At 49.5% G+C, this 259,145-nt stretch overlaps 85 protein-coding genes across 85 annotated transcripts; 45 read left to right on the forward strand and 40 right to left on the reverse strand.

Moving 5' to 3' along the window:
* Positions 1 to 2,043: 2,043 nt before the first annotated feature.
* Positions 2,044 to 3,569, reverse strand: CLUP02_13874 (PX domain-containing protein; the record flags this gene model as incomplete). The annotated part of the gene is made up of 2 exons (XM_049292810.1): positions 2,044 to 3,225; positions 3,309 to 3,569. The coding sequence occupies 2 exons, from the start codon at positions 3,567 to 3,569 to the stop codon at positions 2,044 to 2,046; spliced, it is 1,443 nt and encodes a 480-aa protein (XP_049149956.1).
* An 839-nt stretch (positions 3,570 to 4,408) lies between these two features.
* CLUP02_13875 (uncharacterized protein) lies at positions 4,409 to 6,151 on the reverse strand (the record flags this gene model as incomplete). The annotated part of the gene is made up of 2 exons (XM_049292811.1): positions 4,409 to 5,982; positions 6,091 to 6,151. 2 exons carry the CDS (start codon positions 6,149 to 6,151, stop codon positions 4,409 to 4,411), a joined length of 1,635 nt encoding a protein of 544 aa, XP_049149957.1.
* A 1,171-nt stretch (positions 6,152 to 7,322) lies between these two features.
* Positions 7,323 to 7,959, forward strand: CLUP02_13876 (uncharacterized protein; the record flags this gene model as incomplete). Its single annotated transcript, XM_049292812.1, has 3 exons — positions 7,323 to 7,369; positions 7,528 to 7,554; positions 7,662 to 7,959. 3 exons carry the CDS (start codon positions 7,323 to 7,325, stop codon positions 7,957 to 7,959), a joined length of 372 nt encoding a protein of 123 aa, XP_049149958.1.
* A 508-nt stretch (positions 7,960 to 8,467) lies between these two features.
* On the forward strand, positions 8,468 to 9,357 carry CLUP02_13877 (adenylate kinase; the record flags this gene model as incomplete). Its single annotated transcript, XM_049292813.1, has 2 exons — positions 8,468 to 8,624; positions 8,705 to 9,357. 2 exons carry the CDS (start codon positions 8,468 to 8,470, stop codon positions 9,355 to 9,357), a joined length of 810 nt encoding a protein of 269 aa, XP_049149959.1.
* Positions 9,358 to 10,676: 1,319 nt separating this feature from the next.
* On the forward strand, positions 10,677 to 11,759 carry CLUP02_13878 (short chain dehydrogenase; the record flags this gene model as incomplete). The annotated part of the gene is made up of 1 exon (XM_049292814.1): positions 10,677 to 11,759. The coding sequence occupies one exon, from the start codon at positions 10,677 to 10,679 to the stop codon at positions 11,757 to 11,759; it is 1,083 nt and encodes a 360-aa protein (XP_049149960.1).
* Positions 11,760 to 15,346: 3,587 nt separating this feature from the next.
* CLUP02_13879 (uncharacterized protein) lies at positions 15,347 to 16,632 on the forward strand (the record flags this gene model as incomplete). Its single annotated transcript, XM_049292815.1, has 2 exons — positions 15,347 to 15,900; positions 16,011 to 16,632. 2 exons carry the CDS (start codon positions 15,347 to 15,349, stop codon positions 16,630 to 16,632), a joined length of 1,176 nt encoding a protein of 391 aa, XP_049149961.1.
* Positions 16,633 to 17,516: 884 nt separating this feature from the next.
* CLUP02_13880 (ER lumen protein retaining receptor) lies at positions 17,517 to 19,998 on the reverse strand (the record flags this gene model as incomplete). The annotated part of the gene is made up of 6 exons (XM_049292816.1): positions 17,517 to 18,185; positions 18,254 to 18,522; positions 18,578 to 18,662; positions 18,724 to 18,812; positions 18,909 to 19,230; positions 19,474 to 19,998. The coding sequence occupies 6 exons, from the start codon at positions 19,996 to 19,998 to the stop codon at positions 17,517 to 17,519; spliced, it is 1,959 nt and encodes a 652-aa protein (XP_049149962.1).
* Positions 19,999 to 21,495: 1,497 nt separating this feature from the next.
* On the forward strand, positions 21,496 to 23,567 carry CLUP02_13881 (uncharacterized protein; the record flags this gene model as incomplete). Its single annotated transcript, XM_049292817.1, has 4 exons — positions 21,496 to 21,502; positions 22,338 to 22,641; positions 22,854 to 23,462; positions 23,516 to 23,567. 4 exons carry the CDS (start codon positions 21,496 to 21,498, stop codon positions 23,565 to 23,567), a joined length of 972 nt encoding a protein of 323 aa, XP_049149963.1.
* Positions 23,568 to 23,799: 232 nt separating this feature from the next.
* On the reverse strand, positions 23,800 to 27,030 carry CLUP02_13882 (uncharacterized protein; the record flags this gene model as incomplete). The annotated part of the gene is made up of 8 exons (XM_049292818.1): positions 23,800 to 23,924; positions 24,002 to 24,352; positions 24,485 to 24,704; positions 24,774 to 25,257; positions 25,445 to 25,581; positions 25,650 to 25,833; positions 25,887 to 26,415; positions 26,469 to 27,030. 8 exons carry the CDS (start codon positions 27,028 to 27,030, stop codon positions 23,800 to 23,802), a joined length of 2,592 nt encoding a protein of 863 aa, XP_049149964.1.
* Positions 27,031 to 28,332: 1,302 nt separating this feature from the next.
* CLUP02_13883 (AT hook domain-containing protein) lies at positions 28,333 to 30,531 on the forward strand (the record flags this gene model as incomplete). Its single annotated transcript, XM_049292819.1, has 5 exons — positions 28,333 to 28,339; positions 28,390 to 28,429; positions 28,482 to 29,952; positions 30,020 to 30,190; positions 30,292 to 30,531. 5 exons carry the CDS (start codon positions 28,333 to 28,335, stop codon positions 30,529 to 30,531), a joined length of 1,929 nt encoding a protein of 642 aa, XP_049149965.1.
* Positions 30,532 to 32,416: 1,885 nt separating this feature from the next.
* Positions 32,417 to 32,654, forward strand: CLUP02_13884 (uncharacterized protein; the record flags this gene model as incomplete). Its single annotated transcript, XM_049292820.1, has 2 exons — positions 32,417 to 32,494; positions 32,556 to 32,654. The coding sequence occupies 2 exons, from the start codon at positions 32,417 to 32,419 to the stop codon at positions 32,652 to 32,654; spliced, it is 177 nt and encodes a 58-aa protein (XP_049149966.1).
* A 248-nt stretch (positions 32,655 to 32,902) lies between these two features.
* Positions 32,903 to 33,498, forward strand: CLUP02_13885 (uncharacterized protein; the record flags this gene model as incomplete). The annotated part of the gene is made up of 3 exons (XM_049292821.1): positions 32,903 to 32,979; positions 33,100 to 33,246; positions 33,333 to 33,498. The coding sequence occupies 3 exons, from the start codon at positions 32,903 to 32,905 to the stop codon at positions 33,496 to 33,498; spliced, it is 390 nt and encodes a 129-aa protein (XP_049149967.1).
* Positions 33,499 to 34,210: 712 nt separating this feature from the next.
* CLUP02_13886 (uncharacterized protein) lies at positions 34,211 to 35,274 on the reverse strand (the record flags this gene model as incomplete). The annotated part of the gene is made up of 2 exons (XM_049292822.1): positions 34,211 to 34,648; positions 34,735 to 35,274. 2 exons carry the CDS (start codon positions 35,272 to 35,274, stop codon positions 34,211 to 34,213), a joined length of 978 nt encoding a protein of 325 aa, XP_049149968.1.
* Positions 35,275 to 36,099: 825 nt separating this feature from the next.
* Positions 36,100 to 37,244, reverse strand: CLUP02_13887 (ribosomal protein S17; the record flags this gene model as incomplete). Its single annotated transcript, XM_049292823.1, has 4 exons — positions 36,100 to 36,168; positions 36,260 to 36,498; positions 36,748 to 36,964; positions 37,203 to 37,244. The coding sequence occupies 4 exons, from the start codon at positions 37,242 to 37,244 to the stop codon at positions 36,100 to 36,102; spliced, it is 567 nt and encodes a 188-aa protein (XP_049149969.1).
* A 282-nt stretch (positions 37,245 to 37,526) lies between these two features.
* Positions 37,527 to 42,139, forward strand: CLUP02_13888 (Spc7 kinetochore protein; the record flags this gene model as incomplete). The annotated part of the gene is made up of 2 exons (XM_049292824.1): positions 37,527 to 37,739; positions 37,796 to 42,139. The coding sequence occupies 2 exons, from the start codon at positions 37,527 to 37,529 to the stop codon at positions 42,137 to 42,139; spliced, it is 4,557 nt and encodes a 1,518-aa protein (XP_049149970.1).
* Positions 42,140 to 43,159: 1,020 nt separating this feature from the next.
* On the forward strand, positions 43,160 to 47,478 carry CLUP02_13889 (uncharacterized protein; the record flags this gene model as incomplete). Its single annotated transcript, XM_049292825.1, has 2 exons — positions 43,160 to 43,608; positions 43,716 to 47,478. 2 exons carry the CDS (start codon positions 43,160 to 43,162, stop codon positions 47,476 to 47,478), a joined length of 4,212 nt encoding a protein of 1,403 aa, XP_049149971.1.
* Positions 47,479 to 47,850: 372 nt separating this feature from the next.
* CLUP02_13890 (uncharacterized protein) lies at positions 47,851 to 49,701 on the reverse strand (the record flags this gene model as incomplete). Its single annotated transcript, XM_049292826.1, has 3 exons — positions 47,851 to 48,668; positions 48,721 to 49,533; positions 49,620 to 49,701. The coding sequence occupies 3 exons, from the start codon at positions 49,699 to 49,701 to the stop codon at positions 47,851 to 47,853; spliced, it is 1,713 nt and encodes a 570-aa protein (XP_049149972.1).
* A 353-nt stretch (positions 49,702 to 50,054) lies between these two features.
* CLUP02_13891 (uncharacterized protein) lies at positions 50,055 to 51,560 on the forward strand (the record flags this gene model as incomplete). The annotated part of the gene is made up of 6 exons (XM_049292827.1): positions 50,055 to 50,294; positions 50,352 to 50,475; positions 50,537 to 50,544; positions 50,615 to 50,695; positions 50,761 to 51,051; positions 51,102 to 51,560. 6 exons carry the CDS (start codon positions 50,055 to 50,057, stop codon positions 51,558 to 51,560), a joined length of 1,203 nt encoding a protein of 400 aa, XP_049149973.1.
* Positions 51,561 to 53,245: 1,685 nt separating this feature from the next.
* Positions 53,246 to 54,717, forward strand: CLUP02_13892 (casein kinase II subunit alpha; the record flags this gene model as incomplete). The annotated part of the gene is made up of 6 exons (XM_049292828.1): positions 53,246 to 53,318; positions 53,461 to 53,502; positions 53,629 to 53,807; positions 53,872 to 54,066; positions 54,122 to 54,541; positions 54,601 to 54,717. The coding sequence occupies 6 exons, from the start codon at positions 53,246 to 53,248 to the stop codon at positions 54,715 to 54,717; spliced, it is 1,026 nt and encodes a 341-aa protein (XP_049149974.1).
* Positions 54,718 to 54,910: 193 nt separating this feature from the next.
* Positions 54,911 to 55,320, forward strand: CLUP02_13893 (uncharacterized protein; the record flags this gene model as incomplete). Its single annotated transcript, XM_049292829.1, has 2 exons — positions 54,911 to 55,038; positions 55,092 to 55,320. 2 exons carry the CDS (start codon positions 54,911 to 54,913, stop codon positions 55,318 to 55,320), a joined length of 357 nt encoding a protein of 118 aa, XP_049149975.1.
* A 120-nt stretch (positions 55,321 to 55,440) lies between these two features.
* Positions 55,441 to 59,540, reverse strand: CLUP02_13894 (uncharacterized protein; the record flags this gene model as incomplete). The annotated part of the gene is made up of 3 exons (XM_049292830.1): positions 55,441 to 59,124; positions 59,296 to 59,440; positions 59,518 to 59,540. The coding sequence occupies 3 exons, from the start codon at positions 59,538 to 59,540 to the stop codon at positions 55,441 to 55,443; spliced, it is 3,852 nt and encodes a 1,283-aa protein (XP_049149976.1).
* Positions 59,541 to 59,608: 68 nt separating this feature from the next.
* Positions 59,609 to 64,585, forward strand: CLUP02_13895 (ATPase; the record flags this gene model as incomplete). Its single annotated transcript, XM_049292831.1, has 6 exons — positions 59,609 to 59,734; positions 59,811 to 61,051; positions 61,999 to 62,029; positions 62,092 to 62,260; positions 62,315 to 63,273; positions 63,329 to 64,585. The coding sequence occupies 6 exons, from the start codon at positions 59,609 to 59,611 to the stop codon at positions 64,583 to 64,585; spliced, it is 3,783 nt and encodes a 1,260-aa protein (XP_049149977.1).
* Positions 64,586 to 64,882: 297 nt separating this feature from the next.
* On the reverse strand, positions 64,883 to 66,439 carry CLUP02_13896 (uncharacterized protein; the record flags this gene model as incomplete). The annotated part of the gene is made up of 1 exon (XM_049292832.1): positions 64,883 to 66,439. One exon carries the CDS (start codon positions 66,437 to 66,439, stop codon positions 64,883 to 64,885), a length of 1,557 nt encoding a protein of 518 aa, XP_049149978.1.
* Positions 66,440 to 66,586: 147 nt separating this feature from the next.
* On the forward strand, positions 66,587 to 66,816 carry CLUP02_13897 (uncharacterized protein; the record flags this gene model as incomplete). The annotated part of the gene is made up of 2 exons (XM_049292833.1): positions 66,587 to 66,728; positions 66,776 to 66,816. 2 exons carry the CDS (start codon positions 66,587 to 66,589, stop codon positions 66,814 to 66,816), a joined length of 183 nt encoding a protein of 60 aa, XP_049149979.1.
* Positions 66,817 to 67,063: 247 nt separating this feature from the next.
* On the reverse strand, positions 67,064 to 69,574 carry CLUP02_13898 (WD repeat domain-containing protein; the record flags this gene model as incomplete). Its single annotated transcript, XM_049292834.1, has 5 exons — positions 67,064 to 67,676; positions 67,734 to 68,820; positions 68,875 to 69,108; positions 69,172 to 69,274; positions 69,356 to 69,574. Coding segments are annotated over 5 exons (2,256 nt in total), but the record flags the coding sequence as incomplete, so codon positions are not given.
* A 5,350-nt stretch (positions 69,575 to 74,924) lies between these two features.
* On the reverse strand, positions 74,925 to 75,179 carry CLUP02_13899 (uncharacterized protein; the record flags this gene model as incomplete). Its single annotated transcript, XM_049292835.1, has 1 exon — positions 74,925 to 75,179. The coding sequence occupies one exon, from the start codon at positions 75,177 to 75,179 to the stop codon at positions 74,925 to 74,927; it is 255 nt and encodes an 84-aa protein (XP_049149981.1).
* Positions 75,180 to 75,436: 257 nt separating this feature from the next.
* Positions 75,437 to 76,563, forward strand: CLUP02_13900 (uncharacterized protein; the record flags this gene model as incomplete). Its single annotated transcript, XM_049292836.1, has 6 exons — positions 75,437 to 75,509; positions 75,791 to 75,979; positions 76,011 to 76,083; positions 76,184 to 76,258; positions 76,329 to 76,432; positions 76,466 to 76,563. 6 exons carry the CDS (start codon positions 75,437 to 75,439, stop codon positions 76,561 to 76,563), a joined length of 612 nt encoding a protein of 203 aa, XP_049149982.1.
* A 36-nt stretch (positions 76,564 to 76,599) lies between these two features.
* On the forward strand, positions 76,600 to 81,391 carry CLUP02_13901 (ABC transporter; the record flags this gene model as incomplete). The annotated part of the gene is made up of 3 exons (XM_049292837.1): positions 76,600 to 76,923; positions 76,980 to 79,533; positions 79,587 to 81,391. 3 exons carry the CDS (start codon positions 76,600 to 76,602, stop codon positions 81,389 to 81,391), a joined length of 4,683 nt encoding a protein of 1,560 aa, XP_049149983.1.
* Positions 81,392 to 81,691: 300 nt separating this feature from the next.
* On the reverse strand, positions 81,692 to 83,897 carry CLUP02_13902 (uncharacterized protein; the record flags this gene model as incomplete). Its single annotated transcript, XM_049292838.1, has 10 exons — positions 81,692 to 81,754; positions 81,837 to 82,014; positions 82,120 to 82,191; positions 82,305 to 82,381; positions 82,446 to 82,586; positions 82,731 to 82,919; positions 82,952 to 83,050; positions 83,164 to 83,270; positions 83,559 to 83,657; positions 83,717 to 83,897. 10 exons carry the CDS (start codon positions 83,895 to 83,897, stop codon positions 81,692 to 81,694), a joined length of 1,206 nt encoding a protein of 401 aa, XP_049149984.1.
* Positions 83,898 to 84,049: 152 nt separating this feature from the next.
* CLUP02_13903 (fungal specific transcription factor domain-containing protein) lies at positions 84,050 to 86,261 on the reverse strand (the record flags this gene model as incomplete). The annotated part of the gene is made up of 4 exons (XM_049292839.1): positions 84,050 to 84,868; positions 84,936 to 85,082; positions 85,155 to 85,589; positions 85,728 to 86,261. 4 exons carry the CDS (start codon positions 86,259 to 86,261, stop codon positions 84,050 to 84,052), a joined length of 1,935 nt encoding a protein of 644 aa, XP_049149985.1.
* Positions 86,262 to 86,611: 350 nt separating this feature from the next.
* Positions 86,612 to 89,811, forward strand: CLUP02_13904 (DnaJ domain-containing protein; the record flags this gene model as incomplete). Its single annotated transcript, XM_049292840.1, has 3 exons — positions 86,612 to 86,723; positions 87,092 to 87,153; positions 87,259 to 89,811. 3 exons carry the CDS (start codon positions 86,612 to 86,614, stop codon positions 89,809 to 89,811), a joined length of 2,727 nt encoding a protein of 908 aa, XP_049149986.1.
* Positions 89,812 to 91,337: 1,526 nt separating this feature from the next.
* Positions 91,338 to 91,900, forward strand: CLUP02_13905 (uncharacterized protein; the record flags this gene model as incomplete). The annotated part of the gene is made up of 3 exons (XM_049292841.1): positions 91,338 to 91,526; positions 91,593 to 91,670; positions 91,733 to 91,900. 3 exons carry the CDS (start codon positions 91,338 to 91,340, stop codon positions 91,898 to 91,900), a joined length of 435 nt encoding a protein of 144 aa, XP_049149987.1.
* Positions 91,901 to 92,391: 491 nt separating this feature from the next.
* CLUP02_13906 (uncharacterized protein) lies at positions 92,392 to 92,862 on the reverse strand (the record flags this gene model as incomplete). Its single annotated transcript, XM_049292842.1, has 1 exon — positions 92,392 to 92,862. A coding segment is annotated over one exon (471 nt), but the record flags the coding sequence as incomplete, so codon positions are not given.
* A 10,295-nt stretch (positions 92,863 to 103,157) lies between these two features.
* CLUP02_13907 (uncharacterized protein) lies at positions 103,158 to 104,066 on the reverse strand (the record flags this gene model as incomplete). The annotated part of the gene is made up of 2 exons (XM_049292843.1): positions 103,158 to 103,485; positions 103,753 to 104,066. The coding sequence occupies 2 exons, from the start codon at positions 104,064 to 104,066 to the stop codon at positions 103,158 to 103,160; spliced, it is 642 nt and encodes a 213-aa protein (XP_049149989.1).
* Positions 104,067 to 104,678: 612 nt separating this feature from the next.
* CLUP02_13908 (fungal specific transcription factor) lies at positions 104,679 to 114,828 on the reverse strand (the record flags this gene model as incomplete). Its single annotated transcript, XM_049292844.1, has 8 exons — positions 104,679 to 106,862; positions 107,010 to 107,196; positions 107,264 to 107,362; positions 107,451 to 107,523; positions 107,563 to 107,715; positions 108,028 to 114,065; positions 114,160 to 114,535; positions 114,669 to 114,828. The coding sequence occupies 8 exons, from the start codon at positions 114,826 to 114,828 to the stop codon at positions 104,679 to 104,681; spliced, it is 9,270 nt and encodes a 3,089-aa protein (XP_049149990.1).
* A 914-nt stretch (positions 114,829 to 115,742) lies between these two features.
* Positions 115,743 to 116,970, forward strand: CLUP02_13909 (WSC domain-containing protein; the record flags this gene model as incomplete). The annotated part of the gene is made up of 4 exons (XM_049292845.1): positions 115,743 to 115,786; positions 115,924 to 116,020; positions 116,082 to 116,133; positions 116,204 to 116,970. The coding sequence occupies 4 exons, from the start codon at positions 115,743 to 115,745 to the stop codon at positions 116,968 to 116,970; spliced, it is 960 nt and encodes a 319-aa protein (XP_049149991.1).
* A 1,893-nt stretch (positions 116,971 to 118,863) lies between these two features.
* Positions 118,864 to 120,263, forward strand: CLUP02_13911 (uncharacterized protein; the record flags this gene model as incomplete). Its single annotated transcript, XM_049292846.1, has 2 exons — positions 118,864 to 119,134; positions 119,257 to 120,263. The coding sequence occupies 2 exons, from the start codon at positions 118,864 to 118,866 to the stop codon at positions 120,261 to 120,263; spliced, it is 1,278 nt and encodes a 425-aa protein (XP_049149992.1).
* Positions 120,264 to 121,092: 829 nt separating this feature from the next.
* On the reverse strand, positions 121,093 to 121,704 carry CLUP02_13912 (uncharacterized protein; the record flags this gene model as incomplete). The annotated part of the gene is made up of 1 exon (XM_049292847.1): positions 121,093 to 121,704. The coding sequence occupies one exon, from the start codon at positions 121,702 to 121,704 to the stop codon at positions 121,093 to 121,095; it is 612 nt and encodes a 203-aa protein (XP_049149993.1).
* Positions 121,705 to 122,272: 568 nt separating this feature from the next.
* On the reverse strand, positions 122,273 to 122,773 carry CLUP02_13913 (uncharacterized protein; the record flags this gene model as incomplete). The annotated part of the gene is made up of 1 exon (XM_049292848.1): positions 122,273 to 122,773. One exon carries the CDS (start codon positions 122,771 to 122,773, stop codon positions 122,273 to 122,275), a length of 501 nt encoding a protein of 166 aa, XP_049149994.1.
* Positions 122,774 to 124,383: 1,610 nt separating this feature from the next.
* On the reverse strand, positions 124,384 to 124,986 carry CLUP02_13914 (uncharacterized protein; the record flags this gene model as incomplete). Its single annotated transcript, XM_049292849.1, has 1 exon — positions 124,384 to 124,986. The coding sequence occupies one exon, from the start codon at positions 124,984 to 124,986 to the stop codon at positions 124,384 to 124,386; it is 603 nt and encodes a 200-aa protein (XP_049149995.1).
* Positions 124,987 to 144,320: 19,334 nt separating this feature from the next.
* On the forward strand, positions 144,321 to 146,299 carry CLUP02_13915 (zinc knuckle; the record flags this gene model as incomplete). The annotated part of the gene is made up of 2 exons (XM_049292850.1): positions 144,321 to 144,336; positions 144,657 to 146,299. The coding sequence occupies 2 exons, from the start codon at positions 144,321 to 144,323 to the stop codon at positions 146,297 to 146,299; spliced, it is 1,659 nt and encodes a 552-aa protein (XP_049149996.1).
* A 3,155-nt stretch (positions 146,300 to 149,454) lies between these two features.
* CLUP02_13916 (uncharacterized protein) lies at positions 149,455 to 149,694 on the reverse strand (the record flags this gene model as incomplete). The annotated part of the gene is made up of 1 exon (XM_049292851.1): positions 149,455 to 149,694. A coding segment is annotated over one exon (240 nt), but the record flags the coding sequence as incomplete, so codon positions are not given.
* A 3,002-nt stretch (positions 149,695 to 152,696) lies between these two features.
* Positions 152,697 to 159,476, forward strand: CLUP02_13917 (uncharacterized protein; the record flags this gene model as incomplete). Its single annotated transcript, XM_049292852.1, has 10 exons — positions 152,697 to 153,704; positions 153,782 to 154,267; positions 154,321 to 154,608; positions 154,714 to 154,907; positions 155,648 to 155,665; positions 155,874 to 155,965; positions 156,010 to 156,156; positions 156,653 to 156,720; positions 156,931 to 157,031; positions 157,763 to 159,476. Coding segments are annotated over 10 exons (4,116 nt in total), but the record flags the coding sequence as incomplete, so codon positions are not given.
* Positions 159,477 to 160,174: 698 nt separating this feature from the next.
* CLUP02_13918 (RNA polymerase II mediator complex component Med8) lies at positions 160,175 to 161,156 on the reverse strand (the record flags this gene model as incomplete). Its single annotated transcript, XM_049292853.1, has 2 exons — positions 160,175 to 160,895; positions 161,017 to 161,156. 2 exons carry the CDS (start codon positions 161,154 to 161,156, stop codon positions 160,175 to 160,177), a joined length of 861 nt encoding a protein of 286 aa, XP_049149999.1.
* A 934-nt stretch (positions 161,157 to 162,090) lies between these two features.
* CLUP02_13919 (choline-sulfatase) lies at positions 162,091 to 164,029 on the reverse strand (the record flags this gene model as incomplete). Its single annotated transcript, XM_049292854.1, has 3 exons — positions 162,091 to 162,158; positions 162,312 to 162,409; positions 162,465 to 164,029. 3 exons carry the CDS (start codon positions 164,027 to 164,029, stop codon positions 162,091 to 162,093), a joined length of 1,731 nt encoding a protein of 576 aa, XP_049150000.1.
* A 1,213-nt stretch (positions 164,030 to 165,242) lies between these two features.
* Positions 165,243 to 165,902, forward strand: CLUP02_13920 (uncharacterized protein; the record flags this gene model as incomplete). Its single annotated transcript, XM_049292855.1, has 3 exons — positions 165,243 to 165,325; positions 165,384 to 165,547; positions 165,583 to 165,902. The coding sequence occupies 3 exons, from the start codon at positions 165,243 to 165,245 to the stop codon at positions 165,900 to 165,902; spliced, it is 567 nt and encodes a 188-aa protein (XP_049150001.1).
* A 181-nt stretch (positions 165,903 to 166,083) lies between these two features.
* CLUP02_13921 (uncharacterized protein) lies at positions 166,084 to 173,586 on the forward strand (the record flags this gene model as incomplete). Its single annotated transcript, XM_049292856.1, has 12 exons — positions 166,084 to 166,130; positions 166,210 to 166,376; positions 166,418 to 166,590; positions 166,659 to 166,732; positions 166,912 to 167,116; positions 172,177 to 172,557; positions 172,616 to 172,680; positions 172,721 to 172,817; positions 172,857 to 173,104; positions 173,169 to 173,235; positions 173,308 to 173,435; positions 173,502 to 173,586. The coding sequence occupies 12 exons, from the start codon at positions 166,084 to 166,086 to the stop codon at positions 173,584 to 173,586; spliced, it is 1,737 nt and encodes a 578-aa protein (XP_049150002.1).
* Positions 173,587 to 173,668: 82 nt separating this feature from the next.
* Positions 173,669 to 179,315, reverse strand: CLUP02_13922 (GTPase-activator protein for Ras-like GTPase; the record flags this gene model as incomplete). Its single annotated transcript, XM_049292857.1, has 4 exons — positions 173,669 to 173,716; positions 173,782 to 173,885; positions 173,944 to 174,317; positions 174,505 to 179,315. 4 exons carry the CDS (start codon positions 179,313 to 179,315, stop codon positions 173,669 to 173,671), a joined length of 5,337 nt encoding a protein of 1,778 aa, XP_049150003.1.
* Positions 179,316 to 179,422: 107 nt separating this feature from the next.
* Positions 179,423 to 180,926, reverse strand: CLUP02_13923 (uncharacterized protein; the record flags this gene model as incomplete). Its single annotated transcript, XM_049292858.1, has 7 exons — positions 179,423 to 179,881; positions 179,956 to 180,085; positions 180,153 to 180,290; positions 180,347 to 180,426; positions 180,503 to 180,562; positions 180,660 to 180,703; positions 180,890 to 180,926. The coding sequence occupies 7 exons, from the start codon at positions 180,924 to 180,926 to the stop codon at positions 179,423 to 179,425; spliced, it is 948 nt and encodes a 315-aa protein (XP_049150004.1).
* Positions 180,927 to 182,176: 1,250 nt separating this feature from the next.
* On the forward strand, positions 182,177 to 184,221 carry CLUP02_13924 (inosine-5'-monophosphate dehydrogenase IMD4; the record flags this gene model as incomplete). The annotated part of the gene is made up of 2 exons (XM_049292859.1): positions 182,177 to 182,657; positions 183,083 to 184,221. The coding sequence occupies 2 exons, from the start codon at positions 182,177 to 182,179 to the stop codon at positions 184,219 to 184,221; spliced, it is 1,620 nt and encodes a 539-aa protein (XP_049150005.1).
* A 1,024-nt stretch (positions 184,222 to 185,245) lies between these two features.
* On the reverse strand, positions 185,246 to 187,528 carry CLUP02_13925 (major facilitator superfamily transporter; the record flags this gene model as incomplete). The annotated part of the gene is made up of 4 exons (XM_049292860.1): positions 185,246 to 185,787; positions 185,843 to 186,616; positions 186,670 to 186,978; positions 187,477 to 187,528. 4 exons carry the CDS (start codon positions 187,526 to 187,528, stop codon positions 185,246 to 185,248), a joined length of 1,677 nt encoding a protein of 558 aa, XP_049150006.1.
* A 58-nt stretch (positions 187,529 to 187,586) lies between these two features.
* On the reverse strand, positions 187,587 to 189,482 carry CLUP02_13926 (uncharacterized protein; the record flags this gene model as incomplete). Its single annotated transcript, XM_049292861.1, has 7 exons — positions 187,587 to 187,647; positions 187,772 to 187,935; positions 187,999 to 188,323; positions 188,388 to 188,545; positions 188,580 to 188,972; positions 189,102 to 189,309; positions 189,373 to 189,482. 7 exons carry the CDS (start codon positions 189,480 to 189,482, stop codon positions 187,587 to 187,589), a joined length of 1,419 nt encoding a protein of 472 aa, XP_049150007.1.
* A 667-nt stretch (positions 189,483 to 190,149) lies between these two features.
* Positions 190,150 to 192,980, forward strand: CLUP02_13927 (PA domain-containing protein; the record flags this gene model as incomplete). The annotated part of the gene is made up of 4 exons (XM_049292862.1): positions 190,150 to 190,160; positions 190,429 to 190,789; positions 190,843 to 192,781; positions 192,871 to 192,980. 4 exons carry the CDS (start codon positions 190,150 to 190,152, stop codon positions 192,978 to 192,980), a joined length of 2,421 nt encoding a protein of 806 aa, XP_049150008.1.
* An 803-nt stretch (positions 192,981 to 193,783) lies between these two features.
* Positions 193,784 to 195,101, reverse strand: CLUP02_13928 (oxidoreductase NAD-binding domain-containing protein; the record flags this gene model as incomplete). The annotated part of the gene is made up of 3 exons (XM_049292863.1): positions 193,784 to 194,352; positions 194,430 to 194,820; positions 195,057 to 195,101. 3 exons carry the CDS (start codon positions 195,099 to 195,101, stop codon positions 193,784 to 193,786), a joined length of 1,005 nt encoding a protein of 334 aa, XP_049150009.1.
* Positions 195,102 to 195,301: 200 nt separating this feature from the next.
* On the reverse strand, positions 195,302 to 195,610 carry CLUP02_13929 (uncharacterized protein; the record flags this gene model as incomplete). The annotated part of the gene is made up of 1 exon (XM_049292864.1): positions 195,302 to 195,610. One exon carries the CDS (start codon positions 195,608 to 195,610, stop codon positions 195,302 to 195,304), a length of 309 nt encoding a protein of 102 aa, XP_049150010.1.
* A 444-nt stretch (positions 195,611 to 196,054) lies between these two features.
* CLUP02_13930 (SH3 domain-containing protein) lies at positions 196,055 to 197,656 on the reverse strand (the record flags this gene model as incomplete). The annotated part of the gene is made up of 1 exon (XM_049292865.1): positions 196,055 to 197,656. One exon carries the CDS (start codon positions 197,654 to 197,656, stop codon positions 196,055 to 196,057), a length of 1,602 nt encoding a protein of 533 aa, XP_049150011.1.
* Positions 197,657 to 198,515: 859 nt separating this feature from the next.
* Positions 198,516 to 199,217, forward strand: CLUP02_13931 (uncharacterized protein; the record flags this gene model as incomplete). Its single annotated transcript, XM_049292866.1, has 1 exon — positions 198,516 to 199,217. A coding segment is annotated over one exon (702 nt), but the record flags the coding sequence as incomplete, so codon positions are not given.
* Positions 199,218 to 199,958: 741 nt separating this feature from the next.
* Positions 199,959 to 200,713, forward strand: CLUP02_13932 (uncharacterized protein; the record flags this gene model as incomplete). Its single annotated transcript, XM_049292867.1, has 2 exons — positions 199,959 to 200,251; positions 200,305 to 200,713. The coding sequence occupies 2 exons, from the start codon at positions 199,959 to 199,961 to the stop codon at positions 200,711 to 200,713; spliced, it is 702 nt and encodes a 233-aa protein (XP_049150013.1).
* Positions 200,714 to 203,829: 3,116 nt separating this feature from the next.
* Positions 203,830 to 205,482, forward strand: CLUP02_13933 (RNA polymerase II subunit A domain phosphatase SSU72; the record flags this gene model as incomplete). The annotated part of the gene is made up of 4 exons (XM_049292868.1): positions 203,830 to 203,990; positions 204,146 to 204,779; positions 204,864 to 204,985; positions 205,329 to 205,482. The coding sequence occupies 4 exons, from the start codon at positions 203,830 to 203,832 to the stop codon at positions 205,480 to 205,482; spliced, it is 1,071 nt and encodes a 356-aa protein (XP_049150014.1).
* Positions 205,483 to 207,217: 1,735 nt separating this feature from the next.
* CLUP02_13934 (uncharacterized protein) lies at positions 207,218 to 207,391 on the reverse strand (the record flags this gene model as incomplete). The annotated part of the gene is made up of 1 exon (XM_049292869.1): positions 207,218 to 207,391. The coding sequence occupies one exon, from the start codon at positions 207,389 to 207,391 to the stop codon at positions 207,218 to 207,220; it is 174 nt and encodes a 57-aa protein (XP_049150015.1).
* Positions 207,392 to 209,407: 2,016 nt separating this feature from the next.
* On the forward strand, positions 209,408 to 213,999 carry CLUP02_13935 (uncharacterized protein; the record flags this gene model as incomplete). Its single annotated transcript, XM_049292870.1, has 8 exons — positions 209,408 to 209,492; positions 209,544 to 209,670; positions 209,802 to 209,919; positions 210,015 to 210,327; positions 210,462 to 210,889; positions 210,949 to 210,971; positions 211,036 to 212,164; positions 212,221 to 213,999. The coding sequence occupies 8 exons, from the start codon at positions 209,408 to 209,410 to the stop codon at positions 213,997 to 213,999; spliced, it is 4,002 nt and encodes a 1,333-aa protein (XP_049150016.1).
* Positions 214,000 to 214,430: 431 nt separating this feature from the next.
* CLUP02_13936 (uncharacterized protein) lies at positions 214,431 to 215,132 on the reverse strand (the record flags this gene model as incomplete). Its single annotated transcript, XM_049292871.1, has 3 exons — positions 214,431 to 214,538; positions 214,812 to 214,945; positions 215,006 to 215,132. 3 exons carry the CDS (start codon positions 215,130 to 215,132, stop codon positions 214,431 to 214,433), a joined length of 369 nt encoding a protein of 122 aa, XP_049150017.1.
* A 502-nt stretch (positions 215,133 to 215,634) lies between these two features.
* CLUP02_13937 (uncharacterized protein) lies at positions 215,635 to 217,018 on the forward strand (the record flags this gene model as incomplete). Its single annotated transcript, XM_049292872.1, has 2 exons — positions 215,635 to 215,750; positions 215,917 to 217,018. 2 exons carry the CDS (start codon positions 215,635 to 215,637, stop codon positions 217,016 to 217,018), a joined length of 1,218 nt encoding a protein of 405 aa, XP_049150018.1.
* Positions 217,019 to 217,414: 396 nt separating this feature from the next.
* CLUP02_13938 (uncharacterized protein) lies at positions 217,415 to 217,762 on the forward strand (the record flags this gene model as incomplete). Its single annotated transcript, XM_049292873.1, has 1 exon — positions 217,415 to 217,762. A coding segment is annotated over one exon (348 nt), but the record flags the coding sequence as incomplete, so codon positions are not given.
* A 164-nt stretch (positions 217,763 to 217,926) lies between these two features.
* On the forward strand, positions 217,927 to 218,424 carry CLUP02_13939 (uncharacterized protein; the record flags this gene model as incomplete). The annotated part of the gene is made up of 1 exon (XM_049292874.1): positions 217,927 to 218,424. One exon carries the CDS (start codon positions 217,927 to 217,929, stop codon positions 218,422 to 218,424), a length of 498 nt encoding a protein of 165 aa, XP_049150020.1.
* An 874-nt stretch (positions 218,425 to 219,298) lies between these two features.
* On the reverse strand, positions 219,299 to 219,762 carry CLUP02_13940 (uncharacterized protein; the record flags this gene model as incomplete). The annotated part of the gene is made up of 2 exons (XM_049292875.1): positions 219,299 to 219,379; positions 219,478 to 219,762. 2 exons carry the CDS (start codon positions 219,760 to 219,762, stop codon positions 219,299 to 219,301), a joined length of 366 nt encoding a protein of 121 aa, XP_049150021.1.
* Positions 219,763 to 220,380: 618 nt separating this feature from the next.
* On the forward strand, positions 220,381 to 221,033 carry CLUP02_13941 (glutathione-dependent formaldehyde-activating enzyme; the record flags this gene model as incomplete). Its single annotated transcript, XM_049292876.1, has 4 exons — positions 220,381 to 220,394; positions 220,551 to 220,583; positions 220,644 to 220,689; positions 220,761 to 221,033. The coding sequence occupies 4 exons, from the start codon at positions 220,381 to 220,383 to the stop codon at positions 221,031 to 221,033; spliced, it is 366 nt and encodes a 121-aa protein (XP_049150022.1).
* A 267-nt stretch (positions 221,034 to 221,300) lies between these two features.
* CLUP02_13942 (uncharacterized protein) lies at positions 221,301 to 222,586 on the reverse strand (the record flags this gene model as incomplete). The annotated part of the gene is made up of 3 exons (XM_049292877.1): positions 221,301 to 221,740; positions 221,883 to 222,368; positions 222,469 to 222,586. 3 exons carry the CDS (start codon positions 222,584 to 222,586, stop codon positions 221,301 to 221,303), a joined length of 1,044 nt encoding a protein of 347 aa, XP_049150023.1.
* Positions 222,587 to 224,487: 1,901 nt separating this feature from the next.
* Positions 224,488 to 225,618, forward strand: CLUP02_13943 (uncharacterized protein; the record flags this gene model as incomplete). Its single annotated transcript, XM_049292878.1, has 1 exon — positions 224,488 to 225,618. The coding sequence occupies one exon, from the start codon at positions 224,488 to 224,490 to the stop codon at positions 225,616 to 225,618; it is 1,131 nt and encodes a 376-aa protein (XP_049150024.1).
* A 75-nt stretch (positions 225,619 to 225,693) lies between these two features.
* CLUP02_13944 (uncharacterized protein) lies at positions 225,694 to 226,152 on the forward strand (the record flags this gene model as incomplete). Its single annotated transcript, XM_049292879.1, has 1 exon — positions 225,694 to 226,152. One exon carries the CDS (start codon positions 225,694 to 225,696, stop codon positions 226,150 to 226,152), a length of 459 nt encoding a protein of 152 aa, XP_049150025.1.
* A 69-nt stretch (positions 226,153 to 226,221) lies between these two features.
* CLUP02_13945 (uncharacterized protein) lies at positions 226,222 to 227,393 on the forward strand (the record flags this gene model as incomplete). Its single annotated transcript, XM_049292880.1, has 3 exons — positions 226,222 to 226,691; positions 226,768 to 227,045; positions 227,113 to 227,393. The coding sequence occupies 3 exons, from the start codon at positions 226,222 to 226,224 to the stop codon at positions 227,391 to 227,393; spliced, it is 1,029 nt and encodes a 342-aa protein (XP_049150026.1).
* Positions 227,394 to 227,447: 54 nt separating this feature from the next.
* On the reverse strand, positions 227,448 to 227,873 carry CLUP02_13946 (uncharacterized protein; the record flags this gene model as incomplete). The annotated part of the gene is made up of 2 exons (XM_049292881.1): positions 227,448 to 227,538; positions 227,755 to 227,873. The coding sequence occupies 2 exons, from the start codon at positions 227,871 to 227,873 to the stop codon at positions 227,448 to 227,450; spliced, it is 210 nt and encodes a 69-aa protein (XP_049150027.1).
* A 387-nt stretch (positions 227,874 to 228,260) lies between these two features.
* Positions 228,261 to 229,331, reverse strand: CLUP02_13947 (RNase P subunit p30; the record flags this gene model as incomplete). The annotated part of the gene is made up of 1 exon (XM_049292882.1): positions 228,261 to 229,331. The coding sequence occupies one exon, from the start codon at positions 229,329 to 229,331 to the stop codon at positions 228,261 to 228,263; it is 1,071 nt and encodes a 356-aa protein (XP_049150028.1).
* Positions 229,332 to 230,374: 1,043 nt separating this feature from the next.
* On the forward strand, positions 230,375 to 231,197 carry CLUP02_13948 (uncharacterized protein; the record flags this gene model as incomplete). Its single annotated transcript, XM_049292883.1, has 3 exons — positions 230,375 to 230,571; positions 230,631 to 230,777; positions 230,855 to 231,197. The coding sequence occupies 3 exons, from the start codon at positions 230,375 to 230,377 to the stop codon at positions 231,195 to 231,197; spliced, it is 687 nt and encodes a 228-aa protein (XP_049150029.1).
* Positions 231,198 to 231,225: 28 nt separating this feature from the next.
* Positions 231,226 to 234,587, forward strand: CLUP02_13949 (uncharacterized protein; the record flags this gene model as incomplete). Its single annotated transcript, XM_049292884.1, has 11 exons — positions 231,226 to 231,369; positions 231,530 to 231,702; positions 231,763 to 231,955; positions 232,028 to 232,055; positions 232,146 to 232,613; positions 232,687 to 232,774; positions 232,830 to 232,846; positions 232,941 to 233,353; positions 233,448 to 233,689; positions 233,748 to 233,810; positions 234,446 to 234,587. 11 exons carry the CDS (start codon positions 231,226 to 231,228, stop codon positions 234,585 to 234,587), a joined length of 1,971 nt encoding a protein of 656 aa, XP_049150030.1.
* A 108-nt stretch (positions 234,588 to 234,695) lies between these two features.
* On the forward strand, positions 234,696 to 236,791 carry CLUP02_13950 (uncharacterized protein; the record flags this gene model as incomplete). Its single annotated transcript, XM_049292885.1, has 3 exons — positions 234,696 to 234,728; positions 234,792 to 236,178; positions 236,286 to 236,791. The coding sequence occupies 3 exons, from the start codon at positions 234,696 to 234,698 to the stop codon at positions 236,789 to 236,791; spliced, it is 1,926 nt and encodes a 641-aa protein (XP_049150031.1).
* A 532-nt stretch (positions 236,792 to 237,323) lies between these two features.
* CLUP02_13951 (heavy metal translocating P-type ATPase) lies at positions 237,324 to 240,883 on the reverse strand (the record flags this gene model as incomplete). Its single annotated transcript, XM_049292886.1, has 2 exons — positions 237,324 to 240,708; positions 240,768 to 240,883. 2 exons carry the CDS (start codon positions 240,881 to 240,883, stop codon positions 237,324 to 237,326), a joined length of 3,501 nt encoding a protein of 1,166 aa, XP_049150032.1.
* A 113-nt stretch (positions 240,884 to 240,996) lies between these two features.
* CLUP02_13952 (uncharacterized protein) lies at positions 240,997 to 242,006 on the reverse strand (the record flags this gene model as incomplete). The annotated part of the gene is made up of 5 exons (XM_049292887.1): positions 240,997 to 241,216; positions 241,424 to 241,615; positions 241,716 to 241,784; positions 241,850 to 241,900; positions 241,969 to 242,006. 5 exons carry the CDS (start codon positions 242,004 to 242,006, stop codon positions 240,997 to 240,999), a joined length of 570 nt encoding a protein of 189 aa, XP_049150033.1.
* A 127-nt stretch (positions 242,007 to 242,133) lies between these two features.
* CLUP02_13953 (uncharacterized protein) lies at positions 242,134 to 242,802 on the forward strand (the record flags this gene model as incomplete). The annotated part of the gene is made up of 2 exons (XM_049292888.1): positions 242,134 to 242,398; positions 242,630 to 242,802. The coding sequence occupies 2 exons, from the start codon at positions 242,134 to 242,136 to the stop codon at positions 242,800 to 242,802; spliced, it is 438 nt and encodes a 145-aa protein (XP_049150034.1).
* Positions 242,803 to 244,710: 1,908 nt separating this feature from the next.
* Positions 244,711 to 245,698, forward strand: CLUP02_13954 (PCI domain-containing protein; the record flags this gene model as incomplete). The annotated part of the gene is made up of 2 exons (XM_049292889.1): positions 244,711 to 244,743; positions 244,817 to 245,698. The coding sequence occupies 2 exons, from the start codon at positions 244,711 to 244,713 to the stop codon at positions 245,696 to 245,698; spliced, it is 915 nt and encodes a 304-aa protein (XP_049150035.1).
* A 409-nt stretch (positions 245,699 to 246,107) lies between these two features.
* On the reverse strand, positions 246,108 to 248,293 carry CLUP02_13955 (uncharacterized protein; the record flags this gene model as incomplete). The annotated part of the gene is made up of 9 exons (XM_049292890.1): positions 246,108 to 246,174; positions 246,264 to 246,337; positions 246,400 to 246,456; positions 246,511 to 246,726; positions 246,781 to 247,465; positions 247,489 to 247,919; positions 247,995 to 248,114; positions 248,168 to 248,186; positions 248,265 to 248,293. 9 exons carry the CDS (start codon positions 248,291 to 248,293, stop codon positions 246,108 to 246,110), a joined length of 1,698 nt encoding a protein of 565 aa, XP_049150036.1.
* A 231-nt stretch (positions 248,294 to 248,524) lies between these two features.
* Positions 248,525 to 249,151, forward strand: CLUP02_13956 (50S ribosomal protein L31e; the record flags this gene model as incomplete). Its single annotated transcript, XM_049292891.1, has 3 exons — positions 248,525 to 248,617; positions 248,736 to 248,810; positions 248,948 to 249,151. 3 exons carry the CDS (start codon positions 248,525 to 248,527, stop codon positions 249,149 to 249,151), a joined length of 372 nt encoding a protein of 123 aa, XP_049150037.1.
* A 512-nt stretch (positions 249,152 to 249,663) lies between these two features.
* On the reverse strand, positions 249,664 to 250,328 carry CLUP02_13957 (ubiquitin-conjugating enzyme; the record flags this gene model as incomplete). The annotated part of the gene is made up of 3 exons (XM_049292892.1): positions 249,664 to 249,766; positions 249,820 to 250,152; positions 250,222 to 250,328. 3 exons carry the CDS (start codon positions 250,326 to 250,328, stop codon positions 249,664 to 249,666), a joined length of 543 nt encoding a protein of 180 aa, XP_049150038.1.
* A 1,393-nt stretch (positions 250,329 to 251,721) lies between these two features.
* Positions 251,722 to 255,014, forward strand: CLUP02_13958 (uncharacterized protein; the record flags this gene model as incomplete). Its single annotated transcript, XM_049292893.1, has 9 exons — positions 251,722 to 251,948; positions 252,010 to 252,378; positions 252,498 to 252,610; positions 252,722 to 252,803; positions 252,919 to 252,956; positions 253,014 to 253,093; positions 253,153 to 253,208; positions 253,275 to 253,415; positions 253,478 to 255,014. 9 exons carry the CDS (start codon positions 251,722 to 251,724, stop codon positions 255,012 to 255,014), a joined length of 2,643 nt encoding a protein of 880 aa, XP_049150039.1.
* A 448-nt stretch (positions 255,015 to 255,462) lies between these two features.
* On the reverse strand, positions 255,463 to 255,840 carry CLUP02_13959 (uncharacterized protein; the record flags this gene model as incomplete). Its single annotated transcript, XM_049292894.1, has 1 exon — positions 255,463 to 255,840. The coding sequence occupies one exon, from the start codon at positions 255,838 to 255,840 to the stop codon at positions 255,463 to 255,465; it is 378 nt and encodes a 125-aa protein (XP_049150040.1).
* Positions 255,841 to 259,145: the final 3,305 nt, after the last annotated feature.

Consider the following 259,145-nt stretch of genomic DNA (forward strand, 5'->3'; position numbering starts at 1 on the left):
ACTCAAGACTCAGAAGCAAATGGGAAGGAAAGGGAAAATGCTGACGGAAGCAGTGAGGGTGACCTGGAACACAAGGCAGACGTATCCGTACTCTCTTGCCAGATGCACTCAATGCTCCCTCTCACTGCTGTTTCGTGGCCTCCTCGAAAACGGCAGGAACATAAGGATGCGGACAGGGCGTCCAATGCTACCTGCTACAGTCAGACAAACGCCCCCGAAAGACCCCTTCCCTCCAGCCACGGCCGCATTAGATCCTCGTGCTCTCCAGCAGGTTGCAGCCCCAGGTACACGTAAACCTGGGGACGCTAGTCAAATGTAGCCGTACCCGTAGACTTAGGGGTCCTGCGGCCTGCGCGTGTCTGGTGATAACGACCCGATACCTACCTAGGTACTTGCACAGGTACTCAAGGTAGTTAAGTTTGCAGTACGGTACCTTATACCGAAAGGGAAGGCGGCGATTCAGGTGGGCTGGCAGCGGGCAGTCACTTCCATTGTCTCCAGTTAGGCCCCCAATAAGATGCTGTGGCTCACTGCCGCACCACCGCCCACTCTGCCGTTTCAACACTGGCGCAGCCCGTCACGGCCCCACCTCATTGGCCCGTTGTTGCGACGAGATCCCGTGTGATGTCTTCGTCAAGGTGTCCAGACCCTCTCCATTTTTGCCTCTCACCTTTCACTTCTTACGTGGTGCTGCTGCAGCTGGTTGCGCCTCCCGTCGCTGAAGACTCGTGCTTGGGAAAGTACGTACTCGGGTTCGTAAACATGCAAAATTGCGAGTGCCAGCCAATCTCCAATGTTGAACAGTCAGCAATCCCCCATTCGAGAGATAAGGTAAGGAGCACAGAAAGTCCAGTTCCTCCCATTTCCCGTCCCACTGTGACACCGGTCCCACGACCGCTTCGGATCTTTCCACCTGAATTTAATCTATCGAAACTTTGGCAACGGTGTTCTCCCGCAAAATACGACACAACAGAAATTCTGCTTCTCGCGGTCTCGAGGCAAGGGGCGGACACTGGACTCTGGAGAGTCAGGTCTGACTGTACCAGTGTACCTGTGGTATTGCACCCTGCAACTTGCACGTTTTCATAAAAGGGCCCAAACGTCGAATCAGAGACCACGCCTCACAGAGCCTTGGCTCGCGGCCGAGCTTCAGCATTCTCATAGTTTGCCTTGGCGCTTGACACAACCAACCGTTTCGGAATCTGGTCCCGTTCGTTCTTTTCTCTCGTGCGCCTGTGGCACCATCCTACGATGTCACGAAAGAGATAGACTCATGTATTATACCCTCCCCTTCGTCACAGCGTACAATACTATAATGAATGAATGTGATGTATGATAAGTGGCATTGACTTCACTAGCGTTTGCGTGTCTAGTCATGCTCCATGTGAAAAGAGACGTGCCTGCAATCCACATCCGCAACAATGTTTCTCCTCTAAGGTAGTCTTATGTCCAAGTCGCTGGGTTTTGCGGCCTGATCCCAAGGCAAGCCACAACTCTGACAGATACCTCCCGAGACTCATGTCCTGCATACTAGTATAGCAAGAGGCGCCTTGATGGCAATTTCGTCTTGAGCCACTTCAGACAACCCTGTTCCTGCATGAATGGACGGCATTCTCGAAAACGGTCACGAATCGGCTAGAGAACAATAATCCAGAGTATACTTCTGATACATCGGAACGACAAATAATCTTCCTACGTAGAGTCGGCCATGTTGGTTTCGTAACTGCCAGCACCCATTTATCAGACTTCACAATCGTGAGAAGAAGAAAATGTATTGATTCATTAATCACAATCCACACGCCCCCATCTTCATGATTATCTCCAGTTCTACCTGACTGGTATGTCCGATACTCCGATGGCATGACCCACTCTCCCGTCTGCTGAATCTGTCCGACGTAATGCTCCGGGGCCATTGGAAGCTAATCCTATACCAACATATAAACCCAATTAGGCGGGTTCAGCCCAATCTTCATCCGGTCCTCGAATCTTTTTACGCATGATGGCTCTCAACTCGCTGCCCACGTTCTCCCGGTCCTTCCAGCACTACTCCGCCAACCGGCGACCAGGAGGCTCAACACCGGTGCTGCGGGTGCCCGAAACGCCTTGCTCCTCCATCGCTTTGACGTAGCTCTCCCAGATTTCCGTAACTTCGTCGTAGAATTCAATGTGGGAGTCGGCTAGGCCTCCGAGCTGCTTCTTGAACTCGACTCGCTTGATTCGCTCAAAGTCGGCGACCTCCTTGACCACCTCGTCGTCGAACATTTCGCTCGTCTTCTTGGCCCGCTCCGCCTCGGTAGTAAGCTTGTCAATGTTCATCTCCAGCTTCCTTTGGCGATCGCGACGGGCTTGCTCGTGATCGACTCCACGCACGTCTTCGAGCTTGCGCATCAGTCGGCCGCTGGCACCGGACAGGCCTCCGGAGCCATGGCCGGACTGGAGCTGGTCCCTGTCGACAGTGTTCTTGTTAAGATACTCCGTGAGCTGCTCGTAGTCCACCTGCTTCTGCTCTCGCGCCTTCAACAGGCTCTTCAGTGCCGTGCTGTACGCTTGCATGTCCCGGAGACTGCCAAGGTAGTCTCCATCAGTGACATCCTTCAACTTTCGCAGGCCCATAGCAGTGTCCTCGATCGAGTTGGCGAAGTGTCGGACTTCGCTCTCAACACCAGGCTCCAGAGTGATGAGCTTCTGGAATTGCTCTGCCAGATCCTTGAAGTCCAGTTCGAGATCGTTCTCCCGGCGCGCCACGCGCGCTACAACCTTCTCGATGTGGGCCAAATCCTCGTCAAGTTTGTCGCTTCTTTCCCGGACCTCCAAGAACCGCTTGTCGTGCTTGTGAGCCTTGGAAAAGGCATTGAGGAAGCTATCGGTAAGGTTGTCAAACACGCCGCTACTTCCGGCATCGCTGCTCTGAGATCCTCTGAGGCTGCGACTGCGCATTGTGGCGTTCCAGTCCGGACTCTCGAGGAAAATGTGAAGGATATCAGCTCGACGGAGGACGGGGTGGAGGGAGAGGCGGTTCAAGAAGCGTTGCAGCGAATGCGCTCGGCGGTTGGTGAAGTCCGGCCCGAAGCGGTTGCCACTAACATATTCCATACGCTGTTTATCGGGGAGAGGAGGAACCGCGGCGGTAGGGTAGTCTCTGCTCAGTGCCTTATACAAGAAGACAAAGTCTGTAAACCGTCGCCGGGCTGTGGTATGCGATCTCTGGAAGGAGGGGAATGTGGTCTGTAGAATCCGTGTTAGCGCGCGAAGAAGCCATAATCGCAGCTTTGTAGCCAAACTCTACAAAGCAGCTTGAGTCTTCTTACGTTGGTGGTGATGAGGTAGGAAACAAAGGTATCTTTGGAGCCTTCATTTTCCTTGAGCGGCTCAGAAACTGTGCAGTCCAGAACTTCCCGGTCGTCGTCATTGCCAGGTGCATCGCTTTCGTAGGCATGGTGTCCGTTTCTATCGGCATCCTCATCGTACTCAGTGGCCGTCACTGAACTCGAGCTTTCGGCAGCAGTGTGCTCGTCCGTATTCCAGGAGACATTAGAAAAATCATCTTGGTGTTGATCCATGACCGCCATGGCGTCCTGCTAGGCGGACGTGGGGTTATGTGGTTGCTGTCGGGATCCGGAGTAGTCGCTTTTAGTATTGGAGAAGCTAGGAATGAGGATCGTGGGGTGAGCCAGAGGACGCAGCGACAGGAATTGGAATCGCGAAGTTTGTAAACAATCAGATCTAGGAGGCTTGATCTTGGATCGTCACAACGGATGGAGTTGGCGGAAAGAACGTCTCGTTTGCCGGACAATGGGCTGGAAGTGTCGGCGGCAGTGGTGGGGAATGGGCAAGAGCTGCCTGTCGCTGAACCATGAGAGGTGACGCTGCGAGCTTAGTGTAGCTGACCTGATGCGGTTGGGCAGCGCGATAGCGGGGAGATGGCAGGTACCCACACATGTCCCTGAAAGCGGTGGGCGATGAGGTAGCTCGCTAGCAGCCGTGCAACACTATCAGACCTCCAGTTCCGGAGGGCTATGACGACGCCAGCCAAAGCAGACGCAACCTAGAAACAGACGACAGAAGAAGACCAGGGGGTTGCCTCGGATCGTCGAGCGTAACACTAGAAGCTCAGGCCAGCTGCACTCTTCCTTCAGATGAGCGAAACGAACCACAGAGCTAAATGGCTTTTGAACAGATTTGTCTGAGAATTTTAGTCGTTATGGGGGAAAGCTTGCTAGCAACGCATACAACGGCCACCATTATACAGTAGTGAAATCTATTTGCTTCCTGAGATGGATCTTTCTAGTGCCCTGTGATGTTCCCTGGGGGTGTTGTGAACCCTCTTCTTTTAGTACACGCTACCCAGCCTTATGCCATACACGTCTAACAAAGAAAAAGATAATGCTTGTCTACAGCTGCGAGCGCTTTATTTGTCGCTCTTCTCCGCCTTCTCAACCTGCGCCTTTCCATCTCTGGCAATCAACATCTCCTGCTCGGCCTCCTTGGCTTCCTTGGCCTGGGTAGACGTAGCAGCTTGAGCATCCGCTGACTGGCTTTCTTCCTTCTCGTCGATGTTGTCAATATCGCGAGGGGTGGCAAAACCAGAGCTCGCGTTCTCCTCGTTCTGGCTGTTCTCCTCATCGATGAGCTCTTGCTGCTCCTTGAGAACCTCCAGGCGCTGCTTGTTGGTAGCGGCGCCCTCAGCGCTTGACACCTCGAGGGAGATCTCGTGGAACAGCTCGTCGGGGATAGACGAGAGAACACCGACGAGGGCCTCGATCTGGCTGTGTGCAGCCACCTGGCCGTACATGTAGGCGTTGCTCAGAACCAACAGAGTGGAGGGGACGCCGTCCTTCAGTCTGAGGTCAAGCCACTGCTGAAGGTACTCGCGCATTCTCGCGGGAGAGACGCTCGCTGTACGGATACCGCGGCTGGCGCAAGCCATCTGCAGTTCACCGACGCTGAGACTGTCAACACCCTCGTAGCTAATCTGTCTGTCGTCACGCTTGATCTGGCGCATGCGGTGACGGACCTGGTACCGCAACATGTTGTCGGTACCGAAGGTGTTGAGGTTCATGTATCTGCACATGGAAACCAACTGGGGTCTGGAGAGGTTGTCCAGGGTCAAGTCATCCTTGAAGATCTTGCAGACCTTGATGATGTCCTCGCGGGTGGGCGACTCGCCGGAGGACCTAAGTTTCCGGAAGAATGTGGTAAATGCCTCACTCTGGGTTGTTGCCGGAGTCAACGGCAGACCAGTCTCTTTAAGACTGGACCGCAAGAACTGGCTGACTTCTTTGCGCGTCGTTCTGAGGATCGTCGCCTTGGCGTCTTTTGACTTTTGTCCCTCATACGTGCTTGGCAGCATGTTAGGGAACAGGCGGAGAGCCACTGGAAGCAGAAGCTCGGCGAAAGGGACAATGACGAAGACAGAGAAGGGTACAAGACGTCCAAGATCCTGAACAGTACGTTGCAACTGGCGGTTCTCTCTCCGACTGAGTTCGTAGCCAGCGGCCATCTTCAAGGCAAGCCGAGTGCTGATCTTGACTTCTGTGGCGAGCAACTTCGTTCCGTCCCAGTAATGGTGAGCCTCCTTCTTGACCTTTTGCCAAACTGTCAATTTCTCCTTGGCGGTCTTTTCGGCATCTGCAGAGGTTCCCTTCGCGGCCGCTAGTTCCGACAATGATGCGTCGGTCTCAGCCTTGTCTGCTGCCGCGGCATCCTTGGATGACTTGCTCTCACTCGCAGCCGCATCTTTGGATTCGGCGGCAGCCTTTGAGTCGGTCTTCGCCGCCGGGGTGCTTTCCTTGGGCAGGGGCTTCTTAGCCGCTTCGACATTGAAGCCCGGCGGCGGGCCGGAGGACTGGCCGTGGTTGTGGTGGTCGGTACCCAGATGACGGACAGGTACAAGGAGGGCGAGGGCGTTTACTCGTCGAGGAAGATGTCTTGCGTTCCGGCCGAGCACAGCTGACGAAACACCGAGGCTAGAGAGCGCACGCGCTGGAAGATGTTAGAGACGAATTGCAGGCGTGTCCAGTCCGGTACAAAAAAAGACAGTCCATGGAGATGGGTGAGCGGGCAGGAAGCATACGCAGGGGATGGACTTACCGTTGCCCAGGAGAGGGTTGGCAATCGCCGCCCGACGAGCGACACTGGCGGAGGCGCTCATTCTGCAGCGGTTGACTGGCAATCAAGAGAGTTTGATGGAGTTGTTGTGGATAAAGAGCGGACTACCGAAGAGCAGCGATCATGGGCGACTATCTGGAGGTGGGCAGTATACTACAACTAAAGACAATGATGGAGAAGTGGAAGATGTACAATGATGCGAAACGAACTCAAGAATTCTGGAATGGAGGGCAACCGATCGCATCAAATGGAATGCTACCACGACTTGTCCCTGGCTTCCGAAACCACCCATGGCCGGGGGGGCCCAGAGACTACCAGAAACAGCACGTGCGAGATCACGGGGTTTTGCCTCCTTCGCTTCTCTCGGGGTTCGCTTGCAGACAATGAAAGGCGGGCTGGCCGCTGGCACTGCGGGAGGATGGAGATGCTGAGCAAGCACCACAGCACTGTAAGTATGTACCTTTGAACCTTAGAAAGACCTGTAGGGACCACCTCAGATCCCGGTTCACTTTGTCTGAAGATACGTACCTGGGCGTGCTGGGCCGAGCCCGTGCCACTTGTCAGTTCTGGGCTGGCACAGCTGGTTTGTGTGCTGCTGCTTTGGCTTCGACCACTGTTTGTACGGTTTTCCACCCGCTCATTCGTTCGTCTGGCACCATCGCCACAAGGATATTAAGCCAAAGACGACGGCCGTCTCCTGTAGATCGGTGGGTCATCCTGGCCTTAGCTACCAGAAGCTTGACTTTATGGGCTTTCGGGCTGTGCAAATCGCTCCCTTAACCCGTGTCGGTGTTAGTAGACAGCAACCGGCAACTAGTTACCGGGCAGTGCGTTGTCGAGGAACTCTGTGGGCTGAACCTGGCCATTCGCCTTTTGTTGGAACTTGAACTTCTTACAAGTTACGTGGGCTTCTCAGATGATGCCGTTTGGCAATGTGGAGGAGACAGATCGGCGGTATCGGACAGTGCCGTCCGCAGTGGTCAATTTGCAGCAGCCTGGCACAGTTCCTGGGCTGTTGTTACTTGTGTAGCTGACAATTTGAACTGCTAGAATAGGAGTCAAGAAGCCATTGCAGTAGACATAGAAAACTTGGGGATATTGTCCCGTTATATCGCCAACGTCAAGCCTCCTCCATCGCTGTGCAACTGGTAGCTTTCTCTGACCAGGAGAGTTTGTGGCGCGAAACACTGAGCAAACAATTGGGCAAATCACTGATGACTGACGGGCAATCCAAGTGCGGCATCGGAATGTTGCCTACTGCGTATGTACTGGCTGTGGCAGTAGTGTTGCTAATAGCAAACTGTAAAGCGCCCTCAACAATATCCGTAAGACTCCCTGAATTTTCTCCCGACTCCGCTCGACATTTTTTTGGTGGGAAATCACAAGCTCGTCATTCGACTGCTGACTTTCCCTTGCCAGCTGGCACCAGATTGCGACCTTCTCGAGGTACGTAGATGCTATCTTATCTCAACATCGTCACCAGCACCAGCACCAGCACCAGCACCTGCGGAAGAGTGACGAGACTCGGAGACACTGTGCCCTGGCTGCCTTAGCGTACCCCGGACTTTAGAGCTTGAGACCGGCCGACCAGACGAGTCGAGGCAAACTTGGAAGCAACCAGCCCAAGGCTCAGGGTCCAGCACCAACTGCCAACTTGACGGGGGTGAAGTTGCGAATCCCGACCCACCCCGAGAAGCCAGCAATTCAGTCGAGCCAGTGACGGCGCACCGGTGGAGGAAGATTGACACCAGCAAGCACGCTGCCACGCTGCCAATCTCTACGGATAGAACCAGCGGAGGGTCTTTGGAGGAGAGAGAGAGAGACAGCGAGATCCGGCCGTCGGCCACATAGCCAGAGTCGACACACGTTCCTCGGGTCCCCTCAACACCCATCCGTCAAATCGACCGATTTCCAAGCATCCCCGTCCGAGGTGCGCACCAGCACCCCCGTCGCTGCACTCGCCTGCATCCCACCACCGCGGTTCTACGTCCGCTCGCTGTTCTCCACCCTCCTTTTCGGCATTCCTTCACAACCACCTCAACCTTTGCGCTTCCTCTCTCTTTTCTTCCTCCTTCTTCTTCCTCCCCTCCCTAGATTGTCGCTATATACCAACGTCCGTCGTCCTGTAAAGATCATGGCTTTCTCCTGAATACCCTCCGAACACGATCCCGTCTGGGTCTCGCGATTCCGACTCGTTCCTTTTCCCCCGCACAATTTGGGGCCAGCGCCATCTCATTCCCGCCAATTTCGAAGCTACCGATACGTAGTACCTGCGGATATACCTCGAACCAACCCCTCCTCCGTCACTCCCAATTCAACCACATTACCTGCGCCAAACGTTCATTGATTCGTGTATACTATGAGACTCCGCAAAGCTGCCCGCGTTATTCTCGTCGGAGCCCCCGGTGTTGGAAAAGGAACGCAGTCCGAACGACTCCTTCAACGGTTTCCCCAGATTCAGTCTATTAGCACCGGAGACCTGCTTCGCAACAATGTCAAGCTCCGGACCCCCCTCGGTAAGTGTCACATGCTATTACTGCCAGCCAGCGCTTGCTCTACACATCCTCCTACCCATGCTGACCTCTCCTTCTTGCAGGTATCAAGGTTGAGAACACCATGAAGTCCGGTGGACTCGTGGCTGATGATCTGATCATGCGCCTCATCTCCAACGAGATGTACAAAAACGGCTGGCTTCTCAACAGCCGCAGAAGGCCTCAGGTTATGACCTTGTCATCTTCCGCCGCCACAGTCGACTCGTTCTACGAAGAGCAGCTAGATGACTTTGTCACGGCTACCGGAGCTCTCGACAGCCATGGGCCCCCCGAGGCATCCGAAGACCCCGACGCCTCTTTCATCCTGGATGGTTTCCCACGGACTGCCACCCAGGCGGCGGTTTGCGACAAGTTGATTCCGATCAACCTGGTGGTGTCGCTCAAGACCCCGTTCAACGTCATCATGGAGCGCATCTCCGGCCGCTGGGTCCACGAGCCCTCGGGACGCGTGTACAACACATCCTTCAACGCCCCCATGATTCCCGGCAAAGACGATGTCACGGGAGAGCCCCTCACACAGCGCCCGGATGACACTGAAGCGGTGTACAAGGAGCGCTTCCGCAAGTTCCAGGAGACCAGCGAGCCTCTTCTGGAACACTACGATAAGAAGGGCGTTCTCTGGGAGGTCGAGGGCATGAGCAGCGACGAAATCAGTCCCCTGCTCTTCGACGAATTCGAGAAGCGCTTCGTTCATTGATTTGAATTCATCTTTTGTCATATCTACAGGAGTTATACGTGGTCAAGATACCTCGGGCTGGCCAGAAAGACCCATGGCTAAAAACGGGCAGGTCGGACGGACGGGAATAATCCCCCAGGGCGGATGCAGCGCAAACAATCTGCGGCTTGAAATGTCGATAGTTATCATGAGTATTTTTTAACAATGTACAAATATTTCATCTCTTACACGCATCTCCTGGCTGTGCTCTGCACGGTCACTAGCCTCCTGCGTACACACGATTGGATAAGGTGAATAGGCGCGTAATGCTAACCCGCCAAACCTTTGTACGTAAGGTAAGTCTAAACGAGTTTGTTTGAGACTCCCCTCAAGTTCAAGCAACTAAAACAGCTTAGTCTTGCAACCATCTGAAAGTCGGATTTCCGAGTAAGGTCGACTTCGAAAGTGGTACCTCTTTGCACGAATGATGGGCAGAACTAGACCTCGGGTAGTATTCTAGTAGATGCTGTAACGTGTGCCGCGGGGTAAGATAGCCATCGGGCGGCAAGGGTGCCTTGCTGTCATCCAAACAAGCACTCTCTCTCTCTCTCTCTCTCTCTCTCTGCCCGGGCCACTGCGACACCGCGGTCAACGTGGTAGGTCGGCTCTTGGGTTACGCGGTTCACCCTTTGGTCCGAGACCCCTCTCATCTCTCTGGTTCGACGGACTACACACGTATACGCATCTACGGGACATTGTAAGGTACTGTGAGGCTGTTGAGACACCTCCGGATACCTCCCCGGCGCCATCCGGCGCCGAGTGATTCCATATTCTTCGGCGGGGAGAAGGGGGTAGACTTGAGCTTGCCGTCCCGTGACTCCCGTGACGTACCGTGGCAGCCAAAGGTCCGGCCCGGATTTAATGCAGGGTCCACAGTCTCGGAGGAAAGCTGCGGGTTTCCGGGGCACACCGACCACCTTGCATGGTCAAGCCCTTTGTTCTGTCATACGACGAGTCTGGTAGGCTTGCTAGTGGTGCCAAGGCGGCCTCGAAGTCTTGTAGGTTATTGAATGGGTTGACTGCTGCTGCTTACTGGATGGCCGGACTTAAGGCGGAAGTTCTCACGGTCTGCGGCTTGCGGCAACCTCCCTGAAAGTGTCGTCTGGCGTGGAAGAGATTGATAGATGAGTATATATGTATATATGTACGAAGATGGCTTGATGATGATTCCTGGGCTGATGAACTCTGTCTCAACGCGAGCTCGGTCTTCTGGTGTATTAATCTCTCATAGAAAACGACGCGATTCTATCTACACTTACACGCCTAAATTCCATTCCAATACATAGCCTTCAACATTAATCATGTCTCAAATCCCTCCTCCTCCTCCTCCTCCGCCTAGTCGGTACACGGAGCTGCATAAATACGAAAACCTCGCCGGACCAGGCGACGCCCGCCCAACGGCCCTCCAAATCGTACAAGACCAAGACCTCGTCGGTAAACTCCCGCACAAAGTCGCCCTCGTCACCGGCGTCTCCTCGGGTCTGGGCATCGAGACGCTCAAAGCTCTCGCGGCGACCGGCGCGACCATCTACGGCACGGCACGAGACCTCTCCAAGGCGCGGGCCGCTCTAGACGAGAACGGAGACGACGAGTCTCTCGCCTCGGCGCCAAATGTACAGCTCCTCGAGATGGACCTCGCCAGCCTTGATAGCGTACGGGCCGCGGCGGCGGAGTTCAAGAGGCGCAGTGACCGGTTGGACATCTTGATTAACAATGCCGGGGTGATGTACACACCCGAAGGGAGCCGAACAAAGGACGGCTTCGAGATGCAGTTTGGGGTGAACCACCTCGCGCACTTTCTCCTCTTCACGGAGCTACGAGACCTCATGGCCTCGTCATCGACGCCCGGGTCCGCGGCGCGGGTTGTGAATGTCACGTCCTCGGGCCACAGGCTGCAGGGGATGAACTGGTCCGACGTTAATTTTGTCAGTCCCGGCGCGTACGAGGGGTACAGAGCCTACGGGCAGTCCAAGACGGCCAACATACTCATGGCTAACGGCGTGGACCGGCGGTATGGGGTCAGAGTAGGAGGCGGGGGGATTCACGGGTATAGCGTTCACCCGGGCACGGCGATGACGGGGTTACAGGTTGGGGTGAAAGAACAAATGGAGGCGTTAAGGGGGAACGAGGCGGCGTGGAGGACGGTTAAGAGTCCTGCGCAAGGGGCTGCTACGGCGGTGCTGGCTGCGTTGGGGAAGGAGTTTGAAGGGACAGGACCGTTTTATCTGGAGGACTGTGAGGTCAAGGGAGAGACAGGGGAGAATCTGGGATGGGCGGGCGAGGGGTATGCTTCGTGGGCTTGGGATAGGGGGGAAGAGGAGAGATTGTGGGCTTTGAGCTTGGAGATGGTTGGGTTGCCAGAGGAAGCAGGCGGCGACTGGTAAGAATATTGTCTTCGTATATGGTGATAGTTTTTGAGTGAGACGTTTGGAAATCACATTGACCAGTCTGTATGAGTGGTCTCTTGTTGAATAAGGGACGCAAAGTCCTTTTGTTCTTGGGACGATGCGGACGTCTCATGGCTCTTCTCAAATGTAAACCTTCCTACTCCTCATCATATTTTGGAAAGAATCTGAACTCGCCGCGGTGCTTAGGGACATGTTCTCGGCCTTCTTGTGGTGAAGAAAACGAGTTGTAGTACCCCTGCCTGGCTCACAAGTAATGTCAGCGTTGGAGAAAGGAAAAGACACAGGAACGGCTTGGCCAATGGGTTTCGGTTACCAAAAGGCATTTTAATCCTCACCTCTTTTTGAATTGGTCTCTATAATCACACCTGGGAGCACCTGGCCATGTGTTGTTGATCGAGATTAGTTAGCTTGGTGCTTTGGAAAGTGACGTTCCTTCAAGTCTCCCAGTGGGTGACGAAATGAACTGCCGCCAACAAGTTCTCTCTCGCCTACATTTCTAGCCGTATTACTTTTGATACCATAACTTTAATCACCTGTGTAATGTAGTTCACTTCTCACATCACACACCTCGAGAGGCATAGGAGGAAAGAAAACTTAAGCAATGAGCGGCACGCTAAATTGTCATACACTTGCGTCCTCAGCAGAAGCCTCCGAGTTTTGAAGGCTGAATGAAGCGTTCAATCGAAACCAGATACCGCAGAGAGCACGCCTCCTGTAACACGAATACTACGATAGAAGTTGAACAAGGTCCGAACATATCACAAACATGAACTGAACATCAAGTGTAGTACTCTCTTATTCCTAAGTATGACTGCGGTGTCCCCCTGGTCCCGCACAGCAAATCCACCTGCGAAAAGCGTTTGTTAGTCTATTCACCAATATCAAATAACACGGCGAATTTAATAAAGGCAGAAATGACTACAAATGTCGTCGACTTAACCTCATGCAAGCTCAATCCAGTTTCCGCTGGATGGTCGTGGACGCACCGTCCCATCTTGGCAGCTTTCCGCCCGCACGTGACCGTCATATCTTCGGAAATCATTTCGCGAGAAAATGGCGAGAGTTACGGGTACTAACCAAAATCATACCAGAATCCACAACAGCATCTTTCCCCCCCGCGAGTCGCAACCGGGGCAAGGGGGAAACTAGACAAAAAGAAAAGCTCTCGCGACCTCGTGGCGGGACAATCCGCTTTCTCCTCCTCCGCCCCGTCTGCCCCGTGGAGAAAAAAAAAACAGGTCGACCGTCGGCAGGTCGGTCGACTCGGCCCTACCCACGACGTTAAGGACCAAGTCCACAATGACCCCGAGATGACAGACCACTTTCCAGTTTGCATCCCGAGGGGTCGGCTGCTCCGGGCTTTGGCCGACGTTAAGTCCTGTTGACAATTTTTGGCGTTTTTTTCCTCTTTTCCCTACCTCTTTTGTTTTTCAACAATTTTTCGCCGGGCCCTTCTTGGCGCTTTGTGTTTGGGCATTTACTATGGGCGCCCTTTACTATTCGTCTTTGGCTTTCCTGACGAACAAGCTGTCTGTCTGTCTCATTTCGCATCTCATGCCCTAATGGAATCGATCAGCGTCTGCCGGATACCACGTCGTCAGCCCTAGATAGCAATCATAGCATGAAGACGAAGGGGGGTCTTTGCGGGCGCAGAAAAGCAGAAGTTCTCTCTCGACCATTGAGACGGAGACTTGACTGGTGATCGGTTGGTCGTTCCCTTCAGCTTTCATTTGATTCATGTTCAACAGCCCAAACCAAACAAAACTCAGAGAAGCAAGTGCAAACCCCCCACCCCTCAACAAGCGTCTTGCGTCGATGCGAAAGCGTATGAGCGTCAGCGGACCGAAAAGAGGTGCGTGGAGACTTTTTGGAGACAGGTCCTCCACATTTCCCCCGAGTGGGAGCCCGGACGAACTCCCCTTTTCACGCAAGGCGGGAGGATGATCGATTTCACCCAACGGGGGTCATCGCTATCGCAACCCCCTGCAGGACGAGAGAGACTCGTAGGCTCGCAGCGAAGCAGACTCGTGGCAGCGTATGTAATCGTCGTTCCATCGGTTCCAAATGCCGAAAGAAGGATTCCCAAGGAAGGGCTCGAAGGAGGGCTGGGCGTCAGCCTTTGGCTCTCTGCCAAGCAATGGTCTCCAAGTCTAGGCATCATTGTTGTCGTTGCTGCTGCTGCTGCTCTTTCTTCTTCCACTTCTCGCTCTCTCTCTGTATCTCTCGCACGCTTTGCATATCGCTGTGTCGACTGTCTTTCCAAATGGTCCGAGGAGCAGCCGTGAAGCAGCGAAGCTTGTTGCGGGAATACGACGTAGGTCGAGTTTTCCCCAAGGGTTAAATTTGGATCTTTTTGCCGTCATGGCCCATGGGAAGCTTTTCAGTCCGACCTTTTCCCCGTTCCATGGTCACCCATGTCGTTGGGTCCACTACTGTATCGGCTACAGCCACATCTTAAAATCAGCTTTTTGCTGCAGGACTGCGGGAACACGCTGTCTGTCAATCAGTGTCATAGTGTGTTGGGCTCCGATCCCCCCCAGGCTCGGCTTGAGTGTAGCATTCTGGATGTATGCTATGTAGTAGCGTGCTCCATACACTAAGAAGTCTGAGTATCTGAGAAAGTGGGAGAGTTGCACTCCGTAGAAAGAGGCGTGAGAGTCGAGGACAAGCGCCCGCTGCCCACCCGCCCCTGTCCGGGGAACGCCCGAGGCCTTCATCCCGGCTTTTTAACCAACTCCTTCCATATTATCCCCTCCACGTCCCCATCGCAGGAGCTGAGCTGCGCAGTGCCCGCTCTTTGGGACTTTCCTCAGTCGAAAGAAAGCACAGTCAAAAAAGCAGGAAGGAACCTTCATTGGCGCGTTTATATCCAAGAGCAAGCTTTGGGAACTTGGCAAGGACGACCTTTCTTCAAGACTCAACAACCCTGGCAAGAGAGACTGGACGAAGACGACCAACAACAGCACACCATCTCCAGACTCCACGTTACATCCCCTTTTTCTTACGGATTCATTGCTTCCAGGGAACCCGGCTGCCACTCTAACGCCTTCGAAGACGACCAGTCCTCCATTCCTTGGCCCCCCCCACGTATCTTTGCTTGACGGACGGTTTTCCACTTCTGGGTTCTCCCATTTTCCCGCCGCCTCATCTGCCTTAATCCAGGCTTATCCTTTTTCAATTTCGTTTCTGCCTACCGACGGATACAGGCGACGGATACACCAAAGTGAGGGACCGCCGATCGAGAAACGACTGTCTATCTGCCCTACCGTAGCTCCCATACCCTACCTTTTTATCCCCTTCCCCAACGTCGCCTGGGAAGACGAAAGAAGGGCCTCAGGACCTGCAGAGACGGGACGTACCTCGAATCCTACGCGCGGGCCCCTGCATGCGCCAGCAGCTGTGAGGTGCTTCTTTTGGTCGGCCGGGAAGAATCACCACGAACATACGAACTACATCTAGAAGAAGCCAGGAACGTGCGGTACTGAGGGACGACTTTTGCGTTATTTTCCCAATCTTTCAAACAAATCCCGCCGCCCGCCGCGCGGCGGGCCTGCAATGTCAAGATGGAGGAGGAGAAGCACAAGTTCATCATCCCGATCCACGAACGGCGTCAACCCGGGACCGTGACCATCGACCCGAATTCCGTACCGTCACAACCGCAACTCCAACCAACAACACCACTACCAAACAATGAGGCTCAATCGCCCATAGATTCCTCCCCCAGGATACAGCAAATCGAGTCCTTCACTTCCTACCCGCCGGGCGCCCACCTCCGAGGGGACGACATACCCGACGCCTCGCCGCCCTACCCAGAGTCGAGAATCAGCTCCGAGGCGCCCGTTGTAACACCGGCGCCAGTGTCCGCACGAGGACAAAGCCACCACCACCGCGTCTCGGCGCCGGCTCTGGCGCCTGCCGACCCCGAACGGCAACAGGGCGGCACCTTGGCGGCATGGAGGCAGAGGTTTGATGGTATCGGCGGGAGGGGGCCACAGCAGCACCCGAGGAAGACAATCTTGGGTCTGACCGTGCTACGCTTCTGGGCCGCAGTCGCACTGGGAGTCATCATCGTCGGCGTCGCCATCGCCGTGGGTCTGGCGTTGGGTTTGGCTAACCGGTACGTCTGACGAACGAGCTTACTATTTACCTACCTTACCTTTCCACCCATTCCTCCTGTCAACTCTTTGTCTCTCCTCCTCCCCCGTCTTCGTCATGACAGCCTCGAAGGCTGACGGAAAGCGTCCTCCTTTTTGCGAAATTCAGCCCCTCCGACGAAAACGAACCAAAAGCCGTAATCCAACAGCTCGGCGTCCCTTCGCCCGCCCCGATCAACCCGTACTGCCCGCTAGCTACTGCGGGCGTGAACACGACGGTAACACCCTACGACGCCTCTGGTTCCCCCATCCGCTTCAACAACGACGAGGTCATGTCTTTCGACATCCTCTGCAACACGTACTACCCGATGCGCCAGGGGATCAACCCGTACCTCCGCGACATCCTCGTCATGACCGTCCCGGATATGCTCACCTGCATGACGCTCTGCGCTCAGTACAACCAGGGCTACAGCGACGCCGTCGGCGACGACGTGTTCCTTGACGGCGGCGGCATCTGCGTCGGCGTCGCGCTCGTCAAGGGCACGGCGCAGTTCTGTCACTTACAGAACGCCACGGGGATCAACCAGACCACCGCGTCTGGCGGGTTCGATGTCGATAGCGCCGTGCTTTCGGGCCAGTGGGCCAGCCTGACGAGCGTGGAGCAGATTCGAACCTTTGGCGGGAATATTGACGATGTCATTGGCGCCAACGCGACTACGACTACGACTGCGGCCGCAACGGCCACGACCGGTTGACCCAACGACGAACCGACGTCCCTGTAGATTGTTGGAGCGATTTTCATGTCAATAATTCATTCCCGTGTAATGAAACGAGGGATTCTGTGTTTTTGGTTGAAACGATTTGGAGTATTTTATCGACCCTCCTCAACACCTGGAACCGTTCATCAAGAGTCAACGCTGTTCACTCTTGGTCTGACCTTTGGTCCTGGTGCGAATTCACTCTTTGGGGAAGGAACATTTGTGATAATATACAGCGATGACATTGGCGAAGCGTTGTGTTGGATGTATTCGAGCGAATTTGGAGCGAGTTTGGAGGCGCTTATGACGAGGGAGCTCCCAAGTTTGCGATGTTTTGATCTACGAGATGGGAGGCGCCCGGAAGGCACGGCGAGCCCCTGACTCGAGACTAGTGACAGCTTGCGAAGAAGGCGTGCCTGTCCACGAACGAGACATGGTTGTATAAGCTCATTAGTAGTGTCCAGCATTTTGGACGAATGTGTCTGGAATGCCGCAAATATACGAAGAGGCACCAGGCGCAGACTATAGATGACGCTGCCAACACAAGGAACATGAATGGAAACTGCATACATCATGGAAAGTCAACTGTGTATTGATTCTCTCGTAAAACGTACAACAATTTTATACCCTCAAAAGAGAACCATGTCCAAAAACTCCGCTTTGAAGACCGTCTCTTTGTGGCCCTCGTACGCTGTTCACTACAAATACTTCTGCTAGCACGACGCTTCCCGCTTCAGTGGCTTCGTGTCCACTTAGCGCTAGACAGCCTTCTCCGAGGCGTCAGTGTGTGGAGCCGAGCCCTTACGGGACGCGGTGAGTCGAGGGATGTAGATATTCAGGCCACCAGGTTCGAGCAACGGGACAGGTATGTGGCCCGAGGGCTAGTTGCGCCACTCAGAACCGTTGTCGATCCCGGCGGGTGTGCCATTGCTTCCGGACGCCTTGTTCGTATCGTCGTCATCATCATCGTCCAGCACACGGGCGAGCTCGTCGGGATCCTGCATCTTGGCATCGGGGTCAATGACACCCTCCTCGAGCTCTTCATCCCGGCGCTGGTTGTCCCGGTCGGTATCCAGAACACCCTCATCTGCGCTGACTGAGATGCCACGGGCACCCCACTTGGGCCGTCCACCACCGCGGCGGCCCTGGCCATCTTCGTCGCCGAGAGCAGGGGCGCTCTCCTCGTCGTCGGAGTGGGCATCAATGCGCTTTCCAAAGATTCTGTTGAGCAGCCAGCCTCTACGCAGGTCGTCGGCATCAACAATGCCACCGTTGCGGAGCTTGACGCGTTGGCGAGTGTAGTATACCCAGGCGAAGTCGACATACAGCGCCGTCTGGATAATGCCGAAGATGACGGAGACCGTGTTTGGCGCCTTGTCGTTGATGTCGAGCTCACGCGTGATCCATCCGATCAGGTATAATCCACGGTACGAGCCAAGAGTGACGAGGTAGAAGGAGTCGATGACGGTCGGAACGGTGGTCTGGCGAAGCAGGAGCAGCTGGGGCAGGACGCAGATGGATTCGAGGATCTGGCTGAAGTCCCAAAGCCACTGTTGGCATGACGTTAGCAGCTGTATGGCCAGCAATGACTAGCATTTCGTGCGAGGTCTTTACTTACGACGCGGAAGCTCCACCAGCTCTCAAAGATGAGCATGGCAAAGGGAGACAAGACGAGCGAGAGGCCGAAGACGCCGGCGCCGACCTTCCACGAGAGCTCACGTTCTCTGGTGCGGGGGAAGATCCACTGCATGGCCCCGATGATGTAGAAGGATGATGAAATGTAGAATATCTTGAAGATGAAGTTCCATGCTGATTGTTCGGAGAAGATGTCGAGGTAGCGCGTGCAGAAGACCAAGGCGTACAGACCCTGGGTGATGAGGGAGACACCTGCGCAGACACCATCAGTCAACAGGCATTCGTGGTATAAAATCGGGCAGCGTACCTTCAGCACTCCTGTTGCGATGTATCGCAATCATCAGGATGCATTTGGAGAGGAGATGGGAGATGTCTCCCATGAAACGAAATACCTGGCCAGCTAGTTAGCGGACTGCCTCGGGAATCACGTATCTAGGTCGACGCAGCACGTACGTTCCACGCAGTCATGGTGCCGGATGGGAAGTCGAGCTTCCAGCGTATTCTGATGTGTAGAGAAGTTGTGATGTGGTTGGTGTGAGGGACTCGGGGAATGCGATTGCGACACGCAAACAAGAACGGACGGGAAAAGGGAACGGCAGCTCCGTTTCACATCACACGAAGGCCGGCGAGCCGCCCACGGTGGAAGGGGGAGAATAGAATCGGATGAAGCTCCGATGGAGAGGCCGGATCCGTTTGAAACGAAGCTCGGCGATGGGAAGGGGTGAGATGGGTATAAGCAAGCCGAGGAATGAAGCTATTTCCAAGTTGAAAGTGCGGGAAGGTTACGAAGCTCGAGGTGCCCTCCTGCCAGTTTCCAGATTCAGCTCTTACGCCGCGCGGGCAGTCACGCAGTTGCGCCCCCCAGCTGCACCTGCACCAGCTGGCCTTATCAGCTCGAGCCTGCGCCTTATCCGTGCTGGGGGAAGGTGACGACAGCCCCAGGCCCCCAGCCACGTTGTCCTACCAGGAAGAGTTTCTATTGGCTCGTATTTGGCAGGGTCGCTTATGTAACCCCCACCTTGAGGGATAGCGCCAGTGAAGAAAGGGTGGATATTGCCCTGACATTACCTGCGCTGCTGCGCGTATTGCAAAGGCCATGCCCAATTAAGAAATGCATCTTCAGGCGGGGGGCATGAGCAAGGTAGAAGAAGCTGCTTATTGACCGAACTTGGCTGCCTATGACACAAGGGTTGTTTGTTTGACGATTTGGATGGCCTTCCTCAGAACGTTTCGGTCGTCCTCAAAGGTCAGTCTCTGTACAGCTTCATCAAGACCAAAGAAGCTCGCACTAAACTGAGCCTCCCCACCGACCGCCTCTTCCGCAGTTCCCTTCTCAAGAGTCGCGACATACCACCAGATGAGTTTCACCCCAGATCCCCCATCAACGTCTCGCATCGTCAGCATAAACGGCTCCGTGAGTCCTCGACGCGCGGCTGCTTGATCTGGGACATTCGCATCGTCATCCGGTCCCGTCGCCCGCGTGGCCATATCAACAGGCAGAAGTCGGCAGCGGAAGCCCGTCTCCTCAAGCACCTCTCGTAAGGCTGCCTCATGCCTCGACTCGCCGCAATTGCGTCTGCCCTTGGCCAGGAGCCATTCGTCTGTGGATAGGTAATGAATCAGGCAGACCCTTGCCGGGTCTTGGGACAAGTCGAAGGGGATTGCGCCACAGCTCTCTACAAAAGCTTCAGAGGCGTACTGCCTGGTGACATAGTTGGAGGCTGCCATTTTGGGCCTGCCTTACCCGCTGGCTTGGGTCGGTCTATATTGGTAGCGCGAGCGGAGTCCTCTTCCCAAGTTCCCGCAGAGTCGATCTCATGGCCATCTAGCAGGATGGTGTTGTATTGCAGAGTCGTCAGTGCACAGGCTCGGCGCTGTTGTTTTTGGCGGGGACCCTTGTCTCGCTTGCTTCCGCGCCGGTCTACGGATATTCGTACAAAAGCTGGCCGGCCGTGCTTTCTTAGGCCGACCGGGTTGCGCAGCTGTTCATGGCGCTAGTCGTCGACGAAGGCCAAGATTTCCAACGAATTTGTCCAATTGTCAAATCAGAAGCTACTGTGCGATAATGAAGCTGGGTAAAGTGCTAAGAGACGAGAAGTCGACGATCGCATTCGCTCCACACTATGTGCCATGTACTCAGTGTGTCAGTATCGCAAATTCGGTAGGGCCCGAGGTGACTCTGAGCATGAACTTCGATATTACCATCTTTTGGACTCGGTGCAACCGATGGCCTTTTTTCTGATGTCGTCCCAGGCTATAACGTATCTCGGGGACTAGTGTGCCAGCTACCTCTGCTGACAAGCTTAATTCTCGGGATTTGTCTTTTCTACCATCAACTCTACCCACGAGGATAGCTGCACTTGTATCTTCACTTCACGGACAAGTCAGGATGTTGAGCACAGACAGAGGATAATGCTCTAGAATAGCAGGATCTCATTCTCGAGCCTTGACCGAAATTCATGAGTCGGATCGCCCATGGCACTACCGAGATCCCACATGTCACTTATCATGATGGAATGAAATGCAATGACCGATAACCAGGCCACGCATCTCACCGCGTTGAATGACACTCTGTAATCGCAATCAAGCCAAACGGCTTCCGGCGACGATGAGACAACAAACGCGGCCACCCGAGCGCAAAAACACAAAGCTCCATCCCGTCCCATGTGCAATTTCCAGCGGTCCCCCAAATGAGCCAAATGGGGATAAAGATCGAAGCCAAAAAAGCAATCGGAGCAGCATCCCCCTTGGGCCCGCTTGAGCCTCATTAAAATTCCACAGCATTGCGCCGCGCGCAGCAAAGGACAATTAAGAAAGACGTCGTAAGCACATTGTTAACGCTGCGTGGAGTCGCCCCCCCCCCCCTCGGGATGTGGGCGACAGTCAGGTAGGCATCGCCCATAGCACCATAGCACCATAGGATATTCCCATTCCAAAAAAGCAACCCAACGTATGCAAGGGCCACCCAATGCTGGTCCGCCCGCGATATCTTTAGTGCGGGAAGAGGTGCGGGACACACGGCAGCGCCAAACGGCACCGTGGGAGAAATGGGGGGCACAATATGACGCGGCCCAGCCGAAAAAAAAAAAAAGCACCAACAGGGACACTGCTACGGACCTACACCGTCACGTCAAAGGAAACCCAACATCCCACACCCCATGCCGGGGCCCTGGGTGAGCATTTTCGGCTCTCTCTAACGCGGTGCAAGCTCACCCTGGGCCATCAATGGCGGGTAAGTCGGCCCACCAAACGCCCATCGATGATGCTCCCATCTACTCTGCTCTGTTGTTGCCCGTAGGACACAGCCAGGGCTTGCTGTGTTGGTCCGGCCGTTTGTGCGGTTGTCGCAGTGCCGGCGCGTACGTAGGTACATGTGGGGGCGAGCTGGGATTAGAAGGGAACATGGGTTTTCGACAGAGTCTCTGCCGCAATACCGCCCGCGCGCCGTTTGGGGGCTTGCAACTTGCGTTCGAATTCGGAGGAGGCTAAGCTTGTTGATCACATCAGGTTTTTGGGGGGTCTTACGCATGCTTTTCCTCTTGCTAACCTGTTGCTTCGGCCCTTGGAACTGAACACACACCCCGGTCTGGCGCCTTCGCCGCCCCTCTCTCTCTCACCCCGTCCCGTCGATGGATGGGTAACCGGGAGCACGCATCGGGTTCTTCGGCGGATTGGGTCGTACGTACACCACGCAGCACATACACTACGGGATGATGGGGGGAGGATGGAAGGAATGCATATGCGTATGTCTATTGGGAATAGTTAGAGGTAGATAAAACCAGTGCGGCCCCCTCCTCTCCCGTCTCCTCTTGATGAACTGTTCCTCTGGTGGAAAAAGTGATTGGTGTACCTATCGAGCTTTGCTTTATCAAAGTCTTTCTTGGCTTGCACCTGGTCGGGCGTCCCTCGACTTTCGACAACCTCGCCGCAAAATCGGAATCTCTCATACTGCAGGGACTTGGGGGAAAGAAGGAACCAAGCGCTCTTGCTCCCTGTTCAAGCTTGCCTGCTTATCGCCGCACCGCACCGCACCTCTCGATGACGTTTTGCCCACCTCAGACGAACAGGAACTGAGAAGGAATCAAACGACCGCAACTTCCGGAGCTCTCCAATACTCATATTTCTCAAAAAATACCATACAAGCCAAAGTCGCACAAAGTTTGGAGCTTTCAAAAAAGTCGATATCAGCCAAAGTAAAACGGCGGAAAATCAAGCCAAAATGCAAATCGGACGCCTCCTTTCGACGATCGTCGTTGGTCTCACCATCGCGCAAGCCACACCGATCCAAGACAAAACTTCAGCCTCAACCCCTAGTGTGGAAGAGCGGAAGGAATCACGGGGCAAAGCACCCAAGTACTTTCAGGAATCAGAGTAAGTCATCAAATGCTTCTCACGCCAATTTTTGTGCCTCTTTCGATATCTTTGGGACGATGAGATTTTGGGGGGGGGGGGGATGAGATGAAAGAAGCGACCCAGCGTCTTCCCGAAACTCTAATAAACCATCCCATGAAGATCACCAACACCAACACCTTCCTCACGACCTAGTACCTTATTCTCGACGGTATAACTAACACCCACACCAGCTTCTCAATCCACTACGACGCCCGCTTCGCCACGAAACCCCTCAACGCAACGGCCCAGCGCGAAGCAGTACAGGTCCTGATCCAGACCTACCTCGCCACCCTCCGCGACCTCGGCGTCCAGACCTGGCTCATGCACGGCTCCCTCCTCGGCTGGTGGTGGAACAAGCAGACACTCCCCTGGGACTCGGACGCCGACGTCCAAGTCGCCGAGAACGGCATCAACTTCCTCGCCGCCTACTACAACATGACCACCTGGTACTACAAGTATCCGACCATCCCGCAGGGCCGCTATTTCCAGCTCGAGGTGAACCCCAACTACGTTCACCGGGGGCAGGACAGCTTTGACGAGGACAACGTCATTGACGCCCGATGGATCGACATGGACAATGGGCTGTTCATCGATATCACTGCCGTTCGCTATGTTGAGGATCACCCCGAGGGCGAGGGTGTGCTGGCGACCAAGAATGGCCACGAGTTCCGCGATACGTTCCTGTATCCCTTGCTCGATACCACTTTTGAGGGTGTCAAGGCCAAGATCCCCTACAAGTACAAGGAGATGCTCATCTCCGAGTATGGAGAGAAGGCTTTGACAAATCAGGAATTCATGAAGTAAGTCTTCATAACCTCCAATGCACCCACTGGTTGCTAATGATATTCTCTAGCCATAAGTTCGTCGACAGCAAGATGCAATGGATTCCTACTGATGAACTCTGAATCAAGAGGCATAGGCGGCTGTACGACTTTCACGGATAGATGTATGGGCTTAGGCGTTTGTGTCAAACTCTCGGACAAGGTGTCCGCTTTTAAAACTGATCAGTCTTCATTTGTGGCGTTAGGGAATACCCAAAGCTCTGATTTCAATAAGAAAAATGCCAATCTTCGCTTCAACCCAAACCTGTTGCTGCATGCTCGCTGTCCATATCAAACTGCTCCTCATGTCTCAGACCTAGTCCTTGTCATTATCCTCGACCACCGCCTCCGCGATAGCACCGCCACCTTCCACCATGCTGGTTTTCCTGATTTCGGTCATGGTCACATTGTCGTGCTCCCCAGGTTTACCGAAGTGTTGCTCTGAGTACAATCATCCATGGTCCGCTTCAAATGACCTTGTAGAGCGCTGATGTGGACAATTAGGGGGCATTTGGAACCGCCGCTACATGTATGCGGGATGCGGCTTGCCAAATTGTTGACGCGCTGAGAAATTGTCGAGAGAGTGGCATCGTCCGAGGTCCAAATAGTGGTGGGCCACAATGTCTGGAGCGCGAGGATCCTGAAGTACTCGCCGACTCGAGAATTTTTCGTACAGACATCATCGTACAGTGTTGCATTGAGACAAAGGTGGCATAATTTGGCGTTGGACGGGTGTCGCCGCCCATAGCTGAGACAGAGCCGTCTGGCGGTGATGTATCCTTCGCTCTGGGTGTCCAGGAGGCCCTCGAAAGACCAAATACGCGAGCAAGCTCGTACCAGTCGTTCGTTGACATCAAACTGGAGTCCATCTAGAGTTGAACCGTGTTAGCTTCATGCATTTGACACATACTAGCTTCTATCCAGTTGCCATGGCGCAGAAAATCGCGGAAACAGGGGAGAGATAACAGGGACCAGCGAAAGTGTAACTCCGTCACTCTTACCGAGAGATTTGCAATTTGCTAGAGTCAAGAGCGGCGGGATTCTTGCCCAGATTTCTCGGAAATGCATCGGAAGATTGTGCATAGCAAACTGCCTCAGCTTGACGAGTTCGTCTTTGGCCTCAAAGTTATCCGCTGACTTCAAAAGCATTCCAAGCTCTACAACAGATGGCTGTTCGCCATCGATAATGCTCTGGAGGGCTTTTGGGTACCAGATGCCGATCTACGGCGCGAGCGCGTCGTTACACTTCAAGAAAAGGCTCATTTCCGAGACTCGAAAAAGCTCTCCAACGTCGAGTTTCATGTGCTCATCTTTTTTGGTGTGGTGCAAGACCGAGAGTATGCAGCGGAGGGCTTGCCCGTCGAGTCTCCATGATCCAGGTACAGGTAAGAGACGGACGAAGATGAACTTGCAGCCATCCTTTTCGCTCAACTGTGTATCGATCAACTTTGCAAATAGTCCCGAAGCCCGGCAGATCTGGGAAAATACGCGGAAGCCGGCGAGCATTGTGTTCCGAGAGTCGAGGAGAACTACGTGTAAGTCTCCATTGGGGAAAATGGTTTCGGACTGCCCGGTGAAGTGCTGCACTTGGACGTCCGAGAACTGACGAACGCCCCCCAAAGGCTTTTCCCCGTGGAGCTGCTGATGCTGCCCGGAGTTTGTCTGGGTTACCATCCCGGTTGATTGTGCGCTGTTGACCATCTTCTCAGATGGGTGATTTTCGCCGTCCATAGGGATACGTGTAAGCAATAACGCGGCAGAAAAGGCCGTGGTGCTGGATTAATAAAGTAGCGCGGTTCCGTAGATGGGTATGGCATTGGCGAGATGAGGCAGAGAGGATAGAGAGATTCAAGAAGGAAGTGAAGATGAAAAGCTTGGATGTTATCTGCGAAGCTTCTAGAGCAGTAGGTGCTCTGTCTCGTGCTTTCCGTTGAGATGTCTATCCTGAAGGCAACTGCAACCACCATAGTATTTGAGCGGGGGTCAGACCCGCCTTGGCCAAGGAGCCACCACCTGAGTCCTGAATGAGATTGGGTAAGGTAGTATAGGTAGTTCGTTGAAACGCAAAATCATTTGACAACCCGAATATGGCAGGAAGCTTCAAGAGCGTCCGTTGATTATTCTTATGCTAGTTTGCCTGCTTGTTCCAGCGCAAAAATGTCAAACGGTTCCATATACAATTCGAGCAGCATAGAAGGTCAGTGGAATAATATCGATACCAAAGGACTTGCTGAGTGAAATTCTATGACCGGTACTCCTTAAACTGATCTGGAAAAATGATCTGAAATCAAAATGCTCTTGTTGCCCAATTACCGCCGTGTCCTGAAAGCCAAAATCACCAACTAACCCACTTGCCTTTTGAAATTCGCCAAAACCACCTGACCGCTCTACTTTGATTCGCACGTCAACGACTTGCTGGGCTCGTCCACGCCGTCAGACTTGACAGCATCATCATCAGTGGTAGAAAGCTTCAGCTTCCAGCCCCGGATGCCATCAATCACCTCGACCACAGCGTCGTCTAGCTCGCCCAACCGCTTCTTCAGGGGGCACCTCTGGTCAAGGTCACACCGGTGGGTGTTCATTCCCCTGATCTTATTGAAACGGCGAGCGATGTCGGCAATGGTACTCTCACGCCATGCCTTTTCGTTCGGGTACAGCTGTTGCTTTAAGAACATGAGCGTGCACTCAGCTACTCTTGTCTCGGGAGAACAGACGACCGGAAAGTCACAGACTTCAGACTGTTGACCACTGGCAGGCGGGCAGTTGGGGCAACGGGTGTTCTGGGTTCTCTTGTAGGTGCGGAGACACTTGCTGCAGCGGGAAGTGTCCATCAGGCCTATCTCCGATTGATTCCGTCCAAGATCGATGATGGTTCCCTGCAAGAGAGCGTACAGACGTTGCTTGACTGACTTCGTCTTGCGAACGATGTTGCCTAAGAACTATTAGTCAAAGTGCCTCTCAACCTACTCATCTTAGCAAACTCACGAATGACGTTGTCCGGCAAGGCAGACACCATATCGTCTTCATACCAAGCATTGAAGTCAAAGTTCATTGGGAGATACAAGATAGCAGATCTTGTCATCTTTTGAAACTTTGCCGACTCGCCGAGGTACGCAGTCGCTGCCAAGAGGTAACCAACGTCCCCATGCTCCACCTGTCCAAAGTTAACGAGCCAGTGATTCACCCACAGTCTCAGGGACGCAGAACAGTCGTACTTGTCCAAGTGTATGGCCATGACTGCAATCATCTTGGCACTGAGGTTGTACCACTCGTCTTGGTGCTTGTAGTGTAGAATGGAAAGGATTATCTCCATGGCGTCGGGGTTGTCATGGTGCAAGGTGATGTCAGGCTTCGAACCGGAATGGGTCTTGGCATGTTCCTCGAACTTGGAAGCAAGTAGGGAGTTGAAGGACTTGGATGCGACTCTCAGAATGTGAGAGGAGACGAGGAATTTCTTCTGGGTGTTGTTATGAGCCACGATAAGAGCAACATCCCACGAGGGGTGTAGCTCGACGATGGACTCATCTGCCATCTCAACGTCAGCCATTCTGGGAGAGTCTCGTTGAGAGATGGTGTTTCTCAAAGATTTAAATCGTGTAGATATGATTTAGACGATGATGAAATGGAAATGACACCCCGCTTGATATTTTCGTAGTCTAGGTTGGAGATGTAATGTCGAAACTGACTGATTTTGTGTCTTGAAAATGATAGAGAAGATTGGTGAATGAAGTCATGGAAAGATCGAGGAAGAGTGAATCAGATGTATGGGAAGGTAGGCTCCCCCTCTCCCAGAGGGCAACGACCAACCGAAGGAAACTGAGAAATGAAGTTACTGTTGCCTGAGTCTGAATGGTGAAGGCTGGTATTGTATTGATAGGTTGAAAGTTAAGTTGAAAAGGTAGGAGTTGGAAGCTGTAGAAAGGATGCAAATATCATGTTTTCTCATTAAATACTTTGAGTTTCCTGCGGCTGGATACGACAATCGAGAATGAGCTGTTTGGCGGAATTTTGGTATCCAGGGCAGGTACGATGGTATCTGCAAGAAGGCAAGACTGACAACTCAGGACTTGGAAGACTGACTTGAAACGGAGGGAAGACAATTGCAAGTAAGGAAAGAATTCAAGAAAGCCTGCCGACTTGTGTCATGATCGAACCCTACGGAGATGGCGTCGAGGTTTTTGAGTCAAGAGCTTTTACTTGGCCTGGCTGGCAAGAGCTACGGGAAAAGCAGAAATCGGGTTTGAGTGTCCTGACGCCAAGTAACAAAGCTGCTTTTAGTTATCATCTGATATATACCCCGAACCTTTGAGTTCAAAGAAGGGAGAATATGGGAGCACGCAGTTGACAATGCGAGTGAGGGGCAAGTGTGATGCATTCATCATCCCTCAATTTACTGGCCAAACAAGACATGAACCTCTGCTTCTTGCTCGATTTGAGGTACATTCTAGTCAAGTTAGAAGTGCCACTCGATGAATGTCTTCTTGAATGCCTTTGAGGGCTAGTATTCCTTTTCAACCTCAAGCAGTTACAAAGCAATGGTTCATGGAGAGGCATACCTTGGTGTGTGGAGTTCCGAGTCTGGATGTTGCTTGTGCACGGGCCACAAAACGGCCTGCAGGGGGGTCTTGTGTAAAGGGTCGTCGCGACACGCCTGGCCAGTACTTTAGTTGACGCGCCGCCCCTCAGTCTGCTGTGTACTTGTAGAGATCGGCCTGAGCTCGTTCAAGTATGCGCTCCAAACCACAATAGTCACAGATTGATGTCTCGTTCTTCCTCAATGATATATCCCTTGCACACGAATAATCCGGGGGTTTCATTTGCACTTGCGAACTCGTCCTAGTCCGCAGTCATGACCAGTGAGTCCAGTCGCAGAGCCCCACCAACGAGAGATGCTGACCTTCAACAGCACGAGGGGAGCGCATGCAACAGCGCATGCGAGGAGCTGGGTAAGCTATTCCGGCCCCTTTAATGCTTTCTGCCTAACCGCAATATGTGAAGACATGGCCAGATTGACGATGTTTCGTTTCAATTGGACTTTGGCGACGACCTCACAACCGAAATCGAAGCGCAAACTAGCCCCGAGAGGCCGCCGCCCCGACCGACACCGACCCCGAATACATCTGCCAAGCGACGCAGACTAGACAGCGAAACAGCGCGACCTGGTATCACCGAGGCGGACAATGTTAGCCAGACGCAGAAATCGCCAGGAAAGCCAGATGTCTACGAACTCCAAGAAGAAACCTCTACCGAATCCGCACAAGCCACAGTCACGCAGCCCGCAGCGAGGCCCGATGCCGTTGTCGAAGCCGGCGACCCCGACTCGGTCGAGTCTCTGCCGCCACCGCGGCCCGCCCCGTCAGCTTCATTTGTTTCACCAGTATCGAGGCGGATGACAGCAGATAACACCGAGGTGGAGGAGAGTCCTGCGGATGCGCCGGGCAGTGGGAGACGGCGGAGGATCACAACAAGCAGTGCTGTCGCGTCGAGCGCGAGGTTACAAGAAGCCCTATCCCCGGGAGAAAACGCGACAGAGACTGTTCCAATATCGTCTCCTTTGGAGCGCAAAGTGCGGCGGAACACGACTAGCACTCGCAGGTCCACACTCAGCTCTCGTGGGAGTCGTAATTCGGCCGCATCTGCCAACGAGGACCTGGACGAGCTCTCTCCGGATCGAACAGCAAACTCTGTCTCTAGGACAAGGTCTCCCGAGCTTTCATATCGTGGTGAAGCAGAGCCAGAGGAAGAGGAACAAGAAGCATCAGAAGTACCTGCCGACGTATCAGAACGAGCAAGAGCAAATAATTCCCAAACCGAATCGATACTGGGACCGGAGCTGGACGCTATCGTTGACGAAGTGCTACAGCAGGAACAGGATCACAATGAAAGCTTGGCCGAGGAAGTGGGCGCGAAGGAAGCAGCTCAGCAACTGGGCCGGAAGCGACCGCGCACGAGTCCCCGGAAGTCATCCCCGGAACCAGATTCTACGATAGCTGAAGAGGAGCAACAAGAAGAGCCCGTGACAAAGAGGCGACGGAAACAAGCTCAAAATAGCCCAGCGAAGCAGAAGCAAGGCAGACCGAAGGCGGCATCCAAAGGCAAGGCGGCTTCTACAGCGAAGGACGCCTCACCCAAAGCTGCACCGAAGCGCAGGAAGAAGTCCGGATCAGATGGGGTCGATGAGGCTGTATCCATTCCCGTGCAGCGCTTCACAAAACGTGTGCAAGTGGCTGAAGGCGGCGACGACGAAGCAGACGTGCTCGCTATGGATATCCCTTTCGCCGGGCGCGGCGGTGTGAACACGGTCGACGTGTTGACCCATACGTGCGACGAGATTATCGAGACTAGCATAGAGACCCTGAAGGAGGGAGTGCGTAATGCTCAAGATGCATCCACCAAGAGGGAGCATCGCGTGCAGCAACGGGCCCTGGAGGCGTATCAGGACGAACTGAGGACGCGGCTCCTCCAACATGTGGGTAGATCCGCACCCCGAGGCTGGTGGTGGTTGCCACCGTACCGTGCTGACTCAAGAATTTCAGACCATTCTCCTCGACACGCTCCACAGCTTGCGCAAGCGAGTACGCAGTGTCCAGAAAGAGAGGATCACTCTTCGGGACGAAATCATGCGCATCCGAGCCGAGCGAGACCAGGTGGCGCTCCGGAAAGATGCCGTCAGGATTAAGCACGAGAGGGTGACGGAAGAAGCACTGGTAATGTCACACCCTCACCCTGCCCAAAAGGCGACACCACACACCTTAACTCAGCCTTATGAGCTCTTTCTAACCGGCCGTTGTGTTGTGTGTGCCCACAGAACCAATTGAGCTTATCTTCGCAGATGCATGACATTGACATGGCCGTGGAGCGCGGTCGCGCGGCCCCCGAGCTGAGCCCGGCCGAGAAGAAGACGGCAGAGTTGGCGAACCTCGAGATTTTGATATCCAGAATTACGGACCAGGCCTGTACGCGCAGTGACACGGGGGGCACGCTGAAGCAGGTGAAGGATTTCAACGCGTTCCTCGAACGAGCCGCGGTAGCTCTCGAGGGTCGATAGACAATAGACGAGACGCAACAGAGAGACCGGAAGAGAGGCAACAAATGGCCAGGGCGATGGTGATGTGGTGTATTTGCCCACGTCATATCTGATCTTCACGACGAGTTTGGCGTTCATGTGCGATGCTTGGGGCAAGCAAAGCTTGGGCTCTGGGGGGAAGAGGCAAGGAAGGGAGGGGTTCGACGGGTGGCCTTTGCCGGGGATACCCAGGAGATTCGGCTTTCGGCTCCCCCCCCTCTCCCCAATTGATGACTATGATAATTCAGGCCAAGAAAGCCAAAAGAAGGAAAGCAGCTGCTTCAGCTTCCAGCCCTTCACGGGGGGGTTTACCAATAGGCGGGCGTTTACTACCACGCCGTTCTGGTGCAAACTCTATTCCCCAATAACACGACAGCCCAAAGGGGGGAAAAGCTGTCTTACTTAGGGAGCTGTGTAGAGCGCCATTTACTTTTGAATTGAAGACGAAACTAGGCGCCAAAGCAAATCCAAACCTGGCCCAAAGGGAATCGAAGAGAGTCTGGACCGTTTGCCTGTCCTCTTTTCCAAATCCAAATCCAAATCCAAGAAGAACTTTTTTTGTTCTCTTTGGAAGTGACACTATTTTTGGTCTTGTTGGTATCCGTTCCCCATTTTGACGTCACTAAGCCTTATTCGAGTATGACTATGCGCCCTCCCCCATCCACGTCCCAAACCTAACTATCAGATCTCTCTTTGCGTATACTACTCTTGTAAATTACCCTGCAATGCAAGAGCCAGTTGGGCCCAAGCCATCATTGACATCCGTCATTCTACCCCATATAGTACCGTCGAATACCACCGTGACTGGTTGGGGATCCCTGGGAATCGGGGTGGCCGTGTTGTCACTTTTTGGTAGGCGTCCCGGGTCCGTGTGTCTTTTTTTCTTTTTTTTTTCCTTTTTGTGTTGTTCCCACTCTCCGCAATGTGGCGGTCGGCCACCCGGTAACTTCCACCCTGCTAAGAACTGAACCGTGAGGTAAACTGCGCAAGTGTGGTGGTAAGGTTGAGCTTCCCCGTGCTGCCCAGTGTGCCCGTGTCATGACATCCCATCACGGAAGTACGGCACTTTTCTTCCCTGTAATAGTGCCTGTCCCCAATTCGTTTCCTGCAAAGTTCCTACAATCTAATTCCCGGCCTGCCCTACGTGCATCACACGCCCCCCCCTCCCCTCTCTTCCACTTCTCTCCCCTTCGCTGTTACTCTGCCACTTCTGCCCCCCCCCCCCCTCCAAGCCCCTGGACCCTGTGCTTCGCCCGACGACGAAGCCACAGAAGAGAGACGAAAAAACTGGGCTTCGGCTACGGCGAGTGGGTGAATGATTGGATGTTTTGATCATGGTTTGCCGCTTTTGCATCCGATGAGAGAGAGAGAGAGAAAGCTGCGCTTATTCGGGGGGCCCAGTGGAGGGAGTGCGAAAACCGGGAAAGGCCACCACAGGAGGGGGAGGGGTGTATGTGTGTGACACTGAGCCGAGCGAGTTGGTCTAGTTTGGACAGGATAGGATCCCTAGGATAGGATAGGTCAGGATAGGTCACCCCGACGAGGTTTAGGGATCCTCGGCCACCGACCGCTTCAGCTGGGCTCATTGGGGGGGGAGCGAGGGGGGAGGAGGGCGCCCAGTCTCCTGGTTGCTGAGGTGTGTGCTGCTTTTACCACTGCGTAGCTACGTAAGTAAGGTGAGGGAGGTATGTTGGTGAGCGAGTACATAAGGCGGGAGGGGGAAGCTCTCCTTCTCCTCACTTCCTCTCGACCCAGTTGTTAATTCAAACCACCATCACCATCATCTTCACATAGACGTCTGTATAGACCCGTACATACAACCCGCCACCTCTCTCTTCCCACCACCAAAACAAACCAAACCGTCAACATGCCCGCTCCCGAGGCTCCCCAGCAGCAGGCCCCCATGGAGGTCCCCGTTGAGAACGGCATCGTCACTCAGCAGCCCGTAAGCTCAACTTCCTCTTTCCTACATCACGAGTCCAACGGTGCTGACAATGAGATGATAGTCCGCCGAGCCCCAGCCCGAGATGGGTCTCCGTGGTGGTGAGGAGGCTGGCTGCGAGCTCTGCTGCGGCCTCTGCGGCTGCGAGGAGTCTTGCTGCTAAGCAGTTCCTTTCCACGATTGACGGGAAGATGATAGTGGAGGAAATGAAACTTTTGGGAGGAACTTGAGGGTCACCCTTTTTCGGCGTTTAGGGGCGATTTACTACCATTACCTACCGATTCTAGGAGGAGACGGAAACGACTTGGAGATTTTTTGGATGCTATTATATATATATCACCGATAAACAATCGAATATATTTCACTTTGACATCAAATTCTATTGCAACCTTCAGATGTCTGAGCCAAGCAATGTCGTTGAAGAGCAGAGGCTCAAAAAAGTCTTGGGGTGATGCGAGGCGGCGGTCCCTGGGCTGCCAAGCTTTCAAGTGCGCGGGTAGATCTCTTGGGGAGTCTTGGCACGCCTTAGCGAGGTGCTTGGAAGGGCTGAGTGGCAGCAGTGTGTGCGAAAGGGGTGTGTTCGGGTACGTCAGACCTCGCTGCAGAAGCCGCCCGCAAGCCGAGACCTTCTTTTTTTTGCCAGCTGTTGCAGCTTTTGCTGGTTACTGCGCCATGCTGTCAACAACTTCACTTCATCCCTCCCCCGCCATTGGATTGTCCTGCATCACCGCCTTTTCTGGGCTCATTGGATCTCCGTGGAAGAATCGTCCGAGGCAGGTAGAAGTCATCGCACTCTTTCAGGGCCTCCCAGCGTCGTCATTCGTGCCCGATGACCGTGCAGCGAGGGCACGTACTCGGGAGAAATGACGATGGACCTCCCGAGTCCCGTCTTCTTCCCGTCGGTTCCGCGAAGGATCACCACCCCCTTCCCCAGTGGTCGATGCACCCTTGACGTGTTCACGAGCCCATTCCTGTCATGGTTTCAGACTTTGCAGGTTGCTGAGTGATTTTGTGCGATTTTGAATATCACTCACCTTACTCTTTCCCGCCATTTGCCAGTCTGACTTCAGGTGAAACGCGAACTCTACCTTATTCCTCCGTCCCCTATCCCCTGCCAACTTGACCTCCCTCCCCCAACTGCCGCGGACTGCGGACCGGAAGCTGGAACCCCTGGCCCTTTATCCTCCGTTCTTTGAACACGAGATGGGATGAGAGTTTCGTGGCTGACGCTAACCCTTGTTGAGGGAATTTACTGAGGGAGGAGGCCTCGGTAGGTTGCAAGTTATTTGTCGTTGCTGAGGAAGTGCCGTGTCGTTTTTGGCGTCGGTGTGAGGTTGGCCAAGTCACGTCACAATCTGAGCTCTCACTCTGACATCTCTTGATCAGGCTCTGTAGATCTTCCACTTCGAGCTTCAAAGTATCTCAAGAGATGATCTGAAGCAAGTTCAATGAGCGAAAGTATTGAAGAGAGAATTGAGCCAGTGCCAGGCGCTTTTTTCTTTACATTCGGGAATGCATGCGTAGAAGTACAGGGTAGTCTACAGTCGTTTTTACAGAGGCCGATATCGTGACATACAAGACCCACGGCAACCCCAACCACGAGGCTTCAACGATCCAATGCTCCAACTTCCATCACCTCATGTGGCTTCTCTCACAGGTTACTCTTGTCATGTAGACCCTGAGGTAGCCGTCCCTCCAAGTTCAGACCAGAGGCCTTTTTTACTTCCCACCGCCAAACGTCCCCGAGATACGATCCACAATCGTAGCCTTGCCCTCCGCCTTGCGCCTCTCCTTCTCCTTCTCCTGCTCGTCCCACAGCTTCTGCACGTTCTTGGCCACCTCGACGTTGGCCTGGAAGTCCGCCCGCAGCGCCGCCTCCTCGGCCGCCCTCTCCGACTCGGGCAGCTGCTCCAGTTTCTCCTTCCACGAGGTCTCCAGGTCCGGCCTCGGCGTGTGCGCCGCGGCCGCGGCCGGTGCGGCGACGGGTATCGCGAAATCGAACTTGGGCACTGGGAGGCCTTCCTTCTTGGCGGCCTCCACGGCCTCTTCCTGCTCAATCATGCGCCCGTAGAGCTGGTCTGCGTGCATCTGGATGTCTTCTTCCACTTGGGCCGAGCGGCCGTTGATGGATTGGTAGCCGAGGGCCTTGAGGAATCTCTGTTTGGAGGGAGTGTCAGTATTATGTTCTCGAGACCTCCCCAGCTGGGGTGGATTGAAGATGGGGTCAAGGGGGGTATCCGCACCGTCTGCATGGTATAACACCTCTCAAACTTTTGCACTTGACGCCTGCACATCTGCATCCTGTCCTCCCAGTCGCCGCTCTTCATGCAGTTCACCCACTCCTCCTGCTGGATGGCGCAGTTCTCGAGCGCCGCCCGGCCAATGTTGTGCTTCCTCTGCTTGAACCCGTCCAGCACGTCCATGAGCTTCTCGTGGTCCGTCTTCGTCTCGGCTTCTACCTCGGCGTAGGGCCGGTACGTCTTCCACAGGTGCGCGTACCGGCCGTCTTGGAAGAGGCTCTCTTTCGGCACGATTGGCCGTTCCGCGGCGGCATCTTGTGACTGTGATTGCGACTGGGCCCGTGCTTGTGCGGATGCTTCTGCCGCCAGCGCTGCTTGCGCGGCGATTCGTATGGCCTTTTTCTCGGCTTCTTGGACCTGCTGCTGCTGCTGGATCTTGACGGGGGATTCGCGCTCGAGGTATTCGCGGAGCTTGGGGTCGAGGGACTTGAGAGGGTCGTCGGACGAGGCGCTGGGGCCGAACCAGCCGTCGAACCAACCCATTGCGACGGAGAGGCTCGAGGATGAACGGGGAAGGCCTTTGGAAGAAACAAGAGCTTTCACCTGGACGAGTTTGGAAAGGATTGAGAAGCTTGGGGACTTTTCGGCTCGTCGCAAACTGGAAGCTCTGGGAGAATTTCGAGGTGGGTGGCCTTGGACCAATCAGATGGCTGAGAAGACAAGGAACAGCTGTGCATACTTGAAGCTACGCACTGTATTTGGCACTGTTACATCAGGTCACTCTAATTATGCTGCTCTCGAATACGTTTGATGACCTTCAAGTCCGTAAGTGCGTCTCCCTAGCTACGTACTTGGCATTACTCCGTAAATCAAATGTGCTGGTGCTAGTTTGGATGTGGACTTGTTTTGCTATCATTCTCGAGCTGAGGCTTCCATTTGCATCGCTACAGTATCTTGCCATCAAGGCAACTATTTGCCATGACAGCTCTCCACGTCTTGGTCCGAAAGACCGTCGTTATGCGGGATGTTGTGACAGAGTCGGATGGGGCGCAGGAACAGCATGTCACTGGATCACCGAGGAGTCTACAGTGGCACAGTCAACCCATCCTAATCATTCTTTTCGTTCATTTGACCCGAGGCGTATCGCAGTTTTCCGTTCCCGCAAAAATCACAAGCCCATCGTGTGCCCAAGACAGCCAGAGAAGAATCTCTAGATCACAACCACGTGGCTTGGCTGATCGAATTCATTTTGGTCTCTGATTCTGCATCTATAACACTCATGTGGATGCAGTTTCCCTGATGACCTCCCATCCGGTATGTAATGAAGAACCCACACCGCAGTCACGCCGTAAATGCCAATGAGCCGATTTAGAACTTGCTGAAGGACTTGACAGCCTTGCCGGTGCGGGGAAGGACGCGCAGGACGTTGAAGCGGACCTGGAGCCGGTTGTGTTAGCAAAACAGATTCTTGATGGAGAACGAGCCTCGGGATCAGGCGTCGATCGTGAATGTCGCGTCGCGAACGTACAGTCTTGCTGAGGGGTCTGCACTGGCCAACGGTGACCTGGTCACCCTCCTCGACACGGAAAGCGGGGGAAACGTGGGCGGCGAGGTTCTTGTGGCGCTTCTCGTAACGGGCGTACTTGGGGATGAAGTGAAGGTATTCTCTGCGGATGATGAGGGTGCGGTGCATCTTGGTGGAAACGACGGTGCCGGTAAGGATACGACCGCGGATAGAGACCTGGCCGGTGAAGGGGCACTTCTTGTCTGGAGGGGGTCCAACGTTAGCATGTCAGTCCCTTGAATTGGTTTGTGCTGTTTCCCAGCGCGCGTTGCAACAGTCCTCCGTCGTGTGTCGTATGTTTCCTCCTCTTGTTCTCCAAAGTTCCAATCCTCTTCCGCCGTCGTTTACAGTCCTCCATTCGTGTCGCGAAGTTTCGTCGGAATAAAAATGTCGTGTCCGTCGCGCGCGCATGGGATTTCCAACACTTCAATCGATCTCGCTCGCCAACGTACCGATGTAGGAGCCCTCAATGGCAGTGGCGGGGGTACGGAAACCCAGACCAACGTCCTTGTACCATCTGCGGCCGCTCTTGCCGGGGCGAGCAGACTTCGCCTTGGTCTTCTGGTTAAGGAAGATACCCTTCTGCTTCTGGAAAGCCCTCTCGGACTGGACGGTCAACTCGGTAGCCATCTTGACGTCGTGGTGCGGTCGACTGGGCGGGGGTGGGTGCTGTTGAGGGTTAGGAAGTCGTTGATGCTGAGCCGCAACTTTTCACCAGAGTCTGCAAAATCGGGGGTGAGAGAACGTGAGGGTCGGGCCTGCCCTGAAATTGCCATTAGGGCTGTGGACATGAAAAAATTAGCGAGACGCCAGCCCCACCAGTATTCAGCCACATTCAACACTGCAGCCACAGCTTGGACTCTCAGCCACTTTTGGATCATTCCAGCCACAGCTGACAAAGACTCACAGATTCTGCACCCTGGCACGCCTGGTCGCAAACGTGGTCCATGCGGTGACAGCGGTTTTCGACGCTACCACAGCAACAAAATCGCGTCTATTGACATCACTCTCTACAAGCCAATCAGAACCCTGGTAGGCAGTAAACAAGACCCATGACAGCCCACCACCCTGCTTTCGAGGGAACATACCTAGATCCTTTGGGCACATTCACGCCACTACCGATTCCAGTCGCGTAGCTCTCCCCAACTTTAAGAGGTGACATGTGCACGCTTCTTTCTTTGACCTGAAGCTTGATAGCAGCACATCGCCACCACCAGCACTGACTCTCAATATGGCTTCATTCGGCGATGCGACACTCCCCTCTACGCGCCGTACACGCAAGTCCATCGGCGCGACCACATCGTCGAGAAAGAATGGCGACAAGGAGAATGCGACCATCGACGTCGGAAGTACCCTTGCGGAGAGCAGGAAGAAGTCGCGTAGCAAGAGTATTGGCCCTGGAGGTCTGGACGCCCTGAAAAGTGCAAATGGGAACCGCAGAGCTGTAAGCAGTGTCGTCTTGATCATCGTCGTCTCACGCGACTAACATGCGTTCCTTAGTCTTTAGCTGTGCCTTCACGGCCTCCGCCACGTTCTATCTTGAAGCCCACAATGCCCTTACTACCCGAGATTCCACCACATCGAAAGCGCGCATCTGACCTTATCGATCTTGGTCCGCCGCGGTCAAGCACCCCAACGACTACAGGCAGTACCGACCCTACAGGCTCAGGCTCCAAGATTGCCTTGCGCACCGAGGAAGAGCAGCAACAAGCAGCTAAGGAGCGCGAGCGCAGAGACGCAAGACGTAAATCTCTCGCAAATCGCAGAGTATCTTTTGCCGCGGAGGCAACCCTTCACACTTTCCATGAAATCGATTTCATGCAAGACCCGAATACATCAACAAACAAGTCGCGCCGCAGATCCTCTACCTCAGCCCCGCAGAATGAAGAGCCGACGGAGCGGCCATCAACCCCGCCTGAGCAGGATGACGATATCGTACCGCAGTCACCCGACAACCAGAGAGAACTACATCAGAAGAAGCGCAGGAGGAGCTCCACCGCGCCGCTCATGGAATTTTCCGATGAGGAGCAAGATACCATGGCCACAGGTTTCAGCTCCGACTCTGAGCCAGCGGATGCCGTCGAGGAAGTTGCAGATGACGATGAGGAGGAAGCGTCTGATTCGAATAGCGACTCCGACGATGATGATGGCACGATGATGACCGTCGACGACCACGAAGTTACCAGCGCCTCAGTCATGTCCAGCCGGACAACAGCATCGGATGACGATAATGACAGTTTGGATGAGGCACTCCGCACAGCTGCTCGGCAGGCTGGCACACAAAGGCTCGGTTTCGATGATAGTGATGACGAAGAAGTCATTCCCTCTTTTGGTTGGATCAAGAAGAGCAAGCCTGAAGATGATGCATCGCAAGGTCAAGAGAACACTGCCCCTCCCCCGCCCGTCCATAATAGCCCGCCCCAGAATGAGGATGGAGATGATCTGGACATGGACATGGAAATGGATATGACTGCTGCCGTCGGAGGCATCCTCGGTAAACCAGCCGGCGACATCGAACCAGACGAAGAGATGTCCATGGATGTTACCAGAGTACTTGGCGGCATTCTCTCTCGAAATACCAAAACACCCGCTGAGAATGACGTGGAGGACCAGACCATGGAGTTCACCACAGCCGTCGGTGCCATTCGCGATTCCAACGCCGATGACGATCTTTTCGACGACACTGGGGTGGAAAACGAGGATATGTCTATGGAATTCACGAGTGCCATTGGTGGTCTTCTACCATCACATCCCAAGAACGATGCCACCCAGAAGCGCCGTAGGACAATGACATCCCGCGAGAACCCAGAGGAGGCAACGATGGACATGGATATGACTGTCGGTGTTGGTCGCATACTGCCATTGGCGGATGCGACTATCCACGGAGGAGACGCGACGATGGGCATGGACATGACTATCCCGGTCGGCCGTATCCTGTCTTCACAGGACGACACATTGAACGAACTGACGACGCCAATGGACATGACGCTCCCTGTTGGCCGGATTCTGCCCTCTTCCCAAGTGTCTGACCAAGATGAAGCAACTATGGGCATGGACATGACCATGGCAATCGGAGGCATCATTCAGCCATCACAACCTCCAGAGTCTCGCCTCGCCGCCAAGAAACTCATGGAAGCGGAAGTGGATAAGCCAGACACCCCTACCAAGTCCATGTCCGCAAAGCCTGCGTCACCTGCCAAGAAGCTAGCTGCCTCGGCCAAGAGACACTCAGTTGCAGGGTCAGAAAATGCAAGCAGTCCTGGGTTTAACCCTTTCCACGGCAGAGGCCTTCGTCAGAGCATGCCGGGTACAGGCTCAATGTCAGAATCACCGGCTAGAACCAGAGCTAGTACCAGAACACCAAGCCCGCCAAAGTCTGTCGCTCCTTCACACGCCGCTGCTGGAACACCGCTCGACAGTTCTCCAGTCAAGACGCCCCAATCGGTAAAGAAGCCTGCTCGCTCGAAGTCAAAATCTCCAACTAGAAAGCCTGCAACTCCTTCTCCTGAGAAGACCGCTACTCGGTTGAATATCTTCCAGCAAGATCCAGCTACCGGCGCGAGGACGCCAACCTTTGTTTTGACACCGCAAACCCGAAGGCACTCCGGCATCGGCGCGGACAAGCCGGGCCTCGGGTCACCCCGTGTTGCTGCGCTCCTTGACCGAAGGGGATCTCTCGGTGAGACAGTCCAGGAGTTCGTTCCCGGTAAGGTCCGTGGTGTAGCCTTTGCTAAACCACAGATCATTGAGGATGAAATCGATAGAGCCCGCCAAGAAGAGGAAGACAAAGAAAACGGCAGAAAAATTCTTGAGCGTGAAGCGGATGGTGGCGAAAACGAAAAGGACGCGACCTTGAACTTGAGGGAGATGATTGAAAGCTTGAGCCCTCAGAAGAAGCGCCTGCAAAGCCGAAAAAGTCTTCACGTCGGAAGTGCACGGGGACTACTTGGCAAGCGGCCTGCCGAGCTCGATGACGAGGAGGATAGTGAAGACCGCGACGGTATCAAGAGACTCAAAGGCCATCAAGGCAGCCCGGTGAAGAATGTCAAGCTGCAGCAGCCTCCCAGTAAGGCAGAGACTACCGGTCGCAGATTGACACGATCTGCCAGGAAAAGCATGGAGGAAAATGCTGCAGGGGAAGCGACGCCCACTCATTCTGAGTCGCCTCAGAAGTCTGCAAGCTCGGCAAAGTCACCAAAGGGGCACGCTCGATTCAGGGATGTCGAGGAAGACACTGTCCCGCACCCAATGAACCTTGAGGGCTCTCCTACTCGAGACGAATCTGAAATCATTGACGACGATGCTGAGGAGCGGATTCACCTGCAGGACTTCCTCAACATGACCTCAATTCGCTTCATGGAGCTCACAACCACCAAACGACGTCACACGCAAGCTCCTGATATGTTCAAGGACTTTGGTGGCAAGGAGGATTTATCACTGGAGAACTGCGTCGTCGCCGGTGCATGCACAGTACCTATGCTTGAGCTCTACCAGCATTCGTGCCGCGAACTCAAGAAGTACATCTCTGAGGGCCGTCGAATCGTTCGCGAGATTGAGTCCGAGACATTTGAGGAGAATCCGCCCTTGTTCCGAGAATACATGTCAGCATCGCCTGATTTCAAGAACATCCTGGACAATCAGTTCAAGAACGGAAAAACTCATGCTCGTCTCGAGAGCAAGGCGATGTGGTACGAGTGGCGAATGAAGCTCCAGGAGGGCCTGAGGGAGGGTCTTGTCAGGATCGCTGAGGGCATAGCCGTCGACGACAAGGTACTCCAGCAACAGCAAAAATTGCTCTCTTCCGTCTTGCCTGCAATTGTGTCGCGTTTCGAGGTCCTTGAACAAGAGCACAAGAACCTGCGGGCTGTTGCAGAGGAGCTTGCCGATTGCGATCCGGAAGAGCTGGAGACCGCCAGATCCGACTTGGCCGCGCTTGACAACGATGTCCAAGAAAAGACTCGGCGGGTTGAGGAGCTCCGAAAGCAGCTGCAAGAGGCGGAACAAGACGTCGAGCAACTTGCGCAAGAGAAGCAACAATGCCACGAGGACATCAAGGAGGCTGAAAAGATCCGTGAGGAATGCCGAGGTTGGTCGATCAGCGAGATCAGTGCGCTCAAGGGTAAGTTCTTTTTGTCGTACACGAAGAAGTTTGACCCCACCAAGACTGACATGTCTGCAGCTCGAGTGGATTCTCTTGAAAAGCAGCACGGTTGGGCTGTGACTGGGGTTTCCGGAAGCACCGTCTCAATGACTTATCGCCGCGAGATTGAGCTGGTGTTCGACATGGCGTCCTTCCAGCGCGGCCAGAAGAACTCGCGCATTGACCTGTGGTACATTGCCGCAAACCGCGAGAATAACCCCCTGCCCTCAACGCCGGAAAAGGAATTTTTCCTACAATGCATCCGGGACCACATCCGTGGCTTGCCGCAGAGCCGCACTAAAATTGCGGACCTCCTCCACATGGTTCATGTCGCGTGGGACAAGTCTAATTCCACTTCCAACCAAATTCGCCGGCTTAACGTCACCTTCCCCACGGTTGTCTCCCGGACTTCGGATTCATCCATCGCAGTCAGGTCTTCGCTTCTTCTGCCGCCGATTGAGACCAAGGTAGTGATTGCCCTGGAGATTCACGGAGTGAGCAAGCCTGACGGGATCGACTTCACTCTGAAGCCCGAAGCAAATGTTGTTTATGGAGAGCACTTCAACACTGGCAAGATGGCTGAGTTCTTGAACACCCACTTGGGCGAAGGGGCATTATCGCAAGAGGAGAGCGTGCCCTCGTGGATTGATGTTGTTGTTGACCTGCATGAGAGGCTCTTGGCGAGAGGGAGGAAGCAAGGTTGAGGAGCATTGGTGACCGTATCTTGTTATGATTGACGATGGTGGAACATTGTTTTTTGGGAGGCAGTATTTCCGGTTTCGTGGCGCGTATGGCGGATACCCAGAGCTTGATGCAAAGCATTGCTTTTGCTTCCGTAATTATCTGCATAATTCAAACGCAATTGAGTTTCCAACTTAAACCTCGCGTTCCATACCCTATGCAATTTGTTCTACGTGATTTCCTCTGGCCGTCACAGTCGGACGAAGTATCGGTTACGGGATGAGAATGACCGCTCCTCCAGATGGAAGAAGATGCGCAAATTCTAGAGCAGAGGTTCTGAATTTGAGCAGTTGGTGAGTATGTATGATCTCTGTCAGCATGAGATAAGTACGGAGCGAAACATGAGACACACATAAGGTAACGATCAACACCCAGGGCAAATAATCCCTACAACTGAAGCTTAACGGGATGAGGGTTGGGTCTCGGTGAACGACTGCTCACCGAGGTGCATCACAAAAGAGCAATATCAACACCACATCTACATAGCCGAATCGTCCAACTGATGGGCGAATATTTGTTTACAACATGACAAGTGATGTCTCAAGAACGCTATCCCGACCAAACCACTACCCCTTCCACCCAGACCGGGCCACTATTATCCTGTCTAGACCCACCTTGATCCTGAATACGCATCCCCTTCTGGCATATTCACCTTACATTATCATGAACTTCACCTTAGCAGACAAGACGAAGGTGAATTATCCGAAAGCCCTACCTCTCTTCACATCACGTGCCGAACGAACCAACCGCCCACCGCTGACCGCCAGCCGGCCCACCACCCACCCGTTGCCCATATCACTTTTTCTCGCGGCGAAGTTTTGAAAAAACTTCCTCCTCCTTTCCCTCTTTGTCGCGCTTCGATTACGAAATTCATCACCCATTATTTCTTCCCGGCTGCTGATGCTTGCACGCGCCGCGGATTTGTTTTCTCAATTGACTCACGACTCCCTCACTTACTCCCTGCTACTCGACAAGACCTCACGATGGATGTCGCGTGGTTGACTGAGGCTGGAGAAGTTTCCGCTTCCATCTGGAGGTGGATCTTCTCCATCCTAATCACCACGTACAGCCTCATGTACGACTTCGTCGAACCCTTCACGGAATCCGCGTGGATGGGCGAGATCGTAGGAGCTTCCGGTTCCTTTTGGGACTGGATCTCCTATCTCCTCACCACCGGTGACCAAGCTTTCCGCGCCTTCTTCAACATGGAGTTGGCACCGTTTACCCCGCTCAATTGCGCACTCGTTCTTGCTGTTCGTCTACTCTGTATCGCCGCGACTAAACGCCTTGAGGTGTATAGTCTGAGATGGAAGGACGACGGCAAAGATGATCCCTTGTTTCTCCGCGTCGACGTGGATGATGTCTCGGGCGTCTACAAGATCGAGCGAAAGCCCAGGATTCCTGGTACCTGGCCAGAGGTGTCCTCTCCGACGTCGACCAAATAGTATTGGTCGCGCGAGAGTGATCCCTCTGTTATGTGAGCGATATTCTTCTTTTCTTCATTGAAATTATTTCACGATATGCTGACAAAAGGAACAGACCCCCCTCGCCACCGAATCAGGCGGTGAGCGACCCCAAACCTGCTCCTCAGACCGAGGTGGAAGCTCTAAACGCCAAGCAAGAAGAAGAGAAATGCGAGATGTGGGCGATTTACATTGCGGCAATCGAGCAGAGAAAGGCAGAGAACTCTCGCCTGAAGGCACGTCTCGCCAAAGAGCGTCCCCGTCCCACATTCGTCATCGACAAGACCAAGAACCTGCCCGAAGTGATCCAGAAGAGACTTGGTGGCGTTGAAGGATTCGTCCACCACCCCCAGCCGGTCAGCAAGCAAAACTTTAGCCTCCGTGAGTCTATCGACGTTCGCCGCGAGATTGTTTCTAGCAACCAAGCGTTGGCAGCCAGCAACCACGCTTTGGCAGCCAGCAACGAGTCTCTCGCCTCAAGCAACCAGGAGTTGGCTTCGAAGATTGAAGCGTACGGAAAGGTTCAGCAGGACGTCGTCTCACAGCAGTTCATGGCAAACTTCAACCTGATCCAGACTTACCGCGGAATGAGCACGATGCGACCAGTTCCTGAGTTTTTCGATGTCGACAAGAGCACCAGCCAAGCAAGCGTCCCAAGCCAGACGTCGAACGCCCATGTTCATGTTGCAGATGTCGCCCAGACGCCGAGCAAGATGATTCAAGTCACAAAGTCAACACAGACTTCGGATCGCACCCGTCTCTCGTTCTCGCCAATTACCGTCTCGCCTATGTCGATGGCTCCGGTCATGCCCTCGCCGGCTAACTTCAAGACGGTCCAATTCACTGAGCCAACGCAGAACTTGAGTCCTGAGCCTTTGTCTTTAGCATCGCTAGTCACCTCCTCGTCAACCCCACCGGTACCGACCTTGCGAGTCGAGCCGAAGAAGACCGACAGCGCCAAGGCCGAGCTTGACTTGACTGCTACGAAGGTGAATGCTCCGCCTGCAAGCCCAATGCAATCGCCAAGTACTCTTGCTGCCTTGGAGAAGATTATTAGCCTTCCCGACTCTCCGGTATTCTCGCACAGTACCCTTGACGAGAAGGACTCCTCAGTTCATGCCTCCCCGAATCTGAGCTTGCCATCCAAGACGACTGAGAAGATGCCCTCACTTGGCACATCTACCACAGAACTCAGTGCAGCTGCTGTCATCGCTATTCAGCCCCAGCCTAAGATCGCTGAAAAGTTGCCCTCGCTCATTGGAGAGCTCTCTTCAGACAACATGTTCGTGGTTCAGGCCAAGCGACTCAAGAATGGAGATAAGACATCCTCGCTTGGTACCTCTCCTAGAGTTGGCAATATATTCGAGGCCCATATGAAGACCGCCATCGTCAAGCCCACGGTCGTTCTGCCGCTTTCAGAAGTTCCTGTTCTACCGGCGCCGATCCCCGATGAAGAACCTGCGCCGAGCACCCTGACTCCTCTGATTTCCCAGTCACCTCTTGCCGCTGTCTCTGTCAATGCCTCAGCCAAGACCAACGAAGTTCCCAAGACCGAGAAACTCCATGAGCCAGTTCCTGGAGCACAGTCAATCCTGGTGACTTCTCAAGCCCCGAAGGCAGCTGCCGTGGCCGTGATTGCAACTCCTGTCGTTACACCTGGTCTGCCCGATAGCGACATGGACTGGGAGATAGACGCTCAGCAGAAGTCCCAAATCGCCGAATCAGAGTCTGACGAGGAGAACGAAAAAATGGACGAGGATTCTCCTCTGAAGCTTTTCTCGCAATCCGACTTTGAAGATGGCTCTGTTTCGGGCTCTGACTCTGCACCTCCTACGCCCTCACCTGCTCCTCGTCCGAATGGGCCTCAGCCGCAGCAGGTACTGGACGAACCTATGTTCGATGCACCCCAGATCCGCCCTAACCGCGAGCTTGAGATGGACGAAGCCACCGTGCCTTCGGTAGACCGTCCCAACGCCCAGTTTCGACCTGCTCCTGAGGCTGAAATGATAGACGTCCCCGTCCCCGCAAGCTCTGAGTCCCAGTTAAGAGAAGTCCCAGAGAACAAGGAAAGGGAGTGGTCCTCGCCCCCGGTGTCCCCTCCTGTAACCCGGCTTGGTCCTCCTCCCGACTTCGTTGAGGTCGAAAAGGTCCCCGTCCCCGTCAGCCCTGAGCCGGGTTTGGAAAAGTCGCGGGAGAACGTCGAGGAAGAGAGATCTTCCTCTTCGGTATCTCTTCCAGCCCAGGCCACTTCTACTCCAGAGGTTGTGGAGGTCGACAAGGTCACCGTTGCCGCAGCTCCTGAGCCGCAGGTGCCAAAGAAGCCCATCAGAATTAAGTTCGTTAAGAAGGCCGCGAATCCGCTGATGACCCCGGTTCGGCCGAAGAAAAAGACGGCAGCGATAGGGCCTGATGCTTCTCCCAGACCCGATGCAGACAGTCCTGACGTCTTGATTGTCCAGGCCCCTGACAACTGGAAGTCTACCGCAAAGGCGGACACTGGGTCGAAGCTCGTACTGCTACCAGTGAGCTCGCTCAAGTCAGTCTCCCAGCCAAGAACGGACCTTCCGCTGGATATTGCCGGATCTCGCAAGCCGAGCCCGCTGTCAAAGACAATCATCGAGCCTGAGCCAGACGTTAGCGAAAAGCCTGAGGGTAGATCGCCGTCTCCCATCGTCACTCGTGCGCCTGAGCCCCCTGCGCAATCTCAAAAGGAGACAACGACACCGACGACAACCACCGAGCCAGAATCTAAAGTACCCGGAGAGCCCAAGGACAGTTCGCCCTCTCCCACAATCCCTCAGATGCCTGAACCGCCTGTGCCTGGAACTGGCCTCCTCGCAACGCCTTCGACGATTCCTGGTCTCTCATGGCCAGCGCCGCCCCCGCCAATGCCCTCGGCGACGCCACAGACCCTCGTCCTTCGAGACCTGCCTCCAGAGCCCGAGAAGGTGGAACCCGAGTCCGACGACGACTCAGACAGCGAGGTAGAGTTCCTAGGAATTGACGAGTACATCCCGCCGCGCAAGGTCATGCCACTGCGTCGCCGTCGTTTGGCATTGGCTCTGGGGCCGGCTCCTACTCCCGAGGCCTCAACCTCCGAGGCTCCTCCCTCCCGATCGTCAACGCCAGAGTCCGAGGCCTTATCGGAGCTCCCTTCGGACTCGGACGACGACCAGGCAATGTCTGAGGACGAAGAACCTGCCCCTCGGAAAATCGCCCCGTTGCGTCGGCGTAGATTGGGAGACGAGGAAACGCAACGCGCTCAGGCACAAGAGCACGAGTTCCACAAGAAGAAGCTCCAGGAGGAACAAAAAGAGTTGGACGAGAAGGAAGCGAAGTCCCGGCTTCTGCCGCCACTTCCCATGGTGCCAGCCCCTTTCGTCGTTCGAACTACGCCTTTGAAGTTCAATCCCTTGCCTGCGCGCAATTCTTCGTCCGAGCCTAGTCCTGCGTCGAAGCTCAGTCCTGCGTTGCTTGCCGTCGCTCCTTCGCTTGCTGGACTCGTGGTAGTGATTGGATCCCCAGAGGTGGAGGACGAGCTGAAGAAATCTCTCGAACCGTTATGGGACCTCATCGATTCTGACCAGTTGAAGATGTACGGACCCAAAAGCCTCACGCAGCTGGCTATCAGAAGATGGGGCGAGCTCATGGAACACAAGCGGTACAACAGGGGACAGAGCATCTTCCGTAGTATGTTCGATGATCTCATTGACAAATGGGCCGAGTTGGTTGTGACGGAAACTTTCGTCGCTCACCTCATTGTACCTAATGATGACGAATCACAGGCTGAGATTATGGACCCATGGCTTCAGAAGATCAGAGAAGCCCGGAAGAAATGAACAATCTTGAGACGATATCAAGAAGTCAGCGAGATGTCGAGGACCGCAAGATTGAAGAAAAGGAACGAAAAGACCAAAAAAAAAAGTCCGAAAATCACAAAACCCGAAAAAACAAACCACCCATACGCACGCGTACGACCTTACTTACGAAGTTTTTTGAGACGAGATCAAGAGAGCAGATAATGGAAGAGGAAGTTGATGAGAGAGAAAAAGAAAACACCAAAAAAAAGTCTCGAAATCACAAAACCCGAAAAAAAAACCACCCATCTACCTGTACCACGACCACATAGCACCAGAGAGACTGGAAGACGGAGAGCGACTGACGCGGTGTTTGATTACCGACGTACGAAGAGTTTGCTATGTTTGTTCGGATTACCTGTTTTTCACCTTTGTCCAGCCATTTGTACCACCACCACCGACAGCGCGATTCGCCTGACCTTCGCCTTCGTCGATAGCCCAAGCATCGTCCTCGAGAACCTCCCACTCCGGAACGGCAACCTCACTGATAAGCTTCTTCTTGAGCCTATCAGCAAGCTTCAGGGGGGTGGGAAGCTTGAAACCGCGAATGAATTCGGATCCCTCTGCGCTGCCAAGGAAAGCGTGAGCTGTGCCATGGGAATATCGTCCCATCCACGAGGGAGCTTTGCCGAGCTCTTCTTGATCAAGCGCATCGTGCTTCGCCCCGGGAGATGAAGTTGCAGGTGGATAGAGGCGACCAGTCTGGGTGCTGTGAAGTTGTTGGCCAATGAGCAAGTTGTACAAGTTGCGGCCCATATGACACACATCCTCGAACGAGTTACGATCTCCTACAAAGACGCCCTGAGTACTGCAGGCCCAAGCAATATCGTACGCCAGCAATGTCACGCCCTCCAGGACCAAGGAATGAGCAGCAGGGTCTTCCTTGGCCAGTATGGGTAAAGTCTTATCGACGAAGAGTGGCCGCGGGCGAGGCATATACTGCGGCTGGCTCTCGCGCTCTTCTGCAGAGAAGCTGGTAACGGGCGAGGTTCCAGGAAACGGCACTTCCCCATGCTGATACGACGAGGAAAGATTGAAGATGGTCGGGCGCGGATAGTCTCGATGCGGCAGTGTTATCTCTGCAGGGAGCCTAACCGAGAGGTAATGACTTGTCAAAGCCAGAATATGGGCGATGTTGGCGAGAGAGGTGGACAAGAGTTCTGGCGAAATAACTGTCAAGGTCAGTTTAAGTGTCACTCGCCAAGTTTGGAGTGCGATACTAACCATTCATAGATGAGAGATCGACGATGTCGACACCCCCGATCTTGTACTCGTACCGAGCAGATGATCCCTTCTTGATGCGACGAAGTCCATACAGCTTGGCGGCCTCCATGCACAAGAAAGATCGAGTCGACGACATCTGGTCCGCACTTCGGGTCCATTTATACTTGGCAACCGAGATGGAGCGTTCAGTCTCTTCCAGCTGTCTAGTTCTCCGAGCAGCTATGCCACTCGATGCAGATGCAAGGTCGGATTTGCGGCGAATGAGGGCGGCTTTGCGATCAGCAATCTCTTTTCTGGCAGCGGCAATTTCACCCTTGAGTTTCTCAGCTTGGGCGATGATCTGTTCGGTGCGATCTTCGGCCGATCTTTGAGAGGCACTCAGCGACTCGAGAACAACACTTCGACCAGGGCCATCATCTGCCTTGTCCTGAGCAAGCAGGTCGTTGATCTCCTTCTGAAGAGTCTCATTCTCCATCAGCGCCTGCAGATTCTTGATGCGACCCTCATAGCAGTGGTTGCGAGCATCGACGGCACAGAGAAAGGGAAGACGCTGAGCATTGTGAGGCCTACAGCATATGTCGCAATTCATTTTGGCGATTTTCTGGTCGACTCCAGGCAGGCGGCGACTCGAGATGTGATACGATGAGGCGCATGCACAGAGCGTTGTTCCCTCGGAATGACGTTTGGTATTTGAGTTTCCGGTAAGTGGATCTTGGAGAGAGAAACCCCCCAAGGCCCTGGAAGGAATCACCGACTTGATATATACGCCGACTCTCGGAAAGCAAGGTGCGTCGATCGGGGCGTTCAGACGACCTGTGAGTGGGAGGTCGCTTGGGTCGTCGGTCGAGTCACGGGAACGAGGTCGGGTGAGAGACAATGAATGGGCCAGAATGGGAAACACTCGACTGCCGTTGGTGTTGGCGCAAGCGGACTCCGACAGGCAGCAGGGGTGACCCCATGGGCCATGGCACCCTCCCCCATGTCCCTTTCCTGCGCCACACTTTCTTCCCTTGGCGCTTGCTTCCTTCTTAGCGCCACACTTTGAACTTTTGGCAGTCAGATTGCTAACGTCCCTTTGGCAGGCAGGAAACACCAACGGTACCGCTACAGGCGCCATTTGTCGTATTACCTCCCTGGAAGCGGTAGTAACACCCTGAGTTCCTGCCTCTCTCTACACCCGAAAATCAACAGCACTTTCAAGGCGCACCAAAAAAAAAAGACTCCCATACACAACCAAAACCAAAAAAGAACAACAACCTTCACCATCGAATTTCTCAGCTTATCTTCTTCGTCCCTCAACTTCCTTGCACAACTTTTCAGGCCCATCAGCAAACATGGCCGACGCGGGAAACAACCAGCAAAAGGCTAAGTCCCTCCAGACTACGAAGACACCTGAGCCTCGTTTGGACCAGCAACTCGCCAACGGTCAGGACAACGGCAACAACACCCCCAGCACTCCGGGTGTCTTTCCGGCTTTTGACTGGGACGATTTCGAAGCCAGGTACGAGAAGGCTCTCGCCGATGCAGACGAGAAGGAGCGCGAGCTCTTGCTCGAATTCGACGGTCTTGTCAAGGTATGTACGATGCCCGCTTTTTTCCAACTTACAGTCATGGTGACCATCATGCTACAGTACTTCAACGTCTGGGCATCCACTTCCAGCGCCCATGACAATGAGCGCGCAGTCAAGCGCCTTCATACCAGACAGAGATTTGTCAATCTGGAGGAACAGAATATGGCTCAGAAGCAGGAACACAGTAAGTTCTCCTTCATCATTGTCTCGCTACCAAGTGCATCCGACTAACAGCTCATTTACAGTGACTGAGGTTCTCCGGGCCTTCCAAAGCGCCCTCGCCCTCTTAAGCAAGTCTTAAGTGCCTTCAAGGCTGGAGACAGGAGGAGCAATCACAATGTTTGATTATCTGTGCAAAATACTGCACAAAACACATGTTCGACTTCCCAAGCAGGAGCGCGCTGGTTCGCGTCCCCTTCCCACTTTCCCTGAGTGATGGTGGTGAAGCGGGCCCCACACGTGATCCAAGCTCCGGGCGCCCAACGCGCTGATCCTGCGGTCCTCCCATCCAAATATTCAACTTACCTACTTCCTTCTTACAATAATTTCCTTCTCTCAAATCTTCCTCCACCCAACTTCCTTCCTTCAACACCCATCTCCATCATATCTTCCCTCATTCAACCGCTTTCCCTACAAAACACCCACACCAAAAAAAAAAAAACCAGTCAAGAAGCACCACATCAACCCACCAACCTCAAGCTTCCACCCAGGCTGGCTGGCCCAAATGATGCCATCGTTTGCTGCACCAAGCGTCAGCAATGTGAGTCCCTCATCGATACCTTCCAATTTTCATACTGACTCCCATCACAGAACGACTTGGTAGCATTCTTCGAGGCTCATTTCTCTGGTGCGGCAGTCCGCAATTTCCAAGCTGATTTTTTGAATCCAAATCATCAGCCGGACGCTGCAACCACCAATGCCTCAGTCGAAGAAGATGGCGACGTCTTCGAGGAAGAATACGATCTCGGCTACTATTACGATGGCGTCAAACGAACACTCACTGACGACCAAATCGCCATGTTTCGCCATTCTGAGCTCGAAACCATCAAGCGAGAGCAAGAGCGACGTTCAACGGCAGTACGCCAGGCAGGTGAGACTGGCGAGGATGGCACCCTTCGGGCTGCCGAGCCATCTCGCCCGCCGGGCAAAACTGCTAAGAACAAGAAGAAGAAACGGGGGAAGGGCAAGGGCCAAGAGCCCAAGCCCGACCTCCGCAAACGCACATGGGATGTCGTCGAGTCGGGGCTTGACACCCTCGACTACGATTGACATTCCACCGCCATCAACGCCCGGGCTGGCTGCCTCTGGTCGGGGATCTGTATGCCATTGGTGTTCACTCCTAGACCTTCTGGTGCCGGAAAGAACCATGCGGTCATTGACCCATGGACCTTCTGGTACCAGAAAGAACTGGGGGTGTGCCACTTCTAGACCTTCTGGCGGCTGGAAAGAACCATTGGGTCAGTGACCCGTGGACCTTCCGGTCGTCGGAAAGAACTAGAGGTCGCCACTTTTTGTATACAGACACGATCATGCACTCCCAGCTTTTGCCACCACGCTGGGGATTTTCCCTACGCTCGCGCAACGTGCTGCAGTGCCTTGTGCACTCAGCACCGTTCTAACTGTCGCAGAAATTGGGGGCCTCACACACGCTCTCATATCTGCTTGACGACCTGAACGCTGACGTCGAGGCAAATGCCTCCGTCGGTTCGCGGGGCTTGATGTGCGGGAATCCACCAAAATCCACTGTCATTGAAGGTATGTTCATTTCTCTTTTCTCTTTACCCCAATACCCTGTATGCTATGATGAAAACCTTGTATCGTCATCCTTAGTCGGATCCATTGCCAGAGCTGACTACTGCCGGCCAATTCCGGCGCCTGAGTCGCACTGAGCTTGGACATGACGAGCAATAATCTTCTCTCTGACAGCATTCTCTCGCACTTCTTGGTCTTTGCAATTACTCAAGTCGAGGGACATCTGCTAACATTGGTTCCCAGGTCAATTGAATCAGGCATGTATTGCCTCGTGGCGGTATGGAAGAGGTGTTGGATGCCGGATGGCGACATAGGAAGAGGCATAAGATGCCATACAGGAAGATGAGAAGAGGCATAAAATGCCCACATTGGGATGGCAGAAGTGGCCTTTTGAGTCGTGTGGGAACAGGAAGTTGCACATGAAGGACGTGAGGATGAGACGATGTCTCAATGGAACAGAAAGGAATGGACGTCTTGGTCTTGCGGAGGAATGATTGATATGATACCCTTGTTTGCTACTGTCGGTCTGAAACGTTTGATGATTACCTTTGGTCATGGGAAAAGGAAATACAGAATGTCTGGAATTGCCAAACACGTTTGTCTTTCGAACAGTACTGTTGCCCTGAATTTGCTAAATTGACAACGATCCAATGATATATGCAACCAACCGTCTGTTTGATGTTCGAGTGAGATGTTCCTGAACCATCTACGAGCCCCAGTGAAGGAGAAGGTGATCTACTCCAAAGCACTGCCTTCCTTCATGAACAGCGACTGTCTGGAACCTTACTATGCGACCTCCCGTTGAGCGCATGACTGACTTCTTACAATCACTGTAGCCATCGCGCCGAAGGGACTCTAGTCAAGGTTCGTGACACAGGTCGAGACAGTTGGACGGCAGGGGCGTGCACGGATCACTTGGTCTTATCGGGCGGCCAGGACGATAAGCGGGAAGGCGCCTTTTCGGTCGACGACCAATCACGGCTCCAGACCGCTAAGCCTGATTTTAGACATCCCACCTTGATTTACTCCCTGCCCCGTTCTCCCACCACCACCACCCGCTCCACGTCCAGCCAGGCTACCTCAGCCACGCCGAGACCCCTCCTCCTCGTCCTGCCTCCGCCGCAAAATCCAACCTCACGCAACATCACCACACCGTCCCTGTCCAAACCTGCGTACGATCGTAGGCAAAAAAGTCGCCCAACATGGCGCGGGTCTACGCAGATGTCAACCAGAACATGCCCCGCAGCTACTGGGACTACGATTCAGTCAACATTAGTAGGTTTCCAAACTCGCGCTTCCTACCCTGTCTCTCTCGCCCAGAGATCGACTAGGTGTTTGCGACCTGCATTCGCCATACCTACTTACCATGTGTTGCCCAACTTTGCGGATTCACAGTTACTAACCTTTCAATCAACAGGCTGGGGGGTTCTCGAGAACTACGAGGTCGTTAGGAAAATTGGTACGTTTTGTGCTTCCGCCGAGGGTGGCCCCCGCGCCGCGCGCATGCGCCATACCGCCGCATACTCTGCGCGCACGAGTCGAACCGAAGAAAGCATATTTGGCTGATACAGGTCTTCAACAACAGGTCGCGGAAAATACTCCGAGGTCTTTGAGGGCATCAATGTCGTTAACTACCAGAAGTGCGTCATCAAGGTCTTGAAGCCTGTTAAGAAGAAGAAGATCAAGCGTGAGATCAAGATCTTGCAAAACTTGGCGGGAGGACCCAATGTCGTGGCTCTTCTGGACGTGGTCAGGGACTCACAAGTAAGCGAATTCTGCCGTAAGATCATTCGCCAAGTCAGTGGGCTAATGATACATTTTCGAGTAGAGCAAGACGCCATCCCTCATCTTCGAGCATGTCAATAACACCGACTTCCGAAGCCTCTACCCCAAATTCAACGATCTTGATGTTCGCTACTACATCAATGAGCTACTGAAGGCTCTTGACTTCTGTCACAGCAAGGGCATCATGCACCGCGACGTCAAACCTCACAACGTTATGATCGATCATGAGAACAGAAAGGTACGTATCGCGCTTGGTGGAATACATCATGGTCTTGAAACTAATACTATGCCAGTTGCGACTCATTGACTGGGGTTTGGCCGAGTTTTACCACCAGGGAACTGAGTACAACGTGCGCGTGGCTTCCAGATACTTCAAGGGTCCCGAGTTGTTGGTCGATTTCCAGGAGTACGACTACAGCTTGGACATGTGGAGTCTGGGTGCCATGTTTGCCTCCATGATCTTCCGCAAGGAGCCGTTCTTCCATGGCAACTCTAACTCAGACCAACTTGTCAAGATTGCGAAGGTGCTCGGTACGGACGACCTCTTCGACTACCTCGACAAGTACGAGATCGAGCTCGATGCGCAGTATGACGACATCCTCGGCCGTTTCCAGAAGAAGCCCTGGCACTCTTTCGTCACCGCGGAAAACCAGCGCTTCGTCAGCAATGAAGCGATTGATTTCCTGGACAAGCTTCTTCGATACGACCATCAAGTATGTTGACATCATGCGAGGCGAGACTAGGCGAGAATGATGTACTGACATGCAAGCAGGAACGTCTTACTGCCAAGGAGGCCCAGGCACACCCTTACTTCAACCCTGTTCGGGACCCCGAGGTTTTCAAGCAGCACTTGGCCAACCAGACCGCCTCAGGTGTGAGCAGCAACTGAGTCTAAGTCGTCGGCCAGCTTGGTTTCGCAACTACTCACACCCCACGCGACAATTTGGATCTTCCCTCTGCACATAGACTGTACGCAAGAGGCATAACACTGCAGGCGGCGCAGGCGGTCACTCCGGGACTAGACCCTGCAACCGCAAGCCGGCCCGGGTTCTAGACTAAAGTCCCTTCTTCCAGGAGTGAACATGGCTCGGATCAACGGGACAAAGAAGCATGAAGCGGACCTTCCACCTCCCTCAGTCTCAATACATGGAATGATTATTCGAAATGACTTTTCAAGATGGGTACCTGTTCACGGGCGACGACACGAAAGGTGGTCTACACACATATTTTAGGCGTACAAACGTCGACCAAAGCAAGGAGCAGCGAGGACGAATGGAGAAATGTGGTGGAAGACAGGAAATTTGGCTTGCGTAAGGATCTGGGTTTCACCACACCGGGGATAAGGCGTTTGCGAGGTCCATGCCCCTTCCGTTCCAACTGCCCCTCGACATCCATGACTTTGCATAACGTGGTTTTCATGATTTTCTTTACAGAAGCTCTCTGGTATTCATCTGATGTAGCGACTAATGAGGAAGCTACTTGGCTTCCATGACCTCACCTTAAGGCCACAAGTGCCCCGCTATCTGCTGTTTCTATCTGCGCGTCCGAGAGAGGTTCCTCTGTGCTCCCATGACAAGACCTCGCTCTCCAAGTATGCTTTGATTCCTTGACCCTACAGGCAAGTGAAGCAGAAGTCTCTGTCGCATCGAAATCCATCCTCGCCACAGCGCCTCATATTCCCGCCGGGCGTTTGAACGAGTGAGCCTGACGGGCTGCCAAAGTGAACTCGCGTGGGCGTGGCAAACGCCCACGCCGCCTTACGCTTCTTGCCCCTAGCAGTCTCTGTGCCTGTGGTGGTCGCGCCTGCTGCACCCGTGTTCCCGCTCCCGGGAACGAGCGGGCTTCTCTGCTTCATGGGCGTCGTGATCTTGGTGTGCGGTCCGGCGAGGAGGTCCGAGGTGTAGGATGTGCGTCTACGTTCGGCCGATGAGCCGCCGCCCGAGGCCGCTGTGTGGGTTTTGAAGAGGTCTAGGGTGAGTTCGTCTTCGTCGTCGGAAAGGAGGGAGATGAAGGATTTTCTGGAGGTCGAGTCGCGTGTGGTTCGGGGTTGGTGGTATCTCAATGATGAGGATGGTGTGCTGGGGACGACCTTTTGGTTCTGTGTGGAATTTGGCGAGGGGTCAGAGAAGGGTGGGGGTGTAAGGGATTCCGACTTTGCGAGTGTTGATAATGCAGACTTGTGGCTTCTCGGCTTTGTCCGACGCTCTGAGCTGGCGGACGCGCGGGGCCTGGCGGCTTTTCTAGTCTTGGCTGGCGATTTGCTAACGGAGTACTTCTTTAGAGGACTGCTGGATTGGAGACGCATGTGTTTGAAAGGCGATATAGCTGTTTTGTCGACGGCTCCAGAAGACTTTGTCAGTGATGATTGACGACCTCTTCGAAGAGGCGGCCCGAGGAGACTTCCTCTTGATTGTGGTGGGAGAATGGGAAGCTCAATCTCCATTGCTTCGGATTCGGGTTCGGCTTCGGGCGCGCTTGTTTCGTCGATGTCGTCGAGGCCGAGGGGGATTGTGAAGGGCTCGATGACTTCCTCGTCATCGTCTTGCTGTGTTTCTCCCATTTGTTGGAGTTTCTCGGGCTCACTTTGAGTGCCTTGCCGAGTCCCATCCTGAGCTTCCTCTTGGGCCTGCTCCTGGACCTGTTCTTGGACTTGCTCATCGGTACCCTCCTGGATCTCCTCGTTGATGTTTTCCTGAATCTCTTTCTGGATCTCCTCCTGGATATCCTCCTGGATCTCTTCATCCAATTCTTTCTGGAAATCGTCATGAATCTGCTCCTGTATCTCCTGAGCCTCCTCCAAGATCATCGTTCCAAGCACATTTTGGTTGGCGGGTGTATGGAGATTCTGCTTTAAGCTCTCCTGAATCTTAGGCTCCTGCGCCGCCAAGACCTCATTTTGCGACGGAGCCTCTGCACCAGCCGGATTCGTTGGTTCTGTGGAGGAATGTCCCTCTATCGGGCTGATCTCGGGGAGAACTTCCACTGGTAAGATCGTGAAGTTCATGTTAGACCCAATGGGCCTCTCGCTAACTTCTTCGATTTGAAGACTTCCCTGTTCCTCGCTAACTTCTGCGAGCGCATCGACCTGCTGCTCAGAGATTCCGATGTCGATGTCACTAGGCTCTATCGAAGCCATCTTGCTGGCCGTGAACGGTCCGTCATTTGACTCCACATGAGATGGCCGGTGGTCGTCGAATGTCGATAACTTCTCCAAAGGCCCGGACGTGGCCTCTATTGCATGGTCTGCCACTTCAACCGCACCCGAAATAGTATCCATCTCCTTTCCGCTGCGAAACTTTCTAATGCGAGTCGTGGGAATACCTTCCTCGTCATCAGAGAAGTCGTATGAGGAGTCGATTCTATGCCTGACGAATGTTTCCTTCGGCGGCTCAGCGGGGTTCGCAGTTGGTGTTTTGACAGGCACAGCCGTCTCGATTGAGCCAGCCGCAGGGTCGCCCACTGTCACAAGAGCTGTCAAAGTGGTTTCGGAGACGGTCAGGTTAGCAAGCTGGGGCGCCAGGGCCTCATGTTGGTGATCCGACTCAAAGATATCCGTATCCTCGGGATCTTCGACTAATGTGATCTCCTCTGGGGAGGGAATCTTGGAGAACAACTCGATCACGAATCGCTGCTTTGGCCTGTCCTGCGACTCCTTTTCGGTCACAAAACTAGTCGAGTTCTGGTCACCCTCAACCTCAACTCCGGCTTCAGCTCCAGCTTCAACTCCAACTTCAGTTGGTAATCCTAACGATTGGTCTTGAGCTTCTTTTTCGGTTGGTTGACTCGGCTTGGTAGCTTCTGCCTCTTGAGAAACTCCTCCTGGTTTGATAACTTTGGCTGGGATGAGTTGTCTTCTCGGTCTTGGGCCTTCTTTCACAGAAGTTTTATTCTGATTGAGCCAGCCAATCTCTCTCGAGAGGGTTTTTGATATGGCGGGTTTCGAACTTGATGGTTTGGCTTCGGTAGGTGGTTCAAGCTCTCGTGCATCGTTTTTGACAGTGGTGCCTACTGCCTCCTCCAAGGTGGTATCCGTATTATCCGATGTCTTTTTCGCAGCCCTAAGCCCCTTATCTACAACGGCAACTCCAAGAAGATCGTCCTCGTTATCGTCGTCTTGGTCGGCGAATGCCTGTAATAACTTTGTTGACATTGGCCTCGCCATCCTAGGGACTTCGTTCCTCGAACGGATGAGCTGCTTCATGTCGATCTGAGCAGGCTCAGGTAATGCTTTCTCCTCATCGGTATCGCGCCGCGAAGACCACACAGACTTGAATCCTCTACTGGTGGGGAAGCGGTACCTGGCACCATAAAGTTTTGTCATCAAGTCGTCGCCAAGTTTGGGCTTGCTGATCTCGGGGACCCTCCAAGTTGGATCGACAGGTTCTGGTTCATGTCCCCAAACATCTGAGGACGGATTCAAGGTGCTGGGTCCTGGCTGGCGCGGTTGAGCAAAGCTGGACAGTCGTTGATCGGATCCTGGTATTGATACGCCTGGCGAGACATTCGGCCGGGTTGGGTGCTGCCGTAGTTCGCCCTTTTGCTTGCTTATGAGGGCCCCTGGGTGAGATGCTTCATTCTTCTTGCCGTGTAAGATTCGTTCTTCATCGTCTTCGTTGTCTGACGCATCTGGGCTCCCATCCTCCTCATCGTCGTCAGATGCAAATGCTTCCTCCAATAGTACACCCTCGTCCTCGTCTTCATCATCGTCATCCTCTGGGATTCCGGTGTCTCTCTCATATCTCATGCCGGCCAAGTGACCATTATCTGTAATGATCTTGCCGGTCCTGAGGTCGATTTCATCACCGATGCCTGTGAAGTCCTTTTCATACTTTTGAAAGATGTGCTCAAAGGTCGATTTCAGTTTGAAGGCGGCAAATGCACGGGATTGTTCGAAGCGAAAGCCGGGATCCCGCATCTGAGACACTTCCTCGGGCTCATAGTTGAGTTCGTCATCTTCGTCTTCTTTTGGCTTTTGATCGAGCCTTGGCCTCTTTGTGGGCGGTTCCATGTTGCCGGTCAGAAGCCTTAGAACCCCGAACTCATGCCGCTTGGAGAAGGCGGTGGCTTGGACATCAATGATTATGGAGAACGAAACGGCGATGATGAGATCCGAATAAGCGTCACTTGATGAACTCGGCATGGAAAGACGCGCTTCGACGCGGTGCACGGATGCATCGAATTCTCGCGTAAAGTGAAAAGCACGGGCCACGTGGGGTGCTGCCGTTGCCAGAGGCACCCGACGACTGCGCTGAGTGTGCGACGAATGATCCGTTCTACCACGAGGCAATTTACCCAGCTATCCGGCTTGAGCAGGTCGCAGGAAACTTTGACCTCATTCTTATTATAGCTTTTGGAGTATGGGCTCATGAATCAATGCTCTTTGTCTTCGTTGACCAATGTGATTTGGGCGCAAAACAATCAAGTTGAGGTTCACGGATGCCCAAGCGGACTACCTAATCTGTGCCACAGCTGCCTCAGTTGTTCTTTCAGTGGACCAGAATATCATCGACTCATCACAATACATGATCGAAACAAGTAGAAACATAATGGAAAGCTCAGGTTGAATCGTTTTCAAGCTGAAAGTGAGCGCAAACTGGGAACGGAAGGGAAATCTCATCGAGTTGTCAGCAAGAGTGGTGGCACCCTAGGGGGTGAACTTAGCGTCTGCAGGACATCCGCAGGTACCTACCTCCACTGCCCTTTAGGTGACATCACAAGACCTCCCTCTTCTACCTTCAACTCTTTAATTTCAGTGCTTGCAACATGCGCGACACAGCAAAATGATTTGCCAAAAGTGTCGCACGCCGCTCAGACTAGACAGCTCCCTCGAGGAATTGAATCCTGCGGCGTACGATCTTCTCGTCGGTCAGCACAAGCTTTCCCTCATCCGAAACGGCGCGCGCAAGGTAGCTAACCGAAACAGCTTCTTCCTCACAACAGTCACCCAAGAAGACGCCTTCATCACGGCCATACCATCCACAGGATGGCCAAAGAAAGGTGCTCTATGACAAGGTCTCGCAAAATGCGGCCTCTGCGACGTTCAAGCGCCATGGCAGTGGGCCATCGAGTTCGGCGCAACGAGATTCGACCATGTCCTTCATCTACCTTACCGAGTCACAAGTCGCTCAGCCAGTGCTTTCCCGGCCCGATCCGCTGCCATCGAATACGAAATCAAACAGGGGGAACAAGGGCGGACAGAAGTCTCTTGAAGAAGAGCGCGGCGGTAGCAAGGCGCACGAGATAGAACGCATCAACAAGTTGTTCGAAATCCTCTCCGCGCGATCCGACATCGACCATCCCATCTGCGTCGAGTGTACCGATATGCTCGTAGAAGGTCTTCAGAAAAAACTTGAGGCTGCAGCGAGGGAGCGCGATGCCTACGTCGGCTTCTTGAAACAAGTGCAGAGCGATCAGCCGAACGAGGAGGATGTCAAAGCCCAAGAGGAAGCTCTGAAGAAGGCAAGGCAGGCCGAGACAGACGCCATGGCTGATTTGCTTCGCTTGGAGCAGGAAAAGGCATCTGTAGACGCGGAGATTATTGCTTTAGAGGAGGAGTCACAACAGCTTGACCACGAAGAAGAGCAGTTCTGGCGCGAGCGTAACGCCTTTGCTACCAAACTTGCCGACTTTCAAAACGAGCGCGACAGCACGAATTCCAGGTTCGATAACGATGCTCAGCTGTTGGAGAAGCTGCAACGCTCAAACGTATACAACGACACGTTCTGCATCAGCCACGACGGCACGTTTGCTACTATCAACGGGCTCCGTCTTGGCCGACTGTCGAACAAACCGGTTGATTGGCCTGAGATCAATGCAGCATGGGGCCACGCCCTTCTTCTGCTAGTCACAGTTGCTGACAAGCTAGGCTACAAATTTGACGGGTTCGAGCCGCAGCCCATGGGAAGCACTTCAAAAATCATTCGGTTTGAACTCCCGTCGCCAACGGCCAGCCGTTTAGGATCGCATCGGAACGCGCCACCGCCAGCTCCGAAGAAGCATGTTCTGGAGCTTTTCTCTAACGGAGATTTACCTCTGGGACTGACATTCATGCACCGCAAGTTCGACAATGCGATGGTAGCATTTCTTGAACTCGTGCGACAGCTTGGCGCTTTCGTGCATCGACAGACGGCGGCCGACGGCCATCCACTTAGCCTTCCCTATAAGATTGAGGGCGACAAGATCATGGATGTTAGCATCAAGCTCGGCATTGCTCAAGATGATGGGTGGACGAAGGCGTGTAAGCTCACGCTAACGTGCTGCAAATTTCTGCTTGCGCACGCTAGTAACGTGAATACGAGCGCGAGGGCTGCGAATAATCAATAATGACTGCACAAATTCGACGCATATCAAACAGGACTCGGATCATGGAGTTGAGGAGCTTTCTTGGCAGGTATAGATCAAGCGTATCATTTGGAGTTCACGGTGTATTACTATGAACAGGTCACAAGAAGCAGTGCATTCATTCTCTTGTTATTGCTTCCTACTGGAAAATCGCTTGCAGATCCTTGGAGAGGATCTCGTTATTTGTGCAAGGAGACCCTTTCGCCGTAGCTGACATCTCCCAAGCGTAGACTCGAGTTGGGACCAACCTAGCATGTAACACTGGCAACTCATAAACTGCCTTGCAATCATCTCGCGATGAGACTTGACATGCAGCTTTCGGACGATGATTTCAAGCACGTGACGTAATTGCGAATACTCCCACGTCGCAATCTGACTGCATGCAGCTGGCCAAGTCAGCCTTGGTTGACGCCTGTTGGTGACAGTCTGCGGCCATTCAGGCAGCAAGGCGCTCTCACGAAACATAAGCCGCTCGGCTGCCTCAATTGTCTTACACCACGGAACACACCCATGCAAGCCTAATGCACTGTTCTTTCCAAGAAAACCAATCAGTCATTTCGCGACCATGTTACTTGCCTAGATGCGGGGTGATAGCTCGCCTTATCTGCTGCACCATGACCTGGCATAGAAGACAGTGTTCTATTGGCTGCTCAGCCTGCCTGCTGCCGCCTACCGATGAACCCGAGAGCCGCAAAGAGCCATGAGCGTTAAAAAGGATTGATTCATCCCATCAACTTCACGCCTATTGTCTCCGGCGTCATCCAGCCTGTCATTCTTTTCTCTTATCCTACTTCTTGCCGTGTAACACCAGGACTCTTACCTGACGTAGATTGCCTGTCATGGGTGGCCAAGCAGACAACGTAAGATTGCTGATGGACCTCACATTCTGGGGTTTTTGTGCAGACTAGCTAACAGACTTTAGACCATTGACGATGATGCCGGCTCGACAGTCAGCTTCGAGGAAGTTGACTACCGGCGCACCACCAAGCAAAGCCAGGCTCTCGTAGCCAGGGGAAGCCTGGAAAGAGAGACACCGTCAGACATTCTATACGTTCTGCAATACTTGGGCATCGGTGGCAAAGTCATCGACAGTGAGTCAATAACACTGATCGCCCCTTTCCGCAACGCTCTGTTAACATGACCAGGTCGTGAGAGCAGCAATCCATTCAAGGAGATCCCCGACTATGGGAAGAAGGACGGCGAGACCACTCAGCGGACTGTCAATTCTGTGCTCGAGATCGTGACAAAGGTCAACACCAGTGCCAAGATCAGACGTGTGCGTCGTCGTCGGTCTCCGCATATCAGTTATCCCGACGATGATTACACGTCGGCGTCTTCGGACAGCGAGAATGATGAGCGCGCGAAGGCCGGGAAGATTGAACGCACGCAGATGATTATTCACTCGCCGCATCTCATCAACGCATTGAGGGCGGTTGTAGCATACTACCCCAATGTCAATCTTCTAGGAGACACGGTGACCATCGATGCTCCTTACCGAGTTATCGTGCACCACCTCGACGCCCTCAAACAGTACAGATTCCACCAGCCTGCCAGCCACTCCACCGAGTACGCTCGTCTGACGGCGAACCACATTGATGTTCTTTTGAGTTTCATCGATCAGGCTGTCGGGGAGTCTATCCGGACTGAACAAGAACGACATCGTCGCAATGTCCCAGTTGCAACGTTCCAGAACTATTGGATGGCTCTGAAGCCAGGTGAGGTCATCTATGTCAATCATGATGACCTCTGGGAGCCCCACGTCATTAGCAGTACATACCAGGATGTCACTTTGAGTGGACGCAACCGCCACCTGCAGGTGGTTGCCTGGGTCCTTGAGATGGGACACAACCGGATGAACCGAAAGATGTCTCAGTTCACTATCCCTTCGTGGACCGGCGAGCAGATCATCCCTTCTCTGAAGATCATTCCAGATCGCTTCTTCCAGGATGACCCGCAAGCAATGCTGCAGAAGCAGCTGAGGCTCGGGAAGCTGTACTGGGAGCTTCTCCAACGCCCAACCTATATGGAGTATGACGGAATGCTTGTGCAGGCTCAACCTGGATCTCACTCGGGCCCGATCTTCAGCCGTGGTCCATCAGGCTATGTGAGTCTTCCTACCTGGTCCCTTTGATTAATGACAGCAACTAAACTTCCAACAGATGACTGGTCGAGTGATTTGCGATGCCGAAGGCTTCGGTCGTTTCAACTTCCGTGCACCAGAGAACCGGAACGGCCCTCCGGGCCCGCCACGTCAAGTAGTGCCCCCAGGCATGATGCCTGGACAGCATCATGGACCGCCGCCTGCTCAAGACCATCTCCCACATTTCCTTCCACGTTGCGGCTGCAAGGAATGTACCAAGGAGACCGATCGCACCGACTTATCACCGTTCGCGGGCTTTGACGACGTTAATCCCCTGACATCGCCAGCGCCTACTTCCGATATCTTCTACATTGCCTGCACCAACATCATTCCGGCCTTCCTTCTCGGCGATCGCCGTTGGGGTCACTTGAACCTCGACCATGTGAAGCCCGTCATCACAGACCGTGAAGCATTCAAGTATCTCGTCCTAGACGACGAGATCAAGATGACAGTCAAGGCCCTCATCGGCAAGTTCGCGGCAGCAGAGTCCGGAAAAGTCTCACCATGGGCCAACGACTTTATCAAGAACAAGGGCGAAGGCCGCATCTTCCTTCTCCACGGCGCCCCGGGCGTCGGCAAGACCTGCACCGCCGAGTGTGTCGCAGAGCTGACCAACCGACCCCTCATCTCCCTCACCTCGGGCGACCTCAGCGTCAACTCGCACAGCGTGGAGCACAACCTCTCCTACTTCCTCGAGCTGGGCCAGCGCTTCGGCGCCCTTGTCCTCCTCGACGAGGCGGACGTCTACCTCGAGCGCCGCCGCGCAAAAGACATTGCCCGCAACGGCCTCGTCTCGGTGTTCCTACGCGCGCTCGAGTACTATCGCGGCGTGCTCTTCTTGACGACGAACCGCGTCCAGGCGTTCGATGCGGCTTTTACCTCGCGCATCCACGTCGCGCTGCACTACAAGAATCTAACGGATGTCGACCGCGAACGCATCTGGGCCAACAACTTCGAGCGTCTCGACAGGGACTCGCACGGCCGCGTGCGTGTTGCGATCGCTACGCGCGAGTACGCCTACGACTCGCGCGATGTACGCGCTCTGCGGTGGAACGGCCGCGAGATCCGCAACGCGCTGCAGACTGCGCTTGCGCTTGCCGAGAGCGATGCTGCGGAGGAGGGCACCGACCGTATTTGCGTTACGGACAAGCACCTGCGGGCTGTGGTCAAGATGAGCCGCGGGTTCAGGGACTACCTCCGTAGTGGCAGTGTCTATGACGGGGAGAGCGAGGTCGGTGAGAGTGAGGGAGAGGAAGGAGATATTTATTCTGACTAAGCTTCCGTGTTTGGGCGTTTCTTGATGAGACTGGGCAGAATTTAATTGTTCAATTCGGGTGGCCTTTTGCTTTGTAGGCTGGTTGTTCACGAAGACTATGATAAGATTGACATAATGAGCATTGAATGTTGGATAGTTAGAACAACTTGATGAGTTAACCAAGAAATTGACAAGTACCTCCTAGTGGTTCAGCTGTAAACCAACTTATCCCTTTTCACTCACCTTCCGAATCAACACCTGCCAACGCTCATCTTCTTACACAGGCCTCAGCCCATGAACTAGATGTACTGGAACATCTCAATTCAACACGGGCCTCCACCCCTTCCTCCTCACGAACCCCTCAACACCCTCGTCCCTCAAAACCTCATCCCCCCTTCGTCCCGTCACAACGCTCCTCTCAACGTCAGGACCTCGAACGTAGAACGGAAACCTCAGCCTCCCGCTCTCATCGACCTGGTCTCTCTTTCTGCTGCCACCTTGTTCGTTCTCTTGACCATTAACATCACCACCACCATCACGGTCCCTCAGAACCCAAACCCTCTTCCCCCAAATACTCCTCCTCTCAAACCCGCACGCCTCCCGATCAAGCGAAAGGTACCATCGCCGCTGGTACACGCTCCCGACGCTATTCTCCGCGCCCCGATACGCGTTCGTCCTCCTCACGAGCTCGTCCTCCACCTCCCGAATCTCCCTCTCCACAGCTGACAACTTGTTTTCCTCCCCCTCGCCACCATAACCACCACCACCGTGACGGTCACCGCCATCAAGCGGATCGGGAACGACATCCTCATCCCTGTCTTCACCCGACTCACCGTCAGAACCAGTCTCGACAACTTCATTCTTCTTCTTCTTCATCTGCTTCCCACCACCACCCCGCCTCCTCTTCCTCACAGGCCTCCCCATCGCCCTCGCACTCTTCCTCCTCCCCTCCGCGTCCTCCCCCTTGGTCAGCCTCAGATTCAACACATACCCCTCAGGAAGCCGACTCCCATGCAACCTCACCCGAATCTTCCTCTCCGCAAACGCCCTCGCCAACTTGTCCTGCCCCGTCATCCCCCCATCCCCATCATCATCATCCTCCTCATCTTCACCATCATCACCCCCAGAATCAGGATCAACCTCCGGCCCTCCCTTCCCCTTCCTTCTCCCACCCCTCCCCAAAACCTCGTACCACCCACAGTCCCAAATCACCAAACTCCCCGTGCCCCGACTCCCAACCTCAACGGCATGATTCCAAAGACAATGCACCCTCGTCTCCGTCGCATTCCGGTTCAACCTCGTGGAGTTCGCGTCCCCGGGTAACCCGTACATCACCGCCCAGCTGACGCTGCTTGTGGCATTCACCTGCAGCCGGAGGTCGTAGTGCACGCCCGCGATCGGGTGGTCGTGCTGGTGCACCACAAAGTGCGCGCCCCGCCCCGACCCCACGTGCGCGAGGAAGAGGGAGCGCAAGTCGCCGTCGGCGGAGAGGTGCGGCGTGTTGGCAGGGTAAGGGGAGAGGGTATGTCGTGCTAGGTGGGCGAAGAAGTGCGCTGCCGGGTCGGGTTGCGTTGCGACGCCTGATTCTAACGCCGCCGAGAGGTTTGCAGTAGTCTCGCGCTTGATCCTGGACTCGGTTTCGGGATGATGCTCGGGCTCGCGGGATGGTGGGTCCAGTATCACGACCACATCTCGACCCGGCCGGTCGTCAGCTGCAGCATCCCGCACCTCCAACCCATCATCTGGTTTACTCTCCTCTCCCTCTCCGCCATCCTCAGTCTTTGGCCCCGGCACATCAAGCGACCATTCTAAATTTTGCTTCTTGATAAATGGGTTCCCAATGAAACTCGCACTCGGCAGTCGTTTCGATGCCATAGTCCCCTGCCTGCCTGATTCAAAATGACAAGCTATTGAATAGGTCGGTATTCGCCACCGCCGGAAAAGAACGAAATCACAATCTTGTCAAGTGAATGAATGGGGGGTCAAAGACCATCAAATCCATTTGCCCAATATTGATGATCAATGACTTTGAAGGGCTTGTTAGATGGCTTACATGATGCTGCCAAAAGCGACAACTACAACCAAAAGTTGGCATGTCGTTGCACGGACCCCACTTGCTTCCGTCAGCACCCCGGTATGCCGATCATGACGGGCCCGGCCCCCGGTCTGCTATCGCCATCTGATGATTCAAACACTCACAAAACCTGCCAGACGAATACCAAGCACATGAATGGGGCACTTCATTCAAATGACTATAGAGATATCGCTACATAGCCCTTGTTATACCCTTACAACGCCTTGCCATGCAAACAAATTCGTTCGCGAGTGCGACCTTCGCGCGAGTTCTCGTTACCTCTAGCCCGACCTTTCAAGGCTGACACCGCCCATCAGAGCTCGCGCTATTCGCTTCATTCCCATGTGTTCCAACTAAGCAACGCTTTTCCCCATGTTTCATTGTACAAGACAAGATTCGAACACTCATACATAAGCCGATATCCTCTACGGCTTCTGTTCCACCAGGGTAGGCGCAATTCGTCTCTTCTTGGGCTCGCTGCCCTCTTCCTTCTCTCCCTCACTTGCCTCACGTTTGGTTCCGCTTGCTGCTGTACCGGCAGTCGATGCAGCCGGGGTCGGGTTTGTGGCAGCGTTGGTCCTCGGCGTCTCTGGCGGCGTGGTGATGGGGACGCCTGTGACCTTGGTGGAGTTGGCGACAGCAATGCCAGGCACGCTGCCCACAATCAATGATGGGTTCGTCACCACATTCGATGACTGAGTCGCCACGGATGAAGTAGAGTTCGATCGAGCGGGCGACTGAGGTCGCTGGCTGACAAACCCAGCGGGTGGCGGCGACGGAGCGGTAAAAGAGCTCGCCGAGTTTCGGTGATGGTGACCCGAGCCATTTGGAAATGGAGACGGAGGGGCGAATGCTGAGCTTGGAGCAGGGACCGGAGTCGTTTGATTCGACGATGTCGCTCCTGTACTTCCAGCAGTTGGATTCTTGGCAGTAGGCAGGTCTCCTTGATAGATCTGGCCCAGCTCACCAGGTGAGAAAGACAAGGTCGAACAGAATCCGTCAGAGGATGAAACCAAAAGAGTGAGACCATCGCTTGACCTTTTGCGTATCGTTAGCCTTGTTGTGTCAACTTAGGGTGCAGCAAAGAATACTTACCAAGCTAGATCAGTGAATGTCGCACAGTGAAGATTGCTGACTATGCAGATAGGTGTCTGCTGCTGAGAATCATAAAGAAGGACGGCGTCTTGAGTCGCCACAGCGTATATCATTCTGTAAGGCAGGGCAAAGGCCGCCTTGGGGCCAGGCGTAGAAGCGCTAGGTTCGGCCTTGCTCGGTGTAGAACCGGACTCTGGGACCGAGGTTGGCGGTGGAGGCGGGTCCATGACCGAAGTAGAAGTCACCGGCTTCGAGACCGGTTCAGGCAGTGCCGGGATGGGATCTTCAGAGGATGACGTATCGATGGTGATATGCTTGGTGACAGGAGGCGATGTTCGCAACGAGTAAAAGATGGGTGAGCACTTGACCACAACAGAAGGCTTCTTGTGACCAGGCAAGTGCGCAATTGGCGCCTTATTGATGCCACCTCTCGTGTAAATGTAGACGGTATTGGTGACCTCAAATGTGGGCTTCGCATTTCCTTCTGAGCTGTGTTGAGTTTGGTACTGGCCAGCTGGAGTAAGCAGAAGACTGCCATCTGGAGTGAAGGTCAAGCGTCGGAAAAAGGACGAGAGCGTCTCGTTAGCATAGAGTGTCGAGTTCTTCATACCAAGGCCACCGGATGGGTGAGGCTTTGGCGATGGCTCCATGGACATTACAGCCGGGAGCGGCATTGACGGAGCCGGAGAAGGCGATCGTCTAGACGAAAATGACGATCTCCTGCTATGGCTAATCACACTGGGCGGGTTCATCGGTAATGCGATTGAGGTGGGAGTTCCGGGGGCGGAGGGCACCGGGGATCCAATGGCCTGTTCGACAGTAAGGTGGGTCCTCATGCCAAAGTCAGGAGGCGCAGGGCTGCTGGAGGATATGCGGCGTGGCGGCAAGTCACTCTTGTTATGGCTCGCAATCTTAGAGGGCTTGTCGTCGTGGTTGCCGCTCAGTGTATGCTGTCCATCCTTTGTTTTCAAGGAATAGATGTGGACGGATCGATCGGAGGACTGGGTTGCGATGTACTCGTTCAAAGGATCCCATGCGACACCTTGAACATAATGGCTATGCTCAGCAATCTGGCGCACAAGGGTACCTGTCCTTGTTAGATATGAGTGTGGAATACGCCATCGTCAGCGGGGAAACGTACCAGAGCTAGCATTGTAGATTCGAGCGATATTGTCCATGCTTCCAATGATGAAGTAGGAGCTATCAGGAGACCAGGCAAGGTCGTAAATCTCGGATCCGCTAGATCGACACATGTGCTTGGTTCTCCACGTCTCCTTATCCTCGAGGCCCTCGTTGCCAAAGGCAGGGCCGCTGTGTTCGGACATGACCCATATGATGACATTGCCGTCGTCGCCGGCGGAAGCGAGTATCTCACCTGCGCAAGGAGGAAGAAAAATCAGCGAAATGCAGGATACAGCGTCCGGAGTTGGCTTCTTACCTTTGGGTGCCCATCGAACGACATTGACTGCCTGTGTATGCTTGCTCAAGGTTGACAAGTAGTCGACCTTTCGATCTTCTCCATCGCTGTCTACCTTCCAGAGCTGGTGTCTGTGTTAGCATCGCAGCGCAGGGTCACGCGTGGGACCAGATGGCATGCTCGCCAGTTCAGGCTTCTGACGTACTCTCACGTTATTATCTCCTCCAGCCGTAGCTAGTCGACCCTTGCCGTGAGGCTCGAAATGGGCCGAGTAGACTGGGGCATTCTGGTCATGCCAATTGATGATAAGCGGCGTGCTCTTCATCGTGACTGAGTGTGTATACGGCCGTCTCGAGACATGTGCGGGATCGTGGGAGGTCGTGGACGGGTTGAGTTTGGTGGTGATGGCGCTCGTACGATGGGGAATTTGGCGGATGGATTACGGGCCGTGCTGAATGTTGTCGAGGAGAGCTTATCGGGGGAGTAAAAATCCGATGGTCGACTCGAGTCGGGAAGCTTCGTGCAGCGTTCGCGGTGGGATGAGGTTGGATGAGGGGCGGGTAGGCTGAGGAGGTCGAGCTTCTCCTTAGCTCGGCAACAACAGCTCGGGAGATTGGTCGATGGGCAACAGCTCCTTTGCAGCAGCGTCGATTCGCAGCTGCTTAGCGGCAAACCTCAATAGGCGGGTTGGATTTGGGGGTGGGAGGGGTTGGGTTGACAGGAGCTTTAGTACCGCGTGGAACGACACATACGAGGTCCCGTGTTTGAAGCGGTATGGATAAAGAGGGAGGATAAAGAAGAAAATAGCGAAAATGGAAAATCAATTAAACTTGGCAGGGAATTGTCACGAGGGCGCAAGAATGGATGAAATGTCGTTCCCGAGCAGGGCAGGGTGGAGTTTGGTGTGGTTTGGTTCGGCGTGCAGGAGCTCAGACGGCTCCAACGCACGCGCTGTTGCAGGGACAAGAAGGAGCTGGGCTTCCCAGGGCACCCATTGATTGTTACCGTACCTTAGGTTCCATGGTGCCAGTCGCGGGCTTGTCCGCCTGTACGGATACCAGGCTGGTGTTTTCCACCGCAAAACCTCCCCAAAGTTTGACGGTACCTTGGGTGGTGTGGCAGGTTCTCCAGCCGCTACAGCAACCAGACACACAGAGCCTGTCGCAACTGCAGCGCCCAGCATCGGCATCATTTTAGCTTACCCATCCAAGGCGGGCTCTGCACTTCGAGAAAATCGGGGAGAGCAGCCGTGAGCAGGGAAACGGCAGGGAAGCTGCTCGCCATAAGGCGCCCAGGCCGTGTGTCTAGCCAATCAGACAGCTCCGTCAGAGAAAGCCTTTGAGGGAGCAATCCACTGTCTGGCTCATCCAGCCTCGTCTGATTGGCTACAGCCGTTTCCCAAGATGCTTTCGACTGGGTCCTGTCCTTGGAGTCTGAACTGAACTTGAATCCTTTCTTCTTCTGCTTTCCATTTCTGCTTGGTATTTCAGCGCAAAGGATTGCGTTCCGAGCAAACAGTAGTCGCAAATTGGGCACAATTAACTCAGGCTGCCACCTCAGCCTTTCAACTTTCAGTACCACCGTGAACTAGCCGTATCTCATCACCAGACCCGTCACTCAGGGCGCAACCTCAGCTTATCGCATGCGTTTCTGCTCGTTCTGATTGGCTGGAGTCGTATGCACTGCAAGGTGTTGGGATGGGAGGATCGACGCACTCGTGGGCGGGTTTGAGGCAGTCGGCGCAACACCTCGAAACGAAGGGACTTTTCGCCCAGATTCCAAAGGGGATTCTCTGATTCAAGTTTATTTGGGGGCTCGTTGCCACTTTCCCCTGGTGATTGTGCCAGTTCCCTCGGGTTTCAACTTTGTTGCTGCCACCACTCACTCTCACTCTTTCAACTGCCTAACCATCTAATCTCTGAATGAGTTCTGGGTGGAGCAAGTACCCATTGCTCGACAATTGACAATTTTTTTTTTTCAGATGAGAGAGTGAATCTCATCGTACAATGGAAATGCATTACAGTCCCGATCTTGCCCCTAGGTACCTTGTCATCCTCCATAGCTCCCTACTTGAATATCGGTCTCCCAACATGCCGAGTGAGATATCTGCGCACCATTACTCCCTCCGTACACATAGGGCTGAAGTGCCTCCGCCAATGAATGCACGGCTAATGCCAATTGCTCATTGGGAATTTCCACTTTGTCTCCATCTTTGAACCCATGGAACTCTTGAGCACATCGCTTGGGCCCTGTTCCAAAAGACCTCCCTTCTAGAAGCACGCGTTATATCAGTCTTAATCACAACTATTGGTACGCTGAGAGGCTGCACTCGGCATCGCTTTTTTCCAGGGACGCATTTGCTCGATGCCTCCAACTCATCGTGAACTCCTTCCTCTCTTTACCCCCAAATTCAAGAAAGACTACTGGTACTCTGTAGTCTGCATGGTGCAGCCCCGACGACCCGGTCCACAACATAGGCTACCTACCATACCCGATTTTCAGCCCTGTTTCGTTGGCGTCGGTTGCAACGGTAAGGAAAACCATCATAGTGAGTGTCGCAGCCAGAAGAGAAGTTTGTCAGATTAGCAATGGCTTGCAAATTTCGGTCGGTTTCAACTATTGAGCATGAGAAGGGGAACATCCAATGCCCAGTCATCCATCTGAGCACAATCTCAGCACAGTCATACCTAACCGTCGGGAGAGCGTTCGTCCGTTTGAGTCAACCCATGACGGAACAACTCGTTTTCTCTCTGCCTCACAATGTAATCACTACAGTGCTACTACCTTAGTCCGTACACCACCATCAAACGCAGGCAGCTACCATTAACTAACAGAAAGAGCCAACAAAATTTGCATCATTAACAACCCGCCGCCGCCTGACATCGCCAAGAAAATCTGCAACGGCGTCGGCGGTGAGCAGTAGGTGATGCAAGCACCGCAGGCTTCAAAGTCGCCGGGCGACATCCAATCGCAGACTTTTAATTAATGAACAGGATGGGAGCGTCCATATCGAAGCGCGGCTGTTACACTGCGCCGGCATTCGCTCGCATGTAAGGTATGCAGTGGATGTTGGATAGTTTTCTTTGGGATAAGCCACACGTTGCCTTGTTTTCTCTGGCCGACAGGACTCACTCGCCCGACGATGTGTGAGGCGTGACACACACCGCAAAGAAATTGGCCCGGTCTGATGTCACACTAAAAGAACATTTCCGTTTCGAAACGTGGAATCGACCCGGTGTCTGATGTTACGCATCTCACGTCTGTCTCGCAGTTTTACGGCCTGTTCCCACCTAGCCCACATGCCGAACGGTGTCGCAGGCGCAACACCATGAGTCGGATCAGATTGACACCCAGTATTCATATTTGAGGAATAACAGATGAAATGACAATAAGAAGAACTACTTTGGCGACGGCGACGGGCGACGTGTCGTCGGCTGCCAGATCCAACACAGGCAAAAGCCCCGGTGCGGGGAGGGGATGGCATGGCAGCCTTGGCAAGGCAGCAAAGTCCCCGAGTAGCCGCGTCTTCTTCCAACGTCACTCCATCATCTTGGGCAAAGGTAGAGTGAGGTACCGAACAGCCAGAAGCCCGGGATTGGAATTAATCGAGATGGGAAGGTCCTGATTGATACTTGCTGATAAAGAAGAGCCCACGGGATCGAAAAAAGATGAGAGATTGGCACGTGGCGTCGTATTCTGCGGCACAGTACTTTGTTTCTCATCTCTTTTTCAGCGACCCTTGATGCAGTCAGCACCTTGCGGTGTCGTATGGAAATCTTGCGGCGAGAGAATAAGGACAAGAAAGAAATGTGATAAGAATGAGGTGCATATGTGAGGTAGATAGCAGGGCGGTAACGGAAGCCGAAGCGCAGGTAAGCGAGATGGTGTGTCAGCGGCTGCCTGGACTTTGAGACCTCCTTCTCCTTGACTTCTAAGGCAGGTTCGAGGGTTAGGTGAGTACGTTCGTCGATAGAATGAGGAAGAACGAAACCCCGAACAACAACCCATGCTTTTCAATTATGCGTCATTGTTTCTGCGTTCGCAATATACACAGACAAAGGAGGTGGTCTCATATCTCTATCCGCCCAAAGACTCACGGGGAAACTTCCTGCAGCCGCCATGGACCAGACCAATCTCAGGACTCGGAAGTGACGACAAATCTCTAAACGTCGAGTTGCAAGTCGCAAACACGCTAGCTGGACGAGTGACAGAAGCAGAAGCAGAGGACAGGAGCAGTCAGCATTTAGCGGACGGCAGGAATGGAAGCGGGAAGCGGGAAAAACGGTTCCCATCACACGACTGCCCCGATGATGGGACTCGAGACTATGAGGTGGAGAATCCCAATTGGCAATTGGCAACTGGCAAAAACCATTTGGGGCCCGGCGTGGCTGGCTGGCGGCGGGGACCCACATCCCATGATTTGCTAGTCTGACCGCCCTTCCCAAAAATCCCCATCATCCATGACCGAAATCCTGCGGCGCAGTCCCGCCCATGCAAATTAGAGCCTCCCAGACTCCCACCACCTGGCACCCGCGCGCCCCCCTCTCTCCAAACTCTCCTTCCTAATTCAGCATTATGACTAGACTTTGTGAGTTTTTGAGATTACGGATACCAAGTCTCGGATTCAGCTTTGAGTCTCGACGAGAGGAACCGGCTGGCCGGCAGGCAAGGTAGCAGGCGGGGATGCAGGCGCAGCTTCTTTGTGATTTGAGAATCGAGATCAATGATGGATGACGAATCAGACGAGTTTGGCATCGTTCCCGACCGGCTGGGACAAGGCACAAAACGTCGTACGAATAGGTGCGGTATGCGCCATCCATCCTACGTACTCTGCGCCCAGGCAATTGGAAGAGAAAAGCAGACAATGGTCAACGAATTCGACCCTCTCTCTTTCTCGATTGACGGCAGAATACGGGGTTCGTGCCAGGATAGCAACCCAGCGAGGCGGAAGCGTATGGGGGTCTTCTAGGCACGCAAAAGGTTGGCTCGCCGTTCGCCGAGGAAGAGAGCAGCTGCAACTTTTTGCGCAGGCATGCGCATCAGGCCATGTTAGTGCAGGATGACTGCATTGGGGCTAATGCACTAACAAGGAACGTCAACCGCGAGGCTCACCCTCTTCTGTTTAGATTGGTACGAGTATCCGCCTCTTCTTCCCTTCTGTTTCTCTACCTGTATTGTTGCGCCTTTCGTGCGTGAAATAGGTACTTTGGTCAATCAGTCAGTCTCTCATTCACCTGCCAGCCCCCGGCAAGGAAGAGCAAGCACAAATTCATGATGTGCTACACTAGGCCACCCACCCCAGGCCGCCGTATCAGCACCCAGGGTCCACGAGAGGAACTTCTGCCAAGTTGAAACTCCACACCTGAGCCGCCCGCCACCCCTCCCTCTGGCATCGCTTGGATTTTTTTTTTCTCAATTGAATTGATCTGCCAGACTACCACTGTACCACATTGGCACCATCTGCCTTGTCCCTTGTCTCCCTCCTTCCCGCCGATGAGTCAAACGGCGAAACGGCGTCGTCGGCCAACCACCGCGCCCGTAGCCGGCAGGGTGGGGGGGAAAGGCCCTCGACTCTTGACAAGGTGACATGGTTCATGGATTCAAGAGCAGTTACGGTGGCAGGCCGCGGGTGCCATACATCAATTTTCGTATACTCAAAAGGGCGGGTTTGACATTTGAGAGAGGAGCTAAAGTGTTCCGTCGGCTACGTCTGCCAGCGAACAATAACTTAGTTGTCGCTCTCTCTGATGCTTTGAGATATGTCATCGTTGCCATCATCGTCGTCGACGTTGGCTGCCTAGGGCCCGGCTAGGCGACAGCGCCATGCCCGCGTCTGACGCATGTCGGATAATCTGCAAAGACGCGGCAGAGTGATGCAGGTCGAGGTACTGCGCAGTAGGGTTGAGGCAGGTCAGGGATGGGGACGTCACGATGCGGATGGCGAGATCAGAGTTGGGTTCCCGAGTGCATCGCAAAGTGGGGGGTTCGAGAAGGGGTGTTGTCGAACTGTCAAGACCGCGAAGCACCATTTGTGTGGTGAATTGGGGATGTGAAGATGGGGTGTTGGCAAGATCCGTTGGAATCCCAGTGCACGGCGCACCAACCAGCTTGATCCCAGCCAGCCAAAAAGGCGGCATTGCAGGGGGGATGGGGGATGCGCGCGCACGCCGCACGCCGTCGCCGCCAACTCCCCGGGGTGTGTCATGGTGTGCGGTGTGTCCACCTGAACTGAGTCTTGTCTTTCCGGATCCCTAGATCGAAAAAAATGCAAACTGCGAATTGCAAAATGCGGCACGCTATCTTGGTTCAGTGGCCAATGGCATCAGCCGCTTGCAACCGGGCAGGCAGCATCGGGGGGCGTGCGAGGTTGTCTGGGGGTGAAGCCGTAAGCTTCATGAGAAAATGCCTACCAGGTAATTATCCGTCAGGTTAGGTGAGAGGTACGGTAAGGTAGGTAGAATGAATTGGATGGGTAAGCAAGACGCGGAACCAGAAGCGGCTCCTCTTTCCTCTCCTCGACCTTGCCAATTGATCGAACAATACCTTGCCTACCAGGGCAGTGGTTATTACATGCCTTATTACTCAACAATTGTAGACTTCTCTCCCCCCCTTTCATCATTTTTTCTTCTTAAATCCTGAGGCTTCCGCTTTTCTGGCGTCCGTTCAATCTTGGCTTCCCCCGTTCCGCCGTTCTTCCCCCTTCCCTTTGGCCCCCCATTTTCCCCCGCCGTTCTCCGTCCCCCGCGTGTCTCCAATTCCCAAGCTGCCGTACCGCACCGCACCGAAAACCCGTGCATGGTCGAAGAGGCGCGCAGAGACCAGCGACACCGTCAGCGACGTCAGCGAAACGAAGCTTTGAGACCGCATCACCCCCACCGGCTCCGTATCGGCGCCCACTAAGCCGAACCACGCAATCTTCTTCGTTTCCTCAGTGTTTCCTTTGCGCAATCGCAATCCATTCTTCCGACGAAGGAAAAGCCCATCCTTCCCCCGGCTTTTCCCACCCAGACAAGTCGCTGAAACCTGTGACTAGCGCAAACAACCTGCGTTTCTTCGAGCCCCGGCCCGCCATCCGAATTGGAGAAGCCGAAAGCAGAATTGCCCCGACGTCAGCACTTTTTTTTTTGTTTTAGCGGTGTCGAGTACCTTACTCGAGGTACCCGATTTGGACTTCAAAGGAACTGGAGAGTCCTTGCCGACTTTGAACTGCAGTCTCCAGAAGGCAGCAGCTTACCAACCAACTTGGGCCTCATTGTGGATCTCCCGACCGGCTCTTCGCGCCGTTTTTTTTCTTAAAGCCGCCACACCAACGAAGGTGCATCGCATCGTAAGCTCCCGCTTGCAACCCGGTTCATTTTCCCAAACGTCAACTGCGGTCAATTTTCAACCTCGGAATTCGACCAGCGAAGATAAGTCATTCAGACTTTTCGCCCATCCTTTGGTGCCATCATGCAAGATGAATCACTCTTGTTCATAGAGGTCGGAGCTGCTTTGGGCGTAATCGCTCTTACTTCGGTTCCGGCCCTCACAGGACTCGTCCAACAACTTCGATCCCGCAAACCCAAGGACCACTTCTACGAAGACAAGGACGGAAAAGCCACGGCCGAGTCATCTGCCGCCTTTTCCAACCGCTGGCCCAAGACCTTCATCTTCTTATTCGCCTTCCTGGGTCTGGCCGTCTCCTTGGCAAACTCCATTTTGGCGACGCTCTCACTTCACACCGGTAACTATGACAATTTATTCATTGCAGAATGGCTTTCAACTGGTATTTCGGTAGGCAAACTCTCTCCTCGCGAAACCTCCTTTGGTTGAATGCTGACATGGATCAGATTCTTTTAGCCTTCCAAGCCGTGGCCATCGCTGCTTCAAATGACTCCGTCCAGGCCTACAGCCTCGGCTTGTGGCTCTGGCTTTCCGGTTTGATCTTTGCTGGCATCCAGATCTTGCAGGACACCAAGGTGTTTGATGAGCTTCTGTCCAACAACCCCGTTTCCTTCGGCCTCAAACTTGCGAACCTGGTCCTCACTCTGGGTCTCATTGTGACGAGCGTCACTCTGCCCAGGAGACCGGATGTCTACTTCGAGAACAGAATTGTCGACCGCCTTAGGACGGTCCCTGCCTACAGCCGCTTCACCTGGGGCTGGTGCAGCGGAATCATCGACCTGGCTACCAAGAAGAAGGATCTTGATGCGTCTGACCTGCCTAAGCCGGACCACTGGACCCGTTCTGAAGACTCGGCTGCGTCGTGGAAGTCGTACAACTTCAAGCCCGATTCCAGCCTGTGGTGGTCCATCATTTGGGCCTACCGCGTGCCTCTATTCGTCCAATGGTCCATTGCTATTTCCAAGGCCTTCTTGAGTCTTGCCCCGTCATGGATCACGCTACAAATCCTTGAGACCCTTCAACGTAGAAAGCCTGGCGAAGACCTCCCTGCCGATATCTGGATCTTGGTCTTTTGGCTTGGTCTGGTTATTCTGGCTGATGCCTGGGTTGAGGCGACCATGTTCTGGCTGTCTTGGGCCGAGCTCTGCATTCCCCTCAGAGGCGCTCTCTCTGCCCTCATCTTTGAGAAGTCGATGCGCAGGAAGAACGTCAAGGCGGCCTCCAAGCAGGAAGCCGAAGAGAAGGAGGACGATGCTAAGCCAAAGGATGACAAGAAAAAGAAAGCTGATGAAGAAGAGGCCGAAGACGACAACGTGCTCAAGTCGAAGCAAGCCATCATCAATTTGATTGGCGTCGACGCCAAACGCATTTCCGATTTCGCCGCCTTCCAATTCCTCTTCCCATCCAGCGCTGCCAAGCTCCTCGTCGCCATCTGGTTCCTCGTTTACTTGCTTGGCTGGGGACCCCTCGGTGCCGGGTTGCTCGCGTGGGCCATCCTTCTTCCCATCAACTTCTCGTACGCCAAGGTGTACTCCAAGGCTCAGGATAAGCTCATGAAGATTCGTGATCAAAAGCTGGCCGTCGTCAACGAGGCCCTCGTAGGCATGCGCCAAATCAAGTTTTCCGCGCTCGAGCCTCAGTGGGAGAAGCGCATCCTGGCCATGCGAGAGAAGGAACTCGGTGCCCTGTGGCAGGTTTTCAAGGGTGACACCGTCCTCTTTGGCATGTGGATCACCAGCCCCATTGCCCTGGCCGCCGTTTCCCTAGCTGTGTATGCATGGCTCAACGGTACCTTGATCCCATCTGTTGCCTTTGTCAGTATCGGTGTTTTCAAGAACCTCGAGGTTACTCTCGCCGTCCTTCCCGAGCTCATTACCGATGTCATCGATGCCAATATCTCTGTCAAGAGAATGCAGGACTACCTGAACGGGCCTGAGAAGACCAAGACTGTGACCGAGGGATCTGATGTTGCCTTTGAGAACGCCACTATCGCGTGGCCTGTCGACGACGAGACTAAAGACGAGGACAGGTTCATCCTTCGCAACGTCGATGTCACTTTCCCCGCTGGCGAGCTGTCCGTCATCTCTGGCAAGACCGGTACCGGTAAGAGTCTGATGCTGGCTGCCGTCCTTGGCGAGTCAGATCTCTTATCCGGCACAATCTACGCGCCGAAGCCACCCTCGATCAAAGAGAGAAACGACGACAAGGCCAACCGTGGCAACTGGATTATCCCGAGCAGCATTTCATTCGTCGGCCAGATTCCGTGGATCGAGAATGCCACACTCAAGAGCAATATTCTTTTCGGACTCCCCTTCGACGAGGAGAGGTACAACCAAACGATCGAGGCATGCGCCCTGAAGAAGGATTTGGAAATGCTTGCAGACGGTGACAGAACCGAGTTGGGAGCCAACGGTATCAACCTGAGTGGCGGTCAGAAGTGGCGCCTCACCCTCGCCAGAGCCATCTACTCTCGTGCCGGCATTCTTGTCCTCGACGACATTTTCTCCGCTGTTGATGCTCATGTCGGCCGTCACATCTACGAAAAGTGTCTCACTGGCGATCTCTGCCAGGGCCGAACCCGAATCCTCGTTACTCACCACGTCGCTCTCTGCGAGCCCCGGACCAAATTCATCGTTGAGCTAGGTGACGGCACTGTCCAGCACTCCGGCTTCCTGTCCGAGCTGACTGAGGATGGAACGCTCCAGATGATCAAGAGCCACGAGCAGACTTCCCAGGAGATTGCGGATGAGGAGGCCACTGCCGTCAATTCCGAAGAGGCCTCTGATGTTGAGATCCCCGAGGTTGCTGAGCTCAATGGAGATGGCGGTATCTTGAAGAAGGTGCCCTCAAAGGCTGCACGTGCGTTTGTCGAGGACGAGGCTCGCGAAAAGGGCTCCATCAAGAAGCATGTCTACGCTGCGTACTTGAGCCAGAGTGGTGGCTTGCCCTGGTGGGGCTTCGGCTTCCTTCTTTTTGTCATCTATCAATTCGTCGTCATTGGTGAGTCCCCTTTGCGTTGATTCTTTACATACATGTTGCTAATAACTGGACAGGACGGTCATGGTGGCTTCGAATCTGGACTGGAACATCGGAGCAATCCATCAAGACCTTCAGCCAGCAACCGCAACACCAATACGCCTACGCCTTCACCCTTCAGCACAGCGAGCTCCACGTGCCATCCAACGAAACCGTCAGCATCAACATGGACAAGGACACCATGTTCTACCTGGGTATTTATGTCGGTATCTCTGCCTTCTCCGCTATTCTCGGTACAGGCCGTTTCTTCTACTTCTTCGTGATGAGCTACAAGGCCAGTCGCCGCATGTTTGAGGGTATCACCAGAACCGTGCTCCGCACCCCGCTCCGATGGCTCGACACCGTTCCCACCGGCCGCGTGCTCAACCGTTTCACCGCCGATTTCAACGTCATTGACAACAGGCTCGGCATGGATCTCTCTGGCGTCTTTGGCGCCTTCCTCAGCGTCATTGGAATTTGCGTCACCGCCTTCTACGTCTCGCCGCTCATCATCCCCCTGGCCTTTGTCCTGCTTCTCATTGCCGTCTGGATCGCCATGCGCTACCTCGCGGGCGCCAGACCGGCCAAGAGACTGGAGAGCACGACAAAGTCTCCCATCTTTGACCTCTTTGGTTCCACCCTCGTCGGCATGATGACCATTCGCGGTTCCGACAAGGCCCAAACGTACATCGATTCCATGTACTCCCGCCTCGATGACTACGGCATGGCCTCCTGGCACCTGTGGCTCTTCAACCGCTGGATGGGCTGGCGCATGTCGCTCATCGGGGCCATGTTCTCCACCGCCGTCGGCTTCGTCGTCCTTGGCAGCCCCTCGATGGGCGCCGCCCTCGCCGGTTTCACGCTCTCCTTTGCGCTCGAGTTTTCTCAGGCCATCGTCTGGTCTATCCGCCACTACGCCAACATTGAGCTCGACATGAACGCCGCGGAGCGCGTCGTCGAGTACTCGGACCTCAAGACCGAGGACCAGGGCGGCATCGAACCCCCCGCGACATGGCCTACCGAGGGCAAGCTCGAGGTCAAGGACCTCGTTGTGAGCTACGCTGAGGACCTCTCCCCCGTCCTCAAGGGCCTCACCTTCAGCGTCAAGAAGAACGAGCGCATCGGTGTCGTCGGTCGCACCGGAGCCGGCAAGTCCTCCCTCACCCTCGCCCTCTTCCGCTTCCTCGAAGCCCGCTCCGGCAGCATCTTCGTCGACGGCGTCGACATTTCCAAGATCAAGCTCCACGAGCTCCGCTCCCGCCTCGCCATCATCCCCCAAGATCCCGTCCTCTTCTCCGGCTCCGTCCGCTCCAACCTCGACCCCTTTGACAACCAGACCGACGCCGACCTCAAGGACTCGCTCCAGCGCGTGCACCTGGTCGACTCGAACCCTTCTACGCCCGGCGAGCCTTCCTCCAGCGCGGCGCCCTCTGTGAACGACCAGCAAAAGAACGTCAACGTCTTCCGCAACCTAAATTCCCCCATCTCCGAGGGCGGCGGCAACTTGTCGCAGGGCCAGCGCCAGCTCCTCTGCCTCGCGCGCGCCATCGTCTCGCGCCCCAAGGTCATGGTCCTCGACGAGGCGACCTCGGCCGTCGACATGACGACCGACGCGCTGATCCAGCGGTCCATTCGCGAGGAGTTCAACGACTCGACGCTGATTGTCATTGCCCACCGCCTCAGCACGATTGCCGATTTCGACCGCATCTTGGTCCTGAGCGACGGCGCCGTCGCCGAGTACGGGAGCCCGCAGGAGCTGTGGGGTAAGGAGGGCGGTGTGTTTAGGGGTATGTGCGAGGAGAGTGGTGAGAAGGAGAAGTTGAAGAACATCATCTTTTCTTAGATTGCGTGACGCGCGTCTGTTGCGAGGCAGGACTGGAGGGTTGGAAACGCTCTACAGATACTCCAGAATGAGTTGTAGAGATTCAGATGCTTGGTTTTCTTCGTTTTCGGTTTTGAGTTGTACTACTTGTTTGGCGTCTATAGTTGAGATTTGTGTTTTTCCTTTGGTAAGGTTTCATATTACCTCACCTATCCGATGAGTGAAACAAGGAGAGAAAGGGGGGGGGGGGGGGGGGGGCAAAGAAAAAGGGAAGAAAAAGAATGTCTGAAAAAGACGGTATAAAAAGCAACGGGACTGGATCTAGAAACAAGTTTCCCCCCCAATATGAATGAAATACAAACCCGGATGAGAACATTTCTTCTTCTGTTTGAATTGCAGTGTGAAGGTATTTATCGAAGATGAAAAATCAAAGAAAACAAATGAAAAATGACAACGATATGGGGACAAAAAAGTGTGTTTGGCTGTTGGCTTGGGTCTGGGGAGGAGACGATGGTATCGGAATCTGGGCGCCGGGTCCGCGACCGTGCAGACGGGACGGAAAGAATGCAGAGTGGAGACGGATGAGCTTATTCCAACTTCTTCGCAGCCCGTTCTGGCAACTCTGGTGGGCTTTGTACACGGTACTTGACCCGGTGTTTCTGCTTCGTACCCGTAAGTACCGCGCTAAGAGACGGAAAGTACCTGGGTACATGCGTCTGTGCGGGCGCGGTGCTTTACCTAAGCCTCACAGACTCCCTTGGAACAACGGGAATGTTGATTCGATCTTGGATGGAGGAAATGAGCTCTTGGTTTTGCTAGGACTTTTTTTCTTTTGCAGATGTGAGGGTTTTTTTTTTTTGCGGTTAATGTATGACTCGTATGTTTGATGGCGTAATGTCCTGAGAAATAAAATGACAAACCTCTTTGCGTGTACCTGGCCGTCGAACGTTGAAATTCTCTCACGGGGGGCGCGATCGAGTTTTGCCGTCTGCTTTTTTTGGCCTCTGCAATCTTGCATTTACAAGACAGCAATAATTTCGAGAAGCATACAGATGTCGGAAGAAGAGAAGCAAACGTCTCGAAAAGACTCAAGTGAGGTGGAGAGAAGGCGGTGGGCTGTCGAGCAGGAATGATTATTTAACACGGAGGGGTTGGGAGATTGGAAGGAGGACGGGACAATGACGACAGAGGTCATACTGGGACGCACATTGGAAAGCTTCAAGGTTCAGTAGGAATTCTCAATCTGAGAAAATTTCTCCTCTCGTGGCTGTTCCACAGACGAAGCTTGGGTTCGGATTGAGTTCTTTCCTTCTCTTTCTCGATTTTTCACTAGCAAAATACGTTTTCTTTTTCAGATTACTGGGTATATCAGGTGGTGAGATTCCGTCATTGTTGGATCTCTGAGCATTCGGTAGTGATGATGGATCTCGGAGGGACGGCATGCGTTGTACAAAATGACCCTTCCACCTCTATACCGCGTCTGGAGGAAATCGTGGGCTTTACCCAATTCCTCCCTCTCCTCCTCCTCCTCCTCCTCCTCCTCCCATCTCTATACGCACCAATAACACAATCAATCTTGACCTCCCTCCCAATCATAATGTCGCCCTCATGACGTGCTTTACCAATAGTAACAGAGCGTGGGCCAATAGTCTTCTCAATATGTGTATAAATCCATGGGATCTGGCCCATCAGGAAAGATCCCCGCCTTCTCTCCCTCGTTATACAGAATACTGAACCACACAGATACTAGTCTTCTTCCTCTTCATCACCACAGTAGCCTAGACGAGCCACACCCACCAGAGCCTGTGCATTCCCAAAAGCTTCAGTTTTATTTTGTCAAAAACTTGTTGTGGGTCATCGTCGATCTCTTTCCAGTCGCGATCTTCTTTGTTTTCATAGACTTGGGAAATCAGGTGCAATTTGCTCACGATACCTTGTGAACCCCTCCGGGACATGAAGACTCTCTAGTAGAAAGCTTTGAGGAGGACAAGCCCGGCACCCCTCATGGTTTTGATCCGGCAAGATTGTGGAGGGCATCCCAGTAGAAGCCACTTGTCCCAACCTAAAACTACATATTTTACACAGAAATGGCACCTGCATACAGACTCCCTTAACACGCAATTTGAGAGTGCTTGTTTGGCTTTACATGACCCAGGGCCCCATGAAGGGAGGCATAAGGCGAACTGACAGCCTTCCATGTTGGCGAATGCAACGGCAAACGGTGCGTAAAGAGCGAAGGAGTTAAGATGGAGAATATCGACATGGGGTTTTGAGATTTCGGACGGAACTATTCAGAGATTGACAACAGGAAGCCGGTTCAGATGGGTTACATATCATTATAGCCACCTGATGCCTGGAAAGCATAGCAGCTGAATTGGGCCATGTATGTAGGGCGATTGTAATATTCTGGATATGATACTCGAGATTGTGGACTTGGGACGCGAGTCTCTTGAATGTTGGAATGACAACGCGTCTTGAGGCAGGAAGCAAAGGTGGTATTCGTGATGGAGTCATCTGAAGTGGACATCGATATTCAGGATCATCTGCGCCCCTTTCCCCTCTTCTCACTAATAATCTACAAAACTCAACAAGATGAGATTACTCCTCTGAAAATCTAAAAATCCTTGCTCGGGAGCTGACTGTCTCATCAACCCCGTTATTATCCACTGTAAACCAGTATCATATGATTCTCAGTGTCGAGTGCCCCTTCTCCTGCATCATCATCGCGAAATCCTGCTGCTCCAGCATCCGCCCATACTCCCCCGCCAACCTCCACCGTGAGCCCAATCGCTCGAGACACCGCTTGATGACATTCATCTCTTCCTCACACTCGAGCGTCCCTTCCTCTCTGAGCAGCCAGGCGAGGGTATTCGCGGCGCCGTAGAGCGCGTCCAGAATCAGCGGGCTCACGCCGCCAATGTCGCTGCCGCCACCGCTTTGTCCGTCATTGCGATTGTGGCCATGACTGTTCATGCCCATGTCATCATCAACGTCACCGACCCTTTCCGTCCGCGAGACGAGAAGCAGTAGCTCTTCCGACAACACAGCAACGTCTTTGCTAATCTTCAACAAGACGTCAACGGAACGCGCCTGCTGCGCCGTCTCCTCGGGGCTCTTGAGGCGGCCGTCCGGACAGGCGGGACAGCAGTAGAAGTCGTGGAGGAGGACGCCTGCCGAGAGCAAGACGCACCGTGACGGCAGGAGGGGTAGGGATAGCGGCTTGAGCCTCTGCGCTGCCGTAGCTCCTGTCGTGGGGGGCTGCTGTTGCAAGTACTCCAGGGTCGAGAACAGCGTCTCCGACAAGGCGTTCGCTTCGGCGATGGCGTCGGCGGGCGAGGCGTGCGGGTTCTGTTTGCGGTCCGAGGTGACTTTACGGACGTGGGTTATGATTTTGCCGGCGATGAGGGCGGAGCGGCAGAGGGAGGAGAAGGGGGAGGGTGGAGAAGGGGGCGGGGAGGTGATGTTGTGATGGGCCACGCGGCCGACGCGGCCTTCGTCCTGGATGGGGCACTGTATTAGTCTACTGCGGTTTCTCGTCAAGGAAAAAGGAAAAGAGGGTTCATACCCATGCTGAGTCGTCTACGGGATATGTCTCGTTATCTTGCGGTTCAGGGGAGAGGTAGCGTTTCTTGTTGCCGAGGCAGATGATGCGGTCGAGGCTGATGATGGCCCACCACGTCCGCGATCGCTCCTCCAACTCTGTCCACGTTGTCTGCTCTCAAAGTTAACAAAGCTGTGCCGGCGCTTCCAAAAAGAGAAAGCTTTGCAGAAACCTGATACGTACAGGCGAAGCCAGGATAATAGTCCCCTCGTGAGACCCAGGCAGACCAAGGAAATCAGCATACCGCACGCAGGCAGCGACGGTGATCCACGCGGCCGGGTAGAGGGCGTGGGCGTACTCAAAGTAGGCGATGAGCGTCATGGACTGCAGTACCATGAGCGACGTGGCGCCGCTGTGCTCCAGCAGGGACATGAATCGCTTGGCGGCGCGGTAAATTGCCATGTGCTGGGAACCACCCGCGAGGATGTCCGTCGGGCTGGTGGCCGCGAGCTTCATGGCGAGGAAGAGCATGGCCAGGTCCGGACCGCCTTGGCTGAGGGCGGCGCCCATGTTCATGCGCTTCTTGGAGACTATGGGGAGCCAGGTGTGGATTGTGGTGAAGTAGGCGTTTACGGCGTGTTGGATTGCGTGGCCGTCGCCTAGATGTTGGAGGACTTCCTGTAGATATGAGTTAGGCTCAGGAGGCATTGGATGAGTAAAGCCAATAGCTTGTAATGAAGATAATTTTCATCAAAAAGCTTCAACGAATGCGATGTAGGGCAATGAGATCAATGCATTATTTAGCTTGACACGTACATTTGGAATGTCGATGACGGGTCTCGGGAGAGATTGGTTCAACCATTCCGTGGAAGAAAGATCGAGAAAGGCATCTGGCGGGTACTGAGCCGAGGCTTGCTGTTCCCAGAGAGGTTCAAGTGGCGTGAAGACTGATGCAGCAGACGGTGTTTCCTCCATGCCTCCCCCAGCAGCGGACCCTGACGCAGAATTTGAGTTGGATGCGGGACCAGGACCAGGGCCGGGTGTACGTCCGCTACCACCGCCCCCGCTTGTGCCTCCGGAAGATGAGGACGCAGGCGTGCCGCCGCTCCCGGCGGTGTTTAGACGGCCCTCGAGCTCAATGAGCTTCAGCTGCAGGGCTGCAAAGTCGTCGGCAGTCGGGGCGGCCGGAGCGGGCTCACCGTAGTCGCACCGGCGTTCCATGCGGGTGCACAACCCGCACGCCGGGCGTGCCTTGTCGCATTTGCGCTTTTGTCGCTTGCAGCTGCCGCAGGCCAGCGGTGCCTTTGCATCTGTTGCGTAGCGGTCTCTGGGCGTGAGGAAGAGCGACATGTTGCTGTCATGAGAAGGCTTTCATGGCGATTTGACAGTTACTTGGAGTTGTGAGGATAGCGGGGGCGGGTTCGGGGAGGGTTCAGTGGGCTTTAGCGATTGAGGTGCCCTGAAGCTAATTTTGTTCAGGGGGCGGTTTGCTGACAGACACCACTAAATTGGGTCATGCAATCGGGGGTTTTCTGGGAATAATCAATTGCGAAAAGCTGCTCTCTTTCTCAAAAGTAAATGGTCTTGTATTTTTTTCGTGCTGCGATGGTTCGTGAAGCCGTCATTCAATCTTGAAAATCACCGAATTCCGGAACGCATGTAGTTGTTTTGAGCACCGGGAGTTCGGAACCTCAGGGCCGATGGACGTTGGTTTGGCCGGGCTTGACGTTGGATTAGCCGAGATTACGGGGCCGATTTCCCCCGTCGCCTCACCGCCAGACCCCACCCGCCGTCACCGTGGCAGCCAGCAATGTAAATAGTTCTATGAGGGGAAAATGCATTTGAACACGACGTTTCCGATGTAGTGGAGACAAAATCCATGATCACAAGCGGGGCTGATCACCATTGACGATGCCTACTAGGACCACGCAAGTTCAGCTGTCAGATAGCGCAACTCAGGAATTGCCTGAGCCCATCCCACATTAGGTAATCCGACTTGAAGCAAACAGCCGTGAGTCCGTGACAGCATGGATCATGTCGAACGATGGTGGGGTTGGAGATTCCCTGTCCCTGTCAATGGGAATCTCAAACCGACACCCGCTCGCCGCATCAGCCCCAGGAAACGCAGGTCCAACCGTCCAGGATGGACCCCTGTGCTAAGCCCCAATGCCCCCCTTTAGCTGAGCTGGACAACGAGGCGGGCAAGCGGGCCATCACCACGGCGCAAGTAAACATGGCCCCAGTGAGTCAATTAAGGTAAACCTCTGGGAACTTTGCTGTCCCATCTCTTCTTTCGCCTTTTCAAATCTCCTTTATCCCAGCTCCCGTCGTCGCTTGTCTGTCGCAGTCGCAGTCGCAATCACAATCGCTGTGTCTCTCGTTCTTCCGCCTCCCCCGCACCTCTCCCCCGCGAAACATGGCCGATTCCCCGAGCCGCTCCGGCAGCCTCCGAGTCCGCCGAACCCGCGGCGGACCCTCGCGAAACTCCTCCGCTCGCTCCTCGGCCGCATGGGAGGACTACTCCTACCTTCACCCCTCAGGCAGCTACCAGCAGCAGCTGCCGCAGCATGCGCAACAACAACTCCCCCACGCCCTGCGATCGGCGTCGTCGCGATTCTCCCTCAACGAACAATTCGCTGCCACGCGACAAGAATACGAGTTCGGCGACGACGACGCCTCCTCCATCCTCGAGCGTATGACGCTCGCCTCCGACGTCGGCGACGAGAGCACAATTGCCGTGAGCACGGGCGGCGGCGATGCGACGCAAGACATCGATGGCGCCGAGGGCGACTACTACGACTTGCTGTGCCTGGCCAAGGACCCGACGCTGACGCCGGATCAAATACGGCGGGCGTACCACCGGCTGCTGCTGTACCTGCACAGGGATGGCTTGCCCGAGAACCTGCACGGCGTCGCGCAGCCGTACTTCAACCAGGTGCAGAGAGGGTTCGAGACGCTGATTGACCCGTACCGACGGGCGCTGTACGACGCGAGCCGGTTGCGGGACGTGACGAGTGCGCTCGACGTGCCTCTTGACGAGGACTACCGATATGCGTACGATATGTCGCTCAAGGAGCAGCTGCGGCAGCGCGCGGCCGACGTGATGCAGACGTCGTCGGATCTGGGCATCCGGTTCGATGCGACCAAGGCGCTCCGGCGGGGGTCTGCCGTGACACCTCTCGACTTTACACTGAGTCACTCTGTGACCGTTGGCCTGCCGGTGCTGGGGCGGTGGATTGAGAGAACGGCGGCACCGAAGGCGCAGCGCGTCTCGTCTACGTCGAAGCGGGTGCCTTCGATTGCGCTCAACGAGAGCGACGAAGCTGGTGTTGACCAGCCCCGGGAGTCTATGATCTATCTCCCGCCTCCGCAGGTGACGTTGACCGGATCTGTGTACGGCATCGTAGAGGAGATCTACCGGGTCCCTTTGCCACTTTTAGCCGATCGATACCAACCATTACTACCTCTGACTATTCCCCGGAAACGAATCATCCAGCTGGCAGAGCAGCGCCCGTGTCCCCTCATCAGCCTCAAATTCCGACAGGATATCATCCACAGGACAGCTGAAGACCGCATCGCAAAGACATCGATTGAAGTAGAAACAGAGGCTCTCCCAGAGGCATCTCTAACAGCTAAAATCTCACACCCAATTCACCTACCAAACGCCCCCTATCCGATAGTACTCGAGGGAAGCATAAAATCAAGCCGACCATGGACGCAATCCGCCCCCCGCATCGGCCTGGGGATCCACCGCTGGACGGGCGCCGGCACCGCGTACGCAATCGCAGACAGCGGCGACTGGAGCGTCTGGCCCGGTGAGACCATCAAGCTCTTCACCGACTTCTCGCAAGTGAGCAAGAACCAACTCCTCGCCGAGTTCCCCATGAAGACATCCGCGAGCTTCGAAGTGGGGTACACCACCTCGCCCGAGCGCGTCCCGTCCACAGCCCACGAGGATTCCCCGCGCGGGGAGTGCGGTATCCGAGGGCTAGACCACGAATCGGCAATCGCCAACGACGGCTCGTGGACCGTATCCGCCTCTTTGACGGCAGATACCATCGGAGGCTACCTCCGCTTCGGCAAAGACCTGCCTGCACTCCTCTCGGCATCTAGCTCGAACCCCACCGCCCCGACCAGACTCGAACTCGAACTCTGCACAAACACCCTCCTCGACCGCCACCTCGCCCTTCGCAACCTCTGGCCTGTAGGCCGCTTCTCCAAACTCGGCCTCGAGCTCGGCGTCAGTCTGCACAGCCTGCACCTCTCCCTCTACTGGTCCCGCCTCAGCCAGCGCCTCAGCATCCCGCTGCTCCTATCTCCGCGCGCCGAGTACACGCCCACCGTCTTCTTCTACGCGGCTGCCGTGCCTTTACTTGCGTTCGCCGCGCGGCACTTTTACTCGTCGTACTCTGCTTCATCGGGGCGGGCAAAGCGCACTCGCGGGGGCCACCTTGGCGAGGCGGATCTGCAAGCCTACATCGCCCGCAAGCGGGCTGCGGCGGATGACATCGCCGTCGTGCTTTCGGGCGCCGTGGAGGCACGGCAGCGCGTGGAGCGGCAGCGGGGAGGACTCGTGATTCTCAGCGCGAAATTCGGCGTCAGGGGTGAGGGTCAGGTTGGCGACGGGGAGGGCGAGGGCGATGGCGATGGCGACTCAGACTGCTGGGCCGCAGAAGAAGTCGCAGACGTCACCATCGCAGTAGCAGCGCTGGTGGAGGACGGGAGGCTGCGGATCCCGGCCGGGGTGAGAAAGGCCTCGCTGCTGGGATTCTGGGATCCGGCTCCCTTGCGGCGGAAAGCGCTCCACGTGAGGTACCTGTGGCGCGGGAGGGAGAGCACCATTGAAGTCGCGGGGCGGGACGAGCTGGTTCTCCCGCCTGTGAAGAGGGATTTATCGTGATGTTTCTGGCATTTTGTAACTTTTCATGAATGTGATGTATGATGGCATGTGGGAGATGATCGATGCGGCATTAGTGGAGTCGGGGAAAATGGGGGAAACCTCAATGGGTGGGGTTTTTGCATGGGGATGGTGTTTTTTTTTTTTTTAAGATTTGTAGCAAAACTTTGACTACTTTCCACCCGGAAATGAACATTTAGTATCTTAATGTCGTTGAGGGCGCTGAAAGATGCTTTCAGCTCCTTTGTAATATAAGGTAGCTTCTAGGGTGAACAAAACTGCCATACGCCGTAAGCGGGAGTAAACCACTGCCTCAGGTCTAGTCAGTAGCATAAAAAGCTTCCTCGAATGAGGGGAAGAAATCTCATTCCTTCAAGCTTTCGATCAATTGAGCAAACGAGGCGGTCACAGCCGTTCTGCCACATTCTCCACAAAAGACGGAATGCCTTACGGGTTGCGGACATTTAAGCATCCGTTCGCGAAAGTGAATTGCTCCGTGTAGTGGTCATGAAGCTCATTTGGAGAACCCCACACTGAGCAGCCTCACACACTTTCGGACGAACGTCTCGGAATACGACCAAGCTCCGGTCCATGCGGAAGCTCCGTCATAGCCTTTACACCTAGGGCGCACGCGCATTGCACCAGGGAGGATTGCAACATTAAAGTGTGCGTCGCTCGTAGCAGGAAGCAGAATCACCCCCACCGCTAGGCTATTATTTGAAGTGGGACCCAGGGGACAGAGTTGTCAACTGAGTCGAGTTGCCAATCAACCTAAGTGCCCGCGTGTCACCATTCATCGGTCGCGCCGCCAATTAAGGTTTCTCTAGCTCTTCATCAGGTCACCGGCCCGGTGGTAGGTGGCGCCAAATATAGTCCTATGCTGTCTCGTCTATAGCAACACCAGGAAGCTTGCAATTCCAACAAAGTGGGAATATATTTCGCACTCCAAAGTCTAAATTTCCTATCCAAGTTTTCGTTTAGCGTCGCATCTGACTGACGGCTTTAGAACCGTCTTTTGGCCTGGGTAATGTGCTCGATTGCTGCTAGACTAGATACTCAGCAATTGACACTTCGTATTGATTACTAATTGACTCCACGTGTGCTTTGTCTCAAATTTGGCTCTCATTGTCTCATGTTGTCGCCTTTAACTGCCATCGGCAACCAGGTTTGGCGCTCTTGAGATGATGAATTCCGCAGTCAGCGGCTCAAACAACGTCCCACCAAAGTCCGCACTGACTCGCTCTCGACATTGAGGATAATCACTTAATTTGCAACACTTTCAGAAGCGCACGACTAATCAACCCCGAATCTACTGGGTAAATTGTAATGAGCCTTGCAAGTGAATGCAGCAACGATCCCCACAACACTATAGTATTGATTCTCAATCGTATATATACCACCATATTTGACAACTCATCCCACCGGCTCATCACCACACTCTTTACCCCATCTTTCTCTTTTACCAACACGACGTACTAACTACTGCATCCACTCATTTGATCCACTCTTTTGCAACCTAAAAATTCACAATGCTCCAATCATCATTCGCCGTCGCCTTCCTGGCCCTCGCCGCCATCCCCGGCACCCTCGCCGGCTGGAACGGCCACGCCACCACCCCGGCCACAAAGTGCTACAGGAACGAGATCTCGGGCTGCGCATCCGGACGCTGCCTCAACGGGTATGAAATGTCAAGCCTCCAAGCCATAGCTCACGCTCAGGTCAACATAGCTGTCGCTCAGTCCCGCTAACCTGATCTTACGTCTCAACAGTAACTGCGTCCGAAGCTGCGCCGCCGGCGAAGAGCAGGGCTGCCCTACGCTCTGCAAGAAGCTCACCATGCCGGAGGGCTGGTGTGCGGCAAAGTAAGTTTGCTACAGAGTCTACAAAGTGACGTGCGGGCTTCGTCTGCGCTCTGCTTGTGTAGAAATCGAAAGAAGAGTTCAAAGTGGCTAATCATGAGTTTTTTTTCTTGTTCTTCAGCAACTCTGGTGCTTGCTGGTGCACCCGCGACGACACCAAGAGCTTCATCGACGCCGATCGCCCCGTTGATAAGAGAGATGAGATCAAGACCTACCGCGAGACCAAGGCTTGAGGTGCAATAGTGGATTCGTGGCGACAGGGGTGGGACGTTCTCATCAATGATGGAGGGCGTCGAAATGCGCGCCTTTGGCTAGGGTTTGGGTTTGGGTTCTGAGATTTGGGGTTAAGCGTCCGGGCTCGCCATTGAGAGACTCAACATGAAAAAACCGAGACATGAAGAGCGACGGCGGCTAGTGGAGACTAGTATGCCACGTCTTCCAATCACAGACCTAACTCAGATTAGTAATACATTATTCAGCTCGGGACATCCAAGACATGGCACTTTGTCAAGATTTCAGGTGACTGAAACTGAAATGCTACCAACGTACTGTATAGCTACCTTGCTGTAGGTCTAACGGTCGCGCGAATCTGATTGGCTCACTACGTCTCGGTGTTTTATACTACTGTGTAAAGCACACTACAAAAAGATGGTTCAAGTTCGAAAATACCGAACAGAATGAATCGTACACAAAATCAATGCAGACGCCCAACGAACACGCACAATCAAACCTCCTGCAACGTAGTTGCTCCAATAGGCGCACCACTCTTGGGAATCAAAAAACTACTCCCCACAACTTTCCCACCCGCGCCCCGAGGCCCCTTCAAAACCGACGCATCAACGCTCACAAAAGACGCATTCGTCCACGTCGTCCCATCATTCCACGAATTCCCCGTCGCCGTGACAGTACTCACCAAACTCACCTGCGCACTCCACGAAGCCCCATTCACAGCCGCGACATTCCCCCGCATAGCCGAAGACGAACTCCGCATCAGGAACCCCGTATCCCCATTATTCCACGCCGAGTTCCTCTCAAACGTCAAACTACCCGGGTTCCCGTTATCAATAAACCCCTTCTTCCAATTCCCAAACGCGATACAATTCCGCACTACGTGATCCGCCACGGGGTTCCCCGTAATCCCCAATTTGAATCCGTTTCCATCCCCTTCGAACGGGCTGAACCCCCACCGGTTATAAGTCAAAGCACCCACTTATGGGCCCCCCCCCCCCCTTTTGGGCCCCCCCCAAAATCCCGCCTAGCCCCCCGATTAAAACCCTACCCTTAATATATAAACTACTATAATAATTACAAAAATCGTCTAAATGCATTTGTTTTTAGTATAATTATTAATTAATATTTAATAGTCTTATATACCGAAAATAAGCTCTAACGGGCTTTTAATATTATTAAAAACGGTCTCTTTATTAAGAGGGCCTCGGTTAAGTTTAGAATTCCTAAAGTAATATTTTAGAATTATAAAAAAGGCTATTAAACGAGGGTAAGGGTATTAATAAACCTTTAGAGGCTTCTTTTATAATAAAAAAACTAACTAGTTTAGTAAGTTCGAATTTAGTATACCCTAAGTATTATATTAACTTATTAATAAATTAGAAAATTCGCTAAGTAAGTTTTAATATTTTAAGGGGATACTAAACTATTTAAAAAGAGATAAATTAACGTTTTTATTAAAAAGAATTTTTAATAAAAGTTTAGAGAAGTTATTTAATAAATTCGTACCGTATTAATAAAGCTATAACTAATATAATTAAATTATAGTTTAGATTACTTAATATATCAGAGATTAGTAGTATTAAATAAGTTAATAAGTATAATATAAATAAGACTAGTATAATAAAGGGTAAGGGAGCTAATAGGCTAGTCTTAGGTATAATAAAGGCTATAATAATATAAAAAAAAGAGCTTAGTTCGTATATTTAAATAACGATTATTAAGTATATTTTTATTAATAATAAGTTTATTAAACTACTAATTATTTATAAAAAAGAGTTAGTATAATAGTAGTAGTTTTTATTTTAACTTAACCCTTACGATAATTAAAAGTTTATAATAATAAATAATAGCTAAATAACCGACGAGACTACTTTTTATTAATTAAAAAAAGTATTTTTATTATAAACTAAGACCCCCCTTATTAAGGAGCTTAATAAGCTAAACTAGCCTCGATTATTAATACTAAATAGGCATAGGAGTTATATAATAATAAAATTTATATAAGAGTACTATAAAAATAATATCTACTTATTATTTTTATTATTATACGCCTCTTATATCCTCTAGCCGTTAAATATAGTTATTTTTAATTTTGTTAAGTTTTATTATAAAAAGGAGCTTAGTAAGGAGGATATAATAAATAATTTTATTATTATTAAAAAGCGGTACTTTTTAAGCTACTACTAATTTATTTATTTAGCTAGTTTAATATTATTAAATATACGAAGTAAATAAAAAGTAACTAGACTATAGCTACTTAATATAGCTAAGCTATTTCTTAACTTAATAATCCTATTTATATAAGTTATACTATTTAAAAGGGGTATAAAAGCTAAGTAAATAATTAATAATATTAATAAACTATTTAACTAAGTATTAGTAACCTCTATTATTAACTAGTTAATTTTTAAAAAAGCTAGCGAGCTTAGTAACTATTTAAAACTATTTATAAAGCTTAGTTTAGATAATAATACTTAATAATTACTATTTAAAAAAATAAAAAAGGTATTTAGTAAATAAGCCTACTACTTAGTTATATCTTAGTATCGGATTAGAAGTCTAATTCGACTACGGTATATAGCTAACTACACAGGGGCTAATTAGGGGCCCTATTTATAATTATCGTAGCTAGCCTAACCTATAGTTAGAACCTCTTTTTTATACTTATTATATAAATATTTATATAGTTTAATTAATCTCTTTATTAACTACGGTTCGAACTAACTACTTTACAATAGGAATACTAATACTAATTAATAATTAAATTTTACTATTATAAATTAATAAAGTATCTTATTATATAAAAGAGACGACTTTTTAATACTATATAGGATAAGAGATTCGTATTAATTAACTTTATAAAAATAAATAAAAAAAGAGGTAATTCTTAAATACCGCACAGAATTAAGTAATTATAGCCCTTTATTACTTACGAGAGGTTAACGTTTACTATATTAAACTACGTTAATTAACGAAATTATTTAAATAATTAGCCTTTTACCGTCGCCCCAAATAGCTTTTTTATTAAATAACTTTTCTATAACTAGCTTATAATTAGAAATCAACTAGTTAAATTAATAAAAAGAAATACTTATATAATAACTACTTACCTAATTAATTAGCATAACGAACGAGCTTAATAATATAATATAAAAAAGTATTACGTAATTAAAAAAGGGGATCTTTAAATATAAATATTTTTATTTAGTAATAAAAATAATTTTATAAGAGTTATTAAGCTAAGAGATTTATAATATATAAAAAAGTTTATTGTTATAAAAATCTTATAAATACGACCTTAAGCCCGTAATTTAAATAACCTCTTTATAGTTCTTTTAACTACTCCCTAAGTATTATTTAAGAATATAATATAAAAAACGGTTTAATAAAAGAGGAGGGGATTTAGAGGTTTTAATAATATTAAGTTAAGAATATTATAGATCTTAGAAATTAATTTAAAAAAAAGTAACTACTTTAAAGTAGTCCTACGACCTCTTACTAAAGTTATTATTAACTTAAAAAAAGGCTAAAAAGATGAAGATTTAAAAAAAAAAAAAGAATTTTTTAAAAAGCTATTAAAGGGCTTTTTTTTATACTAATTCCTAGCGCGAGATTACTAATTTTAAAAAAATTAACTAAGTAATAAAAGGGATCGTTAATAAGTAATAATTACTTGACTATAATTAAGTTACGAAAAAGACTACTTAAAAAATATAAAATAGAGTATTAAGAAGCCGTAAAAAACAAGATTTTTAAAATATTTAACCCTACTATATATAAGTAATAAATAAGTATTTTTAATAAGTTTTTAAAATTTACGATTTTATAAAAAAAAGGGCTTGACTTCGTTAACTATACTTAACGACTTATATAGTTCTTAATAGCCTATATAGCTCTTTTATAAACTATTTAGCGTCTATTTTTAACTATTCTTACGGAATATTACTCTAAAAAAAGTAAGTTAAAAAAAGAAGCTATTTAGAAATTATAAAAAGTACGAGGCTTAAGAGGCTAGAAGTATATAGGATAGTAAAAATCGGTAATTAGTAAAGATCCTAAGACTAATTATTATATTTTTTTATAATAATATAAACGTCTACCGCTATTATTATAAAAAAGAACTATTAAAACTTACCCTTTTATATTGAATAAAAAGAGGATCTTAATAAGTATAATGGCTAGTAATTTAAAAAAGTAGTAGTAATTACTAAAAATAATAAAAACGAGAGTAATAGTAAGATAATAAAAAGAAGTAAGAATTTTTTAAACTTTAATAAATTCGTTAAGTAATAAAAGTACGGATTTATTATAATTAGTGCGCAAATTAAATATATTTTTATTAAAATTAAATACGCTAATAACTATTAATATAAATATAAGCTAGAGTACGACCCTTAATAAGTTAAAATAAAAAAGAAAAGGACGAAACCCGATCTTAAATAAAATCCTAATCCCTTATAAATAAGTAAATATTAACCCGGATTATTAAGGGACGTAAATATATAGAATTATAAATTAGCTTAATAATAAGTAAATTAATATAATATTAATCTATTTAACTAAGGTTTATAAAAAAAAAAGGGGCTATAGGGGTAACCCCTATTTTATAAAATCGTAAAGGATTTTAGTTATTAATTAAATAAATAGTTTACGAGCGTAAGCTTAGGAATTATAAAAGTAGTTAATAAATTCTTTTATAAGCGAGGGGTATTATTAGCGTAATTATAATTATAAGAGCTATACGAAATATTAATAATAATAATTATAAAAAAGGAATTCGTATTATAAAACTAAGTATAGGTTAATAAAGTATATAATTACTTTAATAAATTTAAAAAAAGGGTAAATAACCTCGATTTCCTTTTTATAATTACTAATAAAAATTTATTATGATAAAAGGATAAACCGGGGTAAAATATAGTACTAAAAATACGATGATTAATAATTCTACCTATTTTAATTTATAACTCGTTACTATTATTAATATAAAATTTAGTACCGATTAGCTAATAAAAAAGGAAGTAGACGACTTAAAGTTATTAATAATACGTAGCGACGTAAGGATCGTATATAAATACTAGAAATCTAGTAGTAAATACGAGGTAATTTATAAACTTTAAAAAGATCTTTTTAAAACAGAAATTATACTCTAAGAGGAAGTATAAGGTCTTATAAAAAACCTTAACGATATTTTATAATTATTATAAAAAAGTCGGAATTAGGGAATATTAATACTATTCGGTAATTAATATCGTACTCGTAAGCAAAGCCTTTAATTATTATTACGAAGTAGTACGTAATTTTAATTAAAACGACTTTTTTAGTATAATTAACGCAATCCAAAACCGCTTTAAAACCTACGATAAGAACTTAAAGCTCCTATTTAAGCTATAAATAATTTTTGTTGTATTTATAGCTAAGATAATAAAGGGTAAATTACGAGTAAAGATTTTTAAAAAACTTATTAATCGAATTAATAAGTTAGTAAAAACCTAGCTAAATAAGGGAATAAATAAGTAGAAAGTCGGATATCTCTATACTATAGTTTAGCGTATATTAAAAATAAAAATAACTTTATACTAAGTACTTAAAAACTACGAAACGCTCTACTCGAGGTTAAGATCTAGCTTTAATATTAAAATTAAAATACTATACTAAACTTATTTTTAAATATACGACGGCCTTTATGAATAATATTAAGTTAATTAAACGTATAATAAAAAAAGAAAAGAGGCTAGATACGGTAATCGTTAGTAAGGAGGCTTAGATTTATTAAATAAGTAGAGATTTAATTTACGGGTAAGGTAACGAAAGAGGTAATATTATATTTATAAAAAGAATAGATATTAGTTAAGTAACTACTTTAAAAAAGAGCGTACTAAATTATATAAATAGTATAAAAAGTCGAGGGTAGTAAACAGTAAAACTAGCCCTTATTAGTTTAACTAATCCCTTATTATATATAAAAGTAAATTTAGGGGTACGGAACTTAGTAATAGTAGCTAAAGTAGTAGCCTAAAGTATATACCCCCTATAAAAAATTTAAAAAATAAAAAAGATCTTACCCCCTATATTAACAAATTAGATTATAACGAAATTAATAATATTAATTACTCTTTTTTTACCCCGTTAGCCTTTAGAGGATATATAAAACTAAATAAATAAAAAGTAATAAAAACTCTTAATAAATAGGCTTTTATTTATGGATAATAAAAAAAGGTCTTTTAAATAATAAATACGGAGGTAGCTAAAAAGGCGAATTTAATAGGGCCGAAGCCTATTCTCTTAACGATTAAAGAGAAGACGCTATCTTTTTTAATATTTAAAAAAAAAGAATATAATACTAAGTAAATCTAGGGGTAATTAGAGGGGTCCTTTTTATATTACTTAGATTTTTTGAATATTAAGCTTGTATAAGTATTTTATATAAGTAAAAAGTACGGCCTAGATAATTTTTATAGGATTATCCTAAATACTAAGGTATTATAATAATTAACTAAAAAAAAAGGGTAATTCTAAGCGCTATAAAAGATCGTACTAATAATACTTAATACGTTAATAATAAGTATTATAAAAATTAGTTTTAGCTTAAGTGTTACGAAGGTAACTTTGTTTACCTTATTATTCGCCTTATTATCAATATTACGTAAGTAAACTATATACTATATTAATCTACGATTTCTGTAGATTATTATAGGTATTGATTATGTAAGCAATACTGCTTATATAAGCTTACGTAAGCAATGGAAAGTACTGGAAGGTAACTGAATAATCTGGAATTTACTCGAGGCGGAATTACGTACTACGATTACGCATTCACTTACGTATACGCTTATTAATTATATCATAATTAATAAGCAATGGAATATTCTAGTAGGAGGTTTTTATGCCTATATATAAGCGTGTATTTGCCTACCTAGACCTTTCGTTAAGCAAGCAACTTCTCATATAGTAATTCAACTATATTACTCTCTTTATTATAAAAACCTCTTTTATATACGCTTATATCCCCTACATTCATATATTCTTGCTTTTATATGAATATTCACTTTTTATATTCTTTATAAGAATATCCCGCATTACCTCGTTAAAGCTATACGTGCTAGATTAAGTAAAGAAATCGTCGCCCTAAGTATAGTAGAAATAAAAACGCACTTCGGAACAATAACTTTTTATATTTTACTTATTAATACCCTATTTCTTTTATATTTAAAAAATATAGATCGATTAGGTATTATATTTAATAATACGAGGAATAGAATCTTTAGTAATAAATATTTAAAATAGTCGAACGATAATAGGGATATACGTTTATAAAGCTTACTAACGACACGAAGTTAATTAATTATTTAATAAAAAATAAGCTTAAAAGATTATATTAGAGATTCGGGTACTTATTAGTTACGAGACTATATAACTTCTTAAAGTAATTAAATAGTGATAATATTAAAATAGGAGTACTAGAGTAGTTAATAAAAGTATATTACTAATACTAAATAAATACGTAGAGCCTATGCAAATTTAAGTTTAAATTACGTAATAAGCTTAACTTTAACTAAGAAATCGTTATTAATATTTTCTATTCAAATAGTTAGTTAATATTATATATAATCGACATAGTTATATCCTTCTAAGTAGGGTAATTCTTTTAGGATTTATAAATAAAAATAGTATAAGTAGCCCTATAAAAAAGCTAGATCGATATATACTAAGGACCGCTAGATAGTATTAGAACTAACGCTAATATTAGCTTTAAGTTAGTAGAATTTAAGGATAATATAATAGCCTACGGTATATAACTAAAAGTCGTACCTATTAAAACGTACTATAATATTAAAAAAATAAAAAGGGTATATTAGTAATTAAAAAGGGCGTTTAGAATTATTAGAAAGGAAAATCCGGATTTTATTAATAATAAATGCTTTTAGATAGTACTTAAATACTATAATAATATTATAGGGCCTAACGGACTTATACTAACGCTATTAGTATTTAGAGTATATTTAAAAACAACCTTAGCCTTATTACCGTTACTAAGTATAAACTAACGAGCCCGAGTAATTAAAAAAATAATACGAGTACTATATAAAATAAGTATAAAAAGGTAAGTTAACGAAGTAATTACTATATATAATAAGCTTAATATAAGAAATAATTTAGATATATTACTAAATTCGGATATACGAATATAGCGCGAAATTATTTAATAATAAGCTAGGCTATATAAGTTAATTTTTATTAACGAGCGCTCTTATATAGTTATAAAAGATCGTAATTAGCTATTTAAAATATTAATTACGGTATTTAAACCGTATTATATAGATCTTAATAAAATAATTTCTAATTTATAAAAAAAGAAGAGCTAGGGGAAACTATATAACCTGCGGTAGAAGTATAAGAAATTATCCTTAATAAAATCGTTATAATAGTACTAATAAATAACGAGGAAAAGGAAATTATTAAAAGGGTACTAATATTACTAACGAGACGTTATAAAAGACTATAATAGTAAGCCCTAACGCGGCAATTTATTATTAATAACGAGATAATTAACCCTTTTTATATAGTAAAAAAAAAAGCCGATTTCGGGCTAGTAGTTAAACTATATAAAAAAGGTATAATTATAACTATTAAAAAGCTATATAAGGGATTAGATCTTATTAAAATAAACACTCTTTGTAATTAAAAAGTTTATTAATTTATCTTATATAACCTAAAAAAATATATAAACCTTTCTATATTTAAATTATAAATAGTTCGTAAAATTAAAAAGAAAGGAACACCCTAGCCGTACGAGAAGTTTAAATACGTAATTAAGGGGTACGGTAACGTTAAAAAAGTAACGCTACTTATATAATTACTTATTATAAAGCGCTATAACTAACGATTAATAATAATATTAATAATGTTGCTATAAAAAAAGGATACGAGATTTAAAGCCGTAATATTACTTAGGCTTATACCTAATCGGCTATAGGGCTTATAAGGAAAATCCTAGCCTATTTACTAAAAAAAATAGCTAGTAAGTACTTAAAAAGCACGATTATTAAAATACTTAAGCTACTATATAAGCTCATAAAATCGGGTACCTATTAGTAAGCTATATACTACGATTTTTATATTAAGTAATTATTAATAATTATCTCTATATATAACCCGTACTTATTAATTATAAAATATAAAAGTAACTAATTTAGGATTATTAAAATATAAACCGATAATATATTAAGCCTATTTAATATTAACTTTATAAAAAAAGAGGATAAGGAGCTCTAAAAAGCGGGCTTTATAATAAAGCTAAAAGAGGTCTTTATAGTAAATACCCCCTTAGTATTTAATAATAGGATTTTTATAATTAAAAAAGAAACCGTTGTTTTTTAATAAAAGGGGTAGGGTAAGAAGATTAACCTCGTCGATTTAAATATAACTAATATTAAAAAGTAATATAAGGCTAAGCTTGCGTAAGGGGTATATATTATATATATTTATTAACTTAAAACGACTTTTAATTATATTAAAGTAGCGTAGGTTATAAATCTAACTAAACGAGATATTAAGGTATTTAATAAGCGGCTTAAGTAGTAATAAACGAATCTCGATCGAGGTTTTATTGATTACCTAATCGACTTTATAATTAATAAGCTTTACGTTTTTATTAATAAGTTATTTATAAATAATAACGACCTTATTTTATAATTAGGGTATATTATTATCCTAGTTAATAAGAGTATAAGTAAGAGCGAATTTACTATATATAATAATATAATTTATTACTCGTTAATTAAAAATAAGCGAGTAATAAGAAGTATACTAGTATTAAAGGTCTATAATATAATTAACGGCGTTAACCTCTCTTATATAATTTTAATAACGCTAAAAAAGATTACTAATTAAATTAGCCTTCTATTTATTTTAATAGTTATTTATACTAATTCTTATTTACTATATAAATACTTTATTAAATTAGGAACGATAAAGGGAAAGAGGCTTATAATTAATATTATAGCCCTTAAGTAATTATATAAAAGGCGCAAAATACTTAAAATCCGTTAGATTAATAATAAAAATAACCTCGCAAACGCTTTTATAAAAATAGTATTAAATAAGGGATTAAAGTAATTCGTAAGTAGTAGAAAAGTTATTATATAAATAAAAAAATAGGTTATATAAAAAGAGTAGAAAAAAGGGGGAAAAGGAGACGACTTAGTAAACGGGCCTAAGGTCGAATTATACCTCTAACTATAGTAATTAAATTAATAAAAAAAAGAGAAAGTTAATATCGGATTAAAAGTTTAATTTAATTATAATATATAGCCGATTGCGTAGGGGCTAATTAGGGGCCCTATTTATAATTATTATAGCTAGCTTAACTTATAGTTAGAACTTCTTTTTTATACTTATTACGTAGATATTTATATAGTTTAATTAATCTCTTCGTTAATTACGGTTCGAACTAACTACCCTATAATAGGGATACTAATACGTATAAAAAGCGCGAAATACTTAAGATCCGTTAGATTAATAATAAAAATAACCTCGCAAACGCTTTTATAAAAGTAATACTAAATAAGGGATTAGAGTAATTCGTAAGTAGCGGAAAAGTTATTATATAAATAAAGGGATAGGTTATATAAAAAGAGTAAAAAAAAGGGGGAAAAAGAGACGACTTAATAAACGGGCCTAAGGTCGAATTATACCTCTAACTATAGCGGTTAAATTAATAAAAAAAAGAGAAAGTTAGTATCGGATTAAAAGTCTAATTTAATTACGATATATAGCTAACTATATAGGGGCTAATTAGGGGCCTTATTTACGATTATCGTAGCTAGCCTAACTTACGGTTAGAACCTCCTTTTTATACTTACTACGTAAATATTTATATAGTTTAATTAATCTTTTCGTTAACTACGGTTCGAACTAACTACCTTATAATAGGGATACTAATACTTAGTATTAAATTCGACTTTTAAAAATAAGAGTTAAGTACATAAGGCCTAGGAAAAAAAAGGGTATATTAATAAACTTAAATACTAAGTTTATAAGTATTTAGGATATATAAAAAGCTTAAGAGGACTTTAGTAACTATTTAGTTAGTCCTAATTAACTTACAGGGGTCGAATTACTTAAGGATAATAATAACTATATTATTATAGTAGTAGAAAATAGTTAATTAATTAATTATAGTTAGTGGCGATGTTTTGATACCATGTTTGTTAGGGGGCCTAAAAGGGGGGGGGGCCCATAAGTGGGTGCTTTGACTTACCCGTTGCCCCAAGCATACACCTCCTCCAGCACCACAGCGGACCCGAACATGAAGAGGTCGAGCCCGTCGTCGACGTTATCCCACAGCCTCGCATTGCGCAGGACGTTGCCCTCGCCGGACCCGGACTTGCACGCGAAGCCGTCTGCGCTCTCGCCGTTCTTGCGCGGGTCGCGGTTGCGGTAGGAGTCGAGGTTCGCGACGGTGTTGTTGGACGAGGCGCCCTCGAGCTGGAAGCCCGTTTCGTAGTTGTCGTGGGTGGAGATGTTTGCGTAGGTGTTGTGGGAGGCGTCGCGGGCGTAGATCCCGTAGGGCCCGTTGGTGAGTCTTGGTTCAGGTCAGTTGTGTTGATTGGTGATTGGGAGAGAGATGTGACGTGAAGGGGTTTTGACTTACTCCAAATCGTAGAATGCCCAGTAATTCGCGTTTTGGATGTGAAAGATGCCGCGCTCAGAATTGGGCAAGGCCTCATCCAACGCCTTTGGAGTTCTGGTGAAAGTCGGAATACCCCCTGTCAGCCCACATTCTCTGCCCCACAAGCACAGTCTCACTACTGCTGCATATTACACAAGCAGCTGGAGACGAAAGACTTACCCAGGCATATTCTCCCCATCGACGATAACCTTCTCCCCCGGATACGCCCTCGCAGTAATCGGCTGCGTCCGCGTCCCGCTCTTTGCAATCTGAATATTCGCCGTCGGCGCATACGTGCCCCCGCGGAGAAAAATCGTGTCGCCCGCGACGGCGGCGCCGACGGCCGATTGGATGGAGCCGTACGGCGCATCGAGGGTTCCCGTGCCTGTGCCTGCGGGGGAGACGAAAATGTCGCGGGCGGTCGTGTGGTACGCGCCACTTAGGAGGAGCGCGAGTAGCGCCAGCGGCGGCGGGCTGGATTTGGAGGGGATCATGACTTTGCCAGCTGGAGGAGGTCCGATGACACGACCTTTTGGAGAGGAAAGCAAGCAAGTGAACCCTTTTTTTTTTGTCTTTTTCAACATTGGGTGAGAGTTTCCCGTGCATCCAATACCTTTTTATGAACTTGTGTTCTGCCAAGAAAAGAAGACATAGATGACAATACAGCTTGCCCATGAAAAGCCGATTCGCCCATATCTCTGAGTGACAATTTCTTTCATAAAGTTGCGTGACGTGCAGGTACCAATATCCGTACTTCGTCTCCAAAATGTAACCATGTCGTTCCAAGAAATCCAACAAGAAAGACAGAAATTCCCCCCAATCACGGGCCCCTGTCTCCACCGAATCGGGAAAGAAGTACCATTTCTCCCGTGTCCGTACCCCCCACCTGGACCACCTCCCCGGAAGAAAACGATCCCGCAAATAAAACAAAGTCGACGGCATCTCATCTGTCGTTTATGTTTCGAATCAGAGTCTTTTCGATTTCGATTGGCTGTGTACATCAATGGGCACGGAATTATTTGCACCCGTTCGTCCTTGAACAGGGCAGTCCTGAGATTTCAACTCTCACCCCCACACCTCTTCTCTTATTAACAACAGCAAGACCTTCAGGTAGAAGCCCACGTATCCCAATTCTCCGCGCTAAAATCAGGCCAATACAACGCCTGCAAGTCATCATAGAACGACGCCTCCAAAAACTGCAGATCCAACACCGGTTGCGCAAGGAGCTCCTCCAACGACGGCTCCGTCAGCGCCATTCCCGCCGTCGTGGGCCCCGTCCCCGGCCGCACTGGAAGTCCACTTGCACCACTGGGACCGAATTGCGACGACATTAGCGGGCCGGATTCAGGTTCAGGTCCGGGTCCGTGCGACGGCGGCAGTACCTCGCCATAGGAAGATGTAGAAGAAACCTGCGTCTGCGTCTGCTGCTGCTCAGCGTCCACCCTCCCCATACGCTTCGCATAAAACCTATCAAGCTCAGCCCTCATCACGTCGACGTGGTGACAGTACTCCATTGCAGCGAAATTCCCCGCGTCGCGCAGCTGCGAGAGGAACCTGACCGATTCCTCAAAGGCCTCCTTGTCGTCATTGGGCGTTGTCCCCGCCCCTGACGTGCTGTCCTGGAGAAGACTCGACGCGGCGAGGATCGTCAGCGCAGAGAAAAGGTACTGCGTGTAAAAATAGTCAAACGTCGCAAAAGACCCGTCGATCCACGATTCAGTCAGCAAGCGAATCGAGTGGCGCGCGCAGCGGATACAGGCTTCCGATAGCGTGATTGCGCTCGCGGGGACTTGCTGAGTCTCTGTGGTCGTGGTTGCGGATGGCCATGAGGCGACTTTGGTTCGTAGGATGTGGAGGAGAATTGGGCGTGTTGCTAGGATTGCGCACTTGAAGGAGCATGCGTTAGTAAAGGATTGTCTCTTCAGGTGAGCGTCTGTGCGAGATTCTAATACCTGGTTAAAAGACAAGTGCAGCGAAATAGGCTTCGGCCCAGTTCCCGCATTATCGAGCTGCAAATGGGCAGGCAAATCCTCCACCCAGGCCCGCAGATCCTTGAGCGCCTGCTGGACCCTCGTCGACAGTGTCGTCGCCTCGCCCTGGCTGCGCTGGCCGTAGATGGAGCGGACCGTCTTGGTGATGAGGGCCGCCAGCCGCAGGCTCGCCACGTGGTATGCGGTATCCTCAAAGTCGGTCGCGTGAGTCCGCACCACTGCCACCCCATCATTCTCCGCCTCAGAGGGCAGATCGACGCCGACGTCGCTGTCTTGGATGGCGGTCGGGTGGCCGAGCTTAGAGGCCCAGATGCGGTCAAAGATGTACGTCGTCCAAAAGAGGCGCTTGCGGTGCTCGCGTAGATCAGGGTCGCGTAGCTGGGACTCGGGGATGTTGAGGTGAAGGCCCATAACGATGGCCATGCGCATCGCGGTGCCGGACATGACGAAGGCGCTGTAGCGGCGGTTGAGGGCCAACGAGTAGAAGGAAAGAAGCAGCATGATCTCGATCGAATCCGTGCCCGGCCGCTCGTCGAGCACACCCAGTACGCGCGAGGCCTTGGCAAAGTAGGGCATCCCGGGGAAGTCCTTTTCCGAGGGGATGGACCTTGTGGAGTAGAGCTCGCCGATGGCGAAGAGAGCCCACAGCTTGGAGCGGAGCATGAGGTCGCCCCAGGAGGGGTTGTGAATGCTCTGCTCGAGGTCGCGCATGACGGCGCTGCGGCGGACGACGTGGTACCGCCGGGCGACGTACTTGAGGGCGACCTCGACGAGGAAGCGGGAGCGCGAGGGCGTGGGCCAGGCGACGTCGGAGGACTTGACGAGAGCCATGAGCTCGGCGTCGGGAGCGTAGTTCACGCGCAGCATGTGGCGAGGTTGCGGCGCGTAGGGGTCCGAGATGACCTGGCGGAAGCGGGTGGAGAAGGCGGCGTCAGCGACCTCGCCGATGAGGATCGGGGTGCGGAAGACGTTGGCGTTGATGAACCACGGTCGAACTTCGAGGGTTGCCGTTGTTGGAGCTGCGGTTCCGGCTGCCGCTACTGCATCTTCCGCCGCCGCTGCCACTGTCGAGAGATCTTCATTGTCGCCTAGGTTTGCAGACGTTGGCGTTGACAAGACCTCCCTGTGGCCAGTGTAACTGGTGTTTTGAGATGGTGTTGCTGTCGACGTCGTCGTTGATATCACGTCATCTAGCGGCGCACATGTGGAGGTCGAAGCGCTCTGAGAGGCAACCTGGCTCTTGAGACGGCGAATCTCATCCAGAAGACCGTCAATGTAGCTGTAATTGTACAACAAATTCTTGGCATGAGCTCATCATTATCCCGTAGTTCATAGTAGAGAAGAAGAAGAAGAAGAAAGGAAAGAAAAGGAAAGCAAGAAACCGTGTGTTGTGTGTAGTTGCATGGCTCTCGTTCAGAAGTCAAATGTAAAGTACCTTTGTCTGACCTTGACCTGTCTATTGCGGCGCGGATAAGTGCACTCGGCACCCTTCCCGGCATGCCGACAATTCTGACAGGGCTGGTCGCCGGAGCACTTTACTTTTCGCGAATGGCATCGGCGGCACGCGGTTGATTTGATGGGCGGGAGAGGCCCGTCATCAAAGGGGCTTCTGCGAGCCTCCATCGTGCTGCTGCTGGATGGGTGGCTGTTGCGAGCCGCCATGGTGGGAATGGCATGTCTCGAGGTGCGGGTTTGAGTACCTGACAGTGGGTAGAAGAGGTGATGAAACAAGAGTAAAGTAAAGGTTGAAGACAAAGAAAGACAAGAAAGAAAGTGACGAGGTCAAGTCCGATGCATCCCTTCGAAAGCGTTGTCCATGGTCAATTTCCCACCAACATACGAATTACGCGTGCCTACCTACTTACCTTCCCTTACTGTCAGGGACACTGCGAGTATGTGTCAGAGGGCTCTCTCGTCACACCGATGACGGCGAAATGTCGGGATGCCGAGGTGACCCAGGCTTGCCAGCTTTGTTGCTTTGTCAGATTTCACAACGCACCGGCAGCTGGCAGCGGCCCGAGCTTTCGTCTCTCTCCGGTCTCGTCGGCAAAGCGACATTTTGCCGACAGATGAGTCATCCTGTAAATTAGGTAATCACCAACAACTTTTTGTTCGTCTTGTTGCTTCTTCAAGGATGAAGGAGGGACTTTATCTTTTGGGGTGTTTGGATGATTGTAGTATGATATTATGAATAAGAAGTTTGACGGGAGTTACTTAAAATAAGTAGCCTACCACTCGGATAGTAAATCTCTAACATAAGTGTAATTCGAGAGCAATGACAAATTGTGTTGCTTGAGGCTAGCTTGAGCCTAGTAAAGGAGAGTATGAAGTGTTACAGTGTCTATCAGCGTTCCAAGAGTACCAGAATGACAAAAGAAAAAAGAAAGCAAGAGGTGAAACCGAAATGACCACAATGCATTCGGAGCCCGTTTGGATAACTAGGCAAAGGATACGACAACTCTACCGGGGGCAGTTGAAGCGGCGAGGCCTTGGAACGAGTCCGAAACCGAGGCGTCCACGAAGCTGGAACCACCGCCACCGCCGGCCGGCATACGCTGGACTGTTGAGCCCACCGAATAGTAGCCAGTGGCTCCGCTACCTCCACCGCGGTAACCACCGCCGCCGCCGCCAGAGCCATCGTTGAAGCTGCCGCCCGCGCCGGCAATACCGTTTCCGCCAACGGATCCGCTTCCCGGATTTCCGTTTGCCGACGTTCCCAAGCCTGTCCACCTACCACCGGCTCCGGCGAGAATCTGAGTGCCCGGAGCTCCTCCATTGGATGTGGACGTGACGGTACCGCTCGGCAGCGTGATATTGTAGGAAGAACCCTTGTCACCGGCGTTACTTGTTCCGCCAATGTAGTTGTAGTTTAGTTCAAAAGCTCCTTGGCCGTTGTTGGATACCACGATGGACCCGCCGCCGCCTCCGCCAGCGACCGCAAGAAGGTTCTGGCCGAGGTAGAGAGCGGAAGCGCCGCCACCTCCACCGCCATTGTTGGAGGCAGATCCACCGTTACCGTACTGACTCTGGCCAGCAGCACCAACGGCATTGACTCTCGTACCAGCGCCGCCAGCGAGCAGCAAAACAGTTTCGCCTGGGGTAACAGCGATGGAGCCGTTGATCGATGCACCAGCACCACCGCCGCCACCGCCGCCACCGAGGACGGTGAATCGCATGACAGTGGCGCAGGCAGGAACAACTACTTGGGCTGTGGCACCCGCCGGGGCGGCGGCCGAGGCCGTGCTCGTCAAGGAGACCACGCAAGAAGTCGAGGACGAAGTCGTCGAGCTGGACGTGGTGGAGGTGTCAGTTGTAGTCGGGGCAGCAGTGGTGGGGGTGGCTGAAGTGGAACTGCTCGTCGATGACGAGGTCGTGCTGGTCATGGTAGAACTTGTGGAAGTGGTGAGAATGGATGGATCTGCTGTATATACGCAGCGAGCTCCATCGTTGACTCCCGAAACAGGACCATCGGAGACCAAGGTTGGCTGACCAGAGTTGACGTTGAAATTATAAATATTTCCGCTGTTGTTTTCGGAGCCGTAGAACGTGTTGCCGCTCGAGGCATAAAGCGCTCCAAACACTTCGTTGCCATTGATCCTCGTGTATGTCCGTACAATTGACCAGTCATGAGTAGTCCGACTCCATCTCGCCAATGAGAATCGACCGTTGGCGTCGACTCCCGTGATACTGTAGAGGTAATCGCCACCTCCGGGTACATAAACCCAGTCGGATACGCCATTGGCGATAGTACTAGTACCAGTGGCGATGATCTGCGTGAAGGTCGCCGAGTTGGGGTTCATATCGATTTGTGCCCAGGCTCCACCGCTAACGCTGATGTAGTATCGTCCGAGTGTGTCGATCTCTCCAACGTTGTAGTATCCAGTTGGAAGATCTGGGCCAATGAGAACCGCTTGGCCGTTGCTCGCGATGCGGATTATACGGTTCACATTGTTCACAGTAGTAATACCATAAATGTAGTTATCCAAGGGGTTATAGCCAATCGCGTTGATCTGACCACCAGGTCCAACATTGGTAGAAACCGTGGTCTGAACCCCAGTAGTGAGGTTTAGTCGGTAGAGTGTGGTGCTCTGAATCAAGTAGCCACCAGCGTCGCAGCTGTAGGTCGGACCAGGGGCAATTGTGGTTGAGGTCGAGCTGCTGCTAGTGCTGCTAGGGGTCACAAAAGTAATGACGCTTGTTGTGCCAGCAGGATCCGTGGGGATAATGGTAGTGAGGCCAGTCTGTGTACCTGTAGATACAACCGTCGTAAGTCCTCCAGTGATCGGAGGGACGAAGGTGATGACACTAGTGGTTCCGGCGGGATCCGTGGGGATAATAGTAGTTACACCCGTCTGGGTGCCGGTCGACGTAAGAGTTGTCAAGCCACCCGTGATAGGGGGAACAAAAGTGATAATACTGGTAGTTCCGGCGGGATCCGTGGGGATGATTGTAGTTACACCCGTTTGAGTGCCTGTCGATGTGAGAGTGGTCAAACCACCCGTGATGGGGGGAACGAAAGTGATAACACTGGTAGTTCCAGCAGGGTCCGTTGGAATGATTGTAGTTGCACCCGTCTGGGTGCCGGTTGACGTGAGAGTTGTCAAGCCACCTGTGATCGGAGGAACGAAGGTAATAACACTGGTGGTTCCAGCAGGATCTGTTGGAATTATAGTAGTGACTCCTGTTTGAGTGCCGGTCGATGTGAGAGTGGTCAAACCACCGGTGATAGGAACGAAGGTGATGACGCTGGTGGTTCCAGCAGGATCCGTTGGAACGATTGTAGTTACTCCTGTTCGGGTACCAGTCGACGTAAGAGTTATCAAGCCGCCCGTGATCGGAGGAACGAAAGTGATGACACTGGTAGTTCCGGCGGGATCCGATGGAATGATGGTGGTAGCTCCCGTCTGTGTGCCTGTGGAAGTGATGGTTGTGAGCCCGCCCGTGATCGGGACGAAGGTGATGACGCTGGTGGTGCCAGCGGGATCGGATGGAATGATGGTGGTCGCTCCAGTGCGTGTAGCCGAGGACGTTACTGTTGTGATGAAGCCTGTAGGAGGCTGAACGAAAGTGATGACACTAGTGGTACCGGCAGGGTCTGTAGGAATCACAGTTGTTACTCCAGTCTGGGTGGCTGTCGAAGTGAGCGTGGTGATGAAGCCTAGACGCTGGACAAAGGTGATGACTGTTGTAGGGCCGCCGCTGGGACCCGGTGGGACAGTGGTCAAACCGGTCGTAGAACCGGTCGAAATGATAGTCACCGGCGGGATCGGAGCCGTGGTTGTGACAAAAGTCACGACAGTCGGAGGGCCGCCACTGGGGCCGGGAGTCAGGGTAGTCAGGCCAGTAATGCTTCCAGTCGAAGTAACTGTGACTGGTACGGGCGTAGTGACGAAGGTTACAACCGTAGGAGGACCACCGCTGGGGCCGGGCGTAAGGGTAGTCAGGCCAGTGACGCTTCCAGTCGAAGTGACTGTAACTGGTACGGGCGTAGTAACGAAAGTGACTACCGTGGGAGGGCCGCCACTAGGTCCCGGAGTAAGGGTTGTCAGGCCAGTAGTGCTTCCAGTCGAAGTGACTGTGACTGGCACAGGTGTAGTAACGAAAGTGACAACCGTGGGAGGGCCGCCGCTAGGGCCGGGTGTGAGAGTCGTTAGGCCAGTGACGCTTCCAGTCGAAGTGACTGTGACTGGAACTGGTGTAGTAACGAAAGTGACAACCGTGGGAGGGCCGCCACTGGGCCCCGGAGTAAGGGTTGTCAGACCAGTAATACTTCCAGTCGAAGTGACTGTGACCGGTGACGAGGGAGTAACAAATGTCACTACTGTGTAAACCGAGTCACCGCCGTAGGGAAGAGTCGTCAAGCCGGTCGTGCTAGCTGTTGAAATGATCGTAGTCACACGTGGTGTCGGCACAAAAGTAATCACAGTTGGTGGTCCTCCAGGTCCTCCAGGAATCGTAGTCAATCCGGTGGTGCTGCCTGTGGATGTCACGGTAACGGGCGGCGGGCCAGTCGCAATGGTGACAATTGTAGTCGGGTCTCCGGGTCTGCCAGGAGCCTGAGTGAATAGGCCAGTTGAGGATCCCGTCGATGTGACGGTCACATATGGAGGGCCAGTCACAAGGGTGATGACTGTAGTCGGGTCTCCCACTCTTCCGGGGGTCAAGGTTGTAAGACCGGTAGTTGACCCCGTTTGAGTGAGAGTAACCCGAGGAATGGGGGTTGGGACGAAAGTGATGACAGTAGTGGGATCCCCAGGTCTACCCGGAGTCTGGGTGGTGACGCCAGTGACTGAACCACTGGTAGACGTAAGTGTAAGAATGCCTCCCGTGGGGCTCGGGATAATAGTCACGATGGTGGTTGGGTCACCAGGTCGGCCGGGAGTCTGAGTGACGACACCCGTACCCGTTCCGGTAGAGGTTATGGTGACGAAACCTCCAGTGGGAGACGGAACAATAGTAATGACAGTGGTAGGATCTCCGGGGCGGCCAGGGGTTTGAGTGATCAAGCCAGTTCCTGTTCCCGTGGAGGTAATTGTAGTGAAGCCCCCAGTTGGGGAGGGCACAATAGTAATGACTGTAGTCGGGTCGCCAGGTCGTCCAGGAGTCTGAGTGATCAACCCAGTTCCTGTTCCGGTTGAGGTGATGGTCGTCACCCCGCCAGAAGGACTTGGCACCAGAGTGATGACTGTAGTTGGATCTCCAGGCCTACCGGGAGTCTGAGTAATCAGGCCAGTGCTACTTCCAGTAGATGTGATGGTGACGAAGCCACCTGTAGGACTTGGGACAATGGTGATGACGGTAGTTGGGTCGCCTGGGCGGCTAGGAGTCTGGGTGATGAGGCCAATTCCTGTTCCGGTTGAGGTGATTGTGACGAAGCCACCTGTGGGAGATGGAACGAACGTAACCACAGTCGTTGGATCTCCTGAGCGGCCGGGCGTGAGAGTTGTGACGCCAGTCCGAGTGCCTGTTGAGGTGACAGTTGTCAACCCTCCCGGAGGGGGCACAATGGTGACCACGGTAGTCGGATCGCCGGGTCGGCCTGGTGTCAGGGTCAACAAACCGGTTTGACCGGGCTGAGTGCCAGTGGAAGTAGTAGTGACGAAGCCACCAGGAGGAGGCACAATCGTGACAACTGTGGTAGGATCGCCGGGTCGACCTGGTGTCAGGGTCAATAAGCCGGTTTGACCGGGCCGAGTACCAGTCGATGTAGAAGTGACTATACCTCCGGTGGGTGGTGGGACGATGGTAACAACTGTGGTAGGATCGCCAGGCTTTCCAGGAGTAAGGGTGAGGAGGCCCGTTTGGCCTGGCTGAGTGCCAGTCGACGTAGAAGTAACAAAGCCACCGGGAGGAGGTACGATAGTAACGACTGTAGTAGGATCACCAGGCTTTCCAGGGGTGAGGGTGAGTAGGCCAGTCTGACCGGGCTGAGTACCAGTCGATGTAGAAGTGACTATACCTCCGGTGGGTGGTGGGACGATGGTGACGACTGTGGTAGGATCGCCAGGTTTTCCAGGCGGCAGTGTCAACAGACCAGTCTGACCGGGCCGGGTGCCGGTTGAAGTGGAAGTGACCACTCCCCCAGTGGGAGGAGGCGGCACAATAGTAACAACGGTAGTAGGATCTCCAGGCTTTCCGGGAGGCAATGTCAGGAGGCCAGTCTGGCCAGGCTGCGTGCCGGTGGACGTTGACGTGACAACCCCGCCGGTCGGAGGGGGGACGATGGTAACAACCGTAGTTGGGTCCCCGGGCTTGCCGGGCGGCAGAGTCAGTAGACCTGTCTGACCAGGGCTGGTACCAGTCGAAGTGGAAGTGACCACGCCTCCTGTTGGGGGAGGGACAATCGTGACCACAGTGGTAGGGTCGCCAGGCTTTCCAGGAGGCAGAGTAATCAGCCCCGTCTGACCCGGGGTTGTACCGGTCGAGGTGGATGTCACGACGCCACCGCTAGCAGGAGGAACAACCGTGACAATCGTCGTCGGGTCTCCGGGCTTGCCAGGGGGTATGGTGATGAGTCCTGTCTGACCAGGCCGAGAGCCGGTCGACGTGGCAGTCACCAGCCCCCCCGTCTGCGGTGGGACGTAGACGATTTGGGTACCAGTGCCATCGGTCCCGGAGGGAGGTAACGTCAAAGTAGTCAACACCGTACCGGGAGCTGTGATGGTCGTGTAGGGTCCATTGAAAGAAGGACTTCCCGCATTCGGCGTAGGCGCAGGGGTCAGCACGAGGACAGTTCCGGTAGGGTCGCCGCCGCTGGGGGGGATGGTCAAGGTCGTCAAGGTTGAGCCCGGATAGGGGGCCGTGGCTGTTGTGAAGCTTCCACCGTTGGGAGAGTTTGAACCTGGCAACCAGGGCTTGTTGGACTCGAGAGGAGAGCAGATGTACTTCGTGCCAGTGGCTTGGCCGCTTTGAGGAGGGATGACAATGGTGGTCGGCTGGGATCCTGCAGGAACATTTGCGGTAACCGTGACACAAGGGCCATTGTAGGGAGAGTTTGTGACCCTGGAGAAGAAAGAAAGTTAGCACCATTTAGAAGAAGATTCAAAATGCTGCGCTGAAAGAGTCATTGATGGTGGGCTATTATTAGAAAGCTTACACAGCAGAGCTGTACGTCATAGTCATCGTGGTCAGGAAGTCGGTATTAACCACAGTTGGAGCATTGGTGACCTTGACGGTCGTGCCAGCTATAGTGAAAACGGTATTGGAAGAGAGAGAAGTGCTGAGATGAAGCGGGATGCAATGAACGATTTCGAAAGGCTGGACAGCGGTTGGAACAGCTGCTGGCCCAGTGGTGGGACAGTCCTCTCTTGCTAAGCCAGGCCATGGTAGGATGGCCGCAGAGCTCATCAACGAGGTGAGAAGCGAAGTGCGCCTCATCTTGGCGATGATGCTTTCAAGTAAAGACTTTGGATGCTTGATCGATTGTGGACATGGAGATGTCAGAGGCAACTTGGTAATGGAAAGCTGGCGAGCTGGTGTTGTGTGTTGTCGTGAGATGAGTCTTTGGGAATTTGGACGACGGCTTATATTTCAAAAGTTTGGAGCTGTCAGTTTCTTGACGTTACACGCTTGGGTATGATCAGGATGATCCAAGTCAAAGGCCACTCTTCGACTCTGTACGTGGCGCGTTCTGGAGTCGGTTGGCTCCCGTCACATCACTAACTTGATTTCCACCGCCAATCCTGAACCAGCGTGTTTCTCCAACGCGCAATGCGAAAATTTCAAAGTCTCCGCAAATACGCCGCGACAAAAACTGGTCTGACATTCACGGATTCTCTTTTGGTCTGCTTACTACCGTTGCCTCGCCTCCCGCCAAGAACTTTTCGTATCGTTTTCATCTAGAGCTTACGACACATGATTATTTACCGTCAATGAAACCGGTGGGACTTATTCTCTTGCGTTCTTGAGAGGTTCATCTCAGCGGTATGCGACCAGATCACGGCAAGTCAATGCCGAGCTGGTTGAAGGTGAAGGACGATGGCCGAAAAGGACAAGTTGTGAGGCGTCTGCCAGATGCAGTTCACTTAGCGGGCAGGCATCAACAACGTAGTATAGTCGAGGAACCTGTGTATATTTCTCCTCAAATTGTAGAGCTTTCTGCGAGCTAAGCACGGAGCAAGTACATCCCTATCCTGCTCTCTATACTTGAATGTCGTGAAGCATCACTAATGCAAGACTTCTGTTTGCGTGCCTGTCCAGCTGGCATTGAGGTTGTCGCCATTACCAACCTCCAGAAGCAGTAAAACTAAACTGACTTGGCAGCTGCTTGAGGCCACCCGGTATGCACGTTCTATCAATAGTCTGGTCCCAAGGCAGTAAGCCAACATGAGTTTTCCTCTTGGGGCTATAACCCGTTTTCCCAGCCAATAAGAGGGCTTTATACGCCTGCTTCGGCTAGGTACTCTCCCACAGACGCGGGCGGGCCGCGCTGTTTCTAGAACTAGCTCCGAGTAATTACCTACATACGGTCGTGATTACCTAAGGTCGCAATTGCCCAAGGTCGTAATTATAACTTACGTACGGTCTTAATTGCCTAGTTATTGTGATTCCGGAATACATACTTAATTACGATCATAAGTAATTGCGACCGTAGTGTACGTAAGTAGCTATGTATGGCAGGTGCAGCGCGGTCGCTAGATTTCAAGTTTCACTGGAAGGCTCTTCTCATTGGCTGGAAAAATGGGTTACTGCCCCAATAGCAGAACTCGCCAACAATATCTCAGGTAACGACACATCCGATTGCTCCGCCGCAGAGTGTTCTGCAAACGTCGTTGCTCTCTCAATATAGCTATTCTGTTTAAGTCCTCAAAAGACCGAAACTTTAACGGAGGGGGGCGGGCAGGGCTGCTGCTTCCCGAAGACAGGGCTATCGATTCCCAAAGGCAGCGAGCACACTAGTACGGAAGCCGAAGACCTTCCTAAACGGACCCGTTTCTTCATCTGCACGCTACCTGCATGTGGGTTAGCATGACGCTAGTAAGATCTGGGACAGCGTAAGCTGCGCCGATCAGGAACTAGGGGCCGTTCTCTTCTGATTTCATTCCAAACTTGATATTGGCGGGTTGCCTCTGTAAGATTGTTGATGAATTTAAGATGGTGATGGTTGATGAGACTGGAAGTTGTTGCATTTGGTCTTTAAGACTTCCGTTCCCTTGAGCAACATTCGGCATTGAAATCCTCTCCTACCATTCTTTTGGCACTTACTCGTTGCACCTCCAACTTTACCTCCCCCACAATGAGGTCCTTCCATTTTTTGCCGCTTCTTCCTTTTGCACTTGCTGCGCCCCCTCTCGTCGATCCATATCTTGAGATGTGCGGCATATCCATCACATACTCCGCCATAACGAGCACTCTTCTACTACCACCGCAAACAATCTCTCTCTGCGAGAATTCGAGCAATTGCGCCATCCCTACCATTGGTGCTGGAGGAGGCTCCCCCGCAGCTCCGCAGGCCACCGCCACCCAAGCCCCTGGGGGCAGTCCTCCTGCCGGGCAGCCTGGTTCTAGTCAAGCTCCCGGAGGCAATCCCCCTGCCGGGCAGCCTGGTGCTAGCCAAGCTCCCGGCGGTAACCCTCCCGCCGGACAGCCTGCTGCCAGTCAAGCACCCGGAGGCAGTCCACCCGCCGGACAACCCGCTGCCAGTCAAGCTCCCGGCGGTAACCCTCCCGCTGGGCAGCCCGCTGCCAGTCAAGCACCCGGGGGTAATCCCCCTGCCGGACAACCAGCTGCCTCTGGTGGTTCGAATGGCAATTCGCCAGGCGCAACAGTCTCTTCCCCGGCGGGCTCTGGTAAACCCTCCTCGGTATCGGCATCTTCCGCATCTCGGTCATTTGGTTTCAAATGGAATGAGCTTTGTGTCATGGGATTCGCCGGCGCAGTCACTCTTTTTCTGAGCCTGGTAGTCTAATGTCTGCCCAATCTTGGGCCGAGAAGTGGTCAACTTTGCAGAAGTAGGCTGTGGCGGCGGAGTACTTCATTAAATTGGAACATTGTCGGGTATCCTTTTGTCACTCGGAAGAGCTCGTTAAAATTTACTCCGCCGGCTTCCTTGTCTTTCTTTTCCTTTTCTTGATTAATTTTACGCATAATTCTTCGGCGGTTGTCCATGGACGAGCCGCCTAGCTCCGCCTATTTGTCCTGAGTTTGGAACAGCTATCATAAGTGGGTGGGAGGGTACTCTAGACGGAAATGGGTTCCTTTTTTTTTTTCTCTCTTTCTCAAGTAACAATCAATCACGTAGGTTGCAATTATCAACCGTCCGTTGCGTTCCACAATTGTTCTTCCGGGTGATTTTTCGTGATGCGATGTCAATCCTCGGGCTCAATTGGTCATATGGCGACCTGGAGTTGAGACTCTGTCAACGAAGGAGAATCCCCCTGGATTGACCCCTGTCCGGAAGAAGGAATGGCGCACCTGCGTATCTTTCCGACCCCTGCGCTGATCGTCCGGGTCTAAGCACCGTGGATGGCCACAACGACGACGACGGGCCGCGGCATTCAGCCCACGCTGCCGGGGCTTGGAATCTGCAGCAATTTCCAGGCGCAAAGATGGGTGTGGGGGTAAGAAGAAGATCATGGATGCGTTGAAGAAGCGTTCAGATCTCGCAGTGCAGCGCCGTCCATCTTGGAGGCGCTCGAGCTTGCAAGATTTGCAGCCAAAACAAGGCCACTTGCAGTGACGATTACCATTGCGATTTCATCAAAAGACGAGACAGTCAGGAAGCAAACGGCAATTCAATTCACCAGACCAAAATCCAAAAATAATGGACTGAGTTATCTTCTCCCGAGTCAGTAGTGCATACCTGAGGGCGTGCAAGCCCAGATCGATGTCTCGTGTAGTTGCGCTAAGTAGAAGTCGCTGAATTAATGATGCTGTAGAAAATGGAATCAATCTCGAGGTGAGCTCTCCAAAGGGTGTTTCTCTGCCCTAGTTATTAAGTGCGGGATGCTGCTCGTCAAAGCCAGTGCTGGCCGACTGTAGCCAACATAGCAAGCCAGGCCGAGTTTTTTCAACTTGAACCACATCGATTAATTATCGAAGTATATTATAGAACATAGTTCTTTATTTAAAATGAAACGAGATGTAGAGCTCGCTTTGAAACTAAAACTAAAAGCGAGGACAGATCTCGATGATGATATAATCAAGGTTATATAACGTGTGGTGAGGTCACGTATAGTTGAAGCTATCAAGCCAATATCATTATAGACTCTTCACCTCAGCAGGCAGTTAAAAGTGTGAGTAGTTACTGCTTTTTGTAACACAAAGCAATGTACGTTTTTGTATTACGGAACGAGGAGGATGGGCATCAACTCCTCAGTCTGAGGGGAAATCAAGCCATGATGCTACCTCTCGTCATATTACCAGGATACCAGTCAACCACCGGGCAACATACGTCTTTCAGTTTTCTTGCTAGAGACATTCCTGAACCCCTTCAAATTGACTGGATTTCTTACTTCACCGCACTCTGTAACCCTAAAATCATGTCGGAGCGTCAGGGTTTGTTTTACCAATCACCCTCGGGATTTGGATTCCGTGTAGACCTCCTTCGCTCGTCGCCTTAGTCAGCCCATGCACCACACACAGCTTCATCACCACGAGCAACATCAATCCCCAAGCACGAGGACTTGGTGGGGGGAAACAGAAAAATCTATATAACAGGTGCTTTTTCTCACTTTCGGCTGGCATCACGAAAACCCCAAAAAGAACAAAAGTCCCAAGATCAAACACGAAAAGACAAGAAAAAGAAGAAAGAAAAAAAGAAAGAAAAAGAACCTCCCCTTCCCCCCGCCCAACAGAGAAAATGGCACACGCACTCATCCTCGGCGCCTTGGGCATCTCAGGCTGGTCCCTCCTCAACCAAGCTCGAATCTACCCCACGCCCACGACCTTTGCCCGCATCACCGGCACCGCAAACCGGCCCCTGACCCTCGAGCAGGCGCGGCTGCCTGCGGACGACCACCGTCTGGCCCTCGTGTCCGGGATCGACTTCACAAAGAGCGTGGACGAGGTAGCGGCGGCGCTGAGGGACAAGGTTCCCGAAGTGGAGACTGTTTCTCACGTCTTTTACACGGGTACGTACTCAAGCAGAGAAAGTTGCATGCCATGCATGCGTTCAAGAAAGGGGTGTGTGTGTGTGTGTGTGTGTGTTTGGGAAATGTGGATTTTGCTAACAACGTCGGGGAGGTCAATGTAGCCTACATCGACGTAGACGTCTCCAAGGGACAAGCGGCGGCGGCAGCAGCCAACACGAAATTACTCGCCGTGGCGGTCAAGGCAGTCGAAAAGGTGTCGCCGCGCCTCGCCTTCGTCGTCCTGCAGACGGGCGGAAAGGGGTACGGCCTCATGCACCCGGACAAGGTGACGCTACGCACCCCGCTCCGCGAAGACGCGCCGCGGATCCCGCGGCCGTGGGCCGACGAGGTGTTTTACTACACGCAGCACGACCTGCTGCGCGACCTGTCGCGGGGGAAAAACTGGACGTTTTCCGAGATCCGGCCGGACGTGATTGTGGGGTTTGCGCCGACGTCGAACGCGATGAATATGGCGAGGGGCATTGGGATCTATCTGTCTGTTTGGCGGCGGGTTTTTGGTACTACTACTACGGGAGCCGGGGGCCTCGGGTCCGGAAACCGAGTGGAGGTGGAGGTGCCGTTCCCGGGGTCGCTGCGGAGTTACCGCGCCACGCATACGGATACCAACCAGGACGTGCTTTCCAAGATGGAAATTTTCGCGGCGGTGGTGAATCCGGAAGGGTGCGGCGGGGGAAGAGCCTTCAACGTCGCGGACGGCGGGGCGGTGATTTCGTGGTCGGTGGTGTGGCCTCGGTTGTGCGAGCGCTTTGGTCTCATCGGGGTGGCGCCGCCGCCGCCGCCTCCGTCCTCCGAAGCGGCGATCGACGCCGAGGCAGGGACGGGCACCGCGTCCGGATCTACTGCCCCGCCGCCGTCGATGAAGGACTTTATCGCGGAACACGACGACGCGTGGGTCGCGCTGGCGCGGGAGCACGGGCTGGATGAGGGCGCTGCTAGAGAGTACAATTGGGATTTCCTGCATGTGATGCTGGTGGAGTGCGACTTTGACCGCGAGTACGATCTCACGCGGGTGCGCGAGGTCGGGTTCGAGGAGGGGGTCGATACGGTGGAGGGGTATTTTGTTGCCTGGGAGCGGATGAGGAGTGCGAAGCAGTTGCCGACAGTCTAAAGAGTAGGTAGGTATGCTGCATGAAGAGGTGGACGTGGAGTGCGTGGTCGTGTTGAGTCGACGGGCTGCTTGGAGGGAGACAGGGGGGGTTTGATGGGAGATACCGGATTACAAGCGGCACCACCAAGTATCTTGAATAGGTACATTGGTAGAAAATAGTTGAAACTTGTCATGTTCTTATATACGAGAATATGCAAAAGAAAACGAACTTCAGCACAAGAAGATAGTAATCCAATGGCGCGACGTGTCATTCTACGCATTGTGTTTGTGGCCTCTTTGGTGCGGTGCGGTGGTGATAGCGAACCCGACGCACAATGACCTGACCGGACTCGGCTTCTCCAAGGTACTACGCCGGACCCTAGGGGAGGCTCAGTGCAGCGACCGACGGCCGTCCGACTTTATTTCAACGTTCTTGAAGGTCACCCAGACAACCTGAACAGAGAGCCATCTGTAGCGTTCAAGCATTGTATGAACAGGACGCTACAGGACGAGAACAAGACATTGTGTATGTTGAGATCCAGTATTGAGCTAGATAACCTACCGAGTAAGGTCCCTTAGATGCTGTAATACTTGTTGATATGACTCAAAAGAAGGACACTCTCTATGACCCGAGAAGAAAAGCTCTCACATCCGGGATAAGACAGACTCAAACTCAGACCCAAATACTGCCAGCTCTCTCAACATTGAAAATTCAATACGTAAGGAAAAGATGATATCAATCAATTACTTCAGGAGTCTGTGGAAGTTTCTTGTCCTAGTAGAGTGCATTCCTTTCCACCTCTTTGCCATAAGACTGACGCGTGCAATCTGGATCTTTGTAGCAAACTAGCTAATGCCTAAAGGCTGTGCCTCTACCCCTTCCACGAGGTCTGCCTCGTTTCGCCGGTATCGCGCTGCCGACACCCCCCCTCGGACCGAGCGGTGGGCCTCGGGCCGTTGACGGCATGAGACTGGCCCAGGCGGCAGCCATGGCGGTTCGCTGCGAGGATCCTTCACCAGAGGCCGCCGAAGAGGCCGACGACTGGACTTGGATGGGCGTTGTTACGTCTTCCGTTGAGTCCATACTAAGCGCCGGGGTGGCTTGTGACTCTTCGATCTGGATGGGAGTAGTAGGGCCTCCCATTTTGTTCATATCAAGCATCGTAGCCGAACCCACACTCGAATTGGGGACAAATTCAGGCGGCCATCTCTTCTTTAGACGAAGCTGAGTCTGATCAGAAGTCTTGCCCGCATGTCCTTCCTCACGATATGCCCTTTTAGGCGGCTGCTTCGGCTGACTGGGGGACCCCGTGGAACAATCGCTATCGGAAGTGTCGATATCATCGAGATCAAGTGGTGGCAACCGAGTGGATTTACCAGGTTTCCAAATCTCATTGACAAACGTGCCTTTGCCCCAGTTTGGCTTCCTCTTGTACTCTTCACGCGCCGCCATCATTGCCATTGTTTCGGGATTTTTGCACTGCGAACCCCAGGGACAATGGTCAATGTTGAGAGTTGGGTCTTGTGAATTTCCTCGGCGTTTCATGCAATTTGGGCACTTGTAACCCAAGCCCGTGGCAGTGCATTCCAGCCACGGGTGGCTTCCCAAACAAATGCAGCAAATCGCGGGATTCGGGCACTGGCTCGCGAAGTGGCCGGGTTCGCAGCAGTTGTGACAGATGTCCAGCAGGCTCCGAGGATCGACAGGTCTATTGACGGATCAGCTTTTAGTCCCAGTGAATTGGTGAATTGAACAATAGTGTTCTCGCTTACTTATTATAGGTTTCAAAACCCCAATCTCCAATGGTCATCGGGAACGCCCAATCACAAAGATGTCTTGCATCCGAAAGCCTGTCCACAACGACGTAGAGGTCCAAAAGGCTGTGAAAGACTTTGGAAATCACCACGTCGGTTAAAAGGCTCCATTCGTAAGCAAGGTCGTCGTTGTTTCTTATCCATTCCTTAGTCCAATTGACATCTCCCACATGAATGTAGTACAGTTTGGGGACCATACTGATAGGAACACCTTCTCACCGGAGCAGTCTTGGCAAAGTAGAAAACTCGTCTTCCGCTCGCTTCAAGGAGGCCTCATTCCGGAAAAATAATTCCATGATATTGCCTCTGAAGGTCACGTCCCTGACCTCGCTGAATGGCCATTTGCCGCTGCTCCCCAACCGATTGCGGGCTCCGAAGTCGGTTAATCTGCGTAGCTTCTGAAAGCCGAGTTGGCCTGGAACCTTGACGGTCATTGTGAAGTTCACTACGGCGGGTTTCTTCGACGCGGACTTCTTTGATGAGGGCATCAACGAAGTCGAAGTCCCGGACGAGGGGGATTGGCGAGAGGGGCCATTGTCCTCAGGGGGCTGGAGTGACTCTGTTTGGCGCGATGGCTCCGAGTGAAGAGGCGGTTCAGTGCCCTGAACTCTGGCAAGGACTGCGTTCAAGATTGCAGGCATGCTATCTGAAATAGCCTCTCTCACAAGGCGGCATATCTCCTCGGAGTTGACATGATACGTGGGGCTACCGGACATGATGTTGGTCAACCTTGTGTAAGGGAAAGAGATATGTAAGTGCTGGAAAACGAATTAGATATGTGTTCTGAAGAATCTTGAACGACGAGAGAGGTATGGATATATATATATATATATAGAGAAAGAGCCCTTCGGGGTCCAGCCCGCCTCATTGGGGGCCATCTTCGCCTTCACGGGCAAGCTGGTCTACCAGGGTCAATATCGAGTTTCTATTGCGTACTTTAATAAGACTTTATAACTAACTATAGCCGGCTATAGCCGTTCCTAACTATCTAACTAAACTTAAGATGCTAATAACCCCGCTATAATATATTAATCGCCCTCCGAATAGCTAAAAACTACCCCTTACTTTTTACCTTTTTTAATAGCTTTAGATTTTTCTTTTTAAGTTTTCTAAATTTCTTGTTTTATTAAAATGATATTAGAATATTAATAATATTTTTAAATTCATTAAGTATATCGAGGCTTTATTATATAAATTCGGTATTAATAATAATAATACTTATAAAAGTATATACGTCTTTTTAAATTTTTAGATAAATAATAATTAACTATTGTTTTGAATAATCTTATGATAAATTAGGATTATTAAGTATAATATCAATAAAATCGAACTACTAGTTCTTAAAATATCCCTATTAATTAGCGAGTTAGCGTCTTAGTATTTTAAATATTCTTAAGATAAATAGTTTAATAATAATAATAATAATAAAAGTAATAATAATAATATAATAATAGGAAATAGTAAGGGAAGCGGGTTTTAATTTTAATAAAAAAACGAGGTAATATATATTTATATATATATAAGTAAAGTTAAAAATATAATAAATATTATATTTATGGAGGTTAGTATTATTTCTAATAATAATAACGAGGGTATTTTAATATTATAATATTATAAGCTATTATTACTTAAAAAAATAACGAACTTAGCTAAATACGTAGGCTTATAAAATAATAACGTTAGGCGCTTAATATTATTATTAATAATCCGTAATTATAAACTTTATAAGAGTGAAAGTTAAAAAAGTAAAAAATCTAAAAAATAATCTGTTAAAATAGTACGAGTATTTACTAATACTATGTATTAATACTATATAATCGATATTGAGAACTGCCCGAGTAGCTAGCAAAGGCAGAACATAAAAACAAATAGAGAGAAAGAGGGATAAAACAGACCCGCAATTGCTTTGCAATGATTCCATGGGTTTGCAACTTGCAAGTCTTCAACACAAAGTAGCGGGGAGGGGGGGGCGATCCAATGGTTGAGCTAGTGAAGACTGTGGATTTCTTCGGGTGTCACTGACCTTCAACAATCACCTGGAATGGGGATAGGGACTGTGGAAACTGAACGAGGTTCGGAGGACAAGACCCAGCGGGTCAGAAACTGCCTTCCCAGGTCCAGATGACACCGTATCACGATCCCGGTCCCCTTGCCATTGGATGAATGCCGAAATTACAAGTACGAAATCATACGTTGAATCCAAACATACTAAATTGTGTAGTGTCCACTATCATCCACTCAGAATGAGGTACAGGAAGAAGGATACAATTGACAAATGAAAACCCAAAGACGAAGAGAGTGAGAGAGAAGAGCGGCAAGTACTTTCTCAGTCGCTTGGCGGAAACTTGTCCTCTACCGACGCAAACCTTGCCGGCAACCCCGCAGGGAAAGTCAGACCAAATATCTGCGGCTGCTTCCCGGGCGCATCTCCGGAATCGGTCAGACACGACTGCGGCTTCTTCACAGGCTCTAACTGCATCGGTTCTGGCTGCCGCAGAGACACTGGAACGTTTCGAGCGCTTTTAGTTGCACCGCCCATGGCGTCGAAGACGGCGGTAGGCTTAGGCGCGGAGTTTTTGACCCCTGATGGCCTACCACGACCTCTCTTCACCGGCTCGTCCATCTCGTGTCCCGCTCTGCTCACACTTGCCTGCACTAACTGCTTAGATGAAGTTGCAACGCCACTAAAACTAGACTTCATTCTTTCGAAGGCATTGGGAACTTTAATCTCAGGTCCCAGAGGGGAACGGCCTGAGGAGGCTCTAGGCGTCTGCATGGCTTCGTTGCCCCTCGCCTCAACTTCGGTCCTATCCTTAACCACCGGCACATCTATGACTTGCTGACCATCGCCACGATTCAAACCGCCGACAGACGACAGCGCTGATGATGCCCCAGTCGGATGAGGCTCGCCTTGACTGCTCGACTCCATGTTATCGTCATCAACGCATTGCGTCGAAACTTTCTCCCCAGCAGCCCTTCTTGACTGAATTTTCCTATTCCTTCGTGTTTTCGGGGGAGCTGTGGTCTGGCAGGTCTCACACGTAGTCTGACGTTGAGCCGAGGGTGAGGCCCAAGGAACTTTAACACTTGCGAGTTACTTACAATTGTCAAACATTCGCTACGTTACGACAGATTAGCACTCCGGGGACCAGGCAGCATAGCCTTGATCCTTAAGATCCCTGACGCCCTCATTCTTGCAGTTAGGACACCTTTACTTAATAGTTTTGCACGAGAATGTGCTATGTTCTTCAGCACATTTTCCGCATCGCTAAGAATTAGTGCACTGATCTTTAAAGTAACCAGGTTCGTAACAATATACGCAGAAAAGTAGCACCGAGCGGATATCGACAGCTCTAGATAGAACGAGCAGTTAGTAGTATATCTCTCCCTCACGAAACCCAGCCAACATCTTAGAGATAACTTACTCAGCCATAACCTTTGATCCGCTCAAATAAACCCACTCATTGCACAGACAGAGAGCACCCTTCTCATCAGTCAGAGTCAACACAGTCCTTCCAAAAGTCCTCGCGCTATGGACAATCTTAACCGAGTTTTCTTTCCCCCAAGCTTCATTCCGATTATAATTTTGCTCAAATTCGGCTCTCGACAGTCTTAGTCCGTGAACTTCGACATAGTAGTTTTCAGGGACTTATTCGAGTTCGCCAAGTTTAAGTTCTTAGCAGACAATGTTTAAACGGCTATAAATATCCTACACAGCTTTGTCGTCCTTACAGAAGATTTTGAGCACGTTTCGATCGATACGAGCACCCAAAACTGCATCCCAGCACGACTATTCATAACCATGGACCCCGTCATCCGGAGCGTTATTAATAGTCCCTCTGATCTATTACTATGCGCTCCCTTTCGACTTGCGTTCGCGTATTTATATTCTAGACACAATCTCCATAATTTGGCTTGGCTGCAGGGCGGTTACTACCTCGAGGTACTCCGTATATCCCTTCATCTTGAGCCTGACCGTAGGCAGCTCGCGCATAGCACGCGTTTCGATAGGCTTCAACTCTTTTCAAATAGTCTTCAGGATCTCTTCCATCCCCTGGGGGCCATGTTAGGAAGGTCCTTGGAGCTAGAGGAGTTCTCTAAGAAGTGGTATCGATAAGAGTTAGCTCTAGTAGAGATCCACCAGACTCTGCACGACGCTTATCGTAACTTGCTCCGTCTCAAGCAACGTTTATAGCTCTTTTATTATATAATTAAAGATTCTCGGTCCGGGGTAGCTTCGTGAGCAGAGGGGTCTAGCATCGATACGAGGGCGCGAGGGCAGGTTATCAATAAGTATATAACACAGGGAAGAAGCTCACAGAAGCTAACTACTATTAAGGTCTAAAAAATAAATTACTAAAATCTACCCTTCCCTCGAGGTATATTACTAGCGCTCTATATATACCTAAGCTATTCTTTTATTACTTAGTCCCCCTCTTTATACCCCCTAAGCTATTTTTTAATTAACGAGGCCTAATTAGCGAGGCCTAATAAGACTATAAAGAGGTATATAATATAAAAAAAAAGCTTATAGAGGCTAACTATTATTAGGGTTTAAAGAATAAATTATTAAAATCTACCCTTCCCTTAAGATATACTATTAGCGCTTTATATATACCTAAGCTACTTTTTTATTACTTAGTCCCCTTTTTTATACTCCCTAAGCTATTTTTTAATTAATAAAGCCTAATTAGTAAGGCTTAATAAAGTACTCCCTCCCCTAGGCTTCGTTTTAAAACTTATTTACGGTTTATATATACTATATTAATCCCTTATTTAAGAAGTTTTTAAATATATGATATAAGGGCGGGTATAAATAGTACTTATTAACCTAAGTATAAGCCCCTTATTTTAAATAATAAATTTAGTTAGCCCTATAATTCTATCCCTAGGTCGCTTTTACTTATAAGCTATTTTTATAATTATTAATATTTAGGTAATCGTCGCCCTACTTTTATTTATTAATATTAACCCCTTTTTAAATTATTATAATTCTAAATTCTTTTTTTCTTTTTTATTTATAATTATTCTTTTTATATATAATCTCTTATTTTTATTAATATTTATATTATTCCCTCGTTACGTAAATATTATAACTAACGAATATTTTTTAAATTCTTATTTTTATATACTTCCCGTACCTAAGTAAGTCTTTTATAAAGTTATTCTATTTTTATTATTAATATCGGATTAGAAGTCTAATTCGACCGCGGTATATAGCCGACTGCGCAGGGGCTAATTAGGGGCCTTATTTACGAATTATTATAACTAGCCTAACCTATAATTAGAACCTCCTTTTTATACTTACTACGTAAATATTATATAATTTAATTAATCTCTTCGTTAACTATAGTTCGAACTAACTACTTTATAATAAGGATATTAATACTAATTAGTAATTAAATTTTATTATTATAAATTAGTAAAGTATTTCGCTACGTAAAAGAGACGACTTTTTAATATTATATAGGATAAGAAATTTATACTAATTAACTTTATAAAAGTAAATAAAAAAGGAGGCAATTCTCGAATATTATATAAAATTAAATAATTATAGCCTTTTACTATTTATAAAAGGTCGACGTTTATTATATTAAACTACGTTAATTAATAAAACTACTTAAGTAACTAGCCTTTTATTATCGCCCTAAGTAGCTTTTTTACTAAACGACTTTTTTATAGCCGGCCCGTAATTAGAAATTAACTAGTTAAATTAATAAAAAAAAATACTTACGTAACGACTACTTATTTAATTAATTAGCGTAACAAACGAGCTTAATAATATAATATAAAAGAGTACTATATAATTAAAAAAGGGGATTTTTAAATATAAATATTCTTATTTAATAATAAAAATAACCCTATAAGAGTTATTAAGCTAAGAGATTTATAGTATATAAAAAAGTTTATTATTATAAGGATTTTATAAATATAACTTTAAGCCCGTAATTTAAATAACTTTTTTATAGCTCCCTTAACTACCCCCTAAATATTACTTAAAAATATAATATAAGGGACGGTTTAATAAAAAAAGAAGGGATTTAGAGGTTTTAATAATATCGAATTAAAAATATTACGGATCTTAGAAATTAATTTAAAAAAAAAGCGGCTACCCTAAAGTAGTCCTATAACCTCTTACTAAAGTTATTATTAGCTTAAAAAAAGGCTAAAAAAATAAAGATTTAAAAAAAAAAAAAGAAATCCTCTAGAGGGCCGCTAAAGGGCTTTTTTTTATATTAACTCCCGGTACGAGATTACTAATGTTAAAAAATTAACTAAATAATAAAAAGGATCGCTAATAAGTAATAATTATTTAATTATAATTAAGCTATAAAACAAACTACTTAAAAAATATAAAATAGGGTACTAAGAGGCTATAAAAAATAAGATTTTTAAAGTATTTAACCTTATTATATATAAGTAATAAGTAAGCATTTTTAATAAGTTTTTAAAATTTACGATTTTATAAAAAAAAAAGCTTAATTTCGTTAATTATACTTAATAACTTATATAGTTCTTAATAACTTATATAGCTCTTTTACGAGCCGCCCGGCGTTTATTTTTAATTATTTTTATAAAATACTATTTTAAAAGAGGTAAGTTAAAAAAAAAAGCTATTTAGAAATTATAAAGAGTACGAGGCTTAAAAAGCTAGAAATATATAAAATAGTAGAAATTAGTAATTAATAAAAATCCTAAGATTAATTATTATATTTTCTTATAATAATATAAACGTTTACTATTACTATTATAAAAAAGAACTATTAAAACCTACTTTTTTATATTAAATAAAAAAAAAGATCTTAGTAAGTATAATAGCTAGCGATTTAAAAAAGTAGTAATAATTATTAAAAATAATAAAAACGAGAGTAGTAATAAGATAATAAAAAGAAGTAGGAATCTCTTAAACTTTAATAAATTCGTTAGGTAGCGAAAGTACGGATTTATTATAACTAGTGCGCGGATTAAATATATCCTTATTAAAATTAAATATATTAATAATTATTAATATAAGTATAAGCTAGAGTACGACTCTTAGTAAGTTAAAAAAAAAAAAAAAAGGACAAAACCCGATCCTAAATAGAATCCTAATCCCTTATAAATAAGTAAATATTAATCCGGATTATTAAGGGACGTAAATATATAAAATCGTAAATTAGCTTAATAATAAGTAAATTAACGTAGTATTAATCTATTTAACTAAGGTTTATAAAAAAAAGGGGCTATAAAAGTAACCCCTATTTTATAAAATCGTAAACGACCTTAGTTATTAACTAAATAAATAGTTTATAAGCGTAAGCTTAAGAATTATAAAAATAGTTAATAAATTCCTCTATAAGCGAGGGGTATTATTAATATAATTATAATTATAAGAGCTATATAAAATACTAATAATAATAATTATAAAAAAGGAATTCGTATTATAAAACTAAATATAGGTCGATAGAGCGTATAATTGTTTTAATAAATTTAAAAAAAGGGTAAACGACCTAAATTTCCTCCCTATAATTACTAACGGAAATCTATTATTATAAAAGAATATACCGGGGTAAAATATAGTACTAAAAATATAATAATTAATAATTCTGCTTATTTTAATTTATAACTCGTTATTATTATTAATACGAAATTCGGTACTAATTAGCTAATAAAAAAGGAGATAAACGACCTAAAGTTATTAATAATACGTAGTAATATAAGGATCGTATATAAATACCGAAAATTTAGTAATAAATACAAAATAATTTATAAACCTCAAAAAGATCTTTTTAAAAGAGAAATTATACTCTAAGGGGAAGTATAAGGTCTTATAAGAAACCCTAATAATATTTTATAATTATTATAAAAAAGTCGAAATTAGGGAATATTAATACTATTTAGTAATTAATATCGTACTCGTAAGCAAAGCCTCTAATTACTATTATAAAATAATATATAATCTCGATTAAAACGACTTTTTTAGTATAATTAACGTAATCCAAAGCCGTTTTAAGACTTATAATAAGAACCTAGAGCTCCTATCTAAACTATAAGTAATTCTTTTTATATTTATAACTAAGATAATAAAAAGTAAATTGCGAATAGAGATCTTTAAAAAGCTTATTAATCGAATTAATAAGTTAATAAAAACCTAGCTAAATAAGGGGATAAATAAGCGAAAAGTTGGATATTTTTATACTATAGTCTAGCGTATATTAGAAGTAAAAATAACCCTATATTAAGTACTTAAAAATTACAAAACGCTTTACTCGAGGCTAAGATCTAGCTTTAATATTAAAATAGAAATACTATACTAAACCTATTTCTAAATATATAACGGCCCTTATTAATAATATTAAGTCGATCGAACGTATAATAAAAAATAAAAAAAGGCTAAATACGGTAATTATTAGTAAAGAGGCCTAGATTCGTTAAATAAGTAGAGATTTAACTTATAAATAGGGTAATAAAAGAGGTAATATTATATTTATAAAAAGAATAGATATTAATTAAGTAACTACTCTAAAAAAAAGCGTACTAAATTATATAAATAATATAAAAAGTTAAGGGTAATAAATAATAAAACTAGCCCTCGTTAATTTAATTAATTCCTTATTATATATAAAAGTAAATCCGGGGGTATAAAACTTAGTAACGGTAATTAAAATAGCGGCCTAAAGTATATACTCCCTATAAGAAATTTAAAAAATAAAAAAGATCTTATTCCCTATACTAACGAATTAGATTATAATAAAATCGACGATATTAACTACTCTTTTTTTACCCCGTTAGCTTTTAAAAGATATACGAGGCTAAATAAATAGAGAGTAATAAAAGCTCTTAATAAGTAGGCTTTTATTTATAAATAATAAAAGAAGGTTTTTTAAATAATAAATATAAAGGCGGCTAAAAGGGTAAATTTAATAAAGCTAAAGCCTATTCTCTTAACGATTAAAAAGAAGACGCTATCTTTTTTAATATTTAAAAAAAAAGAATATAGTACTAAGTAAATTTAAGGGTAGCTAAAGGGGTCCTTTTTATATTACCTAGATCCCTTAAATACTAAGCTTATATAAATATTTTATATAAGTAAAAAGTATAGCTTAGATAATTTTTATAAGATTATCTTAAATATTAGGGTATTATAATAATTAACTAAAAGAAAAGGGTAACTTTAGGTATTATAAAAGATCGTATTAATAACGCTTAATACGTTAATAATAAGTATTACGAAGATTAGTTTCGGCCTAGGTAAAGAAATCGTCGCCCTAGGTATAATAAAAATAGAAACGTATTTCGGAACGATAACTTTTTATATTTTACTTATTAATACCCTATTTTTCCTATATTTAAAAAATACAAATTAACTAAGTATTATATTTAATAATACGAGGAATAAAATCTTTAATAATAAGTATTTTAAAATAATTAAATAATAATAGGGGTATACGTTTATAAAGCTTATTAGTAATACAAAGTTAATTAATTACCTAACGGAAAATAAGCTTAAAAAACTATATTAGAGATTCGGGTACTTATTAGTTACGAGGCTATATAACTTCTTAAAGTAATTAAGTAATAATAATATTAAAATAGGGGCGCTAGAGTAGTTAACGAAAGTATATTATTAATACTAAATAAATACGCAGAGCCTACGTAAATTTAAATTTAAATTACGTAATAAGCTTAACTTTAACTAAGAAATTGTTATTAATATTTTCTATTTAAATAGTTAGCTAGTATTATATATAATTAACGTAGCTATATCTTTTTAAATAGGGCAATTCCTTTAGGATTTAGGGGTAAAAATAATATAGGTAGCCCTATAAAAAAGCTAGATTAATATATACTAAGGACCGCTAGATAGTATTAAAACTAACGCTAATACTAGCTTTAAATTAGTAAAATTTAAAAATAATATAATAGCTTATAGTATATAGCTAAAGATCGTACCCGTTAAAGCGTACTATAATATTAAAAAAATAAAAAGGGTATACTAATAATTAAAAAGGGCGTTTAGAATTATTAAAAATAAAAATCCGGATTCTATTAACGATAAATATTTCTAAATAGTACTTAAATATTATAACGATACTATGGGGCCTAACGGACTTATATTAATATTATTAATATTTAGAATATATTTAAGAACGACCTTAGCCTCGCTATTATTCTTAAATATAAGCTAACGAGCCTAAGTAATTAAAAAAGTAATATAGGTATTGCGCGAGGTAAGTATAAAAAGGTAAGTTAATAAAGTAATTACTATATATAATAAGCTTAATATAAGGGGTAATCTAAATATATTACTAAATTTAAATATATAAGTATAGCGCGAAATTACTTAATAATAGGCTAGGCTATATAAGTTAATTTTTATTAAGAAGCGCTTTTATATAATTACGAAAGATCGTAACTAGCTATTTAAAATATTAATTACGGTAGTTAAACCGTACTATATAAATCCTAATAAAGTAATTTCTAACTTATAAAAAGAAAAAGAGCTAGGGGAAACTATATAACCTATAATAGAAGTATAAGAAATTATCCTTGATAAAAATGTTATAATAGTACTAGTAAACGACGAAAAAGAAGAAATTACTAAAAGGGTACTAATATTACTAGCGAGACGTTATAAAAGACTATAATAGTAAGCCCTAACGTAGTAATTTATTATTAATAACGAGGTAATTAATACTTTTTATATAGTAAAAGAGAAAGCCGATTTCGAGCTAATAATTAAACTACATAAAGAAGGTATAATTATAATTATTAAAAAGCCGTATAAGAGATTAGATCTTATTAAAATAAATACTCTTTATAATCGAGGGGTCTATTAATTTATCCTATATAACTTAGAAAAATATATAAACCTCTATATATTTAAATTATAAATAGTTTATAAAATTAAAGGGAAAGGAATACCTTAGTTATATAAGAAGTTTAGATACGTAATTTAGGGGTATAGTGATATTGAAAAAGTAACGCTACTTATATAATCGCTTATTATATAGTACTATAACTAACGATTAATAATAGTATTAATAGTATTATTATAAAAAAAGGGATATAAGATTTAGAGCCGTAATATTACCTAGGCCTATACCTAATCGGCTATAGGGCTTATAAAGAAAATCCTAGCCTATTTACTAAAAAAAAATAGCTAATAAGTACTTAGAAAGTACGATTATTAAAGTACTTAAGCTACTATATAAGCTCGTAAAATTAGGTATTTATTAATAAGCTATATATTACGATTTTTATATTAATTAATTATTAATAGTTATTTTTATATACGACCCGTACTTATTAGTTACGGAATATAAAAGTAATTAATTTAGGATTATTAAAATATAAACTAATAATATATTAGGCCTATTTAATATTAACTTTATAAAAAAAGAGGATAAGGAGCTTTAAAAAGCGGGCTTCGTAGCGAAGCTAAAAGAGGTTTTTATAATAAATACCCCCTTAGTATTTAATAATAGGATTCTTATAATTAAAAGGGAAACCGTTATTTTTTAATAAAAGGGGTAAAATAAGAAGATTAACTTTATTAATTTAAATATAATTAATATTAAAAAATAATATAAGGCTAAGCTTGTGCGAGGGGTATATATTATAAATATTTATGAACCCGAAGTAATTTTTAATTATATTAAAATAGCGTAAGTTATAGATCTAACTAAACGAAACGTCGAGGTACTTAATAAGCGGCTTAAGTAATAATAAATAAATCTTAATTAAGGTCTCGTTTATTACCTAATTAACTTTATAATTAATAAGCTCTACGTCTTCGTTAATAAATTATTTACGAATAATAACGACCTTATTTCGTAATTAAGGTATATTATTATTTTAGTTAACGAGAGTATAAGCGAGAGCGAATTTATTATATATAGTAATATAATTTATTATTTATTAACTAAAAGTAAGTAGGTAATAAGAAGTATATTAATATTAGAGGCTTATAATATAATTAACGGTATTAACCTCTTTTACGTAATTTTAACGACGCTAAGGAAGATTACTAATCGAATTAGTTTTTTATTTATTCTAACGGTTATTTATACCGATTCTTACTCGCTATACGAATATTTTATTAAATTAAAAATAATAAAAGAAAAGAGGCTTATAATCGATATTATAGCCCTTAGGTAATCGTACGAAAGGTGCGAGATACTCGAGATCCGTTAGATTAATAATAAAAATAACCTTATAAATACTTTTATAAAAATAGTACTAAATAAGGGATTAAAGTAATTCGTAAGTAATAAAAAAGTTATTATATAAATAAAGGGATAAGTTATATAAAAAGAGTAAAGAAAAGGAGGAAAAGGAGATAACTTAGTAAACGGGCCCGAGGTCGAATTATATTTCTAACCGTAATAGTTAAATTAATAAAAAAAAGAGAAAGTTAGTATTAAATTAAAAATTTAATTCGATTACGGTATATAGCTAATTATACAGGGGCTAATTAGGGGCCCTATTTACGAATTATTATAGCTAGCCTAACTTATAGTTAGAACCTCTTTTTTATACTTATTACGTAGATATTTATATAGTTTAATTAATCTCTTCGTTAACTACGGTTCGAACTAACTACCCTATAATAGGGATATTAATAATTAACTCGTTTTAATATAAATATAGCTCTTAATTATAATAGTATTATTATTATTAATAATAAAACGGTTATTAGTACTATAAGTACGCTTAGTAATAATAGTAGTAGCGGTTTATTTAAAAAGCTTAATATCCCCTTTACTTACCTTAACCTCGTACGTATATTACTCCTTATATATTACTTATTTTAATTATTATAAACTCTTATTAAAAAAAAAAAAGCGAACGTTAAAAAGATTAGGGTTAGCTAAGTACGCCCGCTCCCCTACTCTATTTATATTATATATAAAGCGTTTAATTTAAAAACTAAGTATTATAATTAGCTAAGTTAGTAATTTATAGCCCCTAGTTCGCTCTTTTATTTAATACTTTTTTAGGATTTAGTATACGTTATATTAAGTATATTACGTAGAACTATTTTTATAAAAATACGGTAAGTACTTAGTATTATTATTACTTTATTACTTTTCTTAAGTATTATATTAATAATATTTTAAGTCCCTAAGTCCGTAAAATCTATAGTACGAACTTTTTAAAGTACTTTACTTATTTTAAATAATAATATTTACGATTTAAAGGTTTATTATTTTATTATTACTTTATTATTATTATTATTTAGGTTATTAATATTACTCTATAGCTCTAATAAACGTATAGAATTATTATTAATAATACGTAAAGGGTATTTCAGTACGTTAATAAAGAAGCTTACTGAACCCCCGTTATTAATAACGATAATAATAAAGTAATTATAAGCTCTTCTCGCGCTACGTTTTCGTTTTATAATAATATTATAATTATATTACTTTATACTATTTATAATAAAGTGCGCTGTTTAAATAATATTTTAATTAGTATATAGTCGCCCCGCTTACGCTCCGTATTTATAACTAATTATTTATAAATTTATTAATAATAAAAAGATTATTCTTTTTATAATAACCCCGATGATAATAATTAAAGTAGCCCTTTTATATATAAAGGCGGTCTTTTTATAAATAAAAACGGTCCTCTTATATATTATAAAAATTAAAAAAAACGGTTCGTAATTAGTACGTTTATATTATTTAGTTATAATTATATAGCCCCCTTTTTTGTTTTATTAATAACTAGTTTATTATATTATTAAGCTTATTAAGAACTAAAGTACGCTACTTAATTAAAACTCGTTTTTTATATATATTAATTAATACTACGTTTTTAATATACTTAGCTAGCTCTTATATATTTTTATTATTATTATATCCCTTTTATCCGATTAAGTATTATTACCTCCTTTTTAGCCCTCTATATTATATAATATTTTTTATTTTATAAAATAGCTCTTTATTTATATCCTTAATAAATAAGGGCTTTTAAGGGGCTTTTTTATAATATTAATATAGCTTAAGTAAGGATATATAAAATATATTATATATTCTATGTTACGTTAATATATTTAGTTAATAAGTAACCCCCGCTATTTTAATTATTAATTTAATTTTAAATAGGCCTAGATATTTATTAACTAACTTCTAACTAGGACGCTATTTCTTAATATTCTTTTTTAATAATAGTACTTAGTTATTTATTTTATATAATATATTTATCTTAGCTTTATTAGCTTATTATTTATATATTTTATATACTTTTTATATAAGGGGTTATAAAGCTTTTTAATTAGCTTATAATCGGGCTATACGCTCTTTAATTAAAATATTTTATATATTATTTTAAGTCCTCGTTAAGATTAATATAAAGTACGTAAATAAAAACTTAAGTAAGGCCTTAATAAGCGCTTTATAAATTACTAAATACTAAGTATTATTATATATAAACTTAGCTAAGTAAAAACGCTATACTTAATTTAATTAGTCCTAAATATAAAAATAATAAAAGTACTAATTTAAGTATTAGTTTTATTATTTTATTTAACTATCCGTTTATAAATAAAACGCAGTATTAAAATACCTTTTTATTACTAAAACATAATAAAAATAAGTTTAAAATTTATTTATAAATAATAACCCCCTATTGAAAACGATTTTTCTAAGTATTTTAAACTTAGTAAAAATCTTTATAAATAAGAGGTTTATAAATCCCTAGGTTATAAAGGTTATTTTCGTAATAATATAGACGCTATATTTTATAAATCGGTTTATTATAATAAGTATTATATTATAAAAGCGCCTCTTAATTAGCGTAGTTAATATAAATAAGCCCGTAATAAAATCTAGCGATATTTCTTATTATAGCTTAATTAGGGTAAGTAAGGGGCGTAATAAGCTATATAGCTTATAATAACGAGGCTTTATTTACTAATATACTATATAAATATTAATATAGCTTTTTATATTTTTACTTATTTTATTTTAGTAATAATAGCGTTTTAATAGTACTATTATTTACTTTATATTATAATATCTTATTATAAACGTATTATAATATATTTTAATAACCTCCCTCCTTAGCCCCTTATATAGCGGTATATAAATATAACTATTATAATATAATAACCTTTTTAAATTATATACTTAGCTTTATTATTATTCTTTCTTAGCTAAATAAGGCTATTAGTTCTTTTTAATTTACTACTTATTTTTTATAAAAGCGTCCTCTTATTAAGTAGCCTATAATTAATTTATTATTAATAACCCTTCTTTACTAAATACTATTTTAAATATTCTTATTACGTTAAAGTTTTATAAAACGAGTAGCTTATAATTTATAGTTTTAATAATAAGCTTAAGTAGTCTTTTAAATATTATATCATAACTTTAATATTTTAAGCTTATAACTTTATTATACTTTTTAAAATACTTTTTAAAATTCCCTCGAGCTAGAGCTCTTAACCTCTTTTACTTATTTCTTTATATTATTATTAGTTCCGCTTTTAAAATACTTATTATTCTTTTTATTTAAAAACTACTTTTATAGCTCGTTTTTAAATATTTTATTACTATAACTCTCAGTAACTTTTATAAGTTTTTAGTATTATAAAAGTCTTTTCTTATTTTTAATAATAGCTCTTTTACTTTATTATTATTATTATTTTTACTATAATTAGGTCTTTATAATAATTTATTTACTAAGTTCTTTATACTTAATTTAAACCTAATTTTAATATTAAACGCTACGAGTTTATTTAATTAGTATAGCTATTTCCTATTTAGCCTCTTTTTTATATTTAAAAACTATAAGTTAAAATAATTTATAAATACTACGACCTAATTTTAGCTATAAGCGAAGTAGTATTATTAGTTTTTTAATACGTTTATAATAATTAATAGCTCCGTATTTCTTATACTATAATAGCTCTTTATATTTATTAATTTCCTTAACTTATAAATAATTAGATATTAATTACCCTTAAATAATTACGTAATTACTACGCTAATAGCTCGAGCTAAAGCGTTTATTTATAACTATATAAATAGGGTAAGGTCGAAATATTATACTATTAGCGCGTTAATAAACGTTATTAATAGCCTCTTAAATAACTTTATAATAAGTATTAATAGCTCTAACTATCTTAGTTTTACTTTCCTTAATAAGTTTATTAAAAGTACTATTATTTTAGCGTAGTTATTAATAAATTTATAATAAAACCCCGTAAATTTAAAGAACGTTTATATATCCTTAATACTTTTTAAAAGTAATTAATTTATTATAATTTTAATACGTACGGGTTCTATTTTTATATTTTTATTAAATATAATATATTTTAAAAATCCTATATATAATATATAGAACTCGTATTTATTACTATTTAAATATAAGTTTTATTACTATAGTTTTTATAATATACTATATACGTATTTTTTATATATTACGTAGTTATTATTATATATTAAAATATTATCTAAATATATAATATAAATAGTATTAACTAGGCTACTTAAAATATTATTAATATATACTTAAAAAGTCGCGGGCGCGTTAATTAGCTTAAAAAATATAACTAAGTACTCGAACTACTTATATTTAATATAAAAAGCTGTTTTTTGTTTATTATCTTTAGCTATATATATATAATAATACGCGTTCTTAAGGTTTAGTTTTATAAAAATAGAAGTAATAAATAGTCTATTTAGTATCTTTTTAATTAATAATAGCGGCATTCTATCTTTTTATATAATTTTATTAATTACTCTATAATTAATATAAAATCGTAGCTCTCCTCTTTTTTTAAATATAAAAAGGATAAGTACTCTTACTAAGCTTATAAAGGGGTATATTTAGCCCCTAGCCTCTATTTTTATTAAATAGTTATATAAAACCTCGAGCTTATAGTTTAATAAAAAATAAATAAGTCCTTAGGGGATAAGTACTACGTTATTTAGTTTAATATAATAGTCGTATAGTACTCTATTTAGTAACGAAATAGCCTTTTTTTTTAAAAAATAAGTTATTAAAATCTTAGTAATATAGTTTTTAATCCTTAACTATACTTATTAATATTACGTTACTATTTATAACTAAGTTAATTATAATATATATAAGTATTATTAAAACTAAGTTATTTAATAACCCCTTTTTTAAAACGTTTAAATAGATATATTATTTATAAATTAAATACTATTACTTTTTTTATTTTTAATTAATTAATAAGTCGATATTCTCTAGCTAGAGAAAACTAAGGATAAGTATAAGTATTATAATATTAGTTATTATAAAGTAATATAGCTATATCTCCGTTATATAGTTACTATTAATAATTTAAAGCTATAAATAATAGCTTCTTAGCGTTTTTATTTATTTATTCTTAATATTTATTAACTATAATAATAAGTAAATTCGTAAATTAATATTAAAGCTATTAAGTAGCTTAATATTAACTATATTCCTTTTTATTTTTAAATTAATAAGGGCGCTTAGCTTTTTTTATATATAGTTTAGGTATATATAAGTCGGGATATTTAAGTACTACCCTTATTAATTACTAACTACTTTTTTATTAAAATAGTATTTAAGCTCGTTACTAGTCCGTATTACTTAATTAGAGCGAGGTCTAATTAATAATTAGTAACTTTATACCCTTTTTAATTATATTTATAATATATAACGCTCGGGTAGTTATTAACGAGGTACTTAGTTTTATTATAATTATAATATTACTAATACTACTCTTATAGTTATAAGTAATCCTTTATAATATAACTAGTTTTTTTATAATTATAATACGTAATATCCTTACTAAGTAAGTTACGGCGTATTCTTTACGTATTTATTTTAGTATTCTACCTTTACTAGCTACTCGGGCGGTTCTTAATATTAATTATACGGTATTAATATACGGTATTAATAGATACTTATACTATCTTAATAGACTATTTTCTTTTGGATTTTCTACTTTTTTAACTTTCCCTCTTATAAAGTTCATAACTACGGATTATTAATAAACGGTAATATTAGGCGCCCGACGCTACTATTTTATAAGCCCGCGCACCTAGCTAAGTTAGCTACCCTTCTAAGTATAGTAGCTTATAATAGTAATATTAAAAATGCCCTCGTTACCGTCGTTAAATAATACCGACCTTACGATATTTATTATATATATATATAAATATATTCGTTACCTCGTTTCCTTTATTAAAGTCAAAAACGCTACTTCCCTTATTATTTATTATTATTACGCTATTACTATTACTATTTAACTATTTACTTTAAGTATATTTTATTAAAATACTGAGACGTTATTAATAACTTATTAACCCTTAGGGCTTCTTTAATAATTAGAAGTTATTCGATCCTATAAGTATTATACTAAACGACCCCGAGCTATAGAGAGACTACTTTAATAAATATTATATTAGTAATATTAACTTATAAAAGACGGATAAATATATTATAATAAGTATCGCCCTTATTAATACTTTTTTAATATAATAAAGTAATATAAATAAACTTAGATTTAATAATATAATTAGGAGCTTAAAAAGAGTATAGGCGAGCGTATTAAATAAGAATATTAATAAGGAGAGGTTATTATTAAATAAGATAAAAAGAGAAAATAAGGGGTAATATTTGGCTATTAAAAAGGTAATTAATATATTACGGTAGCGGGGTTATTAGTATTTTAAGTTTAGTTAATATTAATAGTTAGTAACGGCTATAGCCGGCTATAGTTAGTTATAAAGTTTTATTAAAATACGTAATAAAGATACTTAATATTGACCCTAATAGACCAGCTTGCCCGTGAAGGCGAAGATGGCCCTTAATAAGGCGGACCGGACCCTAAAGGGATTCTTTACGTATTTAACTTATTAATACTCCGGTATTTTCTTATTAACTTATTCGAATTTAAGTTAAAATATTATTTAAAGGACGTTTATAAACTCCCTATTAATAATAAGGATTATTTAATACGTTTTATTAGTAATATTAATTATAAATAAGTCTATAGAAGTTCTATTTATAATACTATTATAAGGCGTAATTCGGGCCGTAGTTTACTTATTAATATAAAGATCCTCTACTTCTTTATTAAAATATATTTTAGTTCTATCTCGAGCTTATTAACTTTTTTTTTCTAGCTTTATAAAGTATTATTTAGTTATATACTTATTACTATTCCTTAGTTAATAAAATTAAATAAGTTATTTTATAAAAAGGTCTCTAGTTCTTCTTATATAACTTAGTTTATTATAAACCCGGGGGTTTTTTAATAATTAAAAATATAATATATTTAAAAAGTCTTTATATTATTACTTAAGTAGTTAATTATATACGCTACTTTATTATACTTTATTCTTATTTATTAAGCTTATAAGTTAAAATAATAATAATAATTAAAAAAGAAGCTCTATAAATCCTATACTAATTTATTAGTATATAATAAGTTAAGGAGGGATAGTAGTCTAAATATAAACGTTTTATTTATAATACTTATTTAAATTAAAAGGGAGTTAATAAATAGGGGCTTAAGTAGTACGAACTTATTACTTTATTATTTTTTAAATAGCGCTTTAAATATAGCTTCGTTTATTAAATTATCCTTAGTCTAGGGGTTTATATTTTTATTTATATTAAAATTAATATTTAAAGCTATTATAACTAAACCTATAGCCCTTAGTACGGGGGCCGGGCTATTTAAAAAGCTCCGTAAGCGTTTTAAATCTATTCGTTTTTTATATAAGTACTCTTTATACGTTATAATAAGGATTTCTTTTTTTAATTATCGTTTTTATTTTTATAGTTTTACTAGCCTACTACTTATTATTTAGTTTAAGTATTAACAAATAAGGATAAAAGGTTTACTATTTTATTTAAAATTCGTTAATATTTTTAATAATACGGTTTTTTTACGTTATTATTACGTTATTCGTTTTATTACGCTTCGTTTTTATATTATTTATTAAAAAGGAAGTAATTCTAAGGGGTTTAATAAAAAAAAGTCGTTTTTTTTATTATTATAATACTAATTATACTCTTTTATTACGTCTTATTCTTATTAATATTTTAAGTTTTTAACCTAGTCCTTTTTATAAATAAAAATTTTAAATTATTAATAAGTATATAATATAAAGAAGAAGCTTATAGAAGCTAATTATTATTAAAGTTTAAAAAATAAATTATTAAAATTTACCCTTCCCTTAAGGTATACTATTAGCGCTTTATATATACCTAAGCTACTTTTTTATTACTTAGTCCCCCTCTTTATACCCCCTAAGCTATCCCTTAACTAACGAGGCCTAATTAGTAAGGCTTAATACGGGTTATAGTAGTTAAAAAGAAGTGGTTAAAGCTATCGAGATTAAAAAACAAAGAGGTCAGTCCCGTGCGAAAAAGAAGAAGAAAAAAAAGAAGAAGATAAAAAAACCGTATAAACGTTAGCACGGCATTCTATCACTTGCTAAAGATCAAAGAACTCACCTACCGGGGAAGGGGTATATAGTCGCTATTTCTAAGAAAGGGGCTAGCCACGATCCGAGGCGGAGTCCGGCCTTGAACGCTTATTTCTGCCCTCGAAAAGCTTTTGAACTAATCCGGCCATCTTCTATAGTTTAGTATCTCCCGCCAGAGATGTGTATAGAATATCTCTGACAAATGCTCTTTTCAACGATTAAAGTGACGCAAAAGTTTTGAACGAAGTGGAAGAGGGGAAGGGGGAAAGTGGACGAAGCCCAGAAATCCTCCAAAGGGGGTATGTAAGTAAAAGTCCATTCCTACCGACTACTCAGACTCCAACAGCGTAGTATGTTAACCATAGAGGGCCGAAAAGACGATAGTAATATTTTCCCTATCACCTTACCTCTCTGCCAACCAATGGCAATATCGTAATAATAACAGATTGTACGAGAATTTGCCAGTTATATCTGATACGGTAAAGCTTAACTAGGCAATCTCAGCCCCCATCCTTACAATTTGCAAGAGGAGAGAAAAGTAGCAAGAAGGTCCGCACCGAAGACGGAGGAGGCGTTCGGTTTTCCGGAAAGTCTAACCTTGCGAAGATTAATTATGGTATCGTTGCTACATACTTCGGAAATAAGAGATAGAGAGAGAGAGAGAGAGAGAGAGAGAGAGAGTCACGGGTACTCTGGGAGAAAATACCACAAGTACATACAATATCTGTAGAGGTTTAGAAAGAAAGAGGGGTAATAAGCCAGAACCCGTAACTAAAAGAGGTAGCTTTTCTTACATAATGTAACTGTACAATATCAGCCGTCCCCGAGGATCGTCGTCGTTATCGGGGTCACGGCGAATAAGTAAAAACTTTTCCTCTCTTTGAAATAAGGTGCGTACTCCTATGGTATTCCGTATGTAGCTCAGCAATTACGGCTAGCAGCGGGCGAGCTGAAAGTTTAAGGGGACTCTGGCTCCACGGCTCGGGCAACCTAGCCCTCTTGTGGGCACTGATAAGGAATCCATAGAGTTTGGAATTATGGTCTAGACCCGAGGACCAAAAAGACCTAGTGAAACTACGATACTGTAACTAGGGAGACTTATCACCTGACGACCTACCTCTACAAGTCTCCATACATTCAACGGCCTGTCCCTATACGGATAAAGGTAAAGATCCCGGACGCAGAGGGTGCGGAGTATGGTCTACCTAAGGTATACATAAGAGGGATCCAGGGGAGGCTATCTAAACTCAAACACCTCGGTTACTAGACTGTTAGTATGCCAATTGTGTAGTACTCGAGCAGATTAGGGAAGGCTCCATTATAAGTAGATCAACTACGGTATCAGAATTTTCATCTATTATCAGACCCTTCACCGGCATCATTTCCCAAGCCCAGAGGCTAGAACTGGGCTAAGGTACTAGTTCTCTAGATCGTGGCCTGTATCGCAGTCCGTGGACCATGCATATCCGCAGGTAGTATTCGTACACTATGTAGCATTCAAAAATATAATCATATCAGAAAGAATCAGGGAGTAGGGAGCGCACGACGGACGCGCCACGCGTAACGCCGGACTAAACTCTCCTCCTCCAGAATCAAAAGTATCATTAGCTTTACGAGAAACTCCCCATCCGCACCTTACAGTCGCACCATACAACATCAGCTAATCTATCGAAACCTTGTGTTGCTTATAATAGGACCCGGACGACGACGACGATTCGAGAGTATCAATTAGACTCTATCTCGGTATATCATCTACGACCTGCGTGGTAGGAAAAGAAAAGGACAGGATCCAACTCCGAACCTTCTATCTACCGAGCTGCCCCGTTCCAAGATGAGCGGTAGCCTAGGTACCTACCTACCTAGGTAAGGTACTCCGTAGACGCCGGTCTCTACCTCAAGGTATATCACACACGCACACTCGTCGTCAATTCCGTCTTCCAATCTTCCATTATTTTCTACATATCTCCCATCTTTATCGCTTCCAACTCCATTAATTCATTCCATCATCATCTTTTCAACATACACCTTAGCCGAACATCGAAGAACCGTTTAGCATCTTGTCTTTTTTCTTCTCTCTTTTTCTCCTAGCGAGCCATTCTCTTCTCGCCCGTGGCTTCATACTTCAAAGACGCCAACCATTGCGTTAGTACTGAAGTGTAGGCCATAGGTGCCAGCTCGAGTTGCTTGAACGGCGAGATTGAAGGGGCCCTCGTCATTTGGCAGATCAACCTGAAAGCTAGCAGAATCCGTGCGAAATATCTTGTCAACCTTACCAAAAACAAGTACCCGAATAGACCACCTCATGTCATTGCCATTCAAGATCCTCCAAAGGAACTTCCATGGATTTCCACCGGGAACTACAAACCGGTGTACCGAACAGCTCGAACGCTACGCGAGGAAGACCATCCATACATACCGTGTAAGCCAACCAAGAAGGCCAAATACGAGCAACGACAGCTTGTGGATCTTGATCCAGTGGCCTTCTTGGTGTTGGACACGATTCCTGTCGGACATTGGTATCCAACTTTTCACGAGGACCTAGACGCCGACCCCCGGGACTTTCAGGACCGCCTCGACCGCCTCGACCCCCCGATGCCGCGACACGAAGACGCTTTCGCTGTGACCTTGGCCCTTTCAACCTTGGCTGGTCCCATAAACATTCACAACGTTTACAATCGCCAGACGAAAATCAATATCGACAGGCTTTTGGCCACGTGCACCTTGGGCCAGGACAACCTCCTCCTCGGCGATTTCAACCTACATCACCCCCGCTGGTCCCGCATACCCTTTGTCGGACCTATAACCTCTGACGCTCGGAGTCTCTTTCACGGGACTGAACAGGCCGGCATGGAATGCATCACTGAGCCTGGCGCCATGACGTACAGCCGAGGTAGCGACAAGGAAAAACACACCTCTACCATCGACCTGGCATTTCTCAGCCAAAGGTTACTGCATCGTTTTACAGATTGGAGCATCTTGGAAGGGGGTAACTTCGATTCAGATCATCGAATCATTCAGACCACTCTACTCATGGAGCCCGATCGAACGTCCAGCGATCGCTACCTCTGGGGCAAGGCTGACGTTGCCGGGTTTCGTGCTCATGTAGAGCGTGAGCTGGCCAACTCGGGCTTGCTGGACACGGCACTTATGAGCAAACCCGACATCAATGCTTATTTCTCCAAGTTCAACGACATCATTCGACTCGCCATCCCTTTGCATGTTCCCCTCGCCAAGCATCCCGTCATCCGCCGCTCAGCCAAGCCGCCACCTTTGAGGGACAGGCAACATCCAAATTTTGAGCAACAGGCTTCGACTCGGCTGGGCACCGATCTAGATGCGGAGCACGACTTTGACTCTTTTTGCCGGCGCCTCGAACAGCAAACCAGGACGGAAAAGACGAAAAAGTGGCGGACCATGCTTTCTGGCGAAGGCGACGACTCCCCAACTATCCACAAGCGTGCCAAGATAGGCGCCTTCTTGAGCAAACCTCGCGTCTCCGGTCAGATACCCTTCCTCGTCGGCTCAGACAAGACCAAGTGCACAAGCCTCGAGGAGAATGCCCAGTGCCTCCGGAAATCAGTGTGGCCTAATACCAGCCAAGGGCCCACAGCACCCCCTCTTCAACTTCCCGACCTCGACCCTCTACAACCCCAGCTCTTTGCCGACCAAGTTGTCTCTGATGACGATGTCAAAGCTGTCTTGTCAGGCCTCACCCGCGGTAAGGCTGCCGGGCCAGATGGAGTTTCGCCAGACGCCCTGAAGATGCTCTACTACCCTTTTGACGATGTTAGTATCCCTATTATAGGGTAGTTGGTTCGAACCGTAGTTAACGAAGAGATTAATTGAACTATATAAATATTTGCGTAGGTATAAAAAGGAGGTTCTAACCGTAAGTTAGGCTAGCTATAATAATTATAAATAGGGCCCTTAATTAGCCCCTACGTAGTTAGCTATATACCGCGGTCGAATTAGACTTCTAATTTAATACTAACTTTCTCTTTTTTTTATTAATTTAACCGCTACGGTTAGAGGTATAATTCGACCTCGGGCCCGTTTACTAAGTTATCTCCTTTTCCCCCTTTTTTTTTCTCTTTTTATATAACCTATCCCTCTATTCGTACGGTAACTTTTCTACTACTTATAAATTACTCTAATCCCTTATTTAATATTACTTTTATAAAAGCGTTTGTAAGGTTATTTTTATTATTAATTTAACGGATCTCGAGTATCTCGTGCCTTTTGTATAATTACCTAAGGGCTATAATATTAATTATAAGCCTCTTTTCCTTCGTCGTTCCTAATTTAACGAGGCATTCGTATAGCGAGTAGGAATTAGTATAAATAACCGTTAGAATAAGTAAAAAGCTAATTCGATCGGTAATCTTCCTTAGCGTTATTAAAATTATATAGGAGAGGTTAACGCCGTTAACTATACTATATACCTCTAACGTTAGTATACTTCTTATTACCTACTTACTTTTAATTAACGAGTAGTAGATTATATTACTATATATAGTAAATTCGCTCTTACTTATACTCTCGTTAGCTAGGATAATAATATACCCTAATTACGAAGTAAGGTCGTTATTATTCGTAAATAACCTATTAACGAAGACGTAGAGCTTACTAGTCGTAAGGTCGATCGGGTAGTAAACGAGACCTCGATCGAGATTCGTTTATTATTACTTAAGCTACTTATTAAGTACCTCGACGTCTTATTTAGTTAGATTTATAACTTATACTACCCTAGCGTAGTTAAAAGTCGCCTTAGGTTAATAAATACTTATAATATATACCCCTTGCGCAAGCTTAGCTTTATATTATTTCTTAACGTTAGTTATATTTAGATCGATAAGGTTAATCTTCTCGCCCTACCCCTTTTATTAAAAAACGACGGTTTCCCCTTCGATTATAAAAATCCCGCTATTAAATACTAAGGGGGTATTTATTATAAGGACCTCTTTTAGCTTCGCTACGAAGCCCGCTTTTTAAAGCTCCTTATCTTCCTTTTTTATAAAGTTAATATCGGATAGGCCTAATATATTATTAATTTATATTCTAACGATCCTAAATTAGTCGCCTTCGTACTCCGTAATTAGTAAGCACGGGTTATACGTAGAGGTAACTATTAATAGTTAATTAATATAAAAATCGTAGTAAGTAGCTTATTAATAAGTGCCCGATTCTACGAGCCTATATAGTAGCTTAAGTACTTTAATAATCGTGCTTTTTAAGTACTTACTAGCCATTTCCTTTAGTAAATAGGCTAGGATTTTTCTTATAAGCCCTGTGGCTAATTAGGTATAGGCCTAGGTAATATTACGGCTCTAAATCTCGTATCCCTTTTTCTATAATAATACTATTAGTACTATTATTAATCGTTAGCTATAGCGCTATATAGTAAGTAATTATATAAGTAGCGTCGCCTTTTTAACGTCGCTATACCCCTAAATTACGTATCTAGACTTCTCGTACGGCTAGGGTGTTCCTTTCTTTTTAATCTTATAAACTATTTATAATTTAAATATATAGAGGTTTATATATTTTTCGGGGTTATATAAGATAAATTAATAAACCCCTTAATTACGAAAAGTATCTACTTCGTTAAGATCTAATCCTTTATACGGCTTTTTAGTAGTTATAATTACGCCTTTTTTATATAGTTTAACCACTAGCTCGAAATCGGCTTTTTTTTTTATTATATAAAAGGTATTAATTACCTCGTTGCTAGTAATAAATTGCTGCGTTAGGGCTTGCTATCGTGGTCTTTTATAACGTCTCGCTAGTAATATTAGTACCCTTTTAGTAATTTCTTTTTTTATATCGTCTATTAGTATTACTACGACGATTTTGTTAAGGATAATTTCTTATACCTCTACTGCGGGTTATATAGTTTCCCCTAGCTCTTCTTTTTTTTATAAGTTAGAAATTACCTCGTTAAGATCTATATAATACGGTCTAACTACTATAATTAACATTTTGAGTAGCTAGTCGCGATCTCTCGTAACTATATAAGAGCGCTCGTTAACGGAAATTAATTTATATAGCCTAGCCTATTATTAAGTAATTTCGCGCCATACTCGTATATCTAAATTTAGTACTATATCTAGATTATCCCCTATATTAGGCCTATTATGCATAGTAATTACCTCGTTAACTTACTTTTTTATATTTACCTCGCGCAGTGCCCGTATTATTTTTTTAATTACTTAGGCTCGTTAGTTTACGCTTAGTAATAGTAGCGAGGCTAAGGTCGTTCTTAAATATACTCTAAATACTAATAGCGTTAGTATAAGTCCGTTAGGCCTTATAATATCGTTATAGTATTTGAGTATTATTTAAATATATTCGTCGTTAGTAGAATCCGGATTTTCCTCTTTAATAATTCTAAACGCCCTTTTTAACTATTAGTATACCCTCTTTACTTTTTTAATACTATAGTGCGCTTTAATAAGTACGACTTTTAGCTATATACCGTAGGCCGTCGTATTATCCCTAAATTCTACTAATTTAAAGCTAGTACTAGCGTCGGTTCTAATACCGTTTAGCGGTCCTTAGTATATATCGATCTAGCTTTTTCGCAGGGCTGCCTATACTATTTTTACTTATAAATCCTAGAGGAATTGCCTTACTTAGAAAGATATAGCTACGTCGATTATATATAGTACTAGCCGACTATTTAAGTAGAAGATATCGACGACGATTTCCTAATTAAAGTTAAGCTTATTACGTAATTTAAACTTAAATTTACGTAGGCTCTACGTATTTATTTAGTATTAGTAATATACTTTCGTTAACTACTCTAGTGCCCCTATTTTAATATTATTATTACTTAATTGCTTTAAGAGGTTATATAGCCTCGTAACTAACGGGTACCCGAATTTTTAGTATAGTCTTCTAAGCTTACTTTCCGTTAAGTAATTAATCGACTTCGTATTATTAGTAAGCTTTATAAACGTATACCCCTATCGTCGTTTAACTATCTCGAAGTACTTACCGCTAGAGATTCTATTCTTTATATTATCGAATATAATACCTAGTCGATCTATATCTTTTAGATATAAGAGAAATAGGGTATTAATAGGTAAAATATAAAAAGCTATCGTTCCGAAGTACGTTTTTATTTTTATTATACCTAGGGTAACGATTTCCTTACTTAGGCCAAAACTAATTTTTATAATACTCGCTATTAACGTATTAAGCGTTACTAACGCGATCTTTTATAGCGCTTAGAATTACCCTTTTTTTTTAGTTAATTATTATAATACTTTAGTATTTAGGATAATTTTATAAAAATTATCTAGGCCGTACCTTTCGCTCGCGTAGAATGCTTATACGAGCTTAGTATTCGAGGGATCTAAGTAGTATAAAAAGGACCCCTCTAGCTACCCCTAAATATACTTAGTACTATATTCCTTTTTTTTAAATATTAATAAAGAGAGCGTCTTCTCCTTAATCGTTAAGAAAATAGGCTTCGGCCTTATTAAATTCGCCCTTTCGGCTACTTCTATATCCGTTATCTAAGGGACCTTCTTTTATTATTTATAAATAAAAGCCTACTTATTAAGAGCTTTTATTACCCCCTATTCGTTTAGCCTCGTATATCTTCTAGAGGCTAACGGGGTAAAAAAAAAGTAGTTAATATCGTTAATTTCGTTATAATCTAATTCGTTAGTATAGGGGGTAAGATCTTCCTTATTTTCTAAATCTCTTATAGGGGGTATATATTTTAGGCCGCTACTTTAACTACTATTACTAAGTTCCGTGCCCCTAGATCTACCTTTATATATAACGAGGAATTAGTTAAACTAACGAGGGTTAGTTTTACCGTTTACTACCCTCGACTTTTTATACTATTCGTACGATTTAGTACGCTCTTTTTTAGAGTAGTTACTTAACTAATATCTATCCTTTTTATAAATATAGTATTACTTTTTTTATTACCCTACTCGTAAGTTAAATCTCTACTTATTTAACGAATCTGGGCCTCCTTATTAGCGATTGCCGTATCTAGCCTCTTTTCCTTTCTTATTATACGTTCGATCGACCTAATATTACTAATAAGGGCCGTCGTATACTTAGAAATAGGTTTAGTACGGCATTCTTATCTTAATATTAAAGCTAGATCTTAGCCTCGAGTAGAGCGTCTCGTAGTTTTCGGGTACCTAGTATAGGGTTATTTTTATCTTTAATATACGCTAGATTACGGTATAGAAATATTTAACTTTCCGCTCGTTTATCCCCTTATTTAGCTAGGTTTTCGCTAGCTTATCGATTCGATTAATAAGCTTTTTAAGGATTTCTATTTGCGATTTGCCCTCTATTATCCTAGCTATAAATACGAAAGAAATCGCTCGTAACTTAAATAGGAGCTCTAAGTTCTTATTATAGGTCTCGAAGCGGCTTCGGATTACGTTAATTATACTAAGAAAGTCGTTTCGATTAAGATTACGTACCGCTTCGTAGTAATAATTAAAGGCTTTGCTTACGAGTACGATATTAATTACTAAATAGTATTAGTATTCCTTAATTCCGACTTTTTCGTAATAATCGTAAAACATCGTTAGGGTTTTTTATAAGACTTTATACTTCCCCCTAGAGTATAATTTCTCTTTTAGGAAGATCTTTTTAAAGTTTATAAATTACCTTATATTTACTATTAGATTTTCGGTATTTATATGCGATCCCTGCGTCGCTACGTATTATTAATAACTTTAGGTTATTTACTTCCTTTCTTATTAACTAATCGGTACCGAATTTCGTATTAATAGCGGTAACGAGTTATAGATCGAAATAAGTAGAATTATTAATTATTATACTTCTAATACTATATTTTACCCCGGTATATCCTTTTGTAACAATAGATTTTTATTAGTAATTATAGGGAGGAAATCTGGGTCGTTTACCCTTTTTCTAAATTCGTTAAAGTAATTATATGCTCTGTTGACCTATGCCTAGTTCTATAGTACGAATTCCTCCTCTATAATTATTACTACTAGTATTTTATATAGCTCTTATAATTATAATTGCGCTAGTAATACCCCTCGCTTATAGAAGAATTTATTAACTACTTTCGTAATTCTTAGGCTTGCGCTCGTAAACTATTCGTTTAGCTAATAACTAAGGTTATTTATAATCTCGTAAAATAGGGGTTATTCTTATTCCCCCTTTTTCTTATAAACCTTAGTTAAATAGATTAATACTACGTTAATTTACTTACCGTTAGGCTAATTTGCGATTCTATATATCTACGTTCCTTAATAGTCCGGGTTAATATTTACTTATTTATAAGGGATTAGGATTCTATTTAGGATCGGGTTTCGTCCTCTTTTTTTTTACCCTAACTCGCTAAGGGTCGTGCTCTAGCTTATACCCGTATTAATAGTTATTAGCGTATTTAATTTTAATAAGGATATATCTAATCCGCGCGCTAGTCATAGTAAATTTATACTTTCGCTACCTAACGAATTTATTAAGGTCTAAGAGATTCCCGCTTTCTCTCGCTATCTCGTTATTACTCTCGTTTTTATTATTTTTAATAATTACTACTACCCTTTTAGATCGCTAACTATCGTACTTACTAAGATCCTCCTCTTTATTTAATATAAAAGGATAGGTTTTAATAGTTCTTTTTAATAATAGTAATAATAGACGTTTATATTACCGTAAGAAGATATAGTAATTAGTCTCGGGATTTTTACTAGTTAATTTTTAATCGTAAGCCGGCCGCGGAAAAGTCGTTTAGTAAAAAAGCTATTTAAGGTAATAGTAAAAGGCTAGTTACTTAAGCGGTTCTATTAATTAACGTAGTTTAATATAATAAACGTCGACCTCTCGTAAGTAATAAAGGGCTACGATTACTCGATTCTATATAGTATTTAAGAATCGCCTCTTTTTTCGTTTACTTCTATAAGGTTAATTAGTACGAATCTCCTATCCCGTGCGGTATTAAAAAGTCGTCTTTTTTACGTAGCGAGATACCTTACTAATCTATAATAATAAAATTTAATTACTAATTAGTATTAGTATCCTTATTATAGGGTAGTTAGTTCGAACCGTAATTAACGAAGAGATTAATTAAACTATATAAATATCTACGTAGGTATAAAAAGGAGGTTCTAACCGTAGGTTGGGCTAGCTACGATAATCGTAAATAGGGCCCCTAATTGGCCCCTGCGTAGTCGGCTGTATGCCGCGGTCGAATTAGACTTCCAATCCGACAGACGAGCTTCCCGACGAGGCTGTCTACGGCGGAGGCTATGAAGCTCTCCGAGACAGCGTGAACAGCATCATCCATCCTTACATCAAACGTGGAGCGCAGGCCTGTCTGTTACACTCGTACCACCCGGACGCTTTCAAACCCTCGATTACGGTCATCTTGCCCAAACTCAACAAAGACGACTATACAAGCCCGAAAGCCTACCGCCCAGTGGCTCTGCTGTCCGTCGTCGGCAAGCTGATTGAGAGGATTGTTGCAAACCGTCTCAAGAAACTGGCCTTAGAGCACAGCGACTTGATACCCTCGACGCAGTTCGGTCTACCCGGCAAGTCCACGACCAAGGCACTGGAGCACCTCGTCAATTTGGTGCAGCAGTGTTGGTCCCCTATCGGCCGTGCCAAGTTGAAGGCCACGTTGATGACGATCGACATTACGGGCGCGTACGATCACGTCAGACGATTCGAACTGCTAAAGATCCTTCGCCAGAAGGGCGTTCCCGATTGGATTGTGCGGTTTGTCTGGTCGTTCCTCAGTGACCGCAAGACCGTCCTCAAACTCCCCGGACACACCTCTGAAGAGTTTTGGGTCGATATTGGCATTCCCCAGGGTAGCCCTCTGTCCCCCATCCTCTTTCTCTTCTTTTCCAGCCCCATTCTAGAGGCTCTTCAGGTCTCTTGTCCGTTCGCAAGTTTTGCGCTGGCCATGTCTTACGTTGACGACACCAACATTCTCGTCACGTCTCCTTCGGAAGCTCGAAACTGTGAAGCATTGAAGTTCCTCTACGACAACTTGGTGCGCTGGGCGTCGCCCAACGACATCTTCTTCGGGCCTCACAAGACATTCGTCATGCATTTCAGGAAATCCGGTAGTCATGGGCCGCCAAGCACCGAGCTTCCCGATATTCCCGGCCTCTCCAAGAACTGTCTGCAGACAGAGCTTCTTTTGCTCGGGGTTGTTGTGGATTCGAAACTCACATGGGCAGCACACATTGAACAAGTAAGTCACGCCTTTCAATTTTCATTTGCCTTCGTTTTCTTTTTTTGCTCCCTCGTGGCTGACCGTTTTGTCGACAGGTCATTACCAAAGTCAGGAGGAGGATGATCCATCTTCGCAGAATATCTGGATCGACTTGGGGGCCATCATTGCACGAGATGAAGAAGCTTTACGTCAGCTCGGTTCTTCCCATCTTCTCATACGCTTGCCCCGTTTGGTTCGTCGACGGTCGAGGCCAGAAGATCCGAGGCCAGTTGACAAAGACGTTGGTCCAATCTCTCGACGCGGAACAGGCGCGGTTTCTGCGATTCATTGCAGGTGGATTCGAGGCCTCTGCCTCGGAAGTTGTCCACAAGGAGCTGCACATGATTCAGCTTTCGGTCTATCTTGAACAACTTGCTCTCAGGCACCGGATCAACAACCTCTATTCACCAGAGTATCGGGACCTCGAGGCAATGTGGGACAATGTCTTTACAGACATTGCAACGGTGCAGGAGTTGGGCGCTCATCCCTACAAAGCCCTCTACGGCCAGGCGGAATCCTTGTGGCTCGAGATGCGCGAGAGGGTTCTGGATAAGCAGCTTTGCCGAGCGACTGGAACCCCGAGCAAGCCGTGCAGTCAGAAGCCGAGGGCTGGGCCGATCCCAAGCGCCGCAAGGCCATCATCAAGGCCTACCTGAAGGACATCTCTATGGAGAGGAGCAGTCTAGCGTGGGATCGATACAGAAACGACCGAAGCGGCAAGGTCCGCAACATTAACCGCAACACTCCGGCTCTCAAGGAAAACTGGGGCCCAGAGAGTCTCAAGTACTATCAAGGGCTCACGCGTGCTCAGAGTAGCATGTTGTTCCAATGCCGCAGTGGGGTGATAGGGTTGAACGGCTATCTCTTTTCGCTTAAGGCGAACGTGAGTCATTTTTTTCTTCTTCCTCTTCCTCTGCATCTTTCTCTGCCTCTTCACCGGGCCCATCTTCTTTTACGCTATGAGTCTAACTTCTCGTCTTTACTGCAGTTGGTTGAGACACACCGATGTCGCTGTGGTCATCCGATGCAGACGGCCGAACATCTCTTTGCCCATTGCAAACAGCTCACCTTCGAACGCAGTCGCTTGCGTAAGCATGTCGGCGTAATCAACTTCGATTTGCTGGTCACAACCGAGGCCAACGTAGCCACGGCGTGGGCGATTCGCCATTTCGACATCGCTCAGTTCAGGTGGACGGGCAAACACATGCCGCTTCCCTGCTGATTACGGCCCGCAGCTTCCCACCAACCGCACCCACCATTTTTCGGAGGCCACTTTCCTTTTTGTCTTCCCTTCTCTCGTCTTGTTGTGCCCTCCATTCTTTCCAGACGTCGACCACACGTCTATGCATCTCATTGCGCCGTACCTTCTTTGGTCTCGGATCTAGTGTACCCGAGACTGCTACTAATGCCTCGTCGCATCATTGTTTCCCCCGTCCTCGCCCTGGACTCTTCGCCCTGGTTTTCCCCTTTGTCTTCTGTTCCGGGTCGGTGCCACGGCATTCCTGTCCGACCTGCCAGCCTACCTCGCCTTTGTACAGTAGCACACCTTAGCCCAGACTTTCAATTCAACCCCCTTTTGCCCTTACCCCCCGACGGAGCAATCCGCCGGGGCCGTACCGTGTATTACGTATTGGGGTGAGATCTTCGGTGACCTTGCAGTCCTTGCATTCCATGATCGCCTCACTGACCTGTTATGAATCTAGGAAAACTGGGTATATTGCGCTCCATACCTAACTACTAATCAAAAGTAAGTGGACCTCCCCAGCGTTGCTTTGTGCTTTCATGACGCGAGCCGTTTGACTGACTGGCGGACCGAGCCGCAGCAGCAGTCAACCGACTCGACCGTTGTCTTCCTTTCATCAAGTACGCGGCCTGCTCGTTCCTTGCGTTGCTCTACTATGCTAACAGTCGTATTGAAGCAGCTCCCAACCTTCCGCCGCGTGAGTATGCCCGCCCTGTCCTTTCTCTTCCATACGAGGCATCAGTAACAGGTCTGACAGAGTCCTCCCAAGTTCCAGCCGCCTACAGGGCGAGCTTCACCCACTCTAACGCGCACAGGACCTCCTGGTGCCAGCCCGCGTGGGCAGCTAGGTCCAGCATAATCTGTTCTTTTATATGGGTATTATCGTTACCCGGGGGGTCCCGTAGGAGCCGTCTGAGGCGCCGGCTTATCGCCCTGACCCTGTACACCTCCGGCCCGTCCATCGTGGCCATTATGGCCAGGCCGGCGTCGATGTGCCGTAAGTTGCTCGATACTCGACTAAACTACAGAAACTAATAGTAGTCCCCAGGGATCCTGGCATCCGTACCGGCCCGGCTGTCCACGGCGCCTGTGATGTCGCCCAGCCGAATTCCGCACCGCCGGAAGGTACTTCGCCACTTCTTGGGCGTGCCCACGTTGGCCACGATGGCCACAGCGTCGAGCTGGCCGGTAAGTTCTTTCTGAAGACTTTTTGTTCCTTGGTCGGGAAGAACCCCTCTGCAAATGAACCCTGCTGACCAGACTGTGTTAGAAGAGGGCGCCCAGCCCGAGAGGGGCAGACTTGTCGACGGGCATCTTTGGGTGAGGCATGCCGCTTTCTTGTCCCCCGTACTCATAAATGCCACTGACACTCTTCCGAGAGAGTTCTAGCCCACTGATTGCTGACTGTATGCTGGGAGGTATTGCTCTCTTTCATTCTATTTTTGGATGAGCAAAGCTAACCATGATTTAGTAGAGTAGGTTCTCGTCGAGGTGGTATTTTGACTGGCCAACCTCTTGACTGGTTGTCTGACTAGCTGTCCAGGTGGTGGTTTGTGTATTGATGGGTTTGTTTGGTGGATTTGTTTGGTGGATTTGTTTGGTGGATTTGTTTGGTTTGAATGGAGGTTGGTTATAAGTGCTTCTACTCTATCCCTGTGGTAGACGCTAACTACCCTTAGAGCAGCTTTGGGCGATGTTGGAAGCGATGAGGATGGAAAGAATCTTTGCGAGCTCTGGTACGGCAAGTACGATGTAAGTTTCGTGATGCACTAAACAACGACTGACATGAGAGGAAGAAGAGCAGTAGATATTGGCCCATTTGGCCCTTTCTCCGGAAACCTCTACGTCGCCATTAAAGTTTAGAACCTCTGCGGTTGAGGGTGAGTAAATTCCCTACTACGGATGTATTACACAATGATAGCTATTTTTGAGATGAACTTTTGCTAATACCCATCGTGCTAGAAGGCCGCCTCTGACCATTGCGGCCGACCATGGCGGCCGACCATTGCGGCTAACCATTACGGCCGACCTCTGCCGTCGACCTTTCCGGCCGGCGCCGCCGCGTGAGTATGTCGCTCAGCCTGTCGTTAGCAAGCAGCGTACCCCTCCCTCATTTTCTAGAGAATAGAGACATGGAGCTAACACGAGATTGAGCGAAGAGGGCAGCTTGCCCATCCCGAATTGAATGGCGGTTTTCGTATCGAAATCACTATATTGCGTTGAGCGCGTGCTTGGGATACATTGCGCGTATTGTATAGTTAAAAAGTGTACTGTATCGTGTGATTTCCCTTGAAAGCGTGATCCCGTTAAGGTCGATCTTTTGTGCCTGTAAAGCCGGAAAAAAAACCACCACATAAAATACAATTGTCCCTTAATTTTGGTTCCCCTTGTTGCCGTGATCTATTGTTCGCCATCTCAATTGCTATGCTGGGTGTCTTTCAAGCTGTGGGCTGCTCAGCGTTAGGCGCCCGAGCGTGTGGGAAGATTTCTCGGCTGCGTTTACCTTAGGTACTTTAATGAGGATCCTTCCAGGTAGCGTGGTTGCCTAAAGTACCTTAAGGTACCTAAAGTGAGTTGGAAAAAGTACCGTGGTACTTCAGCCTCACTGTGGCTCCTCTAAATCCTAGGGCCACACCCGGCGAACCTTCCATCTTTCCAATGGAAGCCACATACCTACCTTAGGTACCTTGGCGGATGCACGTGAGGTAAGGAACCTCAAGGTACCACCTACCTTAGTTACCAGCCTTTCTCCGTTGTGTTAGACACCTGAGAACCTTAATCACCTCACCCCAAGGCTAGCACGCTTAAATACCTCCCACGTCTCTCCATTGTGCCTGTGGTTGTCCAACACCACATTCAATAACCGCTGCATCTCATCATCACCCAAACCCCACGACTCAAAATCATTCGCCCGGCATCTTCGATCGTCACATACACACGACTTCTACGTAACTGAAAGAAAGTACCACGCCATGGCTACATTTTTTCACCTTCCTCGCGAGCTACGGGACATGATTTACCGGCTCTACGTCGTGTCCGACGGAGGCTATGTCCTAAACCCCGAATCGAACAGACTCAGAAATGCCATGGGCAGACCAATCGACCTGGCCCTTACGTACACGTGCAAACGCATTGCCGAAGAAATGAGGGGCATTGCACTGGAAGCGAACACCATCACCGTTTCAACCTTTTACTCGCCATACGAACGCCACAGAGCTAGAGACTTTGATGTCGTCATGACGATGCTGCACGATTCTCTACAAAGGGACCTCAATCACGCAGAGCTTTTTCTCTGGGACGACATCTGCGCTGAGATCTCGGGAACATTCCCACAGTTCACACCTGTACTCGACATGATCAAGCACGATACATGGCACAGTACACAGGGCCGGTCGTCCAAGCAAGGCCCATGGGGTGAACCTCCCTCGGTCCACCGCGATTTTGTGCGCTTTGCGCTGCAGACGATCTCAAATTTAGATTACCGGCATCGATTTAATGACGAGTTCGCAAAAGCCTTTTGCAAAAGAGATGGCACCCGACCTCTTGTCGACTTGGATCCGGCCCCTTGGATGATTCCAACTCAATATGATCTCCGACAAATGGTGGACGCGCTCGGCGGGAAGTCCTCGTTCAGATCGTTTGGCTTCTTAGGCGGCTGGATGGGCTCTGAATCCGCTACACGACGTGCCATGTATCGTTATTCTGCAGCAGCTGTTGCCATCCGGTTTCTGGAGTCCAATTCGCTAGAGACCCGAGCGCACCTGAGAGATATCGTGCTGATCGAAGACCGGGAGTCTGTCTCGAACCCCGCGTGTCACGCCATGGGGTTAATCCCCTTTTGTCAAGAGAATCCCGCCATGCGGATAGAGCGACGCGTCAGCTTGTGGCACAATGCCTTCTTCTACCATTCAAGTATATCAGAAGCAATTGGTTGGCGGACGAAAGAATATCGACAACTGGAGGCCAACGAGATATCTTTCGCCGTCGCGCGCTGGGTCATTGAGACCCTGCCACTTATCCCCGCCGGCATGCCCGCCAAGTCGTTCACATTAGTCTTGGACGGAGAGGGCGATCCGCAGTGTACAGAGATCTTCCAGACTGTGGTTCTGCGCGACGCTGCTTGGCAGCAGGCGATGGACGAATGTTTCCAAAACGGCGATCTTCCTCCAGAACCGTATGGGATGAGGAGAAACAGCCAGAGAAATGACGTGGCCGCCATCTGGTCCGCCTTCAACGAGTCTTATTTATTTGACAAGTTTCCGCAGGCAATGCGAGAAATCGTCGAAGGGACGTCCATGGTTCGTTGCACTTTTGATCCCGGCGAGATTATGGATGTGCAGCGGCTCAAGTCAGTCGCGAAGCGGGAGTCATGGAGTCTGGATCACTGGAGAGTCAAGTGGTATGATCGCGAGAAGAAGACCTACAAACCTACTCCCCCATTGCCTTCCTGGACCGCAATTAAAGCTGGTTATCTATCTAATCGTCATGTTAGGCCCTTCCGCCGCTAAGGGCCTGCGTTGGTAGCAATGTAGAGACTGATATCATGCAGAGCAGCCAGAGGATAGTGACGATGCAGCACTAGATAGCACCAGCATAGGCCGTCTTGAGTTGATAATGAAAGAGAATAACAGAGGTGGGCAGTCTACCTAGCATTCGAGGAGGACTCGTACCTGCGTCTACGGTACCTAATCAGTAATCATTTCCAGCTCCCAATCTAGCTGGCTGAGCCGTTTCCTTTTTCTTTTTTTTTGGTCTTTTTCCCCAGAAAGTTCCCAGAGCCCATTGAGAGACGCGGGGAGCGCATTCCTCAAGGACTCCAAGCCTCGGGAAGTGCAGGCAAAGCGTCGCTGGCGATGGTAGCGAACAACAACAACAACTGGAGGACGCGAACGGGGGGGGGGGGGGGGGGCGGCGAATGACTGATTCTCGCAGAGCGGAGTTATGAATTTACCTGTTGATCACTGCTGCCCCAAGTCTTTTTTTCTTTTTCCTCTTCGTAGGTAGTAAATGAACTTTCCATCGCAAAGTGAGACTATGAAAGCTCCCCCCTACCTTCTATGTAGAGAGGTTGGCAACAACTTTTTAAGAAAAAGGACTCCAAAGAAGGCCGTCGTCGCGGCCGGGTATCATCAGTCCCCCCTCTTCGCCGAGAACTCTCTCCGTCTCTCGCTTTCTCTCCAAACTCTCTCTCGCCGCCTGCCCAACTTTACCGCCCGCGCTTCATACCAGCCTGACTCAGCAAGTCCACGTTCCGCGGCAAGTCGAAATCGCCCCTCGCCTCGAACCAGAAGAGCATCTCCGGCTCCGGGCCCGTTGGCTTTGTCGGTTTCTTCGTCTTCTGCGACTGCCCAGACATGATCACGTCCCCATCACCACCACCGCCGCCCTCCTCATCGCTCTCCTCGTCCTCATCATCGTCATCCTCGTCATCCTCCTCGAGCCCCCTCCTCAGCCCAGTCCTCACATTCTCCACCCCCATCCGCCGCTCGTCCTCGGTATACACGTCCCCCGCCTCCTCGAGGACGTACTTTTGCACCCGCTCGACGGTCCACGCGCGCACGTCGCGCCACACCGCCTCGAGCTGGGCCTCGCCGCCGCCGTTGCCAGCACCGACAGGTCCGCCAGCAATGCCGGGCCCGCCGCCAATGCCAACACTGCTGCCGTCCGACAAGGAAGGAGGAGGAGCGGCGTTCGCGCCGCCGCGCAGCTCCCGCGTCGTCTCCCGCCCGCGCTCGACCCACTCCTCGACGCCCGGCTCGAGCTTCTTGCGGAGCAGCTGCAGCAGGATGTTCTCGTGCACGCGGCCCGGGTAGGCGACGTCCGGGAAGACGTGGAGGTGCTGGAAGACGTGGGTGTTTTCTGTCAGGGTCTCGAGGAGGGATTGGAGGTTGCGGAGGAGGATTTGGGATTGTGCTTGGAGGGACGCTCTGTTTTTGTCGTGGCGCAAAATGTTAGCACGTCTAGAAATCTTTTTCTTCCTTCTTTCTTGAATCGTGTGTCTTGATGGATGTGGAGCTACGAGGAAGGAGGGGGGGGGGGGAAGCTTACGGGGGAGGAAGCGGGTTGCTCTTCAAGACGTCCATCCGCAGACCCTGGATGCTGTTGGAGAGTTGGAACAGACGCTGGCGCGTCTGCTCAATTGCCTTGAATTCATCGGCCGTGATGCCGAGCGCGTTCGGCTTGTCCATTGCCCGTGGTCTTTTTTTTTTTCCCCGTGCGTTGTTTCGTCTTCGTGCGGCTCGTCGCAGATCGGAGAAAAGTAGAGGTTCTTTGGGGATCGTAGCGGGTGATGGAAGTCGCACGGCTCACGCGACTCGACGCGCCGGGGAATGTTGAGTGTTTAGCGAGTCGCAGAAGGGGAAAAGGTGTTGGATGAGTTGTGTCGTGAGGTGATGCGACTACGCAATGGAATCTTCGACGTCGTCGGGAGTAGAGAGCGTGGGGGTGGTTTTGTTGAGAGTTTACCGGAAATTGAGCTCCCTCTATCCAGGTTGAGGAGGGGAGAAAAGGTACGAGTGACGTTCCAATCCACTCGGCCCGGGGGTAATTTAAATGGGTCCAGGAGCTCCGCGTCGAACGGGGGTGTGGGCAGCGATCGCGGCGTCAGCACGTACCTCGCGTACCCCGCTGGCCCGGCGCAAACCCCAGCTGGAAAAGCGATGCAGGGCCGGGAGCAGGGGCCACGCGGGATGGAATTCCTCTCGGTTTTCCCAAGTTAGCAAGGTGGAAGGGAGGTATGTAAGCATACAAGGGAGACCAGGCGACCATTCACCCTCAGACTCGTTCGAGGCTCTTCCCGGTCACGGGGAAACGACCACACTCAATTGGCTTCGGGTTTGCATGCTTGACATAAGATATTCAAATACAGCTAGCAACGTGGCAAAGCACTCACCTTGTTAGAAAAGCCAAGGCGGTCCCATTAAATGAGCACGGCGTAATGGGAGTAGCACGTCAAGTGAGGCAGTCAGGATTTCGTGACAACGAGCGAGCTGCTTAAAAAGGTCTCTGAGTAATCCTCAAGAGGTTGAGTGTCACGTTCCAATGAGACAGGACCTTCAATGCAACTGGTAACTTGCTTATGTGCTAATTCTTGGGCATTCATGTCTTAAGCCCCATTGAAAGCTAAAATACAAAGGGCGTCTGGTCTGTCCTGAAGATCATGACCATGCGCCTGATCGCCTTGCGGATATCTGCGAGAAAGAAGAGAAAAGATATCGCGTGCTGTAAATCAAATGATATGCCCCAACGCCCCTGTGACATGAATTTTGGTGTCGTTATCATCATAAATATGCAAAAGATTTACTGGCCGTGAGATCCAGCTTGGTCGTGAAGAACCCTGTGACCAGTTGTGGCGCGGTCAACCTCCCGACCGTACTTGTCCACGGGCGGGTATCGAGCGCGACGCTCGAGGTCGTCCAGAGGAATCTGCGAGCGGATGTACCTGAGAGATGTTAGTATTGAGTCTGGAGGTTCATTATGCCGGGATCACAACTTACTTCATTCTACCGTCATCGACGGGGTCGTAGTCCCAGCTAGTGAACTGGCCCTGGGTAAGAGCGCCCCACACAAGGCGACGCTTGCGCTGAGACTGCAAGACCTGCTCGGTGATGGCATCAAAGTCCCACTTGGCCTTTGTCTCGGCGTTGTACTCGTCAAGCTTTGCCTTGGCTTCCTCGTCCAGCAGCTTGCCGGTAATGGCCTTGGATGACGCCAGGTTGACCAGCTCGAGCGGATCGTGTTTGAGGTTGAACAACTGGGTGCCGTCTGCAGGGCAGTGGATGTATTTCCAAGGGCCCTCTCGGATCATCATGAGCGGACTGACAGTGCCCTCGCCGGTGTACTCGGCGTAGACCTTGTCGTGGCCAGTCTTGCCCTGAAGATGGGGCAGCAATGAAACACCATCCATGGGTAGACCAGGAGCAGGCTTCGTGCCGACCAAATCGCACAGCGTCGGGAGAATGTCGAGGGTAGAAACGTTTTTGTCCACACGATGGGGCTCAAAGTCCTTGGGGTGGCGGACAAACAGCGGCACTCTGACGGAAGACTCAAAGTAGCTCATCTTGTACCACAGTCCACGCTCGCCGAGCATGTCGCCATGGTCGCCGCTGAAGACGATGATGGTATTGTCATCCAGACCGCACTTCTTGAGAACGGACAAGAGTCTTCCGACACAGTCATCAACGTAGCTGACAGCGCCGTAGTATGCGCGGCGAGCCCGCTTAATCTGGTCGTCGGTGAAATCATAGTCCCAAAGATCGCAGACCTTCATGAGACGCTTGCTGTGGGGATCCTGTTCTTCTTTGGGAATGCGAACCTTGGGAAGAGCAATATCGACGTCCTCATAGAGATCCCAGTACTTGTCCTCAATCGTGTAGGGGTCATGAGGGTGAGTCAAAGACACGGTGAGAGCGAAAGGGCGCTTCTCGGGACCCTCACGGACGTGGTCGTAGAGGAACTGAGTGGAGCGGAACATGACCTCCTCGTCGTAATCCAGCTGGTTGCTCCGCACGCAAGTGCCGGCTTGGAGGATGGAGCTGGAGTTGTGGTACCACTCAAGACGGGTGTCTGGCTCGTCCCAGTTGACGACCCAGCCAAAGTCACCGGGGTAAATGTCGCTAGTCAAGCGAGTCTCATAGCCGTGAAGCTGATCCCCGATGAAATGCATTTTGCCTGCCAGCGCAGTCTGGTAGCCCTTCAGACGCAGGTAGTGTGCGTAGGTGGGAATCTCACTGGAGATCTGGCTGGCGTTGTCGTAAGCACCAATCTTCATGGGCAAAAGACCGGTGATCAAACTCATGCGCGATGGTGCGCACAACGGGGAGGGGCAGTAGGCAGAGTCGAACTGAACAGACTCAGCGGCAAGAGCATCCAGGTTTGGTGTCTTGATCTGTGACTCGGGGTTGTACATCTTGAGCTGGGGTGCGGCCAATTGATCGGCCATGATGAAGAGGATATTGGGTTGCTTCGCGCTCGGTGCGCCATTGCCGTTGCCGTTGGCAGACTTGCCATTGGCGGGTTGCGCCAGAGGCGAAGAGGGAAGTGAGTTGAGATCGGGAGCCATTGTGCTTGTAGCCAATGGTCTCGAGTATGATTTGTTTATTGAAACTTGAGCAAGTTCGATGGAGATGGTGGTTGTGGTGTTATCCTTGGTTGCGTGGGAGGAAAATGTTTGTGGCTTATGAGAGGACTGATAAAGAGCCGATGTGAATATGTGTGCTCGTGTGTCAAGTGCGATGGTGAGCAGTGATTGGAAAGTTTATAAGTGACCAAGGACAAGGGATGGTCAGTGATTAGGAGGAAAGCGCAATGGATTGAGTCTTCGTCTTCCGGATGATCTAGAAAAGAGAGAAGAAAGTTAATCACAATTCATGTGGGAGGAAGCGTCCTTTAAGAAAGTGAGCCAAGAGAAGAGAGCGAGAGCAGTCCCGTCCGCCTCGACAGTCGACCTGCCTTACCTAGGACCAGCCATGGGCCATGGCCCTAGGAGCCCGATAGGAAGGGACGACGGGACGTGGAGAAGACGGGCGTGGATGGATGGACAGGAGGGCGAGGCAAGGAGAAGCAGCGCCAGACGCCAAACGCCAAACGGGGGCCACGCCAATGCACAGACACTGCATATGCACCAAACGAGGGATCTGCGGAGTACTTGAGATAAGGATACCCCAGACCCCGTCGCATTGCCTGAAGGTGCCCGAGTGGCTCGTGTAGTACGGTGGGGCTTTCCCCGACTCATGCAATGTCACGGGGCTCCAGCTGCTTCTTTCCTCCCACCCATCCTTGGCGACTTGGAATACTTAGTATCCGTAGCTAAGGTAAGGTAGCAAGGCCACATGTGCCAGGAGCAATACGGTGAGGTGGCCGATGAGCGGGAAGGAACGGGGTGAAGGGACAATGACAGATGTGGGTGGCAGAGGACAGCAGGATCGCCCGGACCCCGTTCCCGTCATTTTCAACAAATTCACTCTCCGGTCATCGATCCAATGATGAAGGAAGGAAGGGAGGTAGGTACCTTATTACTGTACACTTCGTGTAGGTCATCAGCCAAAAAAACTGTCAGACAGCAACAGCAGCCATCCAATTCCAACCCACCTTACTAAACTTGTTTAGTCACCGCCTTAACTCTGCTTCCTCCACCTTCTTCTCCTTTCGCCATTCAATGATACGGATAACTCATTATAATTTCTAAACCACACTACCTTAAGCTCGTCGCTACGCTTACACCTGGCACGCCTGCGTAGTCTGTGACTCTACCCAAGGAAGACAGGTCGACCGCAATGCGTCAGAAATATGGCGTTTTCCGATCAGCCGATTGCGAAATAGCCCATGCAAAAGCACCGACCAGCCACTCAAACACTTTGTCAGCATGGCGGCAACATCAACTCGTCGTTACAGTCTGTCTCTTGTCAATGAATGAGCTCTGCATGCCGGTGTGATCCGTATCCGCATCACAAGAAGCAATTTCCTCTCCATCCGGCTCCATTCTGCATCACCCTTCAACGCTCCTCCGCGATAAGGCTAGTCGCTTTTTCTCTCACCGTGGGACCCGAGCCACTCCATGCGACAATCGATGGCTGGCGGTGTGAATAACACGTCCCACGACAAATGAAAACACAGCGCCGGAAACCCAAACGGCCGGCTACACCTTCTCGAACACTGAGCATGGGCATGGGTCGGCTAGTCTTACTCTTGTGCTATCTCGGCCTCTCGTGATGACTGGTAGGGGCACCCTAGACTCCTCGAGCACTAACAAGCTTCGTTATGCTTCAAGCGGGAATAACAAATTCTTTCCCATTCGCTGGTCCCCTGCTATTTGGACCCCTGGATCTCGTCGACTATACCCCAATCGCCCTCTTGCAGCTGGGCACTTACCCAAAGACCTGCTCGCAACCTGCATAAGCGTCGCTCAACCCAAGGACAGGCCTTCTTCCGATTAGCTAGACGATTGGACGGTCCTGGTGTGCCCAAGGGAACATTCTTTCGATAACGGTCGCTTCAATGGGGGCATGCCATTCCTGCACGCACGCGACAAATTTACGGAGGACTCCGTTCCCCCTTCAACGACCTCCACTGATAAAGGCACCGAACCGAAGCGGGAGAAATAAACATTGAGACGAGATGGGTCCGACGCAAGTTATCACGCACATTCATACAAGACCCAGAGTGTGCGTGCAGCCGGAAGGCAACATCTACAAACACACAGGTGATGTGTAATACACCCAATTATTCTGGCCCAGACCCCAGTGTACGAATGCAGGGCACAAACACCAGCACCGTGGTTGCGAACCGAAGCGAACGGGGCACTTCTCCAGTCTCCAGATTCCAGATGGGGAATTTTGGACAGGCACGGGGAGGGACTGTCGGAACCACCAACCGACGACTCGCCTGGCTCTTGAATCCACCTCTCGGCTGTCCTTTTCATCTGGGCCTGGCATCTGCACCCCATGCCAAGGCGGCGCCATCTTGACAGCACTCTTAAGGGGCCACGTATCCGTTTTCTCCTGGCAGATCAACCAGATTACAATTCCACTATCGACGAGCTCAGAAGATGTCGTGATGGCGTCCACCTCCGACCTCCCGCCGGCTCCCACCCCGCATTTGCGGGGTTACCCTCATGGCTGGCCGGTCACGCCATCGGAATAAGGTCTCCTACTCCGGGCGTGGCTCATCTTCTTGCCTGGCACCGCTTCTAGAGTCTAGACGTCTCCGTCCCGGAACGATGTGTCTTTCGCATCTACTGGTCACCGGTGCACGTACCAACGCACCAGTGAGTAACTGTAATACTCGATAAATGCTTACCGCCGGTGGTGTGGCCCCGGCTCCCGGTCAAGCCATACCGCAATCACATCATTGCGCTCCAGTATTGCTTCATCAACTAGGCTGCGGATTCCGACTCAATTTATCGTTTCACCCATAACAATCAACATCGGCAACGCAGCATTTCAGCATCAGCATCAGACATGAGGGCCTTTCTTCCGGTTTCCCAGCAAGGGCGAGGACTAAACCCTCCGACGATCCGTTCCTTTCCTCCCATGCGCTTCCGTCTTGCCTTGCATCCCCGCCCACCATGCGTTTGTTCAGGTTGGTCAGCCTCCACGTTGCACCAGGCGAACCAGCTCGTTTTCGGCTGAGTCGTGCGCTTCGCTCACTGGTGATCATCTGATGAGCCAGCCCATCACACACATTTCTTCTCCGCACCCGTTAATTGCATGACTGGCGCATATCGTCGATTCCCTCCCTCCGGCTCATTGCGTCCAAGGTTGGCATCTCAATGGATAGCGTATTACCCCTCCATACGGCAGACTGCAAGAGGCACTCCGCCAAAACACTTTTTTCATATGTCAAAGCAGAAATCGTATTTTACAGTTACCCCACTACCTAGGATAGGGTCTAGACTAGTATAGTAACTTATAAATAGGGGTTATAGAGATTTACGGTTTAAAAAATATTTTAATTTTATAATATATTAAACCGTATAGTAGTATATAAAATCGCGCAATATTATACCCTAATATAAAAGTTTTTTTTCTTTTTATAACTTTATTATAGAAATAACTATTATTTTTTACCCTCTTATAAATAAAAATTACTTTTTATTTAAGTTATTAAACTAATAGCTCGCTTATAAATATTATAATATAGATTTATAATAACTTCTAGTCTCTATATAAGACGTTACTAAACTAATCGACTTTATAATACCTCCTCGTAAAGCTATTTTAAAACGACCGATCGATAATAATACTTATATAAGCTCTGCCCTTTTCGTATAATAAGAACGTATAAACGTATAAGCCTCGATATTAATAAAATCTCTTTTTACGAGCTTAAAAAAGCGGGAACGAAGTATTTAATAAATAAAAAAAGAGCTAAAGTAATTATTAATAATTAATATCTCTATTATATTATATAACGCATCCTTTTTTAAAAACGAACTTAATAGTTTCTAAGTAACGACTTATATTAATATCTAAGTTATTAAGAAGTTTATTAAAAAAGTTTAGTTTAATTACTTCTCAACGTTTATTTTATATTAAAATATAATACGATTTATTATTTTATATTTTATAATAAACTAGTAAATTCTTTTAATAGAGTAGATAGTATTTCTAATTAATATAAAAAATCCTTACGATATTTTAAAGTACCGTAAAGTAACGTACGAAGCTATAAATTTAAAAAGATTCCTTTTTAAAACTACGATCTTATATAAAAAAAAAAATTACTAACTTTTTATTATTTTTTAAATTAGAATTAAGTTATTAGTTATTAAACCTTAGTTAGTAAAGAAGGGAAAAGGTCGTATAAAGCTAATTATAACTAAAACTTTAGGTAAAACGACGTATAAAAATATTCTGAAAATATAGCTTTTAATAAGTATTAGTATTAAACTAACGATAAAGATTAAGGAGGAATTGTTAGTTAAGTAAAAAAAGAAGATCGTTAAGAAAGAGGTAAAGGCTAAGAAAAAGGTTAAAAAGGATAAAAACGATAAAAAAGACGAGATTATAATAGTTTAATAAGAAGATAAAGTTTACGATAGTAAATAACTTAGTATATTATAAGAATAGAAACGAGCATTCTCGTTAGTAAATAGTTGAAAATAAACTATAATTATATTTATAATTCCTCTTCGTCCTTAGTATTGCTCATAATTACGAAGCTATTTAATACTCTAAGATTAATTCTAAAGTTTTTTAATCTTTACTTAACCTATATAATACTACCCTATAGTTTACTAAATAAAGTAACTTTTAATTAGAGCTTATTGCGTATATATTACTTTAGATAAATACGAAGATATTAATATACTTTAAAATAAGGATAATTAGCCTCGCTAAACTTCGTACTTTTAGTTAATATAGTTAGGGAGCCCTTAATAATTAAAGTATAAATCTATAAAGTAGCTTAAAGAAGATATGTATCTAAATTATTACTATTTTAAATAGCGTTTAATAATTATTAAACTTAGTCTTAGTTAATTAGCTATATAAAGTTTTATACGGTTCGTAACGTAAGTTAATAATATAGTTATTATAACTAATTAAAAATAACGTGAGGGCGACCTTTTTAATAACGAATTCGATAAGAGTTCTAAATTTGTACGAAGTTAATAAAATTAGAACGAATTAGTAGTATATACGTAAATAGAAATGCAATTTAGTTAGAGAGTATATTTATATAGAATAGCCCTTAGAACTTAAGTAATTAAAAGTATTCTTATAAACGTAAGTATACTTATATATACTAAAATATATATTACTTACCTATTAATATGCTAATTTACTTTAATAAAGACGATTTTACTAACTCTTAATCTTAACGTTATAAATACTTTTACTAAAGATCTAATAATTACGGAATATAATTAGACTTTTTATTATTAAACGGTATTATAAAAAGTAGTAATAAATACTAAATATAAGAACGGTTTCTTTCCCTTAATCTAAACGAACTCGTAATAATATAAATCCCCGTTATTAAATAATAGTAAGATATTATATAAGTATATTCCGGGATATATAGGTAAAAACCCTTATATAGAACTATATAATAAACCGCGAATAAGTATTAATACTAGCATAGATCTTAAATTTAAATAATAGAAGCTTATTATACGTATTTAAAAATTAAATATAATTTAGTCTAAGAGTCGTAAACCCTTTATGACGGTACCTTATTTTACTTAACCGATCTTAAACTTATTATAAAAAGGTTTTATAATATATAAAGTATAGTTTATCTCGGCTAATAATATAAGCTTATTAGCGAACCTATATATAAAAATACTTTTTATTATACCCTTTAGTATAGTAAGTAACCTCTAGTATATTAAAAAAGAACTCTTTTAATTATTATTATATAATTACGAGCTATTTTAGTATTTATTGTTACTAAATCTAATTTTATTAACGAAGTATTAATAATCCTATAGCCGTAATTATAAATCCTTTAGACTAAAGTTAAAAAAGAATATTTTTATTATTTAAGCATTATTAAAAGAATAATTCTTAGATATAAATTAATAGATCCTTAGAAAAGACCGTACGCTCTTCTCGTTATAAGTCCTATTTCGCAAATTAACGTTCGAAAGTTCGCTTTATAATTCTAGTACTAAAAACTATAAAGATATATATAATAATTATATTATAGGTCTAATTACTCTCTAACTTTATAATAATTATCGTTCGATATAGTAAAAAATTAATACGTAGTCGTACTATTCTAAGAAAGTAGTAATATATAAAATAAAAAACTAAAAAAGAAATTTTAAATAAGGGGTAAATGTTTATATATAATTATAGTAATATATAGGGGTATCCTTTTATTTATAAAGTCTTATAAGTATATATATAAAAATATAGACGCTTATGGGGATCTATAACGCTAAAAAGGATAAAAAGGTATATAACGATAATATATAATAAATAAAAGTTCTATAATTTTATTAAAAACGTTAAACTTTAGGGGGAGCCTTTATATAGTTAGTTACGGCCTTTTATAGGCTAAACTAAATATATATACTCTAGCTTATAGTTAGTAAGTACCCTATAACTCCGTAGGGGCCTTATTACCTAGGTATTAAGCCTAACCGTACTATATCCTAATATATACTTATATAAACTCCTATACTATACTATATAAAAATATTAAATTAATTACTCTTTATTTAGAGTCTATATAAGTTAGTAACGCTCTTTATAATTTTATATACTATTATATATACCCTTTTTGTTATTTTTAGCTTATTTAGCTACTTATTTAAAGGCTTTTACTATCGTATAGAGGTATATAGCGGGGATAGTATTTAAAGACTTAAATAGAGTACTAATACGGACTTTACTACGGCCCTTATAGTTATAACTACGCTTAACGACCTTAGTAAGCGTATTATAAGTTAATACGAACCGTTAATAAACTATAAATAAATATAAAGTAGTATAAAGTAACGTATAAGTAATAACGGGAGGCGTAACGAGCGTATACTCGTATATAGTAAATATATAGTTATAATTAAAGTAGCCCTTATTTATAAAAATAACGTAATTAGTAAAAATGCCTTTACTAGCTTTATAATAGGCGCACGACTTAGTACTAATCTTAGTATTATTATATATAGTTATTTAAATAGTATTAGTAACTTAAGTACGAGTTATAGTAATATCTAGGGGTATATAACGGCTATTTTTAGTAATCTTAGGGTTAAGCTTAATCTAACGCTAGGGCTAGATTATATAGGTTAGTATAGTAATATTAAATAGTATAGGGTAGTATATACTAACTTATATAATATTAAAGTTATAGATCTAGTAAAAAGTCTTCGAAAAGGAAGATAAAGAGCTTATAAATAATATAAAAATCCGTATAATAAGGAAGCTATTATATAGAGGTATATGTATTAATAAAGAGGTAAGAGGTTATTTTATAAGACGTAAAGTTATTAAAATACTACGTAGGTTAGTATACGGGGACCGTTAGGAGTTATATACTCTTAATACGGGCTAGAACGCTATATTAAGCGCTTATTATAAATATTATATAGCGTACGCGATTATTAAGAAAGGGAGTGTCCTATACGAAATTATTAGTATATATACGTAAATAGTTAATACTAAAAAAAAAAGTAAATAAAAAGAATTAAATTATAAATAGGTATATATACGTAATTATACTTATAATTACGCGTACATTAGCCTAAGAAGAAGCATAATTATTAATTAGTAAAAATTGCACTAGTAATTACGCATAAGATTACCTAATTATACTTAATTAATATTTTTAATTAGTAAATCGCGAATATTATACTTATAATTACGTATATAATTAGGTAATAATAATAAAAATAAAGTAGAAAAGGGTATAAAGTATAATAAAGCGAAATATAATCGCTAATAAGTAATTATAGGGGCATAAGTGGATTACTTACCTTACTTAAGGAATATTAGGTTAGTTAAGAAGAAAAGGAAATTAATTAGTAATAGAAATTAATAAAGAGGATATACCCCCTAGCTACCCTATTTTTATTAAGCGGCATAACCGCTCTTACGTAACTACTACTACTTACGGTCGTAAGTAATTCCTTATAATAATATATAGGATTTATTATAATATTTATTTATATATATAAGAAAGTCGCGCTATTGATGCCTAAAATTTACGGTAGCCGTAGGTCTATTGGAAAGAACGGTTTTGGCGGAGTGCCTCTTGCAGTCTGCCGTACCTCCACCCCGAACATCCCGTCGACGGTCTCGCGGCCACTCGCGGCATACAAACAATGCCAAGCTGCTCCCGACCCCAAAACAAACCCCCCTCCCTCCTCTCCAGGCTCTAGTCAACGTCGGGCATCTGCACACCGTGCAGCAAAATCCAAGGAGACCCTCGAATCACGTCTCGTCCTGCTCCGCTGAGACATTGGCCAGGGGTCCCCCTCCGGAGCACAACGTCACGTTCACCGGCGCACCAACCAACAGCGAACAACAAATCAACCTTCCCTCGTCGAGAAGGCTGACAGGACATGCAACAATCCAGCACATTAATTTACGGCGAAAAGCGCTTTCGTGTGCCCGCGAGCGTCGAGCACACCTAGACCTTGTCCCGCTTTGCCTATCTGCACCCTCGTTGATACACTGTCAATCACACGCGTGCGCAGTGCCAGCAACCCACGCATTTAACTGATAACCGCAATGACACACCAGAAGGCGCCCAACCGGCCCCGTGAATCGGAGGTAGAGGCACACGATCGATGATCGGCCAGAACATCGTCGTCTCCCCGCTCAGCTGCCGTGGACCCCTCATATCTCCCCTATCTCAACGCCAACGCCTCCCCATGTCCTAGACACCACGCAAAAATGGTGCCTCAATCAATCTTTACTACACCACCAACCTGATAGATGCATACACCACCATTACACAGGACACGCTTCCCTTGCTTGGAAAGCTCATTACGATTTTCCCCCTTTGGATCCCGTGACTCTGTCTGCGCCTCCTTACAGTGTAAAAGAAGTATCAAAACAACTCACATGACCGTACTCCTCGCGTTTCGCCGTCGGCTCTTGGCATCCACACGAGAGACCACGGGACCAAAAATTCTTCCCCAACTCCATGACATCCGCGAGGCTACGGATACCTTGACTTTTTTGTTTGATGTGTTTATTTCTGTTGGGCGTGCATCGGCATCGTCGTCACCACCACCACTTACTCAGAAACATCATTAGGCTATGCTGCGCCTTGGTCGTCTACACGCGGCACAATTGCGACCACCATTCCATCGTGAGTTTTTAACAATGCGGGGTATATCATTTCAAAGGGAAAAAGTTATCTACACATGAACACCCAACCTAGACGTGTCGGCGGGGAATCTTCCTCATGCATCGCACTCCTATCCCGCTACATCTTCAACTTCCCAAAGCATCCCGCTCTGCCCTCTCCGCCCACCAGCACCACCTCATTGACCTTAATCCGTTTGAACAGTGTGGTTTCTCTCTTTTGTTTTTTTTACTCATATATACTCCTACAAGCAATACTGCTTCCTTCAGTGCTTCCCTCCTCACCCCCTGCCCCCCCCAAACCTCCAATCGATTGAATTTTCGTCACCCCGCAATGCGATCTCGAATAGAATAATGTGACGACGAAGAAGAAGACGAATGTAAACACAAGAAACCGCCCACCCTCGCCTTGCTTTGTCAATAAAAAAAAACCCCCTTCAAATATGCGGGTTCCCAAGTTCAAACATTCCCGTCTCATGCAACCCCTATTGAGAGATACAGAGGCGTGAGTAAAGCAACAAAAGATTATCCTGCACGCCCCCAATCCCACAAGCGACGGACACGCTTGCGTGCTCAATTCCATCCCATCAATCCATGTCTCATGTACCTTTTTGATCCCATCCTCTTCACATATCTCTTTTGTGGTGAACTCCTCTGCCGTCTGTCTATCCTGTAACGGATTGCTGCAACTCCACCCCGCTTTACTGCGTACGGTAAAACTTCTTGTACAAGAGATGCAGCAACAAGTTGACGTTCAGCTTGAGGCTCCCCTCAAAAAGGTTCATAAACTGGTGGGCCTCGAACTGGGCCTGCAGCAGATCCTCAATGGGTACGAGGGCGCTTGCCCCCGGCATCTGGATGTGGCCGCGGGACCCCTCGAGCGAGAAGACGCCAACCTCGTCGCACGAAATGGTGAGGTTGACCCTCTCCCAGTCGGTGACGCCACTCCACCCGACGAGCACGCCTTTCTCCGCTAGAGCCCGAGCGCTATATTTGTAACTGCCAAACTTGGGGACCCGCCCGCTGCGTTCCAGTTCGCGCTGGTGGTTGTACTGTTTGGTGAACGGAAGCAGGAACCGTTTCTTTCTGTAAAATATGACGAGATTCGGTCAGCGTATGGCGACACACTTGGACCGTGCTTATAATATGGGACATTGTGGGGAAGCAAGACTGAAAGTGGGGGAAGGGGAGGAGAATTGGAGATCACATCCGGGGATCGGACATGTGGATATGTGTGATATGCAGAACACGAAAAGGATTTGTCTAGACTTACCCCTTGTTCTTTTGTAATGTCGCCATTGCGGATTCAATGTAGTCGTCATAGCTCTTGCGCTGTTGCTCGAGGTACTTGGCCTTCTCGTGCAAGTTGGCGAGAGTTGACCGAACACCTTCCAATTCACGCTGGCGCTGTACACGTCTTCGGCTCTTGGTCCGGATGTCGAGGGCGATGGCGTTGAGGATATCTTGGTAGTAGTTGTGCTTGGAGATCCGGCCCATGTGCTCCAACCGCATAATGTTCTCAAGCGCCGTACGCTTGAGGTCGTAGTACGACATCCGGGTCACATCCACCATGTGGGCGTCCGAGTACGCGCCCTTCGTGCCGGCGTCGTTGACTCTGTCGTCGCGCAGTACTGACCGCCACTTGTGTTCGTCTTCGGGGTTGATGGGCTTGACTAGAATGTCGAGGAGATTGGCGCCAGTCTGCACGCGAATAATGTACAGGATGCATCGCTTCGTCTCCATGAAGAGAGCCTTAACCTCCGCATCCGGATCGTCGATGTCGTGCAGCTTCGGCGTAAGGTAGAGCTGAATATCAGAAGAGCCTGCCGAGAGCATCTCATTCTCGTTGTTCTTGGCACTACCCAAGTCTTGCAAGATCTCGCGGAGAACGTCGTCTCGGTTGGGGCATACCATCGGAAGATCGCCTACGATGAGGTTGTGAATCGCAAAGATATCCGTCATCTTGATGTACAGAGTTGGCTTATTCTTGGAGTACAGGTCGTTGAACTCATCAATATCGAAATTGCGCTCCGCGTCTGGTACCGAGATGAGGTCGTGGGTGATGTGAGCCAAACGCTCCATGGACTCGCCCACGAAAGCGTTCAGGGGTTGGAGATAGATGTTCTCGCCGCCGAATGGCCTGCCCGAGGCTACCTGGCCAAGCACCTTGGCGACCTCTCCGAGATTGCGCTTCTGGAGAGGGCTCAACTGCTTCTCAATGACACCAACGTTCTCGGGAGCAATGACAGCGGGCTGCATGTAGAAGCGCCAAAGCCAGTTCGTGACAATCTGCAAGATGTGGTGTTGGGGTTCTTTCTTGAACTGTTGGCAGAGGGCCTCGAACATTTGGCGACAGAGGAACCGGACACCGTACGGCATCTTGGGCAAGAGGTCTTCCAGGGCCAACAGGTACTGGTCGCAGATTTCTCGGAGATCACGGAGATGATCGATGAAGAGGTCTCTTGTTTCCGGATCCTTGATGGCCATCTCTCGCGGAACATCCAGAGGACGGCGACTGGGGCGACCGGTCCGTAACTCTTCATTATTGATGGCTGATCTGTAGATCTGCAGAGGGTCACTCTCGAGGTCAAGAGCAGGATCCTCCACAATATTGTCGCGCACGATAGGGCCAAGAAGTTCCCGGAGGTACTTCCGGTCGCGGGGGGATCGGGTGTAGTTTGCGAGAAGCTTTGTCCAGAAGTAGTTGCCTCGAAGGTAATCTTGGAGGTTTCTGCTACTTTCGACCTCTTCCCGCATGGCCCTGGCGAGAAGCTTGAGAAGGTAGTACTCCTCACGACGCTTCTGGGCGTACCCAAACAGTCCCATCATAAGGTGCTCAATACGCTTGCATTCCTTCTCGGGAGTGCCCTGCTCGCGGATGCGCTTAAATAGGCGTGCAAGGTATTGAGGTTGCGTCTGGAGGTTGAAGAATAGTTGTTGATACGACTCCAGCTTCTTCCTTGAACTCTTGTTCAATGCCTTCAAGTCAAAGTGGTTGGCGGAAGAAATTGACGAGTTTGCCAGGAGACCGATGGAGTGACCGCCATAGTTGCTCTGGTGCCTGACAACCTCATCTAGAGTAATCTTGTTCTTGACGAGGAGCGCAATCTTGATATCCAGCTGGTCAATGTACTGCTCCAGCATCTCATTCTGACGAACTTGCGTGACCACAGTCTTTCGCAACCTCTCAAACTCAATCTCCTCGTTGAAATCGAAATCACTGTCGTTGAGAAGATGGACAAAGTTCTTGACGGCGTTGACTGGCGGATCCTTGCCATGAGTAAGACTCTTGTATGCATCTCCCTGAATCTTGGCGCGGACCAGGCTCTGAATTTTGACAACCTTCTCCATGTTCTCCTTGAAGAACCGCTTCTTCTCCTCGTACTTGGCTCGAACGACAAAGGCCTTGGCCGCAGCTTGCATTTCGGCGATAGTTCCTTCTTCTTCCTCGAGATCTGAAATGAGGTTGAAGACATCTCCTCGCACCATCATGGCGCGTGCGAGCCCTTGGAGCTTCTCAATGACGGGAGTGTGAGACTCAAGCTCCTCGAGCAGTCCCGCGTGCTGCTGGCGATGCTGGTAGCCCCGTATGCATGCCTGGAGCTTGGTGATCTTGGGCTCGACGCGGGAGAGCGCATCTTGCTCGGCAGCAACGCGGCGGCGCTCCATCATGGCTCGGATGAGTGATTGGAGATTGATGAAGGTTGCCTCGTGGCTGTTCAGGTCATCCAGCAGCTGGGTGACAGCCCGGCGGACGGCTCCGGCTCTGAAATGAGCTTGGAGGCTTTCTACCTCGGAGATGTATTTGGCGAGTTCTGCTTTAGTCGTTTCAACTTCTTTGCGGGCTGAGTTGCCTCGCACTGTTGCTTGGACGAGTTCGACTTCGGCAATATGCTGACTGAGTTCTTCTACTGTCGCTGCGACTTCGGTCCGGACTTCCCGTCCCCGAATTGCTGCCTGGAGACTCTCGACCTCGGGAATGTGGTGACTGAGCTCGACCTTGATTGCTGCAACATCGTTTCGAAGCGTCTGGCCTCGGATCGCGGCTTGAAGAGCAGCCCATTTTGGTGCAGAGCCTTGCAGATGCTCTTGCTCTCGCGAAATCTGATCTCTAGTCAGCAGTGCCCTGGCAGCAGCCTGGAGGCTGACGATGCTGTCGGTCTGTCTGTCAAGAAGCTCGAGGTCGTCTGCAATCCGTCCTCTTGACAACATTCCACGAACAGCCGCTTGGAGGTTTTGGACTTCTCCAGATGTCTGCACCGTCTCTTGCTGTTGAGTAACGAACTCCTTTCGGACCAAGAAACCCCGGAATGCTGCCTGAATTTTTCGCACAGGTCCGGCGTGGCGGGCCAACTGAGATTTTTTATCCCGTACCTCATCCCGGACCTTCTTGGCCCTAACAAGACTCTGGAGCTCCAAGATATCGGGCTCCAACATTTTCCAAAAGCGCTCCTTGTTGGCCATCCTGTTTCGAGCGAGAAATCCGCGAACCAGGCTTTGCAAGTCCACCGCGAAGCGTCGCATCTGAAGCCGGTAGCCAATGACTTGGCGGGTAAAATCACCTCGGATGAGAGCTTGGAGGTCGATGAGAGATCCTTCAACGTCCCACAGTTGCTGCATGGTGTCTCCCAGGCGCATTCTCACAACGGCTCCGCGGACTTGTGCTTGAAGCTCAACAATAGCCTCTTCACTCTCACCAAGCTCGCGGTCGATCCTCTCCTCCTCGGTCTCTTCAGGCTCAGGGGTCGCAGGCTCGACACCAAAATCGGCTCCCATGTTGCCGAAGCTGGGCATGTTGGCCCCCAGTTTATCAAGACCCTTTTGCATGGCCTCGAGCTCATGGTGCTCAAATTCAAGCTGGCCAACGAGGTTGCCGATACGGAAGTCTACTATTCCTTTTCTGAAAAGCAGCCAACTGAGGGCGTGGATGCAGTGAATGACCTTGGGGATGTTTTTCTTCTCGTAAAGATCGATGAGTTCGAATCGGAAGAGGTCCGGGAGTTCAACCTCGTCCAAGTATCTAAAGAAAATGGCAATGTTGTCGGAGTGCCGGAACTGAAGTTTTTGATGTCGGAAGATGCGGAATCTTCGGTCAGGATTCAAAGCTTCGACAACTTCTGCTAATGTGACGCCGTCTCTGAGAGCCTCCTCCAGTTCGACAATGGGAGGGATCGACTTGTGCATGATGTCCTCGATCCATTCTTTGGCTTCGCCGATATGGCAAAGGTATTCGTAGGCCTGGAGGAACTGGCGCTGCTTGTCCATCCAATTCCTCCCTTCCCAGCCATATCCACCGGCGCGCTGGCCAGCTCGATTTGTGTTTGACTTATCTGCCCTCTGCAATCTCCGTCGACCTCTCAGGCCGATAACTTCTTGTGCTGGGGTTGTGATGGCAAACTCGTCGGCAGACTCGGATTGAGCAAGCTTTGATAAGGTACGTAGCTGGCTCGTGGATGACCGGCCCAGCTTCTCAAGATCTGGTCGTGCTAGAGAAGCAGAGTGCACTGCGGAAGGTGGCTCGTATGCATGAGGTAAAGCTGCGCTGCCTCGGCTGATTGTGTCGGAACGGCCGAGCATCATGGAATTCGGGCGAATCGTCAGAGTTCGAGATATTGGTGTTGGGGAAGTGCTGCCGTCGTACTGGGCGTGTGACAACTTGCCGCTGTCAACGCTCTGGGTGCGTTCATGGCGATAACTGGGTCGAGGCGGCGAGGGGGTCGATGCCGTCGGGGTTGTCTTTGTAGGATTGGTAGGAGATGAAGAGGCGGGGGCTTGAGGGAGCGGGCGTAGAGATTGCCGTGTCATGGAGTAGATGTTGTTGTCTTGTTCCCTCTTGCGGTCAAGGTTCTCTCCTCCGAATGAGACTTGATGCAATCGCGAACCATCACTCTTGCCCCTCTTATGAGAACTTGGTAATGAGTAGCCGCTGGACACTGAAGACAGTTGAGTACTCGCTCGGCTATTCTCAGAGTACAGAGAGTACCCTGAAGATGCGATGGACGAAGCAGTAGAGGACTGACGGTTGATGTTGCCAGGGTAATCCAGGGTATGGGATTGTCTGAGGGGGTGCGGACGGTGCGACATGGTGGGCGAAGATTAGGATACTGAAGGAAGGCTGCAATCGAAAATCTGTGGGCTCTGGAATTCGGATGACAACATTAGGGCGCCTTTGTCGGACGTCGGCAGGCGAGTTATGCGGCGCGCGTTGGATTAAGTTTCGACCTCGCGGTCTCGTCTCTTGGGTTGGGCGCTCTCGAGATTCCCTTTCTATAATGTTGGGCGGAACGATCGGGACTAAGCAGGGGGATGATGAGAAAGGCGAAAATTCGAAGCGACCGGCGATGGTGCGCGGCGAAGCGCGGGTGAAGAATGGAGGACGGAGTCTGGAGAAATGAGAGCGCGCACTGCGCAGACAAAGAAGATGTCGGCAATGAAGGCGACACAGCGTTGGCGACAAGGGCAATGATGATGGGAAGGAATATTTCGGCAGAAGATATTAGATGTGCTGCCCACTTGACGCCAGTCCAGCCTCTAGCATTCAAAGAGGACGGTCGCAATCTCGTCAATCGACAAGGTGTGGGTGGGATGTTGGGTCGTTTGGAGGTCGGGCAATGGAGGGGGAGGATGTGAGAGTGGGAGGGCGTCGGGACCTGATAAGGCAGTTTGTTTGTTTACTGCGGCAGCTGGAGGGCGGCAACCAGCCCCCTTGCAACCAGGGTGCCACAGGGCGAGGTGTGTGGGTGACCCACTTTGGTACTCGCTGCTGCCAGTGGCCACTGAGACCCGTGGGATCCCCGTGAGACGAGTGGGAGAGCGTGAGAGGCCATGGAAATTCGGGTGGCTTGTGGCTCTTGCTGGCCCCTGCGTCGCACCCGCCCGGCCTTTTAAAGTGGGTACCGATGCAGCAATCTTCCGTTGCACGGCTCTCCGCCCCGCCTCCGCTCTCTGTCAATTGGGTTGTCATCTGCTTTTCTCTGGGCCAGGCGCTTCTCAAACTTGTCCCAACTTGCCCCAAAAGGTTTCTGGTCAACAATACAAATGGTCCGGTGAGGCCCAAAGCTGCAAGGTCGATCTGGTCAACATGTTCAGGCACTTTCCTTGGAAAACTCTGTCACTGACTGCGGGCCAAACCGTCGCCGCTCTCATCTGACCTCTTTTGACAGATGCCATTGACTACGGATTCCCCGTCCATAACCTTTGACACGTCGGCCAATCTAACCTGATTGAATTTCCTGTCGCCCAGGGAACATTGCTCAACCCTCTGGATGAACCAAGATTGTAGACATCATTGACGACGTCAAGGTTGTGAGATAGAAAACAGCGGGGAATACCTTTGCAAGAACGATGTCAACACGATCGAGGGATCGTAGGACAGACACGCCGTGATGGATACCTCCCCTCCAAAACTCGGTCTTTTATCTGTGGCACCTCCCCATTCTCTAGCTCGATGCATGTCACTGTTTGTAAAACGCCTACGTGCAGCAGTCAATGGACCCGCCAATACGAGCGATATAGTCGTTTGGACAGTCCGAGTAATCCTTAGTACGGATACGTAGGCGAGAAATGTTTTTATTTTGTGCATTCGTTCATTTGGCTATTAGTATCTGGTCCGCTGTTTGGTCTCGTTTCTTTTCTTTGTTGCTTTTGGTGTTACGGACCATGGAACAGCCAATCAGAGCCCACCATTGTTCTCATGTCGACATGAGGTCACTGTTCCGAACCCTCGATCTCAGCTCACAATGGATGAACGACGTTTCTAGAGTCTAGGTAGCGCACGTTAGCTTTATTTAGTAGCAGGTGATACATGATCCAAGTCATGATGGATGCACATTCGATTCGATGAATCCTAAGCGTCCCCTAGGCTCGACTGTACAAGAGGCTCAGCATGGAGGTCGCTTTAGATCATTCTGTATGCTAGAAAGCTATACTTAGGTACATGCCAGAAAGAAAAACATGAGGATCAATCCTCAGTACTCGACTCTTCGCTGCTATGGCATCTTGCTTCCTCGGCATCCCACCGCCTTTCGCTGCCGAACGGAAGCATGCAATCACTTCTGCTGGCGTTGGGGTCTGTCCAGCTCACGCAGCCCGAGCAAGGATTGTCCTGCGTCGGTTGCTGTGGCCAACCAAAGGCTACGAACACAAGCAAACTCTGCAGGACTCTTCTCGACAAGGCACCATGGGTTTCGTCTGGACAGAAAGTTTTCATCTGCACTAATGAGGTCCTGTCTCAATGGTTGGCAGCAAAAGCGTTCTCCCTCGTTGTGTAGATATCAAGCACACTTAGCTAGATTTTCTTGTTCCCAATGCCGACTGCTTGTTTTTTTTTTTTCGGCCACCAAGGTGCCCGGTGGGGTTGCGTCATATCTCGCGAGTCGAGACCCCGAATGTTTCTTACATAAGGCAATATTAGATCTACCGGCTGCTACCTGACTTGGCGGCACTATTCCAGACTCGTTCTGGGCGTCTAGAATTTCGAAACTCCTTCTTCATGAACAGGAAATGGCGGATGGTTAAGTATAACCTAAGCGACCAGAGCACCAAACAGAATGCCATCTCCATCATTGATGAAATAACTCATCTCAGGCAAAGAGATTGCATGAACTGGGAAAACAATACTGCGGTGTTGCTGAACACAGTAAAGGCACACTCGAAGGAGTTGCGCCGCACTGTAGCCTCTCACCGCCTGCCCCTCCTGCCCCTCCTTCCGCCGGTCGCGCACCGTTCACTTTAAAAAATTTCCTGCGGGGTGTCGTCTCAAGAATTTTTTTCCCTTCTTTCTTACGGGAAGAAGAGACATAACCAACCTTAGTTTTCGAATCGACCAAGCTTTTCTGTTGCCTTTGGTCTTCTTTTCGAATTACTAGCAAGTTCTTCGACTCCGTTTTCATCTTTCTTCTGTTCACTCGGTAAGAAAACGAGAAAACTTCTCTCTCACACAAAAGATGCCTTCCACCAACGGTATCACCGGCGCCAAGGTGCTCGACTCCAAGACCGCCCTCCAGGTCTTGAAGGAGTACGAGAGCCGCGATGGCCTCGACATTCACGAGCTCATGGACACCAAGAAGCACGGTGGTCTGACCTACAACGACTTCCTGCTCCTCCCCGGCTACATTGGCTTCCCCGCCTCTGCCGTCATCCTGGACTCCCCCGTCACCAAGAGAATCACCCTCAAGACCCCCTTCGTGTCCTCCCCCATGGACACCGTCACCGAGCACGAGATGGCCATCGCCATTGCTCTGCAGGGTGGTCTCGGTGTCATCCACCACAACTGCTCCCCCGAGGAGCAGGCCGACATGGTCCGCAAGGTCAAGCGTTACGAGAACGGCTTCATCATCGACCCTGTCGTCATCAGCCGCGACACCACCGTCGGCGAGGCAAAGGCCTTGAAGGAGAAGTGGGGTTTCGGAGGATTCCCCGTCACAGGTTTGTCAACCCCCCCCCCCCCCACCCCCCCCCTCTCCTTCTTTTTCTCCTCTCCACCTCCTCACCCTCCCCCCCGCTCCCCCCCCCCCCCCCCCCCCCCTCCCCCGGGACCCAGGCCTGAAGGAGGAGGGGGGGTGTGGGGGGCTCCCCCCCCCCCTCTTTCCCCCCCCCCCCCCCCCCCCCCCCTTTTTTTTTTTCCTTACCTACCTACCAAAGCCTGTTCTCCCACAAGCTTCAGTTCCCCTCGCTTTACATGATTACAAACCTTTTTCAATTATAACTTTCGTTCCACCAATTCGACGACCATGTCGTTCTGAGGAGACCTTATACTATGATCAAAGCAAAACCTTTACACATTTTCTATCAACTGCAGCGGGTTGCGGCCCGCCAGAAAACACACAGACATGACTAACCATCGTCTGCAGAAACCGGCAAGCTCGGCTCCAAGCTGCTGGGAATCGTCACGAACCGCGACATCCAGTTCGAGGACGACGCCTCCCTCTCCATCTCCAAGGTCATGGTCACCGACCTCATCACCGCCTCCGACGGCACCGACCTGTCCGAGGCCAACAAGATCCTCGCAAAGTCCAAAAAGGGCAAGCTCCCCATCGTCGACAAGGACGGCAACCTCGTCTCCATGATCTCCCGCTCCGACCTCAACAAGAACCAGCACTTCCCCCTGGCCTCCAAGCTGCCCGACAGCAAGCAGCTCCTCTGCGGCGCCGCCATCGGCACCCGCCCCGAGGACAAGCACCGCCTCAAGCTCCTCGTCGACGCCGGCCTCGACGTCGTCATCCTCGACTCCTCCCAGGGTAACTCCATGTACCAGGTCGAGATGGTCCAGTGGATCAAGAAGGAGTTCCCCGGCCTCGACGTCGTCGGCGGAAACGTCGTCACCCGCGAGCAGGCCGCCACCCTCATCGAGGCCGGCGTCGACGGCCTCCGCATCGGCATGGGCTCCGGCTCCGCCTGCATCACCCAGGAGGTCATGGCCGTCGGCCGCCCCCAGGCCGCCGCCGTCCACTCCGTCAGCAGCTTCTCCGCCCGCTTCGGCGTCCCCTGCATCGCCGACGGCGGCGTCCAGAACGTCGGCCACGTCGTCAAGGGTCTCTCCCTCGGCGCCTCCACCGTCATGATGGGCGGTCTCCTCGCCGGAACCACCGAGTCCCCCGGCACCTCCTTCGTCTCCCGCGAGGGCAAGCTCGTCAAGGCCTACCGCGGCATGGGCTCCATCGACGCCATGCAGGACAAGAAGGCCGGCAACGGCGGCAAGGACAGCCAGAAGAGCAACGCCGGCACTGCCCGCTACTTCTCCGAGGGCGACAGCGTCCTCGTCGCCCAGGGCGTCACCGGCTCCGTCGCCCACCGCGGCCCCATCAGCCGCTTCATCCCCTACCTCTCCGCCGGCCTCAAGCACTCCATGCAGGACTGCGGTATCCAGTCCCTCAAGGAGCTCCGCGAGTCCGTCGACAACGGCACCCTCCGCTTCGAGCTGCGTACCGCCAGCGCTCAGATGGAGGGTAACGTCAACATGGAGTCCTACGAGAAGAAGCTCTTTGCCTGAAAAACGGTAAAGAATCTAGCTAGCTCGTAGTAGTACTAGCAGTAGGCTACCACGCGACATGAGAAAACGGATAACAAAGATGTCAATTGGGAATATTTTCTTCTTTCTTAACCAATATGGGTGGACCAAAAAAATAGGGGTTGATGAAAATCAAAGTGGGCAAAATGGGACTTGGGAGGATACAAAATAGAAAATCAGCCTCTACACCCTCACCCTTTCCGAAGGGGAGGGCGAAGCAAAAGACGGGCTTTGGGCAGGGCGGTAGTGCTTCAGTATAGCGGAGTTTTCGGAGTCTATGGGAGAAAAAGGGGTGGTCGGGCCTGAGACGCCTCTTGAGATGGATGATGCAGCGAACTGAATACCAAAAAACCTTCTCTCGAGGAGAAAAGAAAAATTCAAAACCGGTTTCAATGATTATGACTCTTCGTTCCCTTTGCTGGTTCTCACGTGAAAATCGTGTTGATGTATAACCATACGCAAACGTACTTGGGTTACGTTCCAAAAAGATAAACTAGGCCATCCTCATCATGCGTCGGCCGATCTGTCTGCAGCATGTAAGCAAACGCTCATCACTCACCATCCTCGACACCATATTCCATCCCTAAACCAATTGTTGACATGTTTGTGATATTAAGCTGCTATAATTGGTTCGAAACTTCTTCTCGCAAGGAGGAATGCCCATGTAGATGTGTTCAAGTGCCTACAACGAAACCGAACAATAATGATGCTTTTGATAACCGCCCAGAACCAAACCAAAAATGAATGCCCTCAATGACGACAAAACAAGCCGTTACGGAACCTGCAATGCTAGACGCCAGGCAATGATGGACCTAGATATGCCACAAAGGTAAGAAAAGCACCCACCAACCAATGCCAGCCTCAATTTCAAAACCCCCAGAAGAGCTGGCCGTAGATCTCGTATATAGCGTTCCCTTCTTGTATCATTCTCGTTCGAAACGTCAATTGCGCGCTTGCGAAAAACATGAAAGCAGCATGCCAGTCATCATGGGGTAGGGAAGGCACATCAAGACCGCGTGGGACTGACGGAATCGTATCCCGGTGCCCCATTCTTAGCACTCAACAAAGGCGCCGTCTCATTCGAGGTGGCCTGTCCACTGCCAGAAGCAACAGCACTGCCTTCGCTGGCGTAGCCCTCATCGCTAACACTCTCGTCCTCGTCATCGCTCGTGTCAGGGGTCTGAGTCAGAGCATCGTAGTCGACCAGCATGTAGATGGGGATGGCTCCAATGATGGCAGTGAGCGCGAGGAACCAGTAAGCGGTGATGACATAGCCTCTGGCAACACCCCAGCTGAAAGCGGCACCCGCAACGGCGGGACCGAAAGCACGGCCAAATCCACTGAACATAGTAGCGAAGCCGTTGAGGGTACCCAGGATACGGAGCGAAGAGGCCGAGTTGGTCAGGAGGATGGTCATGCACGGGAAGCCAATGATTACGGCACAGGCTTTGACGAACATGACTATTAAGAGAGCGGTGTAGCGCCCTGCAGTGCTCTCGAAGAGGACCACATAAGGGGCCAGAATGTAGACGATGGGAAAAGTCACGGCTGCACAGACGGTCAGTTTCAAATGCAAGAACATAGCAGAAGATAGTATACGCACCACATGCGCGGAAACAACGCAGGACACCAAAGTAGTTGCACAGAGGTGGGAAGACGAAAAACTGGATCACGCCGCAAGTGATGCCATAGATGGTGAAAATGGTACCGATGCGGCCAGAGTCGAGGCCAAAGCCACCAGAAAATTGGAAGGGTAGGTTCGTGTTATCCGGGGTGTGCACCTGCTTGGGGTAGTTTAGGAACACTGGCAGAACCTGATCAAAGGCCACGGAGTGGAGGGCGAGGAAGGTGTAGCAAAGCAAGTTGATACTCGTCTGAGCAGTGAAAACCTCCTTCATGCTGGGTGCCTCCAGAGCCTTGTTGTCCTCGACCGGATGTGTTGGGGGAGTCTTGTGAGGCACCAGGGGTGCGGTAGCCTCGCCGTCAACAAACGAGGTGCGTCGAGCTCTAGCATGGTGATGATGGTGATAACGAGAGCGGCGGAACGAGCGAGTGATGCGTTCGCCCATCAGGAGTCCCCAGTCGGGCTTGTGTCGCTTGCTCTCGAGCGTTTCCTTGAGGAAGAGAGTGGCGGTCGTGACTGAGATGAAGAAGAAGACCGCAGCGATGAAGTTTGGCAAGGCAAAGGGATACGCCTTGAAAAACCAGCTATCGCCAAAGACAGCGGGGAAGCGGTCGGCTGGCCTGGCAAAGAACCCGCCAAACGCCGGGCCGAAGATGGAGCCAACGGACCAGATGAGAGGCATAATCGAGAATGCACGGGGTTGTAGTTCCTTTTCTGGCACCATCTCTGCAACCATGGTGCGGATGATACCAACTAATCCAGTGTCAGCGTCAGATGAAAACCCTACAGATCAGAGGGAAACGCACCATTTCCGTTACCACTTCCGAGAATAGCTCTCACAGTGATGGCCATGGGCAGACTTGTTGAAACACCCCAAACACAGAAGAAGAACATTGTTGATAGCAGGCCGACGATGATGGTTGGTTTTCTTCCAAATCGATCAGAAGCTCTACCCCACGGTACCGCAGTTACACTCTGTGAAAGCGAGAACACGGCGGACGTGATACCGGCCCATTTTGCGACGTCGTTCTGTTCCACGCCGAAACTGCGAATCATCTCGGGCAGGTATGGGAAGACGGATGTGAGGGCGAGAGGCTCCGCAAACCGCGCAACGGCTGTAATCGAATTAGCTTCGTGGCCCAGAAGAAAAATGATGAATGCCTCTCATGGAGTATCGAAGGCACCCTGGGACGAGTTGTTGTCAAATCTCCATCCTTTATTCCAGCTTTTTGTACACGCTGGAGCACTTTCGGCTTGGTAACGTTTGTCGGCCTCATCGGTTCACGTTGATCAGGCAGCTTGGAAGATCAAGACCATGCTATAGTCGCATTTCGAGGTAGGTTTGGAGTACGTGTGTCTAAAGACAGGGTGGCGGTAACAAGGCGAGAACACGCAGATTTCCACCCGTCCATAACCTCGTAGTCTACCAAAGCGATCCCGAGAAAATCGCAATCCTTCCATCGCATGACCCTGAAGTTTTTCGGAGACCGTCATGCCTGGTCTCGCGGCACTTGCCTCGCTTTGGTTGTCACCAGTACTATCGGATCTGTTGAAGGCGGGTTTGAAAGAAAAAGCAAGCGTTTGACATGTTCTGAAATGCGAGGTTGCCTTACCCAGAATGGCCAGCTGCTTTGCGGGCAACTTTGGCTTTGTCGGTTTCGTCATTTTGGCAGTTGAAGGAGCAACCAAATCGCGCTGAGCAAACCCGAGCTCTACGGTTCGATTATGCGTGGTCAAAGTTCTGTGACGTCGAGTTTACGAGGTCGAGGGCAGATGAATCGGGACTAGGACGTGAAGCAAGAGTCTAAGGCAGATGGGAACAAAGCAGCGGGGTAATGCGATGCGCTCTGCTATGCGGCTTGGCAACAAGATGTCGAGAGACAAAGGCAAATGGCAGGAAATATGAACCGGAGGCGGCCACCGCCTTCTTTAAACCAAAGGCAAAGTTTATTGGAGAATTTGGGGAAGGAGAGGACAATAAGAGTCACAAGAGCAGTGGCAGCGGAAGGCGAAGAAAAAAGACGGTTCGTCAAGCGCAAACAAAAAACCAACGGTATTGATCCACTTTCCAGCTGCAGGCTTGCGGCTGCACTGCGCCGGACAGGGAATAGCGTGGGTATGCAAATTCATGGAACCGCAGTCATCCCCCCTAGTTCTTGCAGTTCTTGCAGTTCCTTAGTAGGACCCCCATAAAGCGTGAAGGGTGCAATGAGCCTGGCGTCCAAGGGGACCAGACTCATTTTTTCTCTTCCCTTCCCCATCCATGATCCTGCGCCGATCCCCGCTCTTTCTGCTGACGGAAGATTTCTAGTCGATGACTGGCCGACGGGGCTTCGTTTTTGAAGGGGGCCACGGGGCTGACCACCGCGAATTGGGGAACGGGGCCTTAGATGGCCATGCCTCCCGGGGATTAGATGGAGAACTTGAGAGATGGGAATTCCCGCTTGCCGTAGAGGTTGGCTTGGCAAGGCAAGCCAGCGCTAGAGGTAATGGGAAGAACGACTTGCGATAACCTAGCGCAGACTGCGCGCGCATCAGCATTGCCATGAGGGATAAGTGCGTGACGGTGATGACGGCAAGCGAAGAGGAGCGCGAGACGCGAGCCAAAATCAAGTGGCCAACGAAGTGTTCTGTTGCATTGCGGTGATGGAGCAAGATGGGATGACCGCGGACGTCGAGTGTCTCGGAATCGATCAAGTGCTATTACCTAGGGGACGCTGGTTCGGCTTGAGCGGTGCCCCGTGTCTCCCTCTTTCTCGGCTTCAGACTTGGTCCAAGGAGCAATGCGCTCGCTCGCTGCGAGCCGGCTACATCGCATCCCCCTGTTGCTGAAGCGAAAGGACGTTGGGCCCGGTCCAGGCGATACGGCGGCAGCGGGCGGGCGATCGGGCGGGTACTGGGTAGTAGCAGGGAACGTCGTACTCCGTAGGGGGGCAGGGCCGGCGTAATGCTTGAAAGACCGCAGGCGAAGGACGTCCGTTGTCGGCAGAGGCTTGGGAGTTGAAGTCGGTGAGGGTGTGCAGGATGCAACGGCTTGCACGGGCACGAGAAAAAGGGCAGGGGTCCTCGCTGTAGCCGGTGGTGTGCGGTGGTGCAGCCGAAAAAAAAGCTGATGATGGTGGTGGTGGTGGTGCTCCTCCAAGGCTCCTACAACGCCTCAAAAGATGGAACGAAAAAAAAGCGATAAAAGTGCTGGAGCGCAAGGTCAAGAGGTCGCCATCCCCGCAATTGCCATGACGTCCAGTCTTTGACGGTGGGGGGCCTCTTTTCCCGGCGGCGTTAGGCCGACTTGGCCGAAGCCGGGGCCGAATGTCGGGGCAAGTGCGACAATAGCTGAATAATCATCACGAGCCGACTGGACAGGGGTGATCCTCTGCTTCCAGCGCCAACGAAGCACCTGAAGCATGAGTCCAAACATGGCTATCCCAAGACATTTGTGCTGAAAGCTGTGAGACAACACACCGCCATACGAGAGAGAGAGGCTGCAAAAATATAAGGTAGGCAGTCACGTCTGATATACTTTGTACTTGCGCTGCCGCTGCGAGAAGGCAGATTCGGTGAGTGGTGGTTGGTTGTCCAGGGAGTGTATCCGTACTGAAAAGGACTGATTGGACGACATTGACCCAATCAATTGCGTGATCACCGACGTTAGCCGATGCACGCAGCCACCGGGAAGAGGGCGTCTCTTGACTCGAATCCAAGACAGGCGGCAAAGGCGCCCTTTAGCCTTCACGGTAGCCAAAGCTTAGATAGCTTACCTTACCTAGATGATGTAACATGTTGACCTTGACGACTGATCAAATGTCTGACAGTCTGAGCTCCGGGCTGCGCAGCTAACGGCGACAATCGATGCGGCGTCACGGGACGGGATGCTGGGGCCGTCGATGCAAGTTTGGAAGTCGAGTCGCACCGGAAAGACTTCCGTATGCCGTTCTCCATGAGAAAAATTGTTATCGCTGGCTATCTTGATTCCGGGCTTTTTCCAAACGTCGGCACCGGGACGCCGATGACCCGCTCTCGTTCCTCCCCGCCCCCTCGTCTGAACCCCCGAATCAGGAAGGAGACCCAGCGTCAAGGCAGAAGCTGTTCAATCACGTTTGCGGGTGCCAGTGCCAGTGGAGGATTCACCAGGCGGCGGCAGCCGATCGGCAAAATCACCACTGATGCTGATAACATCGACGAAGCACGCAATGCTCATGGCAACTTCAACTCTGTTTCAACTACATCTCTGGTAAAAAGGCGCAGAGATCATTGTTGACGACGGCTTCAGTTTTCGTATTGCAAAGATGGCGCTAGAGTAAGTCGGTTCAATTTTGTTGCAGCCTGGGTGTCTCTGTCCTTGTGAGCAGCTCTAGTAGCTTGAAGAGAGCTCACCAGAGCTTAGTGTGGCTGGCGGCGACGGGATGATGCAACCATCTTCGTCAGCCACACGTGCTCCCGCGTCTCATCCTCCTGCCTGGTAACCTACATCACATCACTCACTTCATCGTCGAATCGCCCGTCGATGAGCTCTCAACGTGTAGTGTGAGCATGCTTTTGATACATTCACGCTGACCCTGATTCAGAAAGCGTTTCGACGACAAAATGTCTAATGAGCGGACGCCGCTTATCACCAATGTCTACATTGGTGCGCCGCGCCGCAGGTACCCGAACCACGTCCTGCGCCGGTTCTGCACCGTTGCACTCTCTTCCATCCTTATTTTCTGGTCCATCTTCTTCGTAGTTGCGCTCTTCATTGATGAGCCTCCTCGTCACCACGGTCACCACCATCACGGCTGGTCCTGGACGAACAGCGTCGACAGTGTCCCCATTACCCACGAGGAAGTGCAAAAGATCCTCTTTGAGGTACCCTCATCCGAAAAGGCCGAGGAATGGAGCAGGTATTACACTGCCGGTCCCCATCTGGCGGGCCAGAACTACTCTCAGGTAAGCATATTGCAGCCGTTATTACGGGACTACCATCTTACAATGTGTGACAGGCCGCATGGACGAAGGAAAAGTGGGAGTCGTGGGGTGTGCAATCCGAAATCGTGTCGTACGACGTCTACCTGAACTACCCCATCGACCATAGTCTCTCCCTTCTGTCCAAGACCAAGGAAGAAGAGTCTACTTGGACGGTAGAGTTCAAGGCTGCTCTCGAGGAGGACGTCCTCGAAGAAGACCCCTCTTCCGGCTTGGAGGACAGAGTTCCGACTTTCCACGGCTACTCCGCCAGTGGTAACGTCACCGGATCTTTCGTCTTTGTCAACTACGGCACGTACCAGGACTACGAAGACCTCGTCAAGGCCAACGTCAGCCTCGAGGGCAAAATCGTCATTGCAAAGTACGGCGGCATCTTCCGCGGCCTCAAGATCAAGCGCGCCCAGGAGCTGGGTGCCATCGGTGCTCTTCTCTACAGCGACCCCGGCGATGATGGCAAGGTGACCGAGGAGAACGGATACGAGGCGTACCCCAACGGCCCTGCCCGTCACCCGAGCGCCGTTCAGCGCGGAAGCGCCCAGTTCCTCTCCCAGCGCCCCGGTGACCCGTCCACTCCTGGGTACCCCTCCAAGCCAGGCGCGCCGCGTGCTCCCGTCGATGATGCTACGCCTTCCATCCCCTCCATTCCGATCTCTTACGCTGATGCCCTCCCCATTCTCAAGGCTCTCAACGGCCACGGCCCCTCCGTCAAGGACTTCAACAAGTACTGGAACAGGAATCTCGGACTCAAGTACAAGGGCGTTGAGTACAACATTGGTCCCACTCCCGATAACGTGGTCCTGAACCTCTACAACGAACAAAACTACACCACCACACCACTGTGGAACGTGATCGGTATCGTCAACGGTACCATCCCCAACGAGGTCGTCGTCGTCGGAAACCACCGCGACGCCTGGATCGCGGGTGGCGCCGGCGATCCCAACAGCGGCTCCGCCGTTCTCAACGAAGTCATCCGCGGCGTCGGCGTCGCCCTCGCCAGCGGCTGGAAACCCACCCGCACTATCGTTTTCGCCAGCTGGGACGGCGAAGAGTACTCTCTGATCGGCAGCACCGAGTGGGTGGAGGAGTACCTACCCTGGCTCACCGAAGCGTCCGTCGCCTACGTCAACGTCGACGTCGGCGTCCGCGGCCCCAACTTCAACCCCTCCGCCGCGCCCCTCCTCCACCGCGTCCTCCGCGAGGTCACCCAGCTCGTCCCCTCACCGAACCAGACCGTCCCGGGCCAGACCGTCGCCGACGTCTGGGACGGCCGCATCAGCACCATGGGCTCCGGCTCCGACTTCACCGCCTTCCAGGATTTCGCGGGCATCCCCTCCCTCGACTTCGGCTTCGGCGGCGAGAACGGCGACGTCGTTTATCAGTACCACTCCAACTACGACTCCTTTCACTGGATGAAGGAATTCGGCGACCCAGGCTTCGTCTACCACCGCACGATGGCCCAGATCCTCGGCCTCGTCGTCGCAGAGCTCGCCAACGTGCCCGTCATCCGCTTCAACGCCACCGACTACGCCGACGCGCTGACGGGCTACGTCGACCAAGTCGAGGCCAAGCTCACCGCTACCATCGAGGACGTAGACTCCGACGAGGACGCGCTCTTCCGCATGCGCGCCACCGTCGCCGTCGCCGACGCGGACGCAAAGGGCTCCCTCTCGCAGTTCCGCACCTCGCTCCAGATCCTCCGCACCTCCATCGCTGCCCTGCGCGAGAAGACGGTGGTGCTCGACACAAAGGCCGGCGAGGTCGACTGGGAGCTCAAGTACGGCAGCATCCCCTGGTGGAACCTCTACCGCAAGATCAAGCTCGCCCTGGCCTTCGTCTGGGTCAACAGGTCTTACAAGGGCTTCGAGCGCAACTTTTTGTACCCCGGCGGCCTGGACGGCCGGACCTGGTTCAAGCACGTTGTGTTTGCGCCTGGTTTGTGGACTGGGTATTCTGGAGGTAAGCTCCCTTTTTTCCGTGTTTCCTCCCTTTGGTTTTGCCACCTAGACCGTTCTTGATGGGTTGTAGCGCTAACATGTATGATCCAGCCGTCTTCCCTGGCCTCCAGGAGAGCATCGATGCCAAGGACTTCAACAACGCTCTCAAGTGGACCGGCATCATCAACGAGTGCATCGCCTCCGCCACCAAGAGTCTCTGAAACCCAGAAGTATAGATTGCAAAATAGCCGTAATGTACCACACTCTATACTGTACTTAGCAATCACCGTATTCTTAAGTAGTAAATAAAAAATAAAGAGTCATATCCTCCGAATATTGAGAAGAAATCTCCGTCTTATTCTAGTTATTTAACCCCCCTTTTAGTGACTAGCTATCTATCTAGTCAATATACTCAAGAGTCGGTATTTAATAGGTCTCGAAGTTAATAAAAGGAAAAAAGAGTTCACCCCCCCCCCGGTGCTGGACTGGGGACTACATCTCTTGGTGCACATGCTGGGAAATCTCTGGTGCTCATACTGGGATTCGAACTCGGGTACTTTTCGCTAAGCCTGTCGTCGAGTAAGGCTGATTGGCGTTATTGATTTGATTGTTGACCATAGACCACTCCACCACCCAGCCAGTTTTGACCTGACCCGTCGACCTAGACGGGCGCCTGCTGACTGGTGACGGAATTGGCGCTGAGAGGGTATATATAGGGCAGGTGCCGTACGTAGATAGGGACCGAGGGAAGAGCATGCGGGTATTCAGTCACGTATACCTCGAACCGACGAGCGGAAAGTTCGCATGATTCACCGGATTAGATAGGCTTCCATTCCGAGAACCTCGCCGAGGTCCTCAGTCCACTAGGATGGTATGATATACGCAAACCGCCAGCATTCATTGAGGAATCTAATGCGTCTATTCGCCTCAGCTACTCATACAACAAACAAGGTTCTTCTCCTCGACGCTCTTTACGACATCTAGACTGCCCCTCCATCTAACAAGCCAAAAAGAAAAAAACGCCCTAGAACTTGTAGACCTGCTCAGGAGAGTACCCCAACTCCTTGAGGGTGCCGACAAGCTCGCCCTGGTCCTTGGGGCTCTTCTTGTTACCAGAAACAGCATTCATCAGCCCGGGGGGGCCGCACACGAACACCTTGATGTTCTCGCTCTTGGGCTCGGGGAGGACCTGCTTCAGCAGCTCCTTGCTGATGAAGCCCTTGTTGCCGCTCCACTCCTTGGGCGGCTTGTCGAGCACGTAAAAGGCGCGGAAGCGCTGCGGGTACGTGTTCTCGAGCTCGGCGAGCTCCTTCTTGAGCAGGATGTCCTCCTCCGTCACGTTGCCGAACACGAGCGTCACCTTGGTCTTGTCCTCGGGGTTGTTGAAGATGGCGCGCGCGAGCTGGTACATGGGCGTGATGCCCGTGCCGCCGGCGACGAGGGCGATGTGCTCGTGCTTGTTGGGGGACCAGGCGTACTTGGGGAGGGGTCCCTTGAAGTCGAGGCGCTGGCCGGGGGTCATGTCGTGCATGTGCGTCGACATGGGGCCGTTGGGGTACTTCTTGACGATGAGCTCGAGGTAGCCCTTGGCGTCTGTCGTGTTGTTAGTCTCGGGTATCGAGCAGCATGATCAGGACTCCTAAGAAGAAACCAGGGGGGGGAATACGAACCCTCATCGCTGGTAGGAGTATAAGGCCTCAACGTAGCCTTCTCGTCCTCGGGACCCTTGTACTTGGTCAAGATGGCGCTCGCGACGTCGAGACCAGAAACCATGTCGTCCTCGGGCAGCTTGAAGCGCAGCTTCTTGGTGTTGTGGTTGATGATCTCAGAGTCCTCGAGCTTCAGGGACACGAAGCCCTGGTCGCCGCCCGTGAGCGCCTTCTTGGGCGCCGCGCCGACGGCCTCCTTGACCTTGGCCTCGGCCTTTTGCGCCGCGCCCGAGGAGCCTCCCGCAAGGAAGTAGTAGGCGCCACCCGCGACGGCGGCCGCGCCGCCGGCATAGAGCGCCGTGTTGGAGCTGCTGCCCTTGGCGGCGGGCTCGGTGGCGTAGCGACGGGCTTGCTGTTATGGTAGAAGATTTGTTAGCCTTTGCATTGCTTATCGCCTCAAGAGGGTAAAAGGAAATCATTGTTTCATTGGGATGGGCCAGGATGGGGTTGTGATGTTGGCAAAGGTGGTATGATGTATTTGAACGGGTGGAATCGCAACTCGGGAACCGCTCCGCGACCTGCGGGGGGAAACGAGGATTTCCAATGAGCGAAGGATGGAGAGAGAGGAAACAGCGTAAGCTATCTTACCAGCTTGAGGGGCTGCGCAACCCTGAAGGCGGTTCTGGCAAACATTGTGATGGTTCAATTGAAAGTTTCCAAGCAGCTGGGTGGTAATTGACAGGTATGTGATTGGGAAATGGACCAAAGGGTGTTTTTTTTTTGCTGCCGGGAGAGAGAAGCTTAGGTATCCGAGACTCGCAACAGAAGCTCAAAGCCGCCCGCAATGGAAAGCTTTCCCCGGGCGACCATTGACCTGTGCATGACGTAAATTGTCACGTGAGCTCATGTTTCCTGCGTCCGATCCCCGCCGAACTGGCCGAGGGGATGGGCACAGTTAGCGGCGTGCCGGTGGGAAGCCCATGGGGATCACTGATGTGCATTTCTAAGCAGAATGGACAACGTGCTCCAAAAGGCTCATTACGAATTGCGCCATACCTCTGCCAGCAGTGAGTGAACAGGCACACTTGGGCGCAAGCGTTGGCCCAGAACCAGCTGTGAATCTGGTTCACGGTTTGCACCAGTAGGCAAATTAATCCACAAAGACAGCCGGCTAAAGATGTTAAAGAAACGTTTCTTGACATTCCCCAAGAGGAGAAAACAGGGGATCACCCCGATTATTATATACAAGCCGACAGCTTCAATCGCCGTGGACTTAAAAATACGGTAAACTCCACCCCGTCTTTAAAGGGGATCTGACGTAGTCCCGGGCATCCGATGGCGAAGCAAGCCGTCTTTCATCCTTGTTTTTCAATATTGATGCGTCCCTCCACCTGGGCCCTTGATCATAAAGTTTTCCATCATCCAAGCTACATGCTGAAAGCGACCGACCAGGGGCTCTTCTCTCTTTATGTCTCCCAAATATAACAACTGTACGCCTCTTGATCGTCAAACCGTAACCAGAAACGCTCCTCCCTAACGTTCCTCATAGTACATGATTCGTGACAGGTCCCCAGAGGAGAAGAGAACCTGCCAAGCAAGAAGTCCCTCGAGTCAGACGCGAGTGAATGCTTCTTGGTCGTCTCTCATCACCGCTCAGTGTCCATGGCGTCGGGGTCTGCGGGTTTCTCGGTGGGGTTTGTTGCTTTGGGTGTGCTAGATCGGTCGACTAGCTTGCTCTCTGTGATCGCCTCCGTCAAGGGGCTCACTTGGGAATCCGTCTTCTTCGCCCCAGTGTCCTGACTGCCTCGGCGCATCATGCCGATATCCTGGTGCGAAGCTAGAGTTGGCGTGTTGGCCTGGCTACCACCTCTTTGGCCGTGGTAATGCACCACTTGCGGAGGAGGTTGGCCGGATTGAAGGCCAAGCTGCTGTGTAGGGTACGGGTCCAAGTCCTTGCTGGACGTAGAGAACGTCGAGACCACGGGCTGGTGGTATCCGTTGGAAGAGGACTGGCTTCCGGTCGGTGTATGACCTTGTGGGTGGTGCTCTGCTTGCGTCGGTGTTCCAACATCATTGGGGGACGTAGAGCCCTCGCCAAGATTACCGGTCAGACTATTCATTCCGCCTTCGATATCTCGCAGCAGACGAACGTATTCCTCAGGGACGAGTCCGCTTTCCTGAGTCTTCGGGTCTTCGGCTACTAGCCAGCCTTGGCCGTGGCGGTAGGAAACCCATATGATTTGACCTTCCAGTAATGGCAATTCGTTTTCGTTCTCTCTTTCAAAGTCAAAAAGCGCGACAGCTTTGCCGTGCATTTCTTCGTCGGGCGACGTGATGGTGAACTGGTAATCCCGGGAATATCGTGACTGGTCATCGCCGCGGAAACCTGGAGAGGATGCGGAGCTTGAAGCATCCGAATATGTCTCCTGCTCGGCGTACTGCCGTGGGGGCAGGTCACCTAGCTGGTATGCGTGGCTGGAATGCCGTGCATCGCCGGGAGGGTAGGTGACATATTCTCCGCCGGGTCCATTCGCTTCACCTCCTTGGTTGAGGTAATACCGTTCGCTGCCATCACCACTCGTTCCGACGTAGTAACCGCGTTCCCGTTGTTCGTAGTGTGCTGGGTGCAGCATATCGTTGCCCGCGTCGCGAGAATTTCTCAGCCCTGCGGCTGCGGTGCCGCCAAGGGCTGCTGCGGAAGATTTGTGCTTTCGGTGCCTGGAGCTGACAACAGGGCTCGCCAAATCCTCATCCTCACTCCAGGGTGGGCCATCCCGGAATTCCATGGGTGGCAGGTCGTGGGCCTTGCCGAAGCCCTCTGGACCCCAGGAGCCAGTATTCCAGGTCATTTTCGTTTCCCAGGCAGCGGGAGGATCGGATAGACGACGAGATTCGCTGAGGGGAGTGCTGAGGCCAGAAGCAGGATGCGACGGCTCTGGCGGGGGACCATAGTGCATGGGATGCATAATTGGATATGCGAAATCGCGCACCAGGGTGTAGGAGAGACTCGAGGGAAACATTGGAAATATGTGAGAAGGCGGTCGCGAACGCGAGGGGACTGAGCCCGTCGAGTATTGCGACAAGCGATTTTTGGAAGCGTGCGACATTGGTCTCGGTGCGGTCGAGCGACGGCTGGGTGGTGATGTTATTAGTGGCGGTAGTGAGGGGTGATTCGGGTTGGTGGAGGGAGAAGCAGCTGCAGGTGGGGATGTCGCGGGCGAGGAGCTCTGGGACAAGAGTGTGGTCATTCTGAGATTATCGCAATCGTGGAGGAGCCAGCGTAAGGATGACAGGCACCCGATTCGCGGATCCTGCGGCGTCGTGTGCCACCAAGCAAGCCAAGTGCTCAGTAGGACCGTCGACCGCACTCGTCGCGCGGAAAATGTAGTAGGAATTCGATTGGCAACAGCTAGTGTCGGGAGCGACCAAGGCTGTGAATTTGAGGGTTTGCGCGAGTGTTATCGTGAGTTATGCTGCCCGCGACTCGGAGCCGATTAGCCTATGAGGAGGTGCGGGCGGGCGGGCAGACTGCGAGGGTCACAGTTCCGAGCAAGGCGAAGACGAACAGAGTTGGGGTTTGAAAAGAAGGCAGAGCGACAGCAAGCAGGCTTGCTCGCAAGGTGTCGCAAAACGAAAGTCGTCGCACGCGACGCTGAGGGTTGGAAATCGAGCAAGGAGCGTTGAGAACTTAAAGCCGGGAGCGGACGAGCGATGAGATCGGCTCGCGGGGTCGCTCGGGGGTAGGCAGGACAATAATGAAGATGGAAGAAAGAAGAGCACAGGATGCGGAGAGCGATGGGGAGGAAGAGAAGAAACGGTGGGAAGAGGAGAAGATGGGAAGAGGAGGAAGAGGAGGGAAGGTGAGGTTGGGAATAGTTCGTTTGGGTTCAGGTCGCTGGCGCCGTTCTGGCTGCTCTGCTTCTTTGGTGCTGGGCAGCCGCTGCGCTGCGAAGAAAGAGAGTGTCCCCGTCGCTTCTTTGCTGGTGCCGCGCAGGTTAGGTGGTGGTAGTGGCCAGCAGTAGGGGAGAGAAAAATAAAAATAAGAGGTATATTGCGATATGGTGCACGAGGTAAAGGTACTCGAAAAGAAAGTCCCGTCGTCTGGTAGTAGGCAACAGGGAAGGTACCTACAATGATGCAGACAACAAGCAAACACCTCCTCAGTCAGCAGACAACAGACAACAGAGCCCACGACGCATCCAGAGAGAGAGAGCAGAGAGAGCAGAGAGCTCAGGTAGAAGTGGCCGTGCCTTTGCGTCCTTTGCTCGCACCAGACGATGCAGCAGTGAGCACAGATTTGACTGGACTCTTGGACTTCTGGATTCTGGACTCTGGGCTGACCCACGCTGGACTGAAGGTGCGACTAATTCCCGTGGTACCTCGAGGTACGGAGATATGTACCCAACTACCTCTAGTGGCCGTCGAGCAATGACACGATCTCCAAGTACCACAGCTGTGGATGGATACTTGGTTTTCGTAGGGTTTCTTCTGGTAGGACCAACTGGGTCAGTGAGCACCTTATGGGGAGTACGGAGTACGGCCAAGCCCAAGCAACACCAGAGTCTTTCTTTTCCAACGTTGGCATCAGGACCTGTGAGCGGACCACTTACCCCTTCCACTAACTCCAGCTACTTTTTGAGTTTCGGTCTTGGAGAGCGAGGGACGAAGAACAGACAGTGGGCATCGACCATTGACCATCAACCTCCAACGCACTGGGACTGCACCTTGCTGCTTCTAAGCGCGTCGCGCAGTGATCCTACTGGCTGTGTGCAGTTGGACCTGGCGGGAAGGGGGGTGAGGGGTGGTTGATGTGAATACCCAAGGTAGAGAGGGGGGGCAGAGAAGGAGGGGGGAATTGATGGGAGGGGAGGAGACAAAGGCCAGCACAACAAACGGGCGTGAGTAAGAGGCCGAGAGCGGTAGAGAAGGAGAAGGAGAGGGGAGTATGGATTAGGACTCTTGGGAGAACCCTAAGAGAGAGGAAGAGGCTGATGACTTTCTTCTAGTAAGATCAAATAGGTAGTGGAAGGAAAGGCTACAGCAATAAACGATTGACAGCAGCAGGCGGGAACAAGAGCAACGACAGCGCAGGATCCAGGAGTGCGTCAGGCATTGGAAGGCATACCTAGCCCAGATGCGAGAGTGGGAGAGAGCGGGGGGCTGAATCCGGATCGATATTGATTATGGCGGCGAACTCTCAAAGAAAATCCAACACAGCAGCCAGCAGATGCCAGTGCCATAATGAGAGAAGCCCCAACTCGGCTCCAAATCGAGTCAGCGCCAACAATCGGTGTCTCTTTCCCATCCTCTGCAATCGGCCGGCGTCAACTGGCTGGATCTCTACCCATATCCGGTGTGGAAGGGATGCTCTTTGCCTCCTTTTTTCTCTATTGCGGATACCTACCACCCTACAAGTCACATTTCGTATATATGCAGTACACTGCGGTTGCCAACGTCAGATCTGCACTAGAAAGGCACATCCTCCGTCGTCCTACACGCCCTCGTGGATATCATGTTCTGGAGACTTGTCAGAAAAACAGTAACAGCTCCATGTCTCCAGATGCTGTGCAGCTGCTTTGCGGGTCCGTCCGGTTCAACATGGTAACGCCAAGACCACCAACTTCAACACGCCCCAGGGCAACCTCAAATCTCAAGTACGTCTGCCACTGCTCCTCTCTCTCCTCTGTCGTCTACACAAGCGCTCTCAGTTGTTCGCCTGCGCGGGCAGGGCACGGGGGCTTGATGTCCCCCGCCTGTGTACGAATACGCCCTCCTCCGCCGCGCAGAACTCAAGGTACATTGAGCTGTCAGTGGGACTGCAGGCGAGGTAGTTACCTACTTTGGTCATGTACTGCCTCATGTTCCTCACTTGACTGCTGCTCGTCTCTGCTTGCAGTGTCGTTGCTCCAGCCCACAGACGGGTTCTCATCTTCCCGCAGTTATCTGCATCTGTCTTGCAGTCGGGGTGGCTTCAATATACCCGTCGTGCTCTAGCTTCCAACGGCCCTCATATCAGGGAGCGACGAAGCAGATACTCATTACGCACTTCACAGTTCTTTCCCCCACCCCTTTTTCCCACAACGGTGCCATCATCTCAAGGGGATCCCTTCGGAAGCCTCACATCGTCTTCCCTGTCGATGACTGTGCCTACGCGTTCGCCGCCGGTGCGGTTACAACCTAAAGAGACTGACTGTACCGATGGACGCGCACACCAAGGACGGGACGCTGAAGCAGACCTCTTCCCCGCGTGGCCGTGTGCCGCTGCTTCGCTCTGCTTCATGTTCCGCCCGCAAATACCCAATTGACTCGACCGTCCGTTGTTCAGTCTCACACCCTTCATTAGGCAAACCTGACACTATGATGGCCGTCCGTCCGCACCTTGGGTATGGACTATAGGATGCCTCCTTCCCCTTAGGAAGTCTCGTTTTCAGCTCAAACTTTATTCTCCCAGAGCCGCCCGTGATCTCCGGTCTTGTCCAGCAAGAATCTGGGCAAAGAACTGCTACCACCTCCGGCCCGACTTACCCATGGTACCCACCGTGTATTCCGGCCTACACGGAACGGACGAGCAGGCAGCAAACAGGGGGTCGTCCGTTTTGTCTGAAGGGCGAATGCTGGAGGCATGTAAATTGGAATCCTCTTTCTAGACACTCTGATTTTCGCCCACTCTTTCTCCGTGGCAACGGCCTAGAATCTTCACCAGATACAGAAGGAAGAAGGCTTCAAACAAGGCAAAAGCGGTGCCAGATGCTATTCTTGGTCTTTGGCCGGGCTGTCATCAAGGAAACCAATATTGGGTGCTCCAGCATAGGCCGGCGTAGATTCCTGTTCAGGTCGCACCAAGGTCAGACAGCAGCCCGGCCCACAGCTGATTAGCGAGGACGTCCCCGGCGCAAATCACAAAGTATCCAGAAGCGGTCGTCCACTGACATGAGTCTCGCTTTTTAGTCCGAACCGTAACAGCGGGAATCTTTGAGTACACCTGCTGGGGGCCTGGACTGACTGAGAGTGGGTTGATCGCTCTCTCATCCCATGATTGTTGAGCGAAGTCGCGAACAGACCTAGCTAGGGCAGAGAACGTCAACACAAGATTGATAACCAGCACCGCGCCACGCTCTTCTCCTTCGCGTTCGCTAACTTGGACTTTAATGCTCAAAACCTCTATACGATGGTGCCGGGTGCTAGATCTGGGAAATCTCCAGTGAACGGACAGCCTGAAGCACAGACAGCCATCTTGTGCTTAGCCATGCGCTATCTCGTTAGCTGCATCTCCCGATCATCAGTGCCAACCGTGGGGCAACCCACAAGCCGACGGATGGGCTTCAGTCGAATTTGCGGTATCGACTTCAGTCACCAGGGTGGATGGGAATGCCCCTACGGGCCTACGGATAGGGCGAGGTTGCGAAACTCGAGCGCTGATCGGCGGGCTCCCGTGCAGGATACATCCCGACACGACTTTGTTGCAACTTGCAGCGGCTGCATCTTGCGCTGCCAGCGGCCACGTGTGAAACAGCGGTCATCGACACTGCCAATAGCACAATGGAACTGTCGTGGTCAGAGAAGGGCGGGAAAAGTGTAAGGCAGTAAGCAGTCATCGCCTGCATTCGCCAGCGAATCCAGTCCTTTGTCGGAGTGCCGCCAACAACTGCTGTTGGACGGCCTGCCGGCGGGCTTGGTTCATCGACACCGTACGTCAACGCATAGGTACCTACATCTAGAGACCAACCAGCACCTCAGGCTACGCAAGCGACCCTGCAGTGGAATAAGGTATCCGTAAGTAATAATGCACAGCCCGACTGGGCCTAGGGCGAAGCGGGAAGTTGCGAGCGCTGCATTGGGCTGGGCGCAGCAAAACATTCAGAACGGACGGAATCACAGGCCACCCGCCAACCCCGAGAGACAGATATTCCTCCGATGATCAGATCCAGTTCTACTGCTTCCCTACGGCAGCCCTCCCAGGGGTACGGAGTAGCGCCGCAACACATAGTTGATGAGCCGACTGCAATCCCCCGGGAGAAGGCCTAGCCCATGGATCCTTCAAGGACTGGACGAGACGGTCAAGGGCCCCCATCTCGCACACGATCGCTGTACCCAAATACTGGCAACGACTTTCAACTATGTGCACACATGACATTTGTTCGTCCGTTCGAGAACCAGCAGTTGGCTCGAATTAATGCCGTTCTCAGAGTCTTTGGAGGCTAGTTCCTCTCTGGCTGAGCGTCACACGCCATCAGATGTCTCTGTACTCATTGGCTGTTCTATTTCTGGACAATGTACGCCGTGCACGGCAGCTGCAATTGGGAATGTGGGAGTCGTCTTGATTGGTGCCCTCCAAGGTGTCGTCTGTTTCAGAGTATGTGAGCGCCTAAGAGCCAATCATGTTGGTTCATCGCAAACAGCCACGTGAGATGGGTCATTTTGGCTGTGAGTGTACGGAACCAAGTGAGCCTCAGGCAAAAGGTGCCATTGTCAGGTTCACGAACCTAAGGCCTGAGGCCATTAATCCGATGGCGCCCTCGTCACGCCCTGCCCTGGGGTGCTTTCAAGGCCCGACATTCAGCCGAAAGCGAGCTATCCAATTCTTCACTCAAAAAGAACGTCATTGAGGCTCTTCCATTTTTACAACCGTCAACAAATTTCAGCGTCGAACTCGGAGCTTTCCAACAGCCCACAACAGGACATCGCTGGAGGATTAGATAGAACTCTGTCAACACTCCCGAACACTTTCTCAGGAAGGCACAGTCGGAAGACAGAGAAGCACATTGATCGAAGCAGATCAAGTCACCCCCAAAAGGTAAGAGACAAAAACAGACTCGCGACGAGCCAGAGAAAACACTGGTCGTCCTCCTTCGAGCTTTTCCATGATGAGATTCTTTTTATTGGAGCTGTCTAAATTCCCCATGTTGAGACACTTTATTACCTTATACGCTTTGTCTGAAAAATCGCGCTCAAACCTCTTTTAATGCCTACGAGCATCTAAAAACATGGTGTTCTGAATATTTGGCTAATTCGGAGACACAGATCAGATTTCTTCGCTACGACCTCTACGACTGGAAGCGACGACCACCGGCGATTCGACTTTTCCCTCCCTCTCTCTAACCGACCCGCTGATTTTTATTTTTCTTTCTCTTGCTGACCTAAACATTATTCTGCCTGTTCCCGCCATTGGTGACCTTTTTGACGGCCCCACGTTCTTCCCATAATCATCCATCCATTTTGACTGCTTCCTGTCGCGCGCGCCCATTGATATCCACTTCCTACCTTCGTGGAGCTCCCGCGCCGTGCTTCCATACATACCTATACTCCGTGCCGTACCTGTCGAGCTTGCTTGTCCCGCCCCACCCAACATCGTCACTTTCTGTCGGCATACATACGCAGTAACCCATACACAAACAAAAACCCATCGATCACCACGAAAGTCATGGAGGTCGCAAATGGCACCACCGGCGCCGCAGCAGCCGCAAATGCTGGAGCGAACTCGACGGCACCTCCTGCGAACGGCGGCGATGCTGCGGCCGCTGCTGCTTCTTCAAGCGACTTCAAGCTCAAGTTCTGTACGGTGTGCGCGAGTAACCAAAATAGGTACGATACAATCGAGTCCCCTGGCCCGATTGTTTATCACGCGAGAGCAAATTCGAGCTTCTCTTTAACGTCATTACGGAACTGCCCGCATCCTCGCATCGTGTCGATGGCCCAAAGTCGAGGAAAACACATACTGACCACCCTCTGTCAAACAGATCAATGGTCTCCCACCTCCGCCTCGCCCAAGCAAACTACCCCGTAATCTCCTTCGGCACAGGCTCCCTCGTCCGCCTCCCCGGTCCCTCGATAACCCAGCCAAACGTCTACCAATTCAACAAGACCTCGTACGACTCCATCTTCAAAGAGCTCGAGTCCAAAGACACGCGCCTCTACCGCGCAAACGGCGTCCTCAACATGGTCGACCGCAACCGCCACGTCAAGTGGGGGCCCGAACGCTGGCAGGACTGGCAGGTCGGCATGCCGCGCCTCACCCACGCCGAAGACCGCGGCAGCGTCGGCGTCGAGGGCGGCGTCGTCGATGTCGTGATTACCTGCGAGGAGCGCTGCTGGGACGCCGTGATCGACGACCTCATGAACCGCGGGAGTCCGCTGAACAGGCCCGTCCACGTGATCAATGTCGATATCAAGGATAACCACGAGGAGGCCAGCGTCGGCGGGCGCGCGATTCTGGACCTGGCGAACGCGTTGAATGCCGCGGCGACCGAGGAGCGCGAGGCTGTCGGGGCGGCGGCGTTTGATGGCGGGAGCGCGGCGGGCAGGGCGAGCTTTGATGAGAGGGTCCCGGATATCTTGGCTGCGTGGCAGGATCGGTGGCCTCACTTGCCTGCTGTATGGACTCTTGCTTGGTTTTGAGAGTTGGCTGGAAAAGGGTGGAACCTTTCGGCGGCGTGTGTTTCCCTCTCCGCTTGAAAGCCGCGGGACCAAGAGGCGTCCTACAGTGACGAGAAGCTCCCGACTCAACAACTCAAGATGGCGAAGTGCGGGTTGAAGGAGACGCTACAGTATCTACAGTACCTACAAACATTGTTTGTCCGGTACGGAAGGCGTACGGAGGCTCGGGAACACTTACCGCACGCCACCGGGATTCTATATGAGAGCGGGTGCGGCTACGCCCATCAAGATCACGATCCCGATCCCGACGCACGGACGAGATCTCCGGAAAGTCATGGTTTAATCCCCGCGAGAAACTTGCGGTTGCGGCTCTTCGGTATCGATCGACACGGTTTCCCAGGCGGCCTCTTCATCAAACGGCAAAAGGATGCACCATGCGAGCCCTGGGCACTTGAGCTCCAAAATGGGAAGCAGCTCGGGAGAAAGGGAAACAGAGCTTGCGATTCTATATATAAACTAGACCTGACATGCCAATACCCCCATCAGACGAACAAGGTATATGGCAGTCATTGACGAGTTGGACGTGGGAACTGAGCATATCGTTCTCGCGTTACGACGTGGAACGGAAGCCATAGCCGAGCTCGAAGAACAGAAGCGGCGAGAGAATCTTGGAAGATGCGGCTCCGCTAGCGAACTTTAAGCCGGGCAAACTCACTTGGCCGTGTCAAAGGTGCGAATCATGAGAGAGGGAGACTGGAGAATCTCCAGCCGGGAAGGGAGCTTCAGGTTCGGGATAAGATACCCTCAACACACAGACAAACTACGAATGAATGACAACACTTCCCCAAAGACAAGCAAAACGATCCCTGAAACCTGATTATGGAGCGAATAAGCTGTGCCGAACTTGCCTTTGCCTTTTATTGTGCCAACAGTCGCGCAGAGGACCTGCAGACTACGACTGGGAGCCCCAAAAGCGCGAGAGTTCAATCAAACGCCCGCATGCCGTTACCGTTGGACCGTCGTTGGTGTCCCTTTAAGCTATCGATGCCGCGTTTCGGAGCTAGCCTTAGTCGAGGCAAGTTTCACGAAGCTTCGAGTTAACCCGTCATGGTGATGTGGGTGTGGGTGTGTGTGTGTGTGTGTGCTTTCGCTGGAACGTGACCGGGGCTCGATCCCTCCCATATCTTCAAGTTCCAACGGCGGCCCTGCAGCCCTTCCAACTCTGGGGGGCTTGACTATCCCGTAGTTAGTGTGTGTTCGGGATATGTGGTGGCCCGGGAGATCTGTGTGATTCAATAGACTATTATGCCACGGACCGTGAGGTTGCGTTGAACACACGGCCTTCTAGAAGCTTTTCGGGGTGGCTTCCTGGCAATAATACGCTGCACTATTGCTAACGCTCAGTGATAAACCGGACTTTAGTGACCTTCTCATCAGCTTGCGTCACTGCGCGTAGCACAGTAATCGGAATATCCTCCGGCTAGACGGCAGCAGTTGACTGTCGCCGCGGCGCACTGAGTTTCGCGCACAATGGCATTGTCATAACGAGGATAACTCTGTGCCCCAAACAGGATTTGTTCTCCGGTGTCACCAGATTCCAATCTCCAAGAAGGCTGTCCAGGCCTCGTCGTGCTGGGGAACTGGCAAAGCCTGTATCCGTAGATTGCAGGCGGATGAACCGGACAGCCCAGGGCTAGGAAGTCTTGGAGCGGTGGGGGTCGCGTACGCGAGCCCGCGTACCGTAAAGATCGTATCCGCGAATCCTCGTGTAACTCAGCGAACACCCGGCGAGGCCATCTCAGCCCGTCGAATGTGCGATGGCATGGCCAAGCTTCATTCCCGTCTCAGGCCCTCAGGGTGGTCGGGTCGGGCAACGGGAGGGGTTTATGCGGTCTGAAGGTACCTTGCAATGTCACATGTCCCTCTTTGAGCCTCACCTCGTGGCCGGGTCTCTCCCACCCCGGAGCGCCTGGCTCGGGAGAGTGAGCACAAGATGCTACCGGTACCGAATTAGGGTGTGTATTCAAATGTCGCCGTGAGCACGCGTGCGCTGGAAAGCACTGATGGCAGGATGATCGCGGCGCGGTAATGGTGCTGGGCAGCTGGCCTAAGAGTGGAGGCAGACGCCTTCGAGATGGGTGCCAGATTGGGGATCTGGATCTATAGAGTAGAGGAATGGATCCCTCTTTGTGATTCCAAGAGAACTAGACCAGTCGAGACTCTGGTGAGCAGAGTGTTTGTCGAACCAAAGTAGGAAGTGCAGGGCGGGCAAGATGAGATGTAATCTTAGGCGCAATAAAACGTTGCATGGGGGCCGGCGAGGTTTACGCACCGGTTGTCCGGGCAGAAGAACCAGGTATGGGGAGAGAGGTAGCGGCGGCTGAACGGGACGCGTACAAGGCACATCCCGTTCTGGAAGTATGGGCGAGCGCTCATCAGCGAGCACCAAGCAACGGCATGTTGTCGCGATGGAACTGTTCCTGAACATGCATTCTTCCGTTGTGATTCATGGTTTTGCAACTTGCTTGCCTCAGAGTCTCCCGATTGTCTGGCCACAGAAGCTGGTAAAGGCTGAGCCAAGAGTCTGGGGTTGTCAGAGACGTCCGCATGCGTACGGATAACAGGTAGGGCGGAATCTGAAGGGCAGAGACGGACGACAAGCAACGGTGACAGCTCGTCAAGGGGCTGCAGAGGCAAAGCTAATGCCTCGTCCTGCCGCGCTCGCCAGCCAGCGTGCCAGCATCCCGCGGCTTAGAAAGGACTCGTCTCGAAAAGGTAGGCGACTGTCGAGCTGGACCCGGCACCCCCTTGTGCAAGGATGCAAGCAAATCGCATCTCCACCATGCTTAAAATCTATCCATGTCAGTAAGGGCAGGGGATAGAAGGGAGGGCAAGCCGCAAGGCACGTCTCTTGTCCGGATATGCCCATGCCCAAAGCTCAGTGAGGTCCTTGTCGTGGTCTCCAATTCTTATCCCATTTCCCACAGACACTGCCACCGTCGAGTGACAGGCCGGGCCCTGGAGCAAATCCACCTTTGAATTTTGCTGCTAGCGCGCGCCAGGTGTGATGAACCAATGGGTAGTGGAAAGGCCGCGCCATCACGGCATGGGTAGAACAGTTGCTCAGGGGTGATGGAGGCTGCATTGGCCCTGGAGATCTGGGCCTGCAGGGTTGCATGAATGAGGGCCGGTTCCTGAAAGTCCATTATCCGCAACAAAGAGAAGGAGGATGTCGACGTGAGGCGGACGGGATGGATGTGCCGATGGATTGACGGAATCAATGTGATAATGATGATGATGTAGGTAGGTAGAAGAGGATAGGGTCGTTTGAGGTACATGTCTCTCAATGCAGTATTCAATGTATCTTTCAGCTGAGAGACGTGGGAGGAGCCATGGACTGCAGACTGTTTTTCGGCAATAACAGCAATTGCCAGTGACAGGCAAGAGAGAAAGGAGCACTTCCTTGCCGCTGCCGAATGGGCGGTTCTAGGTAGGATTTGTGGATGAACCCGCGAATCATTCGCGGTCTACCGGGACGGTACGTACAACGTCAAAGTTGCAGTGGTTACCTCCAAAAGCTCAGTTTACTCTCCAGTCTGTATGGTAATTCCCTACGAAATACTGTGTAATAATGGGTATAAGTATCATCAGTGATGAACCGTTCCTGACCCTGATTCTGTGCTTGCCAATACCCGCGTAATGTGGTAGTGAAATCCACTTACCAAGTTACCCATCAAGACGCTGATGGCGCAGCAAGGTTGGGGCAATCTTGATGATGGGAATCAGGATTCTGCGTCTCTATAATTATCAGTAGGAGGCATTCGGATATTTCTCGTTTAGTCCTTGTTAGTCAGGGTCCAAGGTAGAATATCCGCACATTCATCTGTATGTCTTGAATCGTGCCGTGTCTTTGAATTTGTCTCGTGCAAAAGACCATTGTGTCTTATCCCCTTTGCAGACCTTTTCCAATCAGGCCGGACACCGATCTGCCAGCAACATCAACCAGTCCAGCTCAGTCTTGTAGAGATTCAGCTGGACCGGGGATGGATGGGGACTCGGAGGGACCTGCGGCGCGGGCATTCCAAGCTGGAAATGAACATGTAGGACGAGACTTTTAGCCCATGGCGATAGGCTTCTCTCTTCCGGTATCCACCAGGGTTAGCTTGTTTTGACCGATCTCTGGCTTTGTGGGAGCTGCGCGTCCATGTAACGGCACTTGCCTTATCTAACCTCGACTCGAGTCACTTGTGCAACTTTGGGTTGGTCTTTGGCTTGGTCTTTGAGGATGAGGCCCGACAACGGGGATAACTTTGAGCTCCTGTCTCTCCCTCCAACGGGGAAGAAGAAACAAGTGTTTGGTGCTTGGGATGGTCTGAGCTGGCTCCCTCCATCCGCTGGGACGCTGCCATTTCGAAGGTATCGCATCAGTAGCTGTGGTTGTACGTATGCTTTGGGCCACGGAACGAATAGTTGGACGGTGTGATAACGTACGGACTCATCTACCGGTAAAAAAGCCCCTTACTCGGTACTATCACCACCATTATGCGTGGATCGTCCAGAAAAAGTCATCATTGCTGATGGGCGATGAAGTATGAACATGGACATTGGGGCAAGTGGCCCCCAACATGATCCCCGGAGGTGACCCAAAAGAGATTGATCATCGCACAACCACGGTGGAGAGTCGCAATATCATCATGGGCAATTTCGCAAGTACCACGCGATGCATTCTCCAGCCATGATGGGGTGTCTGATGCACCCAAGGATACATATCTACAAGAGGGACAAGACATGACAACGGCGGGCTGTGTTCTCCAGCGTCATTTCCCCTCCTCCACCCCCCTTACCCCTTCCCGGCAGCGGCGCCCTTCCCCCTTCCACTAAGGTTGCCGTGCGTGCGTTCCTCTCTCTTCCTCCTCGAGATACCTGGGTGGTTGTAACTTGTATCTTCTAGCAAGTCCTTCCCTTTTACAGTACGGAGTAAGGTACTTGAGGTAGGTTCCCTCCAGCAACAGCGGACAGCGCTAAGGTGAGGACAAGCTCTAGCGCCCAGAGCAGTCCATTACCACTGCAAATGCTGCCCACAACCATTATCAGTGCGTTCAGTCCATTAAATGTTCCTACCTACCCGCTACCTATGGTAAGGTAGGTACCCAAGCGACTCGCGGGTCCTCTACTTGTCTACTTGTATCTTCCCATAGCAACCACACCACAAAAGTACACCACACAACGTAGTTCGTGGCCCAGATCCTCCCAAGTCCCCCCCCCCCCTCCCCCCAGTGCATCCCCCAAAATCCACTGGACTCGCCCATCCACGCCCCTTTTTTTGCACCCAACCCCAAGGGCGGCAGGGCCCCAGCAGCTCCTCCTTCCGCTTCATCGATTGGTTCCATTGGTCGAGGCATCCCAGCCAGTCACCTCGACGTTTCATGCTTCACCACCTCCGTCGCGGATTCTGCTCTTGTTCTGCTTCTCTATCCGTACGTTGTTGGCCTTGCTGCATGCGCTCTGTTTTGCGTTGCTCTCGAGTTTCTGCTCTACTTTCAAGGTCGCCAGTTGCTCTTTCAACCTTTCTTCCCACACTACCTTACCTCCATACCTTACCGATACCTTATTCTAATTCGCCTTGCGCTTTGTCTCTGCTGCAACCGCAACCGCAACTGCAACTGCAACTGCACCTAGCCGCCCTTTGCATCTTGTCCCACGTCTTTTCTGCGGCATTTGCTTTTTCTCTGCATCCACCACCGTCAGAATATCCCCCTTTGACACGACATTTCATCCTCCCGCCCTGTCATGCCGTGTCGCATCCGCCGCCTGTCCGTACATTGACGCTTGAAAGACAACGGATTGGAAGAAACAAGAACCCCTTTCTTCCTTTCCCGCCCCTCTACCGCAATATCTCACTACCAGCCTGCGACACATTCCTCGACCGTCTCCAATACTTTCTTTATTCACCACCCCGTCTCTTGAACCTGAACCTGAACCGCACGCAGTCCTGTTGGCACACCCGCCCAACCTTTAACCGGCATACTCCAAATACAGAAAGCGAGAGAAAGGTTCTGCGACAATACGTATTTAGGTTGGCTTTTGGGTTTCCGCCTTGGTTTTGGGTACGAGCGTATACCTGATTGGATTAGCATTCTGTCCCACACGTCAGGCGAGTGTGTAGTACGAAGGAGGAGAAGAAAACCCGTTCAGCTGCTACTATCCCCGACCGAATTGAAATACCCGACCCTCGAACTCGACCTCGACCTAGGCCTCCTTCTCGATTTCGATACTCCCTTTGTTCGCTGCGCCGCGTCTCTGTTCTTTCGACAGCCTGCCGCTCATCTACGCGCGAACATACTCCCCCTCAAAACTTGCCCAGGTCTACCATGAATGGTCGCAATGCGCCTCTCTCACCTGTCTCTCTAGGTGGAAGCGAGTGGTCTGTTGGCAAATACCCGAACATCAACGACGACCCGTACGCAAAAAACCGCGGCAACATCGTATCACCCCCGAATTCAGGAGGCTCCAACGGAGCCATGAATGGCAATTTCCCCCCCGGTCCCCGGAGCGCCGGCGGTCCCTCGCCGCCGCCCTCTGTCGGCCGATCCAGCAATGGCACCAATATGTATGCGAGGAGCGAGAGCGGACGAAGTATCCGCGAGGAGCAAGCCGAGGGCATACTGGGCGAGCATTACGTCGCTTTGAAAAACTACCTAAATGGCGGTTCAGGCGGGAAACCAACACCCCCGAATAAGGCCCGCGACAAGCTGTTGCGCCTATCGTCTGTCCAGTTTCTCGAACTCAGTACCGATGTCTTTGACGAACTTTTGCGGAGACAATCCCTCGGTCGCCGACCTTCGGGTCCTGGCGGTCAGGGGCCACCCCCTTACCTGATGCCCGAATCCAACTTCCATCCCAAACGCAACCAGGCCAGGCAAAAACTGTCATCCCTTGGGCCCCCGCGCTTTCGTGATCTTGCAACTGACGTCTTTTGCGAACTGGAGAGGAGGTTTCCCCGCTTTGCCGCTGGAGACATCCCTAGAGTGGGTAGCCCCGTATCGGTCCGCTCGCAGGCGACAGTCAACGGGAATGGCTATCCCAGGAGTCAAAGTCGGATGAGGCGGCCCTCAGACGCGAGCTCTATGAGAGGAGGACCACCACCGCCCGACCCTTACGGAGTGCCTCCATCACCTGGTATGCCTCCGAATGGCGACTACAACCGGCCGATGCAAAAACAATTTCAGAGCAATACAATCGTGCCGAATAAAAGTACAATGGTGGAAGAAGACGACGATGGCAGCCCGAACGAAGACGAGGAAGCTTTCGGCCTCGAACGAACCGCGACTAATCGTAGCAAGAGAAGCGAAGTCACGGAGCGGAGCGCGGTAGCATCAGAGGTGATCTTTACCCAAAATATTCTCGTATCGAGTGGAGACATTAACAACTATGACAGGCCGACAAGAAGCTTTTGGACGAATACCAGACTCAAGTCCGCGATCTGCGGGAAAAGCTTGACGTTATGGAGGATGCCATGAAGAAGAAGGACGACGAATTGAACAGCGTTCTGGATGGAGAAAGATCACGGTCAACAGCCGCGAATATGGAGAAGAAGGAATTTAGCGACCTGCGTCTTGGCCTGGAGAACAAGCTCGCCGAGGCTCAAGATCTTAACGCGTCGTTGAAGCAGGAGCTGGATCGCATGCGGGACGAACACGCTAACGAATCTCGGCAATTGAGAGACCAGATGGATGAGTTGCGCTTGTCTAGTGCGGCTGCAGGTGCAGCCAACTCTGGCAATGCAGATAGGGAGCTGCAAATGGAAAACCAGCAACTTCGCCAGTCTCTACAGGAGCAGCAACAGGTTACGGAAGAGGCTCGACGCGAGGCTCGGGAATTCCTCCGCGAAATGAAGATGCTTTCACAACAGAGCGGTTCAACTTGGCAGAAGCAGGAGGAGCTGGAGAAGACAATTGAGCAGCTGGAAGCAGAGGTTCGCGACTGGCGCAATCGCTACGCACGAACAAAGACACAACTTCGCAGCATGCGTGCCTCTTCACTGGGACTAACCGTCGAGCAAGATGCCTCAAAGTACATTAGAGAAAAGGGATTTGCACAGGATGGAGGCGCAGTTAAGGATGTCCACGTCACCAAATTCCAGATCGCCATCGACGAACTCCTCCAACGCGCGCGCGCGGAGAACCCGGACACCGTCATTGACGCTATGAAGCAAGTCGTTGTCAGCGTTCGCCGAATTACTAAGGATATCGACGAGGGTGTCGCTACCAACGAGGAGCTCGCGCAGCAGCGTTCCAAGCTCAAGGGCAAGATCTCTTCGACGGCCAACCACCTCATCACGACATCAAAGAACTTTGCCTCGTCAGCAGGCATCACGCCAGTTTCCCTCCTCGACGCCGCCGCCACTCACCTGGTTGCCGCTATTGTCGATCTCCTCCGAGTCGCAAAGATTCGATCCACGCCCGCTGGCGAACTCGAGGATGAGGATGACGGCACAATCACTCCCGTTGACTCGACCGGTTTCTTCTCCCCTAGAACGGCCTCGAGACAGGAGTCGATCATCCAGGAGTCTTTGCCGCCATTGGGACAGGCACCCGCACCTTTTCGTGGGCTTGGCGGTGGCCGAACCAGTATGGACTCCTCCGCTTACAGCCCCATCAACTCTCCTCGCCAGTCTGCGGACGCCTACAACCAAGCCCGGGGCGCCAATGGTATGAACGGTATGAACGGGATGGGTGGGTTCGCGGGCATGAACCAGAACGGGCCAGCCAATGGCTACGGTAACGCTATGCGACAACAGGACAATCGGGCTGAAGATCTCAAGATCTATCTCGAGGACCAGACCGCGATCTTGGTTCAAAACATCCAGAACCTGGTCGGCTCCATCCGAAGCGATGCCGCCATCAACCAGATTACATCCGAGATCAACGGCATCGTAGAGGTTGTCGACAAGGTCATTGGCGAAACCGAGGCATCTGGCAATGGCAGCATGATTACCAGACTTGTCGCTTGCCGGGACCGCCTTTTGGAAGCCAGCGATCGTGGTATGGACATAGACCGCGGCCAAGATGTCGGTGCCACCGGGCGCAACGATCGCGAGTGGAGGATGTGGACGCAGACCCTACCTCCCATTGCTTTCGAAATTGCTCGGGAGACCAAGGAGCTGGTCCAGCGCGTCGACCGAATGGTCAGCAATGGAGACGACGACTTCTCTTAAACTCGGTTTGAGGCCTAGAAAAGTTTCGAATCCAACTTTCCCCCCCAAAAGATGTGTATAATCTTGAAACGACAACACCACACAACCCTCTCCTTCATCACTGGAAGAGAGTTTTGATACCCCTGCTGTCCTCGGGGCGGCTTTGCTTGCATTTATGTGTTCTGCGAGTTTTGGGACGTTGACGAAGATGACAACAAAAAAGAGGTCTACTTTTTTTTCTTCCTTGTTTTTCGTGTTTTGTCACTTGACGTATATACTATACACCCTTCCCACCTGTGGGACTTTTTTACTGTTCCCAAGCATGGGTTTTATAGAATGGGGGCTCGCTCGGTCTCTACAGCCTTGGGGCGTTTAATTTTGCTCGAGGAGTTTTGCACGCGAAGCATGAGAGAATGGAAATTCGAGGAGATTTTGACCGGAGGAGGTGGGTTTTACTGTTGTTTTAACGTCACGCGAATGAAGTCGAAGAAAGAATTCGGAAAAGGAGGGTCCTTGGGAGACCTGCTAGGCTGCTGCTCGCCCAACACATACACTCCTGGCTATGTAATTCAGGATAGTGGGCGAGAGGGGAGAGGTTGTAGAGGACGTTTTCGATGAACAAAGATAGGATAGCCCCTTTCAAAGTATAGCTAATGCTAAAAGTGCCCCTTCGTGAGGCATGAAACCCAATCTTATAATACACGTGCAGTCTATTAGTGAAGGATGTAAGTATGAGCATATGAGTGAAAGGTGCGGCGTCTTGGGCGGACCCCGAGGTTTTTTGGCTCTGAGTACGAGCAAAAAGGTTAATAGGTCTGGCACATGACACTCACTACGATGCCACCATCGTCAAGCTGAGCAACGGGCTTCTCCACGTGGCGGACACCAGTGCGACGGCGGCGCGGACGAACCGGTGCGGGGAGGGCGCTATGCTTTGAGTTTCTCGTACTGTACAGAAGTCTGGAAACTGATTTTGCGGTGAGGTTTAAGAGGTAACTCCCCCCCTATGTTCTCCGAACATCTCGACACCAGTGGTTTCTGTTGTGACCGATGTGGAAGCTTGTTGTCTCGGAAGGGGTTGTTGTTCGCGGAAGATCGGCCTGAATTCTGTGGTTGGTATGTTGGTTTTGGTTGGAGCCGCCGGCCGGGTTCATCCCTTGAAAGTGGGGGGAGTAATCCGAGGAGGAGAGGAAGTAAAGAGGGGCCGGGGAGAAGCTACCTAGCTTGCCTAGGTATGCTTGAACGACCGTTCTCTTTTCTTCCCCTGGAACGGAGAACTTACGAAAAGTTGCGAGCGAGTGCGAGCATGGATTATGTCGAGTGCCCCGCAGTCATGTGCTTTAAGCCTTTCTCCTCTTGCCGTCACTCCGTATCGTAAGATCACCAACCATGGCGTTCGATTAGTATATCGCGGATGGATGTTAGTAGGGCTGACATCTCGCCAAGGTTGGATGTAAGACCTGGCCAGGGGGGGTTGGGTCTGCTCTCGGTCTGGCTTGGCTCGTCTGTATCGGGGGTAGCACCCCGGCTTTCCTTTGTGCTGTTGGTTGCTTTCCTCTTCGCGTTGCGTGCGTACTGCTACTGCTGCAAGTGTCAGCTTACCTGTCCTTCACTCGTTCTGCCCATTAAGGAATCCGATCCTGATCCAGCGGGCCAATGGGCCTGGTTTCCCCCTCTTTTACATGGCTGGCTTACGACGGTCGCTGGAGCCATTGGGGAGCTCCAAACGCTGGACTCCGGCCCAGCCCTGACGTTTCTCTGCTGGGTAGCTGGTTTGGGCGATGAGTGAGACTCAGTGGTGGTCGTAGTATATGTTGTACAGGCGCGCCCATTGCCTTGTTTCGATTGCTTAAGCTTATTCATCGTTTTCCGAAAGCCCACTGAGATTCCGTGATGACATTCACAACATCTCGCGACTGTGATTACTGAACCATCTAGGACCCGACAACCACGGTCCCCGCTTGAAGCCACATATACTTGCTGGACCCTGGATCTCGTCGATTCTCACCTTGTCCAAGAACCCGCGGATGGCCAACTGGACGTCGCTTCATTCGCCTCGGTAATACAAACCACATTCGCAATCCCAGGTGAGACTACTACCGCCGCCATGGATGTGTCGAAGAACGAGTTGCATCTCCTCGGCCTGCCCCTTGAAGTCCGCCTCCAGATATACGGCTGGGTCCACGTGGCACATCCAGTAGAGCACGCGCAGCTCGCGCCGTGGTATCCGAATCCAATACATAGTGCGTACTTCTTGAGGCCCGTCAACCCCCTCGGAGTGGAAACTGAGGATTGTGCCGTACCAGGGAAAATTGTGAAAGCCATCGGCCAACCTGCAGGAGAAGAGGACGATTCCGACAGAGACCAAAAGTCCGAAGAGCCATCGCTGCTATCACCGAACCGTCCAATCTCTGGTATCCCCTCGGCGCTCCTGGAGACCAATAGGCAAATTTACAACGAGTGCCGGTCCTACCCCTTCCACACGAACGAGTTCGTCTTTGTCAACTGGTTCTCCTCAGGACTTTGGGCTGCGCGGGCCTTCACGCGCGGTCTGCGGCCATGGCAGCGGGATGAGATGCGGTGGGCGAGGCTCGAGATGCTCGGGCGGGACTGTACGGGCCCAGCGCTGAAGGAGTGGATTGAGTTGTGTGAGCATTGGTCCTTCGGGCTGCGGGGGCTGAGGCTCAAGATCCTGATAGGAGGTGGGATATTCGAACCCACTGCCCCCTTTTCCGCGCTGAAGAACAATGCAGAGGCCCAGGCCATGGGGCTGGGCTCCAAGACGACACGGCCCAATCCCAGGCCAGAATGGATCGAGGAAGGGCTGCGAAAGCTGAGGGCGTTGAGAAGGCTGGAGGTCGAGCTTTCGGTGCTAGATTGGGGCGATGGGGAAAAGCTCGAGTGGTGTGCTGAGCTTGGAAAGATGCTCAACGTCGGTAAGGAGGGGGAGGACAGCCTCGTCGTGGTGAGGTGTGTTGAGAAGCTCGAGGAGGATAATGGATCGAAAAGGCAAGTCTTTGATGGCACTGCGCAGTGTTGAGCTCCCTGCTGAGTATTACTCAAGCATAGACTGGGATATATGGCTTTCAGGGTGATGGCTGTTGGCTACTGACACTCAAAGTCCAAGCCACGAATGACGAAAGAGGAGAGAAGCTTTTGGTCCATGGGATGGAAAGACGAAGATGGAGTCGAATGAATAAGTGACCACGGGATGAAGCGCCTGGCGTTCTGGGGATGCAACTGGGAGTATGGCATCAGGCAATGTACAGTCCGGGTTATGGTCATTAGGAATGGGATCTCTATTGTTATGAATACCTCAGGCTCCTCCTGAAAAGGTGAATGAGGCAAGACCCAATATTCACTGTTCAAGACCAAAGGTAGGTGCTATTATTTGCTCCTGCCGTCTTTCCATCTGAAGTTGACCCGGCCGGCCTCACCTTCTTCTTTCCTTGCCCACTTCGAAGAAAATCCAACTGCTCTTCTTTTTCTTCTTTTTCTCTCACCAAAGCAGCCAGTCGCCTGCTACCAAGAGATTCCTCTTCCCACTCCACCTCCCGCCCCTTCCCTTCTCTTGGACCCTCGGCCTTTCTCCTCAAGCATCATCTTCTTGTACGCATTGCCTACTTGCAATATTACACAATATCCTCACCTTACAGGATACCGACCGCTCCTACTTGCGACTTTCAGGCGCTGCTTAGGTCGATTGACGACGAAGGAATTTCTTGTCAAGGCCATATTCCCTAGTACGACAAAAGTGGCATTCCTGGATATGAGAGGTCGCTAACAAGGTCACAGATTCCTGTGTTCTCGTCAAAGAGATCACATACATTCCCCTCAAAGAACATCGCGAGAACCTTACATTCACGTCAACTACTCACAAAATATCTGGTAAGTTGAAGCCAGAAGAAATCCTTAACTTTGAACAAATACTTACCATTTGCAGTGAAAATGAACGGTCACATTATGCGCGGTCGCTTCCATCCCCATTGCCCTGAGTTCAGCATTGACTATTCTACTGCTTGGTCTCCTGAGGTCCGCATTCCGGTTCTTATCCTCATCACTCTCTTCTTGATGTCGATGAACCCGACTGTCGCCGATATCATTAAGGGTACTGTTTGGATGGTTGTCAAGCCCATTGCCCTCCTCATTGGCTACTTATCTGTTGCCATCATCCGCATCCTGATCTTCCTCTTCATCGATGGACCCAAGATGATCACCATCCTCATCACCCCCGACAGACGCGACAGCGTCGACTTCCTTGGCATCGATGTTGAGAACAATACCAAGCTCAACGCCATCTGGAGCCGTCTCCACACCGAGGAGGAGTGGGTTCCCGGCGGCGTCTTCGACAAGAAGTACAAGCCGTTCCTCCCAGCCCGTAATATGAAAATGGCCGGCCCTCGTCAGAAGAAGGTCATGACCCGCGACCGTGGCCTGTCTTGCTAAATCAAGTTTGCTTGTGGGCGCATTGCCAAGTCGATGAACAAAGACTCTGTGGAGGAACTGGATCTTCTTTGGGAACCGGATCTACCGCTTGGGCCTTGTCATCGACTTCATTCGACCTGCCAACTATTCGACTGTTCAGCAGCAAAGCATTCACGGGGCTATGGGATACGATGGATTGAATTTACGGCCATGGGGGTTTTCTATTGGGGAGATTCGGGATTTGGGTTGACCTCGCTATTCATGGGCGAGCCACTAGACCTATCATCTTGGATGTCTACTAGTCGCAGCTGATACTCGACCACGGATATTTGCAACGACGTCGGTGGACCTGCCCTGGATGATACGGATAGATTGGAGATTTCAAAATCGTCTCGGAACCCGGAAAAGTTATAGAGAGAGATACCCACGGGCGTGCGAGCTGACGAGGCTCTAGACCGTTAGACGTTGGCCAAGGAAGGGCTCCTAATGACTCAGATGAGATAGAAAGGTAATCAGACCCTGATACATTGCAAACTGATTTCTTCTGTCGCGGCTCGGTGCGGTTCAATGTTTAGTTCGACTGGGATGAGTGATGTGACGTCGAAATGGACATCCACTCAGCGCGGAAAGGTCCCGCCAGTGTGCAAGGAACTGTTCGCGAGACATTGGCCAATCGGAGCAAGGCGGTCAGAGGCTCTCTGCAGTTCATCTACTTTCTGACTCTTTGACGTCTTGAACAACGAATGCTGTTCTGAGGTACTACACGCAGAATATACATTTAGCATTCCTCCTTCTTTCTGAAGTCTCCCATATCCATCTAATGGAGCCGGCGTACTCCTTGGTCGTTGAGCCCAAGAGAGTCAATTGTACAGTCGAGCATCGAGGCGGCTCCTACCTATGTGCGGTTGCAACCCAACACGCTCAACTGCTTTTTGTTCCGCGAATATAACCCCGAAATTCTGAGTGAACTTTCAACCTAACCCGAAGCCGAAGGCATGTTAGTACTTTTGGAGTATCTATCTCGCGAAATACGGATAGCTCCGCAACAAAACCCGGTCAAGCAGGGCCGCTAACCATGTGACTTCGCGCCAGTCTCGCTCCAAGAGCCTGTCTCGTCCCCCGACCATCCGCCTCAGCCCGCCCCGCACTCCCCTCCTCTCTCCCACACCACCCCGGCCGTGACTCACGTCCCTCCTCCCAACCCCGGTCACCGCTGCAAGTCGCAGCAATTAGTGTCCTTGCATGCTTTCGATATCGCGCTGAGACGCGTATTGAGTTGTATTTCCCACCCCGACGTCGGGTTGTTCGTAGAGAGGAATCGGTGTCTGCGTAGATAGGCCGTAGTCGTTTTGCATGCATTAGCTGTGTGTGTCATGTGGTTTTTGGGGGGGAGTCACTAGGTACATAAAAGACGGGAGGATTCCCCTTTCGGACGAACTTGATTGCTGACTCCTCACACATCATCCTGAGGAATTGGTTTCTCCTTACAACACTTACACGTGGGACTTTGGATCTACTCTCTTTTCCCTATTCTTATTCCATTTGAGTCTTGACTGGAAGCCGGCCTACCAGACGTCCTCGGTACCTGAAAGGATTGCCAACCTTCTAGTTGAGATCTCACTCGGCATTTGAAGGGACAATCTGACGTCACACTGCCGCTATCACTATTGACCCGCTCACGCACTACGGAGTACCTCAACTGTACTACGCAACTTTCAACTCCGACCTATCTAAGATGGACGCCCGATGCCAATGCGGAGCCGTGTCCTTCAAGACGCCGCTGCCGCAACCTCTCCGCCTCTATATATGCCACTGCGAAGAATGGCACGTTCAACAACTTTCATACTCTCCTTCGTCGATTAGTGGCCGCAGTCATGCTGACTTGAGCCGTTTTTGGTTTCCAGTAAAAGGCAAACGGGTTCCGCGTTCGGGACGTCTGCAATCTTCCCCAAATTTAAGCTACCAAAGGCTGATCTGATGGGTGTCTACGCGTGAGTATTATACATACAGAGCAGGAAGAGAAGAAAGGAGCACCCATTCGAGTCATAGGTGTGGGAGGGGGTTGTGACAGTGAGAGCGAGAGTGAGAGAGTTACGAGTTGCGAGTTGTGAAGGAAATATAGGAATTACTGACTTATGAGCAAATAGGAGGCCAACTGCGTCCGGCGCTACGCTCTACTGGTGAGTAGACACCCTCCCTTACAGAAATCTGGGATCTATGAACTGACAGTTATGTGACAGTTACTTTTGCCGCAACTGCGGAACCAGACTAATCCACGCAACACCGGTATGTCCTTCCGTAACACCAGAAACAGGCTCCCAAAACGAACGCAGACTGAATGCTCGGTGACCACCTAGGATAAGAACGTCGTCTCCGTAAAGGGCGGCTGCATCGACGGCTTGGACTGGAAGACGGCCGTCCACATCTGGACTAAGAACGCCATGGTGCCGATCCCCGAAGGCGCGGAGAACCACAGCGAGGAAGCAGAGTATACCGACTACGGCGACCAGCAAGAGGCACTGGATCAGCCGACGGACCTGCGCGGTAGCGGAGGCACGCTGGCAGATGCGGTATCGGTTGACGGGCGGTGTGAGCTGAGCGGGACGACGCTGAAGGCCATTGTTCACTGATGTGAGCGATACGACTGGCGTGTGTCACGTCGGACGAGTGCTGGGAATGATGTTTGCTTGTGCCTGGTCACTAGAGGTACTTTGGTTGGGACAATTAATAAGCTTGGGGGTGGCGAAGGTAGTATTAGTCGGTTCTATGATATCCCCCAAAATTGGAATACTACGAGAAAGAGTCATCTAAGCCGTAATGCCGTCAAAACATGGAAATTTAAAAGCCATCAATATGCCTGCTCTCTTCGCAGATTAATTCCTCGGCATTCGCAGAACTCACGAACGCTGTCCGACGAGAGACTCCTCACCACTCGGCCTTCCATTCCCGTGCGCGGGCTTGGCAACGGACTCATGCTGGTGCTGCTGGCCCTCCTCAGCGCGCGCCCCGGCGTCGGAGTGCTTGGCTGGGTCGAAGACGTACATGGGGAACTCGAGGAAGACGGTGCGCTTGAGGAACGTCGGCATGCGGGCGTACAGCTGCGGCGGGAAGGGGATGAGGATGCTGGTGCGCTCGAGGTAGCGCTTATAGCCCTCCCAGTTCTGGTTCTTCTCGTAGCGCTTCTTGGCGCCGGGACGCTCCTGGAGAGTCAGGCCCGAGACGAACATGAGGAGCAGCGTCAGGAAGAAGGGGCCGAGAATGGTGGCGTAGAGTGCCTTGAAGGCTTGGCCGCCCACGTAGCCGTCGGCGGCTGCCGAGACGGCGATCATGTAGATGCCTAGACGTTGGATGCTGTGTTAGCCAAGGACTCTCTCATGACTTGGTTTTGGTTTACTTCGTTGCGCTGACAAAGCATGGGGGAGAAGATTGGCATTGTGTGAGGTGGTATCACTTGGCATTGAGTGGCAGTGTGAACTTACCGAACTGAATAATGATTTCGCCGAAATAATTGGGGTGCCTCGAGAGCTTGAAGAAGCCCTTGTCGCAAATGGCCTCGCGGCTCGGGTTGTCCCTGCGGAAGACGTACTTTTGCGCGTCGCTGACCGACTCCATGACGAAGCCGACGACGAAGAAGATGACGCCGACAATGTCGCGACCGGTACCAAAGTCGTGCTGCGGGTAGCGCGTGACGTTGGGCGAGTTAAGCACGGTGACGGGCAGGGAGACGGTCCAGACCCAGATCATCTGGAAGATCCAGAAGCCAAGAAAGGGGAAGAACTTGTCGCGCTTGTCGTCGAAGCGGTCGTCCTTGCCCGTCTTGAGGATGCGGAAGAGGAGGAAGGCCGAGAGGCGGGCGCCCCAGAGCATGATGAAGATAGAGGCGACGATTTGGCGCGCATGGTTGTGGCCGCTGATGGCGAGGGTGATTATGGCCAGGACGACGAAATTTGTGCCGCCGGCAAAGTCTGTGAGAGATGTTAGTTTTGATGTTCATTGTTCATTTGTAGAGTGAGTTGGTGGATTTATCGAGTGAGCCTTGAAGGGCCGGGTGTGGATTGGTCTTACCGGTGAGCTTGTCAAACTTGAAGCTAAAGGCTATTGAAAAGAAGAATAATTGGTATGCTACTGTAATGAGAGCCGTGATGGCTAGATAGTAGTCGTCAAGGACGTGTACAACCGCCATCTTGGGCTGCCTTCTATCTCTGTGTGTCGTTTGAATGCGAGTTATTGTTGTTGTTCTGTGGCTGCGATCTAGAGTCTGAGACGCTTGGAAATTTGTTGAAACACACGGGGGGCCACAGTCGCCGGTGCTGTAAGATGAGCCTGGATGAGAAATGTGAAGAAACGCGAGTGTTTAGCAAGCTGGCTTAAACCAACTTATCATCACCATCACGGGCTTCGGAAGCTATGGAAGACGACGTCAAAAAAATCTCCCGATGATCGTAGCTGCACATTGCTTAGCCTCAACTGGTGGTTGAAGAAGGATTACACTGTCGTCATTGACTTCTGTAGGCCCACTGCTTTGGCTCAGCTTTGAAAGAGCCCGTGTACCGATGCAGGCCAATTAGTATGATGATGGTACATTGAACTATGGCATCGATCGGACTTGCAGGGCGACCGAGGACCGGTTGCTATGTAGGTCTCGAGCCACGTTCTAGCCACGTTGGGAGGTACGAGACCTCTACCAGCCACATTACCTAAGGGAGATCCGAGATTCTCTAGCCACAATGCAGACATACGTATTAGCCATGGGCTATAGCCGCCGTCTTTAAGCTTGTTCGGAGCTGCCGCCGCCACATTGCGTGCAGGAGGGGATGGGCTGAATTACATCAGCGTGCACTCGGACCGTTGTAAGGCTCTCTTACCCACTGAATTGAGTGAAACGAACGAGACTGGCGTCCCCGTCTCCCGATCATGACATGCTGATCCCTGGACTTAACCGCAACATCCTATTGAAGCAACAGGTCGGAAGGGGGTGTTTGTCTAAGGTATCATGTATCACAGTGTCTTGGGGCCCCCTTCCTCATTCAGGTCGGTGCACAGTCGCATTAACCTTCACTGCGACTGCTGCACATGAACTCGGTGCTTCGGGAAGCGCTCGTCTCGACACCAACTGCCGTTCCGGGACCATTGTTCTGAGATAAGGTAGGTGGCCATCTCTCAGTTCCTTATTCCGTTCCCGAGCAGGAAAGCAACACAGACTCACCTCACCCACGACGTCGGAGAGAGGTCTTTTATTATTTCTCATCAAAACGTGTTATTATCTGGGCCGGTATCACCATCGCCAACCGCTAATGACGGTCCTGGTCTTCTTCTGGCCCGTGGCACGTTCATCGCCTGCAGCATGCACCAGAACGCACATTATCTGCATGTCATCAAACGTGCCGCCCGGGCTCTCGCTCGTTTGACCCATTGCTTCAGCACGCATGTCGCCCCAGCCACTTGAGGCACGAAAAGCTCATGACTATAGCAAAGGTGTTCATTTTCTCCTCGCCTTGGGACGACCCTCGTTGTGTCAATGCCGTTTTCCCTTCTTCCAGCAAGAGAAAGAGCCTGCTCTAGTCTACAGATACTACCTTACTGTACTGCGTACGCAAGCGCAACGTGTTTGGCGACAGAAGCTGTCTCGGCGATGGGCTCATCCTACTGTCCGAAGGGACGATGCGGAAAAATGGCAAGTTGAGACGAAGACATCCATGGGCTCATCACTCATCAGTCATCCACAAATGCCGCGCATCCTACGAAAACTGCATCTGCATCCGTATCCGCGCTTCTTTTCGTCTTTGGCCCCTCTATTTCGCCACGTAGCGAGAGCAAGAGCAAGAGATGGGCGCCGACCACCTCGCCTGTCATCGACCTGTACTGGATGCTCCATCTGAAAGGCCCATCCCACGCTGTTGATCATCACGTGGGTGCGAGGCAAGGTGGATGCGTGCGTCCCGCCTGTCCAAGTGTCGATGAAGCGCTGACACCTTTTTGTTTTGTCGTGGGCCCCGACCCGACGACCTCTCCCAAGCCCACCAGTCGCAATGCATTTCGTGCAGCGGTAGCCGCCTGGGCCCTTGGAGAGTCTGGGGAAACGAAATGAGAGTTTTTTGTGATTGCGATGCGGGTTCTATTTTCAACGATCGTCACCACGAACACGAGTCAAAGAAGCCGTTTGCAGCAGTTCCAGCAGTAGCGGCAACGTCGTTGATGGCGATATGCTGGGATCGAACGAAAGCCAAAAAGAATTTCCCGCATACCCGTGGGAAACATTGTTTCACCCATCTACGGATACCTCGTTGCTGGTGTATCCGTACAGATCCAAGACGTAGTGTACTGGACAGTGGAAGGGATGGGGGCCCAGGATGGATCATGAAGTGGGATACCTATGGCACCCGTGGCCACCGAGATTTTGAAGCCGCCATCGGTCTTTCGCATCATGTCCGCCCCTCGCATGGCTTCCTCATCAAACTAGCATCACGTCACACATCACGGACACAGACACAATGGGATGGGATGGACCATCGTCGAGGTCGAGTCTCGACGGTTCATCGTTGCAGTTGCCCTCTAGAAGCTAGCGTTGGCTTGCGTTGGCTGTCACTTGGGCTAGTGGCCGAAGGGTGTGGCTCGCAGGTCTGGCGCGAGTTTGGGGTGGCTCTGGTGGCTCTGTCACTGTGCCCCCCGTCTCAGACGGTCTTCGTCTGGGGCATGTCTCACACCCTTGAGCCCCAGCAAGCCCAGCCCAGGGTTCTTCCTCGCCAGCGCCGTGGAATGATTGGAATGCTTCTAACCTCTCTCGACGCCCTCCCGGACCCTTCTGCAGCGGCTCCACGACGCCTTGCTTCACACGGCCTCCATCTCCGATCGACCTTTTCACGATCCCTAGCCCGACCCGACAATGTCGGACATGGATGGGGTGAGCCATACTGCGTAGGCGGGCATGCAGCATGGCGGGGAGCGGGCCCCTGGCGTTTCTTGGCCGCCCTGAACCGCACTGATCGAGTCTGCAGTGTTCCTGACAGAAACCCTGGTCTCCCTTGCTCCATCGAGAGTCGATTCAGTCAAATCAGAAGACTTGTCGCCTTCGACTCTGGCTGCTCGTCCACCATGAAGCGGCGAAGCCCACCCCGGCTAGCCATGGCCAAGCATTGGCAAGCATTTTGGCACCCGGTGCGCCGAAGAGCCAATCTGATGGTGCATGGCTGGGCATTGACATGGGCCAATTCGTGATTCTCGACGGTGGTCCCCTTTTCGATTAATCTTTGCAGCTCCCGCAACTCAAGGCTCGACTGTTTTTGTGGTTCGATGGTGCTTCGTCCCATCTTTCCTTTACTTCTCGCTCTCCTTACCCAAACTCTCTGCGTGTGTGCGTGCCTGTTCCTGGCGGGAAAGACACGGAAAATACGGCATTCAGTCTCTGACCAGGATTCACACCTCTCACATTCTCTTGTCCTCACACCCCCCCTCAGACCCATTTCTGGTCACATCTCTCGTCTTTTCTTAGTACCCGCACACCCTCTCGATCACTCTCACTACTCGAGGGGTCTTGGCCGTCTTATCTCATTGAACTCTGGACATGTTCTGCAGGTCGCTGTCTGTCTGCCCGTGACTCCTTCCTTTCGTAATCGCGAAGGTTTACGGAACACTCCACAAACCACTACACTCTTTTCGATCCTAGGGTTGATCCCAACGAACTCACCGACGGCTGGCCTGTTGAACTCGCTCTTTGAAAAAGCAAATAGTGAAAAAGAAGGATACGAATAGTGGAAAAGATCGAAACCGAGAAACGCTGGCGACACTCGAAGGTCTCCAGCTTTCGCCCCCGAGCCCACGATGAGGCATAGTCTACTCTTCGCCGTGGCAACTCTAACATCAATCGCTCAGGTGCGTTCACTCAACATACCGCGGGACAACTTCGTCGAGGGTGGTGATGAATTTGGGTTGACGAGAAAGCAGGGCGCAGCTGTCGACAAGAGACAAAACATCAACATCGATGGAAGCGGAAACGTCAACGTAGAGGGTGCCAACGCGGGCGCGGTTGAAGTGAAGACGGTGAACCTTGGAAATGCTGGATCTCTGAACAAGGGAGCGAATGGAGGAGGATCGGGACAGGGCAACCTCATCGCCGGCATCTTGGACGCTCTCAACGGTGGCAGCAGAAACAACCAGGGCAACCGCAATAAGCCGAACAACGCTTGTCCTCCAGCTCCTCCAGCGCCGCCGCCGGTCACTGTCACGAAGACGATCTACCAGAATGCCTCAGTACCTGCGCCGTTGACGGTCTTCGTTACGCAGGCTCCTCCGTAAGCTTTCTCGACCTAGCGAACGCTGGACTATTCAATATGATGGGATGAGACCACTGACCAACATATCATATAGGCCTCCACAGATCATCACGCAGTTGGTCACGCAAACGCCGCCCGCTGCTGCTCCGCCTCCGCCTCCGGCTGCTCCCCCAGCTGCTCCTCCTGCGGCCCAGCCTGCTGCTCCGGCTCCCGCAGCTCCCGCGGCCCCCGCAGCACCGCCAGCTGCTCCTGCGGCATCGAAGGCGCCTCTGGTCATTCCGGGACCTCCTCCGACAGATCCATTCGCTGGCTTGAAATCGAACCCGCCCCCTGCGGCGGCTCCTGCGGCCACCCCGCCTCCCGCAGCAGCTCGTAAGTGGCATTCTACTAGTGAACGATCTAAGACAGGTTCGAGAATAGGCTGACAATGCATGGATAGAACCTGCTCCGGCTCCCGCTGCCCCTCAACCCCCGGCTGCCCCCCTCGTGGGCAACGCGCCCGCTGTCAGCAAGCCGTCCGCCTCCGTCAACCTTGGCGGCCTCAACGGCAACGGCGCTGCCAACCAGCCCGCTGCAGCAACGCCCGTCGCTCCGATCGCCGCGAACCCCGCTCAACCCCAGGTCGCCGTCAGCGGCCTTGCATTGACAAGGTCTCTTCAGCTCGGCAATCTCTTGCAGGCGACTGCCCAGCTCCAGGCTCGTGCGACGCCCCCAGCTTAAGGACCGACTACTCGTCGAACTCTCTGATCGACATGCAAGTGCTGTGGAAGGGTTTTAATCGGACTGTGAGGTGGTAGCCAGGGAGGGAGGTTGAGTTGCATATACTGCGTATGCATAAGACGTACCTAGGCAACGTCGTTGACGACTTGAAAGTGGTTCAGCAACGGCATACGAAATACCCTAGATTTTTCGATTCTTGGAATGAGGGGGAAGTTGGTTGGAAAGGAAGGGGTTTTTAATGGTGAAATAGGGGAAGGAGAGGTCTCGGTTTGGCATGGTGGTATATATGAGAGAGCGAGGAAGGTGGAAAAAGGAGGCAGCGTCAGACAAACCCCACCCTTCACTCTCATTACGACCACACGTCTTGACCTGCTGCGCGCGTGCGATGAGGTTCGTTTTCTGGAAAGCTTCCACATGGTGTGGCGTGTGTAATGGGAAGATGGAGAGGGAGTTGGAGAAGTTGAGCCAACTTACACACATATCCCCCCCGCGGTTGTACATAATTCATTTCTTGAAGACATCGAAAAACAAAAAGGCAACACCAAAACACTTGCACCCACCTAGACCCCTTTCCCCAAACCTATATACGATTGCATTGGAGAGAAGACGGTCAAGTTTCATAACGCGTCTCTTATGCTGTGTGAGGGATAAATGACTGCTCTTTACATTGGTGAATCTAGCGTCACCGTCATCAACTTGTGGAAAATATCGATATCCTGATAGAGAGGTATACAGAGGTTCAATGATGCTCTCTTCTAAGGGGTATCATAAAGCGTAAATGACTTCCGCCCAACCCAATATCTACCCATACCCTTCTTACGCCCTTTTCTTCTGGTCCTCTTTTCTTTCCGTTCTTGACCCAAGCATCTATGAAGCCTCCTTTTCCTGTTCCTTGAGAGCTAACCTCAGCTTCTTTGCCTGCCTCTTGCTAACTGTAGGTTGCGCGCCATCACCACCCTCATCAGGCGTCTTGCGCTTCTGCGCATTGCCCTTGTCACCACCACCACCACCACCACCTGCACCGCCGCCTTGTTGCTTCTTGCCCTTCTTCCCCTGCTGCTGCCCCTGCCCCTGCTGCTGATTCTTCTTCACATCGCTCTCCCGCCCTCCGACCTCGAGCACGTTCACGACGCCCCGGAATCCGCTCCTCTTGATCCCTTCGTTGACCACGACGCCGCGCGGGTTAACCCCCAACGCCTCGGTGCCCCTTTCGCTGCCCAAACCCCACACGGCGAGCAAGTTGACCACGTCGTTGGGCGCCCTCAACCCCAGCGCGCCGCGCGCCTCGCTGGAGACGACGATGCCGCGGCCCTTTGTCGCGCGGACGAGGGAGGCAAAGTTTGAGATGAACGTCGCGCGGGCTCTCGCGTCGGGCGGGGGGCCGATGCCTCCGCCAGAGGCGGAAGAAGAGGTAGACGGAGAAGAAGCGAGGACCTGGGCGTAGCAGACTTCGAACTTGACGCCGCGGGCGACGGCGGCCATGAGGGGTTTCGGGCGGAAGTGGAAGGGGAAGTGCTGCGTCAGGTCGAGGGAGATGAGGGAGGGCTCGGCCATGGAGAGGCAGGCTGCCTGGAAGGCCTTTTCTGTGGTGGGCCGGACGGCGAGGATGTCGTAGGCTAGGGCGAGGGTTGGGAGGCGGTAGTTTTGGGAGGGGTCTGAGAGGGTTACTGTTGCGCGGTGGAGGATTGTTGGTTGTTTGTTTTGTTGTTGTTGTTGGGAGGGTTGTGATGGGGTCCCTGTTGGCGGTGGTGGTGTTGCTGTTGTTGAGTGTGATGGGAACTTTGGTAGGGGGTTTGTGATTTGCGAGGGGATCGGGGGCGTTATTGTGTGGTTGAGGGCGAGGACTGTGTAGCCTAGGGAGGAGGCGAAGGAGATTGTGCGGGCGAGGTCGGCGGGGGATGTGGTTGGGGACCACGGGATGTTGAGGTCGTAGAGCATTTTGGGTTGGTTGGGAGAATTTCGATGAAGCTATCGTGGGGTTTGGCGCATAGGAGCTTGCGGTGACTGATTTCTTGGTGTGATCCGGTGTTTGTCCTGGGCTCGGCGCCGATTTCGTGCACGGTATCTTTCTTGAGATGATATCGTAGTGATCAATCGGGGGTTAGAGCAGAGAGATCGACCTCACGGCGTTGCTGCTGGTCGAGTTGATGTCGCAACCTTATTTGGCTTCGAGGTTGACTCTCGTGGTACAGCGCGTCGCCGAAATTTTTTGGACTGAAGACGGAGGTCGGTGTTAGGTTGGTTCCGGGGGGTTCGGTTCTGGTGCTGGGATGACGCACCCACACAGGCAGAAAGGTTACTGTGTAGGTTGACTTTAAGGAACGTGGGGCCTAAAGTGGCTTGCATGGCGCTAGACACATCTTTGCTTACCTTAGCCTTTTAGGTGGCCTCTTCCCACTTCAAGCCACTAACTGAGGTGTCACTGACGGTCGGGCGCTTTTTGGCCGGAGGTAACGGCGGGAAGAACGGGGTGCGGAAACATCGGACTGGAGTGGAGGCGATGACATGCCCTGTAAGAAGATCGCCCTCGTTGGTTTGGCAGGCTGCCTCCTTCGCAGCTGTAGCCTCCTGTCGTCTAGGTTTCTTTCTAAGAGAGCCCTGATGGACGGTACTGGTGACGGCAACTGTCAAGGTTTGCGTTCAACTGCAGTAAATAGAGTTGCATATGGCAGATAACACAGTTTCCACGTAATAATGGAATGGCGCAGTGAGCTTTCCCCTTCCCCCTTTTGGTCGCCAGCAAAAAACCTAGACTGCAGCGGCATCCACGGATGATCCTAGACTTTTCAGCCCGCCAGGCAAATTGGCTGAAAAGGGCAGCTGAGAGGTGCCAAACGGGGAGGAACCTCGCAACTTTGGGAGCATGAAGCTCCATTCCACGCGAGAAAATTACCCGAACGAACTGCATTAAAGGGCATAAAGGGAATTGAGAAGCGTTGCTGCAGTCGCCGAGGTATCAGACGGACGACGGGTCTCCTGTCATGCACCACATAGTTCCCCTGAGTATGTGTCACGGGAACAACGTCTCTGGATTTCTAGATGCTCGTACGCCTCCTTTAGTTACCACATCCAAGAAGATGTGGGTGAATGTCGGTAGAATGTCAACAAGCCCGAGTCTACTGGCCGGATCGCCAAGGATGCACCGCCTCGAGGGGACACGCAAGACTGGCACACACCCGTGACACCAAAGCTAGCAAGAACGTCGTTCGTCCCTCATTTGCTCTCCTCACCCGCCAGCCATCAATCAAATTCCCTCTCAAGCTTGGGCCACCTTCTAAACCTTTTGCCTTCTGGTTCTTGTTGGTTTGTCGGGAACCTATCAGAAATTGGGATTCCTGCATCTCGGCAAGCAAAGCCAGAGGCTAGCCCAGGATACATCACACCGTACAGCTTAACGTAGCTCTCTCGCGCTCATTGGATTGGGTTGCTTACCTACATTTATTGCCTTAAGGTACCTCAAGGTATGAGTGGCCTGCCCTTTTCTTCCGTTTAAGGACATCCACTCCTCCGCCAACGTTAACTGTTCCTTCCGCATCCAACGGTCCTTTCTTCCTTCAACTCCCGGCGCAACCTCCGACATCCAACAAAGTCGTCGCTTACCCGGGCCACGCAGCTCGAGGAAATACAGACCGACAGACCTACAGAACCTTCTCTGTCTCACCTCTCCAATTTCCGCCATCAGCCCACCTGAGCGCGATACGCCGGGGCGGAGGAAGTCTTACCGCCATCATCCGACGGAAAAGTCGCCCAAACCCAGCCGCCGCCAGCCACTGCTGCTTCCCGACCTGCAGCTACAGCAACTGAGCGTGCATACGTCTGATCAATCGCCTCAATGTTCTTCTTCTTCGTGTGCGGAGAGCACACCTTCCGTAAGCCTGTCGAGGGCTACGAGGGTATGGTCTGCCAGTGTTACAACTGCGGTAACATGTCTGGCCATGTCATCAAGAGCCACCCTTGGTTCACATTCTGCTGGATTGTGAGTCTTTGTGCACATTCATTCGTGCTCTTTCCGTGTCTTTATGAGTCTTCTTATGTGTACCTCTCATTCATGCCCTTGTCGAACTCTCATTCCATGTCACTGCCCTACCCTTGTGAGACTAAAGATGGGATATTCAAAGCTAACCTACCAATTCTAGCCCGTTATACCCCTGTCCTTCAAGGGCTACACCGATGTTGTCTGCCACATTTGCAACTTTGCCCAGCCGCTTGAGAATCGCCCCGACGTCACGGCCATGAAGGGCGGAGGTCAAATGCCGCCCCCGCAAGTGCATGGTCAGCCTCCCCAGGGTTGGGGCCAAGCTCCGCCTCAGTACCGATGAGAGCGGTCACCTGACTCTCACCCATTGGAGGTTCTTTCACCAAGTCCAAGTGCGGGCAAGGCGCGACGACGCGAGGAGAGCGGACTTGAGAAGAAGCGGATTTCGGGTATCGTGGAGAGAAGCAGGACGAAGGCCGGAGGAACTGGCGATGACGAACGGACTTGGGGCTTTTTGCTGAGGGAAAGGCTTGTCGCCGGTCTCTCTCTCTCCTTCCGTCCTTCTCAAGTCTTGCCATCTGCAGGAGTGGATGAGTGCAGACTAGTGGTTGTTTTCTTTTTTCGTGTGTGATTCTGGGCAAGATACCATGCTGGCTAGGCGTTTGGGGAGGGGTCCATCGACACGCGTAAACGACAATTGAATTTTCTGGTGTTTCCACGATGAGGCTTGGGGTTTTGCATTTCGCCACGTACCTGGAGGGCTGTGAGCTGCTGAGGATTCCTTTCTGCCAACTCTACGTTCTGGCTCGTCATCATTTCTTCCTGCGAGGAAGCAGGAAGTCCTTTCGCCAAGAGCGCGGCGGTATTGTCAGTGAACGTCCGTGATTTTGGTTCACATTCTTCTCTTCTTCAGGACTCCCGGGCGGGATTCTTCTGGGCATCCGCGATTTCAGTCTACTCCCGTCATCAGTCAGTCTCCCAAGGTCGGGGCTCTCCTGGCCGTGATTCCACTTCACATCGTCCTTCACGTAGTCTTCCGGGGCGGGTTTCTCCCAACCCGTGCTTGCGATCCATCTCCAATATACGCAAGATATCCAAATTTGGCATCTTTCAGGTTTGTAATCTGTTGCTGGAACGAGACCCCTCGCCAAACAACAAGAAACGACATCCGTACACAAGCTTCTCTTATATCGAACAAAAGAGTCGCTCAAAGTTCGACCGTGCCGCAATGTCTCATTTCGAAAGTTCGTACAGCGCCGTCGTATCGGATCGCTTCTCGAATCGTTACATCAGCCCACATTGCATCATGTCGCATAGACAACGAGACCAACGGCACACGCGGGGTGGCCGAGGACAGCCTCAGCGTCCGGTGGCCCCCATCTTTCCTGACGGTGTTGCCGAACAGGTGCAGCAAGGTATGCCTCCTCTCTCCTTCTCTTTTTCTCTGTCTTTTCATGTAGAAATCTTTTGGGGGCCGGTGAGACGGCTACTCCGGTTCTATGTCTCGTAGGAGGCTCCTGTTACTGCAAAAGTTCCTTAGCTAACATTGGATGACTACCTTCCCCAACCAGGACAAGACTACCATACAGAACCCAATCAAGTTACGCATTCTGACCCCTCTCAACGTGGTCTTGCCGCAGCCGTTCTGTTGGGCAGGTCTTTTACCCCAGCGGAGAACCGGTACCTGTATAATCGCCTGCCTATGCGTCAGCCGCCCACAGCGAGGACCGTGTTGGGTCACTTTAGCGAGCTGCCTGCCCTCTACCTTGGCCTGGCTCATGAAACTCGGTCAAGTCTCGACGAGATGGAGGGGCGGGAACGCGAGAGGGGTGAGAGGCTGGTGGCGCTTGCAGACGCTCTAGCAAGGGGCTATGGGGAGTTGGTTGTCTGTCTACCTATGCAACGTATCGAGGGTATCATTCGGCGGAATAGAGGCGAGAAGAGGGTTAGTAAGTTCTGGGAGAAGGTGTTGGAGGAGGTTGAGGTACGTCTTGCGCTCTCATTCTCCTCGTACCCGTATACCTTTGAGCTGCCTCGGTTGATACACGGGTGAAGTAAGCTGACCCAGTATTCCCTAGACCGAGAACTTACATTACATCGTCTCAAGCTCGTGGGTTGCACTCTTCATCGTCCAATTGTCACAGGCGTCGAGTATATTGACAGAGACCTCACTCGACGAGAACGAGCACATCCTGGTCATTGTCAGCGCGGGACTGGCGCTGTTGTGGGCTGTGGCAGTCGCGTCAGAGGGTTTGGTTCTTACACATGAGCGGAGAAGACAAGATGACCGGTTATTGAATGGGACCATTGCCAGAGAGGCGTAAAGTCATCATGAGATTTCCTATGTGTAACTTGGACGGATGGATACACGGATCCAGAGGGACTTATGACTTACGATCGTTGTTCAGAGGTATACCTATTGCTATGAAGAGCCAAACTCAGTGAGATTGACTTGAATCATATTGTTGTTGTGTTGTTTGGTAGTATTTAGCTTTTGGATTTTATCACGGCAAAAATCATTACCCTAAAGCGATCCAACAAAGCAAACCTTTGTTCAAGATCTACTAACTTACTTGGTTTGTGAGCCTGTTGGTCGTATAGAATCAGATACCACCGAGATATATAGAGCCCTTGATCGTCAACGAAGATACGCATTTGGAGAAGACCCGCTAGGCAGACCTACAAATACCCAATGTGTATTCAACTAAACTTCGCGAATAAGCCACCAGCACATCCAGGTTCACGCACATCACCCGCCCTCGACACCTTTATAATAGACAACGAGATGTAATTCTATCATCAGGCCTATGACGTAGCGGGAAATGTCCCCGTTTGAATTGTCCCGCACTCATAGGTCGCGAGTTCGAGTCTCGTGCAAAATCCTTACATCGTTACACCTGAGGCTGGTAAGAGTCTCTGAGGATTTTTGTAGGCCGCCCGTGAGGGCGGCCAAGCTTTTGAATTTTTAGAAATTTCTATTATACTTATTTTGTTTCCATTTCATTTTACTTGCCGAATACTCAGAAGTTGGATCATCGTGAGAACGAGGTCTTGGTGTTGATTGAACGAGCCACAGAGGAGGTATGACGTATCTACATGCACTCAGCCACAAGTGGAACTGTGGCGGTGCAAGCGCTCTGAAGTTTCCTGAGCTGCTTCCGTCATGTCGAGACCATGCGGACAACCACCCAATGAGACTTGGTGCCTTTGACCTCTAGACATCTCTGATCGCAACCTCTGTTCGATGATATCTGCACCCTTTGTGCGATAGAGACACCGATTTCTCTAATCATTCAATTCCAACAACACCCGAGACAATCGCAGGAATGGCGCCCGTAAAACGAGGCCCGTCGGTGCTGGTCCGTCGCAACCCCGTCTCCATAATCAAGTCTACGTGAAATGCTAATGCGAGCCTACTGTAGGTGACCGACTCGCGAGAACGACCTCCACCTCCAAGAGGTTCCCTCCAACGTCAGGATACCGGCATCGGAAACGTCCCCGCTCGACCTGCGATGCGCTTCATCTCCGTCGACAACGTCCTCCAGCACGCCTACGACATCCCCTCCGGCCAGCCTCGAGTACAACCACCGCAGAACCAACCCCAGCCTCAACCCCAGTCTCAACCACAACCTCCGCCACAGCGGCCTGGAAATGGCCTTGCAAGCGCTCGACGCCCCAGCACAGGGCTGCCCAATCTACAGTCTAGGACGGGCGGCCAGAACATGCCGTCGCGCACGACCAAGATCAGCGAGAAGCTCGTGCTGTTGCCCGAAACGGACGAGAAGCCAGGCTCGGACGAGGACCTGGACGAGGAAGCAACCAAGATGGCGAAGGAGATTGAGATGGAAGAGAACAGGCCGCTACGCGACGAGGAGCTTGACGTGCTGCGCAAGAGAGGCGGTATTCGTGGCAAGAGTTACGCGGAGCGTCTCCCCAAGGTCCAGCGCAAGGAAAAGCTGGCTAGGCTGACCGCGTACTGTACGGCGCAATCGTACAAGATGAAATCGACGGCCGACTTTCTACGAACCAAGCATGACGCAAAGACGAAGCTCTACGACGACTGCCTGTACGTCGTGTACTCGTTGCCTCTCCTAAACGGTACAGAGGGCTACCGCCTTCGCAGCCGGCCGATCGTCAAGACCCCCGGAAGCGGCAAGACGGTGCTAGATATGGAGATTGAGCGAAGCGAGCAGCGCGACTATCACGAGGGGTACTTTGAAGACGGATACAATGGCAGCCCCGTCCACGGGAGTCCCATGAACGGCAATAACGGATTCGGTGACGAGTCCTCCCAACGCAATCACCGCGAGCAATCCCCCGACGACCCCAACCTATCCCCGATGGCGCGGATCCCAGATGCAAAGGCCTTTGCCGAGATGTTCCTCTTCTCATACGGCGTCGTCGTCTTTTGGAATTTCACAGAGCATCAGGAGAAGGACATCCTCGCGGACCTGACCTTTGCCCAGAACGAGGCCGGACTTTCTCTGCTCACCCGCCCGCTGGACGAGGAGGACTTTGAGACGGAGGAATTCCACTTCGAGTACAGCCACGACGTGAAGCGGCCTCGCATCTTCAACGACATGATTACCCTGCTGCCGCGCAGCGACCACATGGTGAAGTTGACCATCAGTCACGCCATCGCGCAGAGCACAAAGTTATGTCTGTTTGAGGAGCGCATGAGCGAGACGATGCTGGATGCGCAGCACGTTCCCAAGAGGCTAGCACTCACGGGCGAGCTGAACATGACGAGAACGGAAATTGTCAAGATCCTAGGCCGGTTATTCAAGAGCCGTGTCGACATCAACCTTTGTAAGTCACCCTACGCCCGCCCCTACCTCTGTTTCCTGCTTGTGACATACTCGAAAACAATCGTCGCCCTGTAACCACGAAATTCCCCGTCTAACAAACCTCGCCAGCATCCAACATCCTCGACGTCCCCAACTTCTTCTGGGACTCGGAACCCACCCTCCACCCCTTGTACGTCGCCATCCGGGAGTACCTCGAAATCGATCCGCGCATCAAGGTCCTCAACGAGCGCTGCCGCGTCTTCCTCGACCTCGCCGAGATCTTGTCCGACTCGGTCGCCGACGCAAAGATGAGCTACATCACCTGGATCATCATCGTCCTTATCGTCATCTCCATTCTTGTCACCGTCACCGAGGTCGGTCTGCGCTTCGGCATCTTGTCCAAGAATAACGGCAAGGGTCCCGGCGAGGTCGGTGGCGATGCCGTGCCCTTGATCGGTGGCGGCGGTTCCTCCTCGTCTATACCCGGGAGCGTCAAGTGGGAGCTCGAGAAGAGGAACGTGAGCGTCGACGAGCTGAGGCTGTGGAGTCGGATGCTGAGTGAAGAGGAGGAGGCGCAGCGCTCAACTGAGGTTGTGGGGAGCCAGATTATCGGCAAGACTTTTGCTGGCGTCTAGAATGGTGGAATCGGTGACGGGGTTCTCACTTGTGCGATATCATTCTTCGTGTATCATTGTTGACATTATTTGTTGCATAGCGTGGCGTTAGCGGAAACATCTCTTTTTCTCTTCACCGTGGTTCTCTGAGATGAGTTTCCTGATATTGCAATGCCACAGCGGGCTAATAATATCGGGCGTGATGGTCCTTTCTTGTAGCTTTTCATTCTGTACAATCGAGTGTCTTCAAAGGGGAAGCCTGGAAACATAGAATACAATAATGTAACACGATCACGATTATTATGCTTGATCGTTTTGAAATAGGGGTTAATAACCCGTTTGACTCCATTGCTATGCTACTAAAACGGAGGACGGATCGAAGAACATAAGGAACCGTCCGGCTTACACGCCAGGTAAAACTATATTTTCTTTCTCTGGTGAGAAGAGGGGGTTGGCATCATTGGACCAGTTCCACCTCGAACGGAGGCTTGCCCCCCTGGTTCTATACAAGTATCCACAAAAACAATACAAAATTGACGACTAAGTGATCTCTCTACTCGTCCCGATCCGCCATGTTGGCCAGGGGAACGTAACCCTGATCCTGCGTCCGCTTGCCTCTGAGTCTGCGCACGACGTACTTGACTCTACTCAAGATGCCGAAGCCGCGTCTCTTGGTCTGTGCAGAGGGGTCGATCATGTAGCTCGGGCGCGTCCAGAACTTGAGCAGGAGACTGCTGACGACGACGCTGACACTGCTGCAGGCCATGGCGGCGCCGGCGGCCATCGGGTGGAGGTGGAAGCCAAAGGGTAGGAAGACGCCCATGGCGAAGGGGAGACCGATGGCGTTGTACAAGCAGGCCCAGGCTAGGTTGAGCTTGATGCGGTTGAAGATGGAGCGGGCGAGGTGGAGCGCGGCGGGGATGTCCATTAAGTCGGTGGGACGCATGAGGACGACGTCGGCCGCCTCCATGGCGACGTCTGTGCCGCTGGCCATGGCAATACCGACGTCAGCGGTTGCGAGGGCAGGGGAATCGTTGATACCGTCGCCGACCATGCCGACGACTTCGCCCTGATCCTGGAGCTGCTGGACAATGGCCTGTTTCTGGTCGGGGGATACGCCGGCGAACACGTTGTCGGGGGAAATGCCGACGGCCGCAGCCACGGCGACAGCAGTGGAACGCTGGTCGCCCGTGACGATGGCGGTCTTGATCTTCATCCGGTGGAGGACAGCAATAGCAGCAGCCGCACCCTCCTTGATTGTATCAGCGAGGCAGAGGTGACCTGTGTACTGGCCGTCGATGGCAACAAAGATGTTGGTGGTGCCGGCAGAGGTGTTCTTCGAGCTGGAGTTGGCTTTCGCATTGAGCTGCTCAGACGCCTCGACAGCTTCGGCCGGGACATCGACGTTGTTCTCGCGGAGGAAACGAACATTGCCGAGGAGAACACGGTATCGGGTACGTTCGTTGCTGACGGCGGGTTCGACAAGCGCGTTGATACCTTTTCCAACCGCTGCCTTGAATTCGCCAACGCTGCCGTCAACAGTAGCCTCTTCATCTAGGCCGAGCTCAGTCTTTGCAGCATTAAGAACAGCTCTTCCGACAGGGTGTTCACTGCCCATCTCAGCGAGGCCGACAATATGCCACCAGAGTCGGCGGCGCCACTCGTTGTCTTGCCAGGACGAGATGAGGCTCATCTTGGCTACGCTCATCTTGCCGTAGGTAATTGTACCAGTCTTGTCCAGAACGATCTGGGTAATTCTAGTCGTTGTCTCCAGAGCAGCTCCACCCTTTACGAGGATACCGTTCTCGGCACCAATACCGGTGCCAACCATTACGGCGGTGGGAGTAGCCAAGCCAAGAGCACAGGGGCAGGCGAAAACAATGACAGAGATGCAGAGTTTGACGCAGACCATGATCTTACCGCCGCTAGCTTCCTGAGTAAAGATCTTAGGTGGGTTCTTGAGCGCATGGCTGAGGATCATCCAAACGAGGAATGTAAGGAAACCGAGCATAAGAATGATCGGTACGAAGTAACCGGCAATCGTGTCAGCGAGTCGCTGGATGGGAGCACGAGTGGTCTGGGCATCCTGGACGAGCTTGACAATCTGGCTCAGCTGCGTGTCGCGGCCAGCCCTCGTCACTCGGAAGTCGACACGACCGTGACCGTTGACGGTACCGCCGATGAGGTAGCTGCCCTTCTTCTTGTTGACGGGCATAGCCTCGCCAGTAACCATGCTCTCGTCGACGTACGTCTCTCCGCGGACCATCATACCGTCGGCCGGAATCTTGTCACCAGGGCGAAGGATGACAACATCTCCAACCTGAAGCAGCTCGGTGGGAATGACCTTCTCCTCTGCGGCGTGACCATCACGGTTGGGCGTCTTGGGCTCGCCGGAGATAGTCGAGTTCTCCCAACCCTCGGCAGCCTTTTCGGCGGCGATCGGGTCAGCGTAAATAGTAGCCATGGACGGTGCCAGAGACATTAGCCGCGAGAGAGCCTTAGAAGTCTGACCCTTGGCGCGGTTCTCCAAAAATCTGCCGAGTGTGACAAATGTAATCAACATCGTGCTAGTGTCGAAAATGGTAGCGGGTCTCGTGTGCGGCGGGAAAAGGAATGACACCAGCATGGCCATGATACTGAAAAAGAAGGCGCATGAGGTGCCGAGGATGACGAGAACGTCCATGGTCGGTGATCCATGCTTGATGGATTTCCAACCTGAAATATAGAAACGCTTTCCAATGCCGAATTGGACGGGTATCGTAAGGGCCAAACAGACCAAATCGCCAACGAAGATGCCGGGAAGAAGCTCCCAGCTGCCAAAGTCAAGGCTTGGGAAGCACATGGGTAAAATCATACTGATAAAGAATACGGGTATGGCAAACGACAGAGACAACTTGAAGGCTCTCCGCCACTCGTTAATCTCTCTGGTCTTGGCAAGGGACTCGAGCTGTGCGTTGTTGTCGTCGTTGTCGGACACAAGGGCATTGAGGCCCTCGGCCTCGACAGCCTCGACAATTCCACGCAGGCCGATCAGATTGGCTTGATGCGTAACCGTCAATCTGGAGGTAGCCAAGCTGAGCTTAGCAGAGTTGATGCCGGTGATGGTGAGAAGCTTTGCTTCCAGGGCCATGGCGGCCGTGGCATCTGGGTTGCCGTAAATCTTGAATTGGGCGGTGGAGTTTCCTCCTGCACCGTTTGCTGACGTCTCGAAAGCAGTCGACAAAATCTCAGCACCGAAGCCACGGTCCTCGATGATCTCGGCGATCTTCTCCGCTGGAAGCTTTGTTGTATCGTGGGTAATGACGGCGCGTTCAGCCAACAAGCTGATGTTGAAACGCAAAACACCCTCCACCTCCTTGAATCCGCCCTCAACCGCAGATGTACAGGCGCCGCAAGTCATGCCCTCAATTGCGACTGTTGTAGTGGCGACAGAGCTTGTGGGGTTGCTGCTGGCTCTGGGCTTTTCTTGTGCGCTTTGGCTGTCTACAATCTCGGCGCCAAAGCCTCGGTCTTCGATGATTTCCGCAATTTTCTCGGCGCTGAGTAGTGTCGGGTCATGCTCAATGACGGCTCTTTCGGACAGCAAGGATATGCTGAAGTTCTTTACGCCTGATACGTCTTTGAACCCTCCTTCAACAGCTGATGTGCATGCGCCGCACGTCATTCCCTCTATGGCGACGGTTGTCGTCATTAATCCGCTATCCTCCTCGGCATCAAACAGGTCTTGCTTTGCTGGAAACATTGGTGAGGGTAGATCGGTGGAGAGTACTTCGGCGTCGAATCCTCGGTCTTCAATAATCTCGGCGATCTGCTCGGCAGAGATGACTTCGGGGTTGTGCATTACTACCGCTCGCTCCATGACCAGGGCGACAGAGACGCTTCCTACACCCTCTACACCTCTGAAGCCCGACTCTACTGCTGAAGTGCATGCGCCACATCTGTTGAAACTGGGTAAGCATATCGAAAAGGGAACACGTCGCAACGGAGCGCAACTCACGTCATGCCGCCGACCTTGAGGGTCGTCGTCGCCCACTGGGTTGCTGTTGGTGTGGCAAGAGTGGCCATGGGACCACTCTCGCTCTTCCTCGGTACTCTAATGGCCGGAGGAGCCATGTTGTCGGTTTGTCTCTGGGAGGTTTGCGCTCAGGAAGCGATCGCGGTGTGAGTATAGGGCCAGCCTCGGTCTTTGGTTATGCTTCGGTTTCGGGACTTTTTCCACAGCTTATCTAGCACCAATCTTTCATGATAGTGCTAGCTGTCCATAGAGAGGTAGGGGAGTCTTTTTTCGGGAGATTATTCGAAGACGGGATCGAAGTCGAGACGAAGCAAGGACTCGAGGTAAAGCTGGAAGAGAGAGACTTTCGGGAAATGCTCCAGAAGACCGGCTTCCGAGTACTATGTACGGATACTGAAAAGGTGGGTATCGTGGTGTTTGAGTGTACGAGTCTACGTGTTCGTGTATGCGTATGGAGAGAGTATGTTGGTGCGTAAAAGTAAGCGTACGTACGTGAGTTGAGTAAGGTAGCGCGCAAAAAAGAAGCCGGGTCAAGGTAGGATTAAGAATCAAGGGCCCGGGAGGCTAGAAGAAGAACGGCGGCAATCAATGGCACGATGGGCAGAATGGAAGGCGAGAGAGAGGCTTGGGGGGGGGACGGAAACGGAAGGTCGGCTTTTGTCAGCCAAAGTTTCGTGGATCGGCAGGAATGGGACTGAAGGTCCGCCGCCCATGGGACTGATGGGAGTGGGAGTGGAAGGAGTGTGGGAATGTCCACACCAGGATGCAATGCAGCGGTAGTAGCAGCGGCCAGTGAAGCAAAGTTACAAACCAGCATCAGCACTGCTTGACTGGGGGGGGGGGAGTACTTCGTACGTTGCAACAAAAGTAAGGTAAGGCAAGGTATCCGTAAGGTAAGGTAGGTGGGCTGCAGGGCCAGGAGAAGAAGACGGAACAGCGGCGTGTGGGTGCGCGCGGTGTAGCCGGGATCTAAGGTAATCATCTGGCGCAATCGTGGGACTGGCAACCGGGGTGTGTGGGAGGGAAGTGGCCCCAATGGCCCGAAGGGGGTGTGCGCTTGCTACTGCTGCTCCTGCTGCTGGTGCGTCTGACTGTCTGTGTCTGTGTCTCTCTGCCTGTGCTGTGTGTGTGGACACTTGGAACGGAACATTGAACAACTCCTGGGCGCAATTGCGACGCCAACTGCAAAACTGCAACGCTCTCAGCGCCAATTCCAGCCATGACAGAACTGTTTAGTGTTGCCAGATTCCTTATTTCATATTCCAAGACCGACAACGGCTGCATTCGTTTTGGGGGCTCGTGCGCTTGGGTTTCTTCTATTGCTTTTTGCAGTTAGGACTCCAGCAACATGACCTTTGCCCCTGCTCTTATCCTGATCTTGGCTTCTGTTAATTGTTTTCCAGTGACGCCTCCTGAACCCCGAGTCTCTTTTTTGTGTTGCTCCCGAGCTTCGCCCCTGACTAAGGTCACTGATTACCTCATGGGCTACACCAAAACCGTCACCTGGCGCCGCGAGTCTTCGCATCATTGCCACGAGTCGATCTTGAAGAACGAGACGCACAAGAGAAAGAGTTTCTGTGTACACTGGAAAGAAGGAGTACGGATAGAATTGTGTCGACGACGAACCGACGGGCGTGGCCGAAGTGACCAACGAGATTCGCACGGGTGATCCCAGCCGGCACTGCACCTTTCGGTGCTCGGGCGCCACACCTGCCCCGGGGCCCCCCTCTCACTTCTCTCCTTCCATCTCCTTTTGACCACTTTGCGCCCTTGGTCTATTTCTGGGCCAAAAAGAGATCAGTGGGGGGATCGCGAGAACCTCGCACTAACCTCGACTCGTCCAGATCAACCAATATCTATCCGCTCCTTGTCTGGCGCACCGCCCATCTACGCAGTACCAATATGTCAGATGTCACATCGCTCACAGGTTCATTTACTGCCCATCATCCACGAGGACTTGAAGACCTCTTCTTTGCGGATAGGTGTACGACTATGGATACCATTCCTTGACCGGTGAGACATCGAGTCAGGGCTAGGTCCGGCTGTGCATTTTCCACAGGAAGACTATTCATGGCACTTCCCGGGGGCAGCACGTAAGACTGACTGGGCTGACTGGCTTCAACTGACTGGACTTGGGTAAGCTGAGCTGATGGGTGCCGGAACTCATTGCCACGCTCCGTCGCTCACTACAACCTTCGTATCTATCGGTACACACAGACACACCTCTCGCTTTTCCTCGTCCGGGGTCGAGGGAGCGCCTGCGCGAGGAACGGAACACGACGACGCACCTGAGTCCTGAGCTTAGCTAACGAAACATTCGGGGGGCACGGTCACTTGAGGCAGTTTTTTAGGGTCCAAGGGGACTCCTGGGTTCGGATTGAGCTTCAGCCTCAGACCAGCCTAGCATTCTGGGTGACTGGCTCGCCAGAAACCAGTCCATCCTAACTCTCCATTGGACGGTTTAGATCCGGCGCGTCTCGGAGTGGGAACTGTGGGCGCTATGCTTCATGCTCCTGAGAGCCGTGTTCCGTGTCTCTTGAACTGAACACATGAGAATTGCAAATCCACAAGACTGAACAGCGATGACGGCGGCATATGATTGATTCGTGGCTCTGATCTTTATTCCTATGGACTGATCTTCGTCAGACTCAATCCGTACGCAAGTCTGTGTCTTTCGATTTCACATTGTACTCGTTATCGGTCTGTCATTCCTAAGACCCGACTTCCACCATGACTTTATTTTGAGTTTTCGACGGACCGACCAAACAATTCTGTCAACTTCTCTTTTCCAGACCGCCGGCAACAAACCTTAATACACATTTCGATGTCAACAACAAGGGACAAAAGTCCAGTCTGATATCGATAACGTACGATGCAGGCTTCTGAAGAGAGGGGTTACGACGCTGATTCGACTTACTACCTGTGCCAAGCTGCAACGTAAGCTGCATAACCCATCATCCATATCTGCAATGGATTCGATATCCTTCAAAACCACCCGAATATGGAAGGTAAAATGGCATGCAGCAGTATTGCAGCAAGAGTGAAAGAATGATGGCATGTGGCTGCGGATGCCAATTGATCTTCGGGAGATTTTCGTAAAGAAACCCAGTTCCTTGTAAGATCATATCGCCAAGCTTCGGCTCCAACTTCCCACGGTTGCTTCTCGAAGCCGTTTTGGCTTCAGACCAATTCATGAGGAAACGATCATTGCCAGTCTCGCCATGGCTCCTGGTCAACGGTATGGAGGCAAAGAGACCAGTTATCTGCCACGCTCCTTTCTTGTCCAACCTGAAGTGAGACCACTGGAGGGAATGCAGAAGAGCTTCCATTCCAATTCCCGTCAGCGGCCCGGCTGGTGCGGGATGCCCCATCCGGCCTCGACTTAAGGTGCGCCTCGAAAATGCTTGCCTTAGGTAAGGTTACTGAGGTTAACACGTTAGGTTAGGTAAGATACCTGGGCTTACTCCGTAAGATGTGTCGACCCCACCAGCACCCTGCCAGGTGCCCCCGAACACACTTTGCCCCGCGCCACTAAGGCACCCGACCTCTGTGGCAGCGTCCCCATTCGCTCTTGCAGCGGCCCTGTCTGGACGGGCACCTCAAACGAATCTGACACAAGCTTCGTCCTCAGAACGATCTCCAAAGGAAACACACCACAAACGAACCAAACCCCCTTCGCTTCCTCACACCCTTACGATTTGCCAACCTCTGACGACACGACAGAGAGGTACGGTAGCATCCTCTGAAAGCGACCTTCCTTCTCAGCCTCGTCTCGTCCGATCCCCAGCGAGTTGGACCAACCTACCTTCAGCCTCGTCAACCTAACCCCACATTGTGCTATTGCAGGTAGTGACGACAGCTACTCCTACAGCAGTAGTACCCCACCTCGGAGCTTCGTGAACATCACAGACGAGCAGCTCTCACGATGGAGCAGACCAAAGCTCTCAATGCTCTCGAGGTAAGCCGCCCAAAACAAAACTACACATTCTGCTCATCTTCGGACGCAAATGCTAACAACCTCCCAACAACAGCCCTTCCTGGCCCTGAGCAAGTCAGCAACATCCCCCCGCGCCGCAGCCGACCTCGTCACCCGCGCAACATCAAATCCAAACACCTTCCTCTTCACAGAGCTCCTCGAGACCCCGCAAATCCAAGCCCTCGCCCAGTCCCCCGACTTCGAACCGCACCTCCGCCTCCTCGAGCTCTTCTCCCACGGCACCTACGCCACCTACCAATCCGCCTCGGCATCGGGCCTCCCCCAGCTCAACGATGCCCAAACCCTCAAACTCCGCCAGCTCTCCCTCTTGACACTGGCCCGCGACCGCTCGAACCTGACTTACGCAGCCCTCCAGTCCGCCCTCGACCTCCCCTCCACCCGCGCCCTGGAAGACCTCGTCATCTCCGCAATCTACGCCGGCCTCCTCGACGCAACCCTCGACCCTCACCGCCAAGTCGTCCAGGTGAACTCCCTCGCCGCCCTCCGCGACCTCGCCCCGGGAGCCGTCCCGCCCATGATCGCCGCCCTCCGCGCCTGGTCCAGCCGCTGCGAATCCACCCTCGGCGACCTCGAGTCCCAGATCGCAGGCATCCGCGACGCCGCCGCCCGCCGCCAGCGCGAAAAGGCCGCGCAGGACGCCCGTCTGGCCAAGCTCGTCGAGGACGTCAAGAAGGATCCCGAGACGGGTGGTGCGGGAGGCAGGAAGCTCGCTGTCGGTCACGCACAGCACGGCGGCAGCAGTAGTGGAGAGAGGGTAGGCGGCTTCTTGGGCCACACGTCTAGGGCGCAGCGGTACAACAAGCGGGGTAGCACCAGCATGATGGACAACACGGAGGAGATTGACGACGAGGCCATGGACGTGGACGAGGAGGATGATGAGCAGGAGAAGAAGCGTGCTAGCCGACGGAAGCTTTAGTGGATTAGTTGGTGGATGGGAAAGCTGGAGATGTAGAGGGTACTTCCAGTCTCGTCTCGGGGACACTTGTCCCGGCGTTACACTCGGGGGACCATCGGCCAGGGACCTCGTTGGAGGCTCGGTGGCGCATGACAGACGGTCAGGACGTGGCATAGGATGATGGCTCAAGGGGAAACAGCCGAAAAGTAGCACAGGCATTATCACGATACATTATGAGAACTCAATAAATACAGGCAAGATCGAATTCGATAATACTGACAGAGATTAATCTCCGCCCTTTCCTGTTCTGTGATGCCTATCTAGCGTGCCATTGATAAAATTTAAGGGAATGTAGAAAGTGAATGAATGTGTCGAAGCCAAAAGTCTCCTGTCGCCTCTCCTCTGCCTCTTCCTCTGCCGCCTTGCAGTTTCACCTGCCTTCGGTGGCGAGGATTCCAGTGTTGATTCTCGCAATGTCGATAATGATACACCAATGCCTTGTGTACATTGAAAAGAAATTAAATCTGTCCCTTGTTGAACGCCGTGTGCGAGGCTATGTCCCCTTGGGGGCCTCGACTGTCCCTACGCCGTGCCTCTCTGGTATCCTGAATGGAAGACCGAATCAAAACCGAAAATTTGGGAAACTCTGTCGCTCAAAATCTTTGGGGTCGTAACGTTCGTAAGAGCTCTCTCCGTGGGAGACAAAGCGTCCATATTATTACATCCGTGATGTAGACCGAGGCCGCATTGTTGTTGTGTTTGGGGTATTGCAACACATCCTTTGTTTGTTGTCCAGGATAAAACAAGGCATTTTACAACCGTTTGCCGGGGACAAGGATGAAAAGCACACAGAGCGCGGCGTCGATTAAAATTGTGACGGCGAGGACCATGATAGACCGCTTAGCAAGGAGCTTACGAACGTAGGGCTCACGAATTCGAGAGAAGTTGAACGGCGTGTACTCGCTGAGGCCGATGAGAGCGAGGACAGGATCCAGAGAGTACTGGTATGATGCGAGGAAGTAGACACCAACAGTGAATGGAAGGATAAGCTGAAAGATAGGTTAGCAGGCGAAGTTCACATATGAGATCATGCATAGACTCACCCAGCATCTGGTAGTTCGAGGGGCATTGAGGAAGATGAGAATAAAAGCAGCCCAGAAGCCACCAAACATGGCCAAAAGACCAACAATCATTCTGATCTGTAGAGTGGTCGGGATGAGGTTGCCAAGGGCCTTCATTCTCAAGAAGTTGGGGAAGGCATCGCGTTCCATAGCCTGAAAGACGTAGTCCTTGGCAACGTCAAACACCTCTGGATCGTCTCTACCAAAGTCCTCAATGGAAGTCGTGACGTCCTGAGTAATGGAGCCTGGAAGAATGATTTCACGCTCTGCGCCCGGAAGGAGGAAGGTGTAGAGGATCTTCTCCGCCGAAGCCCGGATATCCTGTCTCGCGACGGTGTGTGCGGGAGAGTTGGAATCTGTCGTCAGGTCGCGCGGAGTGCTGAAAGCCCCACTGGGACGGCTGCGATGCTCTCCAGTGCTGCTTTGAGGGGAGTCTTGGGCCTCTTCTCTCAGGTAGGCCGACATCTGTGCATCCTGGTTCTTCTCCTTCTCAGTGGCATACATTGATGGGCCGGCGGCGGAATGGCTCATGTCACCAAGTCCATCCAAGATCTGAGAAGACCGCTTGGAGCCCGACTTATCCAAGTCAGGTGTTCCAACTAGGACGGATCTGCGGAGTTCGCGCACATAGTGGCGGCACAAGGACATGTGCTGAGCAACATCGAGCCTATCCTTCGTTAGTGAACAGACGCGTGATTCTGGGAAGCCATTTGCAAATACCAGAAATCGAGATAATCGACGGATTTTTGCTGATCTCTCATGAAAATGTAGAACGAGAAGAGGTCGACGGGTGGCAGGGTTCGACGACTCAAGACCTCAAACAGAGTCGGCAATCGGTTCCGGTGCAGGTCTGGCTGAGGAGATGGCGAGCCGGAGGCCCCAGTTGATCGGTCCTCCATGATATCGAGCGGGTTGGATTCGCGAGAAGAATCGAGAAACGAAATCGGAATTGTGTAGTGATTGATGAAGAGAAGTCGGACGAGAAGGAAACGGCGGCAGACAGAGTCGCTGTCGTCGGGTGGTGCGAAGTCGAAGTTTGGTCGTCGGAGAGGCGCGGTACGGATATCGTAGATGAGGTTTGGCAGGTGCACTCCGCAAAGGTTCGGTCGTAGCGCGGCTGTCTACTCGTCGGTTGCTAGGCTTCCCCCAGGTCGGTTTGTGTACTGAACGAGCGTAAGAAGGGAAGGATCGCGCACGGCGCAAACTGACAGCGTCAGTGTGATTGACGATGGCGCTGCAAGGCGTGATGGCTTGAGTCTTGGATGCCGTTGGGATACGGCATAACAGCAGATCAAGCAAGCACTCAGACCCAGACACTAATTTCGTTCAGGTTGTCTGGTCAGGGGGGGTACGACCCACCTCTACGTACTTTCCTCCGAAAAAGCGCGCTTTCCCACTGTCAATGTGGTTCCACCCACACACGAGTCCACTTCACTGCAGCGCCTTAGCTTCTCAGGCACTCAGACGCTTTCTTGAGCAACGTCACGTGCCCCATCTCGAGAAAAGAGGGACGGGTGGAAAGAAAACGCCGCATTACCTCAGCTACCCAGCCACAAGCACAGGCCCCGCCTCAGCCACGGAAAAGCAGGTAGGGCTTGCAATTTCTCGCTTCACATTTTGTGGGATGACCTGCCGGACTACGCAAAACCATCACATCGACAACTTCTTAGACAATTCGACTCCGCGATCCCGACGACCGAACCGCCCAACGAGAGGTACCGCCAAAATGTCGACCAAGCAGAAGAAGCCCGCCGGAAAGCAGCGTTCCGCCATCGCTGATGTCGTCGCTCGCGAGTACACCGTCCACATGCACAAGCGCGTTAGTATTTCCCCGAGGAGAGAAAAAAAAAGGACGCCGCCGTCGACAGCGAATTCAATGGCCCACGATGGCGATCCGGTAGCATAGCATAGCAATGCTGACAATTTTTGCTCTGTAGCTCCACGGCGTTTCCTTCAAGAAGCGCGCTCCCCGTGCCATCAAGGAGATCAAGGCTTTCGCTCTCCAGGCCATGGTACGTCTTGCTTGTCCCTCTCGAACCCATCCCGAAATTTTGCATCCAAGACCCTACAACACCAATCGGTCCCATATCGAACCACACTACATGGATAGATACCATAAGAATGCTCACTAACCTTGTGATTCGTATAGGGTACCTCCGACGTCCGCGTTGACCCCCAGCTGAACAAGAAGGTTTGGGAGCAGGGCATTAAGGGCGTTCCCTACAGACTCCGCATCCGCATCTCCCGCAGACGAAACGACGAGGAGGGTGCCAAGGAGAAGCTGTACAGCTACGTCCAGGCCGTCAACGTCAAGAACCCCAAGGGTCTCCAGACTGTTGTCGTTGAGGAGTAAAAAGTTCTCTTTGGGATGGTTTCAGGGCGGCATAAAGGCATCGGAGTTGCATTCGGCATTCTAGTCTCACATACAAAATCGACGGAAATGTGAACAACGCTTGATTCCCCACACGACTTCGACGACTTTTTACTAGTATTGGACCCCGCGATGTGGTGGAATGTTATTTTTTGTCTGCGCCAAAGTGCGCGCGAAGGAAGCGTTGCGTATGTGTCAGGCAATGGTGAACGATGACGAAGGCTTTTTGGGACATCATCAATCTCTTGTGGTTCTTGTAACACATCGTCCAACAGGGTCTTCTTTTTTTATCGTCTTGGTCGCGGTCTGCCAGAAGCAGATGAACAGGATATACCCAATCCTGAAGGCCAAGTCCCGACCACGCAATGCAGTCCAATTCCTAACAAAAAGAGTTCCAAAACAACCGGCCCGTAATCATACATGATAGACTCCAATTCTCCAGTGCTCGAAACAATGTTTTCTCATCCTCGTGTCATCCACAAGCAAGCCCGCGCTCACTCGTCCTCAACATCGCGGTGACGAGCGAGGACCTTACGCTTGAACTCTTCGGGGTCCTTGTCCCACAACTCTGCGGCCTCGCCGTTGAGAGGAGAAGCGCTGACTCCATATTAGCATTGGCAAACGAACCACTTTTTGCCGGGGCAACTCACTTGTTTGGCTCGCCCAGCAGACTCTGCAAACTGAGGAGTACAGTTTGAATGTTATAGGCGGGTGTCCACTTGTCCTTGAGGATATCCAAGCAGATGCGGCCAGAGAAGTCGAAGTTAGGGTGGTAGATAGGCGTCGTGAAGAGCACCGTTGGCGCAGCGTAGGGGTAGTTGTTGGGGAACGACAAGCTGAGCTTGAGCGTCAGGCCAGCGTAGGGAGTCTGTTCGGGTCCCTCAATCGTCGCCGTCCACGACATGAGGTTGCCGTCTGCCGAAGGGAATGCTGAGACGCCGGGAGCGGGAGAAGTCATAAGCTGCATCAATTCCGTCTGCAATCTGTAGTCATGAAATTAGTCCGTCTGGTCGTAGATGAGAGGGCAACGTCTTGCAACGAGATATTCATACCTCTTGGTGACGCTCTGGGCATCAGGTCCCTTCCTGGCGCCAGCAATCTTGGCTGCTGGAACGCTTCCGGGAGCGGAGTTCTGGGTGTCCTCCATGCTGTAGTCCATTGTCGCAAATGTCGTGAGGTGGAAAGAAGCAATCGCAAAGAGCACTGGTCGAGGCGAAGGGGGCGTCTTGAGGCTGGGAGGCTGGGATGAGAACTGGGATGAAGCAGGTAGGTGTTTGCTAAGGCAAGGTGATATCCGGCCAGCCAGTACTTATGTGCAGGGAAATGCAATGTGCGGGAAGATGGTCAAGGGGAGAGGTTGGAAGCTTGCAGCGTCAAGAACAACAGAAGGCAATTGTTCTGTAGGGCGAGAAGGGCAGGGATGGGGAATCGGAGACGCTGGTACCTGGGCGACGCGCTGACTTTGGCACCCGCTTTTGGACTAGCGTCGTCGCTGCCGTTACCAAAGTCAGCGGCGAGTACGAAGCGACGACCCTGCCTTACATCTTAATTCGAGCCTTGATCGCACCTTTTTTTACGACAAATTCAACTTTCAATGCGTTAATAATTTCCTCCGGATCAACCATGACTTATGAAAGGTTTCTGTTCTCCAAGAGCGGATTGGACATGCGTTTTCAATTGAGTATGTACTTCGCGATTGGCCGTCTGTGATTTACGGAATCACTGGCCACCTTGTGATACCTAGTGAATTGGGCAAAGGCCATGGTGCTGCAGTTTGAGGGATACCTCGTTTGCTATTTCAATCCTACAAACCTAGCTGGACGTTTCTTCCGCTGAGCAATGAATGTGTCCAACCAAAAGAAAGCATTGTACACTCAAACACAAGGTCATAGCAAATGATGTATTCAATTATCAGCTACTAGAAACACCTGAACCGCAAAGTTGTAGTACAGAGCCTGTACTATGTGTCTATAAGTAAAACGTCTTCCTTGAGTAGGTACTTAGTGTTCATGTCCTTCCTTGGCATCAAATTTCGGTCCTCGTAAGCATCGATACCATGTTCAAAGATCAACAATACCCCTAGTCATATCTGCTCTGCAGGCTCAAGTATAAGTGATATCGAAGCTGGTATATATACCACATTTTGAGGAGATGAACTTAATCTGAGTCTAATGCCAATGTTCATTTCTGCTTTACGTAGGTATGCAATACGCTTACCTGTCAAGCGAGAGTTCTGAAGCACACATAATATAGGCTTTGTTAAATAAGTCTAGTCTGTGAAGCTTCCTGTCTTTTGCAGCATATTCACTTCAGAATAAAGTGCTTCAGAAAGAGCATTATACAAGGCAGTAAAGGAAGCCACGCTCCTTCCCACTTTTGCACTTCCCTTTTTTTATTTTTCCATCTCTCCTCAGGCCTTCTTGCCCTTAAATTCTTTTTTCCACTTCTACACCTTCCAAACTTATCTCACCTCAGCTTCACAAGTCTAGTGTTATTTTACGCACTATCGTCCTTAATCGTTTGATTTTCAGCTTTTCTGACAATCTGAGAAGATGGACGAGGAAGATCTGATCGAGCTCGGTCCTGATCCTATTGAGGAAGATCTGATCGAGTTCGATCCTGATCCTATTGAGGAAGATCTGATCGAGTTCGATCCTGATCCTATTGAGGAAGATCTGATCGAGTTCGATTCTGAACCTATTGAGGAGATGAAACATCTTTGCTTGCGGGAGGACTGTGTTTGTACACGTCACGGTGTTCAGGAAGATGGCGCAACTGCGTAAGTCACACCTTCCTATACCTAACTGGCGAAAGTTCAGTGATAAACTAACTTAATCAAGACTTCTAAGTACCACAAACTCCTCAACCGAACACCAGGTCATCGTCTCGACCCCGTCATTGAACAACACTCAATCCGGTGTGCAGACAACTCACAATACGACCAGCCCCACCGGAATTCAGGTCGCTCTGCCAAAGAAAGCAGCCGAGAAGAAAGAAGTTGCCACAGCAAAGCAGTACAAGCGAGACCCGAACGTTTGCTTGGTCGGATTCCATAACCACTATTTGTGGGAAACGCTTTATGAAGCAGGTCACCGCTGTGACGTCTGCAAGAGGATGCAAACCAAGCACATCCATACCTGCCCCAAATGCCGTTTCAAGATTTGTTGGGCCTGTCGATGTGACTATGGGCTAACCAACAAGACGGCCAAGTAAGTGCAATGGCATGTTTACATAGTTACTATTCTAACATACTGCAGGGAATTGCGCCGCCGACGTAACCGAGTCTAAGGGAGGCTTTATGATGCGGCTCAGTGATCAACTGAGGCAGAGGCAGGAGCGCTGTTCTTTCATTACGCGAAAATTGTGTTCCAAAGAGCAGAGAGAACAGTTTCACTGACTTGCGCAAATTGGCCAGCCGCAGCATCCGATTGCTGAACTCTCGTACGAGAGTTTGGGGCTCCAGTTGTTTGCAGTTTGATTTCTTGGCGGAAATGGAAAGGGGAGAGAGACTGAGGGGTTTCTAGGCCTTAGATTGGCGAATGCAATAATCAGATCGCAATTCATTTTCTAGACCTGTTATCATTGAGGTGCTAGTGATCACCTTCCAAGGTGACTTGACAGCTTGTTGGTCTTGGTGGGAGGTTAGTTTTGGCCACAAAAGCGGCGACACTATAGGGCAGGGATCCTGCTTCTTTGGAGGGGTGTGTTGGAGCAGTGGCGGCGGACTGTTTACCTGACCAACACTGCAGCAACCGCGATAAGAGGGCTTATCGGCCAATGAATTCGCGTTGATGCAGGCGGCAATGAAACACCTTCCATGACTCCAAACAAAACACGCCAAAAGCTCTTTACGCGGTCAAGACGCGCTCCAAAGTGCCACCGCGGGGGGACAAACGACCCAAGACACACACCTCAATCAACATGGTGAGTTCTTGTTGACGCTGGACCCTTGGACCCTTTGTGCGGAATTCGCCCTACGCTAGCTTGATACGTCATCTATGCATTTCATTTTGCCTGGCATCGTTTGCCTGACAGCACCGTGAATCGATATCCCTACTCGCCATTCCATTTCCCCTGTGCTCGGTCGGTCTCAGTCATGAATTAGTCTGCCGCAGACTCTCTCCCAAAACCATCTGAACTTCTCGTCTCACTCAGCAAAGATGCAGCAATCACAGCTGGACCCTCTGCCCAGCGACTTGCCCTTCAGGGTCATCTCAAAGACTATTGGGCGAGGGGCTTATGCATCGTAGGAACTCTACCCCTCAACCTCACGTCCGATGAACCCCGCCACTGACTGTGGGCATCCAGAATCAAGAAAGCTGTTCCTCTGGACGCAAACACGCCCGTCTTCGCTGTCAAATTCATCCACAAGGGTTACGCCGTCAAGCATGGCCGCGTGTCGGCAAAGCAGCTCCTCATGGAGGTGTCACTCCATTCACATGTCGGCCAGCACCCGAACATCATTGAGTGGTTCGCTTCGGGAGAGGACAGCAATTGGCGATGGATTGCCATGGAGTTTGCCGATGGAGGCGACCTCTTCGACAAGATTGAGGCAGACGTGGGCGTTCACGAGAACATTGCTCATCTCTACTTTCTGCAGCTCATCAGCGGCGTGAGCTTTATCCACTCAAAGGGCGTGGCGCACCGAGATCTGAAGCCTGAAAACATTCTGCTATCCGAGACGGGAAGTCTGAAGCTCGCTGACTTTGGCATGTCAACTATGTTCGAGTATAAGGGTCAACGAAAGACGAGTTCCACCCTTTGCGGGAGTCCACCATACATCGCGCCTGAGATCCTCGCGTGCGGCAAGGCAGAGAAGAAGGCGTCCCCGGACGCAATCAAGTACTCGCCAGATCTCGTTGACATCTGGTCATGCGGTGTTATTCTCTTCGTACTCTTGGTTGGCAACACGCCCTGGGATGAGCCGTCGAAAGGTAGTTGGGAGTACCAGGAGTACGTGCGAACGAACGGCCGCAGCACAGATGCGCTTTGGGGGAGGATACCGTCAGATACCTTGTCGCTACTTCGAGGCATGATGAATATTGACCCGAGCAAACGCTTCTCTTTTCGACAGATCCGACAACACCCGTGGTATACCAGGCAAAACCCACATTTGACATCGGACGGCACGATTTCCGACCCGATCAACTTGGCCACGCAGATGCTAGAAAGTCTCAAGATCGACTTCAACCAGCAACCTACAGCCTCCCAAGGCAACCCGTCCAGCAGTGATCCCATGGATATCGATAGTGCCGGCAAGGTCTCCTTCACCCAGCCTGAAACACCCATCAACGACGTCGCGTGGGACTGGGAGCGCCCTGCCCTCAAAGTCATGAACCCCATTGCCGTCTCCTCCACACAACCTCTGACCCGAAGTGTGAGCGGTGTCGCCAACCGACGCTTGTTCATGGAATCCCTCGCAGAGGAGCCTTCCATCAGCCAGTTCTCGCAGACCCCTGGTGTCCCTCTAACACTCACCCAAGCGGCCCGTCGCTTCCGCGACATCGTGCCATTCGAATCCCTCACACGCTTCTTCTCTCACGTGCCGCCCCAGCTCATCGTGCAGATGCTCAGCGACGCCCTGCACCAGCTCAACGTCCCGCTGCCGCCCGTCACGCCGAACCTGTACTCGGACCACATCATCATCATCAAGATCAAGACGCTCGACGCGCGTCGACAGTCGCTGCATGGCGAGATTCACGTCGACAAACACAAGCTGCCCGAGGAGCAGGAGCTGCTGGATATTCGGTTCGTGAAGATCAAGGGAGACCCGTTGGAATGGCGCCGGTTCTTCAAGAAGATTGTCGTCCTCTGCAAGGAGGGCGTGTACGTGCCGGATGCATAGGGAGGATGCCGGCTGGATAGAGTGATGGATTGAAATGATGTTTACGCTGTATAGATGTATAGATAAGACCTGTCACGAATGAAGAAGGGAGAATGATGCCCTTAGTAATGGTACTATGAGTCAATACAATACAACCGCTAAGGGAGGCTGAATGACGGCATCAAAGAAGGAGAAGAAACACCACCTCTGACTCCAAAGGTCCATGGTCTAAAAGGGGATTCATGCGGTGACAGAATAAAGGAATAATGCAACTATGATCTTGAAACACTCCGAAACATACCGGAAGAAAACAACGCAGTTCCTCTATCTGAATTTCAAAGAATCAAAGCAAACCCAAAAAACCAGAAACCTCCATTTCCTTCCGAATGCAAAGTTCGCACCTACCAACTCCGTTTACAAACGCACTAATACTGCCACGCCAGACTGAGCCATACCCATCTGTGGCCTCCTACAAATCATTCATCTCGTCATCTTCATCCTCCTCATATTCCTCACTGTCGTCATAACCGCCATCGTTCTCATCGTCCACGTACTCTGCGTCTGGATCGATTTGCTGTTGAGGGTCAGAATAAACCACGTGGAAGAAGCAATCTCCATTGGGGAGGTCTTCTTTGACGATCCGGATGAGCGTTTTGGGGCTGTCCGATCTCAGAGGAAGATATCCTTTATGTTTGCCTGTCTTCTTATAGGCCTCAATAGCTCTTTGCTCATGGTCGTGATTGACTCTGTCAAAACATGTGCCCTCATCGCATCTATCTTGACCCACGTACTCGAGGGAAGGATGCCATGTTCGAACAGTTTCCATGATCAATCCAAACATCTTCATGAATGTTGGACCATGGCCAGTCAGGCCTGTCGTGTTTAGTAGATTCCTGTTACATTGAGGACTTCGACAAACAAACATTAGTAGGTAGGCATGTACCATCTCATGAATCAGAGACGCGACGTTCTTCTCAAACGAAATGTGATTGACCCTGTTGGTCAGATTCTCGTCGTAACGTATTTTGGAAAAGAGTCGAATTTTGGCAAACCACCTGCCCGCCTCATAAACACGTTCTGTATCTGCAAAATAGGTTTGCCCAAAGTCGTCTCTCAAATAACCAAAGCCTGTGCACAACTCCACGTGCGAGTACCTGGGAATGTGTCAATAGGTGTACGACACAGGGAAGAAGCTCACAGAGGCCAACTGCTATTAGGGTCTAAAAGAGGAATTACTAAAATCTGCCCTTCCCTCGAGGTATACTACTAGCGCTCTATATATACCTAAGCTACTCCTTTATTACTTAGTTCCCCTCTTTATACCCCCCTAAGCTATCCCTTAACTAACGAGGCCTGACCGGCGAGGCCTAATAGGGTGCTCCCTCCCCTAGGCTTCGTCCCGAAGCCCGCTTACGGTTTACGTACGCTATATTAATCCCTTACCTAAGAGGTCCTTAGATATATAATACGAGGGCGGGTATAGGCGGCGCTTATTAGCCTAAGTATAGACCTCTTATTCCGGATAATAGCCCTATAATTCTATACCTAGGTCGCTCTTATTTATAAGCCGTCCTTATGACTACCGGTACCTAGGTAGTCGTCGCCCTACTTTTATTCGCTAATATTAACCCCTTTCTAAGCTATTATAATTCCGAATTCCTTTTTTCTTTTTTTTTATTTATAGTTATCCTTTTTATATATAGTCTTTTATTTTTATTAGCGTCTGTACTACTCCCTCGTTACGTAGATATTATAGCTAACGAATATCTCTTAGATCCCTATTCTTATATACTCCCCGCGCCTAAGTAAGTCTTTTTTAAAGTCGTTCCGTAATTACTATTAACTCGTTTTAGTATAACTATAACCCCTAATCGTAGCGTTGCTACTATTAGTAATAAAACGGTCGTTAGCGCTATAGGTACGCTTAGTAGCGGCCGTAGTAGTAATTTACTTAAGAAGCTTAATATCCCCTTTACTTACCCTAACCTCGTATATATATCGCTACTTATACGCTACTTATACTAACTATTATAAACTCTTATTAAAAAAAAAAAGAAGGCGAACGCTAAGAAGATCGGGGTTGGCTAGGTACGCCCGCTCCCCTACCCTACTTATATTACGTATAAAGCGCTCGATCTAAAAGCCGAGTATTATAATTAGCTAGGTCGGTAATTTATAGCCCTTAGTTCGCTCCTTTATTTAATACTTCTTTAGGATTTAGTATGCGTTATATTAAGTATGCCGCGCAAAACTATTTTTATAAAGATATAATAAGCGCTTAGTACTATTATTACTCCGTCGCTTCTCCCGAGTATTATATTAATAACGTCTTAGGTCCCTAAGTCCGCGGAATCTATAGTACGAACCTTTTAAAGTACCGCACTCGCCTCTAATAGTAACGTCTATAATTCGGAAGTTTGTCGCTCCGTTATTACTTTATTATCGCTACTACTCAGGTCGCTAACATTATTCTATAGCTCTAATAGACCTACCGAATTACCGTTAGTAATATATAGAGGGCGCTTAAGCGCGCTAGTAAAGAGGCCCGCTTAACCCTCGTTATTAATAATAACGATAATAAAATAACTACGAGCTCTTCCTGTACTACGTTTTCGTCCTATAACGACGTTATAATCGCACTACTTCGTACTATCCGTAATAAAGTGCGCCGCTCTAATAATATTTTAGCTAGTATATAATCGCCCCGCTTATACTCCGTATTCGTAGCTAATTATTTATAGATTTGCTAATAGTAAAGAGATTATTTTTTCCGTAACGACCCCTAGGATAATAGCTAGGGCGGCCCTTTTATACGTAAGGGCGGTCCTTTTATAAATAAGGGCGGTCCTTCCGCGCGTCGTAAGGATTAAAAAAATAGTTAGTAGTTAGCGCGTTTATGCTACTTAGTTATAGCTATATAGCCCCTTTTTTTCGTTGTTAGTAGCTAGTTCGCTACGTTATTAGGCTCTTTAGGAGCTAGGGCGCGCTACCTAATTAAAACTTATTTTTTATATATATTAATTAACGCTACGTCTTCGATATACCTAGCTAGCTCTTACGTATCTTTGTTACTATTATATCCTTTTTACTAGATTAGGTATTATTACCTCCTCTTCGGCCCTCTATATTATATAATATCTTTTACTTCGTAAAGTAGCTCCTTATTTATATCCCCGATAAGTAAGGGCTTCCGAGGGGCTTCCTCACGGTATTAATACGGCTCGAGTAAGGATATATAAAATATATTATATATTCTATACTACGTTAGTACGTTTAGTTAGTAAGTAACCCCCGCCGTTCTAACTATTAATTTAACTTTAAATAGGCCCAGATACTTATTAGCTAACTTCTAGCTAGGACGCTACCTCTTAATATTCTTTCTTAATAGTAATACCTAGTCGCCTACTTTATATAATATATCTATCCTAGCTTTATTAGTTTATCGCTTATACGTCTCGCGTGCTTTTTATATAAGGGGTCGTAGAGCTTCTTAGTTAGTTTATAGTCGGGCCGTACGCTCCTTAGCTAAGATATTCTATATACCGTCTCGAGTCCCCGTTAAAATTAATATAAGGTACGTAAGTAGGAACCCGAGTAGGGCCTTAGTAAGCGCTTTATGGATTACTAAGTACTAAGCGTTATTATATATAAACTCGGCTAGGTAAAGACGCTACGCCTAATCCGATTAGTCCTAGGTATAAAAGTAGTAAAGGTATTACTCTAAGTATTAGTTCTGCCGTTCTATCTAACCGTCCGTTTATAAGTAGAACGCGGTACTAAGATGCCTCTTTATTACTAAAAAGTAGTAGAGATAAGTCCAAAACTTATTTATAAATAACGACCCCCTATTAAAGACGATCCCTTTAGGTATTCTAAACTTAGTAAAGATCTTTGCGAATAGGAGGTTTACGAATCCCTGGGTTATAAGGGTCGTCCTCGTAGTAATATAGACACTATATTTCGTAAATCGGTTTATTATAACGAGTACTACGTCGTAGGGGCGCCTCCCGATTAGCATAGTCGATACGGGTAAGCCCGTAATAAAGTTTAGTAATATCTCTTATTATAGCCTAACCGGGGTAGGTAGGGGGCGTAATAAGCTATACGGCTTATAATAACAAGGCTTCGTCCGCTAATATACTATATAAGTAT

This window comes from Colletotrichum lupini, chromosome 7 (assembly GCF_023278565.1).
Source record: "Colletotrichum lupini chromosome 7, complete sequence".
NCBI lineage: Eukaryota > Fungi > Ascomycota > Sordariomycetes > Glomerellales > Glomerellaceae > Colletotrichum > Colletotrichum lupini.